The sequence below is a fragment of the Cynocephalus volans genome, chromosome 4 (genome assembly GCF_027409185.1).
Source record: "Cynocephalus volans isolate mCynVol1 chromosome 4, mCynVol1.pri, whole genome shotgun sequence".
Classification (NCBI taxonomy): domain Eukaryota; kingdom Metazoa; phylum Chordata; class Mammalia; order Dermoptera; family Cynocephalidae; genus Cynocephalus; species Cynocephalus volans.
The window spans coordinates 32,288,579-32,576,936 of NC_084463.1; the positions used below are offsets into that span (position 1 = coordinate 32,288,579).

General features: G+C 40.7%; 7 protein-coding genes, 1 non-coding gene and 1 pseudogene across 13 annotated transcripts; 4 read left to right on the forward strand and 5 right to left on the reverse strand.

Annotated features, from left to right (window-relative positions):
• Positions 1–18,536: 18,536 nt before the first annotated feature.
• Positions 18,537–52,003, reverse strand: ZNF496 (zinc finger protein 496). 4 transcript variants are annotated; one of them, XM_063094563.1, is made up of 10 exons: positions 51,913–52,003; positions 51,503–51,718; positions 50,010–50,119; positions 49,241–49,620; positions 48,659–48,848; positions 43,730–43,803; positions 28,297–28,429; positions 27,598–27,705; positions 26,426–26,539; positions 18,537–19,575 (listed from the first exon to the last, which is right to left on the reverse strand). In XM_063094563.1, the coding sequence occupies exons 4-10, from the start codon at positions 49,568–49,570 to the stop codon at positions 18,815–18,817; spliced, it is 1,710 nt and encodes a 569-aa protein (XP_062950633.1). In that variant the 5' UTR covers positions 49,571–49,620; positions 50,010–50,119; positions 51,503–51,718; positions 51,913–52,003; the 3' UTR covers positions 18,537–18,814. The 4 variants fall into 4 exon arrangements, with proteins under 4 accessions (XP_062950633.1, XP_062950632.1, XP_062950630.1 ...); XM_063094562.1 differs by having other exon boundaries at positions 18,537–19,572; positions 49,241–49,668; XM_063094560.1 differs by having other exon boundaries at positions 49,241–49,668.
• Positions 52,004–52,098: 95 nt separating this feature from the next.
• Positions 52,099–126,112, forward strand: NLRP3 (NLR family pyrin domain containing 3). 3 transcript variants are annotated; one of them, XM_063094299.1, is made up of 14 exons: positions 52,099–52,393; positions 53,343–53,489; positions 53,585–53,725; positions 99,356–99,588; positions 100,647–100,709; positions 100,874–101,194; positions 102,895–103,008; positions 103,480–105,250; positions 109,925–110,095; positions 113,108–113,278; positions 114,642–114,812; positions 121,590–121,760; positions 122,260–122,430; positions 125,700–126,112. In XM_063094299.1, exons 6-14 carry the CDS (start codon positions 100,912–100,914, stop codon positions 125,797–125,799), a joined length of 3,123 nt encoding a protein of 1,040 aa, XP_062950369.1. In that variant the 5' UTR covers positions 52,099–52,393; positions 53,343–53,489; positions 53,585–53,725; positions 99,356–99,588; positions 100,647–100,709; positions 100,874–100,911; the 3' UTR covers positions 125,800–126,112. The 3 variants fall into 3 exon arrangements, with proteins under 3 accessions (XP_062950369.1, XP_062950368.1, XP_062950370.1); XM_063094298.1 differs by lacking the exon at positions 53,585–53,725; XM_063094300.1 differs by lacking the exons at positions 53,585–53,725; positions 113,108–113,278; positions 114,642–114,812.
• Positions 126,113–129,784: 3,672 nt separating this feature from the next.
• On the reverse strand, positions 129,785–130,729 carry LOC134375928 (olfactory receptor 2H2-like). Its single transcript, XM_063094661.1, is given in 1 exon segment — positions 129,785–130,729. A coding segment is annotated over 1 exon segment (945 nt).
• Positions 130,730–154,674: 23,945 nt separating this feature from the next.
• Positions 154,675–155,631, reverse strand: LOC134376945 (olfactory receptor 2B11). Its single transcript, XM_063095531.1, has one exon. It carries the CDS (start codon positions 155,629–155,631, stop codon positions 154,675–154,677), a length of 957 nt encoding a protein of 318 aa, XP_062951601.1.
• Positions 155,632–175,304: 19,673 nt separating this feature from the next.
• Positions 175,305–176,216, reverse strand: LOC134374589 (olfactory receptor 2B11-like). The gene has a single exon (XM_063092398.1). It carries the CDS (start codon positions 176,214–176,216, stop codon positions 175,305–175,307), a length of 912 nt encoding a protein of 303 aa, XP_062948468.1.
• Positions 176,217–202,679: 26,463 nt separating this feature from the next.
• LOC134377386 (U4 spliceosomal RNA) lies at positions 202,680–202,819 on the forward strand. The gene has a single exon (XR_010023444.1). It is a non-coding gene; the product is annotated as a U4 spliceosomal RNA (small nuclear RNA).
• Positions 202,820–205,748: 2,929 nt separating this feature from the next.
• On the forward strand, positions 205,749–213,203 carry LOC134375929 (putative olfactory receptor 2W6). Its single transcript, XM_063094662.1, has 2 exons — positions 205,749–206,671; positions 213,152–213,203. Exons 1-2 carry the CDS (start codon positions 205,749–205,751, stop codon positions 213,201–213,203), a joined length of 975 nt encoding a protein of 324 aa, XP_062950732.1.
• Positions 213,204–242,366: 29,163 nt separating this feature from the next.
• Positions 242,367–243,318, forward strand: LOC134375930 (putative olfactory receptor 2W6; annotated as a pseudogene).
• A 10,638-nt stretch (positions 243,319–253,956) lies between these two features.
• On the reverse strand, positions 253,957–254,919 carry LOC134375783 (olfactory receptor 2C3). The gene has a single exon (XM_063094491.1). It carries the CDS (start codon positions 254,917–254,919, stop codon positions 253,957–253,959), a length of 963 nt encoding a protein of 320 aa, XP_062950561.1.
• Between the last annotated feature and the right edge of the window lie 33,439 nt (positions 254,920–288,358).

The window sequence follows — 288,358 nt, forward strand, 5'->3', positions numbered from 1 at the left end:
GCAGCCAGTAGCTCTTGGGTAAGATGTCACAGAATACCCCAACCTCAACTGTTTTTATTGTTCAATCGATGCCAATATTTATTTTACTTCTTTTGAAATTTGGCAGCTAAAGAAGGCATTTGTCCATTTTCTCACTCATTCCTGTAACACATTTTATAAGCACCTACCATAGGCCATTTTTAATTTAATGTTCATTCCTTTTACAAACATTTAATAAATGTTTATTTTATACCAATTACTAGCATTACAAGAAAATATAAGGAGGGGGGCCTTGCCCCTTGGGTGGCTAAAGGCGCAAACAAAGAAAACATTACAGTGCAGGGTCCCCATGCCAGATGTGCTCAGTATTGCCAAAGCAGAGCCTGCAAGCTCATTCCCAGTAGGCAAGGGGCAGGGAAGACTTTTGGGGGAGAAATGCCTGACTTAAGCTTTGAAGAACAAGCAGAATTGAGCCAGATAGGAAAAATGTGAAGGATCTTTTCTCCTTTTGTGCCCAGATTGTTGTCTGTAAATTGTTTCCCACTGGAAGAATCATGATTCCCTGGTGAGATGGCTGGTTCTGGGCTGAGAAGAAAATGCCTCTCTAGCTGTACCTGAAAGCAAGGCTGGTGGCCAAAGGACAGGGACCCATGCAACAGAGTTCCCCAAGCCAGAGATAAAACAAGACAAGCATCAGTGAAAAGAAAAACTACAATGTTGGAGCATATCAAAAATGTTCATGATGATGGCATGAGAACCCCAGCATTTCTCCAGCAGCTGAAATCTCTCTCTGTTCTCCAAGCCTTCATATCCCACTGCCTACTGCTCCAGTCTACTCTGAAACTCAGCATATCCCCATACTGAACTCATGCTACAATATTCCTTTCTCCCCAAGACTTCATCCCTGTGTTCATGTCAGTAACCCCAGAGGTCCTCTCCAGCTTTCCTCCTAAATACCTTGTCATCTATAAAATGGGGATCAAAACTGTGCCTCTTTTGCAAGGTGACCACGCAGATGAAATGAGTTGATACGTGCAAAGCTCTTCCAAGAGGGCCTGACACTCAGTAATTGCCACACTCATAGGAAAATTCCTGAGTGGTTTCTTATGCTTCTCTGCCTATGCTTATCTGCCAGAGGAAGGCGTCTATTGAGATACAGATAAAATCTTGAGCAAAGAATGTACTTTCCCTTCCTAGTCTTACACTGAGTCCCCACCCAGGCCAAGCTCAGGTGCAGGCTTTGCAGGCGCAGCTGCACTTGTGCCCACGCAGCCCAGGGGGCGCTGTCCAGGTGCTGCTTTCACCGATCAGAGCCCTGAGGTTCAGAGCAATTAAGACACACCCAAGGACCCGCCGTTTAGCTCAGTTGGTTAGACATAACACCAAGGTCACGGTTCGGATCCCCGAACCTGCCAACCACCACCACTAAAAAGAAAACAACTGAGCAAACCGCTCAGGAACCGCTCAGGGCCATGCAGAACCGGGGAGACCAGAATCCGGTCAGATCTCATTCCTAGGTTTCTCCACAGCACTCACATGCCTTTCTGGAAAACAGACAGAGGCTGGGGAGGGATGGGAGAACTGAATACCTCCAAGATATCTCTAGCTACATATCTGCGCAAGATACCTGCGGTGCCCAAGTAGTCACTGCTTCCATGACTCATGATGGAGGCTCAATCCTATTATCAAAACAGATGCTTTGAGGTACACAGACCCTCTGAAGCAGACAAGACAGGCTGGTCAGGGCGGTGGCACCCTGTCCATCACCGTGGCCAAGCCATAGCGTTTTCTAAGTCCCTCTCCGATCCGATGGGGCGAGTCACTGCGGTGGCTCAGAGTGGACAAAGGAGAGGGGATGGGCAGCAAGGGCAGCTTGTAAGCATTTCCAGGTAAAACAAGTCCTCTTCACCTAAAATCTCTCTTCCAGGCCCCATTTCACAAGGGCTTCTTATTCAAAATGATTTTTTTGTTGTTGCTGTCTGTATTTATCATGACTTCACCCTTGCTTTCACAGCCTGCAGCTTAACCAGGGTGGGGTACCTTCTTCAGCTGTGACTCCAGCACAGCCCTAGCCTGGGGGAATCTTGCAGGCTAGAGCAGCCACTCCCCCAACCTTTTTCCCCACCCTACCAGGGCACATCCCTGGGAGGCAAAGGGAGAGGAGCCCAGGTTAGGGGAGGAGGAATTGTCTTGCTTCAGCCGGGCCTTTGTCTTAGATTTCTTCCCATCCAGCCTTGGTAAGATGAGGAAAAGCAATTTGCTTCCTCCTGCTGCTTCTTAAAACCCAGCTCAAAAAAAAAAAAAATCACCTCCCACCAAAAAAAAAAAAAAAAAAGTGACAAACAAAATCACATCTTCAGTAGTCTTGGACTATCAGGTCTTAGAGGGAATGAGATGGCATCTATTACATTTATTCCCCCTCCAGGGTGAAGCCACAGAAAGGGCAATTGTCACCCATAAACATCGACACTGCTACTTAAGTAGTCTGTGGGCAAGGCTATTTACAGTCTATGCATCTGCTTCCTTGCTTGCTGGGAGACAGCAGGATAGCAGAATGTCACCAGGATTGAATGAGGTTGATCATAGAAACTGGGCTCAGCTGAACTCAGAGTAAATGCTCAATAAATATGAGCTGAGAACATGAGCAGAATCTGGCTTTGAGAGGCAGGCAGGAAACATAGGACTAGAGGGAACAGGATGAGACAGATGTCCTCCAGCTGTTGTGAGGTGCTCACACAGAGGAATCCAAGACCAACATTGGTTTTACAGCTCTTTTAATAGTTGTCAGCTCTTTTTGATGTTACAGCGCTTCATTGCTTGCAAGCACGGAGAGCACGAGCATTAGGCTCCTGTCTCTCCAAACAAGGGAAAGAGGCAGTCTTTATTTTTTTTATTTTTTATTTTTTTTCAAAAGATGACTGCTAAGGGGATCTTAACCCTTGACTTGGTGTTGTCAGCACCACACTCTCCGAAGTGAGCAAACCGGCCATCCCTATATGGGATCCGAACCCATGGCCTTGGTGTTATCAGAACCACACTCTCCCGAGTGAGCCACAAGCCGGCCCAGAGGCAGTCTTTATAGCCAAAATTCCCACCCTAACTTTTCACCCAAGTTCCCATTCAGGTCCTTTTATGTAAATGAGGGATGTAGCCCTGCTAATTGTATTGGCTGATTATGGGACACAGTCTACTTGTCAGCTCTGGAGCCTAATTAGCATGGGTGCAGGAAGAAAACTGGGTTGCAGAAGCTAAAGGTCGTGATTAAGACAGCCAAGCATAAAATTTCTAAGATAGTTTCTCCAGTGGAAGGAAGCAGGTTTAACAATCAGAAAATGCTCAGGGTTCCCCACTACATTCCCCACTGGTCTTATGTAAATGAGTTAAATCTTTGACTCACTAGTGTTCAACCTATTATAATGAGTTTTTAATGCTATCAGCTTTATTGATTGGACCCTTTGTTTAATATATTTAGCGAGACAAGTGAGGGCGCAGGGGCCTATTGTAAAGAAAAGCAGAACCAAGAGTAGGGGGCCTGCAATGGCAGTTAAGAGGGTTGTTAATCAGGCGGACCAGGAGAGTAAGTTTTTATACCAATTATTATTTTCATTTTTTCTTGTTTTTTAATCGTTTTTTAACTAGGGAGAGACTGTTTCTTATTACTCCAGAGTAGTTAGTATAGAAGCAGCAAGTATCTCCAAGTGCTACACATAATCCCCCTTGTTTTAAGAACAAAAGGTCTAGGCCTCTCCTATTCTGTAATACTACTTCAGCTAAGGTATCTAGAGAATTTTTCTAATTTGCCCACAGATGCTTCTAGTTCCCCTAGGTTTAGATCAATTTGTTGACTTAGAGCTTTAAAATTTTGGTTGCTCCTTATGAGAGCCGTGGTGCTAATAGCTGCAGAGCCTACAATGCCAAGACCTATAAACAGGGGAATTAGGACAGGAACCGCTTGTTTTTTGAGGTGTTGCCCCCCTGCTATTCCTTTATAGTGATCAATTTGGGGGACAATATAGACAAGTAAACAACATTCAGTCCTATTAGGTGTAAGGAAATACTGAATAGCTATACATGGAGTTAACCCTGTCAAACAAGTAAACCAAGCATAAGAAGGGGCAATGAGGTAGTTAAAAGCTTGTAACCTGTGGGTTGTATTATTAATGATTACCCCATATGTATATGTGGTCTCCTAGGGGGACTTTTTAGGGTCATAATCATTAGTTTTTATATAAAGTCCTTGGTTTTGTACACCACCAAGCATAAGTTTGGACTTTTGTCCCCATGGACAGAGTCTGTCTTCCATGATTTCAGTCACATTCAGAAACTTAACAGTTTGGTTCACAGGCCTAGCCTTATTGTTTCATTCCCTCTTGAAAAATTTTATCCTCCTTATTTTTAAGGAGAAGGGGGCTGGTGGTCTCTTTCTTCTCAAACTGCTTCCTGCTCGCCATGGGTATAGTCCCTGCCTACATTTTGGAGATATAAAATCTCTCATTGACTGATCTAGTGATTTATAGGGACTTAGTTCCTTTTTGGAGAGGTTGGGTTGGAATCCTTGGGTTATCACCATCTTGATGTGGAACTGTAGCCTGGAAGGTACAAGCTTTACAAACAGATTAAAAATAGAGGACTAGAATCGGATAACATGTGTGTTAGTGTTTTCTTCTGAAAAATAATTTTCTGTCTTCAAGTTTCCCAAATTTACCAAAGGTATGCATGACAAGACTAATTTATTTGCAAAATGAGTTTAGGTTTTGGCCAGATTATTTGCATAAAGTGCAGCAAGAGTAATGGCTTATCATATAAGCTCTTTTTGAATTGGCTTTGCTGGGACATTTATAGGGAATCTCAGACCAGACCTTTAACAGCCTCTCAGGTCTTAGGAAGCCAAGCCAAGGATCTGACTTACTCTCTGATTATCTGTGTGAATTGTATGAATTCCTCTCTTCTGGAGGTCCCCAAAATATCAAGGTTCTGGCCTGTCAGAAAGTTACATTATTTACTTACTGGAAGGCCAGGAACCTTATAATCCTGTAGAAAAGGTATCAGGCCAGTCTCTCCAAGGGGCTTTTTTTTTTTTCCTAAAAGATGACCGGTAAGGGGATCTTAACCCTTGACTTGGTGTTGTCAGCACCACGCTCAGCCAGTGAGCGAACCGGTCATCCCTATATGGGATCCGAACCCGTGGCCTTGGTGTTATCAGCACCACACTCTCCCGAGTGAGCCACGGGGCCGGCCCCAAGGGGCTTTTTTTATTGGCTCCATAAAAGGGTTAACATTAATTCCTTAAGGCAGTCTGGTCATGTCTGAAAATATGATATTCCAGTCAAAGCCTTGGTAAAATAACCAGTGTCTCCAATTGCGTCCCGTTATAAGAATAACATATTCTTATTAAACTTATGCAAATAACTGTATTGCCGTAAAATAACAACACTCGTGAATAGTTTTAAAATCTTGGAGGGATTAAGTAGAGAGAAAAGAAAATGTTTTAATTTTTGTTCATAAAAATATACTTCAGCAAGTTGTTATACCTTAAAAGATTTTCTTAAATCTGGAAAACAAAACATTAAGAGAACCAGCAGTGTTTTAAAATAAAATTGTTAAAAACCCATAACTTTGGGACGGCCCGTGGCTCACTCGGGAGAGTGTGGTGCTGATAACACCAAGGCCGCGGGTTCGGATCCCATATAGGGATGGCCGGTTGCTCACTGGGTGAGTGTGGTGCTGACAACACCAAGTCAAGGGTTAAGATCCCCTTACCGGTCATCTTTAAAAAAAAAAAAAAAAAACCCATAATTTTTTTTCAGTTAATTTAGTTTTATGTAATTAACTTTTCTTTCTTTTTTTTTTAACCTTGGTTAGCAATTTTATAAACCCATTAGCTTTTTTGTTAGAATTTTGGAAATTTAGTCCAATGGTATTAACTTAAAGTTGTCAGGAACCTGTACTTGTCAGTTTTTCCATGAAATTTTTCTGAAGACATAACACTTTTTATAATTGAACTAAGATTATGACTGACAGCATTTATATCAAGACACAGATTTCAAAGAACATTATATAATTTTGGGACATGTATTAATGTAGCTATATAATGTATCTAAATAAAAGAGATTAAACATCGTTTTTTGTTTTGACAATATTTTTTTATAAAATATTTTTATAATGTTTTTATTTTAAAAAATTCAGTTTTTTAGAAAAGTCCAGTTAGTTTTGATATCTCTTTTGTATAGATCCTTTGAGATGTTCCAGGGTTCTCGGAACATCTCAAAGTTAGTTTAAGTTAAAGAGGCTTAATTTTAGAATTTGTTTTTGGGAAGTTTGTCAAACAAAGGTTTGAAACATTCAATTAGATAGGATCACAAATTATTATAAAAATAAAGCCAAAGTGACAAAGGATTACAAAGGCAGAGAGCATAAGAAATTATTATGATAAAACATGAAATAAGTTTCCTAGGCCAGTTATCTAAAAAGATAGAGAAAACTTCTTACAATTTTCTATTAAGAGCAATTAAGTGCTTTTAGGAAATCTGGTTGTTTCAATGCAAGAGAGCAAACTCTAACCCTGTACTAGAATACCTTTGATATTAATGTTTAATTTTTAGAAAAAACTTATACATAATTTGCTTTTAATTTTAGCCAATTTAAAAAAATTTTTATAGATTAACCCATACAAACCATTATCATGACTTACTCAGACTTTCTGTTTTTATCCTATATTTTCTACTTTTGAAACAGCTAGTTATTTTACTTTAGGACAAAAATATACTGTACAACATGCTTTTTCACATAAAAATATTTCTTTCCTTTTTGGCCTTTTTAACCACAACTACATTTTTATATTTATAGCTTTTTAAAATAATACCTTTGTTTTTACATACTTTTTTTTTTAACGCTAAATTGGCCTCAGTTGCTTTAAAATTATATATAGAAAAGGTTTTTCTGGTTTTGGCTGTGTTCACAATCAAAACACCTTTAGCAAAGATGAATATAATCCTGTTTGATTAGTAAACCCAGGCAAAAGTGTATACTGATAAAAACATTTTATATATTTAGGCTAGTAAATGGGGGTTTTGTTTACAATGTTAATGAGGAAGATAAAATAGAAAACTCACGAGTTTAAAAAGGACAGTTGATTTTAAATTGTATTTCTAAAAAATGCCAAAGCTTATCTCTTTTAGAGAAAGCAAGGTAACAAATTTACATTTCAAAGCAAAGTATGCAAGCCTTTTCAAAGAGATGCAAAGAAAGTTTTCTTCTTAAAAAATGGCATAGAACTCTACCATGGGATTTTGTGAAGAAATAGATGAGCCTAGAACAAACTAACCAAGCAAACAAACAAAGAGAAAAGAGGAGCAGTGGGTCCCAGTTTAGCCTAATCCTAATTGGTGGGGCCAACCTATCTCATTAACAGTAATTGATAAAATCAGTTCTCCCCACTGTTTTCAGCATAAAGAAGAAAAGTATCCAAGAGATTTAAATCAGAAAAACAAAGCATAGCCTGGAGCTATGGGTGTACCTATACAGAAGGGGATACAATACAACCAAACAGAACAGGGCTCAGAAAATCAGAGAAAGGTAAAGAAAATAAAGCATTGCCTTGTCAGAAGTTACGCCAGGGACTCCAGGAGAGATCTACCAGCAGCAGAGACATGGGAGCAAAATAGTCCCAGTGGCCACTTGCCTCTTGCAGCTCTGGTGCCCAAAGCTTTCCAATTTTTGCCACTGATTAAATTAGGCTTTCAGATTCCAAAGTCATTCAAATGAACAATGTACCCAACAGTAAAGCAAGCAACACTTTATTAAAAGAGGAGATAGACTTATACATAAGGGGGTAGCAACAGTGAAGCTAGCCCCCCTGAGGGGAGCTGTTTAGGGTCTTTTACAGGGAAAGGAGTTAAGAGATATAGGCCAGCGTCACTGGAGGTGGTCCATTCTGTTCCTCCTGGCTGTGTCATGGGTGCATGCTCAGTTATAACTTCAATCCAGACCGCAATATAGAGAAGTAGAGGAGTTGGTCTGGGTGTCCAGGAGGGGGGTCTCCGAGACAAGAGTCTTGCACCCGGTAAGCTATAGGGAGATCCATGGTCCCATAAGGTGGCCAACCCACCCTGAAAGTGGGCCAGTCTAATTCACAAAACTTTTTGAGTTCAAAAGGGTTCACTTCTGTCCACTTCAGTCCAAAAGCTGTTGGCTATCATTTTCTGAAAATAGTCAAAGTGTGATGTTATTGCCTGCAGAGGAATGGCTCCACAGACAGGCCTGGAGCTATTCTTTCCCACAGCAATAATCAAGACTGCACAAATTTGAGGCACTAAATATCTTCACATTTGGGATTTGGGGGCAAAAATCTAAAAGGTACACCTACTTAATGAGACTGCTGGAAAACACCCCACTGACACGAGGTAGAGGCCTGCCAGGAGAAACTTTTCTATGTTAGAGCAATCTCTTGGGGTGGCAGATACCAGTCCTCTAGCTAGGACCAGGACAAGTAAGAAGCACAATAAAGGTCAGAGACACAGGATGGCATAGACTTATCATGCCTCACTATTACATTACATATGACCACAGTTAAAGACATACAAAGCTACAAAACATATATGCACACCCGGAAACACACAGAAGACAAGGACAAGTGGCCACGACAAATTTCCAAACAATTTCAAACCAAAGGACCTGATGACGTCTCGTGGGAGTCCTGGACTTGGGAAGCAGTGGTGCATCCAGCCTTCCACAAAGTCCCTAAATCAGAGCTCTGGTACCCAAATGCAAAATCAAGTTTTTGAGATCTCAAACCAAAGCTTAACTCCAGAGGTTCAAAACACAGAGTAGGAGGAAAAACAAAGACAAAGATGCTGGTGCCAATTGAAGCCAATTGAAGAATTTGGTGGGGTTTGGGCATTTGGGTGGGGGCCAAAGGATCCTGGGGCCAAGGAACATCTTCTTGGTGGCCTCCCCTAGAATCCACAGTGAGACTCACACTGGGGCTGAGGAACATCTCAGCGGCCTGCCCTAGGGGACCTCACCACGTTGCCCTTCATCCGAAGCTGCGGCTTCTAGTTCCTTTGAGCAAGCGCCAGGGAAATCTCAGTGGGGCCTCCAAATGTTGTGAGGTGCTCACACAGCGGAATCCAAGACCAACGTTGGTTTTATAGCTCTTTTAATATTTGTCAGCTCTTTTTGATGTTACAGTGCTTCATGCTTGCAAGAAAGGAGAGCACGAGCATTAGGCTCCTGTCTCCCCAAGCAAGGGAAAGAGGCAGTCTTTATAGCCAAAATTCCCACCCTAACTTTTCGCCCAAGTTCCCATTCAGGTCCTTTTATGTAAATGAGGGATGTAGCCCTGCTAATTCCTATTGGCTGATTATGGGACACAGTCCACTTGTCAGCTCTGGAACCTAATTAGCATGGGTGCAGGAAGCAAACTGGGTTGCAGAAGCTAAAGTTCATGATTAAGACAGCCAAGCATAAAATTTCTAAAACAGTTTCTACAGCAGAAGGGGGCAGGTTTAACAATCAGAAAATGCTCAGGGTTCCCCACTACATAGCCTGGAGGCAGGTATCTGACAGGTACCAGCTCTGGGCAAGGGAAACTGAGCCTTAAGAGGGTATTTGTAAGCCAAGTAAGTGTTCTGGAGCTATGGGGGTTTCCTGGTGTTGGGAAAATGGAACAATTTGGTCAGGCTCCCCTTGCCTTGGAGCGGGGTCGGGGTCATTCAGTAAACATTGTGTGTGTTGGTGAAGTAGGTGCTCCTGCAAGGCGGTGCCCCTTTGGCTGGTGTTTTACTGCCTTGGGCACCCACCCTGCACAGACATGTTTTTCCGACCTACAGCTTCCAAGGACCATGTGGCCGGTTACCTAGCTTAGAGACCTGTGTGAAGGGGTCTGGTGACCCAGCCTCGTGTGTGAAGGGTTTGTGACCCAGTCTGTGAATGGGCTTGAGGGGTCTGGGAGCTCCAGACCCAGCCCTAGCTCAACCATCGGCCCAGTCGGTGCAGGATTACCGGCAGGTAAAAGAGCTGTGACAACTAGTGTGGTCGCCGAGCTTTACAATTGGCATCGCAAACAGGATTAAGAGCTAGACAATTGATGCTGTGAGGATTCCAGGCCTTAGCCATAGCCTTGCAGTAGCCAGACACCTGGTACCAGGACATGCTCTTTGTAACCGTGTTCCTACTGCTAACTGGCAGACTCTGAGCCAATTGCTTCAGCTCCCTCAACAGAATGAATGCGGGAAGCCTGGTGACTTTTTAATGATTATTAGTTTTTCTCACATTTTTAAAAATTGTGACAAAAATACATGTAACATAAAATTTACCATCTTAATCATTTTTACGTGTAGAGTTCAGTGACAGAGCCGTTTTAAGTTTGCAGCAGTACTGAGTGGAAGGTACAGAAATTTGCCATATACCCCTCCCCCACTATCAACATTCCCCCACCAGAGTGGTACATTGTTACAGTTGATGAACCTGCCCTGATGCAGCATCACCCAAAGTCCATAGCTTACCTTAGGGTTCCCTCTTGATGTTGTACATTTCATGGAAGCCAGATGATTTTAAGTTCCTCAGTGGTTTCCTACTCATTACCTCCCAAGGCTGGAAACATACCTTTAAGCAAATGCTGAAAGCGGTGGGAACAATTTACCCCGTTATGAGAAAGATGGTGAATTCACTCTGGAGTTTCTTGCAGCGCTAATGTTTTGCCCCTTGTCCCTCTTACTATGTTTTAGATGAGGGGACAATATGAAGGGACTTTAAAAGCAGTGTATTTGGGCTGGCCAGTTAGCTCAGTTGGTTAGAGTGCAACCTTTTAACACCAAGGTCAGAGATTCAGATCCCCATGCTGGCCAGCGGCCAAAAAAAAAGGGTGTTCTTTGAGGTGTTGTCTCTGATTACAAATGAGTAGGATTTGAAGTTTTGTTTGTTTGTTTGTTTGTTTTTTAAAGATCACCGGTAAGGGGATCTTAACCCTTGACTTGGTGTTGTCAGCACCACCTCTCCTAGGTGAGCCACTGGCCGGCCCTAGGATTTGAAGTTCTGATGCATGTGAATGTGCACCCGCATTCCTTCCCAACGTTCCACCTGGAGGGTGGAGTTATAAGGCTGGCTTCCTGGCTTCATGTTGCTCAGCACGCACAGGATGCCCAGGATGGGGCAGGAAGTGGCTTCTGCCCGTAAGAAGACACATTGCTTTAGGGAAAAGTTCACAGTCCTTGAACAAAATCCTAAGAGACCACTTTGTCTCCTGTTCTGTAATTGTGTGATTCTTAGCTGCTCAAATTCACAGTGAGGCAGTTCTTCTGGTGCCTATAACAGCATCAGAGAAAACAAAAATACCCAGAATCTCACTCTGAACTTACCTCCAGTTGGCTGGTGGCAGGCCCTGTCTTTTCTCAGGGCACAGACAATTCCAAAGGGGTTCCAGCTTGATTTACCCCAACTACTAGATATATGCCTTTTGTTACTAGCAACGTTTCAAAGCAGGTGTATTGTAAATATTTTTTCCCCTATTTTTTATATATTATGATATTTTGACATGTTAAAAAACCTTTCTCTGAGCCAGCCCATGGCTCACCTGGAAGAGCGTGGTGCTGACAACACCAAGTCAAGGGTTAAGATCCCCTTACCGGTTATCTAAAAAAAAAAACAACAACACACCTTTCTGTCCAGGTTTTTTTAACATGTCACTGTCCCCCTGAACTAGCCAATTCTTAAAAATAACAAAGGGCTGAGCTGGAAGCATGTCTTTGATATGCAAACTAACCAATCCAGAGCCTGAGGTCCTCTATCTGGCCAGTATACCTCCAGGCCTTAATCACCCCAGGGCCAGCTGGCAGGCAGCTAGACACCACCCCTATAGCCCCAAAACCACCAAAATTATTCAAACTAGTTAATTCAAAACTGGCCACCCTGACCTACTTTCCGTGGCTTTTCCCAGGAAACACCAGTAAAGGCAGTGGCATAAACCTTTCCCTTTCCTCCTGATCACCTGGTGTCTTTCCTTGTGGCCTTGCATGGCTGGCCATGCCTCCAGTCTCTAGGAATGAAAAACTTTGTTTTTTCTTAAGACTCTCCTCAGTCTTCTCTTGTGGTCAAACCTGAATATCACATAAAAAAAAATACAAAATAGCAGGTATCTCAGCCCCTCCATATTTAGACAAAGCATAGCAAGACCAGTATATAGCAGGCTAGTATAGACACAAATATACCAAATTATTTTTTGGCAGGTGATGGAAAAAGAGTGGTCCCCTGTTGCTTGGCTGAGTGTTTAGGAGACAGCCCTTTGTCAGGCAGAGCTTACCAGCCTGCCTGTGATATTCTTGGCTATAGCCAAGATATGTGAAGTGAGTCTCTGGTTCTTCCTACTTTTATTCCCGAGGATTTTGCTTTCCCATCCTTTCTTAAGAGAGTTTTGCATCTTTTCCTGGGGAATTTCTATGGCTTTAATGTACTTTGTAGATTGTATGCACATTAACCATGGTACCTTGGTTGTAGACTATGGTTTCAAGAGAGGATAGATTTCCCACTCAGTACTGGAGGTCAAAACAGGTACAAATGGACTCCGTGGGTTTTGCCCTTGATGAGCTCAAGATCCCTACTAACCAGCCACAGATGCTGGGCTATTGGCACTATGTTGGGTGCCCTAGAAGTGGGGCGGGACTGCAGGAGGGGCTTGGTGTCCAGTTGTCCTCTCAACACTCCTTCTCCCCTGGCCAGTATGCCTTAAGCAGGTTTCCTAACCTGTAGCCTTGTCTGCATGGAACACTGGTGGGTATTGACCATCACTTTAAAGATCAAACAGTATCGATATTTATTGCTAATAGAAAATGTGTCTGGGATTCTATGGAATTGATGAGGTGATGGAATTATCACCCAATCTCCTACATAATGCTGCAGGCAGAGCACCTGTCACTGGTTCAAACTCTTCTTTTAGAAGTCGAGGGGAAATCACCTCATGGGAGAAGAGTGATTTGGACCAGATCTCCACAGACTTGAACTTAACGCCATCCCTTCCCTTCGCACCATGGTAAGACTTAGGACTGACAAGGGTCCTTCCTATCATGGCCTCCCGTTGTTTGTTCTTCCTAGCTGGGGCAAGAGTTGGAAAGATAGAGGACCAAGATTGGGTTAAATAATGGTGGCATGAACAGGAGTGCAACCTAACCTCCCCTTGAAACAGAGTAAGGCTAGGCCTGTGAACCACACTGACTCCATTTTCCCTGCAGAGGACACTGTTATTTTTTCACTCCTCAGTTATGAGACCCGCAGGGCAAATGATTACTCCATAGGCTGCCCTGACAAAATAGACTGAGATGAGAGTAAACAGTTATTTACTGACTAGCAAAACCCCTTCCCAAGGCTTGTTTACTGTAATTGTAAAAGTTACTGATTAACCTTAAGATCCCTTTAGGAATTCCCACCTGTGCACAAAGCCTCAAGGTGACTGCTACAGTGACCCTCCTGGGGTGACAACGATGAACACCACTGCCATCTTGGGCCTACTGAGCATGCACCGATGACACAACCAGGAAGAACAGAATGGACCACCTCCAGTGATGCTGGCCTGTACCCCTTCACTCCTTTCCCTATAAAAGTCCCTGAAAAGCTCCCCTTGGGGGGGGGGGGGCTAGCTTTACTGTTGCTACTCCCTTGGTGCATAAGTCTATCTCCTCTTTTAATAAAGTGTTGCTTGCTTTACTGCTCGGTACATTGTTCATTTCTATGACTTTGTAATCCAAGAGCCTAATGTAGTCACTGGTGAAACCTGGAAAGCTTTGGGCACCAGAGAAGACTCTAGCTGCAAGATGCAAGTGACCACTGGGACTATTTTGCTCCCATGTCTCTGCTGCTGGTAAGTCTCTCCTGGAATCTCCAGCCTAAATTCTGACAAGGCAATGCTTTATTCTCTTTTACTTTCCTTTTGCTCACTTTCTTCCTCTTTAAAGTGACTGACTGCCGGACAACTACAGCTTAAACTCCTCTCAACCTGTGAGAAGCTGCTCCCTCTGGCTGGCAGCAGCTTGCCCTGATGGGTAACTAGCAGAGGTGGGAAGGCCAATCCTACACCGTGAAGATTTTGCTTGAGCTGTGTCTTGCTATGACAAGGGCTACTGTAAGGCTAATGTCTCGAATCCTGTTCACAGCACCAATTTTGTCTAGCTCTTAATCCTGTTCGTGACGCCAATTGTAAAGCTAGGCGACCACGCTAGTTGTCGCGGCTCTTTTACCTGCCAGTAATCCTGCACCGACTGGGCCAATGGTTGAGCAAGGGCTAGGCCTGGAGCTCCCAGACCCCTCAAGCCCATTCACAGACTGGGTCACAAACCCTTCACACACCAGGCTGGGTCACCAGACCCCTCCGTGCCAGGCTGGGTCACCAGACCCCTTCACGCAGGTCTCTAAGCTAGGTAACCAGCCACATGGTCCTTGGAAGCTGCAGGTCTGGAAAAACACGGCACAAGGCAGTATAACACCAGTCAAAGCAGCGCTGCCTTGCAGGCGCACCTACTTCACCCAAACAATGTTTACGGAATCACCCTGAACCAGCTCCCAAGGTGAGGGGAGCCTGACCAAATTGTTCCATTTTCCCAACAAGCAGGTTCCCCCTGACAGGTGATTGTGGTGGGTATTCAGTCCCACGCATTGCAGTAACTAGAAGTCTGGAAGCCGCTAAAATTCTCTTTACTTTTCTCTGATTTTCTGAGCCCTCTTCTGCTGTTCTGTATAGATGCACCCTGGAGGGCTCCCGGCTATGCTTTGTTTCTCTGATTTAAATCTAGTTGGTACTTTTCTTCTTTGTGCTAAAAACAGTGGGGATAACTGCTTTTATCCATTACTGTGTGAGAGGGATAGTTTGCCACCCCCCAATTGTACCTAGGATAAACTAGACCCCACTGCTCCTCTTTTCTCTGTTTGCTTGGTTAGACATTTAGTTGAGCACCGGTAATCTGAATACACCTTCTAATCCTTGCACCAACTTTTGGACTTTCAAGTCATTTGTTTAGTGCTAGAGGGCATGCTGAGTCTGGTCTGTCTGTAGTGCGTTCCCCTCCCCCAATGTATGAGACAGTAACTTCCTGTCTTCTAGGAGGGGCCAGATCAGATTACCAGAATTATCTGAGTCTGAGGCCTAAAAGTCTCAGGAGATTTCTAATGTCCACCTCTCCCAGCTGTGCTTCACGGGTTACTTTTAAGTGAAAATCAAAAAGTCTAATACCAAAGGGCTGGCCAGTTAGCTCACAGCGTGGTGATGACAACACCAAAGTCAAGGGTTTGATTCCCTGAACTGGCCAGTCGCAGAAGGAAAAAAAAGGTCTAACACCAATGTTAATTCAGCCAGTGTGTTTTTATTATGCACCTGTAAATCTGTGGGGATGATGCTGAGGGATCGGAGGAAGATGAAGATGAAGGGAGGATGTTTCTCAGATGTGGGGTCTCAGTTTCCATGGCAAGGTGGAGACATAGCTCAACCGCTTGCCTGGCCCCTGTGAGGGGAAGGGGAGGCAAAGGGAGGGACAGAGTGGGTCAGCTCTTCTGGGATGAGGCCAAAAATGTTGATGGCCAAAAGGGAGACAAAGATAAATTGGGTCCAGTCCCCCACTCTCCATTGGGGTGGGGGGTGTTTGGTTGAAGGGTGGGTGTACCTCTTCTCAGAGCAGGGAACCCCTACCTGCTTCTTCTGCATGGGGTGAACCTGGGATTTGAACTATATCATGTGGAGTGTACTAACATTTATAAAGCAAATGTATTTCACAGGGCCTAGCTTCCAAAGCCCTGTAGTTTCAGGTATAACCTAACTTTTTAAAATTACACATAGAAATGTTAAGCTTGCAAAAGACAGGAAACTTTCCCCAGGCTAAAGTCTCTGTTGTAGATAAAGAATTACAACACAGAAAAATTGCTGGCTCCAAGGGCAGATATCCTTGGTGCAACTAAACCTAATGACTGTTGCCATGACAATTATCTTACTCTTCTTTTTGTAACCACCTATGTTCCTTTTAGGTAATTTTCTGGCCTGGAAAATAAATACTGAGAGAAGACCCCACCCAATTCACTGATAATTTTCCAAGGAATGCCTCTCTCTTAAGGGTTTGTGGAAATTAACCCCTTCAGGGCTTCTTGCTGCTCAGAAAAAATATGCTTTGACTAATCCTTTTTGTGTCTCTGTCACCCTGGGGGAGAGGTGACATATCACCCAGGAGGTTCTCCAAATCCAGAGGCAATGTGCAATTATTGAAACAACTTGGTTTGCTTTGGATCATTGATGGGGATCCCTGACAATATTTGGTGGGGTCTCAAGAGATGCACAGAGCTTCTTCGTGGGGTCCAGTTCCATTAACTTCCCTTTGTCCCTTTCTTATTTATGATCTAATTTTACTTGTAAAATACACTGGTAAGTAAAGCAATGTTCCTCTTTTGGACAAATGTCTGAAGCAGAATGATAAATAACCTCTCCAAGGCCATGGAGCTAATAGAACCCTCAGGCCAGGCCAGAGCACATGGGTGGTTTGGGTAGAAGTGCATAGAGATAGCCTGGCTTCTATTTGGAACTTTCCCTTTCCTTGGTTTTCAAGTTCCATTTTCCCTTTTCCAGGTAGATTAGTAAAAGCAGCAAACTATTTAGAAATTAAGAACCCTAATAGTTTATTTCTTGTTCAAGGTATGACCAAATGGTTTTATGGTATGTACCTTTTCTGGGTATGTAGGTGCATCTACAAGGAAGCAGTAATTGTAGTTATAAAACCTCAAAACTCTTTTACTGGGTTTGGGGTGGGGAATCCTTGATGTGAAAATTATGTGAGTGACAAGGAGCAGAGAGTGCCCTGCATTCATCTAACCCAGGCTTACCGCCCCTTGGTGGGATCTGACATAGATAATACAAAATACCCACTTAGTTCCTGACTTTCAGATTTAGCCAGAGGGACACTATAGGTGTACTGCTTTCTCATTGCTGACCCTAGACGATATAACCAGTCTTCCAGGAACAGTAAGACCGTGTTTTTTTTTTTTTTAAAAGATGACCGGTAAGGGGATCTTAACCCTTGGCTTGGTGTTGTCAGCACCACGCTCAGCCAGTGAGCGAACCGGCCATCCCTATATGGGATCCGAACCTGTAGCCTTGGTGTTAGCAGCACCGCACTCTCCCGAGCGAGCCACAGGCCGGCCCAAGACCGTGTTTTTGATTGCTTGAGGTTTTACTACCAAAGGCCACTCACAGTCCAGAGCCCCAAGCTTCAGACTTTAAAGGTTATAGATTAAGATTCTTCCAAGCAGAGCTCTGAAAGCAGACAGTGGGCTGGAATCCTGCTTTCAATGGAATTGCAAACAAGGTAACTGAAGTTTGTACTGATTCACCTGTGAATCAGGAATGATAGCACCGAAGGATTATTTGGAGTTGTGTGTTGAATTGTATATCCCCCAAATTCCAGTGTTGAAGTCCTTACCCCTAGTACCTCAGAATGTGACCTTATTTGGCAATAGTCACTGCAAATGTATATGAGGTTATAATGGGGTAGGTGGTGGGCCCTAATCCAATATGACTGGTGTCTTTACACAAAAGGGAAATTTGGAGATAGACACACACATGGTGAGAACACCATGTGAAGATGAAGGCAGAGATCAGGTAATGCTTCTACCAGCCAAGGAATGCCAACAATTGCTAGCAAGCCCCCAGAAGCAAGGACAGAGGCACGGAGCAGATTCTCCCTCACATCCATCAGAAGGAACCAACCCTGTTGATCTCAAAACTTGTAGCCCCCAGAATTGCAAGAGAATACGTTTCTGTTGTTCCAAGCCACCCAGTGTTTGGTACTTTGTTATAATAGCCCTAGGAAACTAATACAACTGGCACTCTAAGTTAACATATACGTAGAGCATGACATCATGGAAGGTTCTGTTCAGGGCTTGGCTCACCCAGACAAAAGACCCTTCACTGTGGGCTGAGCTCCACATTACTAGATGGAACACAGTGAGAGGAGGAATTTAAGTGCCTTTCAGATGATGACAACTAAGCTTCCATCTTGCAAGCATTTACCAAGGACCTCTGTGGTTCAAAGAAAAGACATCTGGGAGCAGGAGTGCAACACAGTTTAAAATGTGATCTTTGCTCTTGATGAGCCTCCCATCCCTAATAACCAGCCCCCAGGACAAATCAAAAGGTATGATGAGTTTCCCAGTCTCAAGAAGGAGCTCTGGAACTCCCCGCTATGGACTCAAAGCCCCAAAGGGTTGTCCGATTAATCTCAGGGTCTGGGGGTGCTCCTGTGGCCTGACGGTGACCTGGGGCTGACTCTTGATGACATAGCATGACTCAGTGTGCTTGGCCCTGCTCCCCACTGTGCCCACCAGTCCCACCAGGCACGACTGCCATCCTCCCAACCCTGACAACAGCTTCTCACTGTCATATATGAAGCACAGCTATCCTGGAACCTCAGGGTCTGGAGTGTTCAGACAGAGCAGGATGGCAGGGAGTGGACTGAGGGGTGGTTGGTGACCAAGGGGTCACCACGATGGGAAGCAGCCCAGTCCCTCTTAAGATACAGAAACACGGGGCTCATCAAAAGGGTGATGACATGCCATCCCTGTTTTTTTGCTTTGTTTTTTTCTTTTAGCACAGCAGAAACAGAGCAAATCCTCAATTGGCCACTATCATCTCATTATCTGCGGGGTGAGAGGTGGAGAGGGGACTACCATGACACCACTGGAGAGCAGAGGGCGGGAGGAGGTATGCTCTCTATCCTGGGGAAAGTGGGGCTCCGGGGACCGGTCAGTACCAATGTGAGTGGGAAGCACCAGCTCGGGGTGGGGGTGGGGGTGGGGGCGCACCAGGTGGGTGAACTCAGTAGGAGTTCAGAGCCTGCTTGGAACGTCGCTTCATGTGCAGACGCTCATGGCGGAGAAGGTCGTAGTTCTGCGAGAAGCTTTTGACGCAGTACCGGCACTGAAAGGGCCGGGTCTTGTCCTTCAGGTGAATGAGGCGGCGGTGCCGGGCCAGGTTGTCATGCCGCTGGAACACCTTCCCACAGTCACAGCACTGGAAAGTCAGCTTGGCCTTGCTCTTTTCCATCAGGGCATTGGGACCCCCGCTTACGTTCGCCAACGTCCCCTGCTCTCTCTTCTTCACCGGCTCTAGTCTGTCTGGCTGCAGGTGTATCCTCCTATGGGAGAGCAGGTGGGAGTTGAGGCGGAAGCTCTTCCCGCAAGCGCCGCACCTGTAGGGCTTCTGGGCCTCGTGGGTCTCCAGGTGCCCGTCCAGGTCCTCGCTGTCACTGAACAGCTCCCCGCACACCGAGCACTCGTGTGGCTTCTCCTGCTCCCTGCGGCTCCGTAGATGCCGGATGAAGTTGACCCTCCAGCGGAAGATTTTTCCGCAGTTCGGACACACGTAGGACTTTTTGGAGGAGGTCTGCACCTCGCCGCCCGCCTCGGCGCTGCTCCGGTGGGAGACGGGGAGGCTGCGCTGCTTCTCCGCGGGGCTCTGCGGCTCCTCTGTGCAGTATGGGCCGTGCTGGGAGTCCTCGTCTCCGGAGCTAGACAAAACGATCTCGATGGTCACCTCTTCGTCAAGGCCGTTTTCTAGTGATGGCGGATCACCTCCTGCTACAAGAGACCAATGTGGAGGTCAGTGGTGCTGCCCAGGCTATATCCCAGTCCCTACAAACCCTTCTCAAGAAGGTTCAGCTTGGAATCCAGAAACCCATTTTTTTTTCAATTCTCCTTTGTGACTAGGGTCCCTGGCTGACCTGCAGGGGCCACTGTTGTAGCCACTGAAAAGGAAATTTTTAGCATGGGCCATGCTTTGCCCAAAGCATCCTGGGCACCTCTTTCTTCCCCTTCCCTGCCATCTTCTCCTAACACAAGCACATAAACAAACTAAGATGAGCTGTCCAAGGGAGGAGGGTTGAAGCTCAGCAGTCCCAGACTGCCCAGGGTCACTGAGTGTCCCAGCACCTCCCCCTCTCAACGCTACCACATGTTTGAGGCCCATCAGCAGCAATAGGCAGTGATTTCTAACCTAGACTGAAGCTGGCTCAATGGATCCTGAGTCTGTGATGTTAGAAAGCAGTTATCAGGCGGGCGGGTTCACTTGGTTAGAGCACAGCCTTATAATCCCAAGATCACGGGTTCAGATCCCTGCATTGGCCAGCCACACCCTCCCCCTGAAAAAAAGCAGTACTGTGGGGAGGGGGCGGGTGGGCAGTGTGGAGCTTGGCCAGAGGTCCTGGCCTGCAGCCCAGAGCCCATCACATGGGTGGCCTTTGTTTCCTCACTTTTACAAAACATGGAACTCAGGTCTAGGAAACAGGGTAGTGGCACTAGGACCCCCCAGGTGTTAGTAGGAACATGGTTAGTCTTAGCTTAATGACTGGAGAGAGAAGGGTCCTGGCAGGTTAGAGAAGCTTAGAGCAGGCAGAGGTGGACAAACAGAAGCAGGGCAGGAAGACCCAGAAGCTACAGAGAACAGGAAAGATGACGGACAGCAGTGGAACCAGTGGGGGCATTTGTCCATGAGTCAGAAAACAAAGGTGGTGGGAGTCCAGGAGAATCTGAGACTGGGGGGTGGGGGGGTAGAAGGGAGCCTGCCAAGAGAACTCACGCAGTATAGGAGAGAGATCACCTAATGTGGACAAAGGCTGTGTCTGACACTCATCTTTCCTCTTGGTTTTCCAGCTGCAGGGGCCTTGTTCCAACCAGATGGCTTCTGTGAGCCTGTGTTGCCTCATTTATAAGGTGAGCATGACTGTGGTGGCCCAACATTCCACATTGCCAGGGGGGCAAGTGAGGTGTGTGTGTGATGCACTTTGCGGGCCTCACAGGGTGGACAGGTGGAGTGTAACTAGCTTTTATCAGCTGTCAGTGATAAGATACCTGGTCAACAATTTGCTTCTGTTCGCAGTTATTAGATTTGGGTAGAGGGAGAAAAAAAGTGCTACAGTGGATTGCTAAAATCTCTCTTTTGCTATTTGGGCGAGGAGATGGAATTATGACAGCAGACTAGTGCATGCTATAAGCTGAAGTGTGCCCCTTGAAAATTAAAGTCCTAACTGCTAGTTCCTCAGAATGTGACTGTATTTGGAGAAAGGGTCTTTCAAGACCTAACTAAGAAAAAGAAGAGGTAACTAATTTAAAATGAGGTTATATGGGTGGACTTCAATCCAATATGACTGGTGTCCTCATAAGAAGTAATTTGGATGCAGATACATAGGAAAGACCATGTGAGGACACAGCAAGAAGATAGCCATCTATAAGATAAGGCGAGAGATCTCAGAAGAAACCAATCCTGCTGACACCCTGATCTCAAACCTGTAGCCTCCAGAATTGTGAGAAAATAAAATTTTGCTGTTAAAGCCACACAGCCTGTGGTACTTTGTTATCGTAGTACTAGTAGACTAATATGGACTTTGGCACCAGGAAGTGGGGTGCAGCTATAACAAAAAATGTAGAAGTGATTTTGGAACTAGGTAGTGGGTAGAGGCTGGAACAGTTCTTAAGTGCATTTTAGAAAAAGTCTTGCAAAATGGTTGGTAGAGATATGGATATTAAAATTAAAGGTACTTCTGGTGAGGGCTCAGACAGAAATGAGAAATCTGTTACTGGAAACTGGAAGAAAGGTGATCCTTGTTATAATGTAGCAGAGAACTTGGCCAAACTGTGTTGTATTTTGTGGAAAGTAGAAATTATAAATGGTGAACTTGAATATTTAGCTAAATAGATTTCTAAGCAAAGTATTGAAGGCATAGCTTAGTTTCTCCTTGATGCTTATGGTAAAATGTGACAGACATGAGATAAATTGAAGAAGGAATCATTATACAAAAAGGAACCAGGACGTCAAGATTTGGAAAATTCTCAGCCTACCCATATTGCAAAAAATAAGTACTCTGGACAGAACATCAAGGGTGTGGCTGGACAATCATTTGCTAAAGAGATTATGGGTGTGACTCATGGATCCAACTGACCATCTCAGGAGAAGCCAGGAATAGAGATGGGTTATCCAGGAAACATCTATTCAGAACACTCTAGTTGGATGGCTTAGACTCCTGTGAATTGCATGGGAAGGCAAGGTTTTTGAGAATTTTATACCAGCAGAAATACTGCCAACGTGGACTGAAGGGGACAGAGATGGGATGAAATAAAGGAAGGCTACCAGATTTCTGGGATTCTACAGAAGGGCCCAATAGAGCTATCTGGCTGCAAACATGTATTACCCTTCAAGAAAAAGGATGAATAATACCAAAGGCAGTTCAGAGGTTTACTGTCACTGCCACCATGGGCCCAGAGGGCACAAACCTGGGAGATGGAGTCATCTCCTCCTAAGTTCCAAAGAGCAGGCCCGCCACCCTAGTGGGCCTGGAAGACTGAGAACTGAGCCAAAGATTATTCTTGAGCCTTAAAATCCAATGGAATTTGCCCTGCTAGGTTTTGGACTTGCTTGGGATTCATCACCCTTTCTTCTTTCAAATTTGTCCCTTTTGGAATGGGAATGTTTATTCTATGCCTTTCCCACAATCATATTTTAGAAGCAGGAAATGTTTCTGGTTTCACAAGTACAGAGCTGTAGAGTAATCTTGCTTCAGGATGAATTGTAACTCAAGTCTCACCCATAGCTGACTGAGATGAGATTTTGGACTTAGAATTGATGCTGGGATAGGTTGTATCTTTTGGGGCTGTTGGGATGAAATGAATATATTTTGCATGTGAGAAGAACATAAATTTTGCAAGTCCAGAGAACAGAGTATTATGGGATGAACTGGGTCCTCCCCAAAATTCACATGTTGAAGTCCTAACCCCAGTACATCAGAATGTCACCGTATTTGTAGGTAGGGTCTTTCAAGAGGTAATTAAGTTAAAATGAGGCTATATGGGTGGGCCCAATCCAATATAGCTGGTGTCCTTATAAAAGATTCGGACACTGACAAATAGAGGGAAGACCATGTGAGGACACAGCAAGAAGGTGGCCACCTATAAGTCAAGGAGAGAAGCCTCAGAAGAAACCAGATCTGCTGACACCTTGATCTCAGACTTGTACCCTTCAGAATTGTGAGAAAATAAAATTCTGTTGTTTAAGTCACCCAGCCTACAGTACTTTGTTATGGAAGCCCTAGCAGAGTCACAGCACATATGGGACATTACCTCAAATCAGCTAAAATGACCAAAACTAGATGCATAATTTCTAGAAAAAGGGAAATACATCAGTGATAGTGCTATTGTGTGCTATTAACACAACAATATGATGACAACTTGAAGAGACAAAGTAGATGAGAAGAGAATGCTTGAAGTGTGCCCAAAATACCACAGAGGATGAGCAACACCCAGGAATTCTCAGCTCAGCACTGATAAGTACAAAAGATGTGTATGTCAAATATCCATTGGTGGGAGACTGATTGAAGAAATTAAGCAATAGAATACTAAGCAACTGAATGAAAAATAAATAGAGGGCTATCTTTATAAACTACTGTAGAGTGATCTCTAAGGTATATTGTTAAGTGGAAACAGCAAGATAAAGAAAAATGTGCAAAGAATGTTTTCATTTATCTAAGAAAGGGGGGATAAAAAGGGTATGGATATTTTATATTTAGTAAAACATAATAAAATCATAAGCCAAAAAATAAATTTAATGGTTACCTATAAGGGGATGGAGAAAGTGAGGTAGAGGGGACACTAAGTTAGAAGCTAATATATTAATAAACATATTAATACTTTCTTTTGTAGACTTGACTTTGGAACCATTAAATATCTTAGTTATAAAATAGTTTTTCTAAAAAAAGCAAGTTCTGAAAATTGAAAATAAAACAAATGAATCTGTGTATCACCTAGAGGTGAACTATTGCAAGTGACTTTAGAGTGCAAAATCTGATTGTACCTCCCCAGTGGGGTCTACCTTAAGGACCAAAGGAAATGGGGGAAAATTTTTAAGTGTTTCTAATAATCATTATCGTTGAAGATAATGTTGGCACTGTCATTCTGGGACTGCTGTGTATGTAATGTGGAATAAGCAAACGAGTACTCACATTCTAAGGCCATCATCCCTAGTGTACTTAAGAATTGAAATTCTCGACACAGGAGAAAGGGGACACAGATGTAAGACAGAAGAGGTTAAGTAAAAACTTTACAGTCTGTGAAAAAAAAAAAGTGTGTGTGTTTGGGCGGGGGGGGTCCCCTGAATTGGCTGGCAGGATAATGTTAGGGAAGACAGGGAAGAGTTATTGGTCTAAGTGCTTTTACATGTATTAAGTCATTTAATCCTCAACAATAACTTTACAAGGCAGGTACCCTTATCTCTGTTTTACAGATGGAAAATTTAAAGCAGAGAAATGAAGTTGCCCAAGGTTTTAGAATGGAGTCTAGTGGGGGTGGTGGTGGGAGTTCAGGGCCCATGGCTACATGGCCAGCAAGTGGCCAGGCTGCTGCTGCAAGTGTTCGCTGGGGGGTGGAGTGGGAGGAGTGGCAAAGGCACGCACTTAGGCCCGTGGCTAACTCCTCAAAATGGGCACTCTGTGGGCTGGGAATGAATGGTTCCCTATGAGCTGGAGGGGTTCAGGAAAAAAGCAGGAAGGATAGGAAGCTAGATGTGAAAAACCAAAATAATAAAGGCAATATAAAAAATATAGAGAATATTCTCATAATGTCAGGATGTAAAGACTTTCTTAAGACATAAAAGCAAAAGGAAGATAAGTATATTTACACTTAAAAAATGTGAAAAACCATTTATATGCTGTAAGACACATTGACAAAGTAAAAGAAATGAGAGAAACTGTGCAAATACATGAGAGACAATGGATTCATACCCATAATTCTCACTTTCTATGAATGCATACAAAAAAGCAGGGAGTAAAGAGTATGGATTTTAAGCCCAACAGTCTGAGTTCAGATCTTCACTGTGCTTCCCACAGTCTATGAGCATTAGATGCTGGGCAAGTGACTTCAGCTCCCGGGGACTTCGGTGCCCTAGTTGCAATGCAGAGACATCATGGTACACATCTCAGAAGGTGCAGTGAGGGTATTATGCATGAAATCGCATAAACACTTTCCCCGGTGGAGTGCTTGAGACTTAAAGAGAACTTAGCAAATTAGAGTGGGAAAATGCATAAAAGAAAAAGAGGACAAATGAATATTATCTAGGCAATTCACAGCGAAAACACAATAAACCAGAAAAGATTTTCCACCTCAGTGGCAGACATGGTAACATTCTCATCCAATTGACACAAACTGAACAGGCTGGGAGCATCCTGTGTGAGTATGGATATGGAGAAGCAGACCCTTTATCGGCTGTTAGGGGGCAGGGGCTGGCAGAAAAAGGCTTTTTGGAAAGCAAATTGGCAGGAGCTACCAAAATAAAAATGGTACCTACTCTTTGAAATCCATTTCTCTCCCTTCTCAGAGAGCAACCTTGGGCTTCTTGCCATTTCAGAGCAGATTCTATGTCAGAACCTAGCAAGGGGAGGATGGAGTTGAAAACTCCCTTGTGTTAATGAACATCCATCCACCTTCTGAAAGCACATTGATGAGGCTGAGAGACATATAGCAGAGAAGACTCAAAATGCATCACAAACCTCAAGCTGCATGCGAACTGAGAGTGGGCCCCACATGAATGCATCACCCACAGCATGCAGAGGCAGGCTCTTTAGAAAACCATCAATGCTTGTGGGGAGGGGGTCTCATCTTTCCAGATATACCACACTGTAAAATCTCCTTTGTCCACACACGATAGGGGGCAGAGCACCAATGTTTGTGTGCCCTGAATGGAGCTAGGTAAAAATAACACAAATCTTGCCTTCATATATAAAATAGATAATGTGTGTCCATCTCCATAGCTACAGAAAACTATAATGACTCAGTGGTTCAAGCAAGGATCACAGACTTGGTTTTAGTATTTAAAAGAATGTCTGAACTCTGAGGATATTAAAGAAGGTGACATTTTAGTTTTTGCCTCTGGAGGTGGTGACTTTTATCAAAATAAGTCAGAGTCTACATTGTGATTTTTCCCCTGAGGGCAGTAATGGAGCACACACCCTCCAGAAGTCTCTTGCAACTTTGGCATTCCAGAAACTTGCTTTTAATTTCAAGACTGTCCCAGGATTCTGGACATCCATGCTCTGGGAAGAAATATACTCACTACGTAGCCAACAGTGTTACATTAGCATCCTGATTCACCCAACCCAGGAAAGGCAAGGAGGGAGAGTGTGGGACTGGGAGTCAGCTGGAGAGAGACCTTAGCAAAACAGAATCAGGGCAGGCAGCTGATAATGCCACACTAGCAGTCAGTGGGCATCCCAGAGTTTAATTCCTAACTGCACCCCCCCACACACCACACATGAGTGTGCACATACACACACTATGTGCACACATGGGCACTCACCACAATCAGACACATCTCACCACACACGTACACATACACACAAACATGACACACACACACAGAGACAATCCTCCCCCACCACACACACTTTACCTGGGCAGGTGCTTTGAGTGAGCGCTGTCTGTTGGCAGGCCTGGAACTCTGGCACTTGCAACTTGTCCCTTTTCTTTCTTTCTTCCACCTGGAACGGCTGGAGACTTGGAAAGTCTTTCCAGAGAAGAAAATGAAAAAGTTGATTTATCTATGTGGGGAAGATATCTGAATAGATGCCATGCTGTGATCTGAGGGCAGCCCTGGGCTCCCTCCTGGGGCCTGGCATATGGTGGCCACTCAGTAAGTGTTTGCTGAGCCAATGGACTTGAAAGCAAAATAGACCAACACCACAGACACTGGTTCTGCAGCTAGAATTACTGTAGATCCTGGTTTTGCCCTATCTCTGTGGCCAGAGACAAGTAACTGCCCCATCTCTATAGTCATTTCAACTTTTTGTTGTGGATTTTCTATAGACCCTAGCAGAAGGTCTGGCATAACCTGGAGACACTCTATAAACAGCCTGTGCAGATCCTATGGGGCAGAGATGGGACAGGAGCTACTGCACCATGCCAGAGGCTCTGGATGCTTGTTCTAGGCAGGGAAGGTGGACCAAATCCTGGTCTGCTCCGTGCCAGCTGTAGATACCAAAGGGGAAGGAGGTGTGGGGCTGCTGCTGATTTTGTACAAAGCCATTTCCCCTAAAGCAGCAGACTCTTCAAAGCACCATAGCACAAAGGCTACAAACACGAGCTCTGGTGACACAGAAATCTTGAGGTGAGTCTGGAAACTGCTGCTGCTGAGCCCCAGCACATCCCCATGCCTCAGTATCCTCACAGCACCCCTGTATGAGGGTGGATGAGAGGACTAAATAGGTGAAGCATCTGCAGATGCTTAGTGCCCAGTCAGGAGGAGACACTCCCAACCCAAACTGACTTGTTGTGAGTATCTGACCTCACTCTTGGGGAGGCCACTAGATCACGAGCACAAATGAGGTGGTCCTTATGAGCAGAAGAGAAAGAAATTCCTATTATTTCCTAGTCCCTGGTAGAAGGAGCACAATCCCATTCTTTCTGTGAGAATTCAGAGACAAGGCAAGACCTGCAATACCAAGACACAGTCTGGGGGGTAGGGGACAATTGGGGCTGCAGAGAGAAGCCAGGTAATGGACCACCTCTGGCCAGCAGCAATCTTTCACCTCACTTTGCCTACCCAGTTCTGGAATCACCACTCACCCATATAAGAGACCTGGGGTGCTTCTTTCTCCTGGAGTTCCTGCAGCTCAGGAACTCGTGACTCATTCTCCTCTCCCTGGGAGAGATCTGGCTGGGCATCTGGGTCATCTGTTCACAGAAAAGGGCAAGATACATGTTTCTCAGTGATCTGCTCCTGCAGGCAGCCAGGGTGGGCCAAGTGCAGTAACTCCCTATCAGGCCCAGAAGAGAGAAGGCAGAGGGACACCAACAGGCCACAACACAATCAGGGGCCATGCAGGGCTGCAGAGAAGTGAAAAGGTAGAAGCAAGCAGGGAAGTGACAGTGGGGGAAGCACACTAATGGATGAACTGTGGGCTTGGGGTGTCTCTCAGAGGCCTATCAGGTGTAAAGCCAGAAGTGAATGGAGACAGTAGGGTAAGAACAATAGAAGAAAAATGGATATGCAGAAAACATATTATATTTGGTTTCGTATGACAAACAGCCAGGTAAGCCAGATCTACATGTGGGAAGATGGCAGGCAATGGTCAATTGCCTGTGGGGCCACTGTGCACATATGAGCTCCTGTTGAAGTTGGGGGATGAAGAGTTGTGATGTGGCCTCCAGTTCTCTGATCTAATGGGAGGAGGTTGGCTCTTACTTGGAGTGAGACCCCCCCACCCCCACTCCCACCCCGATTTCTGGTCTTGGGTTGGGAGTTGGTTGGGAGTTAAGTCTTACTTGGAGGCATCGAGACCCCACAGTCCTCCCCAATGATGAACTCTCCATAAAAGCCAGTCTGGGCAGGGTCTAGAAGGGACCAGTCCTCTTCAGAGAAGCATAAGATCATGTCCTTGAATGGAGAAACCCGGCTCTGAAACCACAGTACAACAGGGATACCTCAGTCCAGGGAAAAGCCAGGTGTCTTTGTCCATTCAGGCTGCTATAACAAAATGCCATAGACTGGTGGCTTATTAATATGGTTTGAATATGTGTGCCCCCACCAAAACTCATATTGAAATCTGATTCCCAATGTGGCAGTGTTGGGAGGTAGAGTCTTTAAGAGGTGGGCCTAGCACCAGGTGTTTGGGTCATGGGGGTGGATCCCTCATGAACAGATAAATGCCCTCCATAGGGGAGTGGCATGTGTGTGAGTGAGTTCTCACTCTATTAGTTCCTGTGACAGCCGGTTGTTAAAAAGAGCCTGTCACCTCCACAGCCCCCCTCTTTCTGGTATCCTCTCGCCATGTGATCTCCTTGCACACACTAGCTGCCCTTCCACTTTCCGCTCTGATTGGAAGCAGCTTGAAGCCTGTAACAAATGCAGCTGTCCCAGAATCAGTAGCCAATAAAACTATTTTTGTTTATAAATTACTCAGTTATGAGTATTCTGTTATAGCAACACAAAAACAGACTAATATAAGCAACAAAAATTTATTTCTCACAGTTCTGGAAGTTGGAATTCCAAGATCAAGGCACTGGCAGATTGGCTGTCTGGTGAGGGCCTGGTTCAAAGATTGCTGTCTTTTCATTGTTTCCTCACATGATGGAAGGGGCAAGGGAGCCCTTTGGAGTCTCTTTTATAAGGGCACTAATCCCATCACAAGGGCTCTTCCCTTATTACATTATTACCTCACAAAGACCCCTCCTCTAAATACCATCAGATAGGATTTCAATATATGAATTTTGGGGAGATACAAACATTCAGACCATAGCATTGCCTCTCACCCATTCATATTCTTGTATGCAAAACACATTCATTCCATCCCAATAATCCCAAAAGTCTTAACTCATTCTGGCATTAACTCAAAAGTACAAAGTCCAACATCATGTCTAAATATCATCTAAATCAGATATGGGTTCGACTCAAGGTACGATTTTACCTGAGACAAACTGCTGTCCAACCATGAACTTGTGAAATCAATCATGCTCCCAAAATACAATGGTGAGGCAGGCATACAATAGACATTCCCATTCCAAAAGGGAGAAATAGGAAAAAAGAAAAGGAATAACAGGTCCCAAGCAAGTCCAAAACTCACAGGGCAAACAACATTAAACCCTAAGGTTCGAGAATAATCCTCTTTGACTTGATGCCAGGCCCACTGTGGTGGAAGTCCCAACATTCTGGACCCACTGGTCCTGCATCTCTGCCAGGCAGGAGTTGGGCCCTACCCTCTAGATGGTTTTTTGTGGTGGCCTCGCCTCTGTGCCTCTTTCAGAGGTTTAAGGCTCCCTCAGGCTGAAATCATGCTGGTGGCTCTACCAGTCTGAGGTTACAGGGGTGGCCTAAAGGGGACTCTCTAGTGTGGGCCTCTGATGGCCAAAAGAACCCTGATGATTTCTGAAATGCCTTTGGAGTCACTTTTCCATTGTATTGGACAATAGCTCTTAGCCCCACTTAAGATCTCCTAATCAGATGGTCATTTGGCCACATGCTTTATTTTCTCCCCTAAAACAGCCTTTCTCATTCTTTTCAATATAGATAGGCTGAGAATGTTCCAAATCTTTAAGTTTTGTTTCCCTTTTCAGTAACAATTCTATCTTTAAATCATTTCCCTCTTCTCACATTTTACTATAAGCGGTCAAGAGAAGCTAAGCCACAACTTCAAAACCTTGCTTAGATATTTCCTCAGCCAAATATCCAATTCCATTGCTCTCAAGTTCTACCTTCCACAAAACACTAGGACACAGACACAATTTAACCAAGTTCTTTGTCATTTTGTAACAAAGATGCCTTTCCTCCAGTGTCCAATAACATGTTTCTCATTTCTGCTTCAGACCTCATCAGAATAGCCTTTACTGTCCAGATTTCTACTAACATTCTGTCCACAACCACTTAGATATTCTCTACGAATATTGAGGGTTTCTCTATAGCTCTCCTCTTTTCTTTCGGAGCCCTCACCAGAATCATTAACAGTCTGTTTATGGTAGTTTAGGCTTTTTCTAGGATACACTTCAAAACTCTTCCAGCCTCTACCCATTAATCAGTTTAAAGCTGCTTCCACATTTGTAGGAATTTGTTACAGCAGCAACCCTACTTCTTGGTACCAATTTTCTGTCTTAGTCCATTTGGGCTGCTTTAACAAAATACCATAGACTAGGTAGCTTATAAACAAAAGAAATGTATTTCTCACAGTTCTGGAGGCTGGAAGTCCATGCTCAGGGCACAGCATGATTGGGTTCTAGTGAGGGCCAATTCCTTGTTCATGGATGGCTGTGACTTCATTGTGTTTTTACATATCTCTCTTTGGCTTCTTTTATAAGGATACTAATCCCCTTCATGAGGTCTCTGCTCTTACGATCTAATCACTTACCCAAAGCCCCACCTCTTAATACCATCACCTTCAGGGTTAGGATTTCAGCATGAATTTTTTAGGAACACAAACATTCAGACCATAGCAGTAGGAAAGGGGGGATGCAAGCTGGGGCTGAGGGTAGAGCCTCCAGCAACATGCACAGATAGGAGACAGAGAAAGGAAACACCAGAAAGATCACCCCAGAGCCAGGCTCCAAGGTCCAAGCTGCTTCACTAATTCTACCCTGAGATCCACCTAATTTATTTGGCAGAATACAAATGGTGAATACCCTGCCAGGTGGTCAAGGATGTGGAGAAACAGTCTTCCTACTCAGTGCTGGGGATGCTGTACACCCACAACTTCTATAGTGGGTTACTGGGGAATGTTTACTAAATTATCAGTGTGCTCTCCCTTTAAAGCTGAGATTCCATTTCTAAAATTTATTTTGCACATGTGCAATGTGAGGGAGGTCTGTATAAATCCCTTCACTGCAGCACTGATGATAATAGTTAAAGATTGAAAACAACCTTTAAACCCATTAACATCCTAGAAGATATGCAATGTTTGAAGACATTTTTGTTTGTCAAAAATGGGGATGGGTGCTACTGGCATCTGGTAGGTAGAGGCCAGGGATAGGACAGCCCCATACAACAAAGAATGATCTGGCCAAAATGTTAATAGCACCATGGTCACGAAACTGCTCTACAACACCTGAGAAATTTAACATTGGTTCAATAATATCATCTAACATCTTCTAGTTTTTTTTTTTTTTTTTGGGTGGCTGGCCTGTATAGGGATTGAAACTTGGACCTTGGTTTTATTAGCACCATGCTCTAAAAAACTAAGCTAACTGGCCTAATGTCTTCTAAATTATGAATTTTTTTTTTTAACAAGAAAAAAGCCATCTGAACTATGAATTTTTTTATGAGAAAAAAAAAATGAGGAGTTCCCCCAGGTGACTGTGATAAGGAATCAGGATCGGAAATTGCTCAGTTAGCACTTTCCAATGGACTCTTACAAATTTTGCTAAATGTAAATTGTGCTTTTAAATGTTAACCATTAGGGCCCACTTGGGAGAGCGTGGTGCTGATAACACCAGGGCCACGGGTTCGGATCCCTATATAGGGATGGCTGGTTAGCTCACTTGGGAGAGCATGGTGCTGACAACACCAAGTCAAGGGTTAAGATCCCCTTACCGGTCATCTTCATAATAAACAAACAAACAAACAAACAAACAAACCCTACACCCACCTCACACCATATACAAAAAACCATTTGAAATGAATCAAAGATCTAAATGTGGAACCTACAATTATAAAATATCCTGAAGACATAAACACAGAAGAAAAATCTTTGTGGCCTTAGGGTAAACAAAGATTTGTTAGGACACAAAAAGCATAAAACCACAAAAAATTGATAAATTGGACTTCATCAAAGTAAAAGATGTCTAATCTTCAAAAGACAACATTAAAACAATGAAAAGGCAAGTCATAGGCTGGTAGAAAATATTATCAATTCATATGTCTGACAACAGACTTTTATACAGAATATGTGTGTGTGTGTGTGTAACATTTCTTAAAACACAAGAAGATGGCAAGCAACCCAATATATAAATAGGGAAAAGATTTGAAAACTTCCAAACATAAGATGTATAAACAGCCCATGAGCACATGAAAAGATGCTTAGGTTCATTAGTCAACAGGAAAATGCAAATTACAACCACAATAAGATATCTACTTTAATGGCCAAACTTAAAAAAAAAAGGCAATACCAAGAGTTAGTAAAGACGTGGAGCAATTGGACCTCTAATTCACTGTGGGTAGTGGTAAACCACTACAGAAAATAGTTGTTTCACATATATTTAACCTATGACTATTTCACTCCTAGGTAAATTACCCAAGAGAAATGAAAACTACGTTTACAAAAAACTTGAATGCAAATGTTTATAAAAGCTTCATTCATGCCAGCCCAAAATGGAAGTGACCCAAATACTCACCAACAGGGACCTGGATAAACCAATTATGATACAGTTGTATAATGGAATAGTACTCAGCAATAAAAAGGAATGACCTACTGATATGCGCAACATGAATGACACTCAAATCACTGGACTGTGTATGAGAAGACTGACACAAAAGACCCTGTATTGTATGATTCCATTCATATAAAATTCTACAACAAGAAAAGCTAATCTGTAGTGACAAGGAGATACCAGTAATTGTGTGGGCCTGGAGGCATGGCTTTACTGCAAAAGGATACATGGGAACTTTTGGGGTGATGAAGATATCCCATATCTTGATTGGGGTGATGATTTCATGGCTGGATACACTTGTCAAAAACTCTCTAAGCTTTATACTTAAAATAGGTGTATTGTATGCAAATTATGGCTCCAGAAATGGATTTAAGAAAGTAAAACTATAGCAACCACTTTAAGTCATTGTTTTGGTGAAGAATAAAGGAATGTTAGTGTAAAAAATGAACATCTACAGAACAATTATACACAAATTGTATATATATGTCCTTTTAAAAATCACTTCAGACCCCTTATCCCAGTGATCAGCTAACATGACGCATAAAGGACATGCCATCAGTGCCTCTCAATGTGCCATGTTGGGAAGGGCATGCCCAACCTGGTGCTCCCACCAAAACGAGTGACTTGAATCTCATTTGAGTCAAACCCGCGAGGGAAGTATATCACAACTATCCTTCCACTCAGCAGAACTATCAATGGCATGACAGACACTGAAAACCCAAGGAAGAAACACTAGAGATGGGGCAACCAAATGAGAAACAACGATGCTCATCATTATTGTTTCAATGTTAAACTTCCACAATGTGATAACTGTATCGCAGTTGTTTAAGAAATTGTCCTTTTGTTTAGGAAATGCACACACCCTTGGCATTAATAAAGGTATAAAGAGTCTGCACATAACTATCTAAAGATTCAGGGAAAAATAAAATGGGGGTAAGGGTTGGTGAGTGAGTGAGTGAGTAAGAGAGAGAGAGAATGGGGAAACGGAAGTAATGGTGTTTTAGTCCATTTTGTGTTGCTATAACAGAACACCTGAGACTGGGTAACTTATAAGGAAAAGAGGTTTATTTGGCTTACGATTCTGGGACAGCTGCATCTGGCATGGGCCTCAGGCTGCTTCTACTCATGGCGGAAAGTGGCAGGCAGCCAGCGGGTACAAGCAGATCACATGGAGACAGGCAGCAAGAGAGAGGAAGCAAGAGAGAGAGAGAAGGTACCAGGGTCTTTTTAAGCAACGAGCCTTCGCGGGAACTAATAGAGTGAGAACTCACTCGTTAATCCCCCGTCCCCCAAGGAGAGCATTAATTCATTCCTGAGGGATCCGCCCGTATGACTCAATCAGTTTCCAACACTGCCACATTGGAGATCAAATTTTCACATGAATTTTAGAGGGGACAACACATCCAAACTCCATCAAATGGGTATTTGGAAGTTTCTGTACTATTCTTGCAATCTTCTCCAACTTTGAAATTGATTCAAAAGAAAAAGTTTAAAATAAAAATAAACAAATAAGATACCTCAAATTTCTAAATTTGAATCAGGGTTTTGAAACACAGCTTCTTGCATGCACATATGAATCATCTGGGCATCTTGGTAAAATGCAAATTCTGAGTCAGTAGGTCTGGAGTAGAGCCTTAGAGGCTGCATTTAATGAGTCCCTAAGTGGCTTTGCTGCTAGGAAAAGGTTAGTGTGGAAAAGTCAGTCTCCCCAAACTGTTCCACATAATGGAAAGTGGCCTTAGGAAGCCACTGGATCTCCTTATAGGGCTTGAGGGAAACAACTTGATGTCAGTTTCTTAAAGAGGAAAAATGGTTATTGCTATTATTGGTGGAATATGAAAAAATCCAATTCTTTAAGACAGCACTGTGGGGAGGGAGTTATATGAGGTGGGGAGTTCTGAAAAGAGAAACTGGGAGTAATATAACAAGAGATTTGCCTGTTTGGTTTTTTTTTCCCCTTTGACCCTTGGTTAGGTGTTTGAGAAACTACACAAAACTAGAAATTAGAACAAAGTTTACAGTCATGGCATCACAAATCTAAGTTCGAGGGCCAGGTGTGTGTAACAGGCAGTGCTCCAGTCACTGACACAATCTGACACAGCCACACAGCAGGATACCCATGGAGCTTTTAGAATCACATGGGAAAATGCTTACATGTTGGGAAGAAGTGTAAAAACAGGATACAATGATCTACAGGAGGATCCTAGGATCTACGGTGAGGCACTAGGATCAAATAAAATGGCAGAAAAAAGTCCAGAAGGAAGTTCATCAGAACACATAGAGGTCTTCTCATGTGGTATCCTTTTACTTTCTATATTTTGCCAATTTTTAACTTGAGAATGGATAGGAAAAATAGATAAATATATCTATTTAAAATTAAGTTTTCAGAGGAAACTTTTCTAATTCCTCCCACTGAGTACATGTAAGAGCCCTGCACATTGTACATAAAAGGAACACAGGAAGACTCTGAAAGTGAAGAGAAGGTGGCAGACTGGCTAGGGACCTTGGAACCCTAGGAACAACATGGTGGTCAGTTCCTGGGTTCTTCTTTTTGCCTCATATATTCCAGACTTGAGGCTGAAGGAGGAGCTGGCAACACAGAAATGCCAACAGACAAAAAATAAATAAATAAATAAATAACCCCCCCCCGCCCCCCCCCGCCAACAAAAGCCTGCACAGGACCAGGAAAGGGGCAGCCTAGTAATACAGACAATAACTGCTCTACTCCAGCCAAGCAGCACAGAAAAAAACTGCGGCCCCACCCTCTCTAACAACGGCAGAGAATGAATGGGAATCCTAGACTTCCATCCCTGCTGGATGGTAACAAGACCATGTGGGGGAGCTGGAACTCCCACCCCCACTCAGGTGTACAAGCAACAACCCCACTTCGGTGCCAATGGAAATCCAGTGGGTAAGCTGAGATGTTCCCTCACCAGACAGTAACAAGTAGTACACTCCCTCCCCTTCTCCTGCTGGAACAATGTCAAAACACAAAACAAAACAAAACAAGCAGCTGAGATGAAGGTTTAAATAAAATCCAGTGTCTCCTAACATAACATAGCATAACATAACACAAAAATGTCTAGGTTTCAGTAGAAAATCACTCTCTATACCAAAAACTAGAAAGATCTCAAACTGAGTAAGCAAAGATAAAGAATAGATGACAATGCTGAGATGACAGAGATGTTAGAACTATCTGACAAAGAAATAAGCCAGGATAAAATGCTTCAGTGAGCAACTATAAAAGCATGCAAAAAACCAACAAAAACAACAGAAAGCTTCTGCTAAGAAATATGAGGGTACTTCAAAAAGTTCGTGGGAAAATAGAATGAAAAGATAATACAAATCTTTCCATGAACTTTTTGAAGTACCCTTGCAGAAAGTCTCAGCAAAAGGGCTGGCCTGTGGCTCACGTGGGAGAGTGTGATGCTGATAACACCAAGGCCCTGGGTTCGGATCCCTATATAGGGATGGCTGGTCAGCTCACTTAGGAGAGCGTCGTGCTGACAGCACCAAGTCAAGGGTTAAGATCCTCTTACCGGTCATCTTTTTTAAGAAAAAAAAAGGAAAGTCTCAGCAAAGAAACAGAAGATATAAAGAATACCTAATAGATATGAGTGCTGAAAACCACAATACTGAAATAAAAACGCAGTGGATGGGCTCAACAACAGAATGGAGGGGACAAAGGAAAGGCTCAGTCAACCTGAAGACAGAAAAATAGAAATTGTCCAATATGAACCACAGAGAGACTAAAGACTGGGGAAAAAAAACAAAAAATGAAAATAAGAAAGCATGAATAGAGTCTCAGGTACCTGTGAAACTACAACAAAACATCTAAAATCTGTATCATCAGAGTCCAGGAAGAAGAGGAGAAAGAAGGTGAGAATAAAAACTTATTTGAAGAAAAATATAGCTCAAGACTTCCCAAATTTGGAAAGAGAAATAAACCTAGAGATTCAAGAAGCTGAGCAACCCCCAAACAGGCTAAGCTAAAGAAATCTACACCAGGGCCGGCCCGTGGCTCACTCGGGAGAGTGCGGTGCTGATAACACCAAGGCCCCGGGTTCAGATCCCATACAGGGATGGCCGGTTCGCTCACTGGCTGAGCGTGGTGCTGACAACACCAAGTCAAGGGTTAAGATCCCCTTACCGGTCATCTTTTATAAAAAAAAAAAAAAAAAAAAAGAAATCTACACCAAAAACACAGCATAATTTAACTTCTGAAAATTAAAGGCAAAAGAATTTTTAAAAATCTTAAAAGCAGCTGGAGTAAAATAATACCTTCCCTACAGGGAAAACATTTTTTTGAATGATAGCAGATTTCTCATCAGAAACCACGGAGGTAACAAGGAAGTGGCATAATATTTTCAAGTGCTGAAAGAAAACCGTCAACTGTGAATCCTATATTCTGGTGACAATATCCTTCAGGAATGAAGAGGAAACTAAGACATTCTCAGATGAAGAAAAAATAAGTAAATTTGTCACCAGCAGACCTAACCCCCCAAAATAGCTAAAAGAAATTCTCTAAGCAGAAAGGAAACAATAAAAGAGCAAACCTTGGAACATAAGGAAGGAAGAAAAAGGCAAGCCAAAATATGAGTAAATACAATAGGCTTTCCTTCTTCTTTTGAATTTTCTAAATAATGTTTGATAGTTGAACCACAAATTACCATGACTCTCTCTGATGAGGTTCTACATGTATGTAGAAGAAGTATTTAAGGCAACTGTATTATAAAAGGGAGAGGGTGCAGGGATGTAATGGGAGGCAAGTTTCTACATTTAAAGTGGTAAAATAACAACACCAGTAGGTTGCTAAGTTATGTATATAAAATGTGATACCTAGAATAGTCATTCAAAAAGCTATATAAAGATATACATACACTCAACAACATACTAGGTAAATCAAAATGGAATTCTACAATGTATTTAAGTAGTAGCTAAAGCAGTGCTGGGATGGAAATTTATAGCGCTAAAAGGCTGACATTGGAAAAGAGGGAATGTCTTAATCAGTACTCTAAATTCCTACCTCAAGAACCTAGAAAACAAATATTAAAACCTAGAAAACAAATATTAAAACAAACCCAAAGCATGCAGAATGAAGAAAATAATGAAGATAAGGGCAGATAGCAATGAAATTAAAAACAGAAAATTAACAGAGAAAAAGCAGTAAAACAATGAGCTACTTCTTTGAAAAGATCAATACAATTGAAAACTTCTAGCAAGACTGACAAAGAGAGAAGGCACAAACTTCTAATATCAGAAATAAAATGGATATCACTGCAGACCCTGCAGATATCAAAAGTATATCCCATAAAAGACTAATACAAATAACTCTACATATGTAAATTTGACAATTTACATGAAATGAACCAATTTTAAAAAAACATATTACTGTAACTCACCCGCTATGAAACAGATAGTATGAATAAGCACTATAACCATTAATGAAATTGAATCTATAATTAAAATTACCTACCATCTATCCCTGGCCAATTCTCCAGGTTTGCATGGTTTCACTAGAGAGCCCTACCAAATGTTCAAAGAATTAACACCAATTTTACACAATCTCTTCTAGAAAATAAGAGAAAGGGGCATATTCCAATTTATTTTATGAAGTTAGTATTAACCTGATATCAAAACCAGACAAAGACAGTAAAGAAAAAGAAAGCCACATACCGATATCCCTCATGAATGTAGGTACAGAAATCTTGAACAAAATAATAACAAATCGAATTCTGCAATATATAAATAGCACTTTACACCATGACAAGGGGTTTGTTCCAGGAATGCAAGCCTGGTTCAATAATTTAAAAAAAACCAAAAAACTGATCAATGTAATCTACAGTATTAACAGGTTAAAGAAGAAAATTCACATGATATCAACTGAATCACAAAATTCAACACACACACATAATAAAAATTCTCAGAAAAATAGGAATTGAGGAACTTCCTTAACTTGATCTAAGAGAATTTACCCAAAAACCTATACAGAAGGCACAAATTGGAAAGGAAGGAAGGGAGCTCTATGTATTTGCAGATGACATGATGACCTTGAAAAAAAAAAGAATCAGAGAAATCTATTTTAAAAAAATCCTCCTTGAACTCATATGTGAATTCAGCAAGGTCACAGAATAAAAAATGTAGTAACAAAAACCATTACACTTCTATATACTAGAAACGAATATGCTGACATCAAAATTAAATATACAATACCATTCACAATTGCTCAAAAACTGAATTACTTAGGGATAAATCTAACAAATCACGTACAGGAACTGTATGCTCAGAACTACACAACACTGATTAAAGAAATCAAAGAACTATATAAATGGAGAGGCATACCACATTCACAGTTTGAAATTTACATTTACTGTCAAGTTAGTAAAAATGTCAATGCTCCCTAAATTGAAATACAGGTTTAATAAAATTTCTATCAAAATCTCAGTGAGACTTTTTATAGATATGGACAAGATTATTCTAAAATTCATACAAAAAGGCAAAGGGATTAAAGTAGCTTAAATAATTTTGATGAAGGAAGAAATGGTAGGAATAAGTCTGCACAATTCAAGACTTAACACATAGCTACAGTAATCAAAACTGTGTAGTATTAGTGGAAGCAAAGACATATAAATCAATGCAACAGAAGAGAGCATCCAGGAATAGACCCAAACAACTATGCCCAACTTTTTGACAAAGGTGCAAAAGCAATTCAATAGAGGAGAGACTGCCTTTTCAACAAATGGTACTAGAGCAACTGGACAGAAAAAAAAAACTCAACCAAATTCTCATTCATACTTTATACAATTATAAATCATGGAATGAAAAGCAAATTGGATCACAGGTAATGAACTGAAATGTATCATGGAGCTTAAATGTAAAATGTATAACTATATGACTTTTAGAAGAAAACATAGGAGAAAATCTTTAGGGGCTAGGACTAGGCAAAAAAGCATGCTCCTTAGAAGGAAAAATTGACAAATTGGACTTAATCCAAACTAAAAACTTCTGATTGCTAAAAACCCCAGTAAGGGGATGGAAAGACAAGCTACAGAGTCAAAGAAAATATTTGCAAAACACTTATCCAACAAGGGATGAGTATCTAGAATACCTAAAGAGCTCTCAAAACTCAACAGTGGGGCCCACCCCGTGGTGCACTCGGGAGAGTGAGGCGCTGGGAGCGCAGCGACACTCCCGCCGCGGGTTCGGATCCTATATAGGAATGGCCGGTGCACTCACTGGCTGAGTGCTGGTCACGAAAAAGACAAACAAAACAAAACAAAACAAAACAAAACAAAACAAAACAAAACAAAAACAAACAAAAAAAACCTCAACAGTGGAAAAAGGAAAATGATCCAATTAGATCACTGGCAAAAGTCATCAAGAGGCAGTTCACAGAAGAGGATATAGAGATGGCAGACAAGAACTTGAAAAGATGTTCAACATCATCAGCCATTATGGAAATGTAAACTTAAACCACAATGAGGTATCACTGCACACCTATCAGAACGGCTAAAAACGAAGGAACAAGAAACAGTAACACCACCAAATGCTGGCAAGGATGTGGAGAACGTAAATCGGGGCCGGCCCCGTGGCTCACTCGGGAGAGTGCAGCGATGATAGCGCCGAGGCCGCGGGTTCGGATCCTATATAGGGATGGCCACTGCGCTCTCTGGCTGAGCGCGGTGTGGACCACACCGTGCCGAGGGTAGCAATCCCCTTACCGGTCAAAAAAAAAAAAAAAAAAATTAAGCATTTTGGGCCGGCCCGTGGCTCACTCGGGAGAGTGTGGTGCTGAGAACACCAAGGCCACGGGTTCGGATCCCATATACGGATGGCCGGTTCGCTCACTGGCTGAGCGTGGTGCTCACAACACCAAGTCAAGGGTTAAGATCCCCTTACCGGTCATCTTTAAAAAAAAAAAAAAAAAAAGAAAAAAAAAAAAAAGAGAGAATGTAAATCACTCATACATTGCTGGTAGAAATGTAAGTGACACAGCCACTCTGGGATATAGTAGTTTCTTGTAAAACTAAATATGCACTTTCCATACAACCCAACAATTGCAAACCTGGGCATTTATCCAAGAGAAATGAAGACTGATGTTCACACAAAAACTGTACATAAATGTTTATACCAGCTTTATATTATAAAGGCCCCAAGCTGGCAACCCAGATGTCCTTCGACAGGTGAATGGTTAAATGAAATGTGATACTTTTACACCATGAAATACTACTGAGCAATGAAAAGGAATGAACTACTGATACACACAGCAACGTGGATGGAGCGCCACAGAATTATGCTGAGTGAAAACAGCCAATCCCCAAAGATTACACATTGTATGAACCCATTTAGGTGACATTCTCAAAATGACACCATTGTAGAGATGAAGAACAGATTAGTGGTTGTCAAAGACTGATGGGAGGGTGAGAGTGGGAAAGAAGTGGGTGGCTATAAAAAGCAACAGGTGGGATCCTTCTGTTGAAACAAATTTTCTGTATTTTATATGTATCAATGTCAATATCCTGGTTGTGATACTGTATTGTATTTTTACAAGACAGATTTTTACTATATATTTTACCATTAACTATAAAAAGTTCAAGGGATCTCTGTTATTTCTTACAAATGTATGTGAATCTACAATTATCTAAAAAGAAAAAAGAAAAATGAAACTTTACAAGCACCCTTATTCATAGCAACATTATTCACAACAGTCAAAATGTAGAAGCAACCTAAGTGTCCATCAGCAGGTGAATGGATAAACAACTGTGTTATATACATACAATGGAATATTATTCAACGTTAACAACAAAGGAAATTCTGTCACATGCTACAACATGGATGAATGTTGAGGACATTATGCTGAACGAAATAAGCCAGTCACAAAAAGACAAATACTGCCTGATTCCACTTACATGAAATATGTAGAGGAGTCAAATTCATAGAGGCTGAAAGTAGAATGGGGGTTGCCAGGGGCTGGGGGAAAGGGGAAATGGGGAGTTACTGTTTAATGGGTGAGGAGTTTCCCATTTTGGGAAGGTGAAAAAGTTCTAGAGATTGGTTGCACAACAGTGTGAACAGACTTAACACTACTGAACTGTACACTTAAAATGGTTAAGATGGAAAATTTTATGCTATGTGTGTTTTACCACAATGAAACAAAAATTTTTAAAAAAACTTTAAAAAGTAAGATCTTCATGATGGTGACTTTTAGTGCACTGGGCAGAAACTATGTCTTCAACAGAGTGATAAAACAATACCGATTTATCAAAATCTATGTACTGTGTTCACTATGGCATTTAGTAGGGACACAGAGGAAATCACAGATGAATACCACTCCTCAGTAGGTATTAAATTCACAGCATCCCCTTGTGTGTTATGCTGGTTAAAAGTACTGATTTTTAATAAGAAATATGGGTTTTACCTCATTTGCATCATTTGTGTTTAGCAATGGTCACATGACACAGTAGATGCTGAAATGTATGTACTTAACATCAGGGTACATGGGTGCATGCCGCAGCTTCAGCAGAGCAGAAGGGCAGGAAACAGATGTCCCCTACCCCAGGTGACCTGCTACCTTGGATTGAATGTCCCCCTAAAACTTGACCCCCACTGTGACAGTGTTAAGAAGGTGGGAAATGCTATGGTGGTAGTTGAAAGGTGGAGCCTTGAAGAGGTGATTAGATTGTGAGGACTGTACCCTCATGAATGGATTAATCCATTCTTGGAATAGTGGGCATGGTTCTGAAGGTTTTAAAAAGAGAGCATGTGAAAGTCTCTCTCTCTCTGCTTCTGCCATCTCACAATGTGATACCCTGTGTCTCTGAAGCCACCACAAAGGAAGACCCGCACTAGACGTGTTCCCTGGACTTTGTACTGCCCAGCCTCTGAAACTATAAGCAATACATTTTTTTTCTTACAAATTACCCAGTTCCAAGGATTTTGTTATGAGCAACAGAAACAGACTAAAACACCTGGCTGACTCTTTCCCATCACTGGCCCTCCCTACTCCAAGTTAAAACTCAGGTTGAAAAATCAGTGCAGAAAGCAAACTCTTCAGCTTCCTACATTCTGCTGAGACATGTTAATAGTGTGTCTACTGTTCTTCATAGAATCTTCTATCAACCGGAAAACAAATAAAACACACTCCACTTTTCCATGAAGCTCACATTCCCGTGGGAGGAGATGATGTTGTAATGACTAAATATCATGCCAGCCAGTGGAAAGTGTTAGAAGGAAAGATGAAGGGGATGTGGTCAGAAACCATGGCTAACGGCAGCAACTGGGCCAGAAAGAGGTGAGTAAGAGACTTGCCAGACTAGCTCTCAGCTCTGAGTAGGCAAACCTTTTATGGAAACACGAATGGGGAATGCGCCAAGGAAATTCACTAATAACTCACCACACCGTTGTGATGGTACTGAAATTACCTGTGTTTTCTTCCCTCCACTTCCTAACATTTCTGAAATAGTTATGAGGATTTTTAAATTAAAAAAAAACATATTTAATAGAAGAGCAGAGAGGCCTCCTTTATTCATAGAAAGGGATCCTAGAAATGCTGAGGCTGATTGATGTGGACTCAAGGGCATTCGTTTTCTGGCATCATTGTCTGCACAAGGTTTCCCAAAGGTGAAGGTGACCTGACAGTCAGCCCAGTGAGCAGCCAGGACTGTGAAGGATGGAAGAGAGATGGGGTGTCTTGTAAGCTCATGTCCTGCCTATTTTAGTGTTTCTGGCTAAGGCTGAATATCTTGTGTAGTAGACAGTAAGCTGGTTGGGGTCCTTGGAAAGCTGCCCTGTAGTTCACAGAGAGGCAAACATGGGATTTTCCAGGAGTCTTGTAGAAATCACTCACCTGAGGCAGCTGGAAGGTGGTCATCAGCTGTGCATCCCTCACACTCTCTTCCTGAAGAAAGGCATCTTGCGGAACTGCAAGAGATGGAAAAAGGGTGTCCCAAAGGGGGCCAGGCCTGGCGCTGACACCTCCTGAGTTCCCTGGGGCTCTTCTCCATTTCGACTTTGGCAAGCAAAGAAAACCACAAGAGAGACACCAACACAGAGCCATTTCGTGGCATTTTTCATAAAACCTCAGGTCTCTGTTCTCACCTGTAAAATGAGGATTACAAAATGATGCCCATGCAAAGCACTTTGCACATTAAGAGTTTCTGTTACTTTGTTTTCAGATACAACAATGGGGGCTAAAAGAGAGAATGCCTGGGTTCAAGTTGGCACTGCCAATAATTATTCGACTCCTTGCAGGCCTAGGGACCTCAGCTTTGTCATCCGAAATACAGGGAAAATAAAGGTTAAAACTCTACCTAGTTGAGGTATCAGTAAGGGCTGTTGGCAATGAGAATCATTTTGGGACTCCAGCATCATATAAATTTATACATTTAGTGTTGCTGACAATGCAGAGAAAAGAGAACACATACAGTGTTGATGGGAATATAAATTAGTACAGCCATTATGTAAGATCATATGGAGGCTCCTTAAAAAATTAAACATGGAACTATCATATATTCCAGCGAATCCCACTTCTGTATATATATTCAAAGGTACTGAAATCAGTATGTTGAAGAGATATCTGCATTTCCATATTCACTGCAGCACTATTTACAATAGCCAATATATGGAAATAACCTAAGTGTCCACTGACAGATGAATGGATAAAGAAAATGTGGTGTGCATACTCAACAGAATGCTACTCAGCTCTAATAAAGAAGGAAATCCTGTCATTTGCGACAACATGTATGAACCTGGAGAACACTACGCTAAGTGAAATAAGCTAGTCACAGAAAAACAAACACTACCTTATCTTGCTTATATGCGGAATTTCAAAAAAGTCCAACTTATAGAAGCAGAGAGTAGAGTGATGGTTATCAGAGGCTGGGATATGAAGAAATTGGGAAGATGTTGGTCATAGGACAGAAAATTTCAGTTAGGAGGAACAGGTTCAGGAGATATATTGTACAACATGGTGACTATAGTTAATAACAACGTATTATGTACTTGAAAATTGCTGAGTAAATTTTTTTAAAAATTATTTTTTATTTTACTTTCACTGGATAGGTGGACAAGTAGACCTTAAGTGGATAAGTATATAAAGCAATCAATTAGCTTGATTTAATCATTTCACAATGTATGCATATGTCAAAACATCACATTGCACACAATAAATATATACATTTTTTTATTTGTTGATAAAAAGATTTTTTTTAAAGTAAAGAATAGAGTTTTATCACTGTTAGGCACTCTTGGAAGAGCATTTGGAGCAGTGCCCTAACCCCCATCATACAAAAGTGGCTTTGGAACCATCTCACCCTCTGTATCAGTCTGTTTTCTGTTGCTCGCAACAGAATACCTGAAACTGGGTAATTTATAAAGAAATTGAACTTATTTCTTACAGTTTTGGAAGCTCGGCAGTCCAAGGTCCAGGGGTGCGTCTGGTGAGGGCCTTCTTCTTGGTGGGAGTCCCGTGGCGACCAGGGTATCATATGATGAGCATGGCGTGAGCAAGAGAGCTAGCCTTCTCACTTGCTCTCCTTATTCAGCCATCAGAACCACTCCCTGATAACCCATTAACCCATCATTCCTAAAATGGATTAATCCATTCGAGGGCACAGTCCTCAGGATCCAATCACCTCTGAAGGCTCCACCTTTCAAGTATCATAATCAGATTTCCCACCTCTTCACACAGTTACAATGGGGATCAAGTTTCCAACACATGAACTTTTGGGGGACACATTCAACCCTTATCACCCTTCCTTACTCATGTTGTTTTTTTGGTAGCCGGCCAGTAGAGGGATCCAAACCCTGGACCTGGACCTTGGTGCTATCAGCACCACGCTCTAACCAACTGAGCTAATCAGCCAGTTCCTCTCTACCATGTTCTAATATTTTCTTTCCTCTGATCGGCAACTACGCCTTACTCAGGTTTCTGCAAGCAATGAGCCTCACACCTGGCCAATGGTGCAGCTATGTAAAAATGAGCTTTGTGTTTCAAAAGGTGCTCCTTTTACAGGATAAGACTTGGAAAACTGCACCACAGTCTTTCAGTGTAGAGAAAAATCCTACAGGTTAACCCCAGGTAACATGTTATGTCAATACCAATGCTAACATCAGAAACTAGTTTCCCTGGGCCGGCCCGTGGCTCACTCGGGAGAGTGTGGTGCTGAGAACACCAAGGCCCCGGGTTCGGATCCCATATACGGATGGCCGTTTCGCTCACTGGCTGAGCGTGGTGCTGACAACACCAAGTCAAGGGTTAAGATCCCCTTACCGGTCATCTTTTTAAAAAAAAATAAAAAGAAACTAGTTTCCCTGACCTATCAGACCTGGGATGCAAAGTCTTCAGCAAACAACAGGTGCAGGAGTAGATATTTGGAACAAAGGACTGGGAAAGCAGCCGATGCAGATGGCAGTGACAATCTGGGTGTAAAGCAGCCTCTTTGTTGCCTGAAAGGGATGCTCGGGCTAGGTGGGTGAGGGTTTGAGGAGGAAGTATTTTTTTATGTGCACGTTCAATTTTAAGGTTTATTTGTTCATCCTTTTTATTTTACTTTCACCCCCCCAACTTTATTAAGGTATAATTGACAAATAAAAATTGTATATTTTGTGTGCAAAAACTGTACAATGTGAAGTTATGACATATGCATACACTGTGGAATGATTAAATCAGGATAATTAACATATCCATCACCCAATATACTTGACATTTTTTTTGTGATGAGAACATTTAATACCTACTCTGAGAAATTTTTAAGTATACAATGCATTATTTTTAACTATAGTCACTATATATCTTCAGAATTTATTCATCCTAACTATAACTTTGTACCCTTTGACCAACATCTTGAGGAAGGGGTATTGTAATTCTGCTCCCTCCTGCCACCTTCTGGGAGATGGACGACAGCCCCACCTTACCTTTGGCCAGGATAAATGAATACAGGGACACTTTTGAGAATCACATTGGAAAACTCCAGTCCATACATAAAATCCAGATTTTGTGGAAGATCTTCAAGAGTAGGAACTATATAGCTCTAACTGGTAGCTCATCCAATGATAAATTGCCCTAATGTTTAAGGTTTTCCAGATTGTTAACTCTCATCAAGTCTACTTTGTCTATTGATTGTTCCTTATGGAAATAAAGAGCTGACCCAAATCCCCTCCGTGGTTGCTGGCTTATCTCAGAACCTCACTAAGAAGCACCTGCATAGGCTGTTTTGGTTCCTGAATCTCCTCCCACTCCTTCTGAGTATCTTCCTGGACTCCACGACAGGATCCCTCCTATGGCCACCCACTTCCTGCACAACCCAGACTGCTTATACATGCATTTTTTTATTTGGGCAAGTGGCTGCTTCCCTTATGCCTGTTGTTATGGGCTGAATTATGTACCCCTCAAATTCACATGCTGAAGTCCCAATCCCCAAGTACCTCAGAATGTGACTATATTTGGAGATAGGGTCTTTAAGTTAAAATGAGGTCTTTTAGGCTGGGCCCTAAGCCAATATGACTGGGGTCCTTATAAGAAGAAATTGGGACACAGACACACACACAAAGGGAGGACCATGTGAGGACACAGCAAGAAGGCAGCAGTCTACAAGCCAAGGAGAGCTCAGGAGAACCAAATGTTGCCATCAGCTTGGTCTCTAACTTGCAGACTCCAGAACTATGAGAATAAATTTGTTATGTAAAGCTACCCAGTCTGTGGTACTTTGTTACGGCAGCTGAAACAAATTAACACAACTGTTCTGACTTTTAACCAAGGAGAGGTTGAAGAGTTTATTTGATTTGTACAGAAGTCAGTATAGTTTTGCACATAGAGAAATTTAATAGGCTTTACTTATTTATTTACTGAGAAGCTTATTATAATGCCAAACACAACTTCCGCAAATCAAAAGAATGCATTCCTGGCTTCCCAAACTCTCTTCTTCCATGGGAACTATGGAGCGAAGTGGCAAGTCCACCAAGACTCACACACATGCCACAGATTTCCTTCAGCATGAAGGTGCCACAACCTCCCATGATAATTACTTCAACTTAAACTTATGGGCCGTTCAGGCCTTGCACTCAACATCTTACAAATTGTATCTCATTTAATCCTCAAAAAATGCAAAAAGGTAACTAATAGCTGTACTGGACAAAGGAAGAAACCAAGGCTTAGAGAGCTTACAAGCATGCCCAAGGTAATACCTAGAAATACAAAGTCAAGCTTTTCTGGTGACAAAACTACTTGCCTGTAGCCAACTGGGGCACTTTGTATAGATATTCAAACCATACCTAAGTGACATTCAGGCCCCATACACTGAATATACCACCTTTTACTCTCCAAAGCATTTTTATATCTCCTTAGTGCATCATAATGATCCTGCAAGCAGGAGTTGTTTAGCCAAGGAAATAGAGGTTCTGAGAGACATGGCCATGCTCAGCTCATGCCACAGACCCTGGTGGTTCAGTGACAGTCCCTGGCTGTCCCCAAACTAACAAAGCCCACAGAGATGTACCCTCAAAGAGATAAGATGGCACAACCTTAAAGACACCTACCTACAGAAGAATTTCCTCTGAGAGGACCTAGCACTATGAAGAGGACAGACATTTTCATGAGATTCTGATTCAATCTCTCTAGGGAGGAATCTAGACCCTGATAACAGCTCACAGCTCCTCAGCGACAGGAGAACACTGCTGATATAAAGGGCCATCATCTTAACAAAAACTACACTAAAAGCACAGGATGGGGTATACAAGCTCCCACTTCACCACTCCCATATTCCCATGGGCTGCATACCTGGGTCCCCGCTGAGCTGGCCTGGCAGTCTGCCTGCGAGGCCCAGGCCCTGTGCCATGGCCATGGGCTGGGTGTCCTGGCACTTTGTAAGGTTGCTTTGGGGTTCCCCTGGCAGCCGCTCTGGCTCCTGGTCCTGGTCTGGATGGCTGTCCCCATCGTCAATCACCACAGGGTCTTCAGAGTGCTTGAGCTGCAATCCCAGAGAGTTTTTCAGGGCTGGGTGGAGAAATCCCTAACCAGGGTCAGGCCAGTGGGATCTGCAAGACACTGGGCAGAACCACCCCCCACTCCCTCCCTGGGCCTGCTGAGCACTAACTCCACAGCAGACCACAAAAGGCTCACCCTGAGCCTTGCACAGGGCTGTAAAGAGGGATGACACAATCATACTCAAATTAGAGCCTTTAGGGAGCGAAACCTGTTTTCTTAGGAAACCAAACGCTAGTCTGTGCCTAACCAAGGTACAAGGACTGAGACAGAATTCCTTAGCCCAGGCCAGGGGACGCAAGACACGGCCAAAGCACAGGAGCACGGGGCTTCCCAGCCCCTTTCCCTCCCCATCCAGGCTCTACCCCCTCCGCTCACCCACTTCCAGGGTCTCCCCGGCTCTCGTTCCAGTGCCTCCACCGTGGCCACAGCCTGCTCGCCACTTTCAGGCTCCTGGGCCCGCACCCAGTTCTGGATCTCTCGGGGCAGGATGGCCAAGAACTGCTCCAACACCAGCAGCTCCAGGATCTGCTCCTTGGTGTGCCTCTCGGGCCGCAGCCAGCCCCGGCACAGGTCCCAGAGTCGGTGCAAGGCCTCCCCGGGGCCTGCTGCCTCCTGGTAGCGGAAACGGCGGAAGAGGCGACGGGAGGATTCGGGGCTGGGAAACTCCCCCTGGGGGCAAGGGTTCTCTCCAGGTGGGCTCCTCATTTTCCTGGGCTCCTCGCTTTCCTTTGGAGCCAAGACTCGAGGGCACAGGGCTGTGGGCATGATGGGATTTGATGGGGGGTCAGCGGCAGAAGACGACCCTATTTCCAAACAGAAATCGCTGGCTTCAATGTTCTGGTCTTCTGCAGTCGTTTCTGGGGGGTGGTGACAGAGAAACTGACAAAAACCACAGGGACCAGCCCTTCGGAGAAGCCCTGGGAAATGTAAGAAGTGTCAGTGTGGCTGGTCCTCACACGTGGGGACAGAGAGAAAGATACCCCCCTCACCAGTACCACTACATGTGAGTTTCCCTGAAGGGGTGACTGGATGAGCAAGGCAGGAAATCTGGGAGAAGAGCGGTGGCATTTCAACACGACTCTGTTTTTTCAAGCATCCAGCAGGGCCACATGCAGGAAGAAACATAATCAAGACTCTCTGGTACCTTCGGTGGCCAGGTCCTACTGGAGAGGACCCAAGATGGACGTGCCAAGTGGGCCACTATCTTGACCTTCGGAGCTGAAGTCCTTGCTCTTAAGACTTCTACAAACTGGGCTGGAAAGACAAAGACACATGCATGGGAAGAGCCCTCAAAGAGCATCAAGGAATGGAAAATCCACCCTGTTAGTGGTGGAGGACTGACCACCAGTGTTGCGTGCTGGATGGACAACAGAGCCAGAATAGGCCTTACCCAGCAGAACCTGCACTGGGAGGTAAGGGATAAAGCACAGGGAAAATGACCCCAGACAGATGGGGAAAGTCACAAGAGACAGGCACATGCAGTTTACCAGAGAGAAATAACACTATTTAAAAACAGTGCTTTCAGACTAGCCTTCTGCCCAACTCATTTGAATATGTAAGCAGCAATGTTTAGCATATATTTAAAGATACCTTGACTTTCATCCTTGTCTCCACCCACTCTACCCTTGTTTTCTTCAAATCATGCTCAAGGAAATGGCACACACCTTGTAGTCTTTCCTTGCTAGGATACAGAGGGAAACACTCACCACAGAGCTCTCAGCACTCGCTGAGCCCCTGGACACCACAGCCCACCATATCCCCCATGGTAGGGCTCAGGGATCCCTACACCTCCAAGGCTGTGGTGCAGACGACCCAGCCAACACACACAGGGTGACAACAGAGAGACCAGCGGTTACTATTCACTGATCTGTACTTTGTAACACAGGGAAAGTGAAAGGGCAGGTGGAGACACACACAGTTCCCTCCTTATCCCCAGGCATGGCCACTGGACCTCCACACCCCCATCTGTCCAAGGCTCCCCAACATGGCAGCATCTTAACTTTCAACACCTCACAAGGTGAGGTCGCAGGAAGACAAGTAATGCCAGAAAAGCAACAAAGCAACTGAGTAGCACCAGAAAAAACCGTCTCCGGAACCCTTTGCTTCCAAAGTAAAGACATAACACAGACACTCATAAGGGGACTCTGAAGGCATTTGACTAGATGCATCACAGCTCTCCCGACCACCACATTCCCTTCCACGTCTGTTCGTGTATATGGAACCGAATCTGGGCACCACCCGCTCTCCTCACCTGCCCCTCTCTGGACACGCATCACACACCTGCCGGGTCATTGATTACTCAGGTCTGCACCCACGCTGGGGCACCCAGCACCCCACCTTCAGCAGTCAGTTCCTGCTGTGAGGCTGTCCACTGCGATTATCTCTAAGCAGACAGCCGTGTTCCTCTTTACCACCTTGGCACCTGGCGCGTAGGAGGCTCAGGAGGAGATTCCTGATGAATGAACTAACGTTAGTTAGTCACGGGAGGGTTCCCACAGGGGCGGGGCTTGCTTAAAGCAGTTCTTGGAGGAGGAACAGAGCAGGAGGGCATTTTAGGCCAGGGAAAGGGGGGAGCTTTCTCTCTCTCTCTCTCACATACACACACGCCTCCGTTTTAACCCGCGCCGGGCTTCTCACCTCACAGCCTGCAACTCCTTCCCAGCGTCTAATTCAAATCCCTCCTACTGTGGCGGAAGTGCACGGCCGCAGCCCCTCATCCTTCCAGCCCGATCTCCCCGGTGTACTTGCTGAGGCGGGCTCTCTGCAAGGGCCCGACTCTTCCCTGGCCGGTCCAGACCCGGTCTCCCGATCATCCAGAAAACTACAACTTCGATTGGGAGCAAATGGAGGCTCCTGAAAAATAATAATTGCGTTGCCTTATCTCCGGCCCGCACATTCACGGACGCCCGGCTCCAGGCGGGGAGGCGACGCCGGTGGAGGCCAGGGTTTGGGACTCGGAGACCCAGGCCCGGGGCGTGAGGGGCGCGCGGGCCGCGGAGGGGGCGGGGCCGAGGCGCGGCGGCCGCAGGCGCCCGGGCCGCACTCACCGCCGCGGCGCGTTCCTGTTGGCGGGCTGCACGGGCCTGGCCGCCTCCGGAGCCCGCCGGACGCGGAGGAAAGGAAAGGCCAGAGCCCTCCGGCTCCCTCCCCTGGGACACTTCCTGCTCCGCTCTAGGACCGGGGAGGTCTCCGCATCTCAGTGGTTCGTTCCTCCGCCCCCCGGCCGAGGTGTGCGCTGGGGGTGACATCTGACACCCCCGGCCCGGCCTGGCCCGCGCGCCCCGCCCCGCGCGCTCCCCGGCCTGGACGCTGGGCCGGGGGCTTTGTGGGCCCGCCTCCCTGCAGCGACCGGGCCTCCACGGGGTTGGCGAGGGCGACGCGCGCCCAGGCGGACTGGCAGCAGGGGCGTCGAGGCGCGGCCGGGACGGCGCCCGCTAGCCGGTGGCGGGGCGGCGGAGGCCCGGGACGTAGTGGGCAGGAGGGCTCGCCCGGGTGCGGCCAGTCGCGGGCGGCCGCCGACCGGAGAAGGTGGGTCTGGGGGCTCTTCTCTCCCCTGTTCTTCTCTCTCTGGCTCTCTCAGTGGACGCGGGCGTGTGGACGCCCGGAAGGGCCGATCCGGGAGTCGTCGCCGAGTGCAGGAATTGGGGGGTGAGGAGCGAAGGAAGGAGACCCCGCGCTCCGCCCGCTGCCCCATCGCGGAATCCCTCGGTGACCACCCCCACCCCTCGCCCTGGCAGGCCCCAACCCCCTTCCAACCGAAGCTCCTCCTTAAAGCCTGGCTCTCCCGCTTGTTCAGATGAGGAGGGCCGGAGAAACGCAGGCCCCCTCCCCGGAGCTTCCTCCATTGTGGGATCCCCAAGGTGTCAGCCTGCGCACCTTTTTGAGGTGCAGCCGATTTGCAGAGTTTCACAGTTTCAGAAAGGCTGCCCACCATGTGGACCTTCTGAGCATCAGGACGACCCTGGGGGTGCCCCGAGGGGCTGCGGTGAATTCCGCGCGGAGTTGAGGGCGGGAGGTCGGGGGTTCAGGGAGCTCATTGCTGGTTTAAGGGAAGGTTACCGCTGTTGACAGTGAGATGGAGGAAGAGGATACGGGACTTTGACCCAAGTGTTGCAGGAAAGTAGAAAAGGACAAGAGTGGGAAGAGGAAACCTGGTTTGCCAGTAGGACAGCTGGTACCGCTGGTTCCCTGAGGGTGCAGGCGTGCATAGCCAGAGGAAATAAAGACAGATAGGGAGCTCTGCCCCCACATTGGGCACTACTGGGTTGGACCAATGAGTTCCCGCAGCTGAGGTGCCAATCAACAGAAACTGCCAGGGCTCAGCAAGTGACCAAACTACTCGAATCCAGCTGGGAGGACTTCAACCCACGGAATGTAACTCTCGGTGCTCTTGAGTCATACTATTGCTGGAACTTGCTCCACCCTCTCCGGAGCGTTCTCTTTACTAAATAAACTGTCCTTTGCTTTTCACGTCTAGCCTGACTCGTGGAATTCTCTGTTCGAGACACCAAGAACTCGAATTTAGCTGGTGAAACCTGCAGTTTCCCACATCATCTTGGTTCTCTGACCAGGAACCCTGCAGTTTTCCTGTAACGTCTTGGTGTATTGGCTGGGATACAAAAAGGTAACTGCTTTTCTTTACTACTGCTCTCACTTTTGCCATTTTCTTTCTACCTCCCGCACTCCCCCCCACACCTCCAACCTCTCTCTGAGCCACAGCCTGCCAGCGAGATTGCACCCGGCCCACTTGGCTTGGCTCCACTCAGCGTGGGCAGGCGAAACTGGCGGGTCTGCCCTTTCTCTGGCTGACGTCCTCCCCGGCTGCCTCCTTTGCTGCTTCGACATGAAATCAGCATTGAGGTAAGAGCCCCATGCTCTTCAGGCTGTGGAGGCTTATTTTTCACAATTATATATTTCCCAGGGAAATATTACCCTTCTAATATTTCCCAGGGAAATATTACCCTACCACATGAAATGTTTCCTCCCCTATTATTACACCTGCCCTGCTGCGTTTGCGATCTGCTTCATGCTCTGCTAGCTGAGGTTTTGTTTTTGAGAAAAAGGTGGAACCATATGACATAGGTGGAAGAGCGCCCCCCCACCCCCGACAATTTCTCTGTAGCGGTGGGATATTGCCAATCAGTTGTTAATGAGGTGCATCTGGGGATCATTAGACCAAGGGGAGTCTGGTGTGCGACTGGGCAGTTCCTCCTGGTTCCAGATGGTGCCTTGAAGGAAGGTCTCACAGCTGAGCACATCCAGGTGGACTTTGTAATTCTGGGTCTTAGTGAGGAGAAAGCCACTTTTCTGAAAAGTGGAAGTAGAATGCCTCCACCTCTGCTTGATGGGTTATAAGTCAGACTTTGATTAACCAGCTCATAGATATGGAATGGAAATTTGGAGTGACATCTGGGAGCAGCAAATTAGAGCCTTTTAATTTAGCTGCAGTTTTGTTCTGAATTTCGAATTCAAGTGCTATTTTTAACCCTGTATTCATCAGAATGGCAATAAATGGCATGTTTTATGTTCTTGTGAAGATGAGAAGGGCTTTCACACTTAGCCCTTCCTTTGGGGTTTATTTGAGGTTATTCTGAACTATCATGGGGAAGAGACTGGTTTCCTTTTTATCTTGTTTTTGGTTTGTGCATTTCTTTACATTGGTAAGGGGAGGGTTGGTTGATATGCATTGGCAATTCTCTGTTTTCTGTAACTATTTTCAGGAAATGAGAAAGACTGCAGAAGAAAAAGCTTGAGAAATCAAAATGGTGTCAACACAGTCTGACTTCTCATTTGCTTATCAATAGAGGATACATTAATGGTGGTGGTACCAATTGTACATAAATACACAACTTATTAAATCACATACCCGAATAGAATCCAAGTTGAGGAACAGGACCATATAAAGTGGAACTAGTGTCCAACCAGGTAAAATGTAACTAGTAAAAATGTAATTGTGTTAAATGACTTGTGAAAGCCAATGATTTATTACCATCTGTCATTTTTAAAATGACAGTTGCATGAAATGGAAATAATAAATAAGCTAAGTATTTTTTGAACATTCCATGCTCAAACCCCATCAGGATGGCTTGAGCACATGTAGTTTCTCATCACAGTCATAGGAAGTCTAACAATGTCATCTTTTATTTCCAAAAGATTATGATGTGTTTGTGGAACGAATTCTGCTATTTTGTAGGGAGCTTCCTTGACACTTTGCACCCCATTACTCATGATATTGCAGAGTGTTTTAGTAGTGGAAGCTGACAATGAAGGCATCGACTTTCTTGTTGTGAAAGTATGAGGTTAAATATGCTGCCAAGTACTGTCCCCTGAAACAACTCCATGGTTTTGAAAGCAGGGAAGCAGCAGTCTTGGGAAATATCAGAGTAAAGATTGCAGCCCAACAGCAAAGCTTAAAATTTTCTCCTGTAAATCACTTAGGAACGAAAGAGGCAATCAGACCCTGGTGTTTTTTGACAGGTGGGATCTTAATTAGGGTAAAATCTATTAGTGATAATTAAGAAAGGATATAACCTTGCCAGTTGGAGTGCATTAGAACCAGCATGGAATGTTTCAGCTGATCCCAGTTCCTCTGTGGCTTCCCCTTCTCTGGGTGATTGCTCCTAGGGGTGCCTCCCTCACAGGCCGTGGGTGTTCCATTTGGCCTTGCTCACATCTTGGGAGTCCAGGTGCAAAAGGTTTATGAAAAACAACAGGATTAAGTACATGATTACCCTGTAAACTCCTTGTTAAGGGAATCTCCACCACCTATCTCCCAGGATATTACATTTGTTTGGTAGACTTTTTTTTTTTTTTTTTTTTTTTAAAAGATGACCGGTAAGGGGATCTTAACCCTTGACTTGGTGTTGTCAGCACCACGCTCAGCCAGTGAGCGAACCGGCCATCCGTATATGGGATCCGAACCCGGGACCTTGGTGTTATCAGCATCGCACTCTCCCGAGTGAGCCACGGGCCGGCCCTGGACTTTTTTTTTTTTTTTTTTTTTCCTATTTCAACTCGTCCCATAGTCTGGGCTGTCATATTTGTGGAATAGCATTGTTATCAGTGGGATATTAATTGCATTCCCTTCTTCCTACTTGGACAGATCTTGCTTCCCACCTTCACTTCAGGGCCTAGCACAAGTTAACCTACTCCCGTGTTGGTTTGGACTAATTCACTGTAAGGAGCCAATAGCAAGCATTGTTATGTTGAGTTACTTTTATAAAGCATAGGATCATGAGTAAGGAGCCAAAGTCAGTCTTAGGGGAAGGCAAAGGAAAAGGCCCTGGGGCTGATCATAGGGCTGGAGACGTCTGGCATCACAGAGGACTCTTCTTCGGGGATGCCCAAGAAGGGTATAAGTATACTAAGGAGGAATCCAATTGCGGACGCCCACAGATCCTCAAGGGCAAAATGCCCTACTACAGAGGACACTCTGGAGAGGATTTTGACCCAGGCATCATCCCCTTAGACATTACAGGTTTGACCCAGATAATCTGAAAATGCTTCATCTTTTTTTTTGTAAGGAGGCCTGGCCTCAGTATAAGCTTGGGGACCAAGAACTGTGGCCTCTAAATGGGAGCACCAATTACGACATGATCTACCAGCTAGATCTGTTTTGCAAGAGGCAAGGGAAATGGTCAGAGATTCCTTATGCCAGGCCTTCATGGCTCTACATCGTGGACCCCTCGTATGCAACAGAATTTCGAAGATTGATTCCAAAAAGCTACGAGTCACAGATCTAACTGAAGGCCCCCTGCTTCAACATCCACCTGTCTCTCAGGGAGAAAATAGACCCCCTCCATATTGTACAATGTCTCCTGCCTCTGCCCCTGCAGCCCCCTCCTTAGCCCTTCCCATACAAGAAGTGGCGCTCTGTACCCTGCTTTGTCCCCTTCAGCCATCCTCACTCTCTGGGAAGTGGCAGGTGCTGAAGGCACCATTATGGTCCAAGTTCCCTTTGCAACAACAGACAGAAATGAAAAGAAAAATTGAGAAAATATTTAGAGGACCCTGATAAATTTACAGATGGGTTCTGGACCCTATCCTTGGCTTTTGACCTCTCCTGGAGGGACGTCCAGTTTATTCCTTCAACTTGCTGTACCCCTATAGAAAAAGACTGCGTCCTAAAAGTGGCATGGAAAGAAGCAGATGAAATCTTTGCTAGAACCCCCCAGGGAAACTATCCAGGAAGAGAAACTGTCTCCATGACTGACCAGATTGGGATTACAACACAGAGAGAATGATGAGAAAGGCAAAGTTCTTAGAAGCTCTGATAAGAGTCATGAAAAAAAAGAATACAAAAACCTGTAAATTATGATAAGTTGAGGGGAATCATCCAAGGAATGGACAAAAACCCTGCAGTGTTTTTTTTGATAGATTAGAAGAAGGATTTCAAAGGTCACCATTTTGGATCCATTCTCACCCGAAGGCTAAGCCTTGATGGGACAGTAAAGCCCCTGATGTTAGATGTACATTGCAGAAGTTACAACTGGGGCTACAGACAAATCAGACTATTACTCAGTACATCTGTCATTGCATTTAACAATCATAATCTTGAGGAGGGAAGGAAGGAACAGTGCAAGGAAAAATGACAGGCCAAAATTAATGGCTGTTGAAATTGGCAAAGCCCTTGAGACCCAGAGACCATCCAAGGGTATACCTAAAAGCCAAACAAAAAAGGCCATGTGTTCCTGCTTCAAGTGCAAAAAGAGCGGATATTGGGCTAAGGAATGTATCCAACCACACCCAGCAACATGTCACCTTTGCCAACGTACTAAAGATGATCCCTGGCACTGGAGATATGACTGCCTGTGCTCCTAAAGAGGGGGCTGTTGGCCAACAAAAGCTCTAGTAGTCCAGGAAGGAGAGGCAAGTGACTGAAGAGGGCCAGGGTTATCCTCCTCACCACTGTCCAGGAACATCTTAATAGTCAAGGAACCCCTGGTAACTCTGGATGTTATGGGTAAGCAAATTCACTTCCTTTTGAATATAGGGGCAACTTACTCTGTCCTTCTTACCTTTGTAGGGAAACCCTCCTCATGATCCACGAATGTCATAGGTATGCGAGGGAAAAAAAAGATCAGCTACTTCACTCCTTCTTTGACTTGCTGAAACAGAGGACCTTTGGTGATCTAAAACAAACCCCAACTAAGGCCCCTGCATTGGGGATCTCTAATCTGCTTAAACCCTTTACTTTGCATGTTGCAGAGAAAAGAGGAATAGCTCTGGGAGTCCCGACTCAAAAGTTGGGGACAGAGCTATGGCCCATAGCATTCTTTTCAGAGACTTGATGGTATTCCTAAAGGCTGGCCTGGCTGCCTTAAAGTAGTGGCAGTTACCGCTTTATTGGTAGAAGAGATGCAAAAATAACTAAGGGAAAGCCTTTAGAGTTGTTGACTCCTCATCAGGTTAAGTCAGTCCTTGAAATAAAGGGACATTTGTGGATGACAGGGGAAAGATTGGCCAAGTATCAGGCAATTCTCATAGATAACCCTGGGGTGACTCAACCTGCAGTCTGTTAAATCCAGCCTCTCTTATGCCAGTGGACTCTTCCCCCGTCCATTGGGGATGAGTATATACTATATCCCAAATCCATGCAAGGAGGCTGAATTTAAAAGATCAGCCCTTACTGAAGCCAGAAGACAATTAGTTTACCGATGGGAGCAGCTATATTCTCCGTGGGGAGAAAAGAGCAGAATACATGAGAAAAACTGAAGTTATAGAGGTTTAGCCCCTAGCTCTGGGGACTTCAGCACAGAAGGCTGAAATTATTGCCCTCACCTGAGCCCTGAGCTTGGGGAAAGGAAAAAGACTAAATATCTATACTGATTTTTTTATTTTTTTATTTTTAAAGATGACCGGTAAGGGGATCTTAATCCTTGACTTGGTGTTGTCAGCACCATACTCTCCCAAGTGAGCTAACTGGCTATCCCTATATAGGGACCTGGACCTATGGCCTTGATGTTATGAGCACCACATTCTCCCAAATGAGCCATGGGCCGGCCCTAAGTATCTATACTGATTCTAAATATGCCTTCCTTGTACTTCATGCCCACAAAGCCATTTGTAAAGATAGAGGATTACTAACCATCAGACAATCTCCCATTAAACACGGGCTTGAAATTTTATAGCTATTAGAAGCAGTTAACCTACCAAAGGAAGTAGCTGTTATACATTACAGAGGGCACCAGAAGGAAAATTCTTCTATAGCAAGAGAAAATCAAGGGGCTGACAGAAAGGTTAAACTCGCGGCAAAACAACCTATAATCCAAACTGCTCTATCCTTCTTTCTCTTAAAAGGGGAAACGATGACCCCACAGTATGCCCAAGCAGAAGAAGAGAAGGCCCAAATTGAAGGGGGCTATAAACAAGGATCATGGTGGATGACAGAAAACAGACTCTTGCTCCCACAGACAATCCAATGGAAGTCTATTAAGGTTCTACAAGATGCCTTCCATTTGGGTAGAGAGGCAACCTTGGCCATGGTCACTTGTCTGTTTACAGGCCAGGGTCTAGCATAAACAGTTAAACAGGTTTGTAGGGCCTGTCCTCTGTGTGCCTACAACAACTCGGGGCCAAGGATGCCTCCATTGATGGAGCCAGTCCAATAGAGTGGTGCATATCTAGGAGAAGACTAGTAAATTGATTTCACCCATATTTCTCTATGCTAGGAATATAAATATCTGTTGGTTTTCATAGACACTTTTTCTGGATGGATAGATGCTTTTAAGATTAAAATTGTGAACCCAGCCAAAAAGAGAAAGATTATTCTACATACAATTCTTAGACAAATGAGGTCAATTTAACATTGATTTTTTTTTTTTTTTTTTTTAAATTTCAGAAAGCATCTGGTACAGTGTATTTTTGTCCTGGAGTAAAGTGACTGGCTATTTGGGAAGTAGGAAGTATAGGACAAAGGTAGAAGATCTGAATAAGTCGAAATAATATTTGTGAAGGGCGAATTTATGAAATAGAAAAATTGGCTAACATTAAAAGCAAATTATGAGGGCCGGCCTGTGGCTCACTTGCGAGAGTGTGGTGCTGATAACACCAAGGCCACGGGTTCAGATTCCTATATAGGGATGGCCGGTTGGTTGGCTCACTTGGGAGAGCATGGTGCTGACAACACCAAGTCAAGGGTTAAGATCCCCTTACAGGTCATCTTTAAAAAAAAAAAAAAAAGGCAAATTATAAGTTTTTCTAAAAATTGAGCATTAATGTTAAAAGTACTCTGATGCAAGATTAGAGTTTGCTCTCCTATGTTGGAACAATGAAATTTCCTGAAAGCACTTACTGCCCTTAATAGGAAGAGTTTTCTTTTTTTTGTTTTGTTTTTTTAATCTTTTAGGTAACTGGCCTAAGAAATGTATTCTGTGTTTTATCAGGACAATTTCTTGTGCTCTCTGCCTTTGAAATCCTTTGTCACTTTGCTTTTATTTTATAATGATTTATGATCCTATTTGATTAGGTGTTTCAAACCTTTGTTGTTTGACAGACTTCTCAAAACCAAATTCTAAAAATTAAATCTTTTTGACTTGGACTAACTCTGAGATGTTGAAAAGGCCCTGGCACTTCTTAAAGGATCTATAAAAGAGATATCAAAAACTAATTGGACTTGTCTGATAAGTGAAATTAAATGGGAAGCATGTTCAATACATGAAGTGGTGTTTGATTTTTATTTATATATATATATGTTGATATGTGTTCCAAAATTGTGTAAGGTTCTTAGAGGTTCTGTGTCTTGATGTAGATGCTATCAGTCATAATCTTGGTTCAGTTATAATTTTCAAATGTTATATCTTCAAAAATTTCATGGAGGAAACTTTGACAGGTACAGGTTCCTGACAAACTTTGAGCTCATTCCATTGGATGAATTTCCAAAAATTCTAATGAAGAAACTGATGGGTTTGTGAAATTGCTAACCAAAGACAAGAGTTGATGAAACTGTTTATGAGCATTCAGAAGGAAACAATAGTAAACCTGTTATTAGAGTCTAGCCTTGTCTTTTAATCTGTTACTGAAGCTTGTATCTTCCAAGCTACAACAGTTCCACATCAGTATGATCATGCAACAAAGATGTCAACCCTTAGAACTGCCACTGGCCCCTACCGCACACTGCATGGGCCAGACACCGGTTTACCCACTAACACGCTTTGGGCCGAGCACAACCATTTGCCCCTAGTCCAACTCTACTACTTAGACCAGGTAGGGTGAGAGTTTTGTGATCCTCAGTAGGCAGGGCCAATGCCCCTTTTCAGTGAAGAAGCAGCTATAAGAGATGGACCATTGTCCTTCTACAACCCATAAAGATTTATGGAGATCATATCTCTCGGGGAAAAGGTTGTAGGAAATTAGAACAGGACAAGAGCAGGAAGAGGAAACTGGTTGGTTGTAAGTAGGATAGCTGGAAAGGATGTAGTTCTCTGAGGATGTAGACATGCACAGCCACATGAAATAAAGACAGGGAGCTATGCCCCCATGTTGGGCACCATTCAGATGGACCAATGAGCTCCCACCAGCTGTGTCAATCAACAGAGACTACCAGGGCTCAACCAATGACAAAACATCATGAATCCAGCTGGGAGGACTTAAACCCCCAGGAATGTAACTCTTGGTGCTCTTGAGTCACACTATTGCTTGAGCCTGCTCCATCCTCTCTGGAGTGTACTCTCTCTCTCTTTACTAAATAAACTGTCCTTGGTTTTTCACCTCTTGCGTGTCTCATCCAATTCTTTGTTTGAGATACCAAGAACCTGGATTTTATCTGACGAAACCTGCAGTTTCCTGCAACATTTTGGTTCCCTGACCAGGAATCCCACAGTTTTCCCGTAACACAAGGTCATGTGGTAGTGAGGGGCAAGCAGGAATTAGGGCTTCCAGACCCAACTCTCAAGAGAGGGCTACTCGCCGCTTCCCTTACCTTATGCTGAATATGGCCCGAATTCTCAAATGGATCTTCTTGTGCTCATCCTTAATTTTTCAGGCTCCAGAGCTTAGGAGAAAGTGTGTCCCTGGCCCCTGAGCAGGGATGATTCGCACCACTCATTCTCCATCTGCCCCACACTGAAGTTGGACTCTCCCACAGATGAGAAGACAGAAAAGTCTCCATCTACTACAGGACAGCTACTGCGGGTCCCTCTGATCTTCTTCAAATCCTGTTTCAAGAGCAAACAAAAGGAAACCATTTCTCCCAAAGAAAGTGTCCAGGCTGAGTTAGCGGGAGAAGATCGTTGGACTGAGGCACCGGCTCCCCTAGTCCTGTTACTCTTCTCATTCCATGGGCCTTGGGCATCTCCATTTTCTCCTCTAAATTACTGAAATAATCACTTCTGACTGGCATAGTTAGTGAGAGCCACTGTTTGTCAAATGCCTGGGAGTCTGTGACTTTAGCAGGAAATGGGCCAAGCATGGGAGTGAAGCTCTTGTTTGTGAACAATGATTGTTCTCCCAGATGACAGCCAGAGGCGGGCAGGGCTACCCAGGGATCTTACCTGGAGTGTGTAGATACTAGTAGGAGTCATGATCTTTGACTTATCTGGAGTCAATGTTTATAGGATTTCATGCACACCCCTCTCTTAGGAGCTCTAGCCAGGAACCATGGCCTGGAGGAGAGGCACTGGGAGGAACCAAGGATCATCAAAGGCAGGTCATGCTTAGGTGCTTTAGCAAAGAACCCAGCTTGTGGCACTCTGGAGTGGTCCTGCTGTAATTCCCAGCCCTGGGACTGGCCTGGAAACGAGTGTTAGTGTTTGGGAATTGGTGCTTGGAGCTCTACCCCCTGCAACCCCAAAGCAGGTAAAATGCAGGGCCCAGAGATTGCTGGCACACAGCACAGGGTTAATCCTCACTACCCAGTCTAGCTCCTTCCCTTGAAGTGACATCTTCCTACATAGCTGTCCCTCTCACTGTTAACACTTTAAGGCTCAGAATATGCCTTTACTTTGTGTTTCTTCTGCATTTATCTCAGTGCAGGGGTTAAGAGTCTGGGTCCTGTAATCAGCACCTGAATTAAATCCTGCTTCATTAATTCTTAGCCAGATGACCTCAGACCAATGTAATCTTTCTATGCCTCTGTTTCCTCACCCAGAAAACAGGTATGATGCTGTCTACCTCATATTGTTGTGGGGGATCATTTAGTCATTTCGCAAACATGTACTGAGCACCTACTAGGCACTTGCAGTGCTTGGCACCCTTCTAGGTCCTTGGGTACATCTGTGAACACAACTGGCTATTGGGGGAGGGGGCAGTAAGCAAAATCAATAACATGATGTGCTATGTTTGATCTGTGGTATAGAGTAAAAGGAGAGTGGAGCAGCATCAGGAAGACAGGCCTGCTGGGGAGGGGCTGGTTATGGAATTAAAGAAGGGCAGGGCAGGCTTCACTGTGAAGGTGACATTTGCCATGAAGGAGTTGACCAAGCTCATAGGTGGGTGAACAGTTTCCCAGCTGAAGGCCACCTCAGTGGCAAAGGCCTTAAGGGCGTGTCCAAAGCCAGGTGGCCATTAAGTGAGGGGAGAGGGAGTGTCAGCCAGTGGGGGCATTGAAGGCTGTAGAAAGGTGTTTTCCTCTGTACCAAATAAGTTTGTATCAAATACCAGGATGAAGCACTGGGAAGAGGACACTGCATGTAAACCCCACTCGATGGCTGTTAAAGGGCTGGTTGGTTATTCAGTTGGTTAGAGCATGGGTGTTATAACACCAAGGTCAAGGGTTCAGATCCTCTTACTGGCCAGCTGCCAAAAAAAAAAAAAAACAACAACCCAGAAAACAACAAAAAACCATTAGCCCTCCTCATGCCCAATGTGTTTATTGTTAGGTTCAGGGAGGACTACCTAACTAAGATGGTGCCACCCAAGATACTCAGAATGGCGGTTCCCACCCTACCGGACTTCCCTGTAAAATAAAAAGATGAGCTCATAACCGCAACAGAACTCCATGCCATCGGTCCCCTCTGTAACCCTACTTTACATACTAAGGGAACCAATAATTACAAACCTAAAAATCACCTAATTAACATAAGGCCTCAGTAACTCCCACTGGATATTTCATTTAACTTCTCATTAACATAAGGTATGGCTAATCAGAACAACATAGCTGGGGCCGGCCCGTGGCTCACTCGGGAGAGTGCGGTGCTGATAACACCAAGGCCCCGGGTTCGGATCCCATATACGGATGGCCGGTTCGCTCACTGGCTGAGTGTGGTGCTGACAACACCAAGTCAAGGGTTAAGATCCCCTTACCGGTCATCTTTTAAAAAAAAAAAAAAAGAACAACATAGCTCACCACAGGAAGAAATATAAGCCCAACCCTGGGGGTGGGGGTGGGGCAAAATGTTGGGCTAGGTTCTATCCCCATGCTTCCCCCAGGCTGCCTGTGCTGATGAACTCCTTCTAGCCTGATTTCTTGTCTTGTACCAATTCTTTCCAAACCTTCATTTATTTGGTTGATTTTACGTTGCTGATTGTGTATATACCTATGAAATGCTTGCAGTGTGCCAACAATTGTTACGTCTTGTGGGAGAGACCAAGGTAGATAGAAGAAAGATCCCAGCTTCAAGCAACTTGAAGGGCAATCAGATAACTCTGCAGTATAATGCCATTAGTGATAGGTGCCATGAAAAAAACAAAACAGGGTAAGGAGGAGCATACTGGGGTGATCAGGTAGGGCCTCTCAGGAGGTGACATTTGGACATTTGACAGGAGAGCTGGGAAGGGGGGGTGTGCCTGAGCAGAGGTGAGTGGGAAAATCATTTCAGCAGAGGGAACTGCATGTGCAAAGGCCATGAAGCAGGAACTTTCAAGGCTGGGTAGAAGAAGAGCTAGAGAAGGGTGAGGCTAGAACCTAGTGAGTGGATTTTATGCTCCAGTACTTTATAAGACGGCCTAATGGGATCTTTACTTTACCAAGGTCACTGTATAGAACAGTGGGACAGAGGAAGCCGGGGGTCCCTGTTAGAAGCTGCCGCAGATATCTAGGCAGGATATGTTCCTTTCCTGGAGGTGGAGCCGGTGAGCAGTGGCTTGATTCAGGCTCCATATTAAGGCAGAGGAGAGATTTCCCAGTGGCATGCTGCAAGGCATCAGAGGAGTGAGGGAAGGCTGTGGTTTGGGCCAAATTGGATGACTGAGGATTCCTCTAGAGATAGGGTATGCTGGAGAAGCAATTTTTGGGAAGGGGTCAGAGGATGATGGTGAGTTTGGGACTTTCTGGTTTTGAGATACCTAATGGACAAGTAGTGGTGAATCTCCAGGAGAAAGCCGTGACTGAGGTGGAAATCTGGAGTCACAGTATTTAGCAGAAGTTGAGATCTTGAGAGGGTTGAGTGTGAGTTGAGAAGCAGCCTTGGGGGGTGGGGGGTGGACCCTGGGAAATGCCAGCATTGGACATTGGGAAGCTGAGGGGGAGGGAAAGAAGAAGGGGGAAGAAGAAGAAAGGAAGAGGGAGGGTCAGGGGAAGAGAGAAAGGGCTAACTAGGGGTTGTGAGCTACCAGGAGGTGAGGATGTTGTAGTCATGGAGTTCTCCCAGTCATAACTGGGTATACCAAGCAGGACTGGGGAATTCTTGGTAAGAAATCTGGAGTCACTCTAAGGGAGGTGAGTGTTGGGGTATTTCATAGCTGTGGCAAGACTTTGGGGGAATCCATGTGTATTAGTCTGTTTCTGTTGCTTACAACAAAATATTCAAAACTGGGTGACTTATAAAGAAAATGAAATTTATCGCTTATAGTTTTTGAGGCTGGGAAGTTCAAAGTCCATCTGGTGGTGGTGACAGTGACCCAGGGTCTCACATTGCAGGATGGTGGAAGGAGAGAGAGCAGAGAAAGAAAGACTCTCCTCTTCTTTTAAAGCCCTCAGGACCACACCCCTGACCACCATTTTTAATCCATTCACTAGGATACAGCCATACAATCCAGTCACCTCTTCAAGACTCCACCTTTCAGTTACCATAATAGGATTTCCTACCCTCTTAACAGTCACAGTGGGAGCTAAGTTTCTAACACATGAAACTTGGGGACACAGTGCAAGCTTGGGGGGGTTTTGGGAGTACAAAATTCAATCCATTACATTGTGTTTCCTGTGTATGCACAGCTATTCTACTGTGTCAGTCACCCCAGCTCAATGAAAGGCAGGGCTGCTTGTCCACTTTTCAGTCCTTGCATATTTTCTCACTTTTGCTCCCCAACAGGATTGCCTTTGTTGCTGTTATATTGTATTTTTTTGTTTTTGTTTTTCATTTTCAATAGTTTTCATTTGAAGTTGATTGAATCTGTGGATGTGGGACCCATAGGATTTACTTTTTTAGGAGAGAAACGCCTTGTCATTGCAGTACCTTGGATGTTTCCATGAATATGAGATTGGTCTTTTCTGATTTTCTTGAGTCTCCCCAACTTCAAACAGGGTGACTGGTACTTGGGTGAATACATGCAGATCCTGCAGTATTGTAGGATGGCATTTTGGGTGATCTGTTGGAGGGGGAAAACTTCTTTACTTACTATTCTGAAACTTTAAGTCTAGCTGTCCCTTGTTTGCACTGTAAATTAGAAATATCTAAAAAAAAAAAAAAAAAAAAAAAACTGTCAATTCTGTTCAGCTTTCTTCCAACTTGCTCTTTTAATCACATTTCCTGAAACTCAGGTCACCTTTGACAACTCCACATTCCTATTCTTATATCTATTATTTGTCAATTGATATGAGGTCCGACAGCTTCACTGTCTCTTACATTCATTTTCTCCTCTGCAACTGCACTGAGAAACCTGAACCTATGTCTCAGAGCATGTACCCATCCTGGATTCCACATCCTGATGTATGTCCTGATTCCATCTCGGAGCATAGATCCCTTCCTGGCATCTCCATCTCCATGCAGCACTCACTCAGTTGCAGATTAAATCACATGACTGTGCTGTCTCTACCTTGGGTATTTTCCCTCCCTCAGATCCACATACAGAGAAATCCCATTTCTGTCCCCTTGCTGTGTGAGTTACTTCAGTTGTGGGAGGTGGTGGATTAATTTCACCGTGAACTGTTGATATAACACCTCGCTTATATGTATAAAATAAAATTTGGTATATAAATACCTCAGCACAGAGCTAGAGATACTTAACAGGTGCTTGTTCATTGTAGTCCTCCCTTCACCATTAGCTGCACATAAACTTTTAAACTTTTTAGTGTTTGACATCTCTCATTTTAGACTACCTTAATTTGCCTTTCTGCCATTGAACACTGTAATGGTTAATTTTAGGTGTCAGTTTGACTGGGCTAATGGATGCTCAGATAACCAGTAAAACATTAAATCTGGATGTGTCTGTGAGGGTGTTTCCCAAAGAGATTAGCATTTGAGTCAGTAGACAGAGTAATAAAGATCTGCCCACACTAATGTGGGACCATCCAGTCCATTGAAGGCCCAGAGAGAACAAAAAGGCAGATGAAGGGAGAATTCTCTTTCTGTTCTTGAGCTGGGACATCCATCGTCTCTTGCCTTCAGACACTGGGGCTCCAGGAACTTGGGCCTTTGGACTTAACACGAGTTTCTCAGGCTTTTGGCCTCAGACTGGGAATTACACCATCAGCTTCCCTGGTTCTCCAGCTTGCAGATGGTGTATCATGGGATTTCTCAGCCTACATGATCATTTGAGCCAATTCCCATAATAAATCTCCTCATATCTATTTATATATCTGTATCTATATCTGAATCCTATTGGTTCTGTTTCTTTGAAGAATCCTGACTAATACAAACACTACCCACCAATTATTTTTGCTCCAGCATATAGCATTCTGAATTACTCCTTATTCCTCAAACATTCTAAGTACTTTCATTAAGTCTTTTAAACATATCATGATCTGTTCTAGGAATTCCCTGATACTCTGTAGCTCCTGGTTCTTTTAATTTTGTCAGCCTCCCTCCATACCCATTCCCTCAGACCCAGCTCACTGCATGTGCTAATAGGGGTGGCAGGGAGAGTCTGGTAATGCATAGAATTGTGTCCACTAATGAGATATGTTGAACTTCTAACCCTTAGTTCCTGTGAATGTGACCTTATTTGGAAATAGGGCCTTTGCAGATGTAATCAAGTTAAAAATTATACCGAAAAAAGGTCATGCTGAATTAGGCTAAGCCCTAAATCCAGTGACTGGTGCCCTATAAGCAGGCCATATGGAGACAGACACACAGGGAGCAGGCCATGTGATGACAGAGGCAGAGATTGGGGTGATGGGTACAAGGCTAGGAACACCATAGTTAGCTGGTGGCTCAGCCTGTTTTCTGTAGCTATAACAATACCACAGACTGGGTAATTTATAAAGAAAAGCCGTTTATTTCTCAGTTCTGGAGGCTGAGACGTCTAAGAGCACAGCTCTGACATCTGGCAAGGGCCTTCATGGTCACATCATAACATGGGAGGAGGGCAAGCAAAGTCTCTAGGTAGAGAAAATGGGGGCTGAACTTATCCTTTTATCAGGAGCCCACTCTGGAGATAAGTAAGACACTCCTGTGATAAAGGCATTAGTCTGTTCATGAGGATGGAGTTCACCCTCATGACCTTAATCATCTCTTAAAGGTCCTACCTCTTAATACTGTTATAGTGACAATTAAATTTCAACATGAGTTTTGGAGAGGACAGTCAAACCATAGCAGCTGGCAATTACCAGAAGCTAGGAGGAGGCAAGGAAGGATCCTTCTCTAGAGCATTCAGAAAGAACATGGTCCTACAGATGTCTTTTTTGTGTGCATGTGACTGGCTGTTGTGGGGATCCGAACCTTTGACCTTGGTATTGCAACACCATGCTCTAACCAACTGAGCTAACTGGCCAGCCTCTAGATGTCTTGATTTTAGATTACGGTCTCCGGAACTGTGATAAAATGAATTACTGTTGTTTCAGGCCACCCAGTTTGTGGCAGTTTGTGTGGCAGCCCTAGGAAACTCATACAAGGGTACTTCAAAAAGTACATGGGAAGATTCATAGTATCCTTTAATCCTATTTTTCCATGAACTTTTTGAAGTACTCTCATATGGGTCTGGGCACACGTTCCCACTTAAACCTACTAACTTGGCCTACAATATTAGGAAACTTGTTGACATACTAATTTTCTGCTTGTTTTATAATGATTATTTCCAGTCTCTGTTCACATTCAACATCTCATAGACAAAACTGAGACCCTTTCCTGAGAATTGAAACTTCTCACCTTCAGCTTTTCCCATCCTGCCTTTTAAAATGTCCCACACCTCACCTGTGAAAATTTATAATGTCTCCCACCTATTGTCTCCTTTGCATTCTGGTTATCTTTGTTGAGTTGTCTCTTTGGAATATCAAGATACTTGCTGACAGACTTCACTGCCTTTATTTCTCTCCTCTCTGAGTTAACTCAATTAACTTCTATTCCATCTCAGAGCACAAAACCACCCATCTTGGATCCCACAGCCTGATGTATGTCCTGATGCCATCTCAGAGCAATTACTAGGTTTCATAGAGAACAGCCCCACTTGAGGATGAGCAAATGGGGCTTATCCTGAATGGCCTGGAAACTCCCTGGGCACAACAGGAAGAGGAAATAAGTAAGACTGACAGTGATGCAAAGAGGGAGTCAACTTGCTGGAAGAGGAACAAAATGCCTCCTTGGTGAGCCCCCCATGTACTGCCCCCCCCAAAGATGGCAGGAAGCTTCAGTCGCCTCCTGAGTGTTCACAGGCTGGAGGGAAAGCCTACAGGTAAAGCAGGTCCAGCGCAGTGCATGTGGAAGAGAACTAGCAGGCTGGGTGGGCCCACATTAGGTTTGGACTTCCCTCCCTGTCTACCTGGTAAGGTTCCAAGGTGGCATCTTTTATCTTTGGTTTCAGGTTTACTGGGGGTTCACTAGCTTAAAAGTAAGAGGGAAGGGCATCCAGGTGGCCTCTTGAAAACACTTGCTATTTTGAAGGAACTGTGTAGGAGATGAGACTGGGAGGCCTCCATACACCAAGCTAAAGAATTTGAATTTCACTCTGCTGGGCCAGAGTTTCTCATGGGTTTTTTTTGCCTGTAACCCCAAGAAAAGCACACACATCATGACTCACTTTGATAATTTCTGCTCTTTTCTACTAGAAAAAGGCAGGACGGCTGTTGACAAAAGATATTGCCCTTGCTCAAACTCCACTCAGGCTCCCTGAGCTCTCTTCCCAAGTAGGCCTTGACTTTTGGTTTCCATATTCATCTCTGCATTGTCCAATCCTGCTACCTCAGTTTGGCCTGAACCGCCCCATCCTTGATATATGTTCAGCCTCCATATCTGATCACATTCCTCATCCTCCACCATGCCCCAGTTGATGATCAAGCTGGTCTGTCTTTACCAGAATCCTGTTAGGTTGGCTTAGACAGAATCCCCTTTACCCTTGATGTTTCTTTCCTCTTAGCAATTTTCCGTCCATTGATCCCTACCTACCCTCTTCCTTGGCTATAAACTTTGCATTCTCATTTCTTTATTTCTTCTGTGGAGGGTTAGAATTGACTTGTATCTTTAGTGTCACCGTCAAAAATCTGTGTCTCACCATCATCATTCTCACTATTTGGTATAATTTCTTTAATTTTTTTTTTTAATTTGCTGCTCCTAGCAACACAGTTAATACTCTGATAAATCCTCAGAAATTAACCAGTTATCAAACTCCTTAATTGACTTGAAACCAAGGCCAGGAAAGGTTAAGGACTGAGGGTGTTGGGAGAATTTCCAAAGGCACAGCACTTGTTTCTGAGTCCCAATTTCAGGTCTTTATACCAGGGTGTCTGGCTAGGCTAAGGCCTGGAATCCTCACAGCACCAATTGTAGAGCTCTTATTCCTGTTCATGACAACAGTTGTAAAGCTAGGTGACCACGTCAGTTGTCGGGCTCTTTTACCTGCTGGTAATCCTGCCGACTGGACCAATTGTTGTGCTTGGGCTGGGTCTGGAGCTCCCAGACTCCTCAAGCCCATTCAGAGACTGGGTCACAAACCCTTCACATGCCAGGCTGGGTCCCCAGACACCTCACATGCCAGGCTGGTTCACCAGCCAGGTAACGAGCCAGAAAGCTTCCTGGAGCCATAGGTTGGAAAGCATGGACATGCTGGGCAGACGCCTGAGGCCTATGCCTACTTCACCGAACTCTCTCTAACTCTCCGTCTCCCTCCCCCTCTCCCTCCCACTCTTACCCCTCTCTCCCCTTACCCCCTCCCTATCCCCCCTGTTCCTCCCCCCTCCCCTCCCCTCCCTCCCCTCCCCCTCCCTCCCCTCCCCTCCCCTCCCCCCTCCCCGTTCCTCCCCCTCCCCTCCCCCCCTCCCCCTCCCCTCCCTCCCCCCTCCCTCCCCTCCCCCTCCCTCCCCTCCCCTCCCTCCCCCTCCCTCCCCTCCCCTCCCTCCCCCTCCCTCCCCTCCCCTCCCCCTCCCCTTCCTCCCCTCCCCCTCCCCTTCCTCCCCTCCCCTTCTCCTCCCTCCTCTTTCTCTCCCCCTCCCTCCTTCTCTCTCTCTCTCCCCCTCCCTCTCCTCCCCCTCCCTTCCCTCCCTCTCCCTCTACTCCCCCTCCCTCTTCTCCCCCGCCAAGAACATATGAATAGCAACAAAACTAAACAAAATGCACACTAACTCCACACACACAGTTTGCTTACAAAGGTTGCTGAACCACACCCAACTGGACCTGACCCGAGGCAAGGGCCCTGACCAAACCATTCCATTTTCCGAACACAGGGACTACAAGCTGGCCTCTAGAACTCGATATCCTTTTCCTCCTCTGGCTGTCTCTCCCTCCCTCTCCAGGGGACCCCCAGCCTCACACGGTTCCTCCCCCATTCCCAGTAGTTGCCAGGCTTTGGGGAGCTTCTGGGGCCAGCAGGGCAGTGCAGCATTCTCTGCCACCAGGAGAGGCGCCTGACTGACTTGACTGATTAGCTGGAGTCGAGGGAGAGGGGGCTGCGCTGCCGGAGGGATGGGAGGGTCTGCAAGGTTGGCCTCCAGCCTCCAGGCATTGGGCTGAGAAGGCGAGGTTCCAGGCTGTGGGTCATCCCACCTGCCAGGTGAGCACCCACACAGGAATTTAGGGATGAGCGTTGTATCTCCCACAAGCTCCCTCCAGCCCAACCCTGGCTCCTGCTTGGGCACGCCGTGGGACTGTCACCAACTTTGGCTCAGGCACCTGGTGACCAGGAGGGCTCGAGTGGGCCCTAACATCCTCCGAAGGATGGAATTGGGGGTCTCCGGTAGACCTCACCCACCACCCCTCACCCAGCGTAGGTGAATGGGAGAGGCCTAGAGGTGAAAGTTTATTTGCAAATTACTGCGCAGATATTAGAATTCAGTCTTTTCATTTCTAGGGTGGGAAATAGTTTACCAAATTTTTTAAAGGTAAAGTTTTCCTAGAGAATCTCCTTTAAAAAGAAAGTGTGTTTATGCCCCTGGATTGTTCCAATGCTTTATTGGTGACAGAAATTAAGTGAATAATCAAGAGCAGAAATGTGGAACTGCCCGGGCTAGATTCTCAGATGAAAAGCACACCACTGCTTGTGGGCGAATGACCTGCAGGACTGAGCTTCAACTTCTTTAACAACAGCTGCTTGCGAATTTGGGGGCATTGCCTCCTTCTCTCCCCTTCTCTCTTTTCCGTAAACTTTGCTCATTCCTATTGCCATTTGCACATGTCCCCCCACGGATTTGTCACCCCACTTCCCCTGGGTGATGGAGATGCAAAGGATTACTCAAAGCCCATCTTTTCTGAGCAGTGAGAAGCCCCAAAGTGGTTAACTTCCCTGGGAATGCTCAAGCAAGAGGCAACCCTTCCATTTCGGAAATTAATGCCGAATGGGGGTTTTCTTCCTGCATTTATTTTCCAGACCAGGAAGTTACAGGAAGAGAACAAAGGTGGGGCTATAGTTTAACAGTGTAGGCTGGCAACTTTCAGTGAAACAAGCCAGATGACATTCCAGTAGACAAGAAAGTGATCTTATCAACACAATCTTGATCTTAGCAAACATTCCTTCTTATATCAATTTCTCAGTATCTTTACATGACAATCAGTAATTAGTCTGTCTTTGAGCCAGCAACCTGCTGTGCCACAATTCTTATCTTGCAACAGAGACTTATAGCCTGAGGAAAATTTCCTGTCCTTGCAAGGCCAATATTTGAAACTGCAAGGCTTTGGAAAACCAGGCCCTGTGAAGTACATATGCTTTATAGTATATTCCACATTTAACAAAGAGGAGGAGTCCTGGCTTTCTTCAGAGCATCGAAGAGGAGCACGATGGGGGTGGGGCAGATAGGGAATAAAGGATTTTTGTGAACTTTTAGAATATGTAAAAAAGTTCCTATTACAGAGGGACTGCTTTCTCTCATCTCACTATAGTAAGGGTAAGTATAGTTCCGTGAAATTTGTTCCCATCTTATATATCCATGCATATATTCACACACGCTTGATATGGTGTTAAATGTATTTCTTTCTTTGGCTTTCAATTTTAAAAAGTGTGAGAGTACCACATTAGACCATGAGTTAAAGAGTAGTCTGCGGAATATATTATCCAAATTGTGTGTGGGATGAAAATGCCTTTCCAAGATGCATTTTAGCACAATCTTAGCAGAGTGTTTATTAAAGGGCAGTGGAAGCCCACCCGCATCAAAACTACCTAGGCTTCTTAACACTGAGGCTTCCATGGTCCTAGAATTGCTGAGGCGGAGCCAAGAAATCTTCCTTTTTCATAAGATCAGCAGGTGAGTTTCTTAAACACGAGTTTGAGAACTACTGCTTTAAGCGATATTGGTACATAAAAGTTTTGCAGTAACCACCCTTGTGGACTCCATTGTATTTTATCGTAGAACAAAAGGGAAATTCCTCAGGCAGGAGAGGCAATAAAGCCTGAAGCATCACTCTGCCCATACCCCAAGTGGTGGGCTTTTGGGCTTTGTGGGGCAGCACACCTCCACTCCCCTCCTTTCTCCTCTCCAAGAATTGGAAGGCGAAGATGCCCCACCTTGTACCCCGCCCCCACCCTGACGGGTAGTGGAGTAGGGCGTTTTATTATGAGCTCCATGCACAATACCTGCTCTTATTGCTTCTTAGCAGTTGTGTACCCTACTCTAAAAGTGGCTTGGGTAGGGAAAAGGCTGAAATATTTTTGCAAGCTGTTTCCTGTGCCTGCCGTCTCTTAGCTGCAATCCTGGGACAGCCGACCTCTCTGTGCCTCCCTGGCCTTGGGCCAAGGAGTGACCCCAGAACAGTCAAAGCCGAGGTTTTATACGAAGGAATCCAGGGCATAAGGTGCGAAGCCTGCCCAGAATGGGCATCCAGAGGTCCTAGAAGACTGGACTGAATACTGGGCGGCAGAGGGGCAATGCACCATGCCGCATGGGTTCCAGGCCACTAAGGCACTTAAGCAGCACAGGGGCTGTGAAGATGTTGCATCCATTACCGTGACCAGTTGGAACATGCAACACTCGTTGAAAGGGTGACCTGTGGAGAGCCACCAGCTCTTGACTTGACTTTTCTTTTTTTAAAAACAAAAATTGCAAGATCATGCATTTTCTTCCCAGAGGAGTCATAAATCGATCCTTTGCACAGTAGACGTCAATTTAGCTGGAGGTGAATTTTTCCATCAGTTTTACTTCGCTGTGACCACCGGAGGGCAGAGAAAACATTTCCAAGACGATTGACTCCTGTTTAAAAGTGTCTGTAAGCCCAGCTAGAAAGTGATTCGGGAAGTGTTACACCACCAAGGCCTGGCTTCTGTAACAGTGTTGACCCTGCGCCCTAAATCTGTATTGCTGGAGAGCGAGAGCAGCTCCCCGTGGAAATGCTTGCCGGTGCCCCCTGGCCCACGCCCCTGCATACCCCAGCCCAGCTCACTCTCACTTTCTTTCACCCTGCGGGGAGACCTGATGTGTGGAGTCCTCAGCCAAACCACATAGGCCCACCTGGCTGCCACGAGCTCAGGCACAGGCTCTCGGACCGGACCAACTCACCGTAGCACCATGGGGTGCCCTCTTGAAAAGTGTTTGCTTTTCTGCACACTAATGTGAAAGAGATTCACCTGTGACCTTCCTCACTCAGGTGGGCCTTTACTTTGCAGAAGTGAAGAAATTTCAGGATCTTTTTTCCTTTTTTTTTTTTTTCTTTTTCCTTCTCCCCTCCACCTCCTTAGTTTCCTCCCCTCCCACACTCTCTTCTCCTTCCCCTCCCCCCCTTTCTCCCTCTTCTTATTTCTTACTCTTCTTATTGAATTTGGGATTGAAAAGTTTAGAGTGGAGTTCCTGAAGGAGGCCAGGATGGTGGGCCTCAGTCTTATATTTGTCAGTCTAATGGTTTTTGTTTAGAGTTGGTTGTGAGAAGGGAATCATAAAATTTTAGTACGGTGTACATATTTCTTCATTGCTGATACTGTGAGAAACACCCTCATCAGTCCAAGGTCAAAGGATGGACGTGGAGACACGAGGTAAAGCAAGGTGAGACTTTAATTACGGCCTTGCAGTGTTCGGGTGTCTGATGGGCAGGCACACGGAAAAGGGCTGCAACAAGCAATTTATTTCCTAGTTCGCAAGTTCCTGCCGCCGCCGCCTCATTGGCTGAGAGTACTACAGGGTTCACAATCTTCCCGGATGATGTCTAGAAGTACCCCAATTTACTATCCCCTTGTAGGAAATTTCTTTGTCTGAGGGCTCAGGACAAGTCTGCGAAAAAGATCCACTGAAACCCTGTGAAAGGTGAAACATTAGGGAATGAAGAGGGCAATAAAGGGCTCAGTAAAGGGCTAGTAACTCATTACTATCTGAAGGGCAACTTTATCTATTCAGTGACCCCCCCCCCCCAGTGGTCTGGACCAGTCAGACAACTTTTGGGCTGGGCCTGAATTATTTCTGAAGATGAATCACTTAGATTATTTTCTTACAGATACACACACACATGTGAATGGTTACTTATCATATTCTTATCCCTCTCTATCCTTTGGTGACTATCTTTCTAGATAAATCTTTATATTCAGGTATTTTGAGGCATATTTTTTGTCTAGGATGTCTCTTCATAGGGCTGAGGGTGAGTTGTGGACAAGGCATACAGAGTTCTTGTACTCTTGCAGCTTACACTGTGTGTGTGTGTATCTGCCTATATTACCTGCACAAATGTGTGCGTTTACCTGCACAAATATGTGTGTGTGTGTGTGTGTGTGTATTTACTTCATTTGGATCACGAGATACGCATATTAGGCACACAGCTTTCTTCACTTAGCAGCACATCAGGCACACTGTGGATATGCCATGAAGTAATGATTCCTCATTCGTTGTTTTTACTCTCTTGGTACAACAAACAGTTCTTCCCTGGTTGCTCTTGAACATATATAATTGCAAATGAGTCAGAACTTCTTTAGGAGACGTGATACCTAGAAATGGAATTACTAGATCAAAAGTTATTGTAAATTGTCCTTTTAGTGTATAATTCCAGGTCACAATGTAAGAATATCTCTTTGCCTACATTGTTGTTTTCAACCAAAATTAAGGCTGTTGAGGCAGAAGTAATTTTGTAAAATTTATTGGGAGGCAAATGTTAGGATTGACCTGGGGAACACCATCCGACAGTCAGAGAAGTTTATTACAAATAACAAAAGCTTTATAGAGAGAAAAAGCTCAAGAAAGTAGAAACAAAGAGTAAAAAGTAGATTGGTCTTTTCAAAGTTACTTTCCTTATAAGGTGGGGACAGGGAGACAGAACAATAGAAGAGTAATGTTTAAAGCAAAAGAAATTTCATTATCATATTTACTGGCTTTTTCCAGAAAATCAGTTGTTCTCTTTCTCCTGACTTCTGAGAAGGTCAGACCACAGTCTAAGTGAAGTGGAACTTAGCAGGGGTGATTCCATGTTGATTTTTAGTCTGGCATTTTGGGGCCTAGTGCCGAAACTTAGTCATAAACAATAGCCTTCGATAATTTTTATTTAACATAGTCAATAACATTATTAAACTTTTAAAGTTTTGGCTAATCTGACTGGTAAAAAATGAGTCCTTATTGCATTTCCTAATCACTGGGTATTGGGAAAATAGAATAGTTTGATCAGGGCCCTCGCCTCGGGTCCAGTTGGGTGTGGTTTTAGCAGGTCCTTTGTAAGCAAATTGTGTGTGTATGTGTAGTTACTGTGCATGTGTGCCAGTGTATCTGTTTAGTTTTGTTGCTATTCTTGTGTTCTTCAGAGAGAGAGCGAGCGAGTAGAGAGGAGTTTGAGTGAAGCAGGTGGGTGGGCATCTGCCTCGGGCGTTTGCCTTGGGCATCAGCCTTCGGTGTCAGCCTCGGGCGTCAGCCTGGCACAGCCATGCTTTCCAACCTGTGGCTTCCAAGGACCCTTTTGGCCAGTTACCTAGCTCATAGACCTGTGTGAAGGGGTCTGGTGACCCACCCTGGCATGTGAAGGGTTTGTGACCCAATCTGTGAATGGGCTTGAGGGGTCTGGACGCTCCAGACCTAGCCCTTGCTCAACAATCGGCCCAGTCGGGGTAGGATTACTGGCAGGTAAAAGAGCCCGACAATTGGTGTGGTCGAGTTGCTTTACAGTTGGTGTCATGAACAGGATTAAGAGCTAGACCATTGGTGCTGTGAGCAAGATTCCAGACATTAGCAGTAGCACCACAATTGGCGTAGTTGGGGCAGGAGCCAGAGCTCTACACTAGGAAGTCAAAAATATTTCCATACGGATAACCATTTTTGTGTTGATGACAGCCAGCATTCAAGATGGCGCTGGTGAGTCCCTTCTCTGGTGTGGCCTATGTTTACCCTGTGTGGCCCCCTCTCACATTGTACCATGTTGGTTTGCATGACCAATAGAATAGAGCAGAAGTGATGGAATATCACTTCCAGTATTAGGTAATAAAAGGCAGTGGCTTTCATCTTGGTAGGGCCTTTGCTTGTTTGTTTCTGTTTCTCTCTTTCTGTCTCTTTCATTCTCATTCTGATCACTTGCTCTGGGGAAGCCAACTACTGTATCATAAGCAGTCCCATGGAGAGGCAGAGAGGCATGTGTGGCCAGAAACTGAAACTCCAGCCAGCAACCATGTGCCAAGTTGAAAGTGGATTCTCCAGACCCAGGCAGGCCTCAGATGACTGCATCTCATACCCCCAGCTCAAATGTAGCCTTCTGAGAGACCCTGAGCCAGAGCCACCAGCTAAGCCACCCCTGCATTCCTGACCCACAGGCACTGAGATAACAAATGCTTGTTTTAAGCTATGTGTGGAGTAATTTGTTATGCTGCAACAGATAGCTGATATAAGATAGCTGTCTTATTTGCTTGTTTATTTTTAGGAGCTCTTTACATATTTTGGATATTAATAATTTATTATATAAAATGGAAATCTTTTCACAAATATGTCCTTCACCATTTGTCTTTTTAATTTATGGTATTTTTGTCATACACAGATTTAGAATTTAGGAAGTGTGAAGCTAATATTACCACTAAGTAATATTAAATTGAAGTAGAGGGAGAATATTGTAAAATTGTGGAAGATTATTTGATGTGATGGGAGGTGGTTTGTGTAGTAACTAAGAGCCCTTAGACCCTCACTCAGGCCTGGGACTCAATTGGGGGACCATGGAGATGTTGATCTAACAGAGAAGGGCAGATTAGGTGAGTGAGTAAAAACTTTGGGGCTATCTGACCTTAGTTCAGTAGCCTTAGCTGCCACCTCCGACTCTGTAATCTTGTGCATGTTATTTAACTTCTCTGTAGCATGTTTTTTTCTCACTTTTCAAATAAGGATCATAATAGTTTACACCATATAGGGTTCTCGTAGGCATAAATAATTTAATACACATAATATATAATGCAATAATAAGTACCAATATATAATACTTCTGGATTATAGAATAGAACCTTACACATAGTATTTGTGTAATTGTATATGTAACTCAGTATAAGTATGCTCTATAATTTATATGGAACTGTTGCTTACACATAACAAACACTATGAGCCCAAACATTATGGGCCCGTGGCTCACTCGGGAGAGTGCGGCGCTGGGAGCGCGGTAGCGGGTTCGGATCCTATATAGGGATGGCCGGTTCGCTCACTGGCTGAGTGCGGTCACAAAAAACAAAAAAAACAAAAAAAACCCAAACACTATAACTCATGCTGTGATTATTATCTAAAATTGTTTCCTCATTGATAGAATGGGGGTATTGATAACACTGCATACCAGGCAGGATGGCTGTTAGGGTTTGTGATAATAAGAATGATGTAATTGGTCTTTGTTCCTGGTTCTTGTTATAGAGATTCTAAAATCCTTGGAAGTCTGAGTGGTAGGGGCATCTTGTGTTATTTGTAACAAACCCTTTTCAGCTCTACCTGAGTTTATGCTAATGAGCTGACTCCTGGAAGATGGGGACTAGCTGCCAGAGGAACCAATCCCATCATTAGAAGGTTGGAATTTTTAGCCCCAAGCCTGGCCTCCAGGGAGGCGGGAGGGGCTGGAGATTGAGTTTAATCACCAAGGGCCAATGATTTAACCCACCATGCCTATGTAATGGAACCTCCATAGAAACTCTTAAAGGAAGGGTTCAGAGAGTGGGTTGGGGAGCACATTGAGGTGCTCAGAAGGTGGCACGCCAAGAGACAGCATGGAAGTTCTGCCCCCTTCCTCCACACCTCATCCTGTGCATCTCTTCTATCTGGCTGTTCCTGAGTTGTATCCTTTATGATAAACTGGTAATAAAGTAAAGCACTTTCTTGAGTTTTGTGAGCACTTCTCTGGAATTATTGAACCTGGGATGGGGGGATTATGGGAACCCTTGAATTTATAGTCAGTCAAAATTACTGGTGACAGCCTGGGACTTGTGATTGGCATGTCATGTAGGCACAGTCTTGTGGGACTGAACCCTTAACCTGTAAGATATAATACTTACCCCAAGTAGATAGGATCAGAATTGAATTGTAGGATATCCGGTTGGTGTCTGGAGAGTTGGAGAATTGATTGTTGGGTGGAGGAAAAAACCCATACACTTGGTGTTGGAAGTGCTGTGAGCAAATACAGTTCAGAGGGATGATGTTAGCAAAGTGCTTTGTATGGATCTGGCACATTTAAATTACTGAGAGACTAAATTAATCTAGTCTCTTTTATAATGCATAGAAATCCAACACACATTGATTATGTACTTACTATTCGCAAAGCATGATGCTGAGCCCTAGGAGAGGCAGACAAAGAAACAATTGTATATAAAGTGGACTGTGAATTTGTTTTAATCGTTAGGAGTAAAGGAAACTAGAGAAACCCAGGAGAGTGAGGCAGTTTGATCTGCTGAGTCTTCGACTTCTTCCCTTACTTCTTCGTTTCCTCTGGGTTATTCCAGAAGCAGTGCGTGTCCGTGGGTCAGCCTATCTCAGGTATGCAATCAAGAGTGTGTTTATGATAGAGGAGAAGGAGTCGGAGTTCTGGATGGAGGGAATTGTAGGGCCGTGGTTCGACCCTAGTGCCTTGGAGACATGGCATGTAGGCAAAGGCTTGACCCACAGCTCATTTGCATCTGGATGGAATACCTTGTGATCCCCCTGGAACGTGAGAGGATGAGAGGCCTGTGAGGAGCTGCTATCAGGTGACAAAGATTCTTTGCTAGACCAAACTCTAGTTAGGCTCTTGAACCTTCTCCTAAGCCTATCTTTGTATCTCCTAGTAAAATTCGGTTTTAGCAAAACTCCTGCTAGTGCCGGCCCGTGGCTCACTTGGGAGAGTGTGTTGCTGACAACACCAAGGGTTAAGATCCCCTTACCAGTCATCTTTTAAAAAAAACAAAAACAAAAAACTCCTGCGCTAAGTCACTTTAGCCAGAAACCCCCACCCTTGTTATCTGATTACCCTCTATGTTTCATCAGATTCCTCATCATCCACCATCCCACAGGTGATATCTGATCAGCCTGGACTCTTCTGCAAGAATCCTGTTGGGCTAATTTAGCCAAAATCCTCCCTTACCCCTGATGTCTTTCTTAGTCATTTTCCATCTGCTGACAGCCACCCTGCGCCTTGACTATAAATCCCCACTTGCCCATGCTGTATTCAGAATTAAGCTCAGTTTTATACTGAGGCTTCTTTTCCCCATTACAACAGTCCTCAACAAAATCTGTTTTTACTACTTGAACTGCTACTGTCCAGCAGTTTTTCTTTAGCAGAAGCTATCTCCTCCTTACTTCCCTTTATTCTCTGGGAGGCTGTCATGAGGCAGTTTTCTCATGACTTTCTGGGTTCTAATGAGGCGTAAGGCTTTCTGCCCTGTCCTGCTCAGAATAGAGCTGTAAACATAAAACTACCACTTAGCTGCAATCTAGAGTAGGCTTCTTAGCTATGGGGAATCCTACATCTTGCCCTTTCTTTGAGGTGTCATCTTTTTTATGTGTGGGACAAGGACCATAGGGAGCTGCCACATTTGGCTGCTCTTCCTCTCTAGGTAAGCAGTAAACTGTGTGAACCTAAAAGTGGTTCGTTGTATCTTTGCCAGTGGAATCATTTAGGCCTTGCTTTGTGTCATGTGTGCTTTACATGGATCCTAAAGGGGACCTCCAGGGAGTGTCTGCAGTGTGGGTGAGTGCTATGGTCTGAATGTTTGTGTCCTCCCTAATTTATATGTTGAAACTTAGTCCCCATTTTGGTGGTATTAAGAGGTGGTGCCTTTAGGAGGCTCCACCCTCCTGAATGGGATTAGAGCCTTTATAAAAGAGGCCTGAGAGAGATTGTCCCCAGCTTCTACCATGTGAGGACACACAGAAGGTACCATCCATGAAGAACAGGGTCGTTAACCACACACCAAATCTGCTGCCACCTTGATCTTGGACTTGCTAGCCTCCAGAATTGGGAGCAATAAATCTCTTGTTTATAAATTACCTAGTCTATTATTTGTTACAGCAGCCTGAACAGACTGAGACATCGGTATTGCAAGTTGTCACAAGGACTGAGACGTATGACTAGCATGTAGTGGGCAGGGGCCAGGGTCTTCCTAGAAAGAATTTGTCCCTGTTGAAATTCTGTACTAACCCCGTTTAGGAACACTGGGATAGTATAGGAAAAAGGTATGGGGGTGGCAAGATGTATTAGTTTGCTAGGGCTGTGCTATACTTTAAATGTGTATGTTCTCCCAAAATTTATATATTGAAATCCTAACCCCCAACATGAGGGTATTAGGAGGTGCGGCATTTGGGAAGTGATAAGGTCATGAGGGCAGAGCCCTCATGAATGGGGTTAGTGCCCTTATAAAAGAGACCCCTGAGAGATCTCTCATCCTTCTTCCATGTGAAGACACAGCTAGAAGGTACCATCTCATGAACCAGGGAGCAGGCCCTCACCAGACACTAAATCTGCCGGTGCCTTGATCCTGTACTTTTAGCTTCCAGAACTGTGAGAAAATAAGTTTCTGTTGTTTGTAAGCTGCCGAGTCTATGATATTGTTATAGCAGCCTGGACATATGAAGACTCTATGTTTCTGTGTTTACGTCATTTCCCTTTTTATTAGGACACCATTCACATGGGATTGAGAGTCTATCCTATTTAAGTATGACTTCATTTTAACTAATTACTTCTGCAATGATGATATTTCCAAATAAGGACACATTCTGAGGTATTGGGGGTTAGGACTTCAGCATGTCAATTCAATTTATGACAGGTGGTGATAGGTTTAGCATCATGTTATGTCAGTGGCAATATGACTATATTATTATTCTTAGGAGTATTTTAAAATTAATAAAGATGTTAAATTATATTGCCTTTTGTAAGCCTTTTGGAGATGACCACGATTGTTTTGTGCTTTTACGTTAGTATGTTAATGATATTAACCAATTTCTTAACACTGAATCATCTTCACTACCCTGGACTTAGCTGAGTATATCACCCACCCTACCCCACCCCTTAGTCTTTTGATGTGCCACTGAGTTCTGGGTGTTTGTGTGTGTTAAGCAGTTGTCTGGATTAAATCTGGAGAAAAGGACACTTTCCCTTGGGCTGTGGGGCAGAGAGCACAGTAGGAGAATGTGCAGCCAAGCTGAGCTGAACTGAGCAAAGCTGGAGAGCTGGGGAGGAGCAGAGACAGGTAGGTAGACTGCTAGCTGTGCAGAATTCTCCCTGAGAGGTACAGCATCATATTCAGTCTGTAGGCTCCAGGACCAAAGCTCCCCTCCCCCAGCTTCCTAATGATGAGAGGAAGACGTAAAAAAAAATTCCTGAACTCATTGGGTGGCCCAAAATACAAGACCTAAACCACTAACCAGGACTGCTTTTCACCCTGGAGTGTGTCACAGAGAGTTGTCCGTGAGAGAAACAGTTCAGTGCCCAAAGAACTTCTCAGGTCTGGAATGCCAAGCAGTGTTAATGTGCACTTGGGGCTTGCACTGGAAACCACTGTTTTTGCTGTCCACAGTAATGTTTGAACATATCTTTCTTAATTCTAGTTCAGTTTCTCTGAAGAGAACATTGCCCATCATTTTGAAGTGACTTATCATGCAACTTCTGTATTTAATCCTGACATCCCTAACATATTCTCTAGATTCTTCTATAAAGCTCTAACAGAAATTTTGATTTTTGGGGTTATCTTTCATTTATTCTTTTAAATTATTATTATTATCATTATTATTATTATTATATATTTTTTAAAGATGACCGGTAAGGGGACCTTAACTCTTGACTTGATGTTGTCAGCACCACGCTCTTCCAAGTGAGCCATGGGCCAGCCCTTATTATTATTATTTTTTACATTCTAAGATGTTGCAGAGAAGTTGGGGGGGAAGGGAAGAGGGGAGAGGGGAGAGAGGGAGGGTGGGAGGAGGGGGAAGGAGGGAGGGTGGGGCATGGTCGAGGCCTGTGGCACCCCTCTCATTTTGGCAGGGGAGCCCAGGAGGTTTCTGGCAGCGGCTCAGTGGTCATTGCTAGGCTGGATGCAGAATTGGAGGGGTGTAGCTGATGCCCTCAGCCCTCCCCATCCCGGCTTGGGAGCCTGGGGGGCTTCTGGTCCTTCTAGGTTTTATAGGTGTTCTTTGCAGGTGTTAGATCTTTATTCGTTAATATTAGAACTTTGTCTCTGATCTGTGGGTTTTTTGCTTTTTCTTTCAGTTGTGAGTTGGACTATTCACTGTTCCCACCATTTAAACTCTGGAACTAATTTGTTGTCCTTTGCTTATTTCTAAAATGGGGGAACTTCCTAAGGGAACCAGCCCTTGAGCCCTGTGGTTGAGCTAAATTGCTGCTTTGCTGCTGAATCTCTGGGGAAGGCTTTTTATGCAGCTCAGGGTTTAATGTTTGACTTTGTAAGCACATCTGGGTCTTGTGAGGTCCAGTATACCTGGGTTGTGTGGAAACTCTGGTCTGGGCCTGAGTCTTTTCAGCAAGCTGAACCCCCTGCTGTTCTATATTCCTGACCAGTCTCCACTGAGTGGGCCTGTGCTGAGTGGAGGACAGGTCAGCTGTCCATGCTGTTCCCCAGTGTTCCCTCAGTGGGCCTGACCCCTGCAACCCCCACACTCCAAACACTTCCCATGGGGCAGGCCATGTGCAGGTCCTTGAGATGACTCACCGGCATCTGAGTGGCTCCTTTTTTCAGTTATCTGTGTCTTCTCGCTCCGATGTGGGTCCATGGGAACCCTGTTAGTGGTCTTGCTGGCCTGGGGGCCACCAAGGCCCTCTTCTCCCTTGAAGCCTCCAAGCAACTTCACACAAAGGTCACAGCATTGGCTTTTGTCAGCTCTTGCTCCAGGGCCAGTCTTGAACTGGTCAGGGCTCAAGACAGAGCAGTCTTTTCTTTCTCTCATTGAGGCTTCTCCTGCCTTTATGAACTCCGTAGGTCTCTTTTCTCTTCCCCTGAGCTGTGGCGGCCCCAGCTTGGCAGTCATTGCTTTTTAATAGTTGTAAATTGGTTGATTGTGGGAGAGGGTGATGCTGGGGACCGTCTATTCCACCATCTTGACCAGAAGTCCTTCTGATTATTGTTTACATATTGTTTTTTTAATTAATATTTTCTTTTAAAAATAATATTTTCAATTGACAAATCATAATTATATACATTTATGAGGTACATGATTTTTAAAAAATGTACATAAGAGATAGCATAGTGTTATCATATGATGTAAAGGCAGCAGATAGAGATTTACAAGACATGGACTCCAGACATGCTTCTGTTTATTCTATACATACAGTTCTCAAAGTGTGGTCAGGGGATGCCTGTGGAATCCTGAGATTCATTCAGGAGATATGGGGCTGGCCAGTTAGCTCAGTTGGTTAGAGCGTAGCCTTGTAACTCCAAGATCAAGGGTTCAGATCCCCATCCCAGCTAGCCACCAAAAAACAAGCAAACAAAAAAACCAATGAATATTTAGGGGATCTGCAATGTCAAAACTATTTTTGTGATAATACTAAGACATTACCTTTTTCACTCTCACAAATATAGATTGTACTTAACAGATGGACTAAATGCAGAAGCAGGTAGAGAATCCAGATTGAGTCAGATGTTAACGAGATGTGTAAAATATAAAACAGTGCTACTCCTCAAAAACAAAGAAATAGTGCTACTCCTCTCACTAGACCTTTTTTTTCGTGGGGGTAGGAAATAGTCATTTCATGAAAAAAAAAGTGTAGCTTATTGTATTAGTCTGTTTCTGTTGCGTATAACATAGATACCTGAAACTTGTTCTTGGTGGTGGCTCTCCACAATGATGCAGGGTGCAGTAGGAGCAAGAGAGACAGCTAAACTTCTCACTCTGAAGCCATCAGAACCACACCCACTACTCCATGAGTGTATCACTCCATTCACAAGGGTACAGTCCTCACAATCTAATCACCTCTTAAAGACCTCACCTTCAATTACCATAATAGAGTTTCCCACTCTCTTAACACTGTCACAGTGAGGAGTAAGGTTCTAATACATAAAACTTTGGGGGACCATTTAACCCATATCACTTATGTTCACATGTTTATTGTTACTTTAAAATAAGTAATGATACTACATCTTTTCTTAGTTTTAATTTCAGATACAGTGAATATCTATAGGTACAATCCACGCACAAAAGCCTCCCATCCTCATTTTTGAGAATGTAATGGGACCTTGAGACCAAATCATTTGAGAACTGCTGCTCTAGACTTTAAGAGTATTTTAAACCCCGAGCAAGCTAGCCTTTCTGGGTCTTCTTGTATCCTTTCATAAAGAAGGATATTAGATTGGATGATATCTAGTATCTCCTCAGTTCTAAACATTTGAAGATGGCTTAACTTGGCAGATGAACCTACCTTGTGAAGGTGAAGGGAGGGAAAGTGCCCCCCCCATACATAGGTAATTACTTCATTGGAGTAATTACCTATGTAATTACTCCAATTACATGTGGAGCTTTGGGTTTCAAATAGACAAAGACTCTTGCTTCCCTGTTTTGCTCAGGGTTTGGCTGCTTTTTTGTTCAGGTATAAGCAGCAGAGCACTTGGCCAGATTAAAATATTGCTGGGTAAATGAGTGATGGAGATAATTAGGGCTGGGTGCGGTATTTGTCAGAGTTCTACAGGGAAACAACCATGGGCGATAGATAGATAGATAGATAGATAGATAGATAGATAGATAGATAGATAGATAGATAGATAGATAGATAGATAGATGATAGATAGACAGATATGAGTAAACTCATTGTGAAAATTGGCTTATGCAATCACAGAGGCTGAGAAGCCCTATACTACCATCTGCAGAACCAGAAAAGCCAGTGGTGTAATTCAGTCTGAGTCTGAAGGCTGGAGAGCCAGGAGCATTGATGTCCAAAGGCAGGAGAAGATGAATGTCCCAGCTCAGGCAGAGAGAGTGAATTTGCCTTTCCTATGCCTTTCAGTTCTATTTGAGCCCTCAGTGTATTGATTGGGTGATGTCTGCTCACATTGGTGAGGGGCATCTTCTTTATTTAGTCTACTGATTCAAATGCTGATCTCTTTCAGAAACACCCCAAAATAATGTTTTACCAGCCATCTTGGCATTCCTTAAACTAGGTAAACTGGCCCATGAAATTAACCATCACAGATGTTCTCTCTGAATAGAGGGTATAGTTTTGCAGGGTCCTTGACCTCAGGGGACAGAAGAACCTAAGATAGCACACTAGGAGGCCACATTACAGCCCTGTGAAAGAACAAGGAGGAGTAGGAATGTCCACATGTATCCGGTCTCCATGTCCCTAAATCTGTAGATGTCAGAGATATACGGGGCCATAGGGAGTCTTTGGCCCAACTTCTCAACAAAGGAGGAGCTCACTCTTACAGCATCCCAGAGCAGGATTTCTGGGCCTCAATGTCTGTGAAAGTGACCAGCAGTAGTGTGGGAGAAGGGTCATACCCCCTCCCTTCTAGAAATAGCTGAGATCTCCAGGAAAGGGAGTTGTGTTTACTTACCTGTGTAATCCATATTTCAGGATTGACTGCTTTTGCGACCAAAGGAGAACCTTTCTTACGTGAGTTCAAAGTAACAACCACATATAAGACTCAGTCCCACCTCTGTCCTCATCCACCTGTTCTCCCCCACCCCCCATATCTTAGTTCATTTAGGTTGCTTTAACAAACTGCCATAATACTGGGTGGCTTATAAACAACAGAAATTTATTTCTCACAGTTCTGGATGCTGGGAAGCCCAAAATCAAGGTACCAGCAGATACAGTGTCTAGTGAGGGCCTACTTTCTGGCCCATTGACGACCAGCTTGTAGTTATAACCACACATGGTGGAAGTGACAAGGGAGCTCTGTGGTGTCCCTTGAATAAGGGCACTAATCCCATCATGACGACTGTACCCTCGTGACCTAATCCCTTCCAAAGGCCCCCCCTCTTAATACCATCACTTTGTGTGTTAGGATTTCAATATATGCAGTTTGTGGGGACACAATAATTCAGAGCATAGTGTCCTGTGAATAACTTTATATTAGGCTTCATCCAGACAAATACCATCTTTCCTTAGTATCCTATCCTTCGCCTCTCCTGGAAACTTCAGTGAATCAACTCATGTACTGTTTTCTTCAGCGACTAAATTTCTCCCTTCTCTTGTTCTCTTTTTGCACTCTTCTCTGGTCCTTTTCTTTCTTATTCTCTCCCTCTGGGGTTGAGGATGGAGGGTTGACTGCTACTGACACCCATGACCAGCAGAGGGCAGTAGAGAGTCGCAGGAGCTGCTTGTGGGCCAAAGTGAGGAGATTCCAGTTAAGCAATGAGGTCAGCTCTTCAGGCCTGCAGACCAGGAGCCAGGCCAGGCAGCTAGGTTAAGCATAGAGTCCAGGAGGGGAGAGAGAGGTGTTGGGATGCCCCAGCTCGTCATGTCGCTGGAGCAGCAGCTGGAGTCAGTTTCCGGAAAGAAGTGCCCGGAATGTGGTCAGGAAAAGCATTGTGACAGCAGTTCCAGACCACTTCTAGTTTTTTTTTTCCCCTTGGTTTGAGAATCTTAGTGTATTAAAAACAGAAGAAATGACAAAGCAGGGTTGCGAAATTGTGGTGTGTTTTAAGTATTTACATTGAATAAACCTTTTACTGAAAATTCAGGATCTACTGCAATGATGTTTAGTTTTATGCACACAAAAAAGCAGTGATGGAAATATCTGACTGATGCAAAACTTCAGTTTGTTTTTTGTTTTTTTTTAAGCAAATTATCTCACTCTGGTACTTTATTATTTTTATTTATACATATTTGTGGGGTACAGAGCTGACTATCAGTATTTGTGTATAGTATGTGATGGTCAAATCAATATTATCAACATCATTACAAATCATAATTACTTTTTGTGTCCCTTACCCAATTACTCCCTATTTCCCCTGTCCCTCCTCCTTTCCCACCTCTAGTAACTATAGGTCTGTTTTCTCCTTCTGAAAGTTCTATGTTTTATTGTGGTATTTCTTTATTTCCTTGCTTCTTCACTTCCACTTATGAGTGAGACATGTTTTCCCCTCTGTGCTTGGCTTATTTCACTTAACATAATTTTCTTGAAGCTCATCCACGTTGCTGTGAATGGCAGAATTTCATTCTTTTTTATGGCTGAGTAGTATTCCATTGTGTATATGTACCACACAGTTTCCTTACTAGTTGTCTGTTGATGGACATTTAGGTTGGTTCCATTTCTTGGCTGTTGTAAATAGAGCTATGATGAACATGGAAGTGCAGGTGTACCTTCCACATGATGATTTCCATTCCTTTAGGTGTTTACCCAGAAGTGGGATTGCCGGATTGTATGGTAGATCTATCTGTAGTTTTCACTCTGGTACTTTAGATGAACTGGCATATGTTACACCATTAGGAGCTTGAGTGATAGCCATTGTTAAAGGAAAAACTATTCTGACACTTGTTAAAATGGTAAGGGAAACTTTATTCAGAATTATTGCAATAGGGATATCACAACAGGGGAGAGAGATTAGGCTCATCTCAATATGACAGGGACAAGTGAGGATTTATAGCCCAGGGGCAAGGTAGGGGTATGTGGATGGAAAATTACTAGAGGAGACATCAAGGATGACAAAGATGCTTTGTTTGACCAAACTTTAGTCGGCTCCTGAAGCTTTTCCTAGACTCATCTGTGCACTTCCTCATAGAATCCTGTTTTAAGTTAGTTTAGCAAGAGGTCCCCACCCTTGATATTTGATCACTTTCAATATCACGTCAGGTTCCTCATCTCCCAACATCCTCCAGGTGATGTTCTGATTACCTGGCCTATCTTTAGCAAGAATCCCTCCTTACCCCTGATGTTTCCTCTTAATATGGGGTGAACGCACAGAGGAATTCAAAACTGGCATCAGCGTTGTAGTTTTATAACTCTTTATTTTAGTGTTGCAGCTCTTTGTTCAGTGTTATAGCGCTTTATTGCTTGCAAGCAAGGAGGGCCCTGGAGGGCAAAAAACTCCCAAGCCAGTGTCTCCCAGAACAAAAGAAATGACCCCCTTATATAGCCTAAATTCCCTCCCTTCTTTCTCCTATTTTCTCATTCAGGTCCTCTTATGTAAATGATAGATGCTGTCCTGTTAATTTGGATTGGCTGATTGTGGGACACAGTCCGTTGGTCACTTTTTTTTTTTTTTTTTTTTTTGTCGTTTTTTCGTGACCGGCTCTCAGCCAGTGAGTGCACTGGTCATCCTTATATAGGATCCGAACCCGCGGTGGGAGCGTCGCTGCGCTCCCAGCGCAGCACTCTACCGAGTGCGCCACGGGTTCGGCCCCGTTGGTCACTTTAGAAGCCTAATTTGCCTCTGGCCCCTGGGGGAGGGATGTGAAGCTGCTGTTATTTCACAGAAGGCGGGCCCAAGAAGCAAGCAGGGTAATGGCAGGGGCTCAAGTTTCCAGTGGAGCATAGAGTTTCTAAAACAATTTCTTAAGTGGAAAAGGGAAAGGCTCAACAATTAAAAATGCTTAGGGTTTCCTGCAACATTAGTAATTTTTCTTCCACTGACCCCCTCTCTGCTTTTTGGCTATAAATACCCTCTTTTCCTTGTTGTACTCAGAGTCCAGCCCAGTCTTTCTCCCCTACTGCAAAATCCTGTTGCAGTGGTCCCTATACCTGTTACAATGGTCCTGAATAAAGTCTGCCTTACCGTACTTTAACAAGTATTATTGAATAATTTTTCTTTAATAAGGGTAGGGGTATTCTTGCTAAACTGACCTAATGAGATTCTTGCTGAAGGCAGGCCAGGATGATCAAACATCACATGGGAGATGGTGTGGCATGAGGAACCTGATCAGATATTGAGGGTGATCAGATATTAAGGGTGAGGAATGACTTAACAGAATTCTTGCTAAAACTGGGATAGGCAGGTTGAAGACAGGATAGGGGCCCAGGTCAAGGCGTAGTCAAAAAAGAGGGATCAGAGGAGCCTGGCTGCTCACCATCACCTGAAAGTCTGGATTTTTTTTTTTTTTTTCCTTTAAACATCCTATCACACTTGGAAGTGTCTTGCAATAATATTGTGCTTTGAATAAAATAATTATAGGAATATGAAAACGAATATTCGACATGCTGCAACCCCAAGTCCCACCTGTAGGCGTGTGGACCTGTGCCTACAGTTGTGTGATAGAAAGAACTTGTGTGGAGATAAGTTCAAGTATCTGAGTGTGAGGCCTTCTGAGGACACAAGCTCCCCCACTCCACCCCCACCCCAGAGGGCATCTTGGTGAATAATTTTAAGAGCAAGTGAGCTTTCATTGAATCTGAAGCTTCTTACCTCCTACATCTTACAAGAGCAGATGCTTGCTTTTGATCCTGAGAATAGAGAAGCATCTTCCTTTCCCTTCTTCTCTCTTCCCTGATTATTCAAATCAGGGTAATCAGCATATTCATCATTGCAAAAATTTATCATTTCTTTGTCATGAGAACATTTGAACTCCTCTCTTCTAGCTATTTGAGAACATATAATAAATTATTGTTAATTTTAGATGCCTAGCACTACTGTAGATCACTACAACTTATTTTTCCTGTCTAGCTATAGTTTATTTTATGTATTTGAAGATATTATTCTGAGAAGGGATTCATCCATGTTATCAGGCCAACACAAGGTCCATGGCCCAGGAGTTGGTGTGAGGCCCAGGTCTTGGCACTAGCTGATGGGGCAGTCAGTATGAGTCCAACCCTCCTGCCTTCATCCTGTTCTTTCTGCTGGGTGTAGTTCTCTCCAGACTAGCAGAAAGTCTCTTTGACTCACATCAAAACCTTGCATGTGAGAGATTTGGGGGAGATTTAGCTTGTACTTCTCAACTACCCTGTGTCAGCATGGGTAAGGCTTGTATTGACCCGCAATTTCTCCCCACACTGGTAACAGATAAACCACTTGCTCTCAAAGATGCATGTTCCTGTTTTGTGTCAATTTCCTGCCACTGCTGTGGCCCACAGTATTCAAAGATGTTTTCAGGTTTGCCCACACACTTGACCTTGTAGTTGCAAGAAGGGTGGGACTTGAGGTTGCTGATTCACACTAGTGTGTGCCCCTCTATACCAGCAAACCCTGACTTCTCTTTACTTCCCCAGTGTCTGCAGAGGGTCTTCCGGTCTTCCTCATCATATCCAACTGTGCCCAGAGTTGTGGCTTCATAGAAGTAGACATTTTTTTTTCTCTTTCGTTCTTGGTTGATTTCATAGATGACCTAGAGGCTAGGGCTTTCTCCTCTGCCTTCTTTAACAGGATGTCTTTTTAGCTTTTTTTTTTTAATAACTTATACAGATTTTTGAAGTCTTTTTTTTTTTTTTTTTGGCCACAAACCCAAATGATACAGAATTGCATGAAGCAGAAACTTCTCCTCCTTCTGCCCACCCAGTCACATCTTTTAGGGATGACCTAAGAGGCAAAAGTGATGTGTATTCCTCATTCATTTCTCTGTGCTCATGTAAATATTGTAAGTATTCAGCCTGTCTGCAGTTTATATTGGTATATTTGGTAAAATGAAATATAATTGTTTACTTTATCTTTTTTTTTGGTAGGAGCAGCATTCTTTCCACGGCTCTTTTTACTTCTCTATGGGCTAAATGAGAGAGAGAAAATTAAGTGTGGAAACATATAAAACAACTTTTTCTTATTTTTTATTTTGGAAAACATATATATATATATAACATAAAATTTACCAATTTAATTATTTTTAACTGTACAGTTCAGTAGTGTTAAGTACAGTCACATTGTTGTGCAACCAGTCTCCAAAACTCATTTCATCTTGCAGGACTGAAACTCTGTACTCATTAGACACTAAGTCCCTATTCCCTTCTCCCCCCAGTCCCTGGTAACCATCATGAACCCTCACATGAGTGGAATCATACAGTATTTGTTCTTTTGTGACTGGTTCATTTCACTTTAGCAAACGCCCTCAACGTAAAATCCATATTGCAGCATGTGTAAGAATTTCCTACTCCTTTAAGGCTGAATTCCATGGTATATACATACCATATTTTGTTTTCCATTCATCTGTTGATGGACACTTGGGTTGCCTCCACCTTTTGGCTATTGTGAATAATGCTGAGGTGGACAAGGGTGTGCTGAAATAACTGTTTTGTTTGTTTTTTCCCCTGCATATAACAACTTTCCCAAATGCCCCTTCTTTCTGATAAAGTTACTTGAATTGTTTATTTATTTATTTTTTGTTTAAGATGGAGAGTCAGGAGTTGTGAATTCAAATTCCTGTAGTATCCAGCAGGCAGTATGAATGAGGTATAGACTGAATCTAAAAGGTAGTAGGTAGTGATAGAGACCGCAGAAAACTGAAGAGTTTATGCCCCAGCTCAACGGGGTGGTCTGTACTGGCTCCTTGTTACACATTTGTTGAAGGAAAGATGATTGACTTGGTTCTAGAATTCTGTTTTAGACAGAAACCTGGAATCTGGCCATTTTATATAAAATCCCTGATTGTATATGTTGGCAACTAACTTAAAATGTAAGTATACTGTGAGGCCAAGATTTTGCTTTTAAACCTAACATCTAAAAATTTACCTTCTCTTCCTAGTATGAATTAACTAAAAATTTATTTAAAAGGAGACAAAATAGAAAAAGGCACCCAAAATTCTACAAAAAAAAAAAAAAATTCTGGGAGGATTGAATTTATCTTTTCATATGTGAAAGTGTTTATACTTCATCAGTAAAATAACATATAAATGACATGATTACTGGTTTTTTGTCAACCGATACAGGGTTCACAAAATCATACCACCTACTACTTTTACAACCAAGAATGTTTATCTGCTTTCCTTTTGGATTTGAGTTTGCAATCTTCAATTTGCTTTAACTTGGGATGATTCTTACAGAAATATTGGGGAGCATTGGGAAGTATCGCTTAAAAGTGGATGAGGAAAAGAGCCGTAGTTGGAATGCCACGACAAGAATCTCTGACTCTAATGCTCTTTGTAAATTCTAGAGAACAGCTTATGAACACAGGAAGAAGAAAAGCTAAATGGGAATGGCAGAAGCCAATGCCAAGTATGGTGCTTAGGATGGTTATTTGAAGGACTTGTCTCTTATAAAGTAGCAACTGATGACCTTTTTCATGATGGCCGGACAAATCTTCTTTAATCCATTTCTAAAAGGTGTAGAGGTCCAAGAATTGGGGCCTCTGGAATGCTTGAGTCATAAACACATGGCAACCCATCTCAGCTGTGGAAGCTGAGAGACTGCAGAAAGGAGGAGGCAGCCCCAGCAGTGCAGGTCCCCGGAAGCAGCTGTCGTTGGAAAGAGGGAAGAGCAGCAGCAGCAACATAAAGTGGCTTCTCCTCCCAGGAACTCATAGAGACTCAGTAATGTCAAATTGTGACTGTACTTGGTACAAGTGAATTTGTCTTCATTCATGACTTTTCTCTGTTGTGGCACATTTCCACTGACAATAGAAAGTGAAATTGCCATTTTTAAGGTCAGTCAGTCACTTTCAGTTTCAAATGCAATCTCTTTCTTTTCTAAACTTAGACGCTATGGCACTCCCTGGCCAGAGAGAGGAGAGGAGTATCAGGCCGCTGTGCTGATCTCTGGTTCTTGCTGAGCCTTTTTGAGATCACTCTGCCTGGCCTCGTGTCTTAGTCCATCTGACTGGGTAATTTATGAAGAACAGAAATTTATTTCTTACAGTTCTGGAGTCTGGGAAGTCTGAGATCAAGGCACCAGCAGTTTTGTCTGGTGAGGGCTGCTCCCTGCTCCCAAGATGACACCTTGTTGCTGTGGCCTCACATGGAGGAAGGCAGAAGGGCAAAAGAGAGTACTCCTTTTAACCTGGACCACTTATATAGGGGTGCTAATCCCATATGAGGTTGTTAATCACCTCCCAAAGGCCACACCTCTTAATACTGTTGGATTGAGGATTAAATTTTTACATGAATTTTGGAAGGGCACCATCATTCAAACTATAGCATCTTGGGTACCAGCCTCCTTCCCAGCTGCATCTGGTACTACATCCTCATCCCAGCCTCAGGCCCCTTGGGATTCCCAGTTGTCTCAGAAATCTGCTTTTTCCTTGCATCTGGACCATGCAGGTTTTTGTGAATATGTCCTCATCTGCCCAGTTGGCACCTTGGGCACTATTTTCGTGTTTTAGAAGAGGGATTTTTCTGAGAGTTATATATTATCTCTGGGCTACATCTGGGTCAGTGAGGCATGTTGTCCTCTGCCAGACTCTAGTAGTTTCTGTCTCTCCCTAGAAGTTTCTGATCCCCTGGACCCATTAATAGTTTCTGTCATTTCCCATTCTGGAGTTTGGGCTGGAGGTTTCAGGTTGGGTCGTGGGTCCTTTCTCAGGGACTATATTAGTCAGGGGTCTCCGGAGAAATAGAGCCAATAGAAACAGAACTGAGAGAGAGAGAGAAAGAGATTGAGAGATTGAGATTTATTTTAAGGAATTGGTTTATGGGATTGTGGAGACTGGCAAGTCCCAATTCTCCAAGGTAGGCTGCGGACCGAGGGAAGAGTTGATGTTTCAGTCTTGAGTCCAAAGGCAGGTTGCAGGCAGAATTCCTTTCTTCCTTGGGGGTCTGTTTTCACTTAAGGCCTTTAAGATTAGATGAGTTTTCTCACATTATGGAAGGTAATCTGCTTTCCTCAAAGTCTGCAGATATAAATGTTAATCTCATCTAAATAATACCTTCAGAGACATGGCTAGGCTGGTGTTTGACCAAATATGTGGGTACCATGGCCTAGCAAAGTTGACAAAATTAACCATTACAGCGACCCAGAAGTATCTACTGTCCATTTCTCTAATTCAGTCTGCTGTTGAAATTTTTGTGTTCTTTGAAATTGTTTTTACATCACCTCACAATGCCTCTAGTGCGGCTTGTCCACAGGGACTCACAAAGAATCAGCAAAATTATGGCTGTACTTTCTAAAACTGAATATATCTTCATTCATCTCACAGACTTCTTTGTGCTGTAGTTTATGAAATAAAATTTATTTTTTGAGCTTGTGAACACTCATGCTATTTTGAGCTCAACAAAGCTTTTCTCTCTCAGAAAGCCCACTTTTTATCATAAAGGCTCTTTGTTCAATTCACAACCTCATTCATGTTACCTTGTTCCAACTTGAAATGCAAAGCTGGTTGATAACACTTTATTTTGTAACTGTATTTGCCATACGGAAACCTATGATGGTGAAATGGTGAGGAAATGGTGCTGGTTGAAGCAAGGATCATTTTCAAAATATGTAACAAGTCTTAGGGCACAGACACCCACTAGAAGGCACAGGTGTAGGTTGTCAGCAATTGCTCCACCTGTACTGGTAAATATTAGCTCAGTGTCAACCCCAGGGAAATGGAAACTCACAGAAAAGAATCATCAGATAATGCCTCAGAAGTGGTCCCTGGATCTAAGAATCAAAAAAAGCCATATTAAATTGATTTAAACAACAAGGCATTTTATTGTTGGGCTATTTGCTTCCATGGGCGACAGTGCCGTTATGGACCCTGTTCCTTCCCTCTCCAGCTCTGCCACCTGGAATAGAAGTTCCAGGCATCACAGCTTGACATGACCACATCTAGTGGCAGCAAAGGACCAAACCTGGAATTTCTTTTTTTAGGAGCACAGACTTTTTTTTTTCCTGTGATGTTCTGCTTTTGTAACCAGAATTTACTCACCTACTCGCTCCTTAAACAATTAGTAGTATTAGTATTGGCAGTAGTATAGGATCCTATCATCAGCTTGTATAAAGCAGGATATATTTCCAGAATTAAAGGAAAGGTTTAACTTTTCCTGAGTCCTATGGGGGAGGGGTAGGTAGGTACTTGCACAAAGTTAGGTCCTTTCAGCAAGGAAGATGGAAGCCAGTGGATGCTGTTTTTATCACCTATGGATCTGCATCATAGGACAGAACATATGCTTAATATTTAACAGTTCATGCCTTGACATGGATCAGAAAGCATGGGAGGAAGGATTAACACCTTTGGGGGAAGAAGAAAAGAAAAAAGGAGCATTGCTAGATGGAGGACTGGTATACCAAGGGGGGATGGAAAAGCAAGAAAGACCAATAGTCAGTATCATCCTATTCCAGTGCCACCAAAATCATGCCACCTGCACTCGATAACATTCCCCCCCACCCCTCTTTTTTAGTTACAAAGTTATATGTGCTTGCTGAGAAAAAAGTCAATCAAAACAGAAGTGTATAATGTAGAAAATAAGTTCTTTGTCTCCTCCCACTTCCTGGGTGTAGTTCCAAATACAGTTCTTCCAGATTTGTGTACAAATGTGCTAATCAGTGCAAATATGTGTTTTATTTTATTTAAAAAGGTTCCCCTTTTTACTGTATATATTTAAGGTGTACAACACGATGTTTTGATATACATACAAAGGGTCTTTAAAAAGTTCATGGAAGGATTCATATTATCTTTTCATTTAATTTTTCCATGAACTTTTTGAAGTACCCTGTGTACATAGTATAACGATTACTGAAGTCAAGCAAATGAACATATACGTAATCTCACATAGTTGCCTGTGCATGTGCGTGTGTGTGTGTGTGTGTGTGTGTGTGTGTGTGTGTGTGTGGTAAAATACCTAAAATCTACTCTCAGCAAATTTAGTATACAATACAAGGGCACTTTAAAAAGTTTATGGAAAAATGGAATTAAGAGATAATATGAATCCTTTCATGAACTTTTTCAAGACACCTTGTATTTTTAACTATAGTCCTCATGATGTGCATTAAATCTCTAGGTTTATTTATTCTGCATAACCTAAACTTTGTACCTTTTGACCTCCATCTCCTTATTTCCCCCACCCCTGATAACCACTGTTCTACACTCTGTTTCTGTGTATGCAAGTTTTCTTGATTGTTTGTTTGTTTTTTAAGAGTTCATGTATAAGTGAGATCATGCAGTATTTTTCTTCCTTTGTCTGGCTTATTACATTTGGTGTAATGTCCTCCAGGTTCATCCACATTTTGGCAAATGACAGGGTCTCATTCTTTTCTAAGGCTGAATGATATTGTATTGTGTATATACACCACAATTTTTTTTAATCCATTCACCTGTTGACAGATGCTTTGGTTATTTTCATATCTTGGCTATCGTGAATTATGCAGCAACGAACATAGGTGTGCAGATATCTTTATGAGGTGGCAATTTTATTTCCTTTGGCTATGTACCCAGAAGAAGGATTGCTAGGTTGTAACGTAGTTCTGTTTTTAATTTCTTTAGGAACCTCCATACTGTTTTCCATAATGGCTGTATCAGTCTAAATTCTCACCAACACCTAGTATACAAGGGTTGTGTTTTCTCCACACCCTCACCAACACTTGTTATCACTTGTCTTTTTGATAATAGCCAACCTAACAGGTGTGAGTTGATATCTAACTGTGGTTTGATTTCCCTGATGATTAGTGATGTTAAAGAACCTTTTCATGTACTTGTTGGCCATTTTTGCTTCTTCTGTGGAGAAATGTCTAATCAGGTCCTTTGCCCATTTTTTGGATTGGATTATTTGTTTTCTTTGCTGTTGAGTTGTATATTTTGGACACTAATTCTTTATCTGACATATGGTTCGCAAGTATTTTCTCCCAATTCATTGGCTGCCTTTTCACTACATTCATTGTTTCCTTTGCTCTGCAGTAGCTCTGTAGTTTGTTGTAGTCCCACTTATTTATTTTTGTTTTTGTTGCTTGTGTTTCCAGTGAGAGATTCAAAAAAATTTTTGCCAAGGCTAATATGAAGGAGCCTTTTCTTTCCCCTACATTTTCTTCTAGGAGTTTTATATTTTCAGATGTTATGTTTAGGTCTTTAATCCATTTTGGGTCGATTTTTGCATATGGTGCAAGGTAAGGGTCCAATTTTATTCTTTTGCATGTGGATATCCAGTTTTCCCAGCTCCATTTATTGAAGAGACTGTCCTTTCCCCATTGAATGTTCTTGGTGGCCTTGTCAAAAATTAGTTGACTGTATACGCTTGGATTCATTTCTCTGCTTTTTATTCTGTTCCATTGGTGTGTGTGTCTGTTTTTATAAAGGCATGATTTTTTACTGCATATATATTGTACCCCCATTAATTTGACTAAAAACAAACAAAATTTCCCTGATTAAGCCAATGAGCTCCTTTCTTTTTGTGCATATTTGATTTGCTCTCTTTAGCTTCAGCATCTTAAGTCCTTGCTGCTCCTGCCCCAGCCCCTAATGACATGCAGCACTTGGTTTATTGAGTGAGGATCTGCTATCATGCCCTTACTTCATTAAGAGTAATGTCTCATTTTCATCTCTCAGAGCATCCTGTACATAATTCTAAAGCAACAGTTAGTAGTGATAGGAACCAACTGCTGTTACCAGCTTCTCTGTACCAGGCTCTGTTCTAAAGGCCTTACATTTATCCATTCACTCCTTCCTTCTGACAGCCCTTTATGATAGGTTCCATTATTGTCTTTATTTTACAGGTGAGGAAGCAGATGCACAAAGTCACTTGCCAACACCCCTCTGTCTGGGGTTTGAAGGCCAGGTCATGCTCTCTCAGTGCTGTACTTACCAGCTCTGGCCTTATCCTTAGTATCACTTCTCTTACCGTCAGCAGGGAAATCACGGCCCTTGTGGCTGCTCTACGTGACAGAGAAGACATCGATTGTGCACCGCCAGTTTCACTCCCCACCCCCAATTGCTTCTACAGGGAACCCCCGAGGAGAGGCAAGAGGAATCCAACTCTCCAGACCAGGCTTGATTTTGGCAACACTGTTGATACGGTTTGGAAAATCCAGCTACGTAGCAGTCTCTCTGCCTTTGCCTGTGATGCAAGTTTGTTCACTCCATGCTGAGACCACATCCTTCCTGCCCCTGCTGGGTCTGTGATTGCTATAAATTCATCACATTTCCTCTCTAGCTGTTTCTGAGGCTGGCATCTGGGTGAGTCCAGCTCTGTGGAGCAGGGTAATCGAAAGGACTGGGGAGGAATGGGGAAGGCGTGTTGAGGGGGTAGAACTTGTCTTGGTTAACGGACTAGGAATTTCTTCTTCTAGCCTCCAAGTCTGTCCTTCAACAACATTTCAATAACATTTCTATAATGTTTTTATGTTTATCATTATTTGGGCCTTCTGTTTTCAAGTGCGTGTGTGCATGTGTGTATATGTGTGGGCGAGGGGTGAGGATGGGGCAGCAACCACAGGTTGCACCCAAGACTTCAGCAGATTTGCCTGGCCTCCTGCCAGGGGAGCAGATGGGATGCATATGAGGAAATGAACCTCCTGAGAAACCAAGGGGAGGTAAAGATCAAAGTGGAGTGTGCTAGGGTGAGGGTTAAGGAGCACAGAGGAGAGGAGAATCCTGATGTGGATGGAAAGATTGATATGGCAGGAGCTGGGAGGGTCTACAGAACTGGAGAACCTGTCTGAAGACCACTCACCCCAAAATGTATAAAGGGCTGGTCTTGGGGGGCACATGAAACCAGGAATGGAGAGGCAAGAATGGAGATGGAATAGGGATTGATGAGTGAGTTTGGAGTGTTTTGAACATTGAACTGTGGTCATATAAATTCCAGTTTGGAAAGTTTTACCATTTTCCAGGTCCTCTCCCTCCCTGTAGCATTATTTGTGGCTTTGGGTTGATGGAGTGCTTTGCCAAATACAGTAAAATGAAGGAATCAGGTACTGCTATGCTGTGACCACAGTTACTCACCTCCTGGCTTCCTCCTCTTTAGGCTCCTCATCCATATGCCTTCAGGTCAAAACAGAAGCAAGGAACCAGAGCCTTCAGTTGGAAGGCAATTGAAGACCGTCTCTTCTGCTCTCTCATTTTATAGATGAGGAAATTAAAGTTAGAAATAGTGATGAGTATGTCCAGGGTCATAGCCCAGAGATCCAAGAGGCCGAAGTTTTCCTGGTGATATGTGAAGGTGGCATCATAAAGTGGTGGTTCACTGTCATATGATCATGTTTATGGGTTCATTTATTTATTTCTCTCCATAGGGAAACCTTTCTTCCATGGCTCAGGACACACTTCTGGATCCAAACCAACAGGAGACCTATCTGGTAAGGATTTGCTCACCTTTCAAAATTAAAGATGGTGACTCATAGTCACTAGAAATTTTTTTCTTTTGAGTTTTCTGAGTTTTTGTTAATTAGTTTTCTTTGAAAGGAGACTTTAAAAAAGACTCTTTTTATCCATATGCTGTTTTCACTGCCTGGTTTTCCAGTGTGGACCTAAGTCCAAGGACCTTGAGAAGGACTGCAGATGAAGATGGAAAGCATCCGCTGCAAGCTGTCCCGTTACCTGGAGGACTTGGAGGATGTGGACTTAAAGAAATTCAAAATGCATTTAGAAGACTATCCTCCTCAAAAGGGCTGCATCTCGCTCCCGAGGAGTCAGATGGAGAAGGCAGACCATGTGGATCTAGCCACCTTGATGATTGACTTTAATGGGGAGGAGAAGGCGTGGGCCATGGCTGTGTGGATTTTTGCTGCAATCAACAGGAGAGACCTTTACGAGAAAGCTAAGAGGGATGAGCCAGAATGGGGTGAGTAGAAGGAAGACAATTTTTTTTTAACTATGGTAAACTTAATTTACCATCTTCATAATTTTTGAGGCCAGCCAATTAGCTCACTTGGGAGAGCATAGTACTGAGAACACCAAAGTCAAAGATTTGGATCCCCATACTGGCCGACCTCCCGCAAAAAAGAATAAAATTAAAAAATTAAAATTAAAAAAATTTTAAAAATAATCACTTTTAAGTGTATAGTTCAGAAGTATTAAGTACAGTCATGTTATTGTGCAACCAACCTCCAGAACTCTTTTTATCTTGCAGAACTGAAACTCCTCACCCATTAAACAACTGCTCCCCATTGCTTCATCCCCCAGCCCCTGGTAACTACCATTCTAATTTCTGTCTGTATAAATTTGACGACTCTCTGTACCTCATCTAAGTGGAATCATACAGCATTTGTCTTTTTGTTACTGGCTTATTTTACTTAGCATAATGTTTTCAGGGTTCACCCATGTAGTAGTGTGTGTGAGGATTTCCTTCTTTTTAAGACTGAATAATATCCATTGTATGGATATACCACATTTTGTTTATTCATCTGTCAATTGGTACTTGGATTACTTCCACCTTGAGCATTGGCAAATATCTCTTCAAGACCCTGCTTTGAATTATTTTGGATTGCACAGAAATGGAAGTTATGGACCATATGGTACTTCTATGTTTAGTCTTTTTGAGGAACTGCCGTACTGCTGCCCCATTTTATATTCCCACCAACAGTGAATAAGGGTTCTGATATCTCCATGTCCTTATGGACACTTTTTTTTGGGGGGGTGGCGGGGAGAGTAGCCATCCTAATGAGAATGTGGTGGTATCTCATTGTAGTTTTAATTTGAATTCCCCTAATGATTAATGATGTTGAACATCTTTTCATGTGCTTGTTGTATGTCATCTTTGGAGAAAGATCTGTTCAAGTCCATTTTCCATTTTTAAATCAGGTTGTTTTTCTAAATCAGCTGGCCAGTACAGGAATCAAACCCTGGACCTTGATATTATCAGCACCATGCTCTAACCAACTGAGCTAACTGGCCAGCTCTTTCCATGAATTTTTTGAAGACCCCTTGTATAATGGTGCCTGTGTCTCACCTCAGATTGAAAAAGAATTGCAGAGGGCAGAGTCCTGGAGTTGGTGTTTATAAAGCTTCCTAGGTGAATCTAAAATCAGCCAGGATTCTGAACTACTGAATTAGACATAAAACAGATTAGTAATTCTCACTCTTGAAGACACAGAAATCTACACTTGAAAGCACCAGAAATGGGAAAAAATGGATTACAGGCATTTGGGATCAGGGAAGGGTGATCCTTCTTGGCCCATGACCATCTTGGAGGTAGTGGAGAGCTTTTGCCAAAGACGAAGGAGTATAAAACAAACATTGTCTGCCAAACATGTTTGCCAACTGATACCTGGGCCTGGGAAAGAGATTCTGAGACTGGATACAATGAGGACCAAATGCTTAGCAGGTGGGAGACAGCCATTGCTTTCAAATTAGGAGTGCAGGAACATTCCCAACTGTACCTGACTGTGCACCTCCACCTGCAACTCTGAGCCATGTTTTGATTTGGGAGATGTCTGGGGCAGGTGCCTTTGACCCGTGCCAGGTATTAGGCTGGGTGTCAGTTTCATTCTGTGGTTAAGAGTTCTGGTTTTTGACACTGTATTTTTTTCCTTTTATGTTCAGATAATGCACATGTTTCTAATCCCACTGTGATATGCCGGGAAGAGAGCATTGAAGAGGAGTGGATGGGTTTACTGGGATACCTTTCCAGAATCTCTATCTGTAAAAGGAAGAAAGGTAAGCAATAAGGGTGGTGCTTCCAATTGGGTTTCAGACCTGGTTAGGAGGTGCTGGAAAGCTGAGTAGCTGGGAAGCTTGGCCATTCTACATGTTCTTGCTTTTTGGGCGCAAAGGCCTGTCTCAGGAATGCACTGTCAGCTGAAGAAACACATTTATGTTTGCACGGCTCCTTGCAGTCCCAGAACCAAGGGGAGGTGAGTAAGTGCTTGCAGTTTTAAAAGGCATGGGCTGCAGACTACATAAAGGAATAAGATTGGACAAAAAGGATTTTCTCTCTGGTGGCTGCACTTACAGCACTGTCTTCTGTTCAAGTGTGTAGATGAAAAATTCACCAGAGTTTCTGGGACCTTCTATATCTAAGCAGTAGAGAGAAACCACACCTCTCAATCACAGGGCCCTGTTTATAGCTCATCTGAGGTAGATGTGTGTGGGCTCTTCCCAAAGTCTAACTTTCTGTCTCTGTTGTAGATTACTGTAAGAAGTACAGAAGACATGTGAGAAGCAGATTTCAGTGTATCGAAGATAGGAATGCCCGACTGGGTGAGAGTGTGAACCTCAACAAACGCTACACCAGGCTGCGTCTCGTCAAGGAGCACCGCAGCCAGCAGGAAAGGGAGCATGAGCTTCTGGCCATTGGCAGGACCTCAGCCAAGACATGGGACAGCCCTATGAGTCCCATTAAAATGGAATTGCTGTTTGATCCTGATGACGAACACTCAGAGCCTGTGCACACGGTGGTGTTCCAGGGAGCAGCAGGCATTGGGAAAACAATACTGGCCAGGAAGATTATGTTGGACTGGGCGTCAGGGAAACTCTACAAGGACAGGTTTGACTATTTGTTCTACATCAACTGTCGGGAGGTTAGCCTCGTGACACGGAGGAGTCTGGGGGACCTCATTGTTAGCTGCTGCCCTGATCCAAACCCACCCATATGCAAGATCGTAAGCAAGCCCTCCAGGATCCTCTTCCTCATGGATGGCTTTGATGAGCTCCAAGGTGCCTTTGACGAGCACATAGGGGCACTCTGCATGGACTGGCAGAAGGCCGAGCAGGGAGACATTCTCCTGAGCAGCCTCATCAGAAAGAAGCTGCTTCCTGAGGCCTCTCTGCTCATTACCACCAGACCTGTGGCCCTGGAGAAGCTGCAGCATTTACTGGACCATCCTCGTCACGTGGAGATCCTGGGTTTCTCAGAGGCCAAAAGAAAGGAGTATTTCTTCAAGTATTTCTCAGATGAGGCACAAGCCAGGGAAGCCTTCAGGCTGATTCAGGAGAACGAGATCCTCTTCACTATGTGCTTTATTCCCCTGGTCTGCTGGATTGTGTGCACTGGACTAAAACAGCAGATGGAGAGTGGCAAGAGTCTTGCCCAGACGTCTAAGACCACTACTGCAGTATATGTCTTTTTCCTTTCCAGTTTGTTGCAGTCTGGAGGAGGGAGCCAGAACTGCCTCTCTACCTACCTCTGGGGGCTCTGCTCTTTGGCCGCAGATGGAATCTGGAACCAGAAAATCCTATTTGAGGAGAGTGACCTCAGGAATCACGGTCTGCAGAAGGTGGATGTGTCTGCTTTCCTGAGGATGAACCTGTTCCAAAAGGCAGTGGACTGTGAGAAATTCTACAGCTTCATCCACATGACTTTCCAGGAGTTCTTTGCTGCCATGTACTACCTCCTGGAAGAGGAGGAAGACGGGGGGATGAGGGATGGACCGAAGAGTTGTTCCGCGCTTCCGAACCGAGATGTGACGGTCCTTCTGGAAAACTATGGCAAATTCGAAAAGGGGTATCTGATTTTTGTTGTCCGTTTCCTCTTTGGTCTTGTAAACCAGGAGAGGACCACCTACTTGGAGAAGAAACTGAGTTGCAAGATTTCTCAGCAGATCAGGCTGGAGCTGCTGAAATGGATTGAAGAAAAAGCCAAGGCCAAGAAGCTGCAGATCCAGCCCAGCCAGCTGGAACTGTTCTACTGTTTGTACGAGATGCAAGAGGAGGACTTTGTGCAAAGGGCCATGGACCACTTCCCCAAAATTGAGATCAGTCTCTCCACTAGAATGGACCATGTAGTTTCTTCTTTTTGTATTGAGAACTGCCATCGTGTGGAATCACTTTCCCTGGGGTTTCTCCATAACTCACCCAAGGAGGAGGAGGAGGAGGAGGAGGAAGATCGACACCTTGATGTGGTCCAGTGTCTCCTCCCAGGACACACTGACTATTCTCATCATGCTGACTATTCTCATCGGTAAGGAAATCCAGTTTCAGGCAGATGAGAGAATGCGCCCTCTGCTTTCTGACCACCTTTTTCTTGGCACTTGCTTCCTCTCCTTTCTTTTCAACTATCTTCCAAGTGCAGTTGCCTAATAATAATGACATAATAATGCCACTACCACCCATTTCTAATTGACCCCTTCACTGGCAGAGATTGACTTGTGGTAGGTGGATAAATGGGATGAGGAAAAAAACCAATCAAACAAGAAACAAATGCTTGGGGAATGCCAGTTCAGTACAAGGTATTAGGTGGAATGTAGGGTTGAATACACATATTTGTAAATTTAAATTGGAGCTCTAGTGCATTATAGCCAATCAATGCCTAAGGGGCAAACCAACTTCGGAGACTCTGTATTAAAACACAGAGGACAGAGAGGCTCTTAGAAATGGAAGCTGGGGGAGGTTTCTCAGAGGAGTGAAGTTTGAGCCTGCCTTGAAAGATGGGAGGACATGGGTGACTAGAGGAGAAAGCAAAGGGTCTGGCAGTGAGGACTGGTAGGAAAAAGGTTGCGAATGCAGTCTGGCAGAATGCATGTACATGACCATGGGGAGGAACACGGCTTCCTTGGAACAAACATGAATGAGGGTAAATCCAGGGAAATAGAACTGGAAAGGTGAGAGCCCTCCTTCTAGGCCTCCACATTGTTTTGTACCAGGCTGTCATTAAAAACACCCTCCTTCAGGGTCTATTCATGGATTTGCTAGGGGTTTGGAAGCCAGTTGCCATGTCTGTGCAATGAAGTGGTTGAGTACCTGATTTCTGAAGTCCCTTTGGGTTTATCATTTGGTGACTCCTACATAGAGACTGCCCACAGTCATTGTAGGAAGGTGGCCACTCTGAATGTATGGGTTTATCCTCTATAGCAGATACTTGGCCTGAGGCAACGTTAAGGAAAACAGGCTAGGCCTTTTGACCTGCATCAGTGGGTTTCAGCTTTCTCTATGCTTTGACATCACCACTACCAGGATGACCTTCCTAGTCATTACTTGGCCATGAAAGACTGACCACCCAGTGTAGTTCAGTGGTGGCTAAGACTAAGGTCCTGTTCACGGGGGGTTGAGGTCTGGTTATAGGGATGGTTGGGAAACAAGTGCAGATGGTAGAGGGGTCATGGGTTATGACAAGGACCCTTGCAGAATGGGCAGGTGAAGGAAAGTGTCACACCTCCACTGGATGCTGAAAGACGGAGTGAGAGAACTCAGTGTGGGCCAGAGGCAGCATAGACAGAGGGGGTTGTGGGTTCGGAGGACAGGGGTGAGAAAGCAGGGTACATTTTGACAGAGGCAAATAATTCAGAATATTACTGGGCAAAGGTTTGGCTGCCTGCCCCCTTTCAAAAATAAACCACTCAAAAGTCAAATGTTGGTGAAAATGGAAGTCAGCTTTTATTCAGGAATACCAGTGACCTGAGGAGAGATGTTTGGCTAACCCATCTCTCTAGTAAACCTGAAGGAGATTGGCTACATTAAAGCCATCTCAAAGATTCAGATATACTGAGAGGTTCTTAAAGATGGGGCTAGGGAATGGAATATGGGAAATGAAAAGCAGGAGGGAAGGGAACGTGAGCTGTGGGGGATATGTGCAAGGAGCCAGGTACAACGTCTTGCCAAGGCTCTGTCTGTTTTCTGTTCTTGTCCTTCATGTTATTACCTTAAGGTCCTGCCAGAGGGGTGGAATCAGCATAGCTTTATTGATGTCTTCCTTGGTTTCCCAGGATCTGGATAGTATGTGTGGTTCCAGGCCGGCTGGAAAACAACTTTATATTTATGTAAATAATGTCATCTTGCCCCATAACCAAGGTTCAAAATATCAAATAACCATGGGAAAGAGGGAATTCAGAGAAATCCATGCCAAGAAAAAAACTGTGTCCTTTTAAAAATCTTTTAGAGCCCGTGTGGTTTTAGGTCCCAGCATGGATTCAGTTTTGCTTACTCCAATGACTTCCCCACTGTCAACAGTTCTTTTCATTTCTGTGGAACAGGACAGACAACTCATCTTACTGCTTTGAGCTGAATCAGGGTGTAGAAGGGATTAATTTGAAATGGAGCTATTTGACATAGCTTTTGGTACCTAACTGGAGTGGTGGAGGAACCAAGGGCATTTGTCTGTCTATTGTGTTAACAGTTGATTGACAATAGGCAGCTTGCTCAGAGTTAGCAAGCTATACACTAATTGCTACATCAGCAATTTTAAGAACTTACATGAATCTTTTGTTTATGAACAGGATGTCTCATCTGAGTCATAAGTGCCCCCTTCAAGGCTGTGAATACTCTTAGAGAACTGCTTATGCAGCCAAGACATCATTTTCCCCTTTTCAATCAAAAAGTGCCTCATGAAAGTGCTGATGATCAGTTTTCTAATTGAAAAGATGTTACTTTTTCTTTGTTGTTGGGAAGGCTCATTCTCAGGTAGATTGATTCCTTGGTGTTGGGAAAGTTTATTCCTAGGTACTCATGTCCCAGGTTGGGGGAAATGGTGAAAACAGCAGTTAGGCCAAATTAGGGCAACATGAAGTGGGGTCAGGAACTTAGAAGGGACAAGCTATTCATAACCAATGTTTTCAGTTGTATACAGTTATATAGAGATAGCAAATTTATAACCATATCACCATAAAAATATTAAGGATACTCGCAAACAGTTTTAAATTTTGGAAGAATCAAATAGGGGAAAAAAGCAAATGCTTTCGTCTTTGTTCATAAAAGTGTGTTTTACTAAATTGCTGTAAGTTATAGATAGCTTAAGAGAGAAAGTTTCCTTAAATCTGGAAACAACATTTAAATAAAGAACCAACAATGAAAGTTATAAAACATTATCAGTTATTTAACTTCATGTAATTAATTTTTGCTTTACTTGATCTTAACTAGCAGTTTTATAAACCCATTAGATTTCTTATTAGAGTTCTGAAAAACTTTTATTTTGTTCATTGATCTTAAAATTATTTGAAATCTCTCTTTAAGAGTACCTGTTAGAGTCTTTTCTATCAATTTGATTTCAGATGCCTTTAGGGAAAAATCAAAACTTCTTGCAATTTTACTAAGAATCTAATCAATACTTCAAGAAAATCTTGTTCTAATGTAAGGGAAACTTAGTTCTGTACTAGTGTACTAGTGTCTTTTTAATCTCAAAGTTCAATCTTTAGAAAGATTTAGCTAATTCCCTTCTAATTATAGACAGCTTAATCCCCCATAAAATTCTTTCATAAATTCACCTTTCACAAACCATTATTATGACTTACTCATTCAACGACATGCTTTTTTTGGACTTTCTGTTTTGTACTGCACTTCCTCTTTCCTAAATAACCAGTCATTTTACTCTACAACAGAAATTCGTTACACAAGATGCTGTCTCATATAAAGGTATTCTCTTTTCTGTTTAACTTTCCTAACCACAACTGTGTCTTCATACCTATAACTTTATTCACAACTCCTCTCTTCTCCAACATACTTGTTCCTTTCTCATCAAAAACACACCTTATATTTTTTGGTATACTTATATACAAAATTATATATACTAATTAAAATGAACTAATTACCTCCCAAAGGCCCCACCTCCTAATACCATCATGTTGGGGGTTTAGGATTTCAACATATAAATTTGTGGGGGACTAAAGCTTCTGATAAGAAGCTTGACACCCATCTCTCTACCTTCCTCAGAGGGCAGGAGCTTGCTCTATATGTCTCAGAACCTTCTCAGGGGCTGTCCAGTTCGCTCACTTGGTTAGAGTGCAGTGTTGATAACACCAATGTCAAGGGTTCATATCACCTCACCAGCCAGTCCCCCAGAAAAACTAAACTGCACATTGGAGTCACCTGAAAGTTAAAAAATATTGATATGCCAAAAAACTTGATCTCATAGAAGTAGAGGGTAGAATAATAGTTACCAGAGGCTGTGAAGGCTGGGGGGATGAGGGGGAGGGAGAGGTTGGCCAACAAATGTAAAATTACAGTTAGGTAGGAAGAATAAGTTCTGTTGTTCCACAACACTGCGAGGTGACTGTAGTGCACAATAACTTATTGTATCTTTTCAAATAGCCAGAAGACAGGATTTTTGAATATTCCCAACACAAAGAAATGATAAAGATTAGAGGTGATGGGTAGACTAACTAGCTTGATTTGATCATTGCACAGTGTATGTATGTATCGAAATATCACTCTATTTTATGTGTCAATTAAAAAAATTAAATTAAAAAAATATATATCGCTATAGCCTGATTCCACCTCAGAGATTCTGATTTTGTTCCTCTGGGTTTGGCATGGCCTTGGGATTTTTGAGAACACCCCTGATGCTATTGTGCAGCCCAGTGTGAGGACCACTCTCTGGAACACTCAGCACAGAGTGTCTGGAGCTGTGGGCAGAACAGCAGACCCATGAGGGAGGCAGGGGAAGGACAGTGAAGGAGGGGCCGCAGATGCCCACAGTCAGCCAGTGTCACAGGCTCGCATTCTTTCCATTGTAAAGTATGCAGAACTGGTCTTACCAAGGCTCACTAGGCCCTCTTCATTCCTCTGTTAATGATCTTTGCTTTCACAACCCATTTCTTAACCCCTGGGAGGCTCTTCTCCAAACTGGTGCTAGGAGCCCCTGGCTCCAGTTTGTTATTGTTAGAGACGGATTATCTTTTCTCTCCTTCTTCCTTCCAATTTCTAGATTGGTAAACTGCTATCTCACTTCCAACTTTTGCCGAGGCCTCTTCTCAGTTCTAAGCACCACCCGGAGCCTAACTGAATTGGACCTCAGTGACAATACTCTGGGAGACCCAGGGATGAGGGTGTTGTGTGAAACGCTCCAGCACCCTGGCTGTAATATTCAGAGATTGTGGTAAGTCCCCATGCTTGAGCATCTGTGTGTGTGTGTGAGAGAGAAATAGACACTGGAGAAAGATCTTAGGGACTGAATTGGTGGTGTATTAGTTTCCTGGGGCTGTCAAAAGAAAGTAGCACAGACTGAGTGGCTTACAAGGAAATTTATTTTGTCACAGTTCTGCAGGTTGGAAGTTTAAGATCAAGGTGTTGACAGGGTTGGGTTCTTCTAAGGCCTCTCTCCTTGCCTTGCAGAAGCCATCTTCTCCGTGTGTTTTCATATCATCTTTTCTCTGTTTGTGCCTGTGTCCTAATCTCTTCTTACAAGGACATCATCAGATTAGATTAGGATCCATGCTAATGATTTCATTTTAACTAAATTACCTCTGTAAAGACCCTATCTCCAAATACAGTTATATTCTAAGGTTCTGGGGGTTAGGGCTTCAACATATGAATTTTTTTGGGGGGGGGGAAATCATCCCATAACAAGTGGGAAGGCAGAATAAACTGGAGTCCAGTTGTTTGGGAAGTTTTGGATAGGGAAGAATGAAGGAGAACTGACAAGAAAGCCATTTCTTGGTGGTACAACCAAAAAGCCATGACCTTCAATATCCTCAGTGTTTCCTCATGGGCCATGTTTACTGATGCGAATTGGGGAGTTTCATCATAAGTGACCATGGTGTATTAGTCAGTTTTGTTGCTTATAACAGAATACATGAACCTGGGTAATTTATAAGGGAATAAAATTTATTTCTTGCAGTTTTGAAGGCTTGGAAGTCCAAGGTCCAGGGGGGCACATCTGGTGAGGGCCTTCTCCCTGGTGGGATCTCTCTATACAGCCTGTGGTGATGCAGGCAATCAGATCAGAAGGGCTGAGTGAGACTGCTTTAATGTACTCACTTGCTCTCTTTATAAAGCCATCAGTGCCCCTCTTGTGACAACTCATTCACCCATTAATCCATAAATGGATTAATTCATTCATGAGGGTGTGGTCTTCATGATACAATCACCCCTTAAGAGCCTTCTTTCAACACTGCCACATTGGGGATCAGTCTTCCAAATAAGCTTTGGAGGGTAAAAATATTCAACCCATATCACATGGCTACCTGAGCTGGAACCCATCACAATAATTTGGATAGGCTGAAATGTCACAGGAAATCTGTGGCTGTATTAATAACGTGCTCACTCTCAACCCACACTATGAATCAGATTCATGCAAGCCAAGGTGAGCATGCAGATGCCTGGGCCACCCCTCAGCCCTGTTTCCTCACATGCTCAGTGAGTGCATGCAGGTATCTACATTGACGAACCACATAGCCAATATTAAAGTCCGCCCCTATAGGCTGTTTTCACACCTCCCTCTCTTGCCCATCACTAACTTTATCAGTTTTACCTGCTACACCAACTGTTGTCCACTCTTCCCCATCTTCCCTCCACCAGCCCAGGTTTGACAACTGCCATCACTTGCCTGAACATTGCATGACTTCCTAGACTGTCCACTTTCTGAGGATAGGATTCATGTTCATTTGTCTTGTCATCATCTTTGCAGCAGGCATCTTAGTACACGTTAGTGCTCAGAAAAACACGTGGAATGAATGTTGGTTGTTTGGTCTTTCTACATCTGCTTTTGCCCGCCCCCCCCCCCCCCCCGCCTCCAATCCATTCTCCACACACAAGTCAGAGGATTATTTAGAAAATTCAAATTTGTGCCATTCCCTTGCTTGAATACTTTCTCTTCACTCTTTTGAGAAATTACAAGACCTCTTGCCTTCGGGGCTCTGACTGTTTTGGGCACTTAACCTTGCTTCTCCAGCTTCATCCCATGACACTCTCCCCATTGCCCCTGTGGGTATTTCCATGTGATTCCAGAGAATGAGACGCAAACAGGGAAACTTGGGTAGTAATGAGGTACTTTGTGGATATGTAGCAATCTAGTTGTTCACTTGCTCGTAGGGATGTTCCTTGACTTAGGATGGGGTCAAAGCCTGATAAACCCATCGTAATGAAAATATCATAAAGTCGAAGATGCAATTAATACATCTAACCTACTGTGTACATCATAACTTAGCCTAGCCTACCTTAAATATGCTCAGAACACTTACAGTAGCCTACACTTTGGAAAAATTATCTAACACAAAACCTATTTTATACTGAAGTGTTTGATATCTCATGCAATTTATTGAATATTATACTGAAGTTGAAAAACAATGGTCATATGGGTACTGGAAGTATGGCTTCTATTAAATGTATATCACTTTCCCACCATCATAAAGTCGGGAAACTGTAGGTTGAACCATTGTTAGTTGGGCACTGTCTGTAGTTGGTATGAAGATGAGGACAGAAAGAAAGGTAGTTTCCAACAGGCTATAAGACATATGAACTATTGGCCTGGAAAGGAGCTGGAATGTTGTTTTGTCCCCACAACAGTAACAAATTGTTGTTGGTAGTGGTGATGGTGGTAGTTGTTCATGTGCGCGCACGCATGTGCGCGTGTGATTGTAAAACACATCAGGAATCAGAGCTGCTTTCTCCTTCAGTGTAAATGGAAGACTGGGATTAAATACTTAAGCACAATGGGGGGACAGTGTTGTCAAAGACAAGAAGTAGATGAATACAACCCTAGCAAGAGCTGCACCCAGTTAAAGGCACTTCAACTATTAGGTAAAGACGTGAACCCACAGGTTCAACACCCTTTTTATTTACAAACCAGAAGTGTGCCATTTATACATCTGAGCGTTGATCACAATGCACCTGGCATTATTTATGGCTGGGAGTTCACTGGCGCTCTGCACTTGTGGCCTCAGACAGAGAGCTGATGAGCCTGGGAGTTACCTTCCCGGTGTGTCTTGAGTTTTATTCAGGAGCTCTCTGATCAGATGATATGTCCGTGAAAATTTTGTTATAACTTTCCTTTTGTAACATGAGAACATAGGTGCTCCTCCTTGGTGCAGAAATCAAGCATAGACCAGCAGGCAGTGGCAGAGAAGCAGGCCATGTTCTGACACCTTCTGCTTCTGTGCTTGGCATGAAGGTTGGGGAGGTGTGGCCTTTCCCATCAGTGCTGCTTCGACATCTCCTTGGTCCTGAGCAGCAACCAGAAGCTAGTGGAATTGGACCTTAGCGACAATGCCCTGGGAGACTTTGGAATCCAACTTTTGTGTGTGGGACTGAAGCATCTATTCTGCAATCTGAAGAAACTCTGGTGAGTCCGAACTCATTTCCCCTGTGAAGCTCACCTAAGGAGGCATGTTTTGGGAACTCTGACTTCAATGAAGCACAGTGGGCTTGAGGTTTAGAGTGAGAATGGCCTCAGCAGCTCAGAGGGTCTCCTGCATTTATCTCTGGGTGTTTGTCAGTAATTCATTCAGTGTTTGTTATGAGGAGAGCCACATACTCAGCCCTGACAAGGAGCATAAACTATAAAAAATGATGCCTGCCTTTAAGGTACTTACAGCCTAGCTGAGAACATAAGCCCGTTGTAATGCATTGCTTTAGAAGAGTTTTGAAACTTCATGACAAGCCCTTGGTCTCCACACTGAATAGGAAAGAGTGCTAGGGCAATGCAGACACTTGATGTTGTATGCAGCCCTCCATTGAATGCTGCTGGGAGACTTGAATTTTGAAGAAAAGAAGAAAGCACTTGAAAAGGGCAGAGCCAAGTCATACCCATTAGAATGGCTATTATAAACAAAAACAAACAAGAACACTAGAAAAGGACAACTATTAGTGAGGATGTGGAGAAACTGTGTTGCTGGTGGGAATGTAAAATGGCACAGCCACTCTGGAAAACAGTACAGTGATTCCTCAAAAAATTAAACATAGGATTACCATTTGAGCTAGGAATTCTACTTCCATGTATATATGCAAAGGAGTTGAAAGCAGGGGCTCCATCTTACATTCGTACCCTCATGTCTGTAGCAGCATTATTAACAATAGCCAAAAGCTGGAAATAACCTCAAATGTCCATCGATGGATGATGGGTTTTTAAAAAAGTGGTATATACATACATAGAGACTTAAAAGGAATTCTGATACATGCTAAAACATGGGTGAACCTTCAGGACATTATGGTGAGTAAGATAAGCCAGACACAAAAGGGCAAATACTGTATGAATTCCACTTACGTGAGGTACCTAAAATAATCAAATTCACAGAGACAGAAGTAGAATGGTGGTTGCTAGGGGCTAGGGGTAGGGGGAAACGGGGAGTTCTTGTTTAATGGGTACAGAGTTTCGTTTTTACAAGATGAAAAGAGTTCTTTCTGGAGATTGGTTGCACAACAAGGTGAATGGTGCATTGAATGGTGCACTTAAAAATGGTTAAAACGGTAAATTTTATGTATATCTTACCACAATAAAATGTAGAGAGTTGGGATGAGCTTGGAAGGTGCTTACTTGTTATTACATCAAACAGAAAAGGAAATCAAAAGTTTATATGGAGCCTGGATCCACTCCCTTCCCATGAGTAGACTGGAATAGGGGCACTGGCAGGTATGAGTACCTGCTTAATTCATGGCAGAGAGTGGGTGAGAGATGTGACTGTGACATTCTACCATCTTTATGGAAGGTTGGTCAGTTGCTGCCTTACATCAGCGTGTTGTCAGGATCTTGCATCAGTTCTGAGCACCAACCGTTCCCTGACCAGACTCTACATGGGGGAAAATGCCTTGGGAGACTCAGGAGTTCGAATTTTATGTGAAAAAGCCAAGCATCCGCAATGTAACCTGCAGAAACTGGGGTAAGTCTTCATGGGTGTCTCTGTAGAAAAGCAGCTTCTCTTCAGAGATGAATTATTTGGAAAATGTGGATGGGAGTTACTCTAAAAAGGGTTAATGAGATGGAGTCGAGGGTAGAGAATAGAGGTAACAAATCAGAAGTAGTTTGAAGCACTAGATACTAGTAATATATACAGCTGCTAATAATGTAATTTATGCTAATTTATGATTATAGAATTAGAGCTTTTTAGAGTTGGAAGAAACCTTAGAGATTGTGCTGCCCAGTTTCCCATTGGGTGAAAAACTTCTAAGACATTTGCATGAATAGTCACCGATTTAGTGTGAATACTTCCAGGTATGTAAGTTAGTGCTGCACAATGTGGCCTCTCCATTAGAGAGAGTTTTTATTTTTTTATTTTTTTTATTTTTTTATTTTTTTATTTTTTGTCGTTTTTTCGTGACCGGCACTCAGCCAGTGAGTGCACTGGTCAGTCCTATATAGGATCCGAACCCGCGGAGGGAGCGTTGCCGCGCTCCCAGCGCAGCACTCTACCAAGTGCGCCACGGGCTCGGCCCGAGAGTTTTTATTTTGATGTAGCACCTTCTCTGATTTCTGTGCATTTATCCTTGTCCTTCTCCCTGGGAGAACTGAGGAGCACATCCAATCCCATTTCCCCAGAGACATCAGTCACACTCTAGATCGTCTCTTGCATACATCTCTAAATCCTCAAGTAGGATGTAGCTCAGCACCTTCTCCTAATTAGTCATACTCTCCCAGGTAAGGGCTGGTGTGTTAATGTCCCTCTTTGAATTGCAGTGCCCACATCTGAAAATGTGGTGGAACTTTTACTTTCTCTGGCAGGGCACTGTGCTTTCACTGGTGGAGGCTGTGATGTCTTTATGTTTTTGGTAGTTACATCAGATTATTGGTTCATGTTGGAATTTTGCAGTAAATAATAATACAAAATACCTGCTAATAATCTTGCACTTACTGTGTATCGCTGCTCTTCCATGTTCTTTACGTGGGTTATCTCAGTTGGCCTTGTAAAGATGATACAAAGGAGATATCAGTGCCTTCGACATAGAGGAGAAAATAAGGCTCAGGGAGCTTCATACCTTTGCCTAAGGACACTGAAATAGAAGGTAGTGGAGTTCAGTGCAGACACACCGTGTGTGATCCCACTGGCCACCGCCTTGATCCCAGTGCATGGCCTTATGAAGTGTTGCTAGAGGGCTCTCTACGAGGGTACTTCAAAAAGTTCGTGGAAAAATGGAGTTAAAGATAATATGAATCCTTCTGTGAACTTTTTGAAGACCCCTCATATAGGGCTTCTCCATCCGGCTGTCAGTGTAAGTGTGGGGTCTTGCATTTACTTTGCCAAATTTCATCTAATCTTTACTTTGACCCATTGTCTAGGCATTTTTGAATTTTGATTCTGTCAATATTATCTATAAATACTACAAGCAAACAGTATGTCTTTATTCATGTTACTGATATAAACACCAACCAGATCACCATTCAAGACAAAATACAGCAGGAAGGGTCTTTCCTGAAGACTAATCCATTAATACCTAATTAACAACAAATATTTGTTCACAGAGCTCTGATACTTCCTTGGACTTGTCCCAACAGCCCATCCCCAGACATCACTGTGTCTCTCTCCTGGGAGAAGTCCGCGTGCAGTGCTTCCGTGTCCTCCCCTTACGTTATTACTCTTCCTCAGCAATTTGGCTTCTGCTACTTTCAGTTTGTTCAACAGATATGATTTAACCTTTTTATTTTCCAGGCACTCTGGGTTCTGTTGTGGGTGCTAATAGTAGTAGTGAGTAAAACAGACCAAGACCTGTTTTCACAAACATCCTCATAGGGACGGAGTGACAGAACAGACAGACAAAACAGTGTGCAGTGTGTGTACGTACAGATGGTCCCAACTTAGCAATGGTTCAGCTTAGATTTTTCAACTTCACTGTGGGTTTATGAGGATGTAACCCCATCTTAAGTTGAGGAGCATCTGTACTATAATAAAAACTGGGGTGACAGTGAGGGCCACTTTTTTGCCCAGGTTCAGTGAATGCCTCTTAAGCCGGTGACATTGGAGCATGTACTAAATGAAGTACAGGCATGAGCCACGAAGAAGCCAGGGAAGAACACTTCAGGCAAAGCAAGCAGAAGTGAAGAGGCCCAGGGCAGAGACACTCAGTTGACCCTCAGTGATCGTGGTTCTGACTTATAGATCCTTCCCAGACCTCATCTTAGTTGACATCTGCCAACTGTAATTCTGCTCCTCACCTCCTGCTGGAATACCTTCTCTTCTCTTGTTTTTAGGGCACTGTTTAGTCTTTCCCACGAATTTTATAGCTTTCCCTTCTCTTGATCCTGTGTTGGCTCCCCTTCCTGTGGTCTGGGAATTTCACCATTGGTTTTATTTTGTACTAAATGTTTCTACACTCCCTGGGATCTCTCCTGTACCCCACAGCTTCAACAACAACCTAAAGACAGATGGCTCCCAAAAGAGATCTCAAGCCCAGATATTGCTCTTGACCTTTTTCTTACAAAACTAACACATGCTCAGTGTAAATATATACAAAAACAACAATAACAGCTCCAAAAATGGTATATGAAGTCAAAATGAAAGCTTCTTCTCAGCCTATTGAAAGAGCCACTTACAACAGTCCAATATGTAAACAGCCAGATATTTTGTTAGACACAAACATTCATCCATCTGTGCATCCATCCGCTCATTTTAATACACTCTATGAAGTGTTTTTATCTATTTACTTTGCTAGGGCTGCTGGAACGAAGTAGTACAGAGTGGCTTGAACAACAGAAATTTATTGTCTCTTCAGTTCTGGAGGCTGCAAATTTGAGATCAAGGTGTTAGCAGGTTGGTCCTTCTGAGGGTTGTGAAGAAGAGTCTGTTCCATACTTCTCTTCCAGCTTCTGGTGGTCTGCTGTCAGTCTGTGACATTTCTTGCCTTGTAGATTGTTTTAGTCTGTTTTGTGTTGCTATAACAGAAATACCTGAGACTGGGTAATTTATAAAGGAAAGAGGTTTATTTGGCTTACGATTCTGGGACAGCTGTGTCTGGCATGGGCCTCCGGCTGCTTCATCTCATGGTGGAAAAGTGGCAGGCAGCAGGCGGGTACAAGCAGATCACATGTTGAGAGGAAGCAAGAGAGAGAGAGAAGGTGCCAGGGTCTTTTAAACAACAAGCTCTTGCGGGAACTAATAGAGCGAGAACTCACTCATTAATCCTCCCTCCCCCAGGGAGAGCATGAATCCGTTCATGAGGGATCCGCCCCCATGACTCAGTTTCCAACACTGCCACATTGGGGATTAAATTTCCACGTGAGTTTTGGAGGGGACAACACATCCAAACTCTATCATAGATGCATTACCTTGATCATTGCCTGCGTCTCTCCATGGCATTCTCACTGTGTATGTGTGTGTCTATCTCTGTGTCCATGTTCCCCCTTTGACAGGGACACAATTGATATTGGATTAGGGCCCTAATGACCTCATCTTAACTACTTACATCTACAATTGATGGTATTTCCAAATAAGGTCAAATTCTGAAGTACTGGGGCTAGGACTTCAACAGGGCAAGACACAACTCAACCTATAACAATTGTCTGTATATTGAAACTGGCATTATAATAGAAATACTTTTCTTTGATTTGCTTTTTTCATTTATAATGGATAAATTTCCATGCTGATTGTGTGATTCCATTTTCTGTCTCTTATAACAGAATACCTGAAGCACCAGGTAAATTTTATGTATATGGGCAAGGTATAAAGAAATGAAATTTATTTCTTACAGTTTGGGGGCCTTGGAAGTCCATGGTCCAAGGAGTACATCTGGTGAGGGCCTTCTTCAGGGTGGGAGCTTTCTACAGAGTCTCAAGGTGACACAGCGTATCACATGGTGAGGATGGCATCAGCTAGAGAGCTAACCTGCTTAGCTGCTCTCTTTATAAAGACAGCAGAACCACGCCCATGACAACCCATTACTACATGAATGGATCAATCCATTCATTAGGGCACAGTCCTCATGATCCAATCACCTTTTAAAGGCCCCATCTTTCACCATCATATTGGAAGTTAAGTTTCAACATGAGCTTTGGGGGGACATTCAAGCCATAGCACTGACGTGTGGATTTATAGATGGGGCATAATATTGCATAGTATGCATTACCATAATTTATTTATGTACTTGTTGAATGAGGAACTTTTAGGTGAGTTTCTGCTTTTTCATTATGATAAACAACTCTGCAAAAAGACTTTATATATGCAATTTTAAGTGTGTGTATTTCTTTTGAGATAGATACCTCTAAGTTAGTAATGAGTCAAAGGAATTAATCAGTCAGAATTTTTAGGCATTTTATATTTTGTTAGGTATAGCCAAATTTTCTTTTCTTGAACTTTAAGCCCTTATCTCTGGGTACATATTGTGTCCCATCCACTCCTTATTCCCCCACACCATACCAACATTACACAAACATCACACATTAAAAAAATTGGTTTAATTCTCATAATTATTCCCTCACCCCCATCCTTTGGCCTGCTCCTGACCTCTTCTTCCTGCCTTGTTGAATAGTGGGGCTTTCCAGGAGGCTGCACAGCTAGTAAACAGAGGGCAATCCTAAATTGTCTTTACTTTCAGTTCCCTCCACTTCTCATTTTTTTTTTTTTCTTTTTAAATTTACATAACACCAGAGGGACTTTATAAAATGCAAATTTGGTAACATTTGGCCTTTGTACAAAAACCTTCATGAATTCTCTGGAGTCAAAGTAACATTGGCACATCTTAGCTTGGCATGCAAGGCTGTCCCAGACCCTGCCCTCTCTCCACTCACATCTTCCACTCCGTTTTGAGTTGTATTAAGTTAGTTTTTAGTTCTAAGAACTAGGCCTGCCCTTTCACTCTTCCTTACCCTGCATACCCTTTTCCTTTTGCCTGGAGGGTTACCCCTACTCTCCCACTTTCCAACTATCCATCTAGGTACCTCCTTCTAATTCTTCAAATAATTGCTCTAATCATTTTTCTCGCTGAGAAGTATGGATAAAAATAACACTCATCTTGGGTTTGAAATAATTCAGTAAGATTCTTCTATTTAAAGTCATCATTTCACCATCAAGCACATAATAAATACTTAATAAATGTTAGACCTTCATTTTTCATTATGAGACATTTTTTATGACATAGGGCAAATTATTAATAAAAAAAACCAAACCACAGATTAACCTAATACAGTATGTGGCAGGATATCTGTGCTTGGTAAATGCATAACTGTGTTGAATGGATTGGTTAAAACTAAGATGTATTATATTGACCACATTCCTGTAATCTAGTGGATTGGTTGGAAGGACTTGGTTGTTTCATTTTCTAAACATTTTATTATATACTCAGTATACTCATCACTCAGACTCAGTGGTTATCAACATTTTGACAATTGGGTTATGACTTTTTTTTTAAAGAAAACTACCCTGTCTGCTTGTGACTGCTGCCACTTCACTGTGCAGTACTCCTCAAACATCTGGTGAATTTTCTGGAAATACTGGTAAAACTTCCCACTACATAACTTTAAAATATTCTTTCCTTTTCTCTTTGAAGATCATCTCCAGTCTTCTGGAATGTTCCTCACATCTGCCAGTAATTCTGCAAATCCCTTTTGTATGTTCATTAGGGACTCTCTGATATAGAATTCTTACCCAGAGGTGAGAGCTTACCAGAAACACACAAAACTTGCTTTGTTTTTGTTCATACCTCTTGGGCTTCATTTCCCTCTTAGTCCTGCCTGATCTATCTTTTCAATTTGATTCATCCTTGACTAGGAAGATGGAGATTTGTTTATGCTGCATTGTCGGAATGAATTTCTTCCGTGTTTCTCTTTTTCCTGGTTCTTAGACATCAAAGAGTTTAAAAACATGCCATTGTCAAGAACTCTGGCAGGAAGGAACGTAATCACATAAGATATTCTTAAGGCTTTGTTTAATAACTAGCATACGTGGCTTTCTGTATACCATTTACCTTCCTATGAGTTTGAATGCAGGAGTAACACAACTATCTATTTCAGAGCCCTCATCCTCCTGTCAGGTGATAGAATATGCTCAATTTGACCCAAGAATAGTATATCAGAAACCCGAATTCCATTGAGTTTAATGTAAACCGAGGGCTTTTCACTCTGAGAGTTCCTGTGCTATGCAGAAGGAAGAGCAAGATGGACAGAGGGGGCAATGGAGAGAGGGGATGGAACTAGAAGGTGGGGCCCTAAGTCTGTGTCCCCTCTCCACCACACACCTGCCTTTTGACTTTGAGAGAAACGCATGATTCCTTGAGCTTCAGATTTCTAATCTGTAAAAGGTATGTAATAGTCATAGCTGCACTGCCTCCTTGCAGGTTGATGTAAGAAGCAAGTAAGATAGGTCTCTGCCATGTTAGAGGCTTTATCAGTCAGGGGCAACTTGTCTGTCTGGAAGAAGTGGTGCTGAAGAGCAGCCACTGCCAGAGGGAATCTGTGTAAGAAGGAGGAGGAATATGCGGAGAATCCCGATCAGTTTGCTTTTCCTCTTACTGTTGTACTGATCCCAGCAAAGTGTCTAGTGAGAATAACATTTGTTTCTCCTGTAGTACGCAGAGACAGGGAATCATGCTCTGCTCAGTTGTGTCTCAGGTGCTGGCTTCTGAACTTTAGGAATGTAGCTGCTCAGATAGGACAGGGTACCTGTGTTGAAGCAGCTGTGCAATGTCTGGGAGAGGCTGGGTGCTGAAGACTCTTCTCTCTGATCCTTCTACAGGCTGGTGAATTCTGGCCTTACATCAGTTGGTTGTTCAGCTCTGTCCTTGGTGCTCAGCACGAACCAGAATCTCATGCACCTGTACCTACGGGGCAATGCTCTTGGAGACGCGGGGGTCAAACTACTCTGCGAGGGACTCTTGCACCCCAATTGCAAGCTTCAGATGTTGGAGTAAGTCCCTTGGCTTATTAAGGCAATAGGAATACATGGTGGTTAAGAGTGAAGGGGAATTTGGGGGGAACGGCCACAGAATATTCTGTATCTGGGAAGTGAGGTTTCCTCTTAGGGTTTGGCTTATTACAGGATCATAGGACTGGGAGGAGTTCTTCTACATGGTATAAAGGAAGAAATTTGAGTCCCTTTCGCCACAATCCCCTGTACTGCTGAAGAATGGGGATGGTATGGCACTTGCATTTTATGGAAATTTGGGGGAAGATACAGAATTTGAGAAAAATCAATTCATAAGCCACTATTACTAATTTGATCTGCATAATCCAGTAGACTGGAAAAAATATTCCCATCTAAAAAGGAGAGAAGAGTAACTTGGGATATAAGGATGTTTGAAGCAAGTTAATTCTGTATTTTCTCTGTATCGAAAACAATATAAGCTAGGGGGACTTGGAGGGATGGTTAAGGGGACATTTTCTTTAACTTGCCCCCTTTCTTGCAGATTAGACAACTGCAGCCTCAGCTCACACTGCTGCTGGGATCTTTCCACACTTCTGACCTCCAACCAGAGCCTGCGAAAGTTGAGCCTGGGCAACAACGACCTGGGTGATCTGGGGGTCATGATGCTCTGTGAGGTTCTGAAACAGCAGGACTGCCTCTTGCAGAGTCTGCAGTAAGTGTACTCTGCAGCGATTCATGTGGTGGGATTCAGAGTTCTAAGGAAAGGTTGACCAGTTACCAAAATTCAGGATGGCTCTGTCTTCATTTGCACTTAGGATTAGATTGGGTATGGGCCAGCTGTTGCAGATTTTTTTTTTTTTATTAAAGGAGTTTATTTTTTAGTTGAAACATATTGATTGTACATATTTATGAGGTACAGAGTTATATTTCAATACATGTATACAATGTGTGATGGTCAAATCAGGGTGATTAGAATATTCACCATCAAAAAAATTTATCATTTCTTTGTGATGAGAGCATACAATAAATGATTGTTAATTATAGAGGCCTAGCACTGCTGTAGACCACTAGAACTTATTTTCCTATCTAGCTGTAATAGTTGCTGCAGATTTTTTAAAATAGGGTATATGGGTCATGATCTTCATATTGACTCCATCCAGACATTTAGAATAATCAAAGTTCAGTTGGATGTTTAAAGAGTTTTTATCTATATTCTTGAAAGAAACACAGTCCTAATAAGTGTGGCCAAATAGGATTATATTTCTATGCAGGGGAATGTACTTTGTAGAGCTAGACTACAATTCATCCTGATTGCAAAGGTCTTTATATAGTGGGGGTGTTCTTGTTTCTGAGGATTTCTAGATGGAAAAAGAGTGCTCCAGAAACATTGAGATTAGGAATTCTGTAAAATTCAGCAGTGTGTTTGAGACCACTGGCTCCTGTCTGTCTTCAGCAATACCACTGCAGTAGTCATTACCTCTTTAATAAGAGCTTCCTAGCCAGTCTCGTGGCTTCTGTCAGACAGAACGATCACACTTTTCTATTGCTTGGCTTTAAGGTCAACATGTTCTCCTCTGGATTTCCTCCTACTTCACCAGCTATTTCTGCTCAGTCTCCTTTTTGGCTTTTCTTTGTCATCCTGACCATTATATATTAAATCCTCAGAGTTCAGTCACTGGGCTAATTTTTCTTCTCTACAGTTTCTCCCTCATTTGAGTTATGTAGTTTTTCAGCATTACCATATATGTGCTGTGCCCGCCAAATCATATCTGCATGAATTCTGTGTCTGAATGGTTGTCTGACCTTTCCACTTGGGTGTTTAATAAGCCTCCCAAACTTCACGTGTTCAAATCCAAACCCATGTTGTTCTCCTCTGTCTAAAACCTGCTTCTTCCCCATCCCAGTCAATGATAACTAACTCCTAGTTGTTCAGGCCAAAAAAATCCTGGTGCCATTGTCATTGTCTCTTTTTTCTTATATCCACACCCAGTCCATTGGTATGTCCTGTCAGCTCTGCTTTCACACTGTGTCCACTCCCTGACCACTTCTTGCCAGCTTCATGGCTCCCGCCCTGGCTCAAACCACTATCAGCTCTTGTCTGGATTGTTGGGGTGGCATTCTGAGAGGCTACCTCCATCTATTATTCTTACTGTAGTAGACAATATGAGTCAAATTATATCAGTCTCATCTCACCAACATCCTCCCATGACTTCCCGTCATTTTCAGAGTAAGAGCAATGAAGTCATGGCAGCTTCTAAACCACACATAATCTGGCCCCATCTGCTTCTGAAGATTCATTATCTTCTAACTCTTACTTGTTCCGTTTCAGTCACAGTGGTCTTCTTGCTGTTTTGCAGAAATACTGTTCCCTCTGGACCTTTGCACTTGCTGTTCCCTCTGCCCAGAACTCTTCCCTTCAGTATCCATATGCCTTGTTCCTGCACATTCCTAATTCTTTACTTAAAGGTCTTTTTCTCTGTGAGGCTATCATTGACTGTCCTATTGAAAATAGCAACCCAACATTCCTTTTCCTCCTCTGTTCTTATTTTTCTCCATAGTGTACATCACCATCTTATGTACTGTGCCATTTTCTTATATATTTATTATCTCTCTCTCCCCCCCAAAATGTAAATCGCATTACTCCAGGGACTTCTATCCAAGTTCATGACCTCAAGGTTGAGAACCTAGTGGAATGCAGGTTTAAATAAAGAAAAGTTTGGATCAGCACTGCATCCTTGTGCAGACATAGTGGGGCATGTTTGCTGCAGGAAAAGATGACATTCCTGGAGCTGAGAGAAGTGGAGCAACAGAGGGAGGGATTGGACAGGATGAACCTGGGGACATTGTTATATGTGGAGTCACCAACCCAGCCCTGAGGGACATTCAGAACCCAGCTTGGGGGGTGGGCTCAAAATATACTGAGGAATACATGGATGCAGTCAAGTAGTCTTAGTTTGGGCAGCGATAACAAAATACTGTACACTGGGTGGCTTAAACAACAGAAATGTATTTTCTCACAGTTCTAGAAGCTGGAAAGTCTAAGATTAAGGTTCTGTTTAATTTGGTTGCTGGTGAGGGTCCTTTTTTCCTGATTCAGATGGCTACTTTCTTGCTGTGTGCTTGGGGGGGGGGGGGGGGCAGGGCCGGAGAACATGCTCTCTGGTGTTTCTCTTATAAGGACACTGATCTCATCATGAGGGCCCTGCTCTCGTGATTTCATCTAATGCTAATTACCTCCCGAAGGCCCCATCTCCCCAATACCACCACACTGGGGGTTAAGGCTTTGACTTATGAATTTTGAAGGAAGACAAACATTCAGTGAATAATACAACCAAATCAACATGTTAGAAGTGATGCAGGACAAATGGTCTAATTTCTTAAGTTGCAAGGTAAACTTTAATAAAGAGGAGAAAAAACTTATTTCAAAGATGACTTGAGAGACATACCAAGTAACTGCAATGTGTAGGTTTTATGGGCTCCTGATTAATTGAATATAATGTAAAAAATTTAGAAGACAATCGACGAAATTTGAGCACTGACTGAACAAACAATAATATTAGGGAATTATTGTTAATTTTTGTGGTGTGATAATGACATTTTAGTTATGTTTTAAAGTCTTTTTCATTTAGTATCACACAGTGAAATATTTATAGATGCATGAAATGCTGTGTTTAAAATAATCCACTGATGTGAGGAAGGGGTGGACAACAGAAACAAAATTGGTCATGAGCTGTTTTAATTGTCTCACCTGGGTAGTGGACACATGGGATTTATTATACTATTCTCTCTACTTTTACGTATGTTTAAAATTTTCCAAACTTGAAGGTTACAAATATAGCAGAATCCACAATGAACATGAAGCTCAGCATTTCAGAGCTTAGAGGTGTGTGGGGTTCGGGGAAATGAGATGAGATTTTTAAGGCCCCAAACTCTTAAGTTTTCTGAAGAGTACAATCTAAGGCTTTCTATTTGCTTTTACAGGTTGAGTGAAATGTATTTCAATTATGAGACAAAGTGTGCTTTAGAAACACTTCGAGAAGAAAAGCCTGAGTTGACCATTGTCTTTGAGCCTTCTTGGTAGGGATAGAAACAGGACTGCCAGACTCCAGTGTTCTTTGGCCCCTACCATCCAGGTGTGCACAAGTGGAGTGAGCCCTCCTCCCACCAGGGTCAAGACCACAGCTCTGTGATTCTTCTGGTCCAGTGTCAGAATGAAAGCTTGCTGATGGTGCCTTTATGTAGGGACCTGGAACATCTCCTCTACCACAGGGTGCGGACACCAGGACAATGAAACCATCCAGATGCTGCTGTTTTCATCACAGTGCTTCAGGAGGAGAATGTTCCTGTTGATGACCTCATATAATGAGCTCATTCAATAAAACACTTTTTCTGTTTGTGTTTCTTTTCTTACTCTAACTCTCCCTTCCCTATTTTTTCCCCCTTCTCTTTCTGCTTGCTTTTGTTCATATCATCATTTCTGCTTTCTATAACTGACTGTAATACAGAACTAATTGACTGTGTATAATGTCGCAGTTTTGTGGCAGCTACTTATTTATTTTTAATTTTTTGTAACAGTTATTTTCTAATAAAAATAATATGTGCCTATTGTAGCTATTTGAAATATATAAACTTTTTTCTATTTATTGAGTGAAATGGTTTCCTTTCCTTAATTTTGAAAAAGAGTGCTTAGAAATCTTTTAAATTATTTTTCTAAACTGCTAAAGATAAATTAAATTGCTATGTGCATTTTAAAAGTCTCTTTGCCAAATGATTGAATTGTAGTTAATGAAATAAAAATCACCTCACCCTAGCTCTCATGGGTGGAATTTCAGCTCTGGCAGGACAGGAAGGTGAAAGTCATTCAGGGTAATGTTTTAGAGTAGTAGACTTTGCATTCACAAATAGAAGTATTATGTAGAAAATGCATCTTGGCCTTCAGTTGGCAACAACTTATTTAGGATTTATCCCATCTGAGGCACATTTCATCTCCCATGCTTCGCATAGCATGAAATCATGAACCTTGATTAATTGCATCTCTGTACAAGGACAGCTCTTGAACCATGGGGAACTGTTCAGGATGGAAATATTGCTTCCTCTGATCAGTGAGCCATCCAGATCTCTGTTACTCGAAGTGTGGCCTATGAACTGTTGATGTAAGAAGATTGTGCAAAAATGTAAATCACATTAATGAACATACTTTCTAGATAAGCTGACATTTAAAAAAATAGTAAAACTGTCTTAATAAAGGAAACAGTATGTGATTTCCATTTGGTGCAAACCCTTTGTCTTGTCTAGGACTTTTGAGTAGAACTTTTGAGGAGCACTGATCTAGATAATTTGCTTTCTACATCTTGGTGAAGTGAACTATTGCAGACTGCCTCCCTGCTACAGACATGTCAATATGCTGGATAAGTAATGTAATTAAAAACACATAGAGGAGCTTGAAAGAGAAAAAGAGAACTTTTGAGCTCTAGGAAATTAAAACCAGCTTGAGAAGCTTAAGAGTCTTATCTATTCAGAGGAATATCTGAATAAATAAAGATGCTACAATATGACTTTTGAAAAATTCATGGTTTTCCACACTATTAAAACTTAAAAAGTGAGGTTGCTGGATAGAATCTCAATCTATAGACATCAACAGCATGAAGTTGGAAAACAATCATTTTTTTCAACCACTGTGGTGAAGATTGGATCAGGCATGAAGCACCAATAGATGCTAACTAAATCTATAGGGACATTTTAATGAGCAGGATACTTGTGTAGTCTCAAAGTCTCTCTCCATGGATAGTTAATTAGTTACAAAAGACAAATAGTCTATATGCAGTGCAGAAATTGGACAATACCTTCACCATATAATAAAAAATAGTCAATAAAAAACATCAGTGGAAAAAATAAGTACCCATTGATATCCTCACTTACATTAAAAGAGCTTCACTTGTGTGAAGATAGACCTAATTTTCCAACTAAAAACCCTGCACTTTGAATGTAAAACATAAAATTCTGAAGTAGAAGGAGGAGGCCCAGCTGGGAGCTCAGTACCTGAGGAATGACAGGTGAAGTCTCTGGTTTTCTTTTATTCCTCACATATGCCAGACTTGGAGCTGATGAAGCTCTTTTCAACAAATAGAATAGGATCAGTTGGACATCCATTTGCTAAATAAGTAGAACTTGACCTCATAGTTTATGCAAAAATTAAATGGATCATGGGTTAAAATGCAAAATGTAAAACTATAAAACTTTTTAAAAAATGGAAGAAAACTTGAGAACCTATATCTTGGTGAAAAGTTTTTATGTATGACACCAAAAGAATGATCTAAAAGTAAAAATTGACATATTGGATTTCATCAAAATTTAAAACATTTGCTGTGTGAAAGACCTTGTTAAGAGAATGAAAAATTACAGACTGGGAGAAGATATTTCCAAGTCATGTGTCTTGACAAGAAACATATCTAGAATATATAAGGAAGTCTCAAACCAGTTAGGAACATAGGTAAAAGAAAAGGAGATACACTGAAGAAAATATGCTGATGAAATAAGAAAAGATGTTTATCATTAATAGTCATTAGGGAAATGCAAATTAAAACCACAATGAAATATCACTACACACTTACCAGAATGGCTAAAATTAAGAAAAATATATAGTGACAGTACCAAATGCAGGGATGCAGAGAAAATGGATTGCTGAAATGTTGCTTATGGGAATGATAAATTGTACAGCCACTCTGGAAAGGGTAAAACTTCTTTTTGTGTGTGTGTGTGGGATCGTAACCCTTGGCTTGGTGTCATCCGCACCGCGCTCAGCCAGTGAGTGCACTGGCCATCCCTACATAGGATCCGAACCTGCGGCGAGAGCCCGGCTGCGCTCCCAGCGCTGCACTCTCCCGAGTGAGCCATGGGGTCGGCCCGGAAAGGGTACAATTTCTTACAAAATTAGATGTGCTTATGATACAACCCAGCAATTGCATTCTTTGGCATTTACCCCAGAGAATCACAAACCTAATAATCACACAAAAAAGCCTGTTCACATGTCTTCATAGCAGCTTTATTCATAATAGCCCCAAACTGGAAACAATCCAGATGTCCTTCAGTGGGTGAATGATTAGATAAACTGATACATCAATAACCGTGGAATATTTTGGCAATAAAGAGGAACAAACTATTGAGACACACAAGAACCTGGATGAATCTCCAGAATTATATGCTGAATGAAAAAAAAAAAAAAAAGTCCTGAGACATTACTTGTTATATAATTCTATTTATATAAAATTCCTGAATTGGCAAAAATGTAGAAACAGAGGTCAGATTAGTTGTTGCCAGGACTAAGGCAGCAGGTGTGGTGGTGCTGTGAGGGAAGTAGATGCAGCTGTAAAAGGCAACATGAGGATCCCTGTGGAGGTAGAAATGTTCAGTATGTCTGTGCCAATGTCAGCATCCTGGCTGGCATATTGTACTACAGTTTTGCAAGGTGTTAGCATTGGGGGACACTACATAAAGAGTCTGTGGGGTCTCTTTAATTGTTACAGCTTCATATGCATCTACAGTTAGAATACAGTGTTTTTTAAAAAATAAATCCAGGATAGCTGGCACACTGAGAATGCCTCGAAATTTTTCTTTTCTTTAGGGTACTTCATGGATGAGATCTCACATATCTGTTTCTTGTCATTCTGATCAGACATGATGCTCATTCTCAAGAGTGAGTGATGTGTAAGAATCACATTGGGCAGAATCCAGAAGCTGGCCACGGGTTTGTCTTCCTCCTAATTTGTGTTTTGGATTCCTTTTAAAAGTACGAAGAGTTGTGTGTCACATACATGAGCCAGTTTTTAAGCCAGTGTCTTGCAACTCCAAACCCACACCTGTATTAGCTCCTTTTTGAGGGTGGGGCTGGGAGTGTCTCATGTAGTTTTGCTTTTCTTGACCCTTCCACTGTCTAGATAAAACCACTCTTGGCTCTTTGCGTTAGCGTTGCTAGTTGACAGTCTCCTGTGCATAAAAGTAACACAGGTTAAACGCTGTGAGTAAATGCACTGGACAGAAGTTGACCTTCCCCATTGAGTATGAGCCTCTCACTCCTCACTGACTCTTCTGTCTTTCCCAAATAGCCTCTTGAGAGCTCCCTTCACGTCCTTGTTCCTCAAGGTGTAGATGAGAGGGTTGAGAGTGGGGATTACCACCGTATAGAAAAGAGTCAGGAATTTCCCTCCCTTCTGGGAAAAATGGCTCCGGGGCTGGGCGTAGACCGCGGTGCCACTGCAGTAGAAGAGGAAGACCACGGCCAGGTGGGAAGAGCAGGTGCGGAAGGCCTTGCTCCTCCCCTCCTGGGACTGGATGGTCAGCACTGCCCGGGCGATGTAGCCGTAGGAGATGAGGATGAGCAGGAGCGGCCCCATCAGGAAGACAGTGCCAATCACCGATATCTGGAGCTCGTTGACCCGCGTGTCTCCGCAGGCCAGGCGGATCAACGCAGGGACTTCACAGACAAAGTCATCTACCCGATGGTGATGGCAGAAGGGCAGCTTCATGGTGGTGGGGGAGTGCACCAAGGTGCTAACAATCCCACTGGTCCATACGAGAAGCGCCAGCTTCTGGCACAGGTGCGGGTGCATGATGACTGCATACTGCAGAGGTCGGCATACGGCCACTTAGCGGTCAAAGGCCATGATGAGCAGCAGCACGCACTCAGCAGCTCCCAGTCCCAGGAAGATGTAGAGTTGAGCTGCACATCCCAAGTAGCTGATAGTCTTGTCTGGGCCCCAGAGGTTGACCAGCATCTGGGGAACGCAGCTGGTGGTTAAGCAGAGGTCCAGGAAGGAGAGTTGGGTGAGGAAGAAGTACATGGGGGTCTGGAGGTGGGGGTCAATGTGGGACAGGATTATGATGGTGATGTTGCCCACGAGGGTGACTGTGTAAAAGATAGTCACAGCCACAAAGAGGATCTTTTCCAGCCTGGGGTTATCTGAGAAGCCCATTAGGATGAAGCCACCAGGGATGGTGTTATTGGCCACATCCATTGAGCACCCACCTGGAACTGAGAAGAGCAGCACATCAGGTAGAATGCTACCTAGAGCAGGCAGAGACAGGTGGCTTTTGATTCTAGTAAAATTGCCTATTTTATATCAATATTTTCTGTAGGCTTTTACTGGCCTTTCTTTGTTATTAGTGCCTTCTTGGGCGTTTTCACCTGCTCGTTTCTTCAGACTTGGATGAGTCTAGCAAACTCCTAGAAGGCTCAAGTGTAGTAGGTGAATGTTTAACCCCTGCATTTTTGGGAGCAACAGCATTACTGGATTCTCCTACCCTTTTCCTTAGAGTCAAAGCTACCCCTTGACTTCTGCTTAAGTGACTTCAGGTTAACATTTGTGTTCTCCACCTCCAAAAAAACCGAAAAAACAAAACCAATTTCACTTCTGTACTCATCTCAGAGCATATACTCTACTTTCCTAATGAGCAGAATTATTCATGTAATGTTGCGTCACTCAGTGAGATTTCCATCAAGGAGTGATGAGGCCACCATGAATCTGTGAACTATGCTGTACTTTATGACATTGCATCGCTTGGTGTTTTCCCATTTGATGGTGTGACAGAGGTTGGTAGCAAGCAGTCACTTAGTTGCTCTCTGCCCACATCTGCAAAAGCCTAGGCCGGTTGATCTTCCACCAGAATTTTAATTTTCTAGATATGCTTGTCCCATTTTGCCCTCAGCTCCATGGAGTTGGCTATGATTTTCCTAATAATACGTGTCTCTGAGTCTGAAAATCTTTTACGTGACTGAATATTGAAATTACTTCAGGGACATTCTTAAGCTGCTCATATAGCACTGTTGTCTTCTACTTCCTCTGGTGGCCTATGACCCGATGTGAGAATGTCTGCAGATATAAGACACTGTTTATTATTACTGATGGTCATGTTTCTGTGAGATGAGTTTAAAAAGAAAAAAAAAAAAAAAAAAGCTAGCGACACACTACTCTATTCAAATCTCTGCTCTGTAACCTGTGCTGGGTTGTCCAATGGACTGGGCTCTGGACCTAAACTCTGCTGAAACCCTGAAGAATGGCTTTGAGTTTTCTCAGGGTTGGTCCCTACATTTGCCTTTCTTGCTTCATCTTTCTACTGGAACCAGTCTTGACAGCTCATGGAAAACCCCAATCAAGACCTAAATTAGAAGAAGTTGTAGTTACAGGTGGTAGAGAATCCAGGTGTGTGCCTTGCTTGTCAGGCCAGCACTTAAGAAAGAGCAGATTTACAGCAGAGGTATACGTGAAGGGAATGGCAAGTTCTCACCTACATTTTGTGCACATTGCCCATTTGCGGGGACCTAAAAGTATGTCCGTGTTGAACATTTTGGACGTTATGAAATGGAGCCATGTGGCAGGGATCTCACTTTACTCATTTCAGTGTCCGGAAAAGTCACTTGCACACGTGGAGCACTCATTAAATATTTATTCATTTGCAGCTTCAGTCACACCATTGCCCTCTCTGCCCATCAGATTCCTCCCTGCAATGCAGACATGATAGTGGTACCGATTTCTCTTACATTTCAGTAATAAACAGAAATAAAATCAATATGAATTGATTTCCGGCTCAGTATTTGTGACTACATCTGTTGACTTTCCCCTCATATAATTGACTTTCTGGCCGCCCTCCACAACTGGAAACAGTCCTTATGGTGCATTTCTGAAACAATATTATCCCTCAAGAGGGCTATGGGCTTTGTTCGTTTTCTTGTCACCCTCTAGTCTGTGAGCACTTGTGGTAGAGTTCTCTACTTAGAGCTACAAGATGAATCTGGAAAGTGCCAGCACAACATGGCACTGAGGAATGCAGGGAGGGGAGAGGGAGTTTCTGGGCCATACTATAGTAGGCATGTGGGAAACTAGGTTAACTTTCCTCTTGCTGTCCTTCTCCCTCCTTTTCCATGTTCCTTGACTCCTTAGTAATATTTTCCTTAATCCGAATTTTCTGTGTTCTCTCATGCCTCCAGTTATTTATTTTATTTTATTTTATTTTTTTAGTCTAACAATACTATTGATAAATGCCCTCCAGTTCTAAAAAGACAGCCCCTCCTGGGGAGGTGTCGTGATACGTGAGTTCTAGTTTTCTCTTGGATTTTAAACAGGTGCTCACTCATAATGTCTTCTTGGACAAGCTTTATTATGTCCATCTTCATTCATTTATTTGAAGTATATTCATTTGGTGTATATTCTCTGATTTTCTACATCTAAATAAATGGCTCATTTAAGTCCTAGGATATTGTTCTATAAACCCTGATCATTTCACTCCGAGTTCAGGAGCTGTCATCCTATTTTTGTGCTGTGACATCTTTCCTCCAATACGATCTCCCCAGGATTAATGGGTACAAAGTCACAGATAGATAGGAAGAATAAGTTCTGGTGTTCCAGGCTGACTATAGCTATAATATTATATTGTACATTTCTAAATAGCTATAAAAGAGGACCTTGAACGTAATCACCACAAAAAAAAAAGATAAATGTTTAGGTGACGGATATGCTATCTTCCCTAAGAGAATCAGTGTATAATACACATGTATTGAAACAATGCACTTTACCCCACAAATATGTACAGTTAAAAATAAGTTAAAAAATAGAATCTGCCCAATTACATCATGTTCACCCCCCACCCCACTGGCAGCCTTCTTTTTTAGTTTATTTTTTAATTGAACACATTGCAATTGTTCATATTTGTGGGGTACAATTTGATGTTTCTATACGTACATATGTTGTATAATGATCAAATCTGGCTTTTTCAACACCCCTATTATTTTCACAGCTGCTATAACCCTTCTAAGGCAGGTTTCATCCACTTACACTGATACATCCCGTACTGGTTAGTACAAGTTGACATGTCCTTGAGGGCTCAAGGACTTGAGGGAATGTTCTTTTCCTTTTTTTTCTTACCAACATCTGTGCTCGGCCCAGAGTACTCTTGAGTGAGCCAGTATATGTACACTTGCCATATAGAGTTTGCTATTACATAATGACACATCTGGTGCTAAAAGCTGGCATGTGCTGGGTGGGGCAGAGAATACAGAGGGTGAGGGGGACAGTAACAGGCCCTAAAAAATGACAGAGACAGACTGAATTTATCGCCTGCCACACCCTAGCAGTTGAGAACACTCTTTCTCTGGTTTCTGACATCCTTTGGGAACATGCCTCTAGATCTTCTTGGATTTGAGGAACTCTGCCTCCTGGACCACATACTCTGCATGACCAGCAGTGGTAATCACTTTTAGAAGAATTGTGTGAACATGGCAATGTGAAAGACACCAGCCCATTATTGTCAGCAGCACTGGGCTCATTCTGGGTACATTCATCTCTCTACTATGTTTTTTTAATTGAAAAATAAATTGCATTCATTTCCCCCCAGGGTTTTCTAACACACTAAAAATAAATTACAGAAAGGAGAAAAAAAGCATTAAACAGTAATTCTGCCACCTGTAAACCTTGCACTATTTATTTTGAAAAGCAATTTAATGTCAGATGAATATAAAGCATGGTACTATAAGGCTGTGGTTGCACAGATAAACTGTCTCCATTATGATGAACTTCTGGTTCTAAGACCAGCTAATAAATTAGTAATGTGAATGTCCGAAATGATTACAGAAGATGCTGTTGGTTTGCAGCATTTTCTTCCTCTCACCCTCCAAGCTCAGGCAAACACGTGCAAATCTTGGACAGAATTTACCACAGGTAACAAAGACCATCCTCGTTGGCTTCCATATGGCTGACCACAGTCAGGTCCTGGTGATCTGTCTTGCAGAAGAGAGTCCTTGCTTCTATCCCTAGGCTAATTGCCTTGCCTTCAAGTGTCCTAGGCAACATGTTTGAACTTCCCTTCCTCAAAATGCATAAAATGTTTTTGATTATTATTGTTATTTACCACTGTGGCTCTATTCATATTGTCTTCTCTGCCTGGAATATGTTCTTTTCTCCACTCAATCTAACAAAATATAACTGTTCCTGAAGGTATCACTTAGGTTCCTATTTCCTTCTCAGATGCATTTTATAGTATTTCAGCCCAGGTTTGGTCATAGACTGAGCAGGAGGGCAATTCACTTACCTCCAGGACACCATGGTGCTTGAAGAGGTACTGGGATCAGAGAACTGCTTTTGTTAGTATCTTGGGGTGCAGAATCAAAGTGAGACAATAGCAACTAATGCCCTGGAAATTTCCTGTGTATTCCAGGAAGACTCAGCTTGCTGAGACTGATGAGGCCATTGGGACCACCTCCCAGGCAAAAATAGGCCTTCGGTCTGAATGTGGGACCTCGTTCACCTCGGGACTTACCAATGCCTGCTCTGAGCTAATACAGTTAGGGGACCCATGGGGTCTACCATGAATAACTTTGCTCCTATCTTTCTGAGCTGCTTAAATTAGACTTTTCTGTTCACAAACCACTTCAGTAAGTATGAAGATCAATAAATCCATCAATATTTGGAGACTTCTCCTGGTTTTCATTCTTATGAAATACTCAAGTGTTCAGATTTAAAATGCTCTCTTCACACACACACAAAATAGATGTTCAGAAAAGACTTTGAGACCCAGAAAAAAGGATTTTTAAAATATTTCATTTGTTCTAAACTTTATGTGTGCTTACAGAAGAAAATCGATATGTACTGCTGAATCCTGTAGATAGGATAGTCAAATTTCTCATTCTACCGCCGTTCCCTACCTCTTCAGTAGTCATTGTTAACAGCTCTGTGAGGGTACTTCAAAAAGTTCATGGAAAGATTCATATTCTCTTTTAATTCTATTCTTCTACAAACTTTCTGAAGTACCCTCATATGTGTGTATATAAGAACACACACAAAATTAAATATGTATAGCTATATGAAGGTGGAGAGGAAATGGTAGGCTGAAATCCTCAAGGGGGAAAGATCTATCCTTGGATTTTCCCTCCCCCCCCCCACTTACCTGTGCAAAGACAAAAAAATACTAAAAACAAAAACTGAATCACGCAGAAAAGGCAGCATTGTGTTTTATTAATTTAAAATTTTTTTAAAAAATTAAATTTAATTTTATCAATATACAATGTAGTTGCTATTCGTATCCTTTTACTGAATCCTCCCTTCCCCCCCATCAATATCATATCTGTTCATTGTCTTAACAAGTTCAAGGAATAGTGATTGTTGTGTTTTCTTCCCCACCCCCCAATTTGTTTATTTATTTATTTATTTTTAGCTCCCACAAATAAATGAGAACATGTGGTATTTCTCTTTCTGTGCCTGACTTATCTCACTTAATATAATTTTTTCTAAGTCCATCCATGTTGCTGTGAATGGCAGTATTTCATTCTTTTTTATAGCAGAGCAGTATTCCATTGTGTAGATGTACCACAGTTTCCTTATCCACTCATCTGATGATGGACATTTGGGCTGGTTCCAACTCCTGGCTACTATAAATACTGTTGCAATAAACATTGGTGTACAGGTCAGCCTTCGACCTGATGATTTCCATTCCTCTGGGTATATTCCCAGCAGTGGGATAGCTGGGTCGTATGGCAGATCTATCTGTAATTCTTTGAGGAACCTCCATACCATTTTCCATAGAGGCTGCACCATTTTGCAGTCCCACCAACAATGTATGAGAGTTCCTTTTTCTCCGCAACCTCGCCAGCGTTTATCATTCTCAGTCTTTTGGATATTAGCCATCCTAACTGGTGTGATATGGTATCTCAGTGTGGTTTTAATTTGCATTTCCCAAATGCTGAGTGATGTTGAGCATTTTTTCATGTGTCTGTTGGCCATTCATGTATCTTCCTTTGAGAAATGCTTATTCAGCTCCTTTGCTCATTTTTTAATAGGGTTACTTGTTTTTTTTGCTGTAAAGTTGTTTGAGTTCCTTGTATATTCTGGCTATTAATCCTTTGTCAGATGTATATTTTGCAAATATCTTCTCCCACTCTGTCAGTTGTCTTTTCAGTCTGTATTGTTTCTTTTGCTGTGGAGAAGCTTTTTAGTTTGATATAATCCCATGTGTTTATTTTTCCTTTGGTTGCCCATTCTTTTTGGGTCATATTCATGAAGTCTGTGCCCAATCCTACTTCCTGGACTGTTTCCCTTATGTGTTCTTTAAGGAGTTTTATTGTTTCAGGGTATATATTTAATTCTTTAATCCATTTTGAGTTGATTTTGGTATATGGTGAGGTGTACGGGTCTAGTTTCATTTTCCTGCATATGAATATCCAGTTTTCTCAGTACCATTTGCTGAAGAGGCAGTCTCTTCCCCAATGTGTAGACTTGGTGCCTTTGTTGAAGATCAGATGGCTGTAGGTGTATGGGTTGATTTCTGGATTCTGGATTCTATTCCATTTCATTGATCCACGTGTCTGTTTTTATGCCAGTACCATGCTGTTTTGGTTGTTTTTGCTATTCGTCATCTTTTGTTATTCCATATAAATGTTATGATAATTTTTTCCAGTTCAGAGAAAAATGTCACTGGAATTTTGATGGGGATTGCATTGAATTTGTAGATCACTCTGGGTACTATGGAAATTTTCACAATGTTAATTCTTCCAATCCAAGAGCATGGGATATCTTTCCATCTTCTTGTGTCCTCTTTAATTTCTCTCAACAGTAGTTTGTAGTTCTCTTCATAGAGATTTTTCACATCCTTGGTTAACTTTATTCCTAAGTATTTTATTTTTTTTGGTGGCTATTGTAAATGGCCTAGCTTTCTTGATTTCTTTTTCTGCATGTTCACTGTTGGAGTATAGAAATGTTATTGATTTTAGTGTGTTGATTTTGTATCCTCCAACTTTGCTGAAATCATTTATCAACTCTTTAAGAGTTTTTTATAGAGTCTTTAGGCTGTTCAATATATAGGATCATATCATCTGCAGACAGGGACAGTTTGACTTCATCTTTTCCAATCTGGATGCCCTTTATTTCCTTCTCTTCTCTGATTGCTCTGGCTAGTACTTCCAACACTATGTTGAATAGGAGTGGAGAGAGTGGGCATCCTTGTCTAGTTCCTGTTCTTAAGGGAAAAGCTTTCAACTTTTCCCTGTTTAGGATGATATTGGCAGCGCTTATCATATATGGCTTTAATTATGTTGAGATACTTTCCATCTATACCAAACTTGTAGAGAGTCTTTATCATGAACGAATGTTGAATTTTGTCAAATGCTTTTTCAGCATTTATAGAGACGATCATATGGTCTTTGTCTTTGATTTTACTGATGTGGTGTATCACATTTATTGATTTGAGTATGTTGAACCAACCTTGCATCCCTGGGATGAATCCCACTTGATCATGGTGTATGATTTTTTGTATGTGTTGCTGTATTCTGTTAGCTAGTATTTTTATTAAGGATTTTTGCATCTATATTCATCAAAGATATTGGCCTGTAGTTCTCTTTTCTTGTTGTATCTTTGTCTTGTTTTGGTATCAGGGTGATGTTTGCTTCATAGAATGAGTTTGGGAAAATGGCCTCTGTTTCAATCTTTTGGAATAGTTTGTAGAGAATTGGTGTCAATTCCTCTTTGAAGGTTTGGTAGAAATCTGCAGTGAACCCATCTGGTCCTGGGCTTTTCTTTGTGGAGAGTCTTCTGATAACATCTTCAATCTCTTTTATTGTTATTGCTTTGTTCATATTTTCTACATCTTCTTGGCTAAGTTTTGGTAGTTTGTGTGTGCCCAGAAATGTATCTATTTCCTCCAGATTTTCAAATTTGTTGGCATATAGTTGTGTATAGTAGTCTCTAATGATTCCATGTATTTCTGAGGTATCAGTTGTAATATCACCTTTTTCATTTCTAACTTTTGTTATTTGGGTCTTCTTTCTTCTTTTTTTAGTTAGCCTTGTTAATGGTCTGTCAATTTTATTTATTTTTTCAAAAAACCAACTTTTTGATTCATTGATCTTTTACATCATTTTTTTTGGTTTCTACTTTATTAAGTTCTGCTCTGATCTTAATTATTTCTTTCCATCTGCTAAGTTTGGGTTTGGATTGTTCTTGTTTTTCTAGTTCTTTAAGGTGAAGTGTTAGGTTGTTTATTTGCCATCTTTACATTCTTCTGAAGGAAGCATTTAATGTAATAAATTTCCCCCTTAGTACCACTTTTGCAGTATCCTACAGGTTTTGGTATGATGTATCATTATTTTCATTAGTTTCAATAAATTTTTTGATTTCCTGTTTAATTTCTTCTTGGACCCATATGTCATGAAGTAGAATGTTGTTTAATTTCCACCTGTTTGTATAGTTTTCAGAGTTTTGTTTGTTATTGATTTCTAATTTTAATCCATTGTGATCTGAAAAATACATGGAATAATTCCAATTTTTAAAAATTTCTTGAGACTTGATTTGTGACCTAACATGTGATCTATCTTGCAGAATGTTCCATGTGCTGATGAGAAGAATGAATATTCTGAGGTTGTTGGATGGAATGTTCTGTAAAGTGTTGTTTACATCTTGTGTTTCTCTGCTGATTCTTTGCCTACATGATCTGTCCAATATTGAGAGTGGGGTGTTCAGGTCCCCTGCTATTATGGTATTAGTGTCTATCTCATTCTTTAGGTCTAATAGTGCTTGCTTTACAAATCTGGCTGCTCCAACATTGGAGGCATATATATTTATGATTGTTATGTCTTCTTAATGGATAAATCCTTTTATTTTTATATAGTGGCCTTCTTTATCTCTTTTTATGGTTTTTGGTTTAAAGTCTATTTTATCAGATATAAGAATAGCTACTCCAGCTTGTTTTTCATTTCTGTTTGCATGGTAAATCTTTTTCCATCCTTTCACTCTTAGTCTATGTGTGTCTTTACAGGTGAGGTGAGTCTTTTGAAGGCAGCATATAGCTGGGTCCACCTTTTTAATGCAGTTAGTCAGTCTGTGTCTTTTGAGTGGGGAATTTAATCCTTTTACATTAAGAGTTGTTATTGAAAAGTGTCGATTTACTCCTAGTATTTTATTGATTTTTGTTTAGATGTCTTAAGTATCTTTTGTTCCTTTGTTTCTGATTTACTGTTTGTCTTCTGTATTTGTTGGTTTCTTGGGGTGGTAGATAAACTTTTTTTCTCTTTATTGGTAGCATTTTAATTTTACTCATGGGTATTTTTTTTTCCTGAGTATTTATGACAGTGGTGGTTGTTTTTCAGGTATCAAATCCAGTACTCCCTTGAGAATTTCTTTTAAGGATGGCTGTGTGTTAGTGAACTTATGTAGTTTTTGTCTGTCTGAGAAATATACTGTTTGCCATTCATTTCAGAAGGATAGCCTTGCTGGGTAAAGTATTCTTGGCTGGCAATCTTTGTTTTTCAGTATTTGGAATATATCATCCCATTCTTTTCTGGCTTTTAGGGTTTGTGATGAAAAGTCTGATGTTAGTCTGATTGGGGTTCCCTTATAGGTGACTTGACGCTTCTCTCTTGCAGCTTTTAAGATTCTCTCTTTGTCTTTGAGTTTTGCCAATTTGCCTATAACATGTCTTGGAGTGGACCTTTTTGGGTTGAATATGTTTGGGGATCTTTGAGCCTCCTGAATCTGAAGATCTGTGTCTTTCTCTATACCTGGGAAGTTTTCTGCCATTATTTCATTGAATATATTTTCAATGCCATTTCCTTTTTCCTCCCCTTCTGGAATAACCATGATTTAGATATTTGAGCACTTAAGGTTGTCTGTTACCTCTCTTAGATTTTCTTTAATGTTTTTAGTTATTATTATTATTTTTTGGTCTGCCTGTGTTATTTCAAACAGCCCATCTTCGAGGTCAGGAATTCTCTCTTCTGCTTGTTCTAGCCTGCTGGTTAAACTCTCTGTTGTGTTTTTTATTTTGTTGAATGAATTCTTCAGCTCTGCATGCTCTGCTACATTGTTTTTCAGGCATTGATTTCTTTGTACATTTCTTCTTTCAGGTCCTGTATAGTTTTTCTCATTTCATTGTGTTGTCTAACTGAGTTTTCTTATATCTCATTTAGTTTTCTTAGAATTATCGCTCGAAATTCCTTGTCAGTCATTTCAAGGACTTCCTGTTCTATAGGATCTAGAGCTTGAGAGTTATTATTACCCTTTGGTGGTGTACTTTCTTGATTTTTCATATTTCTGGTGTCTTTCCTTTGGAGTTTAGACATTGTGGCAGGGGATTTCACAGTACACTCGTTTGACCCTAATGCCTGGCTAGGATCCTGCTGGGATTGCCAATTTGGCAGGCTGCCTTGGTGCCTGTGGGCAGGAGGCTTGGGCCTCTCTGGCCTACACAGACTTGCCTGGGCTGGGAATCTTGCAGCAGTGCCTACCTGTTGTGATGCGGGTGGCTTGGGGCCCTGTGGGCCTGGTGGCTATAGGACCTTTCTGGGCGGTGTGCACTGGCCTGGTCTGGGGGTCCTGTGGTTGCACCTACCTGGTCTGGGGCACATGCCTTAGGGGGTGTGTGGGCCTGGTAGTTCTCAGGGCTTCTCTGGGGACCTCTCTGGGTGGTGCACACTGGCCAGGGTGGGGATGTCCTGTGGCAGCGCCTACCTGGTCCAAAGTGGGTTCTTTGGGGGGGGGAGCACGTGGGCCCGGGAGCTATTGGGACCTCTCTAACATTGTGTTTTATAAAAGCACAAAAAGTATTTTCTACATTCTCACTTCAGCTCAGTTACCACTCAGCTGTAGAAGCCTAAGAACATCATCTCATCTTTTAAATACTCAGTTCCCTCTTCTTTAACACTCTGGCCTTTGATGAGAGGATCGCCTGTACCTGCCTGTTGTTAATTTCCCCGATTTTATTATGGTTACACTATCAAGAAGATTAATAATAGTAACAATACTCAGAACATATATGCTTAATTATGAGATGAAAATAAATCTGAAGAGTAAATGCATATGTTGGTGCCATTTCTGTAAGTGGAGTTTCTTCCCCAACAGAGAAGACTCAGAAGTCAGCATCATTCTTGTTTTTATCTGCTTCTTTTCCACCTTCCCCTTGCTCATTTGGTTGCTATGAAAAACTGCTCTCATTCCCAGAATTGTCAGAGCACATAAACACACCATTATCACAGGATCAGGGAAGTCGAGATGAGAGTAAGATCTAAGAAGAGGCTTTACCTTGATCAGATGGAGACCAGCGTTCTAGACACAATCACTACGGTGACCAGTGATGATGCATTCTGCTCCCCGGTCGAAGTCATTTGACCGGGAGACTACATGTGGAGGGCCTGAGAGTAGAAGATCAAAGGTCAAAAAGAACTTCCCTGAAGATGGAGAGAAGAGTGGGGAGAAGAGTGGGGAGGGACTGTTTATATACAAGAGCTCCTGCTGCATGGGACGGAAACTGATGGATAGTAAACAGTTTTTGTTGGGTTTTGCTTTTTGCAGCTGTAGTGTTAGTTTTGAAAGATTTGAATGTGTAGCCTTTTTCTATTAGCTCTCATGGGCTGCCACACAGACTCTAATTCTACGGGATGCCGATGACCTTGGCCCATGGATTTTGCCACAGTTGTAGGGCATCCACTCTATAAAGTGCAGACTCTCTAAAGAACCACAAGTAATAATTTTGTGTTTATTACAGGAATCAGTACTGTGTTTCTAAATCTTTAAAGATTCTTTTAGGCTTGTTTCAATTCCATAGCCTCATAAAACTAGAAGCACCTTTAAAGGCCAAAAACCCAAACCAATACCTAAATTTATTTCAGGTTTATGAGTTTGTTTGAATGCCAGCAGTGGACAAGTGGCACATGATGTATCTGCTCAACTCAGTTGTTCATGACACACTGTTCATGTATTTATTCACTGACCATTCAATTACCATTTAATAAGATCCTAATAAGTGCTAAGGTTTAATTATGGTTACAAAGATGAAAAAACACAATATTCCTCACCAAGGGACTCAGATGTTAGTTTAAGAAAGAAAAATAGAAGCATAGCTAGAGTATTTTGAGTTAAATGAAGTATTAAATTGTTCTTATTGCATAGATTCTTGACTTTCTTGGATGCTGAATTTCCATAATATTAGGGGACTCTGGCTATATCTACTTGTATCTCTATTTCTCAGTGGTACATAATCATTCTTTTTTTAAATTTATTTTTTCAATGAAAGTAAAAATAGTTTATAGTTGTGGTGTACAACATGATGTCTTGATATATGTATACAATTGTAAAATAGCTAAATTGAACTATTTAACATATACATTACCTCACATACTTTATTTTTTTTTGTGATGGAAACACCTAAAATCTATTCCCTTAACCATTTTCAAGCATACAATATACTGTTATTAATTTTAGTCACCATGGTGTACAATAGGTCTCTTGAACTTATTCCTTGTCTAACTGAAATGTCATACACTTTGACCAACATCATCTAATCCCCCCAACCCCCAGCTTCTCGTAACCATTATCCTACTCTATCTCTGTGAGATTAACTTTTTTACACTCTACACGTAAGTGGGATCATGTATTTGTCTTTCTGTGCCTGGCTTATTTCATTTAATTTAATAACCTCCAAGTTCATCCATGCTGTTGCAGATTACAAGATTCCCTTCTTTTTTATGGCTGAATAGTATTCCATTGTGTATGTGTACCACACTTTCTCTATCCATTTATCCATTGATGGTCACTTAGGCTATTTTCATATGTTGGGTATTGAGAATGATGCTGGGAGTGCATGGGAGTGCAGGTATCTTTTTGACATTGATTTCATTTTCTTTTAATATATACCAAAAAGTAGGATTGCTGAATCGTATGGTAGTTCTGTTTTTAGTTTTTTGAGGAACTTCCATACTGTTTTCCATAATGGCTGTACTAATTTACATTGGTACAGTGGTGTTCAAAGCTTCCCTTTTGTTCACATCCATGCCAACACTTGTTATATTTTGTCCTTTTGATAATAGCCATTCTAAAAAGTGTAAGGAGATTGTTCATTTTGGTTCTGGTTTGCGTTTTCATAATGATTAGTGATGTTTAGTGTTTTTATATATATCTGTGTGTGTATATATATATATATATATATATATCTGCCATTTGTATGTCTTCTTTTGAGAAATGTCTATTCAGATTCTTTGTCTATTTTTAATTGGGCTATTTATTTTCTTGCTCTTGAGTTGTTTGAGTTCCTTGTATATTTTAGATATTAACCCCTTATCAGGTGTATGGCTTCCAAATATTTTCTCCCAATCCATAGGCCAACTCTTCACTCTGTTAATTGTTTCCTTTGCTATGCAGAAGCTTTTTAGTTTGGTGCAATCCCATTTGTCTATTTTTGCTTTTGTTGCTTTTGGGGTCAAATCCAAGAAATCATTATCCAGACCAATGTCACATAGTTTTCCCCTATATTTTCTTCTAGTAGTTTTACAGTTTCAGGTCTTATGTTTAAGTCTTTAATTCATTTTGAGTTGATTTTTGTATATTGTGTGAGACAAGAGTCCAATTTCATTCTTTTGCATGTGGATATGCAGCTTTCTCAACAGCATTTATTAAAGAGACCGTCCTTTCTCAATTGTTTTTGTCAACTTTGTGAAAAATCAATTGACCATAAATGTGAGCTTTCATTTATGGGCTCTCTATTCTATTTCATTTTATAGATAAATAAATAAATATTTATTTATTTCTGTTGATACAGTGCTGTTCTGATTACTATGGCTTTGTGATATACTTTATAACTAGGTAGTGGGATGTCTCTAACTTTGTTCTTTTTGCTCAAGATTTCCTGGGCTATTCAAGGTCTTTTGCCATTCCATATGAATTCTAGAATTGTTTTTTCTATTTCTGTAAGGAATGTCATTGGGATTTTGATACAGATTGCATTGAAGTTTTAGATTCTTTTAGGTAGTATGGATATTTTAACAATATGAGGGGTTTTCAAAAAGTTCATGGAAAGATTCATATTATCTTTTAATTCCATTTTCTATGAACACTTGATATTTTTCCACTTATTTGTGTCTCCTTCAGTTTTTTTTATCAGTGTTTTATAGTTTTCAGTATATAAGTCTTTCACCTATTTGATTAAATTTATTTCTGAATTTTTTTTGATGTTTTTATAAATGGGATTGCTTTTTTGATTTCTTTTTTGGATAGTTTATTCTTAGAGTATATAAATGCTACCGATTTTTTTTATGTTGACTTTTTTATCATGCTACTTTACTGAATTCATTTATCTTAATAGTTTTTGGTGCAGTTTTTATGGTTTTCTATATATAAAATTATGTCATCTGCCATAGTGACAATTTAACTTCTTTCTTTCTAATGTGGATGTCTTTTATTTATTTTTCTCATGTAATTGCTCTGGCAAAGACTTCCAGTACTATGTTGAATAGAAGTGGCAAGAATGGGCATCCTTGTCTTGTTCCTGATCTTAAAGGAAAAGTTTTCCACTTTTCACCATTGAGTATGATGTTAGCTGTAGTCTTGTCATATATGGCCTTTGTTGTGTTAAGGAGTATTCCTTCTACACCTAATCTGTGGCAAGTTTTTATCATAAAAGGATGTTGAACTTTCTCCAATGCTTTTTCTACATCTATTGAGATGACTATGTGGTTTTTGTCCTTCATTTTGCTAATGTGGTGTATCACATTTATTGATTTGTATATGTCGAACCATCCTTGTGTCCCATAAGTGCCACTTGATCATGGTGAATGATCTTATTAATGTGCTGTTGAATTTGATTTGCTAGTATTTTGTTGAGGATTTTTGCATCTGTGTTCATTAGAGATATTTGCCTATAATTTTCTTGTAGTGTTCTTAGCTGGTTTTGGTATCAGGGTAGTGATGGCTTCATGAAATGAATGTGGAAATATTCCTTCCTCTTTGATTTGTTTGGTAGAATTAAAAAATGAAGCCATCAGGTCCTGGGTTTTTCTTTGATGAAAGACTTTTTATTACTGATTCAGTCTTCTTACTCATTTATTGGTATGTTCAGATTTCCTATTTCTTTGTGGTTCAGTCTTAGTAGGTTGTATGTTTCTGGACATTTGTCCATTCATTCTAGGTTGTTTCAATTTTTGGCATATGATTGTTCATAGTAGACTCTTATGTTTCTTTGTATTTCTGTGGTATCAGTTGAAAAGTCTCCTCTTTGTTTTCTGATTTTATTTATTTGACTTACCTCTCTTTTTCTTAGTTAGCCTAGCTAAGGTTTTGTCAATTTCATTTATCTTTTCAGAAAACCAGTTCTTATTTTCCTTGATCTTTTCTGCTGTTTTTTCAGTCTCTATTTTATTTATTTCTGCTCTAATTTTTGTTATTTCCTTCTTTCTACTAATTTTGGGTTTAGTTTGTTCTTCTACTTCCTTAAGATGTAGCATAAGGGGCCGAGCCTGTGGCGTACTCGGGAGAGTGCGGCGCTGGGAGTGCAGCGACGCTCCCGCCGCGGGTTCGGATCCTATATGGGAATGGCCGGTGCACTCACTGGCTGAGTGCCGGTCATGAAAAAGACAAAAAAAAAAAAAAAAGATGTAGCATAAGAATGTGTATTTGATATCTTTTTAAAAAATGTATGCATTTATTGATATAAACTTCCTTTTTAGACTTGCTTTTGCTGCATTACATAAGTTTTGGGATGTTGTGTTTTAACTTCTCTCTTTTTTGGGTGTGTGTGTGGCTGGACAATGCAAGTATCCAAACTTTTGACTTTGGTGTTACAACACCACACTCTAACCAACTGAGCTTACTGGCCATCCTCTGTGTTCTTTTGAAGAGGCAGCATTTTAAATAACATTTTAAAGTAATTTTCAGGAAGGGATCCCACCCACCCCCTTTAAGTAACCTGGCTTGGTAAAAGTGGTAGACACATCCCCAGTGAGTCTCTTACTTCCTGTGTAATCTTTATTAACACACCTCTCCAGTCACACTCTCTCATCCATGTCAAATGGAGATTAAAAAATGCATATATCTTAGTGATTTTTAAAAAATAAAAATTGCAACACTCTCACTGTGATGTGGAGGTTCAGAAGATACATACTAACTACTAGTTCCTTTCTTTATTTCAACTTCCGTGGGCTTCATGTTTACTTTTCTTTCTTGCTGTGTTAGATATTATACAAGTACTACATTAATCCCTTTACTTGAATCATCTTTACTCAAAATTAACAGGAGAGGTGGCTACCATTAATATCCATGCTTCACAACCAGAAAGCAATGAACTAGGGCATGATGGATCATGAGTCTTCACTCCTGCAGCTGGGAAGTGGCTTTACATGATCCAATTTCATTCATTCACGTGACAAGAATTTGTATGGGCCAGGCACTGCTCTAGATGCAGTAGGAATCAAAACAAAACAAAACAAAAAGCCTACCATCACAGAAGGCACATTTTATGGGGAGTGAAAAACACTAAAGAAAATTAAAAACAAAATCATAGTTTATGTTCCAAAGTGATAAGGAGTGTGGTGAGGGAAAAAAGGTGGGGACACTTAAGAACGATAACAGGCCTGGAGGACTTTCCTTAAAACTTATTGTGAAACCACAGCAATTAAAACATGGTAATCGTGGTGCAAAGAGAGACAGACAGACCAAGGAAAATTGGTAGAAGGTCCAGAAAGTGACCCAATGGCCTGGATATTTGGAATTGCCATTAACTACATGGAGTCCGGTTGAGGTGAAGAGACTAGGAGTTTGGAGAAAGTCGGATCTGTCCAGCTGTGTTCCCACAGTTATTATGCTCAGATGTGGGGTTCTTTGATCTCAAAGAGAGTGACGCTGAGGTCCCCACATAGCTGGTGTCTGCACTGAGAGCTGGTCTGGCCCCACCTGGCCATTCCTGGTTATTTGACTTTTTTGTTTTTTCTATATTCTGCTTCCTTGATCTCAACGTTAAAAATCATAATCTTAGAGAGAGGAGAGGGTAATGTCTCCCAAATCTTGGCATTGAAGATTCTGAGGGGATTCTGGGAAGGTGGCAGCCCCAGTGCATATCCCCAGAGCCTTCCCCAATCCCAAATCCCATTCTCCTTCCTAACTGGAGCAAAAGAGCAGCCACAAAGGGCAAGCAGCCTAAGCCCGAAGGGGACTTTTGAGACCTCAGGTCTGCCAGGGTCTCTGGAGAAAGTGTGTATTAGGAATTTCCTTTTCCTGTGTGCCTAATGGGAGCTGAGAAATGAGGGTGGAAGAAACTGAAGCCTTGGAATCCACTGGGTGGTTAAAGGGCTGAGCCCAAGACAACTGTGAACTGCCTAAAGACCGCTCCTTTCTGTAATAGATTTGAGTATCTGCGAAAACCTTTGCGTTTCTGTGATTTATTCTGAGCCCTTAGGGCTGCATCTGGCGTCTGAGTGGGAGCATTCTGGTGGGACTGAGCCCCTTAAACCTGTGGGGCATGTGCTTGCTTACTCCAGGAGTTAGTGTCAAAATTGAATTGAATTACTAGACAGTCAGCTGGTATTGAAGAATTGGTATCAGCATATAATGTCCCAAATCCTTCAGTTAGCATGGGCAAATAACTTCTCTTTATATGTAAAAATGCAGATAATAAGTATTTCCCCCTCATTTAGTTGTTTTAGGATTTAAAAGACATTGCACTCATAAAAGCTACTGCACATTTCTGAGGGTTAAATGCCACCATAAAGTCATGAATTGAAGATTTGATTTCAGTTTCTATTCTAGAGGGCTGTATTCTCAGTGGACCCAGAGGACTTAGTTTGGAATGGGGTGGTCTGGGTTCTGACCTAGATGGAGAGGTTTGTTCTTTGACGTGAAAGGGCAAACAGTGTCTGTTTTTGTGCCTTGTGATACATTGTTTGGTCATATTCAGAATTACCTTAGCACACATATAATCTAAATTTTAGGGATTATTATCATTGATCCTTCAAGTATCAAAATTAATAATGTTCCTGTTATTGTTAACTCATTTGCATAAAAGCGTCTTTCTGTGCTTTAAACTATGCTACATATTCTAATTAAAGAGTTTTCAGCTAAGATTTGATGACCTAAAAAGAAACTGAGGCCAAATACGTATAGCAAGGATTTATTGAGCCAATAAGACAATTGCAACTGGGAGACACATAGTCAGCTTGCCCTGAGAAATGCTTTCTAAAGAGGGCCATCAGAGCTTAACATTTTATCACAAGAAAGGGGAAAGATCAAAGGAGAAAAAAAAGAGAGAACAGTCGCCCTAATTACTTCATCAGGTTTTTTATTGGTTGTACGTGATGTATAGATTTGGGGTTGTACTAGGAATCTAGGGTAAGGAATCTAGGGTAAGGATTAATAGAAGCATTCTAGGTTACTTTATGGCTTTCTGATGCCATTAAGTCTGCTTCTAAGTAAAAATGGTTTTATGATAATGTTTTCTCGAACAGGTGGATGTGACTACTGACTTATCCCAGATCTCCCAAGGCACTGTATATAGCTGACCTGGTCAGAGCAGTTTTTTGGTTATCAGAATCATACTCTTTGGTAACTTGGAACAGTGATATCAACATCTACATGATATACAGGTTTATCAGTCATGGTCCAGTTATGTGAAAAGAACCAGACAGTGCCAGCTGGTTAGCTCAGTTGGTTGGTTTAGGGCATTGTACTGATAACACCAAGGTCCAGGGTTTGATCCCTGTACCAGCTAGCTGTAAATGAATGAATGAATGAATGAATGAATGAATGAATGAATGAATGAATCAGACAGGTTGTTTTAACAAGGGGAATTTAGCATAAAGAATTGTTAATTAGGGATTGTCTATCTGAAAAGAGAAAGAAACCATGTGGGTTTCATGGAGGTAGTGACTTCACCAAGCAGCTAGGCCTTGATTTACTGCAACTTAGACATTTGGAGGAAGAGCCCATTGAGCTGAAACCGAGCCTTTGAGAAGGGAAAGCTGCTGGACTGATGTTGGTGTCCCTGAGGGGTATGAAGAGCTGGCTCTGCAGGTATTGGAAACAGGGGTCATCTGCTGCTTCTGAAATGCACTGTTGTTGCTGAAATAAAGAAGTGTTGCTGGGGAGGCACTGAAACACAAAAGAAGAAAATTGAACAGAGTAAGTCCTTCCCTCTCCTCCAGCCTTGCAGGCTAACTCTAGTGTTTCCAATGGCAGAGTACAGTGTTATTCATTATGAAGTGTGGATATAAATAAATGATCATGGAAACTTATCATTAATCATTAAGAAATGATTAAGTGAGGGTCAGGAGTTGGGAGTGGGGAAACAGAACCTAGGAGAATTTTTGACACTTTTATTTAGTTTGTAAAGGAAGGCTTCCTGTAGTAGATGATATTTGAGGTTAAAAGGAAGAAGATGATAAACCACAAGATGTTTGAATGTGATGAACATGAAAATGCCCGTCTGAATCATGCTCCTTTCTTGTAATATAAAATACCAGCCCTGACAATGCCAGAGAAATATGTACTTAGAAAAATACTATGAATGCTTACCTAATTGCACCTCCACATCCAAAATAAAGTGTAAGTAATAAGATGTACATGTTTATATAAACTTAAGGTATTTTTGCTCATTTAGAAGAATTTGGCTGTACTTTATGTAGAATGAAAAATACAGAGTTTTCTCATCAACTGAGAGAAGGGAGCTGCATTAGAACTTCGTTTCAAACCAATCTTTAATTTACAGGAATACTATTGTTTTTATTTGTAATTTTACTCTATAGGCCTTTTAACTTAATTTCTTTAAGCGATTTTAAGATCCGTGGGATCAGAGTTTCTGCCCATTCTCAGAAGCAAGTGCAACATGGGAAGTGTATAGAACAGCATCTACAAGCTGGCAGTATTTTTGGCTTCTCCTTAATGAGAACTTCATGCTAGAGTTTTTTCTTTTGGTATAAAATGATGTCATGCCCACTTACAAATTCAGCATAAGTATCAAATAGTCCATCAAAAATTTCTTTTGGTTGTCCCATTGTCTGGAAAAACCACACTACTGACTCTTTGCCTTAGTGTTGATAACTGAGCGCCGTCCATGCGTGAAGTGCCTCAAGTTAATGCTGTGAGAAGCTGACAGACAAAAGCTGACTTTCCCTCTTGAGTCTGAGCCCCTCGCTGACCCTTCTGTCCTTCCCAAATTGCCTCTTGAGAGTCCCCTTCACGGCCTTGCTCCTCAAGGTGTAGCTGAGGGGTTGGGAGTGGGGGTTACCACAGAATAGGAAAGAGTCAAGAATTTCCCTCCTTCCTGGGAATGACAGCTCTGGGGCTGGATGCAGACAGTGGTGACACTTCAGTAGCAGAAGAAGACGACAGCCAGGCTGGAGGAGGAAGTGCAGAGGCCTTGTTCCTCCCCTGCTGGGACTGGATGGTCAGCACCGCCTGGGCGAAGTGGCCATAGGAGATCAGGATAAACTGCGTGCCCGGTAGGTAGAGGGACAGCAAGGAGACGAGACACGAGTTTTTTAAGGAATTTGATTTTTGCCTTGAAGATAATGGGCTCAAAGCACAAGAGAGATAAAATCTAATTTGTGTGCTTAATTGATCATGTTATTTTAAAGAGACATCTGATGATTGTTAATGAGGAAAACATGGAAGATTGTGGTAATTCTTTAAAAAAAAATAAAGAATTGAAACACTTAGTTTTGTTTATTTTATTGTCATGGACTAGGAGTGGCTGAATAGATCTTTGGCTCTGCTAAATGATTAATGCCAGAAAGAAGGGCCACAGAAATTGATAGTAAATGTTCTCTTCTCTCTCTCCCTTTTTTCTTTTTTTATTATGTCCCAATAACTGATGACCCTCTATTACAAGGCAATCTGGCTAATAAACTACCTGAACATTTTGCAAACTCTGTATTAGTATGTAAAAAATCTATATTGATCAAAGGCAGACACTCTTTGGATGTCACAGTGAAATTTTCAGAGTATATATTACCCAGTTTTCATGAGGAAGATGGCTTTCCTTTGGGTTACTTTCATGTTGAATTAAAGAGGATGTCTATTCAGGTTAGACTAATCACCTTGAGAAGGTAGATGACAATCCATTTTGACTAGAGCATCAAATAAGTGACTACTAAAGATTATTGCTTTGCTCTTCATTGGCAACGTATAATACCCAAGTTTAATAAATTCTTAAGGAGTCTTACTATATTCACAGTACAGGCCAAGACATTTCCAAAACTTTCTTGGCAAAAATCATACCTTTGAAAGAGTACCTGAAGAGCACACATCTATCCATTTCTCTTCATCAGCGTTTCTCTCACTTTTCCACAAAGTACTCATAAAAGCAGAAAAAAATGAATATCAGGAACCTTATTGTAATACAGAGCAGATCACCAAAAGCATACAAATATTTGAAGTCTTGAGATTCCGTATGAAAATGTACCTGAATTTTTCTATTTGCTACATAGTAGTTTGTTATAATGTAAATATGCTTTAATTTACTTACTTGAATTATTTAAATATTTTCTCCTAAAACTTTGAACAGCATTGACGTTTCTAGAAGATTCACCATGTTTATCTTGTGATATTACATAACTCTGACGTTGAATATTCTAGGGGATTCTAGTGCTCCAACAGTTAGTGGCTTTGCTGCCTGACAAGCCACGTTAACAGTTAGTGGCTTTGAATAAGAACTGTTTGATTACATCCCACTCTTTTGTGGGTTAGGAATTTGGTCAGAGCTCAGATGGGAGATTCTTCTGATCCTTGTTTTGTTTACTGAAGTCACTGGGTAGTATTCATATGGTGGATGGGATAGTCAGGAGGTGTAGAATAGCTCCGCTCTTATGGCAAAGTTGACTGGAACCCTAGTTTGCATGAAAGTGTGGGTGATAGCAACCCGCATGTGGCCTCCCTAGCATTTGTTGTCTTAGGGCACTTGCACTTCTTACTTGGTGGCTCATGGATCCTAGAGTGTTACTAACTGGAAGATTCCAGGTTTCTTACAACTTCACCTTGGAGATATAGAATATCATTTTCACTGCGTTCTAATAGTCAAGCAAGTCACTAAGACCAGTCCTCATTTAATGAGAGAGAAATTAGTCTTCACTTCTCATTTCAGGGAGTAGAAAAGAATTTGAGCCCATCTTTAACACATTTATTTTGAGAAACAGTTCTCAATACTCTCAAATGTGTCCTAGAATTACATCATATTATTGTATAGCTGTATGTATGGATTGCCTGTCTTTGACCATGTCACATTTGCTTTTATCAAATTGTGACTTGGATCTGTGCCATTAACAGAAAGCTCCTATATATCGTTCTGTATGTTCAATGGGGTAGTTATAAAGGGCTTTGAGCTATTACGGAGTGGCTGCTTTATGGCAGTACACTGGAAAAAACCCTTTGCAGTCCTGGTACCTGGAATAGTCATTATTTTCACACACTTTTTAAATCAGATCCTGTAGCTTTGTAATTCATATTTTTTTCTTGCCTTTTGCATCAGAATGCCTTCCTCAATTTTGCTTTTATCCTAATTTTCATACACTTATCATTATTTTATTTTCTAGGCTCGGTTATATTCATGTTTGGCATATACAAGACAGGAGTTTAAAAACAAATAAATGTCAGTGAATCTAGAACATAAAAAAATAAGCAGGTACTTCAAAAAATTCATAGAAATATATTGTTAAAATATAATATGAATCTTTCCATGAACTTTTCGAAGTATCCTTGTATAAGTTGCTAGCATCATGGCTCCATTCTACCAAAGAAGGTAGTTAGTACAGATGTTAGTGCTAATCTCATGTTCCTCAGTTACCAGATGGACAACCTTGGTCAAGTTATCATGACCTCTTTAATAATCAAATTCTTGTAGGAAAAGGGGGGATTATAAAAGTGATTATATCATATGATTATTTGAATGTTAAAAAAGATGATGTGCACAAAAACACTTAGTATAGTGCCTGTATCTTGGAAGTTTTCTACAAATGTTAGCTATAAAAAATTATCTCAAACTTGTTATTTAAAGGTTTAGTGTCCTTAACTCTGATTGTATTTATAGCTTGTGTTCTCAAATCAAATACATTCTTTTTTAGATAAGAGAATATGCTATTTTTATTTGTACCCATGGAACCCAATATTGAGTCTTATACATCCATGGTTGATATGCTTGCATTAGTTCCCAGCTGATGGTGGGAATACTTTCTGTAGAAGAAATCTTGAACTACAGGAAGAAAAAAATGGCATCATCTAAGATTACAGGAAGAATGATGCAATCCACTTCATTCCTGGAATTTTTTGAAAAAGTCATATAGAATTTATAGAGAAGAACATATTTATTATTGAAGGGAAGTGAGCAGAGATGCTGGGTACCATTCAAGCTTTATTAAAGAAAGAAATCTGCTGGGCTGTGCTCAAAATGGAGGACAGCCCAGGGCCACCCTGAAAATGGGGGACAGCCCCAACAATGGGTTTGCCAGAGTTTATATTAGCTGTTGGGTGTGAAATGTATGGCAGGGAGGGACCATTAGGTTGATGTAACTGGGTGGAGAACTGCACTGATGCGGAAGCTGGAAAGTTGTTTCTAAGTCAGGAGGCTTCTCCTAAAGGGAAGGGGGCAGGGGCTTGGTGCTGGAGTGGAAGACGAGGCCTGCGGTTATTTCGTGCTGGTGCTTATTGTGTGCACAATGGTGCCGGCCATATCCCAAATCCATCAATTATAAGTAAGATAAGATTGTGTTTCAATTGCACATTACGTACTTAGGAATAATGGAAAAGAAAGAAAGAAGCTTGAAAAGAGGCAAATGGGAGAAAAATAGAAGAAATATAGGAAGAGGAAAAGGGGAATCAGGAGATTAGAAATTAAGTGATTTAGCAAATACTTACTGAAGACCAAGTCTGTTTAAACAATTCTCGAAAACATATGGCTTCTTAGAATTACACTTCTATCAACACCATGCTCTCCCAAGTGAGCCACCAGACAGCCCTAGAATTACCCTTTTAGAATTGACTTTATTTGTAGAGGTAAAATTTTTAGGCAACTGTGACCACACAGGAGGTAAGATGTTTGAACAAGAAATTTTTGAGGCTCTCAAATCTCTCAAAATACTTGCTGTTTGGTTATTAATTCCTTAAGTGGAAGGTGCTCTGGGCACACAATACACTTGCCCAGGTTCTTTAATCAATGGAGATTGCCACATCACAGATCTTCATCTTTTGCAGAGCTTCCAGATCCTTGCCAGAAGTCTTCTCAGAGCTCCCTTCATGTCCTTATTTCTCAGGGTATAGATGAAGGGATTCAGAGTGGGGGTGATTATGGAGTAGAAGAGGGAGATAAACTTGCCCTGCTCTTGGGAGTAGCTGGAAGGGGGCTGCAAGTACATGTAGATGGCAGGCAGGTAAAAGAGGGAGACCACCACCAGGTGGGAGGAACAGGTCCCCAAGGCCTTGTGCCGTCCCTTGGAGAACTGAATCCTGATCACTGCATGGGCAATAAAGCCATAGGAAAGAAGGATGAGAGCTAGGGGGACCAGCACAAAGAAGGCCACCAGCACTGCCAGCGTGGCATCATTCACAGCTGTGTCAGCACATGACAGCTTGATCATGGCTGGGACCTCACAGAAAAAGTTGTTCAGCACCTTCCGCCCACAGAAAGGCAACTGTACTGTCAGGACTACCTGAACAAGGGAGTTGCCAAAGCCACTGATCCATGCCATAGCCACAAGCTTCTGGCAGAGAAGACGGTGCATGATAATGGCATACCGGAGGGGCTCACAGATGGCCACGTAGCGGTCCAGGGCCATGGCAGCCAAGACGATGCACTCAGTGCATCCCAGCCAGTGGAAAACTGCATACTGCACTGTGCAGCCACCGAAGCTGATGGTCTTCTCAGAACTGCCCATGTTAACCAGCATCTGAGGGACCGTGGTGGTGGTGTAGCAGAGGTCCAGGAAGGAAAGGTGGCTGAGGAAGATGTACATGGGACTGTGGAGCTGGGAATCCAGCCAGGAGACCAGGATGATGGCAATGTTCCCCAACATGGCCAGAATGTAGGACACCAGGAGGACCACAAAGAGGGGGAGTTCCAGCAATGGCCTGTCAGAAACACCCAGAAGGATGAAGACTTTAGGGGGATCCCCCACGAAGCTCTGGTTGTCACTTCTCATGTTGAGGCATTTTCTGGCACCTGTGATGAGTCAAGAAAGTTGGAATAAATAGCACCTGTGAGTAGGAATTAATAGTTTTCCTCCTTCCTGTGTCTGCTCTTTCTTACACAGGTTACACTCTATCTGATCTTCCTTACCTCTGGAGCGACACTGCAGAGTGGAGGAATCAGAACTAGGAGTCAGAACAGCAGCACATGTGTCTTTGCTCTCCCTCCTGCTCTGTGACCTTGATTAAGCCATTTAATCTTTCTGAACTTCAATTTCTGCATCTGTAAAATGGGGAGAAAATACCTGCTTCAACTGCAGTCTTGCGAATGATAAGGGGACCTTAAATATGTGAAAGCATACCATACGAATTACAATTTTATTCCAGTTTGGTCAAAGCCAGCCGTACCTCCAATCACATTAGAATGTTTGACTTCTCTCTACAAACACATTGGCAGGGAATTGTCCGTCCTCCTAGGCTTTCTCATTTTGTCTTTTGGAGGTCGTGGTAGGAAGTGACATGAAGCAAGCCAAGGGCTTTGTAAGCAGCTGGGGGCACACCCTACTCACCTCATAAGGCTTAAATCTGGCCCCATCACCACTGAGTAGGTGCTCTCTGGCTCTCTGGACCATGCTGATCTCTCCTCTTATGACTACTCACATATAGGCAGCTCTATCAGTCACTTTGCCAGTCAAAAATAGCACAATTCCAGATCCCCCAAGTCCCTGGAGTGGAATAGCCAAGACTTAAGTTACTTCAGCTTCTGATTTGTCATAACGCCCGAGGCCCCGGAGTACAGAATTTTGAGCACAGGGGGTAAGCTCTTGGTCATTGTAAGAAACAGCTGCTGGAGTTGTCTCCTGAAAGATTAGATTGCCTCCACAGCTAACATTTATATGCCAGCTTGAGTGGCACTTGAATTCCCTGTACAACTTCTTTGTCAAGTATTTGTTGCCTTTCAGTGATGGAAAACACAGCCAATTTGATTTTTGGATGCCATTGCTGTTAGGAAGCAACTGGTTTGCCACCTGTTGATTCATCAAGCTTTTCAATTGAGCTCCATCAGCCTCCAAACTCCTGCCCTCTCATAAGCACTGTACACCTTCAAGTTCATGATGGGGATGATAGGGGGTAGGACATCATTAAAAATAAATTAAATGCTGTATGCAGGTAACTTATGAAGGATTAATTTTTAGTTCTTGATTTGGTGCCTTATGTACAGTCTGTAAAATTAATGGAGATCTGTTCTGCCTAGATGTTGCAACAAGCATACCTCTCCCACCCCCACCCCAGGTGATATTCTAAAGAGCTCTGCTATTATTTGAAAATAACTCAAATCCCCCAGTTTAAATGGGCAATAAGTGTAAATTTCCTTCTCTCCTTCTATTTCAAAACTACATACTATTTGCTATAAAGTTCCCAATGTTCTTGTGAAACAATTATTGCATTTCCTCCCACTCTTCTATCAAAAATACTTATGGAATAAACTTCCTAGAATACGCTTTTTTCTCTAATCAGCTCAGCACTCCAGTTTTGACACAGTGAGCTACAGTAGGACAAAGCCAGGCTAGCACAACTTTAAGCCACTTTTTAAGATGTAAAGGAATTGTGACATTTCCATTTCTTAGATTCTGATTCTGAGGTTTCTTCTCAGAGTCTAAACAGTTAAAGAAAGGAAGAAGTTCCAGGGACAGTGAAGAAAGTAATAAAAGGATAGAGAAAGCAAGAAAGATATTGAGGTAAATACACGCCACAGTTAATAATAGATACAAATTATTAAGCACGCACTATGTGCCAGATATTGTGATAATGACTTTACACTGCTTTAATGTCTCACTAAGGTCCATGTTTTCACATTTGTTTTACTGTTGAGCAGCGTGGCTTGGGGAGAATAAATGGTCAACCTCAGATTATCTACACAGCAGCAAATGGTAAAGCCAGAACTGAAAGCCAAGCTCTTGCTGTTAACTACTATTCTCCTCAGCACATTGCTGGATCTGGAAAACAGTAAGAGCATTAGTGTAAATAACTGAGACAAAAGAAATGCTGGCAAAGGGAGATGAGGGACAGTGATGTCACAGATGAAAAAAGGAGCCAGAAAATTGTGAGGAAAGAGGTTTTTTGTAATTGTAATTCAATGTACTGTGCACACCGTCCCCCCGACGTCTTCTCAAGTGCAAAGCTGGATACTGTCCTGCCCTGACCCTTCTCGCCCTGCATCTGACACCCTGTCCAGCCCTTTCCCCTTGGAGCTGCGCTCAATATCTTGCCTCTGCACTCACTCCGTTGACCGTCTTCTGTCCTCCCACTACCCAAATAGAGGAATTTCCCAAGGCACAGCCTCACTTTCCTGAGTGAACACAGTAATTTCACATCTGCCACAATCACATTCAAGCAGAATCCTTCCAGACCCGTGTCTGCAGCTGTCAGGTCCTCACTGCCCTCCAGTCTCATTTTTGACATTGTGAACTGAGGCATCCCAAATTTCACCTGTCAGTCATTCCTCCAACCTCCAACCAGCTCCTTCTTCTTAATTTATAGCTGTCTTCCTGACCTTAGCCAAAAAACCAACCCATCTTTGGGGTAACTAAGACCAAGCAGAACATTTCAGTCAGCCCTTAACTTGGAAACTGATAAGTATCAATTCCTTGAGGTTAGCAGAAGAATTGAGAGACTGCCCGGAGACAACATCACCACCGTTATGCTGATTTACTGCAGAGGGTACACCTAGAATTAAGGACTGAAACTAAGTTTCTTGTTTTTCTTACCTCTCTAATTGGCTGCAAACAAGAGGAGAGATAAGAGAGAGGCAAGACAGCCTAGCTGGCTGTAAACTCCCCCTCTTACTTAAGGAAAACTGCATTCATGTTAATTAGATATCCAAGTCAGGTATTTTTATGATGTTTGACAAAGGTTATTTATCCTTGAGCTCTCCCTAGGAGATAAGAACCCCAAACTTGAGGTGACATCAAGGACTTGAAGCTGACCACATTCTGTGACGCTGAAGTTTCCAGTCCATCACGGGACCCTCACATTTGACTCAGACCATCTGCTGCTCCCAGGCTCTTCACCCCCCACCCTTCTCATCTTCCTGCCTCTTCCCCTTTATAAGCCCCGGAACAGGCATCAGAAGTTGGGGTGATTTTAGCCTGGTCATCACCCAGATGCCGGTTATCTCCATAAACCTTCTAATCCTTGCACTGACGTCTGGACTTTTGAGTCATTTGTTTAACGCGAGAGGGCAGCCGAGCCTGTTCTGGAGGTAACATTCTCGTCAGCCACCCTGACTCGAAGTATTCAGATTGTTTCTGGTGATGATCTCATTCACTCTACTTCGACCTTGACCTTGTGCTATTGGTCCTGCCTACACAGAGCTGCAGGCTCGAGCTGTCCATATCCTCATCACTGCTGCCTGAGCAGGAACACACATCTGCACACGTCTTAGAGCTCCCAAGCTGTCTCTGCAGGCAGCCCCTTCCTTATCCAATCCGTCATGCACACTCACGGTGCAATCGTGTTTCTAAGACTCAGGTCTTACAAGCAAAGATACCTTTAAGTTTTCCAATTACCTAAAAAATAAAATCACATTGAATCCCCTGCAGTTTCTTCTGGGGACTGTCACTACGGGGTATTTTAGTGAAAGTCCTTAAACTGTGCCTGCTGGCAGGCTAGATTGTGAACATACTGATGTACCCTTGTGATATATGTAATCTTCACTATGATATATAAACTTTATAGTTGATATCTGTAACTACCTACTTACCTATTTCCCAATCTATCTATCTCTTATCTGTGATATTTACTACTCAAATCCCTTTTGGGGCTTGACAGAACATTTTACCGACTTTATCATAAAAGAAGGAAAAATCAAATACACGGAAGTATGTAGAATTTTCAGAAAGAAGCTTATGAGATGGGCAAACAAGAACTCTGCTGTGGGGATCTCTTTCTTCAATCTAAAATTCCCACGACCTGGGTGACCAAGTCAAGGCTCTGTTTAACTGCCAAGGACATAACTAAGATTACATTGCAAGAGATTGAGTCTTGGGAACGAGGCTTAAGGGTGACAACATTTTCCTTAACTGGTATTAACAGGTGTTCTTTCATCAGAAAAAAAAAAAAGGTGCTTTTCTCTCTCTCTCTCTCTCTTTTTTTTTTTTTTTTGTATTTCCAGTCCTGGTCCAATGGCATGCTTCCTCTTAGACAGAAGTTCTGATTAGAGTACAATCAAGAGATTAACTGGCACAATGAGGAATAGTCTAAATGTACAATCTCAACTGTGCCGTCTTCAGGTTTATTCTGCAAAGTCTCATCCATCAGCCTTTTCAATGTAGTTAATACCCAGGTCCACCCACAGGCCTTGCTCATCCTGTGCCAGGACCTTGTGGATTGCCCGTCTTCCTGCTGGGAATACCGTTTCTTGTCAGCTCGCCTTCCCTTCACCCCATATCTCTGAATCCACTACAGCCCACTTCCACATCCTTTATGAACTGTCCCCACTGATTCATAGCTACTGATCATCTCCTGTAAGCTCCACAGTACAAGGGGATTGGAGGAGCACTACTAACCTCATCCCCACAAGGGGCCTGAGGTATAATGTTTAGTAACACTTTAATTTTAAAGATTAAAAAAAATTCTAAAGAACATTGAGAGGAGAAGGGAGGTAAGTCAACATCGAGTGAGCACTCCCACTTCTCAGTCTGTGTACCAGGCACTGTATATGTGCTGTCTCAGGTCCGGTTTCAACAACTCTGGGAAAACTGAGAAGTTCATAGAGGTTAAGAATGTTCACCTTGTTCGAGTCAAAGTTGGGATGTGGCTCTGTGGGGTAAACAGATCCAGTAAACTCCCAATGCTGGTTCACAAAGTGGGGAAGTTATCTCCCCATAAGCCCCAGATCTTATAACCCCTGACTTTTAAAAGTGTCAAACAGGCCCCCTTTACATGCATGACTTTGTTAAACAGCCCGTAATGCTGAAAAATATTTAAGATCTTGCCTGACGGAAAACTTAATAATATGCTGTATCATTTCCTAATCATTTCCAATGTTAATTTTTACTTTTTTAAAAAAAATTCAAAATATGTTAACATGTACTTGTACATATTTGTGTATTACAATGTGCTGTTTCAATATATGTGTATATTGTACAGTGATTCACTTAGGGTAAATAGCATAGTATTGTACCCATTAATCCACCACTTTTTCTCCCCAGCCCAGTCCCATCCCCTGGCCTCTGATAACCATTATTCTACTCTCTACTTCTAACCATTATTCTACTCTCTACTTCTAAGAGAACCACTTTTTTCCTTTAGTTTCCACATATGTGTGGTATCATGCTGTATTTGTCTTTGTGACTGACTTACTTCACTTAACATGATGATTTCCAGTTCCACCCCTGTTGCTGCAAATGATGGGCTAACTTTTTTTTTGTAGTGGAGTAGTGGAGATTGTAATTTCTTTTAAAACAATAATCTGTCTTATGCATTGAGTTATTAACAGCATGAGTGATGCAATTAATTCACGAATGATTACTGATTTTGTTAACAAATCTAAAGGCCTCATCCCTCAAATAACGCCTTCTTCTGGAGGGTATGTAGAGTCCTCAGCCCCCTCATTTATGTTTTCCAGCGGTGCTAGGGAGGGGAGAAGTAAAGGGGAAGAACCCAGCAGTATTGGGCCTTTGGGAGAGGACACGGCTGCACACCCCTCGGCATGTGGCTGAGACAGGGACAGCCTTCTCCTTCTCAGGCCCACTTCCCCTCCACACCTCATTGCCTTTTGATGTGGTCTGAATATTTAAATTTGCTGCTGAATTTCAGACTGAAGTTTGTCTTTTCTGGGGACTGAGACTACTTGTCTTGACTTTTTGTTTTTCTCTTTCTACAGCCATGTTGTGCTCAATACTGCTCTGTGACTGTGATTTAGCATCATCAAAAATATGGGGAAGTAGCAGAGAAGAGGCTCAGGGTCACATAGCTAGTCTTACCATGTGCCAGGTGGTCTGTTCTGTTCTTGGATGTCTTTTCTTGCTAAAAGTACACAATTTTACATATGCTGCTTAAGGCATGGCCATTTTTCCTTGACCTACCTGTCCTCCATCCCACCTCCCCTTGGTCTCCAGCAGAGACCAGTGTTAACGCCACTGCAGCCTGACTGACCTCTCCTGTCCTGTACAGACTTTAGTTTGTTGAGGGTTGAGAACTACTTACCTCCATGGTTCCCTGGCTTCTACAGAGGCCTCAGTTTAGAAATGGAGGCTTTATTGCAGGTCATAGTGGTCTTAGTTGGCAAGGGGTATTTAGGGATGGAGTCACTGGAAATGCTCTTCATACTCCAAGAGGATGTAGCCTGTTTGTTCTGATGAGGCTGCTAGGACCTTGTCCTTACCTGAACTTGGCCACCCGAGCAGGAATAGTGGGATTATTCCCAGTCCAGAACAGTCTGCCTGCCATTGCAGCAGGCTTTCTGGGGAGACTAAATGCTTTCTGGACTTTACCCAGGCAACAGGCAAGTTCCATCCATCTGTTCTTGTTGGTCCCTGGAGTACCTGCAGAGAGTTTGATATGGTTTAGTGGGCTTATGTGCTTATGTAGTGGAGCTTATTTCCAAGGATAAGGTTTTTAGATGACAAATCATCCCTGTGTCACGCTCCCTGCTCATTTAAAAATTATGTTTCAAGTTAAACTTGACCGCATTCTCTCCACCACTCCTTGCTGTGAGGGCGCTGCTCTTTCTCCCCAGGCATTTAGAGTAAAACCTTGCTCTCCTCTGGCTGGTACGTTATCCCTGATGCTTTATTTAATTAGTATCTGAGGGGTTAGCTGATAATTGGTAGGGTTTGAGCCTGGAATACTAGTAATTAATGGCAAATCCTGGAAGACCAGAAAACCAAAGGAAATGGGTCAATAATGGGAAATAAGGACTTTTTTTTTTTTTTTTAAACTTTTTTTGGGCTTGTGGGGTGGTTGCTATAAGGTCAGAGTGGAGGAGTAACTTGTATGGTGTGTGGTTCAGTTAGAGCATGAGACCTGATCTGGCTTCAGCAAAAGCTCAGTGACTCACTGTCTCTGTGTCTTTGAGCAAATTACCTAACCTCTCTGTGCCTCACATGTGTCATCTGCAAAACACAGGAAGCGCTAGAATTGTCCTGTACAGTCTGCTACCAGGGTGAAATGATTTGGTAGTCCTAAAGCAGTCAGAGCAGTACTGACGCAGAGTAATGCACTTCGAGGGTGTTTTTCTAAAACTATACGTGGTCTCAGCAGTGTGTTCTATTTTCCGCATGGAGGGAATAAAAAAGTCTTTTTGGAAGAGAGCCAGCATGACGTAGTGCAAATTTTAATTCATGAGCTGTAATTCATGTGAATAAAACAAAGTTCTAGAGCCACCGTGAAGAGGGGCACATTTGCAGTTATTTTTTCCTCTCTTGGTTTTGATGTGATAATGTTTGGCTCTTAGCTCTGCATGTCTAAGTGAGCCTGGGCTGAATCACGGCAGTGAGGTAGGGCCTCACTTTTACTTAGTGGAGTTTTAGGAAGTGTTTTTTATTTTTTCTACAACTAGAGGAGGAGAGAGGGTCTGTCTCAAATGAAATGGGGAGACTGTACCTGGGTGATGAAGTGGGAAAATGCCCTGATTCTCAGTAAGGCTCCATTGTGTTCTCTTCCACTGAGTTCCAGATGAGTGACAAGGGACATCTTAGGAACTGTCCTGACATCAGCTGTGATAATTTCCAGAAATGTATAGGCTTAGTTATCTGTGCAGTTAGGAGAAAAAAAGATGGAACTGGCAGTTCTATGCTGAGAAAAGGCTGGTTTAACTGCAGATGGAAACTCTTATAACTAAGACTGACATAGGATCCCACTGGCATTGTGCTAATTGTTATCTTAGTCATCTCCCTGCAAATATCTATTCTCCCACTCTTATTGTCGGCACCCCCTTTTACTCTAGACAGTTACCTCGTGAAGTGGCTATATTTTCTGTCCTCCCTAACAGGAAAAGCTAATCAGATGAAGTGAGAGGCTGGGAAAGCTTGGAGAAATAATTGCCAATCCTCCTTTCTCCATTTTTTGCATGGAATGTAGACTTGAGGGCTGGAGCTCTAGTGGATGTATTTGACCATGAGGGGGATCTGAAAGATGAAAGCCACACACTACAAATGGTGGAGTATTTAGAAGGATCCGGGGTACTTGATAATCACGGAGCTGCTAGGAACTATTTATCTCCAAATTCTTTGGTGTGAGAATGATAAGCTTCCATCTTGTTTACAGCACTGATTTGGGTTTTATATTTTAGGAATATAAAACATAGTGTGACAGACTTTTAGGAAAGGTGTTCTGAATTTTAAAAAACTAATTATTCTATTATGGGCTATAATAAAGCTGTTGATATTAGTAATCCTAACTTCTGGGATGATGTGATCTGAAGCAGTCTGTGTTGACATCGATGTAACAGATTAGTAACTGAATAAGAGCAAACAAATGGATAAACATAATGACCAAATAAATGATAATGAATACTTAATGCAGCTATAGTTATTAGAGATTAGAGACGAAGGCAGCCAGGAGTCAAAATATGTTTGAAGCTTTCAGGCATTCTAGAATGAGAAAAGAGAAATACCGTTCTTCATAGTACGAACTGGAAAGTTCCCTTGTGGAGGGGTGGGGTGGGATATGGATTGCTTATATTTGTAGAATTACATGTTATTTCAACTGCGGTTAGGATTTGAATAAAGGAGAAAAAGATTTACGCCGATAGCCATGAGAAACATCTCCAGATCAATTTTTTCCTAAGATTCAACATTTCTTAATTTATGTTGTAAAAGATTATTTATTTCATTATTTAAATTTTATTTAACATGAGACCAGTAGGATGATGGTGGTAAAAAAAAAATAGAATTTTTCAGTCAAATAAACTGGATTAAAATCCTGACATCCAGTAATTAAACATTGGACCTAGAATGAGTTACATAAATATTCTGAGGGTTAGTCTCTGTGATGGTTAACCTTAAGGGTCAACTTGACTAGACTGAAGAATGCCTAGAAACCTGGTAAAGCATTATTTTTGGGAGTGCCTATGAGGGTGTCTCTAGAGGATATTAGCATGTGACTGTGAGTGAACTGGGTGGGAAAAATCTGTCCTCAGTGTGGGCAGACACCATCAATTCTGCTGGGGGCCCAGAAAGAACAAAAACAGAGGAAAAGGCAAATCTCTCTGTCTCTGCTGAAGCTGGAATACGCTCTTTTCTCCTGTCCAGAGACATCAGAACTCCAAGCTATTCAGCCTTTGGTTTCCAGGACTTGCACTAGTGATACCTCTGGGCTCGTGGGGCTTTGGCCTCAGATTGATAATTACACCATCTGCTTCCTTGGTCCTGAGGCTTTCAGACTTGGACTGAGCCATGCCACTTGTATCCCAGGGTCTCCAGTTTGCAGATGGCCTATTGTGGGACTTAGCTTTCATAATCGCATGAACCACTTCTAATAAATCCCCTAAGATATGCCTATATACATATCTTATTGGTCCTGTCTCTCTGGAGAACCCTGTCTAATACAGTTTCCTTATCTGTGAAACAGAAATACTATCTGACCACTGAGCTGTTATAGGAAAAACTGAGTAAAATAACTTACACTAATATAGTACATTTTCTCATACAAATCTCAATAACCAGTAGTTTATAGTTTCCTTTTTTTTTCTATTTTCTTTCCTTCCACTATCCCATCAACAAGTATTTAAGAAATTCTTACTATATGCCATGTAATATGATAAGAGGTGACAGAGTGTAAATAGAGTTATTTGTGTCCTCAGGAAAACTTTTTGAAGTGATGGAAGGTTCTATGGCTTCATTGCAATGGTAGTTGCACAATTGCTTACATTTTCTAAAACTCATCAAACTGTGTATTAAAATGGATAAATTTTGTTGTATGTAAATTAGACCTCAATAAAGCTGTAAAAAAGTATTTGGGCCTGTATGGAGCTACCACATGGTGTAGAAAAAGAGACATTAAGCAAATCATCACCTAACTATAGAAATACAATTTGGGGATTAGGAAGGAAAATAAAAGGAAACAAGAAAGGCTGGGAGAGGTGGAGGGCCACCAGTACCTTCTGGACATGACGTCCAGCCTGATTGTCATCATCCTCGTCAAGTTTAATGCCTTCTGGGATGTCCATTGGTCGATGCTAATACAGATGATATGTAGTCACACCTCTGAGCTACATCTGACTTAAAGGAAGGCCTTCAAGTAGGAAGCTATTTTCTTTTTTAACAAATACCTTTATTTAAGGTATACAACATGATGTTATGAAGATGTTAACATTGATGTCTCATCAGCAGGACATGCAGTCAGTGTGCTGCAGTCATAATTGTGCTGTCCTAATACATGGCAATATCCATAGTATCTATGTCATATGATTCACTGATTTATATAATAATATCTTTACTAGATTTATGAGCAAGATCTTTGTTCAGGAATAAGTAGAGATAATCAGACCATAATTTAGTAACGTCTATGATTTGTTTTTGTTTTTTGTTCTGACCTATATTCTAATCGATTAAAATGAAAAATAACCAAGGTTTCTCTCTCAGATCAGAAAATTTGATTTGTCTTAATAGAAACCACATAAGTAATAAAATCATCAGATATTGTACATAGATCAGTAACCAGTTTCAGGCTATGTGATGTCAGTCACTCTGGGTGTGAATCAGTGGCTCCACCTTCATTTCTACAAAATATTGTAAATTTAAAATTGTGGTTCGCTAGTAAAGAAAGAAAACTGAAAGATTGCTTCAGTGGGAAAACGTTTCAAAATTAAATTTGATTTGTAAGGCCTGTGTTTTCAGTTTAGCCAAACAAAAACAAACAAACAAATGGGATAAAAATAAAGTCTTATAATGTAAAGTATGGGAATAAAGAAATATAAATTAGAATAAGATTGAAATACTCATGATTTAAAAAAGGGAAAAAATGAGAATAGGAGGAACTAGAATGATTAAATATAAGATACACAGTGTGACAGGTAACTTACTACAACGGATTTATTTGTGTTTGTGAAATTATAGTTTAAAAAGCATTTTCAGATTATTTAGCAGTACGGTGCTGAATTATAACTATCAGTAGCTTTATATATTTGCTGATGGATTATCACTACTAGAGGTTTTTCCAGAATGATCAATTTACAATTACTTCTAGATGCTATAATTATTCAATAAATAGGACAGAGTCTAGAGCTAACAGGCTGTATAAAGAAAGAGTTAAATGCTTTATGTGAGTCTAGAAGAAAAATACAAACAATATTCTTCTTACTAGTTTTAGAACGAGTTATCACTGGACCACACCACTTGTCACTTGTCCTGCTTAGAATCAAATTAAATAGTAAATTAAAACAAAAATCTTATTCAACAGATGGGTGTGAAGACTTTAAATAAGAAGCTTTATTCTTTTTTAAAAAAATTAATTACAGTGTGCACATTTAATGTATACAATATGATGTTATGAGATATATATGTAGTAAAATGCTTCCAATAGTAAAACAAATTAACATATCTATCATCTCACATAATTACCTATTCCCCCCACCCCCCCTGGCAAGAGCACCTATAATCTCACTTAGCAAAAACCCTGAGTACAATGGACTATCATTTACTATAGTCTTCATGTTTCATGTTGTGCATTAGATCTTTAGACTTCATCTTACATGTCTGCTACTTTGTATCCTTTGACTTACAGCTTCTCATTTTCTCCCTCCTTCCCCTTAACCCTTGTAACCATGTTTTATTCTCTATCTTTGTATATTTAACTATTTTTTTTTTTTTTTTTGTAGATTGCGCATTCACATGAGATCATGCAATACTTTTCTTTCTGTGTCTGGCTTATTTCACTTAGCATAATATCCTCCAGGTTCATCCACGTTGTGGCAAAAGACAGGATTTCCTCCTTTTTTTTTTTTTTAATAATACATGTGGAGTACGGTGTTGATTTTCAATAACTGTGTACAATGTGTGGTGGTTAGATCCATGTAGTTAGCTGATTCATCATTGCAATATGCAATCATTCTTTGTGTCCATTGACCAATTCCTCATTAGCATCCCCCTTTTTCCCCCTCCCCTTTTCCACCTCTAGTTTTCTAAAAGTTCTACGTATTACTGTGATTTTTGTTTCTTTCTTTCTCTCAGTCTCTCTTTATTGTTCATTTGTTTATTTATGGATTCAGTTCCTGATTATGAGTGAGAACATGCAGTATTTCTCTTTCTATACCTGGGCTGTTTCACTTAACATAATTTTCTCCAGGCTCATCCATGTTGCTGCAAATGGTAGAATTTTATCCTTTTCTATGGCTGAGTAGTATTCCATTGTGTATATATACCACAGTTTCCTTATCCCGTCATACATTGATGGACACGTAGGTTGGTTCCATTGCCTAGCTATTGTAAATAGAGCTGCAATAAACATGGGAGTGCAGGTATCCCTTTGAGGATTTCTTCCTTTTTAAAGCTGAATAATATTCCATTGTGTATATATACCACAGTCTCTATCTATTCATTCTTTGATGGACACCTAGGTTGTTTCCACATCTTAGCTATCATGAACAATGTTGCAATGAACATGGGGGTGTAGGTATCTTTATGACGAGGTGATTTCATTTCCTTTGGGTATATACCCAGAAGAAGGATCATTGAGTCAATAGGTCTATTTTTTATTTCTTTAGAAATCTCCATACTGTTTTCCATAATGGCTACACTGATCTACGATCCCACCAACAGTATACACGGGTTCCCTTTTCTCCAAGCCCTGGCTAGCACTTGCTATTTTTTGTCTTTTTGATAATAGCCATCCTGACAGGTGTGAGCTGTTATCTCATAGTGGTTTTGATTTGCATTTCCCTGATAACTACTGATGTTGAGCACCTTTTCAGGGACCTGTTGGCTATTTTTATGTTATCCTTGGAGAAAAGTGTATTCATGGCCTTTGTCCATTTGGGGGGGCGGGGGGCAGATGGAAGGCAATGGGCCAGTACTGGGATCTGAACCCCTGACCTTGGTGTTTTCAACTCTGCACTCTAACCAAGTGAGCTAACTGGCCAGCCCTATTTTTAGAGATCCCATGGGACTTACTTTATTTTATTTTATTTTTTGGCAGCTGGATGGGATGGGGATCAGAACCCTTGACATTGATGTTGTAACACCGAGCTCTAAACTAACTGAATTTTAAAATTGGGTTATACATTTTCTTGCTATTGAGTTGTATGAGTTCTTTGTGAATATTAATACCTTACCAGATATGTGGTTTGCAAATATTTTTCCCATTCCATAGTTTGGTTTTTCATTTTGTTGATTTTTTTTTTTTTTTTTTTTTTTTTTGCTTTGCAGAATCTTTTTAGCTTGATGTAGTACTATTTATTTAAGGAAGTCTTATTCTTATGACATTTCTGTTCTATGGTGTTTATGAGCTAGGGCTTTGCAGAAATGTGAGAGGTGGGAAACTGGTGAGAGGGGCTGTCCAGGTTCCAAAAGAGCTTTGAGGAAACTCAGGGTCTTTCAGATTTCCTGACCTATCTTTCTCCCTTCTTGCTTACCCTCCATTTCTCCAGAACACTCTGCTGTACCCAGTCCTGAAAAAATACATGTAATGGGGTTCTTCAATAGAGTTATCCATGCTTATAGACTATATACATATGTTTATGTAAATTGTCCCCATTTATATGACAAATTATATAACACAAATATAAATTATATGCATACAGGTTTAACTTTTCTTTATTTCTCATCTTTCTGCAGTGTCTACTTTAGGATTAGAATCCAGACTTGAGAAGGATACCACAGGGATGGATATTTAACACACTTATTTAATTAAAAAAATTAAGCAGATTTTCAGATGAAGAGTAAATTATGTTCCATGTTAGTTATATAACTTATATGATACATATCAAGGGCTGGTAGTAGCTGTGGTTACACATCGCTGGTTTCACAAAGAGCTATTTCTTGTGCTGAAAAAGTAGTCAAAGGTGAATCTGCTGATAGGTAAGTTTGGACCTTATTATTAATTCTTTGCTAATTAAGAATGAGACATGCAAATGCCTGTTTTGGGGAAAGGGATAATTTTCAAATGGTGCAGCGTTTATCAAAAAGTGATAAATATGATATGTTATATAAATTATATATTATATTAATGGTATATTATAAAATATAGGATCATATTAATTATATATTTAAAATTATACATATTAGTCAGTGCGCAAAGAAAATGGGTAGTATTATATAGTTTTTGTGTATCCTGATCTATTACTGAACTTGTGGAAATTCCTTTCCATGGTCTTGTCAAGCTCTCACTCATTCTTTATAGTGGCTGGAGTCTTTCCTCCCCAACCTATAATCAGTGGTAAAGTCCTAGTGAATTTCCTTTACATAGCAGTGATCTGAAATGAGCTGCCAGTAAATCTTTATGATGTTACTTCTTGTACACCAGTTTTACTTAAAACTCTCTGTTTACACTACAATTTCAACGCTGAGTCTGTTCACTGAGGTCCCCTGTGTGTTGGTGCCCTGCCGCCTCTTGTTGTTTCTTGTTCTGCTCTGGAGAATATTCTATATATTCAGGGCACAGTTCTGGAAAGAGTTGCTCACTAATACCTATTTTTATTCCAGATAACATTGTTTTCCCAATTTTTGGAATCTAGGACCAGGTGGATTCTGTCTTGTCTCATCTTTTATTCTAAAGTGAAATAACTTCTGAAATTCCCAAAGGCTGCAACAAGAAGTATTACATAGAAACTGAAAGGCCATATTTGAGAGATACTATAAAAGGTGTGCTTCAAGTTTCACCTGTTATTTTTCCTAAAATGGATCTAAGAGCCCAGAAGCTGGTTGCCAGTTCACCTTCCCCAACTCTCTTTTCACAATCACTTTTCTTCCACTTCATGATAAAAAAGTCTTTCTTTCACTCATCCTGAGAATGACTAAGAAGCACTGTTCTCTGGCCCAAAATCCCCACCAAAAAAAGGGATAGATTGTTTTTTTTTAAGTGTCATTTATGGCAGAGAGTGCTGAAAGTACAGAGAGAGCTTAGGTAGGAAACACTGAAGGCAGCAACACCTGATTCCCTCCAGGAGACAGACATGCCGAGGCTCCAGGACTCTCCCTCTCACTCATCTGTGTCTGTCAATCTGTATCTGTTTACCTTTCCTCAGTTTCTTTTTTATTTATTTATTTTTTCAAAATACTGTGACACTTGTACATTTTTGTGGGGTACAATATGCTGTTTCAATACATGCAAATACTGCACAGTCATTCACTTATTTAGATGCATAGTTTTGTACCCATTAGTCCACCCCTTCTCCTCCCCCTACCCCACCCTACCTGGCCTCTGATAACCATTATTCTACTTTCTACTTCTATGAGAACCATTCTTTTTTCTTTTTTTTAGATTCCATATACGAGTGCTATTACGCAGTATTTGTCTTTTTTGCCTAACTTACTTCTTATCTCTTTGTTAATATCTATTTTAGGATTAGAGTCCAGACTTGAGAAGGATGTCACAGGAATACATTTTTAACACATTGGTTTAATTAAAAAAATACAGAAGCCTTTTCAGATGAAAAGTAAGTCTGATTAGCCTGGTTGGTTTAAAAATGAGGACTGGATTTGCTCATGGAGTTAGATGGGAGAAGTTTTTCAAAACTTGAATACACTTTTAGATGCTCTGTAGTTTCTTGGAATATCCCCCCTACTACCTTTCTCATCCAGAAAATTTCACTATGTCCTATAGGTTTCAGCTCAGTGTTACTTTTCCACACCACTTATAAGACTGAAAGTATCTGTGGGTGGAAGACTCTGCCTTACAGAATCCTATTTTGTCTACTCCATCATGAGCATAATTGGACTTTAGCGTCTTGAAGCCAGTGAAGGGCTCATTGGACTCTCTGAAGCTGAGAACCACATTTTCTCCATGAAGAGACCTATCTCCACTCCCACCCACTCTGTTGGAACCCGAGTGTCTTTTGTGCATAATTAGTTTAGGGGCCACAGTATTTGGAACAGGGAATTCTAGAGTAATTCCTTCAACTGCCCTTTGTTAAACCTTTGCCTTCATGGGTAGATTTCAAGACTATAGGAGAAGGTCAGTAGTGACAGAAATGAGCAAAATTAACTTATTATTAATGCTGTAGCATTGCTGAGAAATGGCTGTATTAATTTTATCTTGGAGGCAAAGAACTAAGAGTGCATGGAGTATGAGTCTGTAATTTCCCATAGGGCAGGTATTTCTGTAAACATGTTAAAAATCCAAATAAGCTAATTTCTTTTAAATACATAAGCATGTACACATATCAAACTGCATATCATTGCAGACCACCTTAGAACCTGTTGGTCATAGAGACCATGGGTGATCTGTCACTCCGGTGTACCTGTTCTCTCATTTATTTCTCATTGAGTCACAGTATCCTCAGAGGTACCGCTCAGTTCCCAATGGTTTATTCTAAGACTTCAAGTATTACTTCTTAAGACTCCCTTCTATCCCCATTGGGAGGAGCATACCTTGCCTGCTGTGGACAGTGGACGGGAAGCCCTGTCAAACATTCCTCACATCTCAGGATATACCAGGCTGCATGTTCCAACCATGAGGGAAGAGGCATCTGCAGTCCATGCACAGGGACTGTTTTAGTTTTCCTGGGCTCCCATAACAAATAACATAAACTGGGTGGCTTAAGCAATAAACATTTATTTCTCACAGTTTTGGAGGCTGTGAAGTCCAATAGCAAGGTGCTGGTAGATTCAGTTCCTAGTGAGGGCCCTTTTCCTGACTTAAAGTTGACTGTCTTCTTGCTGTATCCTCAGATGGCAGATAGATAGATAGAGAGAGAGAGATCATCTTTCTCATTTCTCTTCTTACAAGGGCACTAATCCCATTATGAAGATTCCACTTTCATGACCTAATTACCTCCTAAAGGCCATACCTCCAAAGACCATCACATTGAATATTAGGGCTTCAACATATAAATATTGGGAGAAACTAAATCTTAAATCCATAGCAGGGAGTCATAGCAAGTCACCCCAAGGTTTTGTAGGTGAAATGAAGACAAGCTCATCCTCTGAGAATAATTCTAGAAAGGTCATTCAATGGCTGAGATGAGTCATGCAGAGATATAATCTCCTCTTACTACTATTTATAAACATGTTCTGTTATCAAGTCCAAGCAAAGTGTCCCGTGAAAATCTTTGTACCTAGAATGTAACCAAGGAAAGCCAAATAATGAATCATGGGCTTTTAATAGCAGAATTGTAGCCAATGCAATGCATCTAAAGAGTCTACGGGCAGAACTTCATCATCGGGAGGGGAGGAAGCCCTGAACTCTTAACACAGGACAGAAATATTCTCATAGTGGAGATAGATGCAGATGGATGAACCAAGCTCTCACAGCTGGTGACAAGATCCGTGAAAGTGCTGCTGCTTTTGGGTTTTAATTACTTGTGGAGCACAGACATTTGTATTTCAGGGAGATTTACTAGGGCAAAGAATACATTTGGGTTTCTGATGTAATGATTATACTCTTATCTTCAGTTATCTTTCCCAATTAATTATTTTCTGTGTAAGCTGGCCTCTTGTGGGTTTTTTAAAAAAGTTTTGCATAGACTTTGAGTACATGAGTTTGTGATTTATGCTCAAGACAAGTGTGTTCCTAACAATCTTCTGCAACAGTCTGAGAAGCCAGCTGGCTTTACTCTTTGATGTCTCCTTTTGTAAATCAGTGTTCACTAGTTTCAAAAATTTCTGTCTCAATCCTTTCTTCGTGTCAGGGGTCTCTCTAGAGTACCATCTGGAACACTATTTTTCAATTTTCCATGAAGTGTCCTGAGGCCCTTATGCTTTTGCCCTCTCTTGGAAAACAGACACCATTAATAATCTGACTATGAAGTAGTTTACAGCAAGAATTTTTTGCACTGTTTCCCCAGAAAAAGATACATTTCAAAAGTTACAAGTGGAACATGTTTTCAGAACTTCTTGGAAAAAGTATACTTGCTTGCTCTTTGAAGTTATAAAGATAGGAGATAAACCTGCCCATCAAATCTGATTCAAACGAGCTAATGGAGCTCTGATTTGATACCATTCTGGACTGTCTCCTCTGCCTTAGGAAAGGTTAAGATGGGCCAGCTGTTCAGATCCACAACCACTTTGAAGCAGATGCCTCATTTTGAGCAAACCATATGTCTCCATCTCTAAAATGTTGCGTTGGGAAGTGAATTTCTGTTCAGATTCATGGAAGGTATTTCATAAAAGAGAGGCCTCAATCTAGTTTTTGGTAATATGCTTTTAAATAATATTTATGTGTAAAGAATAAAGTGGCAGTATAAAAGTTTCTGCTTTAAGTGTTGCAGTGGGCTACTGCGAACTTGCAGGGAGAGGCAGGAAACACCAGACAGAAAACAGAGTTTATTGATATAACAGCATTGGGCTCAATGGGCTCTTGTTCAAAGTTTGAGCCCCAAATGCAGTGGGCTGTTATTTTTACATTATAGCATTTCCGGATTTTTGGAACCAGGCAAGTGGGTGATCTTATGATTTTATGTGGTTATGACTTTGTTTCAGGGTGGAAAAGTACAGCGGGTGAGAAGCAGACTGAAAAATTCTGTTTCAGCAGTGTGTGTTAACCACAAGGTGGGGTGCACCTGCAGCTGGGCCTCTATCTGGGTGAGGTCTTGGTTACAGCACAGTGTGGCACAGCACAGATGCCCATGGCCACAGCTGGGTGAGAAACAGCCAGGTAAGTACGAATGCCTCATAAGTTTCTTAGTGAACTAAAAATTTCCCCTCTTTCTTTGCTATGAGAGATCCAAAGTAGACTTCACTCTCCCCCCGAAAAAAGGGAGACAACCAGGGCTTTGGCAGGTGTCTAAAAAAAATTCAGTATGAACATTACATGCTTGTTGATCCCCAGAAAACAGAGTCCTCTTTATCCTTAAGCAACTCATAATTCAAATCTCTATTCCATCACTGCTCCATGTTAGATACGTCTTAGGCATCGAGAGCTTAATATTATTGCTCATTATACAAAGCAAGAGGGCTGTTTCTAATATTTACAAGCATACAGCAAAATAGAGAAATTAGACAAATGCAGGTGGTGGCTCATAAATATGTAAGAAAAATAAAGACCTATTGAGTCATATTTGTCATAAATTGAGAGAAGTAAAGTAAATGGATATGGTAAGGCTGAAATTATCAAAGACGGATAGTGAGGACATTGATGAAATAAGGATATGATAAATTGTAGGATGCCAAGGCTTTTGAGGAAGGAGAGAGTACATGAGATGCTCAGAGACAGGAGAAGTAAAAACGATTTGAACAGGAGGCATGATAAATTCAATGAAAGTCTTATTTAAAAATCTTGCTGGGATCTGTTCAGAGGTCTTTCAACAAATTTTCTTGGAGGGCATCTGGTAAAAAGGAAGAGTTATAGGAAGTAATTTGAAAAGTCGGTGCTATTCACCCTCCTATAGGGGTATGGGCCATGCTGGTTATTCTTTCCAAGAGTTTCTCTGACATCAGGATGGTCGATATTGAGAGATGGGATGGGAACTCTTTCATTGGATCTTGTGGACTCTCATTTGGAGAAACAGACATGCCATTATTAACTGATTGTTCCAGAAGAAAGGCAGGGATTATTTGGCTCTTAAAGACTTTGCCCCACCCTGGAATTATAGGATCCTCTTCCATGCTCTCTTCACATCCTTGTTTCTCAGGGTGTAGATGAGTGGATTGAGCAGTGGGGTGACAATGCAGTAGAAGAAGGACATGAACTTGGCTTGGGTACTTTTGGCAGGGGGCTGGAGGTACACGTAGATGCCTGGCCCAAAATACATGATGACAACCACCAAATGGGAACTGCAGGTGCTGAGTGCCTTGTACCTTCCTTCAGCTGAAAGTAACTTCAGTACAGCCTTAGCAATGAATGTGTAGGAGATGAGTACAAGAAGGGGAGCCACCAGTGTAAAAGGGATGACTCCAATGGCCAGGGACAAGTCATTAGCAGTGGTATCACCACAGGACAACTTGATGAGAACAAGTACCTCACAGAAGAAGTGGTCCAGGAGGTGGTGACCACAGAGGGGAAGCTGAACGGTGAGTGTGGCTTGGAGCACGGAATTGGCCAGGCCACTGGACCAGGCTGTGGCTGCCAGCTGCACACACACCCAAGGACACATGATGAGAGTGTACTGGAGGGGCCGGCAGATAGCCACGTATCGGTCGAAGGCCATCACTGCCAGCAGGGCACATTCAGTGCAGCCTGTCCAGTGGAAAAGGTAAGCCTGTGTGATGCCACCCCAGGAAGTGATGGTCTTCTCTGGTCCCCAAAGGTTGGCCAGTAGCTGTGGCACAATGGTGCAGGTGACACAGAGGTCCAGCACAGACAGATGGCCCAGGAAGAAGTACATAGGGGTCTGGAGTCTGGGCTCCAGCAGGGAGAGAAGGATGATGGAGCTGTTTCCCATCAGACTGAGGACGTAGGAGACCAGGACCACTCCTAAGAGGGGAATCTCTAGCCACGGGTGCTCTGAGAAGCCCAATAAGATAAATGTGCTGGGAAAACTCACATTTTCTCCTTCCATGGCATCCTGGCTGGAAGGAAAAAGATAAGGTTTTGAAGATAAACATGAATTTTATATTTCAATCACTCCATGGCAACATCTCTAAACCTTTAACTAAGTAGGTGGATAATCCCTCTAATTGTTACAAGAAGTTCTCAAAATACGGGGATGATTTTGTATAACGCTGCCATAGAAATTTACACTGGAATATCCTAGACATGATGAGAAATTCTACACAGGGCCTAGTTCACTCAGTATGTCTCTGTTTACATGAAGATCAATCTATCTCTGTTTCCCTCTCTCTTTCTCTGTCTCCCCCCCTCTTTTTTTCCCCTTCCACCACCCTTTCTCTCAGTCCATTCCCAAAATGTCCTGTTCTCTTGTCATGAGACACAATGACAAGAGGTCATTCAGTCCTTTGTATCTGGCATATCTCTTTCACAAAAGTTCTTAAGGGAAACACTACCTAAGGTTTCCTTTCAGTCCCGTTCGGTGAAGGATACTTAGTGCTGAGACTGACTGGTTAGAGGTTGAGGGGGCCATTATAGCTGCATCACTGTATGAACTCTTTCTGAAGAAAAAAGTCCACCAAATTGTAGTTTATTTTATGCAATCTTCTCTCCTCTTCCCCCCCCTAATTTTTTATTATGATAAAATACACATAACATAAAATTTACTATCTTAAATATTTTTAAGTGTACAGTTCAATGGTATTAAGTACATTTATTCTGTTGTGCCACCATCGTCACTATCCATCTTTTTCTCTCCAGAATCTTTTCACTTTGAAAAACTCAAACTATACTTATTAAGCAATAACTCTCTGTTCTCCCCCCGCCCCCAAGACTCTGGCAACCACCATTCTACTTTCTATCTCTACAGTTTTGACTACTCTAAATGCCTCATATAAATAGAATCATACAGTATTCGTGGTTTTGTGATTGGCTTACTTTACTTACATAATGTCCTCAAGGTTCGTCCACATTGTAGCATATTGCAGAGTTTTCTATCTTCTTAAAGGATAAACAATACTGAACTGTATGTACATACCACTCTTTCCTTACAATATGTCAATTGGCATGGTTTGCTTCCATGTTTTAGCTACTGTGAATAGTGCTGCTGTAAACATGGGTGTACAAATATTTTTTTGAGACCCTGCTTTCAATTCTTTTGAGTATATAACCAAAAGCAGAATTACTGGATCATACAGTAATTCCGTTTTTAAATTTTCTCTCTTCTTATGATGTGAGGACACAAAAAAGATGGCCTATTGCAAACAAGCCAGGAGCCAAACCCTGACAAAACTTGATCTTGAACTTTTCAGTCTCCGGAATTGTGAGAAAAGATATTTCTGTTTTTTACACCATGCAGTCTGTGGTATTTTGCTATGGCAGCCCTACCAGACTAATACATTATCTTCATCATATTGTTTCTTTCTTTCTTATTCATTCTTTTATTCTTTTCATCTCATTTACAAAAACAATCTTTTACTATGCACATAAAATCTAGACACACAACAAATATTTTCACATGTTCTACATATTGAAAAACATTTTATCTCACAAATGGGAATAGTATGCATGAACTAGTTTTAAAAAACCAATATGATGAAATTGGAAAAATAATTTTATGAAGGCTGAAAAAAGGAAGTATTTGTCAAAGGTGTGGAAAATGCTATGAATAGTATTATTTTTCTTTATGTTTGAATAGATGAGAAAGGAGTAGAATCATTGCTAAATACAATCGATCTTATTCAGAAAAGTGAGTTCTAGAAGAGCATTTCAGCACCATATTGTCAAGCAACTAGAAGTAAGCACCTTATAGTTTGACATGTCTTTAATTTTTTAAATTCACAGATATCACAGTATAATATTTCAAATGAACTTACAAATGTTTATAGGCATGAAAAATTCTTGAGGATAATAAAAAGTATCACCAGATAATAGGAAAAAGTATCATGCAAGGATCAATAGGAAAGAAAGCAGAATCCCAGGACTAAATTTGATTATACACTCTGGGGAAACCTAGAGATTTATAAATATAGTTGTGCCTTGGTATCCATGGTGAATTGTTTCTGGCAACCCCCTCCCTCATACCCAAATCTGTAAATGCTCAAGTCCCTTATATAAAGTGGTGTAGTATTTGCACATAATCTATGCACAACCTCCCATATACTTTAAATTATATCTAGATTGCTTATATTACCTAATATAACGTAAATTCTATGTAAAAAGTTATACTGTATTGTTTTTAATTTATATTATTATTTGTTATGTATTATTATTTTATATTCTTTTTTTTTCAATTTTTTAAAATTGTAATTGTTTAAATCTGTTGATGCAGAACCCATGGATATGGAGAGCTAACTGTAAATAGTTTGTAAGCATTTTGAGGAAGTGTGATAAATAGTAGCAAATATAGGTTAATTCTGCACCAGCCCACCTGACTGATGGCACCAGCATGCACAGCCATATTGCTGGTCCTCAGGAAGTGGTGATGCCTGACAGCCCACCTTACTGATGGCAGCAGCATTCACTGCTGCTGCCACGGACACTGGTGCTGAGCAAGTGGTCTATGACAGCCACCACCACAGCAACTGACACAAGGGTGGCTTTCTGCCACACCAGCAGCCACCTACTGCCTTATAAGCAGCCTGCTGAGCACTCATCAGCATAGACAGGAGAGTCACTAGTGGAGCCCAGGGAAAGAAGTGAGCGCAGACCTGACCCAACCCAAAGAGGGAATTACGCTACCATGTGGGGTGAGAGATACATGCTTAGCCCATGGGATTGTCTTTGTCCAGGGGGAGACACACACGGAACCCTCCAAGAGTACAGAAACCCAGGATACCCAAATAGAGAAAGGAAGAGAATTCTCAGTCACCAGCAATCCATCCCCCAACTGGGGGAAACAAGGTCGCAGCAGGAGCCTCTGCCTGGAAGAAAGAGGAAACCTAGCCAGCGTCATCCATTCAAACCAAGGGTCACCAGTATATACCAGTGAACCAATCAGGGTAGAATAGAGTTAGCCAGGGTGCTGAAAGTCTGGCCCAGGGCCACCCACTACAGCCAAAGAGCAACAGGGCATCCAGGCACTTCTTCCAAGAACTCAAGAGCTTACACAACCTGGATGAACCAACATAGTGTCATTAACTTTAGCAAGGAATCACTAAGTGCCCCAGTGACTAGGCCATGGAGGTACTCACACGAAATTCAAACACTGAATTTGGCTAAAGTACCCACACAGAGACTAAACTGCTGTGGCTACCTGGAATTAATACTAAAACACCTTACTCAAGGGTCATTAAAAAACATGTCTACAAGAGGAATTCTCTCTCCTCAAAGCTCAATCCAGAGTAACAGAAAAAGCAACTGCTCTACCAGATGACTAGACATTGATATAGAGATTCTAAAATATGGAAAAACAAGAAAAAATGACACCACTGAGGAAATATAACAGTTCTCAAATACCAGACCATATAGAGCAGGAAGCCCTTGTAATGACTGAAAAGGAATTCTGAGCAACAATATTAAGGAAACTCAATGAGATACAAGAAGACTCAATTAGATGACACAACAAAATGAGAAGAACTGTCCAGGATCTGAAGGAGGAAATGTATAAAGAGATTAGTGCCTTAAAAAAGAATGTAGCAGAACTCCTGAAGATGAAGGAGCCATTCAATGAAATAAAAAACAGAACTGAGAGCTTAAGCCGCAGGCTAGAGCAAGAAGAAGAATTTCTGATCTTGAAGATGGTCTTTGCAAAATAACCCAGGTGGACAAAAAAAAAAAAAAAGAAAAAAATTATAACATGGAGAAAATCTAAGAGAGCTAGAAGACAACTTTAAGCATATAAAAATCCAAATCATGCATGTTTCAGTAGGGGAGGAGAAAGGAAAATGCATTGAAAACCTATTTAATGAAATAATAGCAGAAGACTTCCCGGGTATATGGAGAGTAATGAACCTTCAGATCTGGGAGGCTCAAAGATCCCCAAACAAATTGAATCCAAAAAGGTCCTCTTTCAGACATGTTATAGTCAAACTAACAAAATCAAAGACAAAGAAAGGATCTTAAAAACGGCAAGAGAAAAGCATCAACTTCCCTATAAGAAAGTCACCATCAGACTAACAGCAGACTTCTCAACAGAAACTCTACAGGTCAGAAGAGAATGGAATGATATATTCAAGATACTAAAAGAAAAAAATTGCCAGTCAATACTATACCCAGCAAGGCTATCCTTCAGAAAGGAGGGAGAAATAGTATATTTCCTAGACAAACAAAACTGCGGGAGTTCACAGCAACATGACCAGCACTACAAGAAATCCTTATGGAAGTACTGTATCTGGAACCTGAAAAACAATAATAACTACCATGAACACAAGAAAGAACAAAACCTATTGGTAGAACAAAAATGCAAACATGAAAGAAAGTAACCTTATCTAACCACCACAAGAAACTAATGACATGGAAGACAAACAATAAAAGGGAAACAAAGGAACAAGAGATATTTAAACACCCAAATGATAAATGATAGAATTCCAGGAGTAAGACAATACCATTCATTCATAACCCTAAATGTAAATGAATTAAATTACCCACTCAAAAGACACAGGCTGATTGGATTAGAAAGCTAGACCCAACTATGTGCTGTTTTTAAGAGACTCACCTTACCTGTGGAGACACACAGGCTAATAGTAAAGGGATGGAAAAAGATAAACCATGCAAATGGAAACCAAAAAAGAGCAGGAGTAAGTTGGCATTCTTATATTTGGTAAAATAGACTTCAAGCCAAAAACCATAAAAAGAGACAAAGAAGGCCATTGTATAATGATAAAAGGATTTATCCAGCAAGAAAATATAACAGCCATAAATATACATATGCCAAACTCTGGAACACCCAGATACATAAAGCAAACACTATTAGACCAAAAAAAAAAAGAGAGAGAGATAGACCCCCAATATGATAATAGTTGAACACCTGAGCACCCCTCTCTCAGCATTGGACAGATCATCTAGGCAACAAATAACAGAGAAACACAGGATTTAAACTACACTTTAGATCAACAAGACCTAGAAGATATTTATAGAAGATTTCATCCAACAACATTGCAAGTATCTTTTCAGAACACAACAGATTGAAACTCGAAATCAAAACAAGCAAAACTCTGGAAACTATGCAAATACATGGAAATTAAACAATATGCTCCTGAATGACCTATGAGCCCAAGAAGAAATTAAACAGGAAACTGAAAAATTTCTTGAAATGAATGAGAATAGATACACACCATACCAAAACCTGTGGGATACTTCAAAAGCAGTACTAAGAGGGAAGTTTGTTGCAATAAACGCTTACGTCAAAAGAATAGAAAGATTTCAAATGAACAACCTAACCCTATACCTCAAAGAACTAGAAAAACAAGAACAATCCCCCCCCCAAATTAGTAGATTGGAAAGAAGTAATTAAGATCAGAGCAGAACTAAATGAAATAGAGGCACAAAAGACAATACAGATCAATGAAACAAAAAGTTGTTTTTTTGAGAAGATAAACAAAACAAACCATCAGCTAGCTTAACTAAAAGAAGAGAGAAGACGCAAATAACAAATATCAGAAATAAAAAAAGGAGACATTAGAACTGATACCACAGAAATACAAAGAATCATTAGAGACTATTATGAATATATATATGACATGAAATTTGAAAACCTGGAAGAAATGATAAATTTCTGGACACATACAAATTACCAAGACTAAACCAAGAAGACATTGAAAGCATTAACAGGCCAATAAGAAGCAATGAGATTGAAACAATAATCAGCAGTCTTTCAATAAAGAAAAGCCCAGGATTGAATGGCTTTCCTGTTGAATTCTACCAGAACTTTAAAAAGGAATCAGTACCAATTCTCTCCAAACAAATCCAATAAAATTGAGCAGAGGCCATTCTCCCAAACTCATTCTATGTGGCCAGCATCACCTGATACCAAAACCAGACAGAGATACAATAAAAACAAACAAACAAACCAAAACTACAGGCCAATATCTCTGTTGAACATAGATGCAAAAATCCTCAAAAGAATATTAGCAAACAGAATACAGCAACACATTAATAAAATTATATACAGCAATCAAGTGTGACTCATCACAAGCATGCAAGGATGGTTTAACATACACAAGTCAATAAATGTGATATACCACATCAATAAAATCAAGGACAAATCCATATGATTACCTCAATAGATGCAGAAAAAGCATTTGACAAAATTCGACAATGCTCCATGATAAAGACTTTCAGCAAATTAGGTGTAGAAGGAAAGCATCTCAACAGAATAAAAGCCAAATATGATAAATCCACCACCAATATCATCCTGAAAGGGAAAAGTTCCCTTAAGAATGGTAACAAGACAAAGATGCCCATTCTTACCACTCCTGTTTGATATAGTATTGGAAGTACTAGCCAGAGCAGTCAGGCAAGGGAAAGAAATAATGGGCATCCAGACTGGAAAAGACAAATTGTCCCTGATTGAAGATGACATGATTGTATGTTAGAAAACCTGAAGAACCTACAAAATAAACTCTTAGAATTGATAAATGATTTCAGTAAAGTTGCAGGATACAAAATCAGCAGGCTAAAAACAGTAGCATTTTAATACTCCAACAATGAACTAGCAGAAAAAGAAATCAAGGAAGCTAGCCCATTTACAAACATTCACCAAAACAAAAACAAAAACAAAAACCCTAGGAATAAAGTTAACCAAGGAGGTGAAAAATCTCTAAAATGAGAGCTATAAATCGTTGTTGAAAGAAATTAAAGAGGATGCAAAAAGATGGAAAGACATTCCATGCTCTTGGATTGGAAGAATTAACTTTGTGAAAATGTCCATACTACTCAAAGTGATCTACAGATTCAATGCAATCTGCATTAAAATACCAAGGACATTCTTCACAGAAATAGAAAAAACAATCCTAATATTCATATGGAACATCAAAAGACCCTGAATAGCCAAAGTAATCCTGAGAAAAAAATTAATAAAAATAAAAATAAAACTACCTGACTTCAAATTATACTACAAAGCTATAGTAACCAAAACAGCATGTGCTGCCATAAAAACAGACACATAGACCTATGGAACAGAATGTAGAAGCCAGAAATCAATCCACAAACTTACAGCCAACTGATCAACAAAGGCACCAAGAGCATACATTGCAGAAAAGACTGCCTCTTTAATAAATGGTGCTGGAAAAACTGGACATCCATATGTGGAAGAATGAAACTAGACCCATGCCTCTAGCCATATACCAAAATCAACTCAAAATGGAAATAAAGACTTAACTATTAGACCTGAAAGTATAAAACTCTTAAAAGAAAACATAGGGGAAACACTTCAGGAAGTAGGACTGGGCAAAAACTTTATGAATATGACCCCAAGAGCACAGGCAACAAAAGGAAAAACACACAAATGGGATTATATCAAACTAAAAAGCTCCTGCACAGCAAAAGAAACAGTTAACAAAGAGAAAAGACAACCCACAGAGTGGGAGGAAATATTTGCAAACTATGCATCCAACAAAGGATTAATATCTAAGATATACAAGGAACTCAATATTCTCATTAGTTATTTTGAAAATTTTGTCATTCCAGTGAACTTTGTATCTTTATTCATACAATTTATTTCTGTATATTTCCATAAGCCTAAATATATGTATATGACATTGCATATGTTTGTTGCTATTGTAATAAAGATCATTTTCCCACTACATAAAAAAATGTAGATTAATTCTAACCAAACATGAAAAACAGTATGATTTGGAGAATGAGGCTTTAGATGTTGGTTCGCAGTAGGCACCATATACATGTGCGGGGCATCTGGTATAGGGTGATGAGAACAGTGCTTATAACTAGAGTAAACGTCTCTGAATCTATGTTCTGACAACCACAGATACAGTGACCTTGAGGACACAGGGCAAGGAACATCACCCTTGAGCCTTGAGTCTCAGCCTTTTTGCATGATAATTCCAGAAATAATGCTCACCTCACAGTGTTTGGAGAGAATTAAATGCCCTAAATATGTGTATGGGAATAGAAGGCATGCTGAAACTAATTATTTTTTTTCTTTCTAAAAATGTTTTTCTTTGTAATAATAAACAAACAAACCAAAGCCAAGCAAAACCAATAAGACACAAGAATCAATGTGGGAAGAGTAGTTTTGTTGCCATGGTCCAGATACTGTTCTACATTTTAACAGCTGTGTGAGCCCTGTGAGATTGCATTAGTTGCCAACTGAGCCTCTATTTCCTCATCTCTAGAGCAAGGACTATCACAATTTACACACTATTTGCACTTAATAAATCAGTGCTAAGTAAATGGTAAACATATGTAGTAAATTTAGAGGAAACTGGAGCACAGAGGGATTGGAAAATCTGCCAGAGGAGGAAGCAGAGCTATACCATGATATATCCAGATTCTACACTCACGCCCAGATGCCTGACCCTTTCACTCCATTGCCTCATAAAAGAAGTGCAAATCTAAGATGATGCATGATCCCAACAGTCAAGAAACTGATTTGGAATAAAAAAGATAATCCTTAAATAGGATTTTGCTTTAAAATTCAATTGCTTCATTATAGGGTAGGGGAAACTTGGTTGGGAAACTGCACACGTGATAAAATTCTGTAAGTTTTCTTTGATCACATGCTTAAAACAAATAGAGCAATGGAGAAATTATGAGAAAACCAAATGAATTAGCTTCATTAATGGGAGTACAGTCCAGATCATGAAAATCTAAAGAAACGGTGTCTTCTGTACTACCAAACCACACCTGGTTTTTGTTTGTTTGTTTAGGTACCATTTTAAAATTGGCTTTTAAATTAATATACTGGAGTGTTTGGGACAGGGGTTGGGTGGAGTCTGAACCCATGCTATGGAAGAATCTCCTTGAAGGATTTGCTGTTATTGGTCGGGATACTGTTATACGGAAATAATATCATTCCTTAAGTGGGTGTACATTTTCAAGAGAGGGAAATATGGTCTGAAATTTTTTTCAGTAGGAAAACAACACCAAAAAACTCTAGAGGGATTAATTTGGATAAATAAAAGTTATTTCTTTTCTAAGAACTTTTTCTGTGCAACAACACCTTGGAAGTAGTTTGATTTTAGTTGGGTCACCAACTTTTGTGGACAGAACAAAAAGAAAAATTTTTTATGAAATTCAAGAGTGAGTTGAATGGCCCAACAGTGGATCCCCCTGTTGCTGTAATGTCAGACTTTTTATCTATCACTGAGGTCATCCTTTTTCCACAGGTACCCAACCTAATCCATTCTTCATGCTTACGTGCTTGAGTAATCTTTAGAAATTGCAATCTTCATTATAGCACTCCGTTATTTTAAAGCCCACAGGGACCCTCCAAACACCAACATGAGCCAGTCAGGCCCATCTCTGATTTAGAGTCTATTTCACCCCACACTTCCTCCCTCACTAACCTCATGCTCTCCACTACTAGCTCAAACCACATTAAAAAGCACACGCTTGTTTCCAATAAACAGGAAGAATAGGTTTTGAGATCTATTGCACAGAAGGGTGACTATAGTCAGTAATAATGTATTATATATTTCAAAGTAACTAAGAGTAAATTTCAAATGTCTCATCCTAAAAAGTGATAGGTAAGTGAGGTGATGAATATGTTAATTAGCTTTGTTTAATTATGTCACATGCTATAAATATATCAAAACATCACAATGTACCCCATACATGTATACAATTATGATTTTTCAATAAAAAATAATAGCAGTAATAAGTTTTAAAAATAAATAAAGTTAAAAAAGCAAAAACTCCTGCCTAGTTCTGTTGCACATGCTAGTTTCTCTCTTCTCCTTCTACATTAACTTGCTGGAGTTCTATTTATCCTGTAGTAGCTGAACCAAACATCTCTTTGTCCATGAGACTTTTCACGATCTCCCCTGCTTTGTTTCCATATTCTGCTTTGTATTCTTCCACCACTGCAGTCCCTCGCTGGGCTCCCTCTCTGCCTCGTGAACACTTCAGTAGTTTGATCTATGTTTAAGTTTCCCAGCTTGCCTCCCCAGCACCTAGTTTGCTTTTTTCATCAAATACTTCCTTCTTTATTTAGAAGATACATTTTACACGTGTTATGAGGTTAACATCCCCTGCTCCTGATTACAAAAATCTCATTGGCATATTAAGTTATAAAAGTGAAAGAAGGAAGAACTGCAAAAGAGGAAGCAGCTGCTCTTTTCCCAGCACCTATTTGTGGCCTGTAGAAGCTGTTTAACAATTGCACAAATGAGTAGCTGGATTCTGGGGTTATTCAGATTGGAATATCTAATTTGCTTCCATAATGTCAATCTAATGCTATTTTCAACTATTGCCCCACATAAATGCTCGTGTGAGGCTGATCTTGTCTACTTCTTTAAAGATCACTTACAGTCATTACTGCTTCAATTCACTCACAAATGATACATACCTGTCGTACAAATTTCTTTAATATTTCTTTTTGCAAATTCTACCCAATGCTCTAGACTTGGTTCAAATTTTACTTTTTCTTAAGCCGTTTTTCTCTTTTATCATGTAAGATATGGTGTGGCAGATATTCCATATTCTTTTTGTCTTGATATTTTTTATATAATACCTAGTACAATGCTTGATGCTAGCTAGCAGCTCAATATGTGCTTGGACGAGTATTGCTCTGTCTCTTCTCTTTGGCTGTTGTCTTTTCCTTTGCCATTGACTTCTAGAAATATATACATTTTTTTAAGTCCCAATTTGTTCCTGGACCTGAAAACTACTGGGGATGGTGGGAAGGGGGTCATAATTAGGTCTGAGAGGACTATCTCCTTAATGCTTTTATTTGGGATTCTATCTTTTTACCTTACATTACCTAGAACAGCCCACCCTCACTGGGTAACTGAGAAAGTCTTCTTTATGATCCTGGGAATTCACTGGAAGAGAAACAAATGTTAATACATGCACTCCAATCTAATCTGGCCCTCCCACTTATTTTACCTTGAAGTTGTATGAGGAAGAGGTATACAGGGGTGAGGAGCCAGCAATAGGAAAGTTGAGACCAGGTCAGAAAGAAGCAGATTCTGTTCAGAGGGTCTGGGATTTAATGAAGAGAGAGGTGGGACTACCCCGAATTAGGTGAGAGAGAGAACGTGTTGTCAGTTGAAGGGGGACTCTTGAGGTTCATTCTGCTTGGTTCCTCTGAGACTGAGCTAATTTCATGTAGACAATTAGTTCAGGGGCTAAATTTGTAGAAAGGAGCATTGTAGAGGGATTTCTGCTTCTTCTAATTTATTGTCTTCAGAATAATCTTTACCCTGGGAAATATGCCTGGGTGAGCTAACAGCGAAATCTCGAAACAACTAAATTGTCTCACAACGGGATTGAAATAGAGTCTCTGGCCACATCAGGTTGTTTTCACGGGCTGCCTGTTTTAAAGAATGTGCAGTGAGAGACTTACGTTCACCATAGAGGAGTTTCTGTTTAAAAGTTTCGTGGTTAATTACATGTGAAGCAGTATAATTTAAACATAAATGCGCATCACTGCAGGTGAAAATTGAGAAACTCTTTAGATGGATGTATTTCCATTTTCTTGCTGTGGGGCCGACTTTATAGCATTGTTATAAAATATTGTACACCGCAATATTGTTTTTCTTGAAATGTACTTTTTCCACACCGTAGAACCATTATTTTGTTCCAGTCTTCTGATGTTGCTGTCATCACCAACATTCAGAGAACTTCAGAGAAGACAAAAGTGCCTGGCTTTGCTTTTGAGCACCTTTTTGCTGCAATGACTTTTCCATACCATGGGGGGCCCATCTTGGAGAGAATTGTCAAAACTTTCTTATAGTTGAGCCTCAGCCCACATCTAAAAAGTTTCCACCAAACTCCTTCTATAATCACTCTATTTGATTGGAAACTAACAGATTTGATTCACAAAAAAGACCATTCTGTTTCTTTGGCCTGTAGGTCTATAGTACCTTTCCAGCATTCTCTGGATCAAGTTCAACTGATTGGTTGTAGAGACTGTAGAGGACTTAAATTTCCATATAGAAAAGATTGGGTCCCTATGGGAGTATCAGTTATGACAACTTCAGGCAAGAAAGAGTGAGAAAAATGGCAGAGGTTACAAAGAAGTTGCTTGAGGGAGATAGAAGGAACAAAAGAGAAATACATCATCTTGACAATGAAGTCAGAATCCTTGCAACAAAAGGGAAATTTTTTTAATTGAATCGTAATTGATTATACATATTTTTGGGATTTGATGTTGACATATATTGATCAAATCAATATTATTACTATGTATATTGTTACAAATTGTACTTATTCTTTATGTCCCTTGTCCAATCTCTCCCTAACCGCCTCGATAGAGAAAATTTTAATTTACTTTTATTATTTTTAACAGTCTGTTAGATCTGCCAATTATCTTTGATTACGGGGTTACTTAGGGTCAATACTTAGTTTTTGTAGTATCACAACTCCTCTGCATCTTCAAAATATTGATGTCCTTTGAAAGCAATATTATCATGTTTCAGGAAGAACTGTGAGCTTACTTCCAGAAGTATGAAAAATGCAAATATGTTTCCACCCTGTTGTAGCTTGCATTCTGTACACCTGCCTTACTTTATTTAGGTTTTAAAATCATCAGAAGACAAAATATTTTGCCCCATTTTTTGAAACATTGTATAGGCCACAGTATTTATTTTTCCCAGCTTTGTAGAGGTGTAATTGACAAATCAATGCTGTGCCTATTAAAGGTATACAATGTGATGTTTTGATATATGTATACATTGTGAAATGATGATCATAATCAATATAATTAACATATTTATCATTTCACAGTTACCTTTGTTTTTCTGGTGAGAACACTTAAGATGTACTCTCAGCAAATTTTAAGTATACAATACCGTATTTTTAATTATAGTCATCATGTTGTACATTAGATTTATAGAAATTATTTATCCTTCATAATTAAAACTTTGTACTCTTTGACCAATATCTCCCCATTTCTCCCATTCCTTGACCCTGGAAATGACCATTCTACTCTCTGCTTCCTTGAGTTTGACTTTTTTAGACTCCATATATAAGTGAGATCGTGTATCATTTGTCTTTCTGTGTCTGGCTTATTTCACTTAGAGTAATGTCTCCAAGTTGATCCATGTAGTCGCAAAGGAAATGATTTCCTTCATTTTTAAAGCTGAATGATATTATATTATCTATATCTATTTTTAAAATTTTATTTTATTTTATTTTTGTTGGCTGACTGGTACAGGAATACAAAACCGATTTTATTTACTTTGGATAGATACTCAGAAGTTGGAATGCTGGATTATAAAAAAATTCTATTTTTAAATTTTTGAGGAAGCTCCATACTGATTTTCATAATGGTGTGTAGGTTTACCATTTACATCAATGGTGTACAAGGGTTCCCTTTTCTCCACATCCTTATCTTTTGCCTTTTTGAGAATAGCCATTTTAACAGGTGTAAGGTGATAGCTCGTTGTGGTTTTGATTTGCATTTTCCTGATGATTAGTGAGGTTGAGCACCTTTTCACATACCTGTTGGTCATTTGTATGTCTACATTTGGCAAATATTCATGTTCTTTGCTGATTTTTTAATCAGGTTAATTTTTTTTGCTGTTGAGTTATATGAGTTCCTTATATATTTTAGATATTAACACCTTATGAGATATATGGTTTGCAAATTTTTCTCCCTACCTGTACATTGCCTTTTCACTCTGTTGATTGTTTCCTTTGCTGTTCAGAAGCTTTTTAGTTTGATGCAATCCCACTTCTCTACTTTTGCTTTTGTCACCTGTATTTTTGGGGTCATTTCCAAAAAATCATTGCCAAGACCAATGTCAAAAAGCCTTTCTCCTATGTTTTCTTCTAATAGTTTTACAGTTTCAGGTCTTATGTTTAAGTACTTATTCCATTTTTAGTTGATTTTTGTATAGGGTATGAGATAATGGTCCAAATTCATTCTTTTGCATGTGGATATCCAGTTTTCCCAACACCATTTATTGAAGAGACTGCCCTTTCTCCATGTGTATTCTTGGCACTCTTGTTAAAGAGCAGTTGATCATAGATGGGTGGAATTATTTCGGGTTCTCTATTCTGTTCATTAGTCTATATGTCTATTTACATAACAGCACCATTCTGTTTTGATTACTGTAGTTTTATAATATATTTTGAAATCAGGTAGTGTAATGGCTCCGGCTTTGTTCTTCTTACTCAAAATTTTTTGGCTACTGAGTGTCTTTTGTGAGCCATATGAATTTTTGGATTGCTTTTTTCTATTCTTCTAAAGAATATCATTGTTATTTTGATTCAGATTGAATTGAATCTGTAGATCACTTTGGGTAGTATGGACATTTTAACAATGTTAATTTTTCCAATCCATGAATGTTGGATGTCTCTCTGTTTATCTGAGACTTTAATTTCCTTTATCAACATTTTATAAAATTCAGTCATCAAATCTTTCACCTCTTCCAGTACTGTGTTAAATAGAAGTGTTGAGAGTGGGCATACTTGCCTCATCTAGATAGTAGAGGAAAAGAATTCAGTTTTTCACATCGATTACGATGTTAGCTGTGGGCTTTTCATATATGACCATTATTGCTTTCAGGTAAGTTCCTTCTATACCTATTTTGTTGAGAGATTTAATAATGAATAGATGTTGAAATTTGTCAGTTGATTTTTCTGCATCTATTGAAATGATTGTATGTTTTTTTCCTTTCATTTTGTTGATAGGGTGTATCACATCAATTAATTTGCATATGATTAGCCACATGCAGAGGTCCAGGGTATAGGAATGGGAACAGAGGGCAAGCTGGAGCAAGGATGCAGGAGCCCCTGTCTGGAATGAGCTCAGCAGAGGCTCCTGCTCCAGGACAGGTGCAACAGTGTGGACTTTACTCAGCTCCATCAGCTGGTGTTAGTGTCCAGAGAGATTGTGACGGTACTTAGTGATGAAAGGTGCATGTGTATATGTGACAGGGAGGGTTACTGGGGTCCTCCTGCTCTCCTTTTCCCCTTCAAGGGGAGGTCACATCTGGGAAACTCCCTCTTGTCCCTGAGCTGTGCTGAGTTGGGGATGTGGTGACATAGGTAAAATGCTTCTGATGCTATTTTATGCGGTTCTCAATTTTTTGCCTCTCTGGGTTGCTGGAGTTTGTTATTTGTACTCTGGAGCTCTTGGAGAGCTATTTTCATTTGTGAGTAGTTAAATCATTGTTTTTGTTGGTGGGTGAGGTCTAGTTTGTTTTCTCACTGAAGTTTTCCTATTTTATTCTCATCTTGTCTTCTTATAAGGACACCAGTCATATTGGTGAATTTTACATTTAGGGCCCTCTCTAATGACCTCATTTTGACTTAATTATTTCTTTAAAGATCCTGTCTCCAAATGCAGTCATATTCTGTGGTCCTGGGGGTTAGGGCTTTGACATAAAAATTTAAGGGGGACACAATTCAGTCCATAATCAGGTATATTTTTCCATGTTGATATGAGGGGTCTTCAAAAAGTTCATGGAAATATTTGTGTTATCTTCCAATTCTGTTTTTCCATGATCTTCTGGTGTGCCTTCATAGAGCATATATTTCTTACAGTAACACTGTGGATTTATCTTTATGCCTTTAAAGTTTTGAACCATTTAAATTTTGTTGTTTTTTTAAGGCGTTAGATGATAGGTTTTGATTCCCAAATAACTTGTTGTTTTTAAAATTTCACTTATTGAATAATCTGTCTTTCCTCCATTGTCACCTTATGCCAAGCTTCCCACACATATTAGTTCTAGTTTTATATTCTCTATTCTGTTAACTGACATGCAATTTCCTTTGACAGTTCAACATTATTTTTGATTCAGTAACTTTATGCTGATTGTTAATATTTGAAAGGAACATATTTTTAAAAGGAGATTGCTTATACCAGTGGAAAGGAGATGATGGCTGTGAAATAGCAACAAGAAGGAATGGCCTATATAAGGGGTCCCAGAAAGGTGAGAGGAGGGAGATCCACAGCACAGGAGGAGGCTTGGACTTTTTCATGAGAAAAACTACCTTTTTTCTACTGAGACAGGGCAAAGAAGCATAGTAGCTGAGATGCAGAGAGCCTGCAGTGTTGGAATGGAAGTGGAGGGATTTTTTTTTTTTTTTGGCCTTATGAGTCCTGTTTTCTCTAATCAACTAGGAGGATGAGACTTTTACTGAGAATTAATAGCTTCATAAAGTAGTATGTAAATATATTCCTCTAGATATTGCTACACATCGATTTATACCACATAAGCTGTATATTAAATTGAGTGAAGATTTTAGTATGCACAATGGGCAATGGGAATAAATGACTATTCTTTATAAAATTCTACCTAACAAGGCTTAATCTTCTTAGGGAATGCTGTTTGTTCATGTATTCAATTTGTTTATCTCTCCATCTATTCATCCATACTCTGTTTGTCTGTGTACCCATCTATTTATCTATCTGCCTGAAACTCTACCCTAGGGAAGGACGTTATAATGGAGAAGGTGAAAAGGAGGTTCCTGTTCTTACATAGCTTATATTCTGGTTGGGAGAGACTTGTAATTAGTAAGTAAATGGATAGGTTTAAATGATAATTTTATATAGTGGGAGGAGCTATGAGGAAAGCAGGATTACAGTAGGAGAAGGATTGGGGTCAACAGCCAGGGTGGTCAGGGAAAGCTTCACTAAGAAGGCAGTATCTAGGCTTAAGCCTAATAATTTAGAAGTTGTCAGAGGGAATAGCATATGTAAAACCTTGAGGCAACACAAACTTAATTTACATTTTATTTTTAACTTTTTATTTTGAAATTTTTAAAAAATTTCAGAAAAATTGCAAGAGCAATAATTCAACTTCAGCATAGTCTTTACTCAGATTCACATATTTTTAACAGTTTACATTTAAAAAAAATGAATCTCTGTCTCTCTCCCTCTTCCTCTCCTCCCCCCCCCCCCCCGCCCCCAGGTTTGTGCTGATGTTGCATTGTGATTTAAATTTGCATTTTCCTAATGCCTAATGACTTGAACATCTTTTCATGTGCATATTTGTTATTCATATATCTCCTCTGGTGAAATGTCTCTCCATGACTTTTGCCCATTTTCTAATTGGATTAAGCTTTTTTACTGCTGATTCTTGAAAGTTCTTCATGTATTCTTGATAGTGGTTCTTTGTTGGATATGTAGTTTGCAAATATTTTCTCCCAGTCTATAGCTCATCTTTTCATTCTCTTTATGGGGTCTTTTACAAAGCAAAAGTTTTAATTTGGGTAAAGTCCAATTTATTAATGTTTTTGTTTTATGGATTGTAATTTTGGTGTCAAGTCTAAGAATTCCTTTTTATCCCTAGGTCCTGAAGATTTTCTCATATGTTTTTTGTTTAAAGTTATATGGTTTTACGTTTTACGTTTAAGCCTATAGTACATTTAGGTCCATCATCTGTGATCTATTTCCATTTAAGGTCATGATTCATAATTTTTGTATAAGGCATGAAACTTGAGGTTTACTATTTTTGCCAGTGGATGTTCAGTTGCTCCAGCACTGTTTGTTAAAAAGGCTATCTTTCCTCCATTGAGTTGATTTTTCAATGATTTTTCAACCTTTTTAAAAAATCAGTTGGGCATGTTTATGTGGATCTATTTCTGCGTTCTCTATAGTGTTTCATTGATCTCTGTGTCTGTCAGTCCTCCAGTACCACCCAGTCTTATTTACTGTATCTATAATAACTCTTGAAATCAGGTAGATGGATTCCTTCCTTTTTATTTTATTTTATTTACAAAATTACTTAACTTTTGCCTTTCTAGATTATTTACCTTTCCATAAAAATTTCAGAATAATTTTGTGTATAGCTACAGAATTTGTATTCTGTGATTTTGGTAAGAATTGTGTTAAACCTGTGTGTCAATTTGCAGAGAACTGGCATTTTACTATGCCGAGTCCTTCAATCCATCAACACAATATATTTCTCTACTTATTTAAATCTTCTTTGATTTATTTCATCAATATTTTATATTTTTTAGCACACACATTTTGTATGAGTTAGATTTGTTAGATTTATACTTATTTGTTTTTAATTTAGTGATCAAATGTTCATTTCTAGTATACAGGAATGCAATTGATTTTTAATATTTGTCCTTTATTTTGTAATATTTCTGAACTTACTTATTAGTTATAGAAATACTTTTTGTAGATTATTTTAGCTTCTCTACATTGACACTCACTTTATATGCAAATAGGAGTTTTATTTCTTCCTTTCCAATCTTTCTGCCTTTCATTCTTTTTTCTTTTTTCTTTTTTTGCCTATTACAATAACAAGAACTTCCAGAACTATGTTGAATAAGAATAGTGAAAGAAGACATCTTTGTTCTCAATTTTAGAGGAAAAACATTCAGTCTTGCATCATTGCATATAATGTTAGCTGTAGGTTTTTTTGGAGATGCTTTTTATCTAGTTGAGGAAGTCCTCTCTACTCCTAGTTTGTTGAAAGTTTTTTTTTTTTTTTATCATAAATGACTGTTGAATTTTGCCAACTTTTTTCTTCATCAATTAATATGATAATGTTAAATTATGAGTATTGGATGTGCTCACTGCTACTGGGGTGTTATTGCTTCTAGGTGCTCTGTCAGCAAAGAGCTGGGAAACACACATACACACAAACACACACATCTATATTTATCTTTATCAATCTCTCTTCATATTTTTTTTTTTTTTTTTCCGTGACCGGCGCTCAGCCAGGGAGTGCACCGCTCAAATTGGCAAAACTCAAAGACAAAGAAAAAATCCTAAAAATGGCAAGACAAAAGCATCACATCACCTATAAGAAAAGACCTCATCAGACTAACAACAGGCTTCTTAACAGAAACTCTATAGGCCAGAAGAGAATGGGATGATATATTCAAAACACTAAGAGAAAAAAACTGGCAGCCAAGAGTACTATACTTAGCAAAGCTATCCTTCAGAAGTGAAAGAGAAATAGTGTGTTTCCCAGACAAACAAAAACTACGAGAGTTCACCACCATACGAACAGCACTGAAGACATTCTGATTTGAGTCCTGCATCTGGAATCCAAAAAATAATAATCATTACGATGAATACACAGAAATAACAAAACCCACAGGTTGAACAAAGTGGCAAATGAGAAGAGAAAGAACCTATGATATACTGGAAAAGCAGTACCAAGAGAGAAGCTTACTTCAATGAACACTAACACTGAAAAAAAGGAAGAAAGATTTTGTTTTAGTTTGTTTTGTGTTGCTATAACAGAAATACCTGAGACTGGGTAATTTAAAGGAAAAAGGTTTATTTGGCTTATGATTCTGGGGCAGCTGCATCTGGCATGGGCCTCAGGCTGCTTCTACTCATGGTGGAAAGTGGCAGGGAGCCAGAGGGTACAAGCAGATCACATGGTGAGAGGAAGCAAGAGAGAGAGAGAGAGAAGGCACCAGGGTCTTTTTAAGCAACGAGCTCTCGTGGGAACTAATAGAGTGAGAACTCACTCATTAATCACCCCTCCCCCAGGGAGAGCATTAATCCATTCATGAGGGATCTGCCCCCATGACTCAATCAGTTTCCAACACTGCCACATTGGAGATCAAATTTCCACATGAGTTTTTTTTTTTTTTTTTTTGTCCTTTTTGTGACCAGTAAGGGGATTGCAACCCTTGGCTTGGTGTCGCGCGTACCGCGCTCAGCCAGTGAGCACACCAGCCATCCCTATATAGGATCCGAACCTTCAGGGCGGAGCCCCGCACTCTCCCGAGTGCGCCAGGCGGTTGGCCCTCCACATGAGTTTTGGAGGGAACAACACATCCAAACTCCATCAGATTTCAAATAAACAACCTAATGCTACACCTCAAAGAACTAGAAAAACAAAAACAATCCATTCCCAAAGTTAGTAGACAGAAAGAAATAATTAAGATCAGACAGAACTAAATGAAATAGTGACCCCAAAAATGATACAAAAGATCAATGACACAAAAAGATGGTTTTGCCAGAAGATAAACAAAATAGGCAAACCATTAGCTAAGTTATCAAAAAAAAAAAAAAAAAAAAAGAGAGAGAGAGAGAGAGAGAATACCCAAAAAACAAAAAGTAGAAGTGAAAAGAACACATAACAACTAATACCAAAGAAATGCAAAGAATTAGAGATTATTACAAACAAATATATGCCAACAAATTTGAAAATCTGGGTGAAATGGATAAATTTCTGGACACATACAAACTACCGAGATTGAACTAAGAAGACATAGAATATCCGAATAGAACAATAACAAGCAGCAAACTTGAAGCAGTAATCAGTGGTCTCTTAACAAACAAGAGCCCAGGTCTGCGTGGTTTCACTGCTGAATTCTACCAGAACTTTAAAGGAATTAATATCAATTCTCTTCAAACTATTCCAAAAAATTGAAACAGAGGCCATTCTCCCAAACTCATTCTGTGGCCAGCATCACCTTGATACCAGAACCAGAGAAAAATACAATAAAAAAGAGAAAACTACAGGCCAATATCTTTGATGAACATAGATGCAAAAATCCTCAACAAAATACTAGAAATCAGAATACAGCAACACATCAAAAAAAGTTATACACCATGATCAAGTGGAATTCATCCCAGGGATACAAGGATGGTTCAACATATGTTTGCCAATAAATGTGATACACCACATTGACAAAATCAAGGGCGAAAACCATATGATTATCTCAGTAGATGCAGAAAAAACATTTGACAAAATCCATTCATGATAAAGACTCTCAGCAAATTAGGTATAGAAGGAAAGTATCTCAAACAATAAATGACATATATGACAAACCCACTGTCCATATCATCCTGAATGGGGAAAAGTTGAAAGCTTTCCCTTAAGAGTGGGAACAAGACAACTATGCCCACTCTCACCACTCCAATTTAACATAGTATTGGAGGTACTAGTCAGAGCAATCAGACAAGAGAAAGAAATAAAGGGCATTCAGATTTGAAACAACAAAGTCAAGTTGTCCCTGTTTGCAGATGATATAATCCTATATATAGAAAAGCCTAAATACCCTGCAAAAAAACTATTAGATGATAAACAATTTCAGGAAATTTGCAGGATACAAAATCAACACACAAAAATCAGTAGCATTTTTATATTCCCACAATGAACTAGCAGAAAATGAAATCAAGAAAGCTGGCACATTTATAATAGTCACCTAAAAAATAAAATACTTAGGAATAAATAGAATCAAGTAGATGAAAAATCTCTACAATGAGAACTGCAAATCACTGTTGAAAGAAATTAAAGAAGACACAAAAAGATGGGAAGACAGTCCATGTTCTTGGACTGGAAGAATTAACATTGTGAAAATGTCTATACTACCCAAAGCTATCTACAGATTCAATGAAATCCCCATCAAAACACCAATGATATTCTTTACAGAAATAGAAAAAATAATCCTAATATTCATATGGAATAAGAAAAGACCCCAAATAGGCAAAGCAATCCTGAGCCAATAAATAAATGAATAAATAAAATAAAGCCAGAGGTATTGCACTACCTGATTTCAAATTAGACTACAAAGCTATAGTAACCAAAACTGGTACTGGTATAAAAACAGACAGTCAGACCAATGGAATAGAGTACAGAACCCAGAAATCAACCAACAAACTTACAGTCAACTGATTTTTGTCAAAGACACCAAGAACACACATTGGGAATAGACTGCCTCTTCAATAAATGGTGCTGGGAAAACTGGACATCCATATGTAGAGGTATGCAACTAGACCCATACCTCTTGCTATATACCAAAATCAGAGCAAAATGGATTAAAGACTTAAATAAATATAAGACCTGAAACTATAAAACTGTTAAAAGAAAACATAGGGGAAATATTTCAGGAAGTAGGACTGGGCAAAGACTTTATGAATATGACCCTCAAAGCACAAGCAACAAAGAGAAAAATAAATGTGATTGTATTAAACTAAAAAGCTTCTGTACAGCAAAATATAATGAACAGAGCAAGAAGATAACTTATAGAGTGGGAGAAAATATTTGCAAACTATGCATCTCACAAAGGATTAATATCCAGAATACACAAGGAACTCAAACAATTTACCATTAAAAAAACAAGTAAACCAATTAAAAAATGGACAAAGGAGCTGAATAGGCATTTCTCAAGGGAAGATATACAAGTGGCCAACAGACACATGAAAAAATATTCAACATCACTCTGCACCAGGCAAATGCAAATCAAAACCACACTGAGATGTCATCTCACCACAGTTAGACTGGCTGTTATCAAAAAGACACAGTATAACAATTGCCAGTGAGGATGCAGAGAAAGGGAAACCCTCCCATACTGTTGATCGGACTGTAAATGTGTGCAGTCATTATGGAAAATGGTATCGAGGTTCTGCAGACAACTACAGATAGAATAGCCATGTGATCCAGCAATTCCACTGTTAGGCATGTACCCAAAGAAGTGGAAATCATCATGTTGAATGGATACCTGCACCCTCATGTTTGTCATAGCTCTGTTTACAATAGCCGATAGTTGGATCCAACCTACATGTCCATTGTTGGATGGCCGGATTAGGAAAATGTGGTATATATTTACAAAGCAATACTACTCTGCCATAAAAGTCATGAAATACTTCCATTTGCAGCAACATGGATGAACTTAGAGATTATCATCTTAAGTGAAATAAGCCAGGCACAGAAAGAGAAATACCACACGTCCTCATTAAAAGTGGGAGCTAAAAAGTAAACAAATAAATTTAAAAAAAAAAAGAAAAGAACTTACAAAAAATCCAATTATACATTGAATTTTTAAAAGGAGAGAACCAAACTGAGGGTACCAGAGGTGGGAAAGGGGGAGGGTAAAGGGGGAAGGAAGGAATTGGTAAAGGGCCATGAAAAATTATTAAATTGTGTAAAGTTGAATATACTAATTACCCTAATCTGAGCATCACATGTTGCACACAGATACTGATATTCAACTCTGTACCCCACAGTTATGTACAATCAGCTATGTTACAACAACAAAAAAATGAAGTATTCTGTCAAAATAAAACATTAAGAGCACGAGAAAGCAAGCTCAAGACTGGAAAAAAATATATATTTGTATTATGCATAATTGATAAAGGGCTAATAGCTATAATAAGTGAAAAATTCATAGAGATAAACAAGAAAAAAAAGTAACAAGCCAATAGAAAAATGGGCAAGATACTTAAAGAGACATTTTTAAAAGAGGATATCCAAATGAGAAGTTGGCCAGTCATTGTTAGTCAGTAATCTGCAAGTGAAAACACAGAGATGTACCATTAACATGCCCGAGGCCTAAAACTGAAAACTTGACAACATCAGATGTCTGGGTACAGGCATGGGATGACATAGATTATTCCCTTCATGTATTGTTTCAAAACCTTTCTGTATTTAGAAACTGCTGAAAGAAAAGATGTAGGTAAAGGAATTCATAGTTCACTCTATTAACTGATTAAAATTCCCACTGAAATTTCTACAGGGCTTTTTTTTTTTTTTGGTGGCTAAGCTGATATGGGGATCTAAATCCATGACCTTGGTGTTATAAGGCTGCACTCTAAACAACTGAACTAACTGGCCAGCCCTCTACAGGAATTTTTGACCTTATTATTGTCAGTAAAATATACTATATATCTCGTACACAACCACACAGAAATCCCACACTAAGAATAAAATTTTGCTACATTACCTAATTTATCCAACGGAAATCTTTCTTTGTTTAATAGTGTTACTGGCAGGCAGGCTTGGCTTGCCTTCTCGCACTAAACAAATGAAAGTCCAGAAGTTGGTGCAAGGACTGGAAGGTGTATTCAGATAACTAGCATCTGGAGGATGACTAGGCTAAAATCATCCCACCTTCTGATGCCTGTTCTGGGGTTTGTTAAGGGGAAGAGCTGGGAAGGTGAGGTAAGGGTTTTGTCCTGTAGCAAAAGGAAGAGGCTGGCCACAGGATCAGCAGAGGGTCTGAATGAGATGTCAGGGTCCCATGATAGACTGGGTGCTTTGGTGTCATGCAGTCTGCAGCTTCTGGACTGGTTGGCTTCAAACCCTTGATGTTATTTTCGGTTTGGAGTCCTTATCTCCTAGGGAGAGTTCAAAGACAATACCCTCGGTCAAGCATCACTGGAACATAAAAATGTCTGACTTGGACCTCTAACTCATGTGGATGCAATTATCCTTTGAGCAAGAAGGTGAGTTAATAATCATGTAGGGTGCTTTGCCTTTCTTTTGAATTTCCTCTGTTTCAGTTTATTAGGGAGGTAAGGAAAACAAGAAAACTTAGTTTCAATTCCTAATTTTAGGTGTGTAATATTTAAAGTAAATCAACATAAGAGGGTCTAATGTGAGATAGACAAAAATAATCCTTTGAGAAGGATCTTTTAGGGCCATGATTTCATCTCCAGGCCGTTTCAGCCATATGGTCAATTTCTCGTTTCCTCTGCTAACCTCAAGGAATTAATGATTATCAGTTCCCAAGTTAATGGCTAACAGAAATTTTCTGCTTGGTTCCAGTTACTCCAAAGATGGCCATTCTCTGACTAAGATCCCTTTCAATAGTACTGCTAGAATATTACTCAAACATTATTAGCCCATTTAAAGGGAATTTTAAGTATAAAGAGACGTAGACCCAGAGCATTGGTTCTCAAACTTGGTGTGCACGGGAATTGCCTGGAATGCCCTTTAAAAAAAAAAAAAAAAAAGTTAAAAATAAAAAATATATAAACTTTGTTTCTCAACATAAGCTCCATCAAGGTCAAGATGCTTTTGTAAGTGATTATACCAGGCTTTTAGTCCATCCCTAAAGAACTGAGGGTCCTGGGAATTTAACCGTGTCAATGCAGTCTTTTTTTACATTATTAACTTTAGGAAAATGGGTGCCCTTTAAAGATTTTATAAGATTAGAAAAAAAAAAAGTTAGAAGGAGCCAAATCAAGACTGTAAGGTGGATGCCTACTCGCAAAATTACCCTTACTTGATGAGAGGTATGAGCAGAAGCATTGTCATAATAAAGAAGGACCATCTGGTAATGCTTTCCTGGGTGTTTTTTTCTGCTAAAGCTTTGGCTAAATTTCCTGGAGAGCCTGTTAAAACACTGATTGCTGGACCCCATCCCAGAATTTCTGATTCGGCCTCTTTGGGATGGGGTTTTAGAATGTAAAATTCGAACAAATTCCCAGGTGATGCCAATTCTGCTGGTCCTAGGACCACACTTTCAGACTTGCTGGCCTGGAGATTATAGGTGACTTGCTCGTGTTTTGTGGTTCTCTGGAGGGAGAGTCAGTGCCAACCCTAAGGGCGGATGTCAGCCAGCTCTCTTACTACCTTTTCATTATTGCTATTAATTACTGTTCAAAGACCAAATTGTTTCTGGGACATTCCTGAAAGTTCTAGACATGTATAGAATTTTGTTCCAAAGGATTTTATATTTTATAATGGGAATTGTTAGTATTTCATCTTCAAGATCTCACACATATCCCACCAAGAAGAAGGCTGTCACCACATGTGTTCCCTGGAGCTTGGCCTTTCCAGCCTCCAAAATTCTAAGAAATAAGTTTCATTTTCTTAAAAATTACCCCGTTTCAGGTATTCTAAGTAACAGAAAAGGGACTAATAGTGTATTCAAACACCAAGATGCAGAATTCACAAGAATCAGGAAAAATCACTAATGATTATACCATATCAAAATTGTTGACACACAAATTTAAGGTATTTTATGTAAATCTCAATCTATAATCTCAATTTATAAGCAAACACAGAAAATATACAAAGAGAGATAGATACTTCCAAAAGAAAATCGAACTATGTTTAGACATGTAAGCATGTACACACAAGTTCACAAATCCAAAAGATTTCAGAGAGATAAAGAAGCTTGGCAATATTTTTTTATCTGATTAAAGAATATAGGTTTGTCACCATTCTCAGGGTGCTTAATTGTATGTTGAAAAGCTTTACGTAAGTCCTGAAATAAGAAAAGATAATTTGGGCATAGGATAACTAGGCACGTGAACATTGATTCATATCCCTTTTCGACCACAGACCGTGTTGTGAATCTAATGAACTTCACTACTCTAGCAAAGGCAAATGCTGAATCAAGGAAGAAACTCCAAATTCCATTACTGTAGAAGAGAAAAAATGTCCTGTTAAAGTCCAAATGCAAAAAATTCTCTCTCGTTTAGATGGGCCTACCTATTTTCAAAGTCCCAGAAAAGACTGGATCCTATGCAACAAAAAGGACTTAAAATGATTATTTGTAGACTGAAAAACCATTGTGTGAATCTAGATCTAATTATCTTCCACTTCAATAAGTACAGTTGCATTTTATTTGATTTAATGGAAGGAGCATGAGAGAAGATGCTCCGAGAGAGCTGTTTCTAGTTTTGGCTCCCACTCGCTACTAGCTATTTGACCTTGAGTAAGTCACAGTGTAGTTAGAAATTAATTTCTTCAGCTTTGCGCAGTGGCAGTATCGTAGCCAATGAGGTTTATCCGAGGCGTGATTATTGCTAATAGAAATTAATTTCTTCATATGTAAAATTAGGTGTTAAAGCTATCTTTTTAAAACAGTATGTGGGATTGTATTTTTTTAATCAATAAAATATGAATAGCTGGGGTACAAAAAAATCAGTTATATTCTGTTTTCTTCTACTTCTCAAAGAGATTCCTGACTCATCTTAATGTGAGTGGTAGCACCAATGCTGGTTTAAAAAGCTAAATAAAATGTTGCAATCAAATTATTTTTGGCATTTGTGAGTCCTGGGCCAAATGAAGAAATTGATCTTCTGTTCTTACATCAAACCCAGAATTTCATTGTCTCTTCAAGAAAATCCAAGCCCCATGCTTGGAACTTTCCATGCAAAGTCTCCCTGGTGAGTTTTGTCTTTGTACGTGGGGGCCTGGGCTAGTCTCCAGATGACAGCACAACTCCCTAAGATCTTAAGTGTATAAACAAACTGATGCCAGTTTTCCTCAGGCCCCCAGATTATTGCAAATTACCAAGGTTACAGGATATTAAAGTTGTTGTCCTATCTGTTAAGTGTCGACCAGTAAAATGACATCATCTATATTCCTAAAGCTCTTAGAACTACACGAGGTTTGTTTTATCCCTGGAGGTGTCTGCCATCTCCTTAAACCTGGGGTACCTGTATATATTGGCATGAGACAAAACATGTCAATCCGAAAAGTGGCACCATGCCACTTTGCCTACTTAGCTGCAGAAAAGATGCCACCTTCGACCATTCCTGCCCACGGTTAATCAATTTTCTTCCAAGCTATGATACTTAAAGGTCTATTAACACTTTGATGGGACAGACATTATTTTTGTGCTTAATCTCCCATCAAAATTGTATTTGGTATTTCCTTCAGAAGGTCCAGAAACTAAAAGGGACCAGAATTGCTGCCTTGTACCTGAGAAAACTCCCAGTTGATCTCTGGAATTGAAGTAAGGAGGGCTAACAGATTCTTAGATCTTCTACTTTTTGGGAAGAACAAGGGTTTTGACATGCGGTTTGCCATGGTAATGAGTCTTACATCTGTATCTTTAGGCCCTTATATGTGGATGTATAATTATCTTTGTGATAGTTTCCACTAGGGTTTATATATGTTAGGGCTCCAGAGTAAGGGGATTCCTAATGCCCACTCACGCTTTGGAACTCCATTTTGGAACAGAGATACTGCATCCAATTCAGAAAAAATCAAATGCCCCAAAGTGGATCTAAGACAGGTGGATTAGAAGTGATTATGTTCTACCTGTTTCCCCATTCTTAACTTGGCCAACTGAAGGGCATCCTGACCCTAGATGCACATGCAATAAATCATTTCTTTTAATCTCTTAAATAAAATAATAACCTATATAACAGAAAACTCTGTGTTTTTCTGTTTTGGCATAATGGCAAATCAAGTGTCTTGAGCCTTTTCTGGCAAAGTTGCTAATAATCACAAGCTTCTCTCCAGAAACTGTTTGTGATGATGGATTTCATTGATAGGCTTGAATGTGAAGGTTAGTGGGGATGCAGTAGTAAATGATCAACTTTAAGCAGCCATAGGCTTAAGTGGGTGAGAAATAGACAGGGACAGGGGAGGAAGGCAGAGTGAGTGGGACTCTGAGCTAATGACTAGGACTGGCATTACGGACCTTGCTCTGACATGAAGCTGTTGTGCAAGCTCTGGCTATTTTTTTGACTTCTCTGTTATTGGGGTTGCTTATCTCTAACATGGAGATCCTAATGTTTGGCCTGTCCATTTTAGGGAGCTGCTGTAAGGATGGCCTGAAACTGTAGTTGTAAAAGCTTTGCAAAATTTTAATATATTGTAAATATGAAATGGGTGATCATTGTTTGGGATGTACTGTATACCTGAACCGAACAAAAATAGCTCTACTACTTGGTATTATTAAATCCCATTCAGTAGGCACAGAGAGCCATTCGCTGGGTTCTCCTCCACAGGTTGGTGCAGTTTTGGGCATAACCATCAGCCAGACAATTAATCCAATTTCAGAACTTGGGAGCAAATTTTTCAAAATTAGAAAACATTGATAGTGTTATGCACTAACTAAACTACTGAAGGTATCTGGAAATTTTCAAAAGCTCAAATGTTTCTGTGCTCTAATTCTCACTGCTTTCTTATTGTGTGTTGCCCAGATATCATTTGCTCTTACCACAGCAGATACAAGCCCGGGTGGACTTTGACGCTACAAAACAGAGTCCCCACTAATACCCTTGGCATAGACTGTGGAAACCATGAAGCACTGGAAGTGCTCAGGGCACATACCCAATGTCACCAGTCACATAGACATGTGAGGTCTGGGTGGGAACTTAGAGAGGATCTATCTTCCTTTCCATCTTGCACATGAAAAAGCCAAGATATAGAGAGATAAACTTGATTGTAGGCCATACATTTGCAGACCTGCCTCTCATAGAGGAAAAATCAAGGGACAAATGTTCTGTTTTATCTTAATAAAATGACACGCCATTAAGGAGTTGCCTGATATGTACATTCATGGAATTCATCAGCATCATTCATGAATTTGGTCCTTCATGCCTTTGCATATACTACTTTCTCTTTTTGAAACACATTTTGTCAATCTGCCACATGTCAAATTTTTATTTGTTATTTGGAACACAACCAAAAAGCAACTCTGAAGTCCAGCAGTCTCTTTTAATACAAACTAATATAAACTCTTCAACAAGTGTCTCCCTGATCATTTGGGGGTAATTTGCATAACACTCAGCCGTTTAACAAATCTTTTAAAGAACTTTGCTTTCTCCCTTCTTTGCCATTATTTACATGCATTATTCACTAAACAGGGCAGCGCCAGAATCATTTTATCTTCCATCCTCTAGGGGCATCAGGCACATTGCTTGTATACAATAGGTGTCAATAATTGTATGCTGAAAAAATAAAGGCCAAATGACTCTCTCAATTTCACAAACCCATTAGTGGAAATTGAAAAGCACTGGGCGCAGTCTGCATTTGCCCTCTTATCCAATTCTTCTGCTGTCTCTCCATAATAGCTAGTGATGAATGTGGGAAAGAACAATAACAGTTACCTACAGGCATTCGTCCTGGTGGGCTTTTCTGATCGGCCGCAACTGGAGATAATTCTCTTTGTTTTTATCTTACTCTTCTACATCCTGGCCCTGGTGGACAACAGTGCCATCATCCTCTTATCGATCATGGACGCCAGGCTTCACACACCCATGTACTTCTTTCTAGGGAAACTGTCTTTCTTGGACCTCTGCTTTACAACAAGCATTGTCCCCCAGCTGCTCTGGAACCTTTGGGGCCCAGAGAAGACCATCACCTACCATGGCTGTGTGGCCCAACTCTACATCTACATGGTGTTGGGCTCAACTGAGTGTGTCCTTCTGGCTGTCATGTCCTATGATCGCTATGTGGCCATCTGCCGGCCCTTGCACTACACCGTGGTCATGCACCCACGTCTCTGTCTGCAGCTGGTGACTGTGGCCTGGTGCTGTGGCTTTCTAAACTCCTTTGTCATGTGTCCACAAACGATGCAACTCTCCCGGTGTGGGCGTCGCAGGGTGGACCACTTTCTGTGTGAGATGCCTGCTCTCATTGCTATGTCCTGTGAAGACACCATGCTAGTGGAAGCATTCGCCTTTGTCCTGGGGGTTGCCCTTCTCCTGGTGCCCCTCTCCCTGATCCTCATCTCCTATGGCATGATCTCTGCTGCTGTGCTGAGGATCAAGTCAGCAGCAGGGCGCAAGAAGGCCTTCAACACCTGCTCGTCCCACCTGACGGTGGTCTCCCTCTTCTACGGGACCATCATCTACATGTACCTGCAGCCGGCCAACAGCTACTCCCGAGATCAGGGCAAGTTCCTTACCCTCTTCTACACTGTTGTCACTCCCAGTGTCAACCCCCTCATCTATACTCTGAGGAACAAGAATGTGAAGGGGGCGATGAAGAAGCTCCTGGGGTGGGAGAAAGAGGCTGGGGAAGCCTGAGTGAGGGGAGCTCTGGGGTAATATAGATGATTTTCTTTTAGATATACCTGTAACCCTGTGGAGAACTAATATGCAAAGTGTGCAATGAATGCAGGTGAGCACATGCTGTTTAAAAAAATGTTTGTGTGACGAATCATAATTGCGTACATGTACAGCGTACAATGTGATGTTTTGATATATGTGTACAAAGTGGTGTAATTAAATCAATTTAACTAACATATTCATCACTTTCTTACCTATCCTTTTTTTTATGGTGAGACATTTGAAATTTACTCTCTCAGTTATTTTGTAATACATAATACATTATTATTGACGACAATCGCCCTATAGTGTGATAGAGCTCAAAACCTATTCCTCCTGCTTTTGAGTTTGACCCCGTCCTCTGCCTTCTGGATGCAAAGTGACTTTCTCTTCAAAGGCATCTTTTTTACACTATTTCTGCTCTATCTTGTATTTTCCTCATCTTTGTGATTTACCAACAACTGCAGGAGACGTGTAGAGCTAATTCAATCACACGAAGGCACTGAGCAGTCTGCAGACTATGTTGCAAATGTCAAATAAAAAGTGAGGCAACTTAAGTGGCCTTTCTTCAAAGCTCCTTTATTTATGACTGTGGTAGTTTTTCAGACAAGGAGAAGCCATCAGTAAAATTATAGTACTCTGTTCTGGACATAGGTTGGTTCTCCCTGAGAGGAGCGTGTCCTTTGAGTTGCTTTTTGAAAAGGAAGAGTTTGCTCAGAGCCATTTGCATCTTCTCCTTGACCTTCCCTCACAGACAAAGTATTTATGAGAAGACTGGCCAGAGTTAGGACTCCAAGCCTTTGGAAAAACAGGGCAAATGACACACATCTGGATAGAATTAATGACTTTGGTCCCTCTAGCAGGTTACTTTATTTATTAAGTAATAGATTTTATTTTTTAAAAAAATGTATTTATTTTTTAATTTACATGTATTCATTGTACATATCTATGGGGTACAGAGTTATATTTCAATACATGTATACAATTTGTGGTGATCAAATCAGGGTAATTAGCATATTCATCATTGTAAAAATCTATCTTTTCCTTGTGATGAGAGCATTTTAGCTCCTCTCTTCTAGCCATTTGAGAACATCCAATAAATTACTGTTAATTATAGATTTTATTTTTATAGTATTTGTTGTTTTACAGAAAAATCGAGTGGAAAGTGCAGACTGTTCGCGTCCTCTTCTTCCCACAGTTTCTCCTATTGTTAACATTTGTACATTGGTGTGGAATATTTGTTACAATTATAAACCAATATTGATACATTATATTAACTGCAATTTACATTTGGGTTTCTTTTTTGTATTGTACAGTCCTGTGGGTTATGCCAAACACAATGTCATGCATTCACCATTACAGTATCATACAGAATAGTTTCACTAGCAAGTTACTTTAAACAGTTGCAAACATTCCTGTTCAAAGAGAGCTGTCCTATATTCAGATTAATTACCTTATTAATTAATTACCAAATAACGTTAGTGGCCAATCTTATAAAATCAATGCATCTTGGAATTGGATGTTACTAAGAGCAGTATTTCCAAAACTTGTTTGTGCATCAGAGCCCTTAAGATAACAGATTTCCAAGAATTCCCTAAACGTCCTGAATCAAAAATGCCAGGTACAGACGCAGGCACCTATGTTTTTAAAAAGCTCTCTATGTGTTACTGATGACAGGTTTGGAAATCATTGTTTTAAAGATAATCAAATTTCAATTCTTGATGACCCAAGAATCTTCCCACAGCATTCTGAATGTATAGACATCTTCACTTGGTATAAGGAATGTTGGGAAGCAGGCACCAGAGAGAGACAATATCACTCATATCGGGGTTTGGAACTTATTTATCCTCTCACCAGTTGCTCTTGACACCTAGCATTTTTTTTGGTCTGTATTATGGGGGTAATAATCCTTATATTAGAGAATTGCAGTAGAGGTTAAATAAGGTAAGTGATATGATTTGAATGTTTGTCCCCTCCAAAGCTCATGTTAAAGCTTAATCTCCAATATGGTATTTGAAAGGTGGGACCTTGAAGAGATGATTGGACCATGAGAGGCTATGCCCTCTGAATGAATTAATGCATTCATGGATTAATGGGTTAATGGATTAATGGGTTATCATGGGAGGAGACTATTGGCTTTATAAGGAGAGGAAGAAAGCACATCAGCATGCTCTTGCCCTGTTGCCATGTGATACCTTCCACTGCCTCAGGACTCTGTAGAGAGTCCCCACCAAGAAGAAAGCCCGCACAAGATGTGCCCTTCAATCTTGGACTTCCAGCCTCCAAAACTGTAAGAAATAATCTTTTAAAAATAAATTACTCAGTTTCAGGTATTCTGTTATAAGTGACAGAACACAAATGAATGCAGTAAGGTATATTGAGTATGAGGCAGGTGGTATCTCAATAATATTACCTTTTTTTTTTTCCATCACAAGCATTGGGCAGCCCATTCATTTTGAAGGCCTTACATAATTTTTATTTAGATCTTGTTTTTAGCAAAAATAAAAACTGCCTTATTTTATTATGTTTATTTTAATAAAAATAAACACTGCCTTAGCATTTTTCCATTCATTATCTGCAGGGGGGAAAGTGTTCTCTCTCAGGTGCAGAAAAAGCCCTTCACTTCCTTCTTTTGTATGAGGTAAATAGAGTTGCTTACAAACTCTCAGAGGACTTTGCTGTGTGCTTTTGCACCCTAGCACAAATGTGGGGTGGGGGTAGTGAAGATTCAGGGTGAGCATGTTGATTTCACGTAATTTATAGATAATGCCATTTTAGGCTTTTGAGTTATAGGGCAGATTGAGTCCATAGAACATAATAGAAGCTGAGTTTATGAGGTAACAAAATATCCAGTGGGAATGAAAAATATATTTCAAAGTCATTCAGCCAGGTGTGGGAGCTAAAAAAAAAAAAAAAAAAAAAAAAGTTGACCTTTTAGAAGTAGAGAGAATTGTGATTACTAGAGGCTTGGGAGGGGAGGAGGAGAGAGGATAAAGAGAGGGTGGTTAATGGACACAAGATTACAGCTAGAGAGGAAAAATAAGTTATAGTGGTGTACAGTACTGTTAGGCATCTACAATTAACAATAATTTATTGTATGTTCCCAAGTGGCTAGAAGAGAGGAGCTCAAATATTCTCATCACAAATAAATGACAAATTTTTCAATGATGAATATGCTAATTACACCGATTTGACCATCAAACATTGTATACGTGTATCCAAACTTAACTCTGTACCCCATAAACATGTATAATTAATATGTCTCAATTAAAAAATAAAAATTAAAAAAGGCTGGCTGATTAGCTCAGTTGGTAAGAATGCCGCCTTGTAACATCAAGGTCAAGGGTTCAGATCTCTATACCGGCCAGCTGCCCCCTCCCCCCAAAAAAATTAGGATAAAAAAAATAAAAACAAAACCCCTCAAACCATTTTACCTTAGATTAGTTGCTAGGATCCTTAAAACTACCCTGAGAGGAGATGAATGCACAGAGAAGTTCTGTGACTCAGCACAGGTCAGCTCGTAAGTGTTAGAGACAGGGTTTGATTCTAGTGTATCTGGTTTCAGAGCCTATGTTCTTGACCCAGGGATACATCTGGGCTCCACTCACAGATGGCTGAACAGAGGATACATATGGTCCTGATTTAATCTGATGAACTGCTAGCTGGCAACCTCTGACATGTGATATGGCTTGAAAAATGCTCTGAGCTGAACCAATATGATTGTTTTATCACATATTTAGAGTTGAGAATGTGAGGAACTAAGTAAGATAACAGCTAGTACGACCGAAGCAGAAATGTCATGAGGCAGAAAGAAGCCAGTGGGGTTGGCTAGACGGGATATGTGTAAAATAGCTCACGTGAGTCAGTGAGCCAGAGGGTAAGGAAAGAAAGCTGTCCAGTGGGGAAAGAGAACGGAAAAGAGCACTTTTATTGAGTATTGCATCAACACCCTTTTTTTTTTTTTTTTTTTTGCAGGAAAAGGCCTGGTTGTACAGTGTGATGTTTCAATATATATATATGCAGTATGTAAAAATCAAATTAGGGTAAGTGACATATCCATCAATCTCAGATATCTATCATTTCTTTGGGTGAGAACATTCAAAATCCTTCCTTCTTGTTATTTTGAAATATACGCGTAATATTGTTTACTGTAGTCACTCTACTGTGTCATGGAATGCTAGAATGTATAAGTGTGTCAGTTAAAAATAAATGAATGATTTTTTTTTTAAAGGGCCTGGCTTTGTTGTAGATTCTACCTCGAATTCCTGTGACATCACTCTTTTATTTTTATAGTAATATCCATCTACTTTTCTATGAGTTGGCTTGAGTTGGTCTTTCTGCTTTTGATTAAAAAAAAAATTCAAACAACTTTTTCCATCGAAGAGAGCTTGAACCGGCAATAATTCTTTCTTTAGATATTCACATCATATCAATCAAGTTAAGAAAAGATTTATGGCAGCTGTTCCTCTCAGGTGATTTTTTTTTTTTTACTTCCGTTACTATGTATTCTTTCATAGATTTACATTCAGAGGGCTGTTCTGTGTTCATGGGAGGCATAAGATAATGTCCCCCACGTACCACTTGCCCTAAGATAAAATGCTAAGGTTTGACACGAACATGCAACACTAATAGGGTACTCTAGTTAGGAGTAGCTATCACTGGGATTGTGGGATGGCTTGGGGGATGGGTTGTCTGTTTGGTGTAGAGATATCTGGAGAACTATTGCTCCATTGAAGCTGTGATTAGGTCCAAGACATGGATGGGTCCAGGAGACTATGTTGAACAGAGCCAATCCCAGATCCTCAGGGATGGAGCAGTGGGGTCTGGATATGACGGGGTGGAGGGGAATGGGAACTGGGGTGTCCTTTGTCAAAAGGATGAGCAATCCTGTAATTTCCAGCAGCAATATCATTTATATAAATCTCCAGATGCCTTCATTTCAAATTTGTATGACAGACTGTTTACAAAGATGGAAGCATCTTGTAGTTGTTTTCGAGGTGATTGGTGTTACTGGTGTATTTATGATAATGATCATATACTACCCACATTCCTGAATATTTAACAGAAAATTTCAGCCAACAATGTCACAACAGGTAGGATTTGTTGAACATTTAATATGGCACTATGCTAAGTCTTTATGTAGTTTATCTTGGTAAATATTTACAATCGCTTTAAGTACACACTATTAATATTCTCCAGATAAGAAAAATGAGTCTAAGAGGATTTGTAGAGGCTGAATTTCCTATTTCCTGGATTGATATTGACTTTGACAGACAATCCTAGATCAGATCCCAGAGACTAAAGTCTAAGAGCATGAGATCCAGGAAGGATACAAGAAGGTTAGTGAAGTAAAGGAGGGCCCATTGATAAAACTCTCCATTTGTCTTCCCAGACTGACATAACCAAATAGCCTTATCTTATATATTTATTCTTTAAAAAATTTTTAAATTAAGAAATAAAAGTTGTATGCCTTTACTGTATACAACATAATGTTTTAAATACATATAAACTGTGGATCAGTCAAGCTAATTAACATGTGCATGACTTTACATGCTTATCATTTTTTTATAATGAGAACACTTAAAATCTGCTCTTACTAGTTTGCAAGTATAGTCATCCCTCAGTGTCCACGGGGGATTTGTTCCAGGACCCCGCAGACACCAAAATCCAGGGATGCTCAAGTCCCTCATATAAAATTGTAGTGTAGTATCCTACACACATCCTTCCATATACCTTAAATCACCTCTAGATTACTTAGAGTTGTTATACTTTTAAAAAATTTGTATTATTTTTTATTGCTTTATTGTTATATTTATTGTTTTTTTAAGTTTTTTTTTTTTTTTTTTTTGATGGCTGCTATAGGGATTGAACTTCTGGATCTTGGTGTTATCACACCATGCTCTAACCAATTGAGCAAAGCAGCCAGCATTTTTTTTTTTTTGAATACTTTTGATCCCTGGTTGGTTGAATGAGTAAACTCATGGATATGGAGGGCTGACTGTATACAATATATTGTTATTAACTGTAGTCACCGTGTTTTAAAGTAGATCTCTTGAATTTATTTATTCTATCTAATTAAAATTTTGTATCCTTTGACCAACATCTCCTCAACCATTCTCCGCCCTGCCACATACACACATACAGCCCCTGATAATCACTGTTCTGCTCTCTGCTTCTATGAGATCAACTATTTTAGATTCCACACATAAGTGAGATCATGCAGTATTTGTATTTCTGTTTCTGGCTTATTGCACTTAATATAATGTCCTCCAGGTTCATTCATGTCACAAATGACAGGAAAGGACTTCCTTCTTTGTTAAAGATTGAATAGAATTCCATTCTGCATATATGCCACATTTTCTTTATCCATATATCCTTTGATGGGCACTTGGGTTGATTTCCTGTCTTGGCTGTTATGAATAATGCTGCAGTAAACATGGGAGTGCAGATATCTTTTTGATATACCAAGTTTATTTTCCTTAGGTTTATACCCTGTAGTGGGATTGTAGTTCTACTTTTCATTTTTTGAGGAACCTCCATACTGTTTTCCATAAAGGTTGTATTAATTTACATTCCTACAAACATGTACAAGCCTTACCTTTTCTCTACATTCACCCCAATACTTTTTATTTTTTTTTGTCTTTTTGATAATAGCCATTCTAACGAGTATGAGGTCATATTTCATTGCAATTTTAATTTGCATTTCTCTGATTATTAGTTGATTTTGAGCATTTTTTTACATGCCTGTTGGTCATTTGTATGTCTTGAGAAATATCTGTTTATGTTCTTTGCCCATTTTTAAATAAGATTATTTGTTTTCTTGCTATTGAGTTGTTTGAGTTCCTTATGAAGGGATTCCTTATGTTAACCCCTTATGAGATATATGATTTATAAATATTTTCTCCCATTCTATAGGTTTTATCTTCACTCTGTTGAATCTTCACTCTGTTGATTCTTTCCTGTGCAGTAGCTTTATATTTTGATATAATTCTATTTGTCTATTTTCACTTTTGTTGCCTGTGCTTTTGTGGTCATATCCAAAAAGTCATTGCCCAGACCAATGTTACAGAGCTTTTGTCCTGTGTTTTGCCTTAGTAGTTTTATAGTTTCAGGCTGTACGTTTAAATATTTAATCGATTTAAAGTCATTCAATTAAGAAAACTTTTGAGAAACTCCTTTGTAGTTGAGCATGAAAAACTGAATGCAGACCCAATGATGTTCAGGAGGCTATGGCCTATTTCTGCTGGTTGAGGCTGTGCTATCCTCTCCTGGGGAATGGAGCCAGGTACACAGTGCGAGAGGAGATAGCAGAATTCTTGTGAATTAGGGGCAGTGGGCTGGCTGTGCTGTCTTCTCTCCTCTTGCAGTTGCTTTTGTCAATATATTTTACCTGTATTGTCCTGGGTTTTGTTGCCTTCACAACTCTTTCCCTAAAAATGCAAACCCAAATTAATCTTGCCTTCCAGACTTGTGAATAAGAATCTCTGGGAATTGGCCTCCAAAATCTAATTTTTAATATCAAAAGCTTAGTTGGTGTTTCTCATGCAGGTATGCAATCAAAACTTGGGATTCTAGCTCCAGTATGTACTCCAGCTGCAGCTTATATGTTTACAAATTTAAAAAATTCTTGAAGGCTTATTATAAGCTTTTCAACACTGACATCTGGTTCTTTCTTCTCACATCAAATATATTTAATTATTATGCTAGGCTGACTATATTTTTATAGAACCCAGCAGTCTCCCTGAAATTGTCAGACCATTGCATAAGAAAGTGAATCTTTTTTACCTCTAAGCAGTCCTCTATTCTCTTGACATAAATTTGCTTTTGGAAAGTAGAAAAAAGAAAATTTTAAATACACACTGTAGTCACTGAGCACAGGGCTGATGGATTTGACCTTATGCTACCACCCAGGAAAAATAATCAGATTTCAGTGGATGTGCATATGGAGTAACCTCTTGGCCCCATGTAGATCTGTGAAGATGAACTCATACACCATTAAAATAATTAGGAATTTAAACAAATTTTAAGCTCCTTGCAGCTAAGGACAAGAAATTCTCTACTATTTCTTCTGCTAGAATGCTTGGCACAGTGATGGATAATAATAAATAAATATAATAATAAAGTTTGCAAAACAATAGATCATGTCAACTTTATAACAAGAGTAAAAAATGGGAAATAAAGCTCAAGTTTCATTATAACTCATGATTTTATAATATTACAGTGTTATTTATTACAAATATTTATACGTGATACTATATCTAATGTCCCAAAACCCTGGCTTTGAGAAAATCAGTGGAGATAGTAATAATAATTAATAATTAATTATTTACATATTTAGTTATATGTCATTTTATTCCTTTTTAAAAATTCTTTATTCAGCAAATACACTATGCTAGAATAATGGAGAAACAAATGTGAAAGACTTCAAGAAAAATGTAACACAGTCTCTTTCTGACAATGTACTAGGGGATGAATGGAGTGGGCCCTTAACTAGATCATCAAAATTTGGCTTTTCCATAGGAGATGATGTCTGTTTTGAGTGTCAAAGACAGAATAAATTAGAGAGTAAATGAATAAGAAGAAGGTGCTACAAGTAAAGAACAAAGAGGAAGTGCTAGGCATGGAGATGATAGACAGTGTTTTGAGTTCAGTAGTCAATGTGTTCAGATATGGTATTCTTTTTGGCAATGGTCATGGGTAAATAATAGAGACAAACCAAGGCAAGGTTACAGAACATCCTACCCTAGTATTAAGCTGAAGAACTTGGGTTTTATTTTCCTAACATGGGGAGAAACTGAATGTATTTAGGAAAGAGAGTGGTATGTCTTAGAAAAGAGAAGGAAGAAAAACATTTCAATAACTCAAGAGAGAAATTAAGAGAATTTAATTAAGAAAACTAGAGTGTGGATGAAGAATAGGAATTGGATTTTGGAGATATTAGAGGAATAGAATTATCAGGATTTGGGATTTGATTGGAAGTGAGGAATGAGAAAAAAAAGAATAACGTAGACTTAATCCCTGGTGTCTGGTTTGATTTTCTGGGAGCATAAGAAACATTTTGGAGGGGCAGCTGAAGAGTTCAATTTTAATCACATGAGTTGGTAATTATTACAGTTTGCTTCCAAATTAGAAGGAAGGATCTCAAGGATCATTATTATAAAACTAAGGGAACAACTCCCTTGAAAATAATAATCTCACATTCATTATGTCCTCTGAGACAAGAACCCCCTGGAACAGAAGAACTCATTAAGCTTTTGCTGAGAGACTCTAAGCTGTGAAATTGGGCTGTTTAAAAGTTTGGTTTGCTTATGTCTGGGTTGGGCCTCTGAGGTGACAGTTTCTCATGGGGTGTCTCTGTCATCTCTACCCAAATGAGCTAATCTTAGGCCTGGGTGTGTGATGACAAGTCCAATGAGAGATCTGTATAACAAGCCGAAGTGTCTGAAATCTCATTGCCCTGTGCAATGACAAAGGCAGTTTGATCCCTTTGGACTCTCTTTGTTTGTATGACTTAATGCTGTCTCTGAGCAGTAAATCCACAGTGGATCAAACCATATAATTGGTCAAAAGTTCAATAGCAGGTGAATTAAGTCAGTAAATTGTCCAGTTTAAACTAACTTTATTTTTATTAGTCAGGTTATTTCATGCCACTCCTTTGCTTTTGTCATTGGAGATATAATTATACAAACAATCAATGAAGTTTTCCCCAATCCTACCCAAGTAAAACAAAGGGAAGGATTAAGACAATCCAGGTAAACAGTGCTTCTCTGAAATATTCACTCTTGAACTTTCTAGGACATTATTCCTGTTTTCCACATCTGGAAGGTCTTGGAAATATTATATTCCAGAAAGTGAAATAAATATATTCCAGAAAGAGAAATAAACTTCAAATTTGATTATTTCTGCTAATGTTAGTTTTTCAAATAAGAGCCAAGGAAGGGAGGGATAGAAAGAGGGAGAGAGGGAAGGAAGGAATGAATGAAGGAAAGAAAGAAAAGACTGTTGCCTTGCCTCCCACGGATTTGTCACCCATTTTCCCCTGGGTGACAGAGCCTCCAAAGGTTACTCAAAGCCCATCTGTTTCGAGCAGTGAGAAGCCCCAGAAAGGGGTTAATCTCCCAGAACTCTCAAGATAGAGGCATTCCTTCCATTTGGGAAATTAACCACGAATTGCGGTTCTCTTCCTGCATTTATTCTCCAGACCAAGAAGTTACAGGAAGAGACATAGGTGGGGTTTAGCTAAGTACCGTTTAACAAGTTTTACAATAGAAGCTGGTAACATTCAGTAAAAACAAGTCAGATGACATTCTGTTAGGCAATTAAAGTGATCAACTAACAAAGGCTTGATCTAGCCGACATTCCTTTTCCCTCTAGCAGCTTTTTAGTAACTTTCCATATCAATTAGTAACTTGTCTGTCTTAGAACCAGCAGCCTTGCTGAGTTACGATTCTTATCTTGCAACAGACTCAATGCCCTGGGGGAAATTTCCTGTCCTTTGCAAGGTCAATATTTGAAACTGCAAGGCTTTGGAAAACCAGGCCCTGTGAGGTACATTTGCTTTATGAATCCTCTACAAAAGACCACAACGATATGTTGAACTTTCAGAAGGAGAGAACAAACCTAAGGACACTAGAGATGGGGAGAAGGAGGTAGGGGATTTGGGAAGTGATAGGTCAAGCAAAGGGCATAAAGAAATATCATGACTTGTATGAATGATATTCTGATTAAAAAACCAAACATTTTACACTTAGATTTATTATCCATTTTGAGTTGGATTTTTGTGGAAGGTATACAAGTTAGTTGGAGGATTCTTTTTAATAGCATATGGATGTCCAGTTGTTCCAGCATTTTGTTGAAAATGCTCATTGAATTACTTTTGCACATTTGTGAAAAATTAATTGGCTGTGATTCATTCTGTAGGTTCATTTCTGGGTTCCTATTCCATTCCATTGATCTATTTGTCTGTTCTTTAACCAATACCACACTGTCTTGATTATTTTGGCTTGATAAGTAAGTCTTAAAATCAAGCACTGTGTTTTCTTCAACTTTAATCTTACTTTAAAAAATTATTCTAAAATTTCCCTTTTCTTACCACACAAATCAGAATTAACTTGTCTATATTGCCAAAAGTTTTGCTGGGATTTTGATTAGAATTGCATTAAATCAATAGATCATTTTGGGTTGAATCAATATCTTTACTATGCTGAGTCTTTGTTGGGCTGGGTCACAGACCCTTCAAACCTGTCCTGTGCATGTTGCAAACCAGGTAGTTGGAAAAAGATTCTAGGAGCCGTTGGCAAGGTTGACATGCTTTATTTGGACATGAGCTCAGCAGCAGCTCCAGTGGATCAGAGCCATTGTCTTTTATACTAGAGTCAGATAGCCAAGGAACACATGGATGCACATGTGCAGTTATACCAGTCTTACATAACATATTTACAATGGACATGCTGAGTCATGCTCAGCTGGATATGAGGTGAGGGAGCCTGACTATTCTGTCTCCATATTCCTTACAGCCTTCCAATTCATAAATATTATATGTTGTTATGTGAATTTGACATTTTTTAAAATCAGCTTTCTTAGCTTTTGTAATGCAAATTCTTCGTATGTTTAATTTGATTTATGCCAAGTATTGCATTTTTGGCTATTTTAAGTGGCATTGTTTTTAAATTTTTAGTTGCTGACATTTGGAAATATGATGAACTTTTACATATTAATTTTGTATCCTTTTGCCTTGATAAACTCACTTAATAGATCTCTGATTTTTTTTTTTTTCTGTAGATTCCTTGGGATTTTCTAAGTAGCTAATCATGTTGCCTATGAACAGATTCAGTTTTATTTTTTTCCTTTCTAATTTATATGCCATTTATTTCTTTCTCTTGTCTTATTTCCCTGGCTGTGACTTCCAGTAAGATATTGAATAGGAGTGGATGAGAGTGGACTTCCTTTCCTTATTCCTGATATTAAGGAGAAACCATTCAGTATGAAGGGTGATGCTAGCTGCTGGTTTTCCAAAGATGCTCTTTATGAGGGTAGCGATGTTTCTCTCTATTCCTAGGCTGTTGAATGTTTGTATCACAAAATGGTATTGAATTTAGACAAATGCCTTTTCCACATCTATTGAGATGATCATATCGTTTTTGTCCTTTATTCTCAGAATATGATATATACATTGATTGGTTTTAAGATGTTAAACTAACCTTGCTATCCTTGGATTAAACCCCTGTTGGTCATGGTTTGTAATCCTTTTCATATGTTGTTGAATTCTGTATGCTACGGTTCTGTTGAGGGTTTTGAATATCTATTAATAAGGGATTTTGTTCATAGTTTTCTTTTTGTTTTATGTCTGATTTTGATATTTGGGTAATGCTTGCCTCATAAAATGAGTGGATGTGTTTGTTTTTCTACTATTTTTACAAAAACTTGTATAGAACTGATACTATTTCTTCTATAAATATTTGGTAGAATTTGTCAGTAAAGTCTTCTGGGATTGGAGATATTTCTTAGAATGTTCTTACTTATTTATTTTTATTTTTCAATTTTATTTATATTTATTTTTGTGAGGTATCAAAGTTGAATTATGAAGAACTAGAAGATCTAAACAGACCAATAATGAATAATGAGACTGAAGCAGTAGTAAAAATTTATTTGATTTTGTATTATTGAGTTGTTTGAGCTCCTTGTATATTTTGGAAATTAGGCCCTTGTCAGATACATAGTTTGCAAATATTTTCTCCCATTCTGTAGGTTTTCTTTTTGATAATTTCCTTTGCTATGCAGAAGCTTTTTAGTTTGATATAATCCAATTTGTTTATTTTTATTTTTGTTGCTTGTGCTTTTGAGGCATTACTCATAAAGTCTTTGCCCAGTCCCATGTCCTGGAGTGTTTCCCCTGTGTTTCTTCCAGAACTTTTATAGTTTCAGGTGTTAGGCTTAAGTCTTTAATTGAGTTTAAGTTGATTTTTGCTCATGGAGAAAGATAATAGTCCAGTTTCATTCTTCTACATGTGCATATTCAGTTTTTCCAGCACCATTTATTGAAGAGGTGTCCTTTGTTCAATGTATGTTTTTAGAGCCTTTATTAATGATCAACTGGCAGTAAGTATGTAGGTTTATTTCTGACATTTCCATTCTATTCCATTTGTCCAAATGTCTGTTTTTATTCAATACCATGCTGTTTTGGTTACTATAGCTTTGTAATATAACTTAAAGTCAGGTTGTGTAATCCCTCCTGGTTTATTCATTTTGCTCAGGATTGCTTTGGCTATTTGAGGTCTTTTGTTGTTCTATATGAACTTTAGGATTGCTTTTTCTATTTCTGTCAATAATGTCATTGGTAATTTGATAGGAATTGCATTGAATTTGTAGATCACTTTGGGTAGTATATATATTTTTATTTATTTATTTATTTATTTATTTATTTATTTTTTATCAATATGAATTAAAATTTCTTTCTTTATTTATTTTTAACTTTTATTTTGTCGATATACATTGTGGTTGATTATTGTTGCCCCTTACCAAAACCTCCCTCCCTCCTCCCTCTCCTACCCCCCCAACAATATCCTTTCTGTTTGCTTGTCGTATCAACTTCAAGTAATTGTGGTTGATATATTCTCCCCCCCGTTTTTTTTTTTTGTGTGTGTGTGTGTGAATTTATATATTAATTTTTAGCTCCCACCAATAAGTGAGAACATGTGGTATTTCTCTTTCTGTGCCTGACTCGTTTCACTTAATATAATTCTCTCAAGGTCCATACATGTTGTTGCAAATGGCAGTATTTCATTCGTTTCTATAGCTGAGTAGTATTCCATTGTGTAGATGTACCACATTTTCCATATCCACTCATCCGATGATGGACATTTGGGCTGGGTTCCAACTCTTGGCTATTGTAAAGAGTGCTGCAATGAACATTGGGGAACAGGTATACCTTCGACTTGATGATTTCCATTCCTCTGGGTATATTCCCAGCAGTGGGATAGCTGGGTCGTATGGTAGATCTATCTGCAATTGTTTGAGGAACCTCCATACCATTTTCCATAGAGGCTGCACCATTTTGCAGTCCCACCAACAATGTATGAGAGTTCCTTTTTCTCCGCAACCTCGCCAGCATTTATCGTTCAGAGTCTTTTGGATTTTAGCCATCCTAACTGGGGTTAGATGGTATCTCAGCGTGGTTTTAATTTGCATTTCCCGGATGCTGAGTGATGTTGAGCATTTTTTCATATGTCTGTTGGCCATTTGGATATCTTCCTTAGAGAAATGCCTACTTAGCTCTTTTGCCCATTTTTTAATTGGGTTGCTTGTTTTTTTCTTGTAAAGTTGTTTGAGTTCCTTATATATTCTGGATATTAATCCTTTGTCAGATGTATATTTTGCAAATATTTTCTCCCACTCTGTTGGTTGTCTTTTAACTCTGTTAATTGTTTCTTTTGCTGTGCAGAAGCTTTTTAGTTTGATATAATCCCATCTGTTTATTTTTCCTTTGGTTGCCCGTGCGTTTGGGGTCGTATTCATGAAGTCTGTGTCCAGTCCTATTTCCTGAAGTGTTTCTCCTATGTTTTCTTTAAGAGTTTTATTGTTTCAGGGTGTATATTTAAATCCTTAATCCATTTTGAGTTGATTTTAGTATACGGTGAGAGTTATGGATCTAGTTTCATTCTCCTGCATATGGATATCCAGTTATCCCAGCACCATTTGCTGAAGAGACAGTCCCTTCCCCAGTGAATAGGCTTGGTGCCTTTGTCAAAGATCAGATGGCAGTAAGTGTGTGGGTTGATTTCTGGATTCTCTATTCTATTCCATTGATCAGTGTGTCTGTTTTTATGCCAGTACCATACTGTTTTGGTTATTATAGCTTTGTAGTATAGCTTAAAGTCAGGTAGTGTTATGCCTCCAGCTTTATTTTTTTTTGCTCAACATTGCTTTGGGTACACGTGGTCTTTTGTTATTCCATATGAATGTCTGGATAGTTCTTTCCATTTCTGAGAAAAATGTCTTTGGAATTTTGATGGGGATTGCATTGAATCTGTATAACACTTTGGGTAGTATGGACATTTTCACTATGTTGATTCTTCCAATCCAAGAGCATGGGATATCTTTCCATCTTCTTGTATCCTCTCTAATTTCTCTCAGCAGTGGTTTGTAGTTCTCATTATAGAGATTTTTCACATCCTTGGTTAACTCAATTCGTAGGTATTTTATTTTTTTGGTGGCTATTGTAAATGGGCAGGCTTTCTTGATTTCTCATTCTGCATGTTCACTATTGGAGAAAAAAAATGCTACTGATTTTTGTGTGTTGATTTTGTATCCTGCTACTGTGCTGAAATCATTTATCAATTCCAACAGTTTTTTTGTAGAGGTTTTAGGCTGTTCGATATATAGGATCATGTCATCTGCAAACAGGGACAGTTTGACTACATCTTTTCCAATCTGGATGCCCTTTATTTCCTTCTCTTTTCTAATTGCTCTGGCTAGTACTTCCAACACTATGTTGAATAGGAGTGGAGAGAGTGGGCATCCTTGTCTAGTTCCTGTTCTTAAAGGAAATGCTTTCAGCTTTTCCCCATTCGGGATGATATTGGCAGTGGGTTTGTCATATATGGCTTTAATTATGTTGAGATACTTTCCCTCTATACCTAACTTATAGAGGGTCTTTGTCATGAATGAGTGCTGAATTTTATCAAATGCTTTTTCAACATCTATAGAGATGATCATATGGTTCTTGTGTTTGACTTTATTAATATTGTGTATCACATTTATTGATTTGCGTATGTTGAACCAACCTTGCATTCCTGGGATGAATCCCACTTGATCGTGATGAATAATTTTACTTATGTGTTGCTGTATTCTGTTTGCTAGTATTTTAGTGAGGATTTTTGCATCTATGTTCATCAAGGATATTGGCCTGTAGTTTTCTTTTTTGGTTATATCTTTACCTGGTTTTGGTATCAGGATAATGTTTGCTTCATAGAATGAGTTTGGGAGATTTGCGTCTGTTCCAATCTTTTGGAATAGTTTGTAAAAAATCTGTGTCAATTCCTCTTTGAAAGTTTGGTAATATTCTGTTGTGAATCCATCTGGTCCTGGGCTTTTCTTTGTTGGGAGCCTTCTGATAACAGCTTCAATCTCCTTTATTGTTATTGGTCTGTTCAAATTTTCTATGTCTTCATGGTTCCGTTTTGGGAGCTTGTGTGTGTCCAGAAATTTATCCATTTCCTCCAGATTTTCAAATTTGTTGGTGTATAGTTGTTTATAGTAGTCTCGAATGATTCCTTGTATTTCAGATGAATCAGTTGTAATATCGCCTTTTTCATTTCTAATTTTTGTTATTTGAATCTTCTCTCTTCTTTTTTTGTTAGCCATGCTAATGGTTTGTCAATTTTATTTATCTTTTCAAAAAACCAACTTTTTGATTCGTTGATCTTTTGTATTGTTTTTTGGGTTTCAATTTCATTCAGTTCTGCTCTGATCGTAATGATTTCTTTTCGTCTGCTAACTTTAGGATTGGATTGTTCTTGTTTTTCTAGTTCTTTAAGGTGAAGTATTAGGTTGTTCACTTGCCATTTTTCCATTCTTCTGAGGTGAGCATTTAATGCAATAAATTTCCCGCTTAATACTGCTTTTGCAGTATCCCACAGGTTTTGGTATGATGTATCATTATTTTCATTAGTTTCAATAAATTTTTTGATTTCCTGCTTGATTTCCTTTTGGACCCAGATGTCATTAAGTAGAATGCTGTTTAATTTCCATGTGTTTGTATAGTTTCCAGATTTTCGTTTGCTATTAATTTCTAGTTTTAATCCATTGTGGTCTGAGAAAATACATGGGATAATTCCAATTTTTTTGAATTTATTGAGACTTGATTTGGGATCTACTATGTGATCTATCCCGGAGAGTGATCCATGTGCTGATGAGAAGAATGAATATTCTGAAGTTGTTGGATGGAATTTTCTGTAGATATCTGCCAATTCCAATTGGTCTAGAATATTGTTTAGATCTTGTGTTTCTCTGCTGATTCTTTGCCTAGATGATCTGTCTAATATTGACAGTGGGGTGTTCAGGTCTTCTGTTAGTATGGTATTAGTGTCTATTTCCTTCTTTAGGTCTAATAGAGTTTGTTTTATAAATCTGGCTGCTCCAACATTGGGTGCATAAATATTTATGATTGTTATGTCTTCTTGATGAAATGCTAGTGACTTTTGTATATAGATTTTAAATCCTGCAAGTTTACTGAAGTTGTTTATTAGTTGTAAGAGTTTTTTTTGGTTTTTTTGTGTTTTTTTTTGTGGAGTTTTTAGGTTTTTCTATATATAAGATCTTGTCTTCCACAAACAGGGAAAATGTGACTTCCTCTTTTCCAATTTGGATGTTCTTTATTTCTTTCTCTTCCCTAATTGGTCTGGCTAGAACTTTTAGTGCTATGTTAAATAGGAGTAGTGAGAATGGGCATCCTTTCCTTGTTCTCATTCTTAGAGAAAAAAGCTTTCAGCCTTTTCCCATTCAGGATGGTGCTAGCTCTGGGTTTGTCATGTATGGCTTTTATTGTGTTCAGATACTTTCCTCCTATGCATAATTTGCTGAGAGTTTTTTTTTTTTTTTATCATAAAGCAATGTTGAATTTTACCAGCCTTTTCTGCATCTATTGGGATGAATATATGCTTTAAAAAAAAGTTTTATTGAATCAAAATTTATTATACATATTTTGGGGGTTTAACATTGAGATATGTTGGTCAAATCAATATTACTAGCATGTATATTGTTACAAATCATAATTATTATTTATGCCCCTTGTCCAATCATCCCCCCCTCCCCCCTCTAATTACCCTCGATTTCTTCTCTCCTTCCGAAAGAATAATGGTTACTCTGTTGATTTGTTGCCTAGATGATCTGACCAATGCTGAGAGGTGTGATCAGGTCCCACAGTGTTCCCGTAGAGCAGATGCTGCTTCTGTCACTCTGGAATGTGGGGAGAGACATCCTCTTCTTTTCTTTATCCCTGCTGGTAACTCTCCTTTTGTCAATGCACTCCAGTGGCTGGTGGACCATCTGTGTGGTGGTTGTGGTGTCTAGCCACTTTTGCAGCAGCCATAGTTATTGTGGTGGCTGTGGTGGGCTGCCCATATGGAGATGATGTTTTGGGCATGCTCCTTGGTGCTGGTAGTATGCATGGTTGTGGGAGGGGGGTCTGGTCCCTGGCTCCATACCTCGGGTCCCCAGGTGGGCCCCAAGGTGCTGGCATGGTGTGCCTGGTTTTGGGAGGGGGGGTCTGGTCCCTGGATCCATACCTTGGGTCCCTGGCAGGCCCCAAGGTGCTGGTGTGGTGTGCCTGGTTGTGGGAGGGGGGTCTGGGCTCAGCTCCATACCTCGGGTCCCCTGGGCAGGCCCCAAGGCACTGACATGGTGTGCCTGGTTGAGGGAATGGGGGTCCGTTCTCTGGATCTATGCCTCAGGACCCTGGGTGGGCCCCAAGGAGCTGGTGTGGTGTGTCTGGTTGAGGGGAGGGAGGTCTGGTCCCTGGATTCATGCCTCAGGTCCCCAGGTGGGCCCTGAGGCACTGGTACAGTGTGCCTGGTTGTAGCAGGGGAGTCTGGTCCCTGCCTCCAGGCTTTGGGTCCCCAGGCAGGCCCCAAGGCTCTGGCATGGTGTGCCTAGTTGAGGGGAGGGAGGTCCAGTTCCCAAATCCGTGCCTCACATCCCTGGGTGGACTCAAAGTGCTAGCAGTTGTCTGAGCTGGAACTAATTTTTTTATCTTTTGGTTACTTCTAAAATGGGGGAACTTCTTGTGGGGACCAGTACTTGAGCTCTGTGGTTTAGCTAAATTGCTGCTTTGCTGCTGCTTCCCTATGGAAGGCTTTTTGTGCAGCACAGGTTATAATGGTTGATTTTATAGGTACTTTCGGCTCTCCAGAGACTCAGTGCACCTAGGTTGTGTAGTAACTGATCTGGGCCTGAGTCTTTTCATCAAACTGCACCCCATGCAATTCTGTTCTATATTCCTGACCAGTCTCCTCTGAGTGGTCCTATGCTGATTGGGGTGTAGATCAGCTGTCCTTCCTGTGCCCCAATTTTCCCCTAGTGGGCCCGTCTCTCCCACTGCCCATGCTGCAAACACTTCCCATGGGAAAGGCCGTGCACCAGTCCCTTGCAATGACTCACCGACCTCTGAGTGGCTCCATTTTATCAGTTGTTGTGGTTCCTCATTCCTATGTGGGTCCATGGGAACCCTATTAGTGATCTTGCTGGCCTGGGGGCCACCAAGGCCCTCTTTTCCCCTGCCACCTCTAAGCAACTCCATTTGAAGGGCACAACTGTGGCTTTTGTTGGCTCCTGCTCAGTAGTTCCAGCCTTAAAGCAGCCGCGGCACGAAATGGTCAGGGCATTTTTTTCTTTCTCTCATCATGGCTTCTCCCACCTTCATGCACTCTGTAGGTCTCTCCTTCTCTTCCCCTGAGCTCTAGTGGCTCCAGCTTGGCTGTTGTTGCTTTTCTATATAGTTGTAAATTGGTTGATTTCTGGGAGAGAGTGACTCTGGGGATCATCTATTCTGCCATCTTGACTGGAACTCTTGATTATATGGTTTTTATCTTTCATTTTGATGATGTCGTATATCACATTTATTGTTTCACATATGTTGAACCATATTGTATTCTGTGGATGAATTCCACTTGATCATTGTATATAATCTTTTTGATGTGCTGTTGGATTTGGTTTCTAGAGCTTTGTTGAGAATGTTTGCATTTAAGTTTAGTAAGGTTTTTTTCCCTCTAGTTTTCTTTTCTTTTTTTTTTTTGCTGTTGTGTCTTTGTCTGGTTTTGGTATGAGGGCAAGGCTGGCCTCATAGAATGAGTTTGGGAGAATATCTTCTGCTTCAATTTTTTGGAATAGTTTGAGAAGAATTGGTATTAAATCTTCTTCATAAGTTTGGTAGAATTCAGCAGTAAAGTCATCTGGTCCTGGGCTTTTCTTTGTTTGGAGACCATTGATTAATGATTGAATCTCATTGCTCATTGTTGGGCTGTTTGAGTTTTCTATTTCTTCTTGATTGAGTCTTGGAGGTTTGTAACTGTCTAGAAATTTATCCATTTCCTCTAGATTTTCAAATTTGTTGGCATATAGTTGTTCATAGTAGTCTCTAATGATTCTTTGTATTACTGTGGAATCAGTTGTAATGTCTTATTTTTATTTCTGATTTTTGGTATTTGAGTCTTTTCTTGGTCAGTCTAGCTAATGGTTTGGCAATTTTGGTTATCTTCTCAAAATACCAACTTTTTGTTTCATCAATCAATTGTATCATTTTTGGGATCTCTAGTTCAGTTATTTCTGCATTGATCTTTATTATTTTGTTCTGACTACTAATTTTGGGGTTAGCTTATTCTTGCTTTTCTATTTCCTTGTGATGTTAGATAGATTACTTGGGATCTTTCAACTTTTTTGATGTAAACACTTATTGTAATAATCTTCCTTCTTGGTGCTGCTTTTGCAGTATCCTGTAGGTTTTGGTAAGTTGTGCTTGTATTTTCATTTTTTACAAGGAATTTTCAGATTTCCTAATTTATTTCTTCTTTGTCCTGTTGGTTGTTCAGTAGCATGTTGTTTAATTTTCATGTATTTTTATAGTGTCTCAAGTTTTATTTGTTGTTAATTTCTAATTTTATTCCGTTGTGGTCTGAAAATATATTTGTTATGATCTTAATCTTTTAAAATTTGTTGAGACTTGTTTTGTGGCTTAACATGTGGTCTTGGAGAATGATTTGTGTGCTGATGCGAAGAATTTGAATTCTGCAGTTGATGAATGAAATGTTATGTAAATATCAATCAAGGCCATTTGGTCTAAAGTACCATTAAATCCACTATTTCTCTGGTAATTTTATGCATACATAATCTGTCCAGTGCTAAGAGGTGTGTTAAAGTCCCCAACTGTTACTGTGTTGGTGTCAATTTCTCCCTTTAGATCCAATAATAATTGCTTTATACATCTGGGTGCTCCAGTGTTGAGTGCATATATATTTATGATTGTTATATCTTCTTGCTGCATTGATCTTTTTTATCACTGTATAATGTCCTTCTTTGTCTCTTTTCATAGTTATTGGTTTAAAGTCTATTTTATCTGATATAAGTATGGCAACTCCTGCTCATTTTTGGTTTCCATTTGCATGGAATATCTTTTTCCATACCTTCGCTATTAGTCTATGTGTACTTTTATTGGTGAAATACATTTCTTTCAGGCAGCATATAGTTGGGTCTAGCTTTTTAATCCATTTAGCCAGCCTATATTGTTTAAGTGGGAAATTCAATACATTTACATTCAGGATTGTTATTAAAAGGTATTGTCTTATTCCTGCCATTTTATTATTATTATTATTATTTTTGTGACCGGTAAGGGGATCCATAACCCTTGGCTTGGTGTCGCCCACACCGCGCTCAGCCAGTGAGCACCAGCCATCCCTATATAGGATCTGAACCTGCGGCCTCGGCGCTACCAGTGCTGCTGTGCTCCCAGTGCCGCACTCTCCCGAGTGAGCCATGGGGTCGGCCCCATTTTATTATTTTTTATGGCTGTTTTATGTTTCTTTTGTTCCTTTTTTCCCCTTGTATTGTTTATCTTTGTTGTTGTTTTTTTACTGATAAGATACATTTTCTTTCTTTCTCATCTTTGTATCAGTTCCATGAGTGGTTTTTATTCTTTCTTGTGTATTCATGATGATTGTTAATGCTGTTTTGATTTCACATGTAGGACTTCCTTGAGGATTCCTTGTAAAACCAGTCTTGTGGTGGTGAATTCCTACACTTTCTGTTTGTGGGGGAAAGATACTATTTCCTCTTCATTTCTGAAGAACGGTTTTGCTGGCTATGGTATTCTTAGTTGGCAATTTTTTTTTTCTTTTAGCACTTTGAATATATCATTCTACTCTCTCCTGGCCTGTAGCATTTCAGTTGAGAAGTTTACTGTTACCCTGATGGTGATTCCCTTATGGGTGATTTGATGCTTTTTCTCTTGCTGTTTTTAGAATCCTTTATTTGTCCTTGTCTATTGACAATTTGACAATAATGTGTCTTGGGGAGGTCCTTTTAGGGTTGAATCTGTTTGAGGATCTTTGAGCTTCTTGGATCTTGGAGATTTTATCTCTCCCAATATTTGGGAATTTTCAGCTTTTATATCATTAAATAGTTTTTCAGTGCCTTTTCCTTTCTCTTCTCCTTCCAGTACACCTGTCATGTAGATGTTTGTATGCTTGAGGTTTTCAGATAGATCTCATAGGCTATCTTCATTTAAAAAATTTTTTTTTCTTTTTTTTTTGGTCCAACAGGGCCAATTCAAACAGCCTGTCTTCTAGTTCAGAAATTCTTTCTTCTGCTTTTTCTAGCCTGTTACTTAAGCTCTCCATTGTATCTTTTATTTTGTTGAATGAATTCTTCAGTTCTAGGATTTCTGCTTGGTTCTTTTTTATAGTTCCTATCTTTTTGTTGAGTTTCTCATACATGTCTTGGATTTATTTTTTTAACTTCATTTTGATTTGTATTTTTTTTTGTTTTTTTTGCATCATGTTGAATTTCCTTAAGACTGCTGCTTGGGATTCCTCTTCAGGCATTTCACCAGTTTCCCATTGTTTGGGGTTTGGTGGAGAATTCTAGTCTTCTTTTGAAGGAAATATGTTTTCCTGTTTTTTCATACCTTCTCATATCTCTGTGTTGATGTCTGTGCATCTGGTGGTGTAGTTGCTTCTTTTAATATTTGGAGTAGTATTTGAGGAGATACTCTTACTTGCAGAGGTGTTCTGTATTGATAGTCAGGTGGTGCATTGTAGGCTTGGTTCTGGAGGAGCACGGTAGTAAGTGCTGGCTCTTTCCCCACAACCTCTCTGCTGGTGTGGGTGGCCTCGGTGTGTCAGGTGGGCCTCTGAACTCCTGAGGAAGGTGAGTGTGGATCCAGGTGACTGAAGCAGGAGGCTGGTGCAGTCCCTGCTTGCTGCTCACTGAGGCACTTGGGAGGGCACTGAGTCAGGTGGGGCTCTGAGCTCCTGGCAGAAGGATGGTGTGGGTCCAGGTGGCCAGCACATGCTCCCCATTCTCTGTTAGTGCAGGCCAGTCTGCTATGTCAGGTGGGACTCTGAGCTCCTTGGGAAGGAGGGCACGAATCAGGCAACTGGCACAAGGGACTGGTGCATTCCTTGCTTGCTTTCCACTGGTGTGGTGGAGGGGGGTGCTGAGTTGGGCAGGGCTCTGTGCTCCTGGAGGAAGGACAGCATGGATCCAGGCAGCCATAGGCTCCCCCCACTCTCTGCTGGTGCTGGGCCACTATGGCAGGTGCATGTCTGAGCTTCTGGTGAAAGAAGGCATGGACCCAGGTGATTGGTGAAGGGGACCACTGCAAGCCCTGCTCACTGTCCACTGGGGACAACATTGAATTGGGCAGGGTTCTGAGCTACTGGAAGAAGGAGGTCATGGATACAGGGGCCAGCATGCTCCCTCCACACTCAAAGGCACAGGCAACTAAAGCAAAGGTATACAAATGGAACTACATCAAACTAAAAAGCTTCTGCACAACAAGAAACACTATCAGCAAAGTGAAGGGACAACCTACAGTCTGGGAGAAAGTGTTTGCAAACTACATATCAGACAGGGGACTAATATCCAAAATACATAAGGAACTCAAAGAACTCAACAGCAAAAATATCAAATGACCAAGTTAAAAAATGGGCAAAGGACCTGAATAGGCATTTTCAAAAGAAGACATACAAATGGCCAACAGGCCCATGAAAAAATGCTCAAAATCACTAATCATAAGGGAAATGCAAATTAATACCACAAAGAGATATCGTCTCACTCCATTTAGAATGGCTATTAACAACAACACAGAAAATAACAAATGATGGCAAAGATACAGAGAGTAGGGAACATTCCTACATTGTTGGTGGGAATGCAAATTGGTATAGCCATTGTGGAAAACAGTATGAAGTTTCCTCAGAGAACTAAAAATAGATCTGCCCTACAACTCACCTATCCCACTATTGGGTATATAATCGCAAGAAATAAAATCAATATATCAAAAAGACAACCTCACTACCATGTTCATTGCAACACTATTCACAATAGCCAAGAGATGAAATCAACTTAAATGACTATCAGTGGATTAATGGATTAAAAAACTGTGGTATATATACACAATGGAATGCTATTCAACTATAAAAAGAGATGATATCCTGTCATTTGCAGCTAAATAGATGGAACTGGAAACCATTATGGTAAGTGAAGTAAGTCAGGCACAAAAAGACAAATACTGCATGATTTCACCTACACCTGGAATCTAGAAAAAGAAAAAAAAATGTGGTTCTTATAGAAATAGAGAGTAGAATAATGGTTACCAGAGGCCTGGAGGGTAGGGGGATTGGGGGAGGAAAGTGGTGAACTAGTGGGTACAAAACTATGTTATTTACCCTAAGAGGATCATTGTGCAGTATATACATGTATTAAGGCAACACACCACACTTACAAAAGTAAATTCGAATAAAACTGAAAAAAAAAAAAAAGAGAAGGTATGGTATATATACACAATGGGATACTATATAGCCTTAAAAGAGAAGAAAATTCTGTCATTCATAAAAACATGAGTAAAACTGGAGGACATTATTCTATGTGAAATAAGCTGGGGACAGAGAGCAAATATTATATGATCTCACTTACATGTGGAATCTTAAAAAGTTGATCTCGTAGAAACAGAGTAGAAAGGTGGTTACCAGAGGCTGGGGAGGAGGTGGGGAAGGAATGAGAAAAAAACAGAAGTTGATCAAAGGGTAGAGTTTCAGTTAGAGTGGAAGAATAAGTTTGAATGATCTGCTGCACTTCATGGTGACCACAGACAATAATAATGTGTTATATATCTCAAAATTACTAATAGTTTTTTAATGTCCTCACCACAAAAAATGATAAATTGGTGAGGTGATGGATATGTTACTTAACTTGACTTAATCTTTCTACAGTTTATACATAGATCAAAAGATCACATTGTACTCCATAAATATACACAATTATTATTTGTCAATTAAAAATAAATAAAAAAATACACAAACGAATGTATTGTTTGTGAAAGCCATAAAATTAAAATTTTGTTTTTGCTGCTTGCTAATTAATATGTTTTTTTTCCTTCACAGGTACAGCTGTCTGTCTCCTATTTAATGACCCTCTTTTCTCAATTTTTATTGCCTTCTTCAAGATTTGACTAAAAATCTATACCCTCTCACCATTGTCTTATTTAGACTATGCTTATATTTTCTTTATTATTTCAGCATTATGGACAAAGTTTGTAAAACATAATTTGCTTATTTTGACAGTCTTCTTTGTAACTGAGGGCAAGAATGTTCAAGACTTGAACTCTGCCTCATCAATTTTTGTATCACAAGGATTAAGCAAGGTGTGTAGCACTGGGTTTGAATTAAAACCTGCTAGTTTAAAATGTTTATGATTTTTACGTTTACCCCTTAAATCCATTTTCAAGTACAGGGAAAACATTAGTCAATTTATTTTATGACTTCAGGTAAACAAATGCTCACTTAGTGTTTTGTAATTTACCGATTAATGTTCAGGAGGAATTCTTTCCCTTCCCTCATTTCTAAATTTGAGTCATTTTAGTGATGTGTCTGAAGTGAAATTATTGTTTATACTAATTGTCTTCCTCTGCATCCTCCACAGAAATATCTTGAGGTTGTTTCCCTTTGAAATATTTCTTGTATCTCTAGGGAGTGTAAGAAGCCCTAAGTACCCAGGCAATTCAATAGCATAAGCAACTTAAGTGCTTACTAAGAAATCTATAGGGGCTTAAAGCTAATTTCCACAACAACTCTAAAAGCTTTAAAATTTCCTCCAGTTTAATATATGAAAGGAACACCGAAATGGGGGTGGGGGATTAGTGTCAATTTCTCCTCTTTCTAGGGAGCAGGTGGAGGCATACCATCTTCTGGAGGGGTAGAAAGTCACCGCCCCATTTCAGTCAGTGTAGGGGGGGGTCACCATGCCTTGGAACTGAGCCCGTCAGATACCTGAATACTTACTTCTTCTGCGTCAATCTTTCAGAGAAAGTTAATGTTCCTTTGTCTCCTCATTTTTAAGTTGTACCTGTAAAGTAATATTAAATCCAGTGCAAATATTCTATCAAGCAACTAGTGTGACCAGTTTCATCTTTGTTCCCTGAATATTTGCTATTTTAACTAAATTAAGATTTCCCAGTCAACATGTGATCATTTTTTTCAGAAAGCCTTCTCACTTTGATTTTCTTGTCCCTTACCGTTACCCATCCCTGCTTCCCCACTTGAATTAACCTCATAAACAGTTAGTTGTTGGGTGCACCCTTCCAGGTTATACAAGACACTGCTGTAAGAATGGTCTGTATGTTATACTAGACGCTGCTATATATGTGTGTATGTGTTTTTCCTACTAGCAACAAATTGAATGCATTAATTTATTTATGTAGCAAGTATTCAAAGAAGTGTGCTTTGGACAGTATTACAGTATTTGTATTACAAAGTATTACAAAATCCTATACTAAATAATTCTGCTGTTTGTTTTTCCTAAGAGAGCCATCGATTAAAGCATTTCTTTAATCAGGGCGATGGCTTATGTTTCTTTCTGTCATATCCAGTTAAATGATAATTTAATCAAAAGGTTTGAAGGTCTCTTTATGCCGTTTCCTTTAGTATTTGTGGACCAACCACATCCATCTTCTACATCTTCTATTTTCCATTCATTATACCCCCAGCTTTCCCCTTCAAAAACTGGAACCAAGACACTGTTAGAATGTGAAAAAATGAGGCAGATAGCAGGTCTGCAGCACAGCAGAATGAGCAGCAGGTCAGCTGCTGGCTTTTTGTAGCCCAAGAACTTAGCTGAAGCTCTTTTTCAAGATTTTGGTGAGGACAAGGGCAAGATCAGCTCCTCCTGTCTACCATATGCCCCTTAACAAAGGGATGATTCTGGCGAGGGGCTTCATCAATCCAGGTGCAGTGTCTCATCCCAGACCCTTTCACCACTTTTTCTGAGAACTTGATGCAGGTCAGTATGAGTGGATGATATTGCAGCAGTGATGAGAGAATGTCTTCTAAAAAAAACTTGTTGGCAGATGTATGCTACTTGAGATCATGGGTTCCAAGAACAACGTCCTGGAATACTGATGCTTTTGAAAGTTTACAATAATTCAATGAGTCTAATATTTTATGAAATATTTTGTTCCCTTTTCTTAAGTGTACTGATTTTTGTTGAAACATTTAAGTGCCTTTAAATACAAGTATTTCATGTAATGCTCTAAAAATCTCATGACATAGTAATTAATATCTCCTGTCAGATGAAAATGATTCTCATGATTATAGTCACGTTCATGAGATGTGTTTATGAGATGTGGATCTAAGTTTCAGACAGTAGGACAGAAGGCTTCATACTCTATTGCAGTTTCAAAGATCTGTCTAATAGACCCTTCATTACAACAGATAATCAGAAAGGCTCGTGGTAGGCAAAAGTGTTTTACAGATATGTGATAAGCTTTCCAGATTTCTACATACTTTTTACAACATTTAGTAGTCTTTGTTTGAACATAAATTCTGAAAAGCATCAGAGTGTTCAGAATAACCAGTGCAAACTAAAATGGTATTCAAAAAGCCCTGACAGAGAGAAAATCTGCTATTATTTATTAACCCTGTTCTGTGGTGAAGGAAATGGAGGTACAGAGAGAGACAGTTCATCTCAGGAACTTTCCTTAAACAGATGTGGTATCTTCTGAGGTCGTCTGGGCTTCTCAGCTCCATTTCTAGTGCTCCATCCATTATAACAAATGCCTGACAGCTCTGGGGCTCCTTGGTTGCTGTAACTGGCTCTTTAGGAAACGTGCTGACATCTGGGAAATGTGCGGGTCATCTCCCTCCTACATATTTTACTTATTCCTGATATCACAAAAGACCTTGTCTCCATTTAGCTCTCCTGCCTCATTTTCTGCACCGTCATCATGATGTAGAATATGCTGCTTTTTGACCATCACAGAATAAGAATACTAGGGTACTTCAAAAAGTTTGTGAAAAAGTAAAATTAAAAAATAATATGAATCTGTTTATGAACTTTTTGAAGACCCCTTGTATGTGGTCTATGAACTAGATGAAAGCTAAGGGCCACTAGACAAGGCAGGCAGTTGGAAAGAGTAAATAAGAAAGGAATGGGAAATGGATAAAGCCTCTCTAAAGCTTTGGTAAGGTAATTAAATAAATCTAGTTTTTCACCTGTGTAAAGTTTGCGACTGAGACACTCTTGCCCTGTGGTGAATTTAGAAATATACTTTTAAAATGTTGGTTAATTATGAAAAGGGAATGGTAACTATTCAAAGAATTGTACCTTGATGAGGTTGCTGTAGTCCAACAACTTTTTCTGTCAATGGATGAAGTCTTTACAGTTGACACAGCGGTGATCAGACTCGGGAAGCACACTTAAACTAACCAAACCTACAGGTTGTTGGTTGATAAGATTGAATGGTATTTGTTGGTTGAGGAAGTAAGAGGCCCAATATAGGGCCAGATTATTGTCATTTAGGGTACAATGTTTATTAGGCCATTAGGTGGAAATCAAGAATGGCAGAGGAGGGTGGGGTACTGCACTGAGCGGTGGGTGATCCAAGGTGTATCAAAGGCTTGCAACCTACTAGAACAGCTGTGTTTGCCACCTATGATAAGAACACCCATGCCAGTAAGGCAGGACAGGTTCTTCCTTGCACATTTTTGAAAATACTCATAGGTATTCTTAGTCTCCCCTGTCTGGCTATGACAAGGGCTACGGCGAGGCCTGGAATCCTCACAGGGCCAATCGTCTAGCTCTTAATCCTGTTCATGACACCAGTTGTAAAGCTAGTTGACCATGCTAGTTGTCATGGCTCTTTTACATGTCAGTAATCCTTCACTGACTGGGCTGATGGTTGAGCTAGGGCTGGGTCTGAAGCTCCCAGACCCCTCAAGCCCATTCATAGACTGGGTCACAAACCCTTCACATAGCAGGCTGGGTCACCAGACCCCTCACATGCCAGGCTGGGTCACCAGACCCCTTCACGCAGGTCTATGAGCTAGGTAACCGGCCAAATGGTCCTGGGAAGCTGCAGGTCTGGAAAAACATGGCCACACAGGGTGGGTGCCTGAGGCAGTAAACACCAGCCAAAGCAGTGCCCCCGTGCAGGTGCACCTACTCCACCCACACACACAATATTTACCGAACAACCCTGAACTGGCTCCGAGGCTAGAGGAGCCTCACCAAATTGTTCCATTTTCCTAACAATCAACCCCTTCAGGGTCCCTTGCCATACAATCTACATGTTCAGAATCTTCCGCAATGTTCCCTTAGTGAGGATAAGTGACCCTTACATTTACATAACTTATTGTCCATTCAATATGCCTTAAGGCTTGCAGTTCTGTCCTTTTAACTGTCAGCTGCATATGCCCAGTTAGTTGTCACTGTTGGTGTGATCCTCTGTGTAAATCCTGCAGTCATACTGATGGGAAGTTCAATGCATATTCGGCAGGCTGACTTGTTGATCATGCGACTCTGGTGCAGTGCCTGTAGCCAGAACACTTAACCAAGGCATCAGCTTCATCATTTCCTGGACTAGCTAAGGGGAAGTGTCCTGTGACATGGAAAAGAGTTTCTCATGCCCCAATTACCAAAACTCTTGCCACATGGCTTGTCCCCACAGGGGTCGGTGGCCTACAATCCACCGTTGATACTTCTAAGTAGAAATCCAAAGGGTTAAACCTTTGTACACAGCCCAGCTGTCAGTACAGATGGTTAATGTGATGGCCCAGGCTCATTTTTTTTTTTTTTTTTTTTTTTTTAAAGATGACCGGTAAGGGGATCTTAACCCTTGACTTGGTGTTGTCAGCACCACACTCAGCCAGTGAGCGAACCGGCCATCTGTATATGGGATCCGAACCCGGGGCCTTGGTGTTATCAGCACCGCACTCTCCCGAGTGAGCCACGGGCCGGCCCCCAGGCTCATTTTTTATCACCATCCATACTGCTTTCAATTCAGCCCATTGACTGCTTTGCTCTGTGCCATTTTCATGCTACATGGTATCTGTTAAGGGCTAGAAAGCAACTGCTGTCCATAATGCTGAGGGTCCCGTGCTAGAGCCATCTGTATACAAAGCTTGCTCTGTGATAGGTCCCTGTCCCTCATGGAAAGGTGTAGCCTCCACCTCCATGCATAAGGGTTGCATCAAAGTTTCCTCCACAACCTCTACTGGGCCCAGCACAGTTTGCAACTCTTTGGACAGAGGACTCATTGTCACAGTGCTCCTTTGTTCTATTTATGCTCCCTATTTAGACAAAGTGGAAGTCTGGGCTGTGCCCGTTTTAGGATTGTTTGCCCATGTGTGCAGCCAACCTATTACGGGGTATGTTGTCCTTACTAGGACTTTGGCAGTTCCTGTGGTAGCTTCAGTGGCTATCAAGGCAGAATACACAGCTTCTAACTGCTTTTCTATTAGGGTGTAGTGCACTTCAGCACCCTTCCAGAGCTGAGACCAGGATCCTACAGGTGTGTAGAATCAGTCTTGTTTCTGCCACAAACCCCATCCTAACCCCTCCTTGGTTATATGTACGTCTAACTCAAATAGCTTAGTGGGTTCGGCCACTTGTAAAGCTTGTACTTGCTGTATTGCCCTTTTCATAGCCCAATAACCTTGCTCTACTTCAGTCCAATCCCAGAGGGCTCCTTTCTTTGTCAATGCATATAGTGGGCATGCCATTTGGGCCATATGGGGTACAAAAGCTCTCCAATACTCAAAAAGTCCCAAATATATCTGTAGCTGAGCTATTGTTGTGGGTTGAGAGTATGCCTGTATCTTATCTATAACAGCTTCTGGAATGACCTTTGTCTTACCTGACCAGACCACTCACAGGAATTTGACTGACAGCCCAGGTCCTTTCACTTTGGCTGTGTTCATGGCCCACCCACATTGTTCCAAATGACTTAGCAGCATTGGAGCTGCCTGGGTTAAATCTGCAAGAGAATCAGAGGTTAATAACTCATCATCAGTGTAGTGAAACATTGTAACTGTGCTAGGCCTAGTACACTTGGCCAGGTCCCCAGCCACCAAACCATGACAGATGGTTGGGCTATGCAGATAACCTTGGGGCAATACTTGAAAGGTCCACTGTCTCTTTTCCCACATGAAGGCAAACTGATCTTGGCTATCAGCCAAAATTGGAATGGAGAAAAAAGCATTTCCAAGGTCCAATACATAATGATAAGTCCCCAGCTGAGTTGTCATGAACTGAAGGCACAGCTGCATGCAAAGGAGGCACTACTTTGTCCAGTTCTCGATAATCTACAGTCATTCTCCAGGTACCACTGGGCTTTTTCACTGGCCATACTGGAGCATTAAATGGGCTCTGAACCAGGCAAATAATACCAACTTTCTCTAATTCCCATATAGTAGCACTTATCTCTTCATGCCCTCCTGTAGGCAGTACTGCTTTACATTAACTAAATGTCTTGGCTTGAGTAACACCTGTGGGTCATGTTTAGCATATCCTCATAACACAGGCTTTACTGTCCATATTCGCAGCTGAAACTCTCCAACTGTTGTTTGCAGGTGCAAACCATAAAGTACATCCATACCCAAGATGTACTCAGCTACAGGAGATATGTATATACAGTATATACACAAGGAGGTAATCTTCCTATGCCCAATGGCAATGACACAGCTTTGACTTCAGTAGTATGTACTCCATAGCCATCTGTACAAACTGTGGCCCCTGGAAACTTATCTGGGTTGCCATATATCAGGCTACATTCTGTGCCTGTATCCACCAATGCCAAAACACGCTGCACATTTGTCCTTGACCAATATATGGCCAATTCGACATGAGGCCTCTGGTCCTTGCCTACCTCCAAAAGAGGAGTACCGTGGCCTGCTCCCTAGTTGAAATGGAACAGTTCATCCGCCTCCTCGGGAGCCACCAAAAAGTCCTTTAAATCCACTGAGTGTACCTTGCTACCTGTCTCCTGATGTTTGGTGAAACACTGTTCAGGGCGCAATTGCTGCCACAAGGCAAACAGAACTGCATTTGGCTGCCGGTCAATTTTCTTTTTATCAACCCCTGCTGCAAGCAAGTCAAGCCACATCTGCTTACGGCTAGTCTTGCTTGGTCCCTTAGGGATAAAATCCCGAGTATTTCTTGGGCGTTTGGTCTTAGCCACCTTTCGGACCCTTTTGCTTGTCTCCCGTCTTCTACTTCACCCAAGCTGGCTATCCTAGTCATTACCTCATGTACAGGATGACCAATGTATGGGGCCAGTATGGCCATCAGTGACCCAAAGGATGTTGATGGGGTATTTTGCAGCACTATGTCTCTCATGCTGCCCATAAAGTTCTCATTGTCCAGGCCACAAGTGTTCACATTAAACATAGACTGCCACATCCCCAGCTCTCGAATGATTTGGACTAAGTCAGCATACGTTTGCCATTTACTAACAGTCTTGGGCAGTTCCCAAGCATTTGCCCATACTGTTTGGGCAGCTGCATTCACCCAGCCCATCAAGGAGTGATTACCTCGTCCGGGTGCATATCTGTGGCTATTTTGCAGCCATTGTCTCAGGGACGGGTGCATGGTGACAGAGGCCAATTTTTCCATCTCCTCACCAGAGCGTATCATACTATCCATCCTTAGGTCTCATAATTGCAACAGCCAAGCAGCCAGGATCTCCCCATGCTTCTGCCTGAACTGTCTCCCCAAGTCAACCAGTTCAACCTGGGTATACGGGTGATGAACTGGGTCACCTGTGGACCACCCACCAGTTGTCCATCTGGTCCCATAGGCTGCTCATGCCTCAATTTCTCATGCACAATAGGTCGTGCCTGGAGATGCATGGTTTCCCCCAACTCACAACTGGGTTGGTCGTCTTCCCTGGTGTGATCGGTGGGAGTGGCCAGTTGCCACATATCATTCTCCAGGACATTTATCCGTGCTTTCAACAACTCTGCTTTCTGCCTTGAATCTGCGAGTAGCTGCACATCATCCAACAACTCTGCTTTCTGCTTTAGCTCTCGATCAGTTTGCAGCAGAGGGAGCAGCAGCCAGGCTCTGGTCAGCAGGAAAGTGACCACCAGGCACCACATGCTCAAAGACAGCCACATTCCTTCCCCCTCCCAAGGGGTTTTCTGCCCTAGTACCTGGTCTATGCTGCCTTGCAGTACAGTGTGCAGCAACCAGGTCCTGGTCAACAGGAAGGTGGCCATAGGGAACAGCATATTCACAAATAGCCACATTTCATCCTTCTTCCAAGGGCTTTCGTCTCCTGTATCTGCTTAGAGTCTTGTAGCAGGCTACATCAAATGTGGTGTAATCCTGCCCAACTACGCCAATTTGTCCTGCGTAATCCTGCTGATGTTGCCAATTTGTCTGGCTACGACAAGGGCTACTGAGAGGCCTGGAATCCTCATAGTGCCAATTGTCTAGCTCTTAGTTCTGTTTGTGACACTAGTTGTAAAGCTAGGTAACCATGCTAGTTATCGCGGCTCTTTTACCTGCCAGTAATCCTGCACCAAGTGGGCCGATGGTTGAGTTATGGCTGGGTCTGGAGCTCCCAGACCCCTCAAGCCAATTCACAGACTGGGTCACAAACCCTTCACATGCCAGGCTGGGTCCACAGACCCCTTCAAGCAGGTCTATGAGCTAGGTAACTGGCCACACGGTCCTTGGAAGCTGTGGGTCTGGAAAAACATGGCCTTACAGGGTGGGTGTCAGAGGCAGTATATACCAGCGTGCAGACACACCTACTCCACCCACACACACAACGTTTACCAAACAACCCTGAATTGGCTCCGAGGCGAGGAGAGCCTTACCAAATTGTTCCATTTTCCTAACATCCTCACTTTCCCTTTTCTAAATTCCATACAGACAATTAGTGTACAGTGTTGAGATTATGGATTTTGGCTTAGATACCAGACCCACGTTGGGGACAGAGCGGTGGGTGAACACAGTTGCTGAGTATTAAATAACTTGACTAAATGATTTCTTATGTACACGTTACAATTTCCAAGCTCCAATTAATTCTAACCTAGTTTAGCTCTAGGTATGTGTTCTTACAATACAATGAGATCTGCAGGTGCACTACGCTCATAATAGACTCAGTTTCCAAGTTGCCCCTTAAGCTGGTTTGTCTATAACTGTCAAGTTAACTCTTTAACTGTTTTCATTTTTTTTAAACTCGTGATCTAATTGTTCTTTACATATGGTTCCCTTTCAGACAATAATCCTCTTCTGAGTTTAGTGTCTATAACCCTTTCTGATTAGATAAGAAATGGACACATCCTGCACAAGGAAAGCAGAGCTGTGGAAAATCCAGGGATGCATTTACAGGCCATGAATTTACATCGTGTTATAATTTTTCCAGCTGGGTCCTTGTGAAATCAAAACAAACAGCGGAAAATGATATCCAGACAGCCAACATTTAATTATCGACATGTAGAAAATATATGTCTTTCCTGTTAATTTCTGAATCCTTGGTGGGTTCTCTTTCCGCAGCCCAAATATTTAATTGGTGTCTATTCAGCAATGTAAAATTTGGTTCTCTCTCACTGAACTGATGCAGGTCAGAAAACAAAACTACTGCAAAATTAACCCTGCCCAACGACCTGGATTACTTCATTTTATTGACCTCTGGGCATGTTATATTAACCTAAAGTGTACAAAAGAATGTTCCTGGCTTTTCTGCACATTTTGTGAGAGCACAGGGGAGGGAAGAGAATCCCCTCAATGTTGTACAATCAGTGCTGCTTTTGGTCTCTTGGATAATGTCACCCTAATTACAGAGTCAGAGATTAAACAAAATCATTAACAATGCAGAGGCAAGTGAATTTGGGGCTTTCTTATTTTCAAGGGCCAGGCTGTTACTTGCCAGAAAGCATGTAAGAATTCTGAGTAACTTGAAAATAGAGGCTTTGTTTCATTCCTCTCTAAATGCAGCTCGCAGTGCAAAGTCAGTACTGAATAAGTGACAGTTTTGTTTTTTTTCCCCCAGTTGACTTATAATCATTGAAACATAGAGACGGGAAATGTGGAAATGTGAGCGATGATCAGATTAATTGAAGCTATCATCTCACAAATTTTAGGAGATTTTATCAGGTAGCAGAGAACTTAGCTCAATGTTAGTAGACTTTTTTTTTTTTTTTTTTTGGTGGCTGGCTGGTATGGGGATCTGAACCCTTGACCTTGGTGTTACAAGGCTTCTCTCTAACCACCTGAGCTAACCAGCCAGCCTCAATGTTAGTAGATTCTGACAAAAGTATGTTAGTTTTTTATATTACGTACTTTATTTCTGAAAATATCAATAAAAATTTTTCTTTTTTAATTTTTAGTTTTTAAAGGTCTATTGAGTTAACCCACTTGAATAGATCAGAGTGCTATTAGTAAGCAGTTGTAGCTTCCATCCCTTTACAGACAAATATCCTTAATAACACCTTGCCCTACAATCCCAGGCAATCAACAGCAGGCAAGATGCACTAGTTAAAAATGTGGGTTGTACTAATAAAATACATTCGTAGTAAGGGGGCAAAACAGTGTGTGCCAGTTTCTAATAGCAGCAGCATGATAACCTTTCTAAACAGGTGCATTAAGCCAAGGGTGATGGACAGGAGCAATGAGAGCTCTGTAGGAGACTTCATTCTGCTTGGGTTCTCTGACCGGCCCAAGCTGGAGATGGTCCTGTTTGCCGTCAACATGTTTTATAACTTTCTGGCTGTCATGGGCAACTTGACCATTATTTTCCTCTCCCTGGTGGACCGTCAACTGCACACACCCATGTACTTCTTCCTCAGCAACCTGTCCCTCCTCGACCTCTGCTACACAACCAGCAGCATTCCCCAGATGCTGGCCAACCTCTGAGGCCCAAGCAAAACCATAACTTATGTGGGGTGTGTCATCCAACTCTTTGCCTTCCTGTCCACTGGGGGCATTGAATGCATTCTCCTCTCGGTCATGGCCTACTACCACTTTGTTGCTGTCTGCAAGCTGCTCCACTACATGACCATCATGCACCTGCAGCTGCGTGTGCAGCTGGCAGCCTTCGCCTCGCTCAGCGGGATTGCCAACTCCATCCTGATGTCCACTGACCATGTCCCGTGAGTGGTGTGGTCACCCCCGCATCAACTACTTTGTGTGTGAGATGCCAGCCATCATCTGCATTTCCTGTGTGGACACCGGCCGGGTTGAAGGCCTGGCTTTCTTCCTGGCCATCCCCATTGTCCTTGTGCCTCTTGCCATGATACTGGTCTCCTACGGCTACATTGTGGCTGCAGTGCTGCAGATCCAGTCTGCAGCCGGGAGGTGCAAGGCCTTCAACACTTGCTCCTCCCACATGGCTGTGGTGTCCCTTTTCTACAGCACCATCATCTACATGTACATGCAGCCCAGGAATGTGGCAAGCCAGGATCATGGCAAGTTCCTCACCCTCTTCTACTGCCTTGTGACCCCTACTCTGAATTCCTTCATCTACACGCTGAGAAACAAAGACGTGAAGGGGGCCATATGGAAGGTTCTGGGGAAAGACTGCAGCCTGCTGTACACAGGAGGACACTGAGGTAGACATGCAGCACTTATCCTGGGATTCCTTAGGGTCTGTGAAGTCTTCTCTATTCCAAGACAACAATGATGCACAATGGCATATAAAAAGGTGGGAACGTGAACGGAGCAGGCTTTTGTCTTTTTCAGGGGTTCTAGACTCAATAATTTGTGCCTTGCTTGTAGCTGGAGGGACCCTCTGTGTCCTTCAAAGTAACAGAGTTAATTGCAAAAGATAATGTGCTGGTGGAAAGAGAGATGCTGCTTCCTCTTTGCTCAGTGGGGTTTTACAAAGAGATAAGTTTTTTTTTTTTTTTTTTAGCTAACTTGTGATTCTGATTCCAGTGAACTGTAAAGTCAGTATTAGGTCAGATGCAAGAGGAAGGAGACACCATACAGAAAAGTGTGTGTGTGTCTGTGGGGGGTGTTGTTTTGGAGTACACTTGTTCCTTCCCATTTGCCCTTCAGTTCTGAATTTTCCAGACCCTCGTGGAGTTGAAAATGTAACACTGTAACTTCCTCAGGCTGTTGCCTGCCCCTCTTCTCCCCCACTGCACTCCCCCTGTGCCATGCTGGTAATTTGTAACAGCTTGACTAAATGCAGTGTTTCCTTTATAATTCAGGTCATATGCAATTTATGGATCATGAAATCAATTTAATGACTGGAGCAATCATTTAAAAGTGAAATGAAATAGAAATAGGATGAAATGAAATAGAAAATTTCAGAAAGGTCTACACATGGTAGGCTGAGTCAGTTGTGTGTTAGTGCACACGGCATGTGTATGCATGTGCATGTCAAATGTGTTTTTTAATAGTGGATAAAAAAGTTTGAAAGTCACTTACTCAGAGAGTTTCTGTTGCAACAAGCTTCTGTGTAGTCACTATGTTTGTAGTAGGGAAAAATTTAGGAATATGACTCTAAGGAGAACATAGGATCATGGAGGAATAGTGATGTGGTAGCATATGGATAGGAAGAGTGTGGGGAGCGAGGAACCACAGCAGCTTAATATGAGCAGAATTACCAGGGTTGATGATGATGATGATTACGATGACAGTGATAATTATGATAATGCTACTTACGATGAAAAGAAAGTGTAATTTTTTAAATTTATGTATTTTCACCTTTTGAAAATTCTGAAGTAGGAATGTTTTAAGATTTAATGGCAAGCCATAGTTTACTTCATTTTTTCCTTGAAATTTACATAAAAAGTAAAAGTGAAAATTTTTGATTATGTTGTAAAAATAAACACAATTTTAACTATTTCCAGGAACTACTTCATCTCTGTGATGGTTAATTTTATGCGTCAAATTGGCTGGGCCACAGCACCCACATATTTGGTCAAACAGCAGTCTGGATGTTGTTGTGAAGATATTTTTAAAAGTGAGATTAACATTTAAATCAGCAGATTTTGAGTAAAGCAAATTACCCTCCGTCATGTTGGTGGGTCTCGTCCAATCAGTTAAAGACATGAAGAGAAAACACACTGAAGTCTCCCAAGGAAGAGGCATTCTGCCTGCCGTGTGCTCTTGGACTCTGGAGAAATGATCTCTATCCTGGGTTTCCAGCTTGCCCTGTCGATTTCGTACTTGCCAGCCCCCACAGTCTTGTAAGCCATTTCTTTAAAATTTCCCTTTCTCTTTTTCTATTGGTTCTACTTTTCTGGAGAACCCAGACTAATGCAGTCTTTATTATTAATTTCCAAAAAGCTATAGAAAATTTACATGTTTTGCCTTCTTTTAAAACTCTAGACTCTTTAGGGCATGCACAGTTTTCGTATTTCTTTCATCATGTTCAAATAGCTGTTTCCCCAAACAGGATAGTCTCTACTTAACATTTTCAGTTCAGATTTCCTAATTGGATTATTCAAGGTTAAAAAAATTGTGGATATTACACTAAGAGAAAAGGGCAAGTCAGCTATCTATACTTAAATTTTCTGTTTTCTCCAAGTAAAAGGAAGTTTTATGAACTATTTCTTTTTTTTGTATCTCTTGTTAGGCCTTTGAATTTTTTCACTGTTTTGTCTATTTAGAATTTTGATATGTTTATTCTGCTGTCCACCAGGCATTACAAGTTGTGGGAACAGGGCACATATACTTCGTCTCTCTAGGCAGCCTTTGGCAGGACAACACATGCATTTAGTGTGGTCTTGTATCGACTTAGTCAAGCAACTGTGCTAGAACCAAATCTTAAGCTATATTGAAATCAATCTTTTAGCATTTTTGTTTATTTTCTTGAATTTAGTTAAAGAAGAAAATCCTATAGGTACCTTTCTGTCTAGGGAATCCATTCAATTTTTATATGCCTGCAATATTGATTATAACAAGATTGATAAGGTTAATAATCACAGGGTTGTAAGCATTGTAAGGTTGCAACTGTTTATGAAAAACATAATTTACAACTTTTAGTAGACACACGCAAGTCTCTCGATAAATAACAAATACAGTTTCCAATAGCTAACAGGAAATATGTATGAAATCCTCTGAATTTTACCAGAAAGTACTTTTCATTTTTTCCACTAAATTGATGTTATTATAAGTTACAGAATTAGAATAAAGAGTTTAATAGTTCTATGTAGCAATTCTCTAAATATACTCCTTTCCCTTCTAAACAAAAGGAAATCATTAGTCTAGTCTTTTCCTTTTTCTTTTGTGTTGACAGTAATCTCAAAGTTTGCATTAAATATTATTCAACTTTGTGAATGAGGTTCCAAATAGAATTTTAACTATGGTGTATAATAATTTTATTCCATAAACTTTATCAGCCTTTGTCTTTGTTTGCTTTTTTTTTTATTACCAGGAACTTGGTCTAAATGATGCTTAATTTAATGATGATAATTATAGTCAAAACGTCAGTATTGATGATGATGACGGCATTGTTGGCAGTGGTTAGTAATCTTTCTGTATGTGGAGACCATATATTTTCTTCTTCTCTTTCTTTTTCCTCCTCCTTTTCCTCTTCTTCTCTGTCTCCTTCTTCTCCATCTTCTTTGGTAGCCCAAATATCATTTTACTGGACCTTAAATGAAGGAAACCCCATGGGCAATAGGAGTGAGATCTCTGTAGTGGATGAGCTATTGCGGTGACATATTGTCATACGATCCAAGCAAGAATTAAATGACCTTTCCCAAGTGCTAAGAGGAAGCTGATGGTGTTTACGTCAGTTCATTTTATTTCCAACAGAGGATTATTTGCTATTTAAGGAATCTATGCCTGCTGGCTGTCAATATTGCTTGCTCTACAGTTGGTGGTAGGCAACCTCCTACAGCAGAGATGTCCTTTCAGACTGTATGAACTTTATCTCCTTTGTACCACTGTATTTTTGGTCTTTGTTATAGCAATGTAGCCTATGTGCTAAGTAATAACCAAAGCCTGTATAAAAAAAGAACTAGAAATCTTTTTTGAAGAAATAAAAGATCTACATGCATATATAGAAACATAATTCCTAATGTTTATTGAGTTTTTAGTGTGCTATGCATTATATTGAGTACTATACCAACTTGTCATTACCCCTTTGAGGCTGGTGTTATTGTCTCACTTTACAGATGAAGACAATGGGGTTCAAAGAGGTGGGTTTTTTTTGTCAGGGCACACAGTCATTAAGTGAGGAGCCAGGACCCACAGCAAGTGCTTAGTTACACAATCCCAAACCCTGTGCTCTATTTCCTTTGCTCAATGTCCACAGAGGTCTCAGTCCTGCAGAAATGTAAATTCTCCTGACACTAATTTACAAATGTAGTTCAGTATCAGTCAGAGTCCCAGTAAGATATTGTTTTGGGTTAGTAGGAAGGGAATTTGTTGTGACTCTAATCTGGTAGAGCAAAATGTAGTAACAGCCATGAAAAGTGTAAATTTGAAAAATAGAAAGAATAATGATTGATGTCTTGCACTACTAGACAACAGACTATGCTATAAATCCTCAGTTACTACAGGTGATGTTACTCAGATGAACAAATGAAGTAAAAGAAATGAACAAATATTAAGAGAACAGAATGGAAATTTCTCAAATAAATTTGTATACATATGAAATTTAGTATATGGTAAAGGTATAATTTGAAGTTAGTAATGAAAATACAAGTAATGAAATGTTTAGGGACTATTGAATAAACATCTGCAAAATATTAAGTAACAAATCTCTTTCTCTCTGTGTCACACACACACACACAAACACACACATACACGCTGCAGATACAGTGGACTGAAAAGCTAAGCATAAAATAGAAAACCATAAAACAACAAAATAAACATAATCTTGGAGGTGGTGGCCATTTCTAATCACAACTTTAAACAAGAAGGCATGTCATGCTCTCTCTCTTTCCCAAATAGTCTGAAAATAGAAAACTCGGTGCTCATCCAGGGTCTTTAAGACCCTCATTACCTGCACCCCTTAGGGATCTGTCAGACCTCATTTCCACCATCCTTTTCTTCCTTCACTTTGAGGAAAGACTTTCTACCAGACTTTCCTTGCGTGCAGTCCTTCCTTTTCTAAAGCCTACACTGGCTGCACCCTCTCCTTGGGATGCCCTCCAAATGCGTATGTGGGGCTCCCTCCCTCTTTCATCACGGAGAACTCAAATGGCTTTATGAGCTCCCAGATCTCATGCCACCTTCTTCAGGCTCATTCGTCTCTTCTTAACTTACATTTTCCATTTGCTTGCTTTCTGGGTGATTATCCTCTCTTTCCTGAACTTGTACATCCCGTGGAGGCAGTGACATCATTTGTTTATTCTTGCATCTCCAGTCCTCAGAACAGGCCACATACATAAGCTATGTTTAAATAATAATACATTTCACTGAATAAAATAATGAATGATCCCACAACAAGAAGATATAAAGACACAATCGATAAAGTTTAATACATAAAATTTAAAACTTTTTACCACGAAGGAAACAAAAATATAGCAAAACATCCCACTGGGAAAATGATTCATCACTTATATGATACCAAAGTGTCCCTTCATCAGTCAGTAACCAAAAGTAAAAACAAAGTCAAAATATGAAAAAAAGAAAAAAAAAAGAATTTAGTGAAGAAACGTAAATAATCCCAAAGCATATCAGAAGATGTTAATTCTTGCTAATGATTAAATCAATGCAAAGTTAAGTGATAATGAGTTAAGATTTACAAGTAAATACCAAAATAATTGACAAAATCCAGTGTTGTGAAATCGTGAGACTATGTCTTTGCACATGTTGTTGGCAAAAGTGCAAATTTATAGTCTCTGAAGGAAAACTTAAACATGTCCGTAAAATGTAAACATGTGAACACCATTTGACTCCTTACTCAAAGATTCATCTTCTAGGACTAGTAGTCTAGTTTGCTTCATTTGTATTAGTGAAAATGGGAATATGCCATGGTCGTTAGATTTGCAGTATGCATGTGCAGCATATATTGAATGGGAAAATATCTGTGATCTATTAAGTGAACTCATTTGCCGGGAAGTCTTGAGCCTGCTATTCTCTGGATTGATTTCCCAGTTCTTTCATTCCTCTCTTGTCATGTGGAGCTTGCCATGCTGAGTGTGATGATAGATTATAGCTTTTAAACTTCAAATTTTTGATACTATCTGGCTTGTAACACTTCACTTAGGAAGACAAACCAGTGGGTGCTGAGCTTGCCGAGCTTGGGGAAGTTGCCGTAGTTCTGGTGTCTCCAAGGCTGAGGCTGGGTCCAGCACAGATGGTCTATGATGCTGTGGTCAGGAAAGCAGGGGAAGGACAAGGATGGGTTTGGCTATGACCAAGTGTGACTGGTGCTTCATCCTACTGGGGCCTTGGAGCTGTACAAATGCATCTCAGATCTGGAAGTGTGTCTCCAGCAGCTTCTGTCCCCATGCTCAGTACGGCCTGGATCTTTCACTCCCCACACTTCCAGGCTGTGCATGCGCCAGTGAAACATGGCCTTCATAGTGGGTAGCATGAGAGGGGACCCAAGCAGCAGGTAAGGAGTTCCCAGACTGGGCTTGTGATGATCCAGGGTCTGTTTGATTCTGAGAAAAGCCATCAAAGACTAGTGGTCACTGCAAGGGGCCTAGAGGATTCTGACATATTGGGCATAAAAAGGACCCAGTACAGAAAGATAGGTAGTTTCCAATATGGCATGTAAGCATTTTTTTCCCCCTTTCACTATAACTTAAATCCAAGTAGGATGGAACTTCCCTCTAGAAAGATCATCCCTCACTCTTCCTCAGGCTTCAGTGCCTCAGGATGGCTCTGTTGGGGGGTTCCCAAGAGTTCTTCATTTTCTCTTAAGCATTTATGTAACAGTTAGGCTGGCAAATGACCAGTCAGCCTGAGAGGAAAGTGCACGTAATGGTCATTGTTCTCCTCTGTGCCAGGCAAGGGCTGAGAAGTGAACGGGGCAGAGCCCAGCACAGTCTTCCATGGCTCTGGCAGGCCGGCTTTGCCTGTTGTCCCTGAATAAACCGATGAGAAGCTGCACTCGTGTCTTGAGTAGACACCCCGCCTTGAGGTCAAGAGGATGCTGCATGCGGGGAAACAGAGATTCCAGAGAGTCCTCTGGGCTCTTCCTCTCTCTGGAAGCTCCAAAAACTCGACTACTGAGCTTAAACAAAACCATGAGCAAGCGAAGGAAAATAACAGTTCATCCAAATTCCAGAGGCGACTTTTCATTCATCCTTCCAAGGAGTCAGGGAAAGTTTTTAGTATTCAGATTAAAAAAAATTTTTTTTCAGATCGTAAACATTTTCATTTAATGCTTTTTAAATTATTTTTTCCCCATTAGTTCTTTCCTCTTCATTTTTTGTGTACTAAATTGAGTAAAAAATGCCAGTGAACTCCATTTAGTAACATTAGTTACTAATGTTAACATTAGTGTATGAGTCAGGGGGTCCCCACTCATACACTAATGTTTCCATGTGTCTCTGACTCGGAGGGTACCTGCTGCTCTACTTCTCCACTTCTCAGAGAAAAAGGGTGGCCACCCTTTTCTCACTGCAGAGGGGAAAGTGGTGCTGTGTATTCCTGGGTCTGATACCTGGGATGCTTTATAGGGAAGTGTAGGGTGATGCAATATGAAATAGAGAATTTATTAAAATAAGTAGGTAAACAAAGAAATATTTGCACCCCCACATTATTGCAGCACTATTCACCACAGCCAAGATATGGAATCATCCTCGGTATTAATCAACAGATGAATGGGTAAAGAAAATGTGGTATATATACACAATGAAATACTAGTCAGCCATGAAAAAGAATGAAATCTTTTCATTTGTGGCAACATGGATGAGCCTGGAAAACATTATCTCAATTTAAATAAGTCAGGCACCGAAAGATAAATACAGCATGTCTTCACTCACATGTGAGAGCTAAAAAACAAAAGTTGAGTTTTTAGAAGTAGAGAGTAGAATTGTGGTTCCTGGAGGCTGGGAAGGGATCAGGGGGAGGGAAAGGTTGGTTAATGGACACAAAATGACAGCGGGCTGGGAAAAAGAAGTTTTGTGGTGTGCAGTGGTGATAGGCATCTATAATTAACGATTATTTATAGTATGTTCTCAAACGGTCAGAAGAGAGAGAGACTCAAATGTTTTCATCACAAAGAAAGAATACATTTTTGCAATGATAAATATGCTAATTACCCTGACTTGATCATCCCACGTTGTGTACATGTATTGAAATATAACTCTGAACCCCATAAATATGTACAATCAATACGGGTCAATTAAAAATAAATACATTTTAAAAAGTAAATAGGTATGATGTAATATGCAGTATACAGGTGGTGGTTGAGGTACATGTGATGAGGTTAGCAGAATTCAAGATTTCTTTATTTTTTTAAGGCAGATTCGTGAAGTAAATTGAACTGCATCACAATCTGTTTCCCTTTTCATCTTATGGTTTATACTCTGGGGATTATCTTAAGACAATAATTAAGTAGAAGAAAGAAACCTACCCACATTATATAACATAGCAAAAAGTAAAATAAAAATAACCTGGCTGCCTACAAATAACAATTGATAGAAACCAAGGAATATCCATTCATTGGAATGTTATACACTGTTTCCAAAAACATTACAAAGACTATGTCCATGTGGACATTTTTATGTCACTTAATGAAGGAAGTAATCAAGCAGCAGCAGAACACTGTAAAACCAACTGCCCACGTCAAAATAAGAGTTTCCTTGCATCGAAGCTCTGCTAATTTGGCCTTAGTTTTCTCAATTATAAAATGGGGAGAATGATACTACCTTACTAACAGCTTTATTGTGAAAATTAAATGAGTGAATTCAGATAAACTGCCTAGAAATGTGACTGGCAATATAAGCACTCGATGTATGTCAGATGTAATCGATGTTATTCTTATTAGCAAAGGAAATAAAAATTTGTGCCCACGCTATGCTAATCCCCACATGTGAATGAGCAAACATTTGGGAATTGGGTAGAAAAGAATGTGTAAAAGAATCAGTATTTTGGTAGAATGTGGGTAACCTTTTGTTTTCAGAAGTTTTTAATCATATTCTTATTTTATTTTAACAATAAGTGCATACACATATGAATTATTGGTTCCCATTTTCTACAGACCTATGAACTCAATTTCCATTAGAAACAAAGCTGTTCTGAAGAGTTAATAGTTGCTAAGGGTGAACTGTTATGAACCTCAATACTGTATTTGCATTTTCATCCAAGACCCACATCTCCCAATATCTGCTCGTATTAATCAAATGAGAAGTCTGGAAGACTAAATGTGACATATAGGAAAGTGTTTAATTCAGAAAAGTGGAGGAAATTTGTTTTGAAGGCAAGATTTTGGAGAAAAAAGGCCGCCTAAATAATAACCTTGCAAAATATTGTTGCAAATAAATGACTGTGATTTCCCCAACTTACGTAATGCTCAAAAATGAACATAAATATCATCTTTCTCTCTGATCAGTATTTTCTCACCTCTAAATTGTGAATATTATCAACTTCACAACACTATTTAGAGCTTTACAGCAAGTGTGTGACTGCTCTGTGAACTTGACCCGTCTGTCTTAGGGCAGTGTTGTGTGCTCATTTTTACAACCTCCGGAAATAGAGCTCATTTTAAGAATGATGAATGCATGCTTGGACATATTAAATAAATAAGAAAATATACTAGTGAATGAATATAAATATCCTTACATTTCCTGAAAACAGAAAGTCTAGAGCTGAATAGGAAACTCTGTAGTTCAGTAATTAGACATAAATCAGTGTAGTGTGTTATTGATGAAATCACTAGATTCCTGACAATCCAACTCAAAGTTCTACCTTTGAGATATTTGCATTTTTAGATTCTTCCTCCTTCAGGGAAGGACTATGTTTACTCACAACACTTCAGGTCCCAAATGTGTTAGTTTTTCCTCCACCAACAACCAGTTCTTCAATTCTCTGGACACCAGCTGGGTCTCCTACGATTCAGTTCAGTTCTAACACTAACTACTTGGAGTTAGTGTCAGACTCCACAGGTTGGAGGGCTGTGCTCGCAAGACTGTCCTCAGTTCGGACAGCAGTCACAAGTCTCAGGTTGCCACCTGTCAATCAGGGGCTCCTATCTGGTTTGATAATTTGCTAGAATGTCTCACAGAACTCAGGAAGGCATTTTCCTTATGTTTACTTGTTGATTATAAAGGATATTATAAAGAATACAAATGAAAAGCCTGATGAAGATGTACGTAGGGCTAGGTCTGGAAGGGGCTTGAGCACAGGAAGTTCTGAACCTGTGAGGTTTGGAGCCTGTCACCCGCTTGGCACGTGGATGTGTTCAATAACCCAGAAAGTCTCTGAACCTCATCGTTTAGGAGGTTCCATCGTGTAGGCATGATTGATTAAATCATTGGCCGTTTGTGATTGGACTTAATCTTCAGTCTCCTCTTCTCTCTGGAAATCTGGGGTGGGACTGAAAGGTCTGACCCTCTAATCTCATGATTGGATCCTTGGACAGCAAGCCCCCTTCTGAAAGCTCTCTAGGGGCCCACCAAGAGTCACCTTCCTGGCACAGACTCAGGTGTGGTTGAAAGGGGCTTGTTATGAATAGCAAAGGACACTTTTAATCATCACTATCTCTTGGGAAATTATGAGGGTTTTAGAAGTTCTGTGCTATGTACAATAATATGTCTTTTTATACCATGAGAGGTTATAGGCATAATTGTAAGCACATCTATGAATGGATAGAGCTGGACTTAAATCTCAGTTTAAAACCTTAATAGCTCTGTAATTACCTAACCTTTATGAGGTTAATAATGTCTACTGATATTAGAAATATTGGGAAATGCGTCATTAGAATCATTAGAAATATTGAGCAAAATGTAAGGGACTTCACACAGATTAGGCACTCTCGATGGCAGACGTATAAATAGTATAGTGACATATATATATATATAAAACACACACACACATATATAAAACAATATAAGCAATTAACAGAATGAGATGATAATCAACATATATGTAACATATACAATGATAAAAACTTTAAAAAAATATGATAATTAACAAAAAATAAAACCAAAATATTTTTTCTTAACCTTGGTCTGACAATAGTATATAAGCACACTCATTTCAGATTTCTACCTACCTTGAGCTCAAGCAATATCAAGACAGAAATGACATTCCAAATATTGTGCTCTCCAAAATAAAATATGATATTATTAAACTTGTTCTTTCTCCTCAAAAATGACTAGACTCTCTAAATTTGTCCCCATTTCCCTGCAAAGCCACAGCAGTTCTCTAATACAATGTGTCTGAGGGCGCTCTTCACATCCTTGTTCCTCAGGGTGTAGATAAGTGGATTCAGCATGGGGGTGACTACGGTGTAGAAGAGAGCTATGAACTTGCCCTGCTCGTGAGAGTTGCTCTTGGTGGGCTGGAGATACATGAAGATTATGCTCCCATAAAGCAGGGACACGACTGCCACGTGGGAAGAGCAGGTGTTGAATGCCTTTCTCTGCCCTTCTGCTGACTTGATCTTCAACACAGCCCAGGCAATGTGGCCATATGAGGCTAGGATGAGCCCCAGAGGCAAGACAACAAAGATAAAACTGGCCAGGTACATCTCCACCTCATTGAGGCTGGTGTCCACACAAGCCAGTTGCATTATGAGGGGCATCTCACAAAAGAAGTGGTCGATGTGATTGTTCCCACACAGTGGTAGGAGCATGGTGAGCGTGGAGCCCACCACGCTGGTGGTCAGACCTGCCAGCCATGAGACAAAGGCCAGGCCGAGGCAGAGCTGCGGATGCATAATGACAGTATAGTGGAGTGGCCTGCAGACAGCAGCATAGCGGTCATAGGACATGACAGCCAGGAGGACACACTCGGTGGCTCCCAGCCAATGGGAGATGTAGAACTGGACCACACACCCTCCATAGCTTATGGTTTTCTGTGGCCCCCAGAGGTTGACCAGGAATTGCGGGACAATGCTCGTGGTGAAGCTAATGTCCAGGAAGGAGAGGTTGGCAAGAAAGAAGTACATGGGTGTGTGGAGGTGCACGTCCACACAAGAGACCACAATGATGATGCCATTGCCCAAGACAGATAGCACATAAAACCCCAAGACAAGGAGGAAGAGGATGGGCTCTAGTGAGGGCCATGCAGAGAAGCCCAGCAGTACAAAGACTTCTGGAGAACTTACATTGGCTATTCCCATCATCATATGCAGCTGGGAGTGGGGCAAAAAGGCCACCTGTGGGTGGATGGGGGGCACAGGGTGTGTGACATGAAATGATTACATCCATTAGCAAACATTAAACATAAATTTTTTACCCATAGTTCTCAAAAGCATCCACCCAACTGCTCTGTGAATCGTGTTGCATTTACCTTCCTAATGGCCAATATGGAATGTATGATAAAAGACTTGGGAACATGCATAGCAGCAGGGATGGGGAGGGTTGTGCAGAATCGACATTGCTGCATAATTCTTGGCACTGATTTTTTTGAATTGAAATATTACTTATAGTAGCCACATCTGGATGTGGCCTAAATGTTTAGTGATGAAATGTTAGTTGGGCGGAGGGTGTTGTTTCATGTGATGAACCACTGATGCACAGGCATTAGAATTGTACTCTCTGAAATCCCACAAGCAGCAGCAACTGTTTGCTTTATTATTAAATATAATCCAATTCTCATCACTTCTCACCACCTCTGGTACTACCACCCTGGCCCATCTTACCATCATTTATCACTTGAACTTTGATCTAATATTCTAACTTGCCTCTCTTGCTCCCCTTCCAAGTATCCTCAACAAAGCAACCAGAGGATTACATTAAGAAATAATAGGATCATATCATTGTACTGATCAACACCCCTGTTGTCTTGGCCAAGGCTTGCAGTGCTTTTCCCCCAAGATATCCACACGCCCACTTTCTCACCTCCTTCGGGTCATTCTTCAAAAGTCATCTTCTACCCAAGGCCCTCCTCACTGTATTTTATATTAAAAACCCTCTCAGCTCCCTTCTCCCCCTTTCCTGATTTATTTTTACATGTAAACTTAACTGCCTGACAATAAACACACTACTCATTTATTACGCTATCATGGAGACACGGGTTCTGTTTATTGTGTTTACTTCTAGGTCCTCAGTGCCAAGCCCAGTGTCTGATACCCAGAAGTTCCTCAATCAATATTCATTGAATGAACCCCTTGTGAAGCAGTTGTTAGAATGGTATGTGGTTACGGTAGAGGCAGGAGTAGAGTTATACAAAGGCATAGTTAAGGGACACCCAGCCCAACCTTGCAGGAATGTTGTCAGGACAGACTCTTGGAAATGCCAGAGGCAGGCAGAGGTGACTCACACTACCCTCTGCTTTTATACAGGAGAAATGACCTAGCAGGGACAGTGTGAGAAGCCAGAAGTTCCTGTGGGGAAAATGGCCAACTTAGTCTGCTTCAGATGTCCCTGAAAAACCTCTGGGGCTCTTTTTTTACAAATGCCTTAATTTGTTCAAAACTGTATTTTAAAAAGAAGAATCAATGTATTATAAGTAGAGTTCATCCCGGTTTGGGAACAGAGCGGTTGTAAATGCAAATGTCAGTTATCTTAAAATCCCAGAGAGTACATTCACAGCATTTTAAAAAACATGCAGGGTCTCTGTCGCACATATATAAAAATAGGGCTCAGATAGCTTCACGCATTTGCCAAAATTCACCCATGGAAGCTGTACCAGTGTGGATTTTACTGGGCCAGAATGCTGAGACAGTGGTCTGATTTGCAGGTCAGGAGAGCATAGATACTCTGGGGGAAAGCATCCAGGAGAAAACATTCTGACCTCTTCCAAATCAGGAAGGAAGTTAAGACTCGTCAGAATGTGGGTGGTTTCATAAAGCGGATGTGGGAGAAAAGAGGTGAATTTGAATAGTTGTGTGCAACTGAATCATGACACAAAGTGCTTGCCTCAAATATAGAGTCCCCACAGATGAACTGAAAAATAAAAGGCTAGACTGACAACTGCATTGTCACCTGTGGTGTAAATATCCGCTCAGTATAGAGATAGAAACTGGGTGGACTCACAATTGATAATATGCAGAAGATGTGTAAATGTTGCCAAGAGAAGGACCATAGGGTCATTCATGAGATAACAGTTAAGTAGAAGTTTTTGACTGAGAAGAGACCTTTCTGATGATCTGATCTATTTCTAGAAATGTTCAGTGGCCTACCCCAAGCTCCGGAGCTGCTTAGTAGTACTGGAACTACACCCGAGATATCTAGATTCTTAGAAAAAAAGAACATTTCTGGTAAAGGAAGAGATTTGCTCAGCCACAGAGATTTGCCAAAACTGTCCCAATAAAAACTCGCTCTTCAAAATGTGATGTCACCCCAAGTCCTATGCCATTATAAAAAAGAAAGACGGCATAGGAACAGTAATGGAAATGTCTTGAGTTCAAATTTTGTCTGAGTTAACTATGCAGTTACAAATGGTACCCCATGCTGGAATATCAAAGACCATCACAAGATAAAATCAGATCATTTAAATGGATCAGTGCTCATCACCCTTAGTTGGAATTACTAGAAAGTCTGTGATCCCAGCTTATCTTAAATACTGTGAAAAGCAAACAAAAAACTCAAGAATGTCACTTACTGATGGTGAGCTAGCAGCATCATCTCCTTTTATGCAGGCTGAAAACGTGGTTGTAAAATGGGAAATATTTTATTTCAAGGACTGATATCACTTGTAAAGTCAGTGCATATGGCACTAAAAAAGAGGAGATTAGCCAAGGGATTTTAAAACCCCCAAAACGTTGGAAATCTCCAAGTCAGTGGCCGATGTGCAAGGTTCTGTTCAAATTCATGTCTAAGGAACACATTCTTAGGTCTTTAAATCAGAATGGGTTTGAATTAGAAAAAAGCATCTATTTTTTCCTGAAATAATTGGTAGTCAAGGAGTGAGGATGGCTCACAGTGTTTCCAGAATGAGAAGTATATATTGACCCCCAAAGGACAAAGTGTTTCATAAAGCCATTATAATCATAAGACATTTATTTTATCCCCTGGAGCATTCAGGGCAGAGACAGAGGGTGATGGTATATATCAAGGGAATGAAACTGGAGGGAAAGAAGGTTTGGGGATTTTTTTCCCCTCTTGGATAATTATAACTTCATCGTACACACAGAATGATTTCTTATTATGAATAGAACATTACTGCAGGTTTGTATACTGCCAAACATTGCTTACAGAGTGTAAGACTCAAGTCTATCTCCATGAGGCTTAATCACATAGCTGGGGAGATAGTCTGACATATTTGCTCATTATCCTAATTTGGCACATGCTTCTGTAGATTCTTTTTTAAAACAAATACAACCATTTCATTATTGGGGTGTAACTTAGTGATAAGCTAACATTTTTTTTAATAGTATGTTAAGAAACTATACATAACATCTAAATTTACCATTGTAAAAGTGTACAAGTCATCCATCAATGAACATTTAGGTTGGTTCCTTGACATGGCTATTGTAAATAGAGCTGGATAAGGAAAATGTGGTATATACACACAATGAAATACTACTCAGCCACAAAAAAAAGAATGAAATTCTGCCATTTGTAGCAACATGGATGAGTCTGGAGAAAATTATGCTAAATGAAATAACCCAGGTATGAAAGAGAAATACTACATGTCCTTACTCTTAAGTGGGAGCTGAATTCATAAATAAACAAACAATAAAAAAAGAGATAGAGAAAGAAATAAACAACAATCACAATAATAGGTTGAACTCTTACAAGGAGAGAACAGAACTGTGATTACTAGAGGTGGAAAGGGGGAGGAGGGAGGGAGAGGGAAGGAGGTTAATGAGAAATTGGTTAATGGACACAAAGAACGGTTGTGAGTTGTAATGATGAATAAGCTAACTATTCTGATTTGACCATCACACATTGTACACATCTATTGAAGTCTACTTTGTACTCCACAAAAATGTATAGTAAAACAATTAAAATGAATACATTTAAAAAAGTGTACAAGGCAATAGAATTAAGTACATCACATTATTATACACCAATTACCATTATCTGATACCAGAACTTTTCATCACCCCAAATGGAAAACCTGTACCCAATAAGCAATCATTTTCCATTTGTTAAGTCTTCCCAGTCCCTGGCAACCACTAATTTGCTTTCTGTCCCTGTGGATTTGCTTATTTTGGATATCCCATATAAATGGAATCATAAAATATGTGGCTTTTGTGTCTGGTTTCTTTCTCGTAGCATAATGTTTTCAAGGTTCATCTATGTTGTAGCCTATGTCAGTACTTTATTCTCTTTTATAACTAAAACAATTCCATTTTATGATTCTACCATATTTTGTTGAGTATTTATCTGTTGATGGACATTTGAGCTTATTTCTTCATAACATTTGGGTTGTTTCTACCTTTTGCCTATTGTGAATAGATTTGCTATAAACATCCACATACAAGTTTTTGTTTGAACATCTGTTTTCAATTCTTTTGTATTATGGGAGTGGAATTGCTAGGTCTTATGGGAATTTTATGATTTACTTATTGTGGAATTGCCAAACTTTTCCACAGTGGCTAAGCACCCTACAAGTAAAGTGTGTTTCAATTTCTCCACCTCATCTACAGTACATACTTTCTACTTTTAAAAAAAAATCCAGAGGCATATATAATAGAGAACCCAGAAATCAGTCCACAAACTTATAGACAACTAATCTTCAACAAAGCCACTAAGAACACACATTGGGGAATATATAGTCTCTTCAATAAATGGTGCTGGGAAAACTGGACATCTATATGTAAAAGAATGAAACAAAACCATTACCTTATACCATATACCAAAATCAACTCAAGATGGATTAAAGACCTAAATATAAGACCTGAAATTATAAAATTCCTAGAAGAAAACATAGGGAAAACACTTTAAGAAGTAGGACTGGGCAAAGAATTTATGAATTTGACTCTAAAAGCACAGACAACAAAAGGAAAAATAAACAAATGGGATTATATCAAACGAAAAAGCTTCTGTACAGCAAAAGAAACAATAAACAGAGTGAAAAGACAACCTACAGAGTGGGAGAAAATATTTGCAATCTCTGCATCCAACAAGGATTAATATCCAGAATATACAAAGAACTCAAACAACTACATAATTAAAAAACAAATAACCCAATAAAAAATGGGCAAAGGAGCTGAACAGACATTTTTTTGAAGGAAGACATTCTAATGGCCAACAGGTACTTGAAAACATGGTCAGCATTACTAATCATCAGTGAAATGCAAAGCAAAACCACATTGAGATGTCATCCCACACTAGTTAGATGGCCATTATTAAAAAGACTGAGAGTAACAAATGCTGGTGAGGGTGCAGGGAAAGGGGAACTCTTCTACACTGTTGGTGGGACTGTAATTTAGCACAGCCATTGTGGACAACAGTATGGAGTTTTCTCAAACAGCGACAGATAGAACTGTCATATGATCCAGCAATCCCACTACTGGATATGTACCCGAAGGAATGGAAATCATCATGTTGAAGGGATACATGCACCCCCATGTTTATCATAGCTCCATTTACCGTAGCCAGAAATTGGAATCAACCTAAATGTCTGTTGTTGGATGACTGGATAAGGAAAATGTTGTGTATCCATATACACACAATAGAATACTACTTGCCATAAAAAGAATGAAATACGCCATTAGCAGCAACCTGGGTGAACTTAGAGGAAATCATGTTAAGTGAAATAAGCCAGGCACAGAATGAAAAATACCACATGTTCTCACTTGTAAGTGGGAGATAAAAAAATTAAAAAAAAAAAATAAATAAATAAAGAAGGAAGGAAGGAAGGAAGGAAGGAAGGAAGGAAGGAAGGAAGAGCCATCACAACAATATATTGAATTTCCAAAAGGAGAGAACAGAACTGAAGTTACCAGTGGAGGGAAAAGGGGAGGGGGAAGGGGGGCTTAAAGGAGGAGTTGGTAAAGGTCCATGAAAAATGATTACATTGTGTAATGTTGAATATACTAATTATATTGATTTGAGCATTACATATTGCACATAGGTATTGATATTCAACTCTGGACTCCACAGATAGTACAATCAACTATGTTACAATAAAAAATAAAGTAAAATAAAATAAATAAATTTTATGGTGTTCCTATTGGATGTAAAGGGGCATTTCACTGTGGTTTTGATTTGAATTTCCTTAATGACTAATGATATTGTGCATTTTTAATGTGCATGTTGGCCACTTGCCTACCTTCTTAGGAGAAATGTCTATTCAAGTCCCTTGCCCATTTTTTTTGATTGGGTTGTTTGTCTTCTGGTTGTTGAGATGCAGAAGTTTTTTTTATATATTCTGAACACTAGACCTTTATGAAATATTTGATTTGCAAATATTTTCTCTTATTCTGTGTGTTGTCTTTTGATAGTGTCCTTTGATGGACAAAAGTTTTTAATTTTGATAAAGTCCTATTTATCTATTTTATTTTCTTTTGCTGCTTGCTGTAGATTGGATGCCCCTCACCCCCCAACCTCACTGAAGTTTAAACTCCCACTGTAACTGTTGAAGGTGGGAAATCCTATTATGGTATTTGAAAGGTGGGGACTTGAAGAGGTGATTAGGTTGTCAGAGCATGCTGCAGTGCATGGATTAACAATGGTGGTCAGGGGTGTGGTTTTGAGGGCTTTAAAAAGAGAGTGCATGAGGAACTATCTCCCTCTCCGCTCTGCCATTTCTGCCATGTGAGACCCCTGGGTCACTGTTGCCACCACCAAGACACTCATCAGATGTGTTCCCTGGACTTTGGACTTCCCAGCCTCTGAAACTATAAGCAATAAATTTTGTTTTCTTTATAAATCATCCAGTTTCAGGTATTTATAAGTGACAGAAATGGACTAATACACTGCTTGTGGTTTTTGTGTCATACTTAAGAAACCATTGCCAAGTACAAGGTCATGAAGATTTTCTCCTATGTTTTCTTAGAAGAGTTTTATAAGTTTTAGTTCTTACAAAATTAAAAATTTTGATATATTTTTGGTATATTATGAGTTAATTTTTGTATATGTTGTAAGGTAGTGGCCCAGTTTCATTCTTTAGCAGGTGTCTATTCAGTTGTCCCAGTACTATTTGTTGAAGAGATTACACTTTCCCAATTGAACTCTTGTTAAAAATCAATTGACATATATGGGTTTATTTCTGTACTCACAATTCTTTCACATGTCTATCCTTATGTCAGTATCACACTTTTTATTACTGTAGCTTTGTAGTAATTTTTGAAATCAGGAAGTGTGAGTTCTCCCACTTTGTTTTTCTTTTTCAAAATTATTTTGACTATTAAGGGTCACTTGCAGTTCAACATGAATTTGAGAATTGGTTTTTCCATTTTTGTAAAAATAGCCATTGGAATTTTTCTGAATTAACTTATTGACTCTAACAGTTGCTTGTGTGTGTGTGTGTGTGTGTGTGTGTGTGTGTGTGTGTGTGTGTGTGTGTGTGTGTGTGTGGCTTCTTTAAAATTTTTACATGTAAGATTATGTCATCTACAAATAGGGGTAGTTTTACTTCTCCATTTCTAATTTGGAAATTTTCTAATTTTCTCCTTTCTTTTTATTTGGAAATATATTTTATTTATTTTGGTTGGCTAATTGCTTTGATTAGAACTTCTGGTACCATGTTGAATAGAAATAGTAAAAACTGGCATCCTTGTCTTGTTCCTGACCTTAGGGTAGGGGCATTTAGTCTTTCACAGATGGGTTAACATTAGCTATGGGTTTTTCATATGTGGTCTTTATCATGTAGAAGAAGTTCCCTTTTCGTACTGCCTCTTTTGATTTTCATATGATGAAGCACTCTTGTATTCTTGGGATAAATCCCACTTGATCATGGTGTATAATTCTTTTGTTGTTTATACTAGATTTGTTTGCTGCAATGTTCGGTCTGCTAGTATTTTACTGAGGATTTTTGTATATAAATTTATAAAGTATATTGATCTGTAATTTGCTTTGATTTCTTTGTCTGCCTGTTGTACACTTTTATCTATAGTACAGAATCAGTACTACTTCACTTAGTGATATTTTTGATTCTTCTGGAAGTGGACCCTAGTCGCACCATTTTGTGGAGAAACATCCTGGGCTGGCATTATTACTAAAAATTCAGCTTTTGAAATCAATCAGTTCTGGATTTGCACGTTGCACTGCCACTAACTTGTTCTGGCAGTTGGCCACGCCTCTTAAATTTATTTGCCTTCAATTTTTGGATCTGTATTCTAAAGAGTTTGCAAAATATGATTCTAATTCTTAAGCTCTGTGGAGGTAAGGTCTGTCTCTGTCTTAGTAACTATTATATTCCCTGTTGTCCCAATATATGATTTGCTATCTGGCATGCTGACAGCACCTAATACATACTACTTTTTAAGTTATTTTTATTATTATTATAAGTTAATGAATGAATGATTCTGGATCTAGTCTGTTAATCAGACTATGTAATATTTTTGGTAGAGCAAGCGATATAGGCATTGAAATATGTGATTGACATAGTCTATTGCTTACAGACCATTATGAATCATATTACAGCAATAATAATATTTATATTATTATTTTTAATTGACAGATAGCATTGTATGTTTCTATTATGTACAACATGAAGTTTTGAAGTACATATATGTGGTTGAATGGCTAAATCTAGCTCATTAGCAAATGCATTACCTCACATAGTTATTTTTGGGGTGAGAGCACATAACATCCACTCTCTTTACATTTTTCAAGAATACAATATATCATCATTAACTATCGTTACCTTGCTGTGCAATAGATCTCTTGAAATTTATTTCTCCTATCTACCTGTAATTATGTATCCTTTGACTATCATCTCCACATCCCTCCTGTCCCCCCCCAGCCACCCCAGCCTCTGGTAACCATCATTCTATTCTCCACTTCTATGAGATCAACTCTTTTAGATTTGATATATGAATAATATCATGCTGTATTTATCTTCCTGTGTCTGGCTTAATTCACTTAACATAATGTCCTCCAGGTTCATCCATGTTGTCACAAAGGGCAGAATTTTATTCTCTTTTATGGCTGAGTAGCATTCCATTGTGTGTATATGCCACATTTTCTTTACCCAGTCATTTACTGATGGACAATTAGGTTGATTCCATATCTTGGCTACTGTAAATAGTGCTGTAATAAACATGAGAGTGCAGATATCTTTTCGACATGCTAATTTCAATTTCTCTGGATATATACCTAGCAGTGGGATGGCTAGATCATACAGTAGTTCTTTTAAAAATTTTATGTGGAACCTCTATACTATTTTCCATAATGGCTGTACTAATTCACATTCCCACCAATGTCTATAAGGGTTTTCTTTTCTCCACACTCTTGCCACCACGTGTTATCTTTTGTCATTATATAATAATTTTAAGTGCTCTTTGAGTCTTTCCTGAATTATCCAAGTTACTAATTTAACTCTGCAAAGAACTGTTATGAACCCCATTTTACAGATGAGTTCCCTGAGGCTTTGAATTGGCAAGTGACTTGCCACATGGCTATTAAATGGTGGAGCAAGAACCACACAAATATTTGTACTGATAAGTAATACTATTTTCCCATTTCAAACACTCCTTAGTGATATTAGCTAATCTAGTGAGTTCAGAGAGCGACTATATTCTGAAGACCCTCTGACTTATATCCCTAGCCAGCACCTTTACGCCAAACTTCAGATACATGTGTCTAGAAGCCCACAGTGCATCTTCCTTTGGAAGGTGTTAAGAACTGAATTGAGTCTCACCAAAATTCATATATTGAAGCTTGAACCCTCAAAGTGACAACACTTAGAGATAGGGCCTTTAAAATGATAACTTTGGTTAAATGAGGTCAAAAGGGTGGCAGCCTAACCCCATAAGACTGGAACCCTTATCAAGAGAGGAAGCGACACCAGAGACCTCTTTTTTCCCTCACTCTCCGCACATCCACAGAGGAAAGACCAAGCGAGGACCCAACAAGAAGTCAGATGACTACAAGCCAGAAAGAGAGGACTCTCCAGAAACTAACCCCAATGGCACCTTGATCTTGGACTTCTAGCCCCTGAAACGGTGATAAAATAAACTTTTGTTGTTTAAGCCTCCCAGTTTGCGGTATTTGGTTATGGCAGCTCACACTAGTTAAGACAGATGGCTAGTACAAATCTCAAATTTAAGGCTTTAGTGAAATGGACTCTGTTCCATACCAGACCTACTCCAGAGGGAAGCTCCCCTTCTCAGCTGAGGACAAGATTACTCTTCGTGTTGCTCAGGCCAGAAACCTTGGAATCAATGTTGAACTTTCTCTTTCTTTTCCATGTCCTTTTGCCCTATGTGTATAATCCATCATCGAATTATTTTAAGTCTACTTAAAAATAAATATTCATATTACAACCATTTTCACAACTAATCAATCTCCATGTATCAGCTCAATTAATTGTAGACATCTGCTCTGACCAAGTCAGCTAAATTATAGTGCCTTGGGAGATCTGGGATAAGTCAGTAGTCATGTCCACATGTCCTGGAACACATTATCATAAGACCATTTTTACTTCGAATCAAATATGATGGCACCAGAAAGTATAAAATAACCTAGAGTGCTTCTTGTTTTTCTTGTTTTCCTTACCCGAGATCACTACATGTAGGAGGTAACCTAGTAACAATCCCAAATCTATACTCTGTACATCATGTACGACTAACAGAAAAACTGATGAAGGGATTAGGGAGGGTCTCTCTCTCTTTCTCTCTGGGTTCTTCCCGCTTCTTGTGATTATAAAGTGCTAAGTTCTGCTCGTCCTCTTTGGAGCACATTTCTCAGGGTGAACTGACTTATGCATTGCCCAAGTTGCAATTGTCATGTTGGCTTAGTAAGCCCCGTCTGTGCTTGGTCTCAGTTCTAGTTTCAGTCCTGGTGATGAGGACGTGATCCAGGGCAACTCCCCTGACCCCCCAGCATTCCCCTAGATTCGAACTTCAGTCCTGGAATAGGGTCTGTTGTACTATCTGACTCCAAGGGCTTCCTCGGTGCGAAAGGGTGAGTTTCTACTGGATTTCCAATCTCCCTCTTTTTGGTTGAGGTCCGAACGGGATTTATTGAGTTGTTTTTCTTCTAACCCTCTCCTTTCTCTTTGAGAATGAGGGTTTCTGTCTATCCACTAGCGTCAGATAAAAGTAACTGCTATTTCTGCTCCTTCTGCACGGTGGGCCATGTGGGTTATGGTTTGGCAGGTGTCTCTGCTTTTGGGTAGGAGCTAGGGCACAAAGGGAATTCTGCATTCCGTCTCCCACCACGTGATAAAGCTGTGGTTGGCAGGGCAGCTCCAGCTGAAGAAAATTCCTCCCCATGGGGGATTGGGTTGCTGGTTAAGAAGGGCAAGCACCAGTGTGGTTCCAAAATGACATAGCATCCTTTAGCATAACAGCTACGTTCCCAGTTCCTCCCCTGACTGCAGCCCCAGGGGCCTCCTTGTTGTTTCTCAAACACGCCAGGCTCTCACTTGCTAACCTTCCTTTGTTCTCTGTGGGTGACTCTGCAGAGAACGGCTGCCATCTCCCCACTCCTGCTCGGTGAAGCGTCTCACCTTCTTCACGTCTGTCCTCAAATTTCACCTCAGAAGTGTCTTCCCTGACTATGTTACTTGAAACTGTAAACTCACCCTTTCTCCAGTCCTGCTCTATTTTCTCTCTTCGAAGCACACTCTATGCTTATTTTTACTTTTGTGCCTTTTTCTTTCAGAATGAAATCTCTGGAGGTAGTGATGGGGTCATCCCTGGTTCCCAGAACAGGGGTACACAGAAGCTGCTCAGCACGTGTGTGTTGAAAGAGTTAACAAATATGCTGAACTGAGGAGTGGCTGCCCGTGGGACACAAACAGCCTGCTGGAGAAGAAACTTCCACCTTGTAAACAAGTAGTCTTTGTACAACTTGTTCAGTCCAGAGCTCAACAAGCCAATTAGAAAAGAGAAGACCTCACTCTGGGTTTTGCAGTTTTTTGTTTTTTTTTTCTAATTCACCTGGAATACTTCACATCACCCACATTACCTCATGTTTGTCATTCACACGTCTCCTAAACTGCCACCCACCACCTGCTGAAAAAAAATCAAGAATCTTTGAGAAAGTTGTCATTACTGCCTTAAGCTCGTTCTTATAAAGCCTCCATTTCTGTATTGAAGAATTTGAGTTATGAGGTATTAAAACTGTAAGAGAAACTGATTCCTCAAGAGAAGAATTTGTTTTTCCCAAATGACACAAATATTATTTTATGTAATAATTGAATTACCCAAGCCTCTTGCGTTTTTTTTTATACACACATTTCTTACAGATTTGTGTGTCACAGTTTTATCTCAAAATATGTTGTTTTAAAAGTAAAATACTGTGATTATTTTCTTGCAGAAATCTTCAATTAATTGTTTTTTTCGTATTGAAGCTATTAAAACAAGGAAATGCATTTGGTTAGTTAGAGCAATGCATTGCATGTAATGCCCTTTGACAAATTCCCAGCAAGTAAGCTTTTTGGAATTCAAGTTTTTACGGTGTTTCGCTGAACCAAGTGATAGCTGTGGCATCCCATGTCATGTGGGTCACAGTAAGCGGAGTAGAGAGCTGAGGCCTATTTCAGCCATTTATCATATGCTGGTTTATTTGGGATTGTCATCATGCCCTGTGAGAAGTTGTCAGTCTGTTCCCATGATGGCTGAAACTGCAGTACAGATAGAAACAAGGTGGATCCCAAATGAAAAATCAGGTCTCCTGCATTAAGATGCCAGGTACACAGAAAATGAATGATGGTTTCGGATCAGACCTACAAATCGAAAAACACACAGATAGACTCTCCAAATTTGGGATGTTGATTTGAATCCCAGCAGTTATTTAAAATGGATAACCCTTAGATCAGTAGTGATACGGATTTCTATTCCGTTTATTTTTTACTTTCTATTTTTGTAATTGACATGTGATAATTGAACATGTTTACAGGGTACAGGGTGATATTTTGATACATGTGTACAATGTGTAATGATCAGATCAGGGTAATTAGCATATCTATCACTACAAACATTTAGCATTTCTTTGTGTTAAGAGCATTTGTATAGAACTTCTCTCTTCTAAGCCATTTGAAAATATATAATAAACTATTGTTAATTAGTCTCCCAGCACTGCTATAGATTACTAGAAATTATATTTACTATCTAGCTGTAAGTTTGTATCCACTAGCCAAACACCCTCTCCCCCACCTCCCCTTCCCAGCCTCTAGTGACCCACAATTTTACTCTCTACTTCTATAGGCTCAACTTTGTTTTTAAGCTCCCACATATGAGTGAGAACCTGCAGTATTTATCTTTCTGTATGTGACTTATTTCACTTATCAAAATGTCTTTTAGGTTTACATATCTTAGGGCAAATGGTAAGATTTTATTCTTCTTCATGGCTGAGTAGCATTCCATTGTGTATTTATGCCACATTTTCTTTATCCAGTCCTTCATTGACAGATACTTAGGTAAATTCCATACCTTGGCTGTTGGGAGTAGTGCTGCAATAAACATGGGGGTGCAGATGTTTCTTCAGTATAGAAATTTCTATTTTTAAGAATTTGATGATCTCAGAAAAGATGGATAGACAAACTAATAACTAGTAAATATGCTCATTTTTTAATACTGCAAATAATTTAATATATTTTAGAAGAAAATGCATGCTAGTATAATATTTTCAATGTGAGGCAACTTTTTGTAGAATACTGGTGCTTCAAGGAACAGCATGTGGAAAAGGTTGGCTTCAGTCTTTTCCCCGGTGGAAAGAAAGAGTTGCACAGAAAATCTCAAAAAGTCGATCATTTAGTTTTTGTAGGTATATTTTGTTCTAGGCTTTGTGGGTTTTTAAAAAATCTTTTTTAGTTTTTTGGCAGCTGGATGGCAAGGGGACCTGAACCCTTGACATTGGTGTTACAAGGTGGGCCTCTAAGTAACTGAGCTAACTGGCCAGTCCCCAACTTTTTGTTTTTTTAATCATTCGTACTTAGAGAGTCCATAATGCCTCGAATAGAAGAATGAATTGCTCCTTAAGTTTCTGATTTATGCAAACCTGAAATTTTCAGTATTCATAAAATCCTCGTTTCACTTGCTTCATATTCTATAAAGGGAGAAATTGCTTAACATTTCAAATGAACCTAAACTACAGCCAGAAACGGGTTTTTATCACAACCTCTAGGCACCCTTGTGATGTCAAAGCTTCCCTTTGACAAAAAATGGCATTAATTTGACAAAGACTTTTAATTAAATCACTATTGGCTTAGATTTATTAAAATAGTCTGTATGTCCAAAAGAAAATTACCAAGAAGTATATATAAAATACATAGAGAATTTAAAAATAAAATTTGCCCCAGATATTCATTGGAGGAATAATTGCCCACTACTAGTTGAGATCAAACTGCATTAGAGCTGGGAGGAGATAAAGAATTTTGGGGCATGCCTCACTGTAGCCCGAATCCATCTCCTGCTTACAGGAGCGAGCCGACAAGAGTGTGTTTGGAAAATCATAGCATAAGCGCTTAGGAGGGAATTTCTACTTCTTTCTTTCTACTTCCCTCTGCAGAACATAGAAATTTTATTTTTTGTGTTTGTGTTTGCACGTGGCAAGCTATGATGCAAACTGTGTGAATTATTTTGCTAAGGCTGCCTCAACACAATACCATAGACCGAATGGCTTAAACAACAGAAATTCGTTGCCTCACAGTTTTGGAATCTGGGAGTCTAAGAACAAGGTGTCAGCAGAGTTGGTTTCTTCTCCTTGGAGCTGGCTTGTCAGCCTTTAGTTAGAGCACCACCTTGTAACACCAAGGTTAAGGGTTCAGATCCCCCTACTGGCCAACTACAAGGAAATAATAGTAATAAAATAACCCTTTGTTTTTTTCTTTGTCTTGTAGATGACTGTCTTCTCACTGTGTCCTCACATGTGTGTGGTGCCCCTGTTGTCAATTTCTGCACCCAAATTTCCTCTTCTTAGAATGACACCAGTTATATTGCATTAGGGCCCACCTTAAGAGCCTCATTTTTAACTTAATGGCCTCTTTAAAGACCCTATCTCAAAACACGGTCACTTCTGAGGTCCTGGGGGTTGGGACTTCAACATATGAAGTTTGGGGAAACACAATTCATCCCATAACACCATGATTCTTCATGTTTGAAAGCTCACCACTATGGCCAATGTCATAAGAGGGAAGTACTTACTTTAGTTAGTTCTGACAAGATCCAAGTCTCCTGCTTCTGCAATGAATACAGAAATGATGATGCCACATTCATCTTTGATACTTGAGGAAACAAAATTTACCTAGATGCCAATGCATGACATCAGTGTTGCACAGATGTGCATATTTACACACACAAACACACATGCTGTGTTTGCCCTGCACCCTTGCTGAAATACAGAGTAGTTTCTGACTATGAATCAGTTTGCTTGGAGTTACAGAACTCCCAAAACACTTTTCTGATATAACAAATTCCATCAGAACTCCTTGGTGCTTTGGGAAAAATAAAAGAACACCAGTTGGCTTGGTTAATTATTTAATTGCTTTGCTAAAGAGATGAGGTTCTCATAGACTTGTTTGAGGTTTAAAGTAAGAATGCTGATCTGCTGTTCAGGGACATGCATGGGGATTTCAGATCCTGTAGGCAATGCTGTATCTTTCCTACTGAGAACTTTTTCATTCATGTTTATTTCAACAAATCATAGTCTCATGACTATAACCACAGGCACAATATGAATTGAATCACCCCTTATTGGACCCTTCACTGGCTCTGATCTACTGCACAGAACATGATGTATCTTTAATAATCCTCTCTGAGCTTGAGGACAAGAGGAGGGGCTGAGCTCCTCAACCAGGTTAAGCTTAGTTTCCTGTGACTTATAATAATAAATCTGGGGAGTATGGGGGGAAGGGAAAAACTGTAATAATGATCCTTTTCACTGGGTTTTTCACACTGCTCTTTAATGCTTGCTCAAAGCCAGAATTTGAGATAGCATAGGCGTAAACATCCTTGGGGAATATTTGCAATTACAATTTTGTAGGATTGCAGGATGGAGCATTAGAAATAAAAGGGAGCTTTGCATACTGCTTTCCTAAAGAACACGCATATTTTACTGGACAGGCTTATATGAAGCAGGGTAATTACAACATCTAGATTCTAAATTAAAATTTTCTACTTTTTTGAAGGCGAGCCAAATTGATGGCTATAACTCATTTAATCAGAGATGAAGAGGATTCCTGTAGTAGACTTACAATGTCATGTCCACTTATTAAATTTTGTGACTTTTCTTTTTTTAAATTTTTTTTTGGTGGCTGGCCGGTATGGGGATCTGAACCCAATTTTGTGATTTCTAATGAGAGGTGAATGCGTGTTGGCCTTACAGGGTGGATTATATTGATATGGTTCCTTTATTAATAGTCACACACTTAAAAAATTAAGAGTCAAACTTAATTTAATGCAATTTAAGTATATACTATAAACACGTCCGAAGTAGCAGATACTGGATATAAAGAAAATATTTTTAAAGAATAGTTCTTTCTTTCAGAATAGTCACTGTGCAGAGTTGTAGAACAGAATAAAAATTAGGAAGCACATATTCTGTAAGCATGTATCTGTCCTCGGTATCCCCAACCTTGGGGTCTAGTCAACAATAGAGCCAGCAGGGAGTGCTAAGCTGGCCTTAGTCTTCTGGCTGGAAAATAGTGCCTTTGAAGACAAGGCGAAAGAAATGCCTTTCATCTGGGCATAATCAAAATAATCGTCTTCAGTATGGCATGTTCCAACTGGAAGTATAAGAACAAAATGTTCAAAGTTATTGAGCATGTGACAAAGCATTAGTTATTGATATGCTATTATTATTTATTACTGCATTAATTAAGAACAAAACACAAAACAAAAGTTCTGGTTCTAAAAGCATTTGAATAATAAGGACTTATAGATTATACCAGAAAAATGCCAAAATTAAGATTAATGAACTATATAAAAATTTCTTTAACTTTCTACTTTCAGTAAATTGAAACTACATGCTTCTCTAGCAACTATAGATTATTAACAGTAACTTATTTCATGCAGGTTAACCTCTCATCTTACTAGCATATAAACATCAGAACCTTTAAAAGTTGCTTGTTCTCAGTGTCAAGAGGCAGCAGAGCATTGAAAAACAAGCTAAGTTTGTTAACTGATAGACAAGGGACCAAGCACCAGTGAAAAATATGTACTGAGCAGATTGCTGAGAGGAAAAGCCCACACGAGGTTATAGAAAGAGTACTGATGGTGGATGTGCTGATGAAAGGTTGAAAATTTGCATACTGGAAGGACAAAATGAGGTCACAGATCTGTATGCAGTCTGTTAAAACAAATTGCAACATTCATCAGTGAGGAAAATATTTTCAGTTAGATCCTGATGGTAAAAGGGATAATAACCATGATCTTCCCAAGTTCTTCAACACTGTTCGCTTTGGCTTTTGTATCCTTCAAAGTTTCTAGTCATGTTACAGCTTCTCCTGGACAGCAGCATTGGAGGAAACACAACTCTCAGTTCTAATATATCCAGGCAAGTGGTGTCATAAAGGGAAATTTTCTTTTTACATTTGCAAATATGTCTTGACCACAAAGGTACCTTCCCAGTAAATTCCAGATGAGGATTAACTAGGCTAATTAGAAAAATTTTAAGCATGAAATAATAATGATAACAGTAATTATCAACAAAGCAATCATCATTCTGCCTTTTCCCAAATTTAAGATGATTTCTTTCTTTTGTACAATGAATATAACAAAATTTAAATTTAGTCAAGCAATGACATTGAAAATATTTGAAGCCAAATATATGATTTGTTGAAATGTTAACTATTTCAATGGTTAATTCTCATCTTATTGGTCATTTCTTCAAAATAAAATAATCGAGTCAGATTTGAGAGTCTGTTTCTCTTCTTTGTGTTTGGGTAGGGAACTGGTTTTGGTTCCAACAGTATCTACAAATGAGCAGGACTAGCTGTTACCAGATGGGAACTCAGATCTCACAGGTTTGGTCTAGCTCCATGCCCTGCAGAAGCAACTGAGATCAAATCTCCTGTACTTCTGGTGGGCAACTGCTGACAGAGCTTCAATGCTGTTAATGTGTTTAATTTTTAATGGGGGCAAATTTGCCAACTAGTATTAAAAATTTTAAACATTATCAACAATACCATGTCAAGATTTATTTATAAAGATATTAATTGCAGCATTATTATAATAGAAACAGGAAATAACGAAGGAACTGGTAGAAAATAATCATTATATAAGTATAAAGTGGGATACTTTGCATACATTAGTATGATGTTTACAAAATGTATTTAATCATAGCTGTCCTAACAAGTATGAGGTGTATCTCATTGTGGTTTTGATTTGCATTTTCCTGATGATTAGTGACGCTGAGCATCTTTTTATATACCTGTTGGTCTTTTCCATGTGTTCTTTGGAGAAATGACTGTTCAAGTCCTTTACCCATTTTAAAAATTGTGTTATTTTTGTTAATTTATTTTTGCTATTGAGTTGTGTGAGTTCTTTATATATTTTGGAAATTACCCCCTCATCAGATATATGCGTTGCAAATATTTTCTTCCATCCCATAAAGGAAAGTTTGCCTTTTCACTCTGTTTATTGTTAACAACATAGCGCTTGTAGTTAATAATGAAGTGTTGTGCACTTACCAATTTGTTAGAGTGTTTTCACCCCAAGAACATAAACAAAAAACTTCAAAGAGGCAGAAGGGAACTGTTGCAGGTGATGGATATGCTTTTTGCCTTGATTGTGGTGATGTGATGGCAACACAAATGCATGCGTATGCCCATACTCACCAAACTGCACACATTAAGTATATTCAATTTTTTTTGTATACCAATTGTACCTCAATACAACTGGAAAAGAAACACCAAAAAAAAAAAAAAAGGTTTTTGGTAATATATTTAATGGTATGGAAAGACGTATGTACAAGGAATGATCTCCTTTTCGGAAATTTTTAAACCAGTGGGTGCATGTGTGTGTTTGCAGAGCAGACTGTAAAGGTATACACTGAAATGCACAAAAAGATTCTTTTGGGGTGGTAGAATTCTGAGTCATTTAAGTGCTTTTGTTTTTTATTTGTACTTTCCAGATTTTTTTTTCTGTATCAAGTCTATCATAATTTATTTATTTATTTATTTATTTATTTATTTTTTATTTTATTTTATTTTATTTATTTTAATTTTATTTTGTCGATATACATTGTAGCTGATTAATACTCCCCATCACCAAAACCTCCCTCCCTTCTCCCTCCCCCCCTCCCCCCCAACAATGTCCTTTCTGTTTGCTTGTTGTATCAACTTCAAATAATTGTGGTTGTTATATCTTCTTCCCCCCCCCCCCCCGGTTTGTGTGTGTGTGTGTGTATGTGTGTGTGTGAATTTATATATTAATTTTTAGCTTCCACCAATAAGTGAGAACATGTGGTATTTCTCTTTCTGTGCCTGACTTGTTTCACTTAATATAATTCTCTCGAGGTCCATCCATGTTGTTGCAAATGGCAGTATTTCATTCGTTTTTATAGCTGAGTAGTATTCCATTGTGTAGATGTACCACATTTTCCGTATCCACTCATCTGATGATGGGCCTTTGGGCTGGTTCCAACTCTTGGCTATTGTAAAGAGTGCTGCGATGAACATTGGGGAACAGGTATACCTTCGACTTGATGATTTCCATTCCTCTGGGTATATTCCCAACAGTGGGATGGCTGGGTCGTATGGTAGATCTATTTGCAATTGTTTAAGGAACCTCCATACCATTTTCCATAGAGGCTGCACCATTTTGCAGTCCCACCAACAATGTATGAGAGTTCCTTTTTCTCCGCAGCCTCGCCAGCATTTATCGTTCAGAGTCTTTTGGATTTTAGCCATCCTAACTGGGGTTAGATGGTATCTCAATGTGGTTTTGATTTGCATTTCCCGGATGCTGAGTGATGTTGAGCATTTTTTCATATGTCTGTTGGCCATTTGGATATCTTCCTTAGAGAAATGCCTACTTAGCTCTTTTGCCCATTTTTTAATTGGGTTGCTTGTTTTCTTCTTGTAAAGTTGTTTGAGTTCCTTATATATTCTGGATATTAATCCTTTGTCAGATGTATATTTTGCAAATATTTTCTCCCACTCTGTTGGTTGTCTTTTAACTCTTTTAATTGTTTCTTTTGCTGTGCAGAAGCTTTTTAGTTTGATATAATCCCATTTGTTTATTTTTCCTTTGGTAGCCCGTGCTTTTGGGGTCGTATTCATGAAGTCTGTGCCCAGTCCTATTTCCTGAAGTGTTTCCCCTATGTTTTCTTTAAGAAGTTTTATTGTCTCAGGGTGTATATTTAAATCCTTAATCCATTTTGAGTTGATTTTAGTATACGGTGAGAGGTATGGATCTAGTTTCATTCTCCTGCATATCGATATCCAGTTATCCCAGCACCACTTGCTGAAGAGGCAGTCCCTTCCCCAGTGAATAGGCTTGGTGCCTTTGTCAAAGATCAGATGGCAGTAAGTGTGTGGGTTGATTTCTGGATTCTCTATTCTATTCCATTGGTCAGTGTGTCTGTTTTTATGCCAGTACCATACTGTTTTGGTTATTATAGCTTTGTAGTATAGCTTAAAGTCAGGTAGTGTTATGCCTCCAGCTTTATTTTTTTTGCTCAGCATTGCTTTGGCTATTCGTGGTCTTTTATTGTTCCATATAAATGTCTGAATAGTTTTTTCCATTTCTGAGAAAAATGTCTTTGGAATTTTGATGGGGATTGCATTGAATTTGTATATCACTTTGGGTAGTATGGACATTTTCACTATGTTGATTCTTCCAATCCAAGAGCATGGAATATCTTTCCATCTTCTTGTATCCTCTCTAATTTCTCTCAGCAGTGGTTTGTAGTTCTCATTATAGAGATTTTTCACCTCCTTGGTTAACTCAATTCCTAAGTATTTTATTTTTTTGGTGGCTATTGTAAATGGGCAGGCTTTCTTGATTTCTCCTTCTGCATGTTCAGTATTGGAGAAAAGAAATGCTACTGATTTTTGTGTGTTGATTTTGTATCCTGCTACTGTGCTGAAATCATTTATCAATTCCAACAGTTTTTTTGTAGAGGTTTTAGGCTGTTCGATATATAGGATCATGTCATCTGCAAACAGGGACAGTTTGACTTCATCTTTTCCAATCTGGATGCCCTTTATTTCCTTCTCTTCTCTGATTGCTCTGGCTAGTACTTCCAACACTATGTTGAATAGGAGTGGTGAGAGTGGGCATCCTTGTCTGGTTCCTGTTCTTAAAGGAAAAGCTTTCAGCTTTTCCCCATTCAGGATGATATTGGCAGTGGGTTTGTCATATATGGCTTTAATTATGTTGAGATACTTTCCCTCTATACCTAACTTATAGAGGGTCTTTGTCATGAATGAGTGCTGAACTTTATCAAATGCTTTTTCAGCATCTATAGAGATGATCATATGGTCCTTGTGTTTGAGTTTATTAATATGGTGTATCACATTTATTGATTTGCGTATGTTGAACCAACCTTGCATCCCTGGGATGAATCCCACTTGATCGTGATGAATAATTTTTCGTATGTGTTGCTGTATTCTGTTTGCTAGTATTTTAGTGAGGATTTTTGCATCAATATTCATCAAGGATATCGGCCTGTAGTTTTCTTTTTTGGTTATATCTTTACCTGGTTTTGGAATCAGGATGATGTTTGCTTCATAGAATGAGTTTGAGAGATTTGCGTCCGTTTCAATCTTTTGGAATAGTTTGTAAAGAATCGGTGTCAATTCCTCTTTGAATGTTTGGTAAAATTCTGCTGTGAATCCATCTGGTCCTGGGCTTTTCTTTGTTGGGAGCCTTCTGATAACAGCTTCAATCTCCTTTATTGTTATTGGTCTGTTCAAATTTTCTACGTCTTCACGGTTCAGTTTTGGGAGCTTGTGTGTGTCCAGAAATTTATCCATTTCCTCCAGATTTTCAAATTTGTTGGCGTATAGTTGTTTATAGTAGTCTCGAATGATTCCTTGTATTTCAGATGAATCAGTTGTAATATCGCCTTTTTCATTTCTAATTTTTGTTATTTGAGTCTTCTCTCTTCTTTTTTTTGTTAGCCATGCTAATGGTTTGTCAATTTTATTTATCTTTTCAAAAAACCAACTTTTTGATTCGTTGATCTTTTGAATTGTTTTTTGGTTTTCAATTTCATTCAGTTCTGCTCTGATCTTAATGATTTCTTTCCGTCTGCTAACTTTAGGTTTGGATTGTTCTTGTTTTTCTAGTTCTTTAAGGTGAAGTGTTAGGTTGTTCACTTGCAATCTTTCCATTCTTCTGAAGTGAGCATTTAATGCAATAAATTTTCCCCTCAATACTGCTTTTGCAGTATCCCACAGGTTTTGGTATGATGTATCATTGTTTTCATTAGTTTCAATAAACTTTTTGATTTCCTGCTTGATTTCTTCTTGGACCCATATGTCATTAAGTAGAATGCTGTTTAATTTCCATGTGTGTGTATAGTTTCCAGAGTTTTGTTTGTTATTACTTTCTAGTTTTAATCCATTGTGGTCTGAGAAGATACATGGGATAATTCCAATTTTTTTGAATTTATTGAGACTTGCTTTGTGACCTAATATGTGATCTATCCTGGAGAATGATCCATGTGCTGCTGAGAAGAATGAATATTCTGAGGTTGTTGGGTGGAATGTTCTGTAGATATCTGCCAATTCCAATTGGTCTAGAGTCTTGTTTAGATCTTGTGTTTCTCTACTGATTCTTTGCCTAGATGATCTGTCTAATATTGACAGTGGAGTGTTCAGGTCCCCTGCTATTATGGTATTAGTGTCTATTTCCTTCTTTAGGTCTAATAGAGTTTGTTTTATAAATCTGGCTGCTCCAACATTGGGTGCGTACATATTTATGATTGTTATGTCTTCTTGATGGATCAGTCCTTTTATCATTAAGTAGTGTCCCTCATTGTCTCTTTTTATGGTTTTTAGTTTAAAGTCTATTTTGTCAGATATAAGAATAGCCACTCCAGCTCGTTTTTCTTTTCTGTTTGCATGGTAAATCTTTTTCCATCCTTTCACTCTTAGTCTGTGTGAATCTTTATGGGTGAGGTGGGTCTCTTGTAGGCAGCATATAGTTGGGTCCTGCTTTTTGATCCAGTCAGCCAGTCTGTGTCTTTTAATTGGGGAATTTAAGCCTTTTACATTAAGAGTTGTTATTGAAAGGTGTTGATTTATTCCTAGCATTTTATTGGTTGTTTGGTTGTCTTAGGTGTCTTTTGTTCCTTGCTTTCTGATTTACTGTTTGGTTTCTTTGTTTGTTGGTTCCTTAGGTTGTAGATAGTGTTTTTGTTAGCTTGTTTTCTCTTCACGAATGCCATTTTTATTGTACTAGCGGGTTTAGATTTTTCTTAGGTTTTTATGGCAGTGGTAGTTATTTTTCAGGAACCAAACCCAGTACTCCCTTGAGGATTTCTTGTAAGGGTGGTCTTGTGGTAGTGAACTCCCGCAGTTTTTGTTTGTCTGAGAAATATACTATTTGCCCCTCATTTCGGAAGGATAGCCTTGCAGGGTAGAGTATTCTTGGCTGGCAATCTTTGTCTTTTAGTATTTTGAAAATATCATCCCATTCCTTTCTAGCTTTTAGGGTTTGTGATGAAAAGTCTGATGTTAACCTGATTGGGGCTCCCTTATAGGTGATTTGACGCTTCTCTCTTGCAGCTTTTAAGATTCTCTCTTTGTCTCTGAGTTTTGCCAATTTGACTATGACATGTCTTGGAGAAGGCCTTTTTGGGTTGAATACGTTTGGAGATCGTTGAGCTTCCTGGATCTGAAGATCTGTGATTTTTCGTATACCTGGGAAATTTTCTGCCACTATTTTGTTGAATATGTTTTCAATGGAATCTCCATTTTCCTCCCCTTCTGGAATACCCATGACTCGGATATTTGAGCGCTTGAGGTTGTCTGATATCTCTCTCAGATTTTCTTCCATGTCCTTGATTCTTTTTTCTTTCTTTTTGTCTGCTTGTGTTATTTCAAACAGCCCATCTTCAAGTTCAGAGGTTCTCTCTTCAACTTCGACAAGCCTGCTGGTTAAACTCTCCGTTGTGTTTTTTATTTCGCTGAATAACTTCTTCAGTTCAGCAAGTTCTGCTACATTTTTTTTCAGGACATTGATTTCCTTGTATATTTCCTCTTTCAGATCCTGTATACTTTTCCTCATTTCATCATGATGTCTAGCTGAGTTTTCTTGTATCTCATTCAGTTTCCTTAGAATTATCACTCGAAATTCCTTGTCAGTTATTTCAAGGGCTTCTTGTTCTATAGGATCTAGAGTATGAGATTTATTAACTTTTGGTGGTGTACTTTCTTGATTTTTTGTATTTCTGGTGTCTTTTTTTTGGTGTTTATTCATTGTGGCAGGGGGTTTCACAGTCCACCGGTTTGAGACTAATGACTAACTAGGATGTTGCTGTGGTTGCCAATTTGGTATGGCTCCCGCCGTGACTGCTCAGTTGGCCTCTAGTGTCTTGTGTGTGTGGTTGCCTCGGGTCTTGGGCTTCTCCGGGGATCCACCTTTCTGGTCAGCTTGTACTCTGCTGGGCTGGTGGATCACGTACCACAGGGTGTGTGATCTCTGTTGAGCTTTCACTTTCTGTACAGGACTTCTCCCCGTTCCGTGTGCTCTGGCCCAGGCTGTTAGATCGTGCAGTGGCGACCCCACCGGGTGTGTGGTTTCTGTCGAGTCTCCGCCTCCCTGGCCGCACGTCTCCCCCCTCTGTGCACACTGTGCTGGGTTGGGGCGTGTCTTCTGCACCCCTCGTCTATCAGCTGGGCCTTCAAGACCCTGCTCAGCACCGCCTCGCCCAGGAAGTCTACCAGGTTTCTGCTAGGCACAGACGACCGGTCTTTCTGGGTGCCTTTGTAGCACTGTGTAGATCTTTCTCGGGTCTTGTTCACCTTTGTATCCCCCCGGTATAAACCGAGTCTAGTGCCCGCCTGCAGCCTGCTCTCCGGCAGGTTCAAGCGGACCTGGGAACTCTCCTACCACACTATTCCCAACCAGAAATTCGTTAGGCTTTTTTCCAAACTGGTGGTCGCAGAGATGGTATCTGCCTCCCAGTAACAGGAAGTTTACCGGGGCCGGAGTCCAGGGTGTGGTGGAGTGACAGTCAGCCCGCCCGTACTTCCTAGCCCTCCCAACACTGGTCGGGACGCCCCACACCCCCAGCCCCGCCAGAGAACCGCGGAGGGAGTGGGAGAGGAGGCCGGCCCGCAGGGTCCGGAAAGCCCTGTGCCAGGCCAAGCAAATGGGCTCAGTGATGGCCGAGCAGGGCGGAGCTGCCCGCACCTGGGAAAATGGAGGCAGCACCGGGGCAATGAGTGGCCTGGTGGTGCAGGCGGGAGCCGCGTGGGCATCCACCCCCCCGAACAGAGCTGTGCCAGGGATCACTCACAGTGCTGTGCCAGGTCGGGAGCTCGCTCTGTCTCTGGTTTGTTGCCTTCCGTGTTCTCGGCGCTGCCGCCTCGGGCTGTTCAGTCGCGGCGCCGCTCGGGCGCTCCCAGGAATCTTCTTTAATGCCGGCCTGAAACCTCGAATCCTGAATAGGGCAGCGGGCCGCCTTCAGTGCGGCCCCAGCCTCCGGGATCCTGGCTGCATCCACAGCAGCCCTGGTGCCGTGTTCCCTGTTTCAAGACTCGCTTTTGCAGCTAAGAATCAGTTCTTTTCCTGCTCCACACTTCAAAGCTGTTGCCTGTAAATGAGGCAGCCTCTCCTGCCGGGGGCAAAGTGGCGGTGAGCCCCCACGACCGGCCAGCAGCAGCAGTCCTCCCTTAAGAGATGGCCAGAGGAAGGTCCACAAGTTTCCCGGCTGCCTGAGGCCCAGTGGCCACCTTTTCCACCTCAGCTACTCCGCGCCAGCCGCCGCAGCCGCCGCCATCTTGAAACCTTCAAGTCTATCATAATTTAATAAGTAGAAAAACACGTTATTGAATGTCTGACACTGAAAGCACAAAGTGCCATGCTTGTGCTTGATTATCGGGATAAATCAAAAGCATTTTTTGTTTTCTCTGGATACAAGAAACCTGTACTTGTTGGTGGGCAGGAGACCAAGTAAAGAGACCGAACAGAAAAGCAAATGAGTGGGGACTATTAATAGAGAAGACTCCCACAGAGGATAGAAATGACCTGCATCAGTGGACACGTCAGGGCGTCGTCTTTGGAAGGACAAGAGCCTCTTACTCTACACGGCACTGAGAGTCCGCGTGGCATATTGTGCCTGTCTGTGGTGCTCGATCATCAGTCACAGCCACCATATTTGCAGGATAGTTTACAGTTTACTAAAACTCACTTTCACTTACATGCTTTCCGTTCTACAGATGAAGAATGTGACTTCTAGGAGGTTCATCGGTCAGCCAACAGTCCTAGAATTAAATTCTTGACCTTTGCCAGATCCATTCCCGCTAATGTGGGACAGAGGGGAAGTTAAAGATGCTGAATAAGTCAGAGACCTTTCGTGTTACCCCATCTCCGTCCTTCAGCATCTGCGACACAAACAGGGACCTGCTTAATTGAGCTCTTGAGGACTGATGAATTTATTTGTGAGTAATCAGAATAAAAGAAAAAAAAGATTTATTTCAGTGGTTCTTAAATTTTAGCAGGCAACAGGCAGACTCTACCCACAGAGCTTCTGATTCAGCAGGTGTGAGGTGGGGAGTGAGAATTTGCATTTCTGACACGTTCTCGGCCATGCGGATGCTGCTGACCAGGGACCGCCATCGCAGAGCACGTGGCGTACTGCCTTGCCCTCTCAACAGACTGGCAGGACTGGCGTCACCTGGGAGCTTGTTAGAACCGCAGAACGTTGACCCCAGTTCACATTTTAAAGGATCCTCAGGTGACTTGCATGCATATAAAAGTTTGGGAAGAGCGCTTTGGTTCTCAAATATGAATTAATCATAAACCTGAAATTGGGTGTGTGGCATGCCTGCTGCCATATATATTTTTTCACACTTATCATTGATACAGAAAATAATAATACAAAACTTACAACTGATTATAAAGCACTTTAGGCCCCTGACTTCTGCCACTGGTTCACAGTCGCTTCAGCATCCTCAAAACAGTTGGAATAGATGAGCCTATGGTTTCTGAATTCAGCAAATTGATTTCATGTTGGGTAAAAACGGCCAGCCACTTGTGGTGTACTTCAGTGGGTGGGAGATGTAATGAACCAGCTATTTCACTCCCCTGACAACAATGGCTCAGAGTCAGCTGTTAGCTAATCTCCTGCTGCTCATATCTTGGCCTTGAAATTATCACTGCAACCAGCTTGTGCCTTGTGGCTCTGGTGGCCAGTGTAGGGGAGGAAGTGGAAGACAAGATGGTGGGGGTGGGTCTGTCAGGCCCTGCATCCTTCCCCATTGTCACATTGTCCTTGGAGATGACAACCAGAATAACAATTGCTCCTTAACCTGCCTCAAATAATTTCAATAAACTTCCGTTCTCATACTCTTTTTTTCTCTTTCTTTCCCATCTTGTTTTTAGAAGTATCAGACCACTGAGGAAAGGACATTGATACTTGATTTGATTTTTATGGCCAGCGCCACACACACACACATTTTATTCTTTTCTTTTCGTAAGAAGAAGCTTTCTCTTTGTGTATTTATAAGAGAACAACATATTGGGGGAGTCTTGAGGCCTCAGATTTCTGGGGAATAAGGAAATCTCTACCTTGTCTGGTCTCGCAATCCTGAAATTTCTTTGAAAGCAAAGCGAATCCAGACTCTTAGACTTACGCTTTCATGTTTCAGCATGAATTTTTTTTGCACGGTGCAAACATGTGCATGTGTACACACACTTTGCTTTTCCCCTCCTCTTCAGAACGGTCTCTTTCTTCTCTGCCATCCTCAGTCCCCTGGCAGCTTGTGGTTGGCAGGAGCACAAGCCAGTGGTCAAATACAACGTCTTGCCTTGCACATTCTGCCTATCATTGCTTTGGTTAAGACTGCCCCAGGTGGAGTAAAACTCAGGAGCTGAGACACCGAGTCACTGTGAGAGAATGGGAAATTATCTCCTGGGAAAACATAGGTGAGTCTTGATTCTGGGCACTGCCTTTTTTGGGAGAAAGAGAACAGGGATAAGGAGGCTGGGCAGATGCATTTGTAAGGGTGGGGGAGGATGTGCTTTAAGAAGGTTAAACCTGAAGACAGCATCCTCTAAGAGCACATAAAGACTCCTTCTCTTGCCTTCCTTTGGAACCATGGTAGGTTGCCAGACGTAGGAAATAAAAATACTGGCTGCCAAGTCAAATTTGAATTGCTGATAAACACATTTTTTAAGTATAAGTATGCCTCATGCGATATTTTGATCATTATTGACTGGGTCACATTTATGCCAAAAAGTTATTTGTTGTTTATCTGAAATTCAAATTTAACTGTGCATCCTGTTTTTTTTGTTAACATTATTTGAAACTTCTTAATGAGACTTGGAAAATATCCCAGTTTTATCTTATACAATTTTTAATTAATTAAACTTTTAATTGACATGTTTGATTGTACCAATTTATGGGGTACAGAGTTATATTTCAATACATGTATACAGTGTGTGATGATCAAATCATGCATCCTGTCCTTTATCCCTGGTCACTTGAATCTTTTGATGCCTCTTTCTCCTCATGAGGGTGTAGGGCTTACGTTGCTATCCATCAGCTACATGGGTTGAACAGTCAGATTCTTGAAAATTATGGATGAAGAATATGCACTCAAATGCTTTTGATTTAAGTAGGGCTTATTTTGTGTGTGTGTGACTTTTTTAGCCCTACAGTTTTTAAATGCTTTTTAGTTGTAAAATGGATACAGATAACAGGCATAATTATTTTTACATTTTGCTTAATCTTAGCTGATTGGCTCTGCAGCATTACACTCCCCCATCTATTCTCCCAAACCCTTTCCAGACAATCTTACAAACAACAAGATTAGATTGATCTGCTCAAGGAAAAACTCTAATCACATTATTCCTGTGTTCCAATGGGTATATTCATTCCCTGCTAACTAACAGCTAAAGAGCAGACTACTTGTTTTGGATTTTAAAGTCATGCATATTCTATTTTAATTACTCCCTTCTTGTTATCTTGTCACTTTGGACATTGCCTCTATCAACTTGCTTAGCGCACAGTCTTTAATCGTCTCCTACCTAATAGTGATTCTCTCAAAGGCATGTGTTGAGAGCCTCGGTGCCTCTCTAGGGCTTAGCACAAAGCAAGGGTTTAAAGAATGCATGCTAGTTAGTTTAATTAAATATACTTTTCTGCCCTATCTGCCATAAATACATTATGTGGACTTTATGCTTTCCTCAATCTGACCACTTTCTAATGTTGTAATTTTAAGCCTATATGCCTTGGCTGGCAGACCTTTTGCTCCAAAGTTTATTTTCAATCATATTTACTTGTCAGAATATTCATTCTGCAATACCCTCGTTGAATGCTACATCTTCCTGACCATTTCCAGGAACTATATTTTCAAAATTCTATGACTTATAGATGATTTATGTACATTAGTGACTCTAAACATATGTCATGAGTCCATGTGCATAAATCTTTTATAATACACATTCTTTGACCATGAGGACAATGCCTTTTACACTCTTTGAAATCTCTGAAATCCTTGCTAATGCTCTGCAGAAAGAAGGCTCTTAAATGTTTTCTGGCTGGTTTGAAGAAGCACATGTAATTCTCATTGAAATCAAGGGAAGCAGAGGGTAAAATGAACTGCTTTGGAATACTGACACTCCAAGAAGCTTTAGGTCTTAACTGTCTCCCTCTCTGTGTTCATTCTCCAATATCCCTGCTTATATCTGTGACCCTGTACTGATAGGGTTGGTAGCTTCTTTGGAAATAGTCATGGACTTCTCTTACTTTACAAAAGCTAAAGCAGCAAGAGAAAGCAGATTCAGTTCATCCATGTTGTAAATGAGGACATTTAGACTCAGAGAGATGGAAGTGTATTGGTTTGCTAAAATCAGTGGTTGCAAAGATACCTCTTCATTCTGCATTTCAGTCTGTGCTCACTGCTTAGTCTCCTATGCTTCATCTTCTGGAGAAGACTGCTTGATTTCAATTCTTGCTTTTATATCCAGCCAGATGGGGAGAGGAAAGAGGAGGACGTTGCTTTAGGAAGTCTCATGGTTGGCATCTATGAATGAAACCTCCACATTTCAGGGTCTTTTCTCCATTCTTCATGTCCACACACTCCAAGGCAGCCAGAGTCAGTAGGACTCAAGAAATTCTCAGTGTTTAGCAAAGTATTTAAGTTGCATTAATAATAGCAGCTGATAATTAGGCTTTCTCTTTGCCAGGTACGGTGTTAAGAAGTTCACAGGATTATCTCATGACTTTTCCATAACTACTCTGTGCAATATTTGTTATTGTTACTCTTGCTCACTATGAGCTTGGCAAAATACAACATTAAATAGACTACGTCATTGGATATATTTATTAATTGGTCATGGGAGATGTTTTATTCTCATAAGTAAAATATGAGTGATTTCTGTCTTGAGCAGTCCATGTTTTGGTGAACGTGAGAAGGCCAGTTAAGCAACATTGCTTAGAGATTATACAATCAAAGAAAAAGGATGTGGGCAGTTTTTTGTTTTTGTTTTTTTTTTCCAATAAATTAGATCCTCCTTTGCAGCTTTATTGAAGTATGATTGATAAATAGAAATTGTGTATATTTAGGATGTACATGATGAGTTGGTACATGCATATGTTGTAAAATGATTACCAAAATCAACCTAATTAACATATCCATCCCCTCATGTAGTTACTATTTTTGTGAATGTGGTGAGAACACTTGAGATCTACTCTGAAGAATAGCTCACCTAAGAAATCATGAAGCCAGATAAAGCACTTTTATTCCAGCAAAAATGCAACTCTCTTATTACTATTCTCATATAAACTTATCATTATTCTTATTTATTTATTAATTGGGTATGCTTTAATATCTGTCTCCCTTCATCAGAATAAAAACTCCTTAAGGACACAGGCTGCAAAATGTTTTAACATAGTGTCTCCAGCACAGACAGCTGAGGAGCTGTCAGTGTTCATTGACTGGCCAGTGGCTTGACTTCCTTCAGCTTCTTTAACATGCTTTGCAATTCTGCTACCAGGACAGTCCTGCACATATGCTGTCAAGTACCGGCTTTTTGGACTTATCTTCTCCATGCCATGGGTGATTAAGTCCTTTCTGAACACACAGGCTTTTTCTTGCTGGATGTGGTCTTCCTAAAGCTGATGGACCTAGGTCTTGAGGTGGTCCCACATTTTGCCTCCACACTTCATATGGTGTTGCCTGCAACAGCAGCAGTAGCTAGAGCAGCAGTCAAGGACATGGTCTTGAGAATTGCATCATTTGTGTTTGATCCTGGTCCTGTTCTTTTTTGTAATCCTGGACAAGTTTCTTTGTCTCCCTGACTCAATGTCCCATGTCCAAAGTGGGAACAAGTATTTTGCCAGATTCTAAGTTTAATTGTGAAGATTAAAAGAAACAACATGTAAGTGTCAGCAGGAATGCAGTAGGTGTTTAACCAGTGATAGTCATTTTTTAAGTAGTTTAGTCTCTAAAGTTGACCTTATTTTGGTAATATGAGAGTTGAATATTTCATTTCAGTGAACCACTCATAGAAATAATTTGGCTCACAAGAAGCTTTATTTAAATGCACTGCAAATACAATTGAGAACAAGATGGAGAAAATCCACCTCGTGGAGCTTATTCTAGCAAGGAGAAGGAGTAAACAGTTACATATATTATGCAATTCAAGTTGTAATCAGTACTACAAAAAAATATGGTAGAAGGGAGGGCTTGGAGTGTGGCTGGCAGGTGTGTGTGTCAAGGGTGTGTGTTTGATATTATGGATACCTGACCTCTGAGGAGAGACTTAGATAATGAGAATGAGCAGGTTAGGCAAAGATCCATGGGATTAGCTTCCAGACAATACAGACCCCGAGCCAGGTCTGAGCATGGCGAGTGCAGGGACAAGGAAGGTGAGAGGACATGAGGTCAGTGCAAGTAGCTGTGTGGGTCACAGTGTGACCATTCCACATGCCACAGATGGTTGTCCTGAGCTCTTTCCACTCCAATCTCTATACTTCTCTTACTGCCTGAAGTCACTTAGCCTAGTAGTCCATTTTTGCCTGCATTGCAGATGCATTGATCATCCACTTCCAGGCAGAGAAGTGTTTTTATGAAATGGCACATTGACTTCTTTATGCCTGACAGTCCACGCCATCTTGCTTGTCCAGGTTAAGAGCACTAGTGTCTCTTGACTTCTCCGTTTAGTCCTTCAGTAGATTCCTATTTCTTAAAGAACATAAAGATCAATGGGTGGAGAAGGTTCATCAAAGTTTAGAGTGAGGATAACTCTGTAGGCAGTAGGTAGGGGAAAATGACACAATTGTGTTTAGAATTGTATTCAAACATGTACCCTTATGAAGAATGTTCCCCTCAATCTTCTACACTGTCGGTGGGACAGTAAATTAGTGCAGCCACTATGGAAAACAGTGTGGAGGTTTCACAAACAACTACAGATAGATTCTCCATATGATTCAGCAATCCCACTTCTGGGTATGTACCCAAAAGAATGGAAATCATCATGTTGGAGGGATATATGCACTCCTATGTTCATCGCAATTTGATTTACAATAGCCAAGATATGGAACCAATGTAAATGTCCATTGACAGATGAGTGAGTGAGGAAAATGTGGTATGTATACACAATGGAATACTACTCAGCCATAAAAAAAGAATGGCATTCTGCCATTCGCAGCAACATGGATGAGCTTGGAGAAAATTATGTTAAGTGAAATAAGCCAGGCACAGAGGGAAAAGCCACATGTCCTACTCATACGTAGGAGCTAAGAGAGAAAAAAGGAATGACAGAAAGATCACAGTGGTATGTTGGCCTTGCAGAGGGAGAGAACAGACCCGGGGTTGCTGCGATAGGGTTGGAGTAGGGTAGTGGGGAGAGTTTGGGTGGCGGACATGGGGGATAACTGCAATTCGAGGTGGTGGGCATGCTGATTGTATTGATCTGATCATCACATCTTGGGCACAGATACTGATGGCCAGCTCTGTGCCTCATGAATACGTATAATTAATAAAAATAAATAAAGAAAGAAAATGAAAAAATAAAGAAAAACTAAAATTATATTTAAAAAAAAGAAAAATGTTCCTCTCTTTTTAAGGTTAACCAATATTTATGAAAAGCCTGTGTGAGACAATGGTCTTGGACTCAAGAAAAAAATTAAACATGGAGGGGAAATGACTGTGAAAACAGATTTAAAAAAGGAATAGGTCTCTTGAAAGATATTGTACTTAATCACTCTGCTGTAGCTTTAAAAAAAGTAGATATTATATAGCTGAGATAATTAAAGCTGAGAGAAGATTAAAATCTGTCAAGGACACCTTTGCTACAAAGTGATGAAACAAGTGTGTGATTCATGATGTCAAGTCATCTTTCATTTCCACCCCGCCATGATGGCCTGTTTTTCAAATAAGGCAAATGTTAATGTGTTCTAGGTAGAAGCACAAACAATACACTGTAG

Bases quoted from the DNA above. Each gene is read 5' to 3' on its own strand.
- NLRP3 (XM_063094299.1), top strand. From the start codon at position 100,912: ATGAAGATGGAAAGCATCCGCTGCAAGCTGTCCCGTTACCTGGAGGAC. The intron at 113,279-114,641 runs GTGAGTCCGAAC...TCTTTATGGAAG, and splicing joins TGCAATCTGAAGAAACTCTG to GTTGGTCAGTTGCTGCCTTA. The intron at 121,761-122,259 runs GTAAGTCCCTTG...CCTTTCTTGCAG, and splicing joins TGCAAGCTTCAGATGTTGGA to ATTAGACAACTGCAGCCTCA.
- LOC134374589 (XM_063092398.1), bottom strand. From the start codon at position 176,216: ATGGAAGGAGAAAATGTGAGTTTTCCCAGCACATTTATCTTATTGGGC.
- ZNF496 (XM_063094560.1), bottom strand. From the start codon at position 49,630: ATGCCCACAGCCCTGTGCCCTCGAGTCTTGGCTCCAAAGGAAAGCGAG. The intron at 26,540-27,597 runs GTGAGTGGTGAT...TTCTCTGGAAAG, and splicing joins ACCCCAGGTCTCTTATATGG to ACTTTCCAAGTCTCCAGCCG. The intron at 19,576-26,425 runs GTAAAGTGTGTG...GGTCTCTTGTAG, and splicing joins CACTCAAAGCACCTGCCCAG to CAGGAGGTGATCCGCCATCA.
- LOC134376945 (XM_063095531.1), bottom strand. From the start codon at position 155,631: ATGAGAAGTGACAACCAGAGCTTCGTGGGGGATCCCCCTAAAGTCTTC.
- LOC134375783 (XM_063094491.1), bottom strand. From the start codon at position 254,919: ATGATGGGAATAGCCAATGTAAGTTCTCCAGAAGTCTTTGTACTGCTG.
- LOC134375929 (XM_063094662.1), top strand. From the start codon at position 205,749: ATGAATGTGGGAAAGAACAATAACAGTTACCTACAGGCATTCGTCCTG. The intron at 206,672-213,151 runs GTGGGAGAAAGA...ATAATGCTGCAG, and splicing joins GCGATGAAGAAGCTCCTGGG to TAAACATGGGAGTGCAGATA.